Source organism: Carettochelys insculpta, chromosome 3 (assembly GCF_033958435.1).
Source record: "Carettochelys insculpta isolate YL-2023 chromosome 3, ASM3395843v1, whole genome shotgun sequence".
In the NCBI taxonomy this organism is placed as follows: domain Eukaryota; kingdom Metazoa; phylum Chordata; order Testudines; family Carettochelyidae; genus Carettochelys; species Carettochelys insculpta.
The window spans coordinates 202,386,907-202,668,628 of NC_134139.1; the positions used below are offsets into that span (position 1 = coordinate 202,386,907).

A 281,722-nucleotide genomic window follows, 5' to 3' on the forward strand; every position below is an offset into this window, starting at 1 on the left:
CCCGCACTGCCAGGAGTCTATGGCCCTATGAAACTCAGAACGGGGTGGGGCACTCCCCTGCCCCACGGTTTGCCTGGACCCAGCCCCTGAGGCTCAGGGCGCCTCTCCCCATTACCCAGCCTGCAGACGGGTGTGTGGAGCCCTGAGTCAGGCAAGCCCAGGCCAGATCCGGCTCATGGGCTCTGCAAGGTGGGGGCAAGAAGTGATGGTGCAACCACTGAGCCTCCTTCCCTCCCTGGAGAGGCTTCTCCCCACGCTCTGACTGGCTGGCATTCCAGCCAATCCAAGCCGGGGGGGCGGGAGCAGCAGTAGAAAAGCCTCTCCATGGCCCTTTTCCCTATGCTGCCATTCAAAGGGCAGGGGATGGCACCAGCCTGTCACTGCACCCTCCCTCCCTCTTTGTATCGTGGGCATGTTTCTTCCACGGCTCTCTGGACGCAGTCCCGTCACCCTTTTGGACAGAGGACATGATTTTTGTGGCAGGTGCCTGGAGCAAAACCAGAACCAACTCTACAGAAAGCAGCAGGGTGACACCGCACTAAAGCCTATGACAGATCCAGCTCAGGTGCTCCAGAAGTTAACCACCCTTCGGAACTCTTCAAGATTGGACAAGGAGCAATATTCCCGCTAATCTGTTCCATCCACATGTGGAATAAATTTTTATGTGCACCCAGGTATGTGCAAATGTGCACCACCCATAGATACACAAAACCTAGCTGTGAGGCTCTGCAGATCCCCATGGCGACATGCGGGTGCACAGCTTACAGGGAACGCTGACAAGGAAGGGGTGAAAAGCCAGTGTTCTCAATCTACGGTCCTTCTTAGACAGCCACGTTGTACGAGGCCGAGAAGCAGTACTTTTGTACAGCCTGTGTTCTCCGCCACGCTGAAGACAGCACAAGGATCTCACACGCTCAGCTGGAACACTGCAGTCACCCAGCACAGGAGTGGTCGTGGGTTGGAGAGGTCCTGGCTGTGGCTTTGTCATGAAGGGTGAGTTGAATTTTGCGCTTGATATAAAATGGGACCCATCTGGGGTTCCCTGGACAGAATCGCCTTATTGAGGCACTCGGGGTTCAAAATGCACCACCGCCCTGCTGTGCAGGTTGGGTTCATCTTACCGCCAACAGAGCCAGCGCAAGGAGGCACCACATTTTTTTGGATTCAGCCACTTCCTACAGAGCAAGAGCACCTAAGTCAGGTGGGCTTGGGGCCATTTTACCTTCTCCTCCACCAGCATTGGAGACGCCAGTGGGGGAGTGCTGACCAGTATCTAATCTCTAAAGATCTGCATTCTACTCTCACCCCTGCCATTAGGGGGCCTAGGCCAGGCAAGGCAAGGCCAGTTCTGTGCCTCAGTTTCCCCACCTGTTAAATGGAGTTGATCCTGCCCTCCTTTTGGAAGGGCTTTGAGCTCCCTTGCTGAAAAGAGCTCTTTTAAGAGATGGCCTGGGGTCAGCCTGGCTCAAGGCACCCAGTCACTTAGGCTACAGCCCCACAGCCAAGTTATTTCAGAATAACTTTGCTAGCATCTACACAACATCCATTATTTAGAAATAAATTCAAAATAGCAGCTGCATTATTGCAAAACCAGTAAACTCATTGCAGAAGGAATAGCGCCTATTTCAAAATAGGCACTGTTAAGACAGAAAATAGCTATTTCGAAATAAGCGCTATTCCCTGTCTTAACAGCACCGCCATAGCTACATTACCACTCCCTTTCAGAAAGGGCACGTAAATGACAGCTGTTCAAAAATGTAAATGAGACTGATAATATTCAGCACCTCATTTGCATAATGGTGGCCACACAGCCCATCAAAAGTGCTGATTTCAAACAAAAACTAGCCATGTAGCCAGGGCTCCCAAAACGTGCTTTCGAAATCAGGGCACCCGGTCAAAGGAACCCTGACTACATGGTTATCATTTTGAAATCAGCATTTCTGACGGGCCACGTGGAAGCTCTTATGAGGCACTGAATACTCATATCGGCACCTCATTCGCATTTTCAAAAGGACATAATTTCCTTCCCCCTTCCAAAAAGGAGGGGTACGGTAGCCACGCCCCACCTGTTTTGAAATATCTATTTCGAAATAGGCACTAATTCAAAACAAGCACTGTGTGCGCAATGTGTTTCGAAGAGCTCAGTGCTATTTCAGAATACATTTGGGCAGGTAGCAGCCCTGTTTCAAAACAGCTATTTCAAACCAGGGCTGCTGCATAGACCTCGTCGTAGGGTGCAGAGCAGCTGGGGGCTGGCAAGATGGAATTTTCCTCCGCAGCCCAAGCTAAAGTAAAAGGTGCATAGTTTATCACTCCTGTGGGGGGCTGTTGTCACTCAGACCTGAAGTTCTCTTGAAGACCTGGGAGTTCAAGGCTCCCAGGATACTCAATCAGTTCCAAAGCAGTGGCAAACTAGCCCTATTATTCTGAAAATATATTTATTTTTGAAGCCAATGAGGCACAGTCAACCCACCCAATAACCACATGGGCTAGGGGCAAGTACATTGGACACCATGGGCCTACCCCCTCGAGCTGCCCATTATGACCACTGGCAGATAACCACACAGGGCCAATAGGGCCCAGGCTGTTTGGGACCCCCAGAAAAATCTCCCCTGCTCAAAACCCTGGGGCTGGTGGGGCTCTAAGTTCCCACTGTAGCCCCAGCACAGGCTCCTCTGGTCTGAGGGACACAGTAGGGGTGTTTGGAGAGGAGTGCAGGGAGTGCTGTGTGGGAAGGTGGTGGAGCAGGACAGAGCCATCAGGAATGAGCTGAATGGGAGGAGGACCACAGACAAAAGGGCAAGGAAAGGCCACAGCTCTGGTGCCCCCTCACTGGCTCCAGGCCAGGGGCCCCTCCTCCATCTCTGAGTGGGAATGGCAAGAGACCAGGAGCTCAGGGAGACAAGTGCCTTTCTCCTAGGCCAGCCAGTCAGAACATGGTACCTGTTGCTAGTCACTAGTGACCAGGCCTGGATTTGTGCCTAGGACCTTGGAGTAAGGCCCCATTTATGACCAAGCCCAAGGCTTTCAATCCCCCTCCCTCATTACCACCAGGGAAAGATAGCCCCAAGCCTTTTTGCCATTCAAAGTGACTTTGTCCAAGCTGCCGAGGTCCACCAGGATTGTGTTGCAACATGGGTCTGCTCCAGAAGCTCACAGAGGAAGGGGAAGAAATTTTATGCATGGGTCATTTGGAATCCACAAGAAACGCCTTGTGTTTGTCGGGGGGGGGGGGGGGGGGAAGGAGATATCTGCCCTGCTGGTGGGCTGATGTGCTGCACAAGGAGGGGCTTTTGTAACTGAACAATCTCATTAGCTGTTTTTGAATCCTGAAATGCTCTTGGCCTTGTGGGACAAATGAGTTCCACAGGCTCAGTCCCACCAAGGAAATGCTCTCCCACTCTGGCAGGGATTTTTCTAAGGGACTAATGGAGATATGCATCGCATAGAACTAGAAGGGACCTCTGGAGGTCCTCACGTCCAGTCCCCTGCCCTCCTGGCAGGACCAAGCACCAACCCTTTCCCCTCTGCCAACCACTTCTGTTTGCCCCAGATCCCTAAATGGCCACCTCAAGGACTGAGCTCACAACCCCAGGTTTAGGGAGCCAATGCTCAAACTGCTGAGCTATCGTTCTCCCCAGGGCAGCCAGGCAGCAAACTGAACCCTTTCTGATGAAGATTTGAATAGACACACAAAATTTGAGACCCAGCCCATCCTGAAGCCAGAGAAGTTTGTGGTTTTCCCACCCCCCAACAATCTGTTATGGAGACAAACAGGAGAAAATAGATTCCTCCCCCCGCCCCCACACACACACACACACACACCCTCCAGTGAACAAAAGAGCAGCCCTGTAGCACCTTAAAGATTAACATTATTATTTATTAGGTGACAAGCTTCTGAGAGAGACACCCACTTCTTCAGATCTGGAGAATAACAGGAAAAAAATGATGAATCAGCTAGATGGGGTGCAAGAAGCGGGGAAAAAACCTCTGCAAGTGTCATATTAAGTTCAGTGGGATGGCTGAGATCACTGAATATCTAAGGTGAGGAAATTGTCCTTGTTATGCATTAGGTAGCTGAGATCTTTGTTGAGTCCATGGTCATGGGTATCAAACTTGAAAATGAATTCCAATTCTGAAGTCTCCCCTTGTAATCAGGTGTTACAATCTTTGTTTTAAAACACACACCAGTAAGGCTTCAATAGCGCATCCTGCGCATCTCAAATGCTCACTGAGCAGCTTATGTGTATGTAGATTCCTAATGTCTGATTTAAGTCCATTCACTCTTTGGCAAATTGATTGTCCCATTTCTCGACTGCACATGGCACAGTAGCATTGCTGGCACCTGACGGCATATGTCACATTAGCAAAAGTGCAGGAATATGAGCCCCTGCCCATGTAACTGACGAGGTTACGTCCAGTGATGGTGTCTAGTGCAAACATGTGGACTGGGGTTTGTTGCAAGGAAAGGTTCCCGGGCGAGCAGCTCTGGCATGGGACATGCTGTCACTAGTGAGAATTGACCTGAGGGTTGGCAGCTCTCTGCAGGAAAGAACAGGTCCATCACCCAGGACCAGTGAGAGTCAACCACCACATTCCAGCACAGGTTGTAGATTGTCAGTGTGGAGGAGTTGGAAGTCAGGGTTATACCTCATGACAAGCCGTATTGTGTTATTAACCTCATTAGGCCTATCTAGAAGTAGCTTGGTTCTGGGTTTTTGGTCTGGCCCTGTCAGTCTGTTTCTTTACTTTTCCTGGGGGGTAAGGCCAAGCTAGAAGCTAGGCAGGGTGGTCCACTAGAGGCAGACACCCAAAGGCATTTGGAAGAGCAGGCCAGGGGCAATGGGGGACAGCAGAGGCAGTCTTTACCTGTTGTATGGAGCAGCCTAAAGTGGAAGGTCTTCCTTGATCAGGACTTGCAGAGGGCAGATCCTGAGAGCCCCAGGTGGCCTATCAGGCATCAGGCTGCCCACGTAGAAATAGGGGAAGACCTCACCATTGAAGTGCTCGTGGAAGGTGTAGATGTGGCTCTTCTGGTCAGCGTCATAGAAGGAGAGCTCGCCCTCGTCGCAGTCCAGCTCCACCCGGATCCGCTTCAGGTCCCGGAGCGGCGTTTCCGAGCGGGCCAAGTTGGAGACTCGGCACATCTCGCTGTCTGCCCCTTCCAGGCGGTAGATGTACCAGAAGCCCGAGCGGGCGTCGTGGTGGAAGTTCCACCGGCGGCCGCTGCGCCTCTTGGCCACGCCCACACGCCAGTTAGTGAGGCCACCCAGGTCCACCTCCCAGACGTGGGAGCCCCTGGAGAAGCCCTGGGAGCCCAGGATGCAAGGGTGGGAGGAGAAGCGCTCGGGGTTGTCCACCAGCAGCTTGTAGCTGCCGTTGGAGACACTGGTGAGGTTGCTGGAGACCGAGAGCCAGCCTGCGGCAGAGTTGGGGTCAAAGCTAAAGGGAACTGAGAAAGAAAAGTGGTCAGGAGCTGCCTTCGGAGCTAGCATCACAAGCTGGTGTGAGGGGTCTACTCCCAGCCTCAGAGCCTTTGTTTATCCACAGCTGTGGGCAAACGTTGCACCTGGCAGCCTTCATCCCTCAACCTCTCCCACTGGCACCTCCATGTTCCCCATCTCAGCCCCCGTGTGAGGAGAGACACTTCCCCCAAGCTGCCCATGGGACAGCACCAGGTGCAGGATGGAGCCTGGGGCCAATGCTCACCCTGCAACATGCCAGAGGCCTTGAGCAATCAGCCTCGCGTGGCCAGGGCTCGTCTCCAGGCCAAACTCTCAACTTCACCAACCACTCCTTCAAGTCCTGCCTCAGCACACCCCCTGCTGGAGCTTCCACGGGATATGGCAGGTGCCACGTGGCCAGAACTGCTGTCTATGGGTGAAGCACCACAAGGATCCTACCCTCTCCACCACCCCATCCCACCCCTCGCCTGGTCTCCTCTTTAGGCCTGTCAAAGCTTTGAGGGCAGAGGCTCTCATTGGCCAGGGGTTCATACAGCACCTAGCACATCTCCACTGCCGGTGCCCAGGCACCACTGAACTGGAAGTATTTTCCACACCTGCCTTGTGTAGGGCTCTGTTCAGCTTTACTTCTTGTAACCCTACGGCAGTGGGCGAGCCACCTGCGGCCCCCTGGGTTGTGTGCGTGGCCCACGTGACATTTCGTTTACCAAAGCCCCCGCCCAGGTTACCACCTTCCACTGATTCCCCTCTGTGTATCCCCCTCCACGGGACTACCCAAGTGATACACGCGTCCAGCCAAGGCCCGTGAAGCGAGGCGCGTGCTGACGGCACGCAGCGCTGACAGAGCCGGGCGCTCCCTCTGCAGCCGATCGCAGCGCAGTTCCGGCTCAGTTGGCTAATCACAGCCCGCTAATTCTAGGTACACAAGCCCAGTTAGCAAAGCGACTCCTCCCGGGAGACCGTCTCGGGGATGACCATCTTGCGAGGCGCTGAGAGGAAAGAGGGCCACGCGTGCGGCTCGCTCGCTCGCCCATGTGGCTCACTGCTGGTGGAGCACCTCACGGCACCATCGCAGGATACCCCCGGGGGGGGAAGCAGAGCAGCACCAGTCCCAGTTCGCAGCTGAGCCAGACAGCTGGCGGGGGACTCGCTCCAGCAGTCACACAGGGAGCTGGTAGCAGAGCTGTCAACAGAACCCTGATCCCAAGCCCCAGAGCAATGCTTTACCCACCAGCCAGCTTCCCTCCTGCCTTCCTGGCTCTAAACCTGTGCCAGTGGTAAGATTTCTAGGGGCTATCCAAATCAGACCCCCAGAGCTCAGTGCGTGTAATTCTGGACTTCCCCTCCGGTCCCTTACAGCTGAGCTCGGGCAGGGAGCTCCTAGCTAGGAGCGACATCACACCCTCTGCTTGGCTGCCAGGGAGAGACGACTTACTGCACCTCCCACCAATGTCCCCTCCATTTTCTTCCACCCAAGGGCGGAATAAATGCTATGTGCACCACCTATAGACAACACACTGCCGGCTCTGGGCTCTCTGCACCTCAGAGGCACCTGAATCTCTGCTGGGCAGCTGCCCAAGGGCTCAGCTTTCAGAGAACACTTCCCCTACCCCCCACCTTACCTGGGGAGGGCGGGGTCACTAGGCAGAGGAGACACATGGGGAAGTCATGTGTCCACCCCTTTAGATTGTGTGTGTCTCTCTCTCTCACACACACACACACACACTCTCTCTCTCTCTCTCTCTCTCTCTCTCTCTCTCCCCCCCCCCCCCCCCCCCGTAAGCACCTGTTGTATAGGACCATCAATGCTCTGGACAAAGGGATAAAGAGTGAGGTGACAAAGTTTGCAGATGACACTGCAACATGGCTAGATTTCTATACTGGATATGGAAGCCATTTTATGCATCCACTGTAGCTAATGGCCCCAAAACAGTGCCAAGGGGGCCGGGTGAGGTGTCTAAGGAAAGCTGAGGCTGTCCTGGCTTTACGCACGCTACTCATACGTCTGTATCACGTTGGTAAGTGAAGTTCTAGATTTCAGCTCTGTAGCTGTGTTACAAAATGTTTTGGTGCTACGATGCGAACTCAGCCCCAGCCAGGGCACTGAGCTAAACAGTGTGGTGGAAACCAGGTCCACGGACATGGAACCACATCCCAGATGCTTGGGACTTGCCAGCAGAATGCAGCCCCCTGGTCAGGTGACCTGGGCTGAGCAAATGAATCGAAAGGAGATGCCCAGACATCATTTCCGCCTGCCATTTAAATGACGGGGCGTGCCAGCAAAACCAGCGACCAATGGCACTTTGCCGCAGGGGTTCACCTGAGTCAGGTGGGGGTCGACCTTCAAGGGACTAGGGGAAGAAGAAAGGGCTTTTGTCTCTGGACACAAAGAGAACCATGATGGGGACTTAGCAGCGTCCATCTTGGACTGGATCTTGCTTCTTTGTTCTGGGCCCTGTCTCCCAGGGTCTGTGTCAAAGCATGTGGACTCCAGCAGGCTGGATATACAACTCTCCAGTCACTAAAACCACATAACCTGAAGTGGACTTCCAGAGACATTTAAGAATCAGCATATAACTCCACTGGCCTGCAGCACTAATGGAAAATGATATATGTAAAGTATTGCTTTAAACAATTGTTCTCGCTAACCCTGTTCGTTATCAATAAACCTGTTGACTTAGATCTGAAGGATTGGTGTGTGTGTGGTGATTTGGTTAAGATCCTAGTACATATTGAGCAGGGATTGTGGTTGGACCCTTTGGATGGGAAGAAACTGCAGGGAGTTGGTGAAACAGGCTTAAAAGCCTCTTACCTAAATTTGTGGGTTGCTAGTCTAAGCTGGTATAGCAGCTGGGAAGTCTGTGGGTTTGCTTGTGCAGCTTCTGGGTGGCAGAAATGCTATAGTGGCTGGTTGGATTTGCCTTAGTGAGAAGGAATCTCAGCCTGGAGCTGTAAGTAGCCCAGATTTTAAGCAAAGTTACCCTGGATTGATTTCTCCAGCTGTGCTCAGAAACCCCATCCTATTACAGATATAAAATTACTCAGATAGTTAAATGCAAAGCATACTGTGATGAGTTAGAGGAATCCTCGCAAAACTGAGAGGGCAACAAATTAGCAGATAATTTCAGTATTGATAAATGAAAAGGAATGCACACTGCAAAACGTAACCCTAACTATCCATATAAAATGATAGGTTTCTAAATTAGCTATTTCAAAAACAAGATCTTGGGGAGTCATTAAGGATAGTTCTCTGAAAAACAGCCACTAAGTGTGCAGCAGCAGTCAAAAAAGCCAGAAGACTGTCAGGAGCCATTAGGAAAGGGATGGATAAGACAGAAAATGTCATACTGCCACCAAAACAAATCCATGGCACACCCACATCTCAAATACTGTGTGCAGATGTTCTACGCCCATCTCAAGATATATTGGGGGGTGGGGGGGAAAAAAGAGAAAGGCAACACTGAAGGAGAGATTAGAAAGTTTGGGACTGCTCAGCTGAGGAGAGAGACAAGGAAGGGAGAACAAAAGAAAGGTCTCTACAATCATGGCTGATGTGGAGAAAGTAAGTAGTTACCCAATGGAATTAACAGGCAGCAGGCTCTGAACAAATTAAAGTCCTTCTTCCGACTACACACAGTCAACCTGTGAACTCACTGCCCGGGATGTTAAAGGCCAAGACTAACTATGAGAAGTCCTGCGACACCTTAAAGACTTGGATGAAGCGGGTCTTTGCCCACAAAAGCTTATGCTCCAAAAAAATCTGTCAGTCTATAAGGTGCCGCAGGAGTTCTCATTTTTGCGGATACAGTAACCCCCGACTTACATGCAGGTTGCATGTCTGAGCAACCACACGTAAATCAAAATTTGCTTAAGTTGGGACAGGTCCCCCATCCTGGCTGTGCCTGGCTCCCTGCTCCCAGGAGCATCAGAGAGCCCAGAGCCAAATGCAGCAGAGCTGGTCAGTTTCCCAGAAACTGCAAGTGGTGGGGAGCTGGAAACCGACCGGCATAGCTGCACCAGACTCCCAGCTGCCCACCACTTGCTGGAACCAGGAAACTGACTGGCGCAGCAACGCTAGTCAGTTTCCCAGCTCCTGCAACCGGCAAGGCAGTGCGGCTGCTCCCCAGCTTCCCCTAGCTGGGGGTGGAGGGACTGGAGCCCGCAGGCATAGCACTGCACCACCTGGCCGACTCCACTTGCCTATTTTGACTCCCATTAATCCAAGCAACATGTTAAGTCGAAATCATGTAAATCGTGGTTTTACTGTACAGACTAACTATAACTGGGACAAGAAAGAACTAGACATGGCCTATTAGCCAAGCTGGCCAGAGATGCAACCCCAGGCTGGTGGCTGGTGTTGTCTTAAACTGCGAGTGAACAACAGGGGATAACTACCCTGGTCCGGTCATTCCCTCTGGAGGAGCCGGATTTGGCTACTGGGAGGAGGCAGGACAATGGGCTATGGTGGATCATTGGTCTGGTCAGGTAGGTTCTTTCTTTGGGTGTGTCTACCGCCCTCTAGTGTATAAAATCGGGACCTGCATGCATGTACAAATGGGTTGCTTCTCTAGTTCAGCTCAATCACAGAGGACTGGGGCAGGAAGAGACCTCAGGAGGCCATTGAGCGCAGCCACCTGCTACAAGAGCAGAGTGGAGAAGACGACATTTGTCTCCACCACTTACAATTCAATGTACCAGTATCTGGAGTCTGTATACAGAGCATCTTTGCCTGCTACATGCAACCCACTGCTCTTGGTGTGTTATTCTCTGGGGCTTGGTCCCATCCTGCAACGTTTGAGTATCCCTGTGGCTTTAAGGTACCAGTCACTCTCTGCCCCCCCGTCACCCACTGCCCTCCCTCAGCAACTCACCTACTGTAATGATGTCCAGCATCTTCTTCCACACGTTGTACTGCAGGGACCCCAGGAACTTGGGGATGTCAATCAGCATCCCAGGAGGGATGGCTTCTGGCTCCTCCACAGTGCAGGCAATCCTAGGGACAGGCAGCAGCCGGTTAGACCGATCCATCCGCCGGAGGCTATGGTTACCGCAAAGCATCACCTGGGCTGGGACGGACTTTGTTGTGCCAGTAGGTGATGGTTACAGAACAACATCCCACCACCAAGGCTGGGCCAGAGATTAGACCCCCAAGGCACTGCTGAGTCAGGACCATGCTGGTCTCAGGGTCAGCTCAGCACCTGGCTAGGGGGCACTGTGCTGAGGGAGGGGCTTTCAAACAGGGCTTCAAAAACAAATCCTGGGGTTCCCGGACCGGATTCCAGCCTGGGTAGTTACAGCCTGCCTGCAACTGCCCTTTCAGCCTGAGCTGGAGAAGGGACCATCTGTTTCCAGGCCCAGGTGGGGGCTCCATCTCCTGAATTTGGAACTAGAACTCAGTCCTGGAGCAGCCCTTCAAAGGCTAACGTGGCACCTGGGAAGGGGGTTAGTTATTTCTACCCAGAGTTTGCACCTCAGGCTCATCTCTACCACGTGCAGTTGGTAGTTGCCCAGGGACCTGAAGTGCCACGGGCTACAGAGTCACTGATACTCTGTGCCTCTGCAAACGAGGCTCCCTGCAAAAGTACCACCTCCACCTGACCACACTGGAGGTTCTAGGCATTGTGCCAAGGTTTTGTGTCCCCATGCAGGAAGGTTCATACAAGGGACAAAGCCATTGTGCTCGGGATAGGGAACGCCACAGGACCTGGCCCAAGAAGGCCGTGTTGTGCCCAATAACCCCAGCTGCACATTCGGGATTTCCAACGCTCAGGAACACACCCTACCTGCGCTTGCGGTTCTTGTGTTTCTGAAAGAGGAAAGAGACATTACACATTACACAAACGCCTTGCGCAGGTTTCACCCACAGAGGAACTGACAATGGGGGCACACTCCGGGGACAGGACCGTTATGTACCAGAGCACCCAATTTCACAGTTTGGAAGGGGCGAGTGATGTGGTTCTTATGCCAAGGACCAGCGTTCCCTGCAAGCTGAGCGCTTGGGAGCTGCCCACGAGAGAGTCAGGTACCGTCCAACTGATCAGCAGGGTGCTCACAGCCAGCAGCTTGTTTATGGGTGATGCACATCTGCACACGCCTCAGTGCACAGAACAAAATTGATTCCATCCATGGATGGAGGAAAAAAAAAAAAAAAGAGGGAGCCTGCCCAGGACTGGGGCAAGCCAAACTGCAAAACTTCCACAAGAAAACCACGTGCCGCTGAGCCGGCACTAGAGAATTTCCCATGAAAACGAGATTGTTTTGCTCCAACCACCTGGGAGAGGTGCTGACTCACAGAATGCAGGAAGATGGCAAGTTTTCCCCCGAGTTATCGCCTCACCTCCCAGGCCCTACCATGCCGCCCTACAGGCCTGTTTGCCCTTGAAACACTACAGCACTGCAGCATCCACCCTCAAGCTGCAGTTCCCCTGTCCATCGCCCAGAGAGGCCGTAGCAAGGTCGATGGAAGAATTCCTCCATCACCCCACAGCTGAGTGCACAGGGACTCAGGCGGGCTTACCTACGTCACTTGGGCAGCAGGTTTCTCTCATCCTGTGCAGCACAGGTGGGCTGACCTCGTTTTCTAGCACAGACCGGCCCTAACTGGTTTAATCCACAACCATTACACCCTTCAAATCCAGGGACTGATCCTCTGCTGGTGTCAGTCAGGGAAGCTCCACTGAAAGCCCTGGCGCAAGTTTGGGTTCACCCTGTCTGGGGCCCTGGCTTACAATTCTGATGCTCCTTAGCAATGTATCCAGCCCTAGGAACCCGCTCGCTTGCTGGAAGTCAAGACTGAGCCTTGGGTATCACTTCTCCACACCCTCTGCCATATGCCAACATCCTTGGTGGAGCAGATGGGAACTGAAGCCAGCTGTCGGGGGCTGTGGGTGAGGAGAAAAACCCCTCTAACTGTGGGGGGGATTCTGCATAACAAACCCAACATTGCAATTGTTGGGTTTTGCTGACATTTCAGCTCAGCTCTAGGTGTCCATGCCTAGGGCCTTTCTGCTAGGCTCCAGCCCCGTTACTGCTCCCGGAGGCATTACAGATTATGTCCTGCCTTGGCCACCAGAGTGTTTCTCGAGGGCATGGGGGCTCTCGCTGACAGGCTGCCAGCTGTTCTGGAAGCCTGTGGTTATCTGGCCCCAAAGGAGGCAGGGCTGCATTTGGTGATGCTGAAGACTAAGGACCACCATGGAAATGTTACAGCTGTGTTAACCCCTGCAATCCCCATCATTGGAGCAGAAATCTGCAGCAGCCCTGCACTGTGGACGGAGCAAGGATACCACTCCCACTACCCACAATTCCCCATGGGAGTCAGGGAAAGGGACCAATGAGCACTGGAGGCACTGGGAGGAGGGCAGGCAGCATTACCCTGAGGAACGAGGGGTCATCCTCCTTCAGGTCAGCCTGCAGCTGGTTCACCTCGTGCAGCAGAGCGTCGCCGTCCTCCGACAGCTTCTTGATCTTGCCCTCGATCAGGTCCTGCTTGCGCCGGGCCTCCTCCTGCAGCTCCGACAGCACAGCCTTCTCCTCCGCCTGCAGGAACTCGTGCAGCTGCTCAAACTCCTTCCGGATCTGATCCTCCAGCTTGGCCACCTCCACCTGTCCGACAAGAGGAAAAAGAGGACATAGCAACAACCTGACTTTAACATGCGCTTTGCCGTCCCTAGGGGGCGCTACATCCAACGCGTGGCACCAGGATCCCATTCCGACACAGGAAGGGTCGAGCGTGATTTGTACAGCCGGGGTGCCATGCAAAGACACAGCAGAGGGCCGCTGCCCCACGGAGACTGCAATCTGGGAAGACTAATCAGAATGTTTCGAATGACTTTCGTAAAAAAGCAGCAGTTGGGCCATGATCTTGGCTCCCCATAAGCCAGATGAGGCTGAAAAACCTTTTGATTTTTGGACACAAAAAGATCCATTTTGCTTTTCCCAGGTGAAATATGTTTGGGGTTTTGGCCCCCTGGGAAAACGCAAAGGGGGGGGAGAACCAAAGCCCAGCTGGGGGAAGGGAGTGGACAGCGCCAATCTGAACAGTTCAACTCAAAATGGAAACTTGCATCTGTTCCCCCCACCCCTGCGTCCCCAAACTGACCTTCTGCCTGGGAAAAAGACAGGGGCATTGTGACCAGCTCTGCTAACTAGACAGGGCAGCAGCCTGCTGGGCAGCTGAAGAGGCAAAACGATCCCAGAAAGTCTGTCGCAGCTGAACCCAGATCCTGAGCCCCGCTCCCAGCGAGGGCATTTGCTCCCACTGTGAATTGCCCCGACAAGTGGCACAGGATAGCTTCTTCCACTGGACACCAGCAGAACCCCACTGGCTGCCATCACCAGGAAGAGACCTTGGCCTGGACAGCAACTCCAGCACTTGGCCCCTGGGTTCCCCAGCCAGCATTTCCCAGCCAGAATGTCCTCCTGAGCCAAAAGCAGCCTCTCCTCCCACTCGGAGGGTCAAGGAGCGCTCTGGGACAGAGGCAACTACAGGGTGAACCAGCTACTCCCAGGACCCACCCATCAATCACCCTACTGACCACTCCCAGGGCTGAAGCTGACCTGGAGAACTACAGAAAACGAGCCACAGGGGCTCAGCAACCCCAATGCCAGCATCAGCCCCACCCATCCTGCACTCCCCTCCCCCACATTTCCCACAGCAGCAGAAACTGTCCTCCTCCACCTTGGCCTCCCCACAGACCCATGAATGCAAGAGACAGGCCAACACTAAGTGCAGAGCCGAGCCATCAGCCTCCCTCATGCACGGCCCGGCTGAGCCCCGTCTCGAAGGAAAAGCAGCTGGCTCTGGCCTGGGCCACACGCAGCTCTGCGGATGCTCCCTGGCCACGCGTTGTTCCAGCGGTAACCTCTCCATGCACAGCTCCACCCATGTCCTCGCACCTCTCCTGGGACTGCATTGTGCCCCCAGTCACTACCCTGGCACACAGGCCTCTGCCTCTCCAGGAGCCTTAAAGCACAAGGACAAGGAAAGGCCTCATCTCACCCTGCTGGTGATTCTCCAGGGGACAGAGGACAGCTGGAGGCAGCTCCCCCATTGAAAAGCCATCAGGCTCCCAGCTCCCACTTGTGCCATGGGGAATCTCCACCTCCCCAGACCATGCACTGCAGAGGCACCTTCTCTGGGGACTGCTGCCAGGCCAGGATGGCTCCTGGGCTGTTCTGGTACATTCCCGCTATCTATGCTGCCTTGCCCACGCTTGCTGCAAAGGGGTTAGGAAGGGCAGAGTCCAGAGCCCCAGCCATGGCTTGAGCCTGCTTCTGTGACCCAGCCTGCCTGCCCACAACAATCCTGCCTGTTCTCCTCCTCTACATCGCTGTCTAAGACTGCTGGCATGGACTAGGGGCAGAGTTCCACCCCAGAAGTGGCTGCATTCCTGCCACAGGAGCGTAATCCACTATATACAGTTGTAAAGGATCTCTGGATCCTCCAGGCTGAAAGCCTCCATTGAGAAATGTTTCCAAACAAGGCCCAGCCTCAGGCACTAGTTACTCAGAGAGAATAGGGGGCCCTGAGTAGGGGCACCAACCCAGTAACTCATGGCTCACCTCAGCCCCCAACCAACCCCTCCTGGCAGCAGCGAGAAAGACCAGCAGCTGACTGCCTGTGGGTTGAAGCCCACAAACAATAAGGCCAGCGGAAGGTATGCCATCAGCTAAGCCCCCCTTTCCAGTTCCTGCTGGGACTAGCTCCCCAGTAGCCCGGATAAGGGATCACAATCCATCCCACCGCTTCATCCCAGCGGCTCACCTGGTTATGCCTGGAGATGGACTCATAGGACCGCCGGACTGCCTCAAAATCTTTCACCTTTTCCCGCAGGGAGTTCTCCATGTTCCTCCATTTGGCCTGCAGGGTGAAGAGTTTCCTTAATGGCAGGCCTCCGTCAGGACACCAAGTCCTCACCCCTTTTATTTGCATGTTATATACATGCAGATGCACACGTACCCTTAACCAGAGTAAAACCACACCTCATTGTTAACAAGCAAAACGGGCATTTTGAAAGCCCCTTTCCTTCAGGGATCTCCCAAGCACCTTACACACATCAGTCTCCTGCTGAGTGTACAAGACAACCCCAAGACACTTCCCCTGGGGGGCAGGTGAGCCAGTGAATATCTCATGCAGGGGCTTCTGCATCTTCCACTGAAGCAACCAGTCCTGGCCACTGTCAGAGACCGGATCCTTAGCTAGAGGGACTGGCAATCTCTGTTCCCAGGGATTATTTTCCCTGTGTTACAGAGAATCAGTGACTCAGGCCTGCCCGCAGCACAGCTGGCATGAGAGCACAGGATGCCTGACTCTGAGGGCTGTGTCTCACCTCCTCGGCCACGCTACCCCCACTTCTCAGTCAGGGTTATGAGCCAGATTTCGGGGCCTGCCCCAATGGCTGCTGGTGTTTGAATTAAGGCGGGGCTGCCTCCCTGGTGACTCACTCGGCCAGTAACGACAACAGCTCCAATTTCCCTTTTCCAGCTGGAAGAGCAAAGCCCTTGTCTGGAGAGCAGCCCTGGTGCCCGGCTAGCAAGTGGCAAGAGAGCTCAGAGCTGCTGCTCTGCCTCAGTATCTCTTCCAGCCTCCATACAAGCACTAAGCGAACTCCACTGCCCTTGTCCCAGGGACTCTGCTCTCCGGTGCGTGTGCCCAGAACCTCCCTGTGTCCACAAACCCTGCTGGACTCTGTGCATGCACCCTCCTGCCATGGCATCATCAGGCACACACCCTCACACGCCTGCCAGGTGTGCGTGCCCGGTGGCTCCCTGTACCCACGCCACCCTGCTCAGCTCCGTGCATGCACCCTCCTGCCATCGCACGCCCAGCTCACGCACTTGGCTGAGTGTGCAACACACACGACCCCCATGAGCCCCGGGGGGCCTGCGCCCCTCGCTCACCCTGTAGTCCTTGGCCGTCTCAGCCACGGGCCGCACCCTGTGGCCGGCGTGCTGCTTGGAGGCCTGGCACGCCGCGCACACCAGCTCCTTGTCCTCCTGGCAGAAGAGCTTGGCCTCCTGGCGGTGCAGGGCGCACAGGCCGGGCCCCGCCTCCGCGCCCCGCCGCCGCTCCTCCCGCAGGACCAGCTCCACCAGGTTGTTGAGCGTGCGGTTGGGACGCAGGTCGGCGGGCGCGGCCGGCTCCTTGCAGACGGGGCAGGCGTGGCGCGGCTGCAGCGCCCACGAGCGGCTCACGCAGCCCCGGCAGAAGTTGTGGCCGCAGCCCAGGGTCACGGCCTCGCGGAAGGGCTCGTAGCAGATGGGGCAGAGCAGCTCCTCTCGGAACGGGGCGGCGGCCGCGGCGGCGTGCGGCTCCATGGCCCTGCGGGAGAGGGGGCTCAGCCGCGGGCAGCGCGCGCACCCCGCCGGGCCTGGGCTCCGCCCCGGCGACAGACGCGGCTCCGCCCCACTGGGAGCGGCCGGCCGCGGTGGTGGGCGCGGCCGGGCGGGGCTCCGCGGCTCCCACGGGGGCGTCTGGGGGTGGGGAGCACCGGCTGTCAGTGCGGGGCCGCTCTGCTCTGCTCCCGCGTGCGCCTGCGGGGGAGGGGGGCTGCTCTGCTCCCGCGTGCGCCGGCGGGGGGGGCCTGTTGTGTTCCCGCGTGCGCCGGCGGGGGGGGCTGTGTGCGGGAGGGGCCGCTCTGCTCTGCTCCCGCGTGCGCCTGCAGGGGGGGGGCCGCTCTGCTCTGCTCCCGCGTGCGCCTGCGGGGTGGGGGAGGGCTGCTGTGTTCCCGCGTGCGCCGGCGGGGGTTGGGGGCTCGCTCCCGCCCGCCAGCTCAAGGCCCGGGCCCGGCAGGAGGGGGAAGCGGCTGTGGTCGGCTTTTACCTGCTCTCAGGGCTGGCGGCGGCGCCCCAGGCCGGCGGGCAACGGCTGCAGCAGCCCCTGGCTCGGCGCTGCCTGCCGGGCGGCCGAGTGGGGTGTCTGGGCATCCCTGGCGCGCTCGGCCCCCCGCGCACGCTGCCCGGGAGAAGGGAGGGGCGGTGGCCGGGCCTCTCCTTTTATGGGCCCGGCCCTAGGCTGCACTGGGCTCCGCCCAAGCCCACGCCCAGGTCGGGGCCTGAGCTACGCGTCTGCCCCGGGACCGGCTGGCAAAGGGCCCGCAGCCGCCGCCTTGCAGCTCTGAGCGAGGAGGTGTGTCCGCAGAAGGAACCGGGCTTGGCTCTGCAGCGGCTCTGCCCCCTACCCCGCTGGGGATCCCCACCAACACCCCACCGGGCTCACTCGGGGCTCTCGTAACCCGTATGCAGTTGCTGGGGGGCCCTGAACATTTGGCTCTTGTCCACTCACCCACCTACCTGCCTCTTCCAAGCCCTGGTCCGCCCTCTGCCTCCTCCTCAGGGGATCTAGTTGAATTACCAGCGACCAAGGCAGCGGAGCTATTAAGAGAACATCCACCCTGTAAAAGGGCCATTCAAGTGCAGGGAAGCCACTTCCCAGGCATTGCCAGACCCGGGTAAATACTAACAAAACCAAGCAGCAGAAAGGTAGCGCTTTAAAGACTAACAAAATGATCGATTCGGTGATGAGCTTTCCTGGGACAGACCCACTTCCTCAGATCAATTTTATTTCCATCCAGTACAGACTGGCCTGTAGAAGTGCAGAGGACCAAAAGAAAAAAATTGCAATAAAAAAACTGACAAATCAAATAGGATGGAAAGAAGGGGGCAAGAGACGAGGGGATGTTAATTGTCCTGGCTGAGGGAGTTACAAGCCTCACAGGAAGGGAAGCAGTTCTTGTACCGCATGAGTTAGTTGATGTCTCTGTTCCTGCCACGTGTTAATGTGTGGAATTTGCATATCTACTCAACTCACAGATCTCTTGCCCCAAACTTGTTAAACTCTCTAGCTGTGTCTACACGAGCCCCTTCCTTTCGGAAGGGACATGTTAATGAGCGAGTTCAAAATATGTTAATGAGGCGCTGTTATGAATATGTAGTGCCTCATTAGCATAACGGCAGCAGGGGCCATTCCAATGCACCGCTTTCGAATTGCGTCGCACGTGGAGATGGGGCTTTTCGAAAGGACCCCTCAGTCTTCGAAAGCCCCGTCTTCCTAACGCCAGATAGGACGAAGGGTCTTTCAAAGGTTTGGGGGGTCCTTTCGAAAGGCCCCGGTCTCCACGTGCGACGCAATTTGAAAGCGGGGCTTTCGAATTGCTGCCGCCGCCATTATGCTCTCAGGCTGCTAGTATGCTTAGGGCTGAGTGCCCTAAGCCCCGCAGTTTCAATGCCTCCCCTCGCCTGGCTTCCAGGGACTGCCAGCAGGAACACCCCCCCGCCCCACTGTGTCCCTGGACCTGCTGTGCCTGTTGGCGCCATAGTCAGACGAGGGGGTGGGGGCGGGTCTGGACTAGTCTTTGTCCGTGGGCTTGAATCAGGCTGGAGTTGGATTTATTGGTGCAGTCTATTAATGCTTATCCTGCTATTTGTTAGCCAAGGTTCCAGGAGCTGCTGCAGCACAGCCTGGGTGAGGCCGGTGCTTGTCTACCATCCTGGATAGCGTGGGGCTGGCTGGGCTGGCCAGGGATACCCAAGAGTGCAAAACATTGCACTGGGCCCGACTCCCCATTGCCTTGCTCTCATTTTTGGCCACGGAAAGTGAGGTCGGAGGACTTTGCACCCATTTCCCTGGTGCAAATGACAATCCAGCCCGAAAGGTGGTGGCAAGCCAATGCATTGGCAGAGCTGCGGTGAAGGGAAATGCAGACTGCGCAGACCCCATTTCATGCCAGGAGGCAGCTGAAATGCTGCTTCCCACCCTGAATGAGCTGGTGGAGAGCCTGCCCCCCATTCCCTGCTGTGGCAAGGGGAAGGGAGGGAGGTCCGCAGCCTGTTGGAATTGGGACGTGTTTTAAATGCTGGAAGTGGGCTGGTGGGGAGGGGAGCCTGCTTTCAGTGGTTACTGGTTTACTCAACATCGCTAGCATGGCGTTGAGCAGATGTTGAAAATGTCTCTGCTCACTGCGACCATGTGTTCTGCAGTGGATTTAAACGTTCGTACCTTTGATCCTGGTTCAGTTCGTTGTCTGCATTACTCTTTGGCAAACCTCTCTAGTAAGACTGTCCCCATGGTAAAGGTGACATTTATCAGCAATTCATACAGCTATCCAAGTGTGCCGTGTTACCGCAAAGGTTGGGAACCACTGGCTAAGGAGATCCATTCACGATTGTGAGACTTGCCACGGAGCTGAGAACCCTGGCAGTAGCATACAAGGTGAACGTTCCAGCAGAGACCAGTACCACTCTGTGCTGGGTGCTGTCATATCCCCCTGCCCACTGAGATTATGTCCCTGCCCCAAGAGCTCACCGTCCAAACAGACATGGCCGGGGATGGGAAATGGAGGCACCAAGAGGGAAGTGGTTTGCTGATGGTCTCTGAGCTGGTCAGATGCCAAGCCAGGAATGGAACCCAGTGGTCCTGGCCCTCAGACCAATGGGTTTTTACTGGTGTTACTAATAATTTCCCCTGGATAAGATAACCGCAGCAGTGGGTGCTCGGGGCTGTCCAGGGCAGAGGGGACAACCTGGCTTCTGCCTCTAGGAATGCGCAGTCTGAAAGGCCAAACCCAGACACGCAGGGGGCAGCACCTTGGCCCTTGCAACTTAGTACGTTCGAGAACCAGGGCATCTATCCCACGACAAAGCTCCTTGAATAGCGTGCAGTGGTTGTTCCAACGCTACTGCAGGCATGTGAAGCGTCGTTTGAACAATATCATCAACGCTGCCTCAGGAGCATCCTAAATATCTCTTGGGAGGACAGGCACACGAACACAGCGTCCTGGAAGAGTCACACATGAGCAGCATTGAAGCCATTACCATTCACCAACAACTTTGTTGGGCTGGTCACATGGTTCAGATGTCTGATCAGCGCCTCCCAAAACAGATTCTGTTTTCCGAGTTGGAGGAAGGACAGAGGAGCGCTGGTGGCCAGCGGACGCGATCTAAGGACATGCTGAAGGCACAGATGAAAAAGTGCAGCCTCGGTGTTGACACTTGTGAGAACCTTGCCCAAGACCGTCCCTAGTGGAGAGCAGTAATCTGTCAGGGGATGGCACAATTTGAGAGGTCCCACCGCAGGGCAGATGAGGAGAAGTGGAGAAGAAGAAAAGAGCCTCAAAAGCTGCCCCAGGCTCCTCCAACAGCTGCCCCTGCTGTGGTAAAATCTGTGACTCCAGAACCAGGCTGATGAGCCATCAATGGACTGACAAATAGGAGGGTGACATGAAGACGTCCTATTGGTTATGGGTGACCGCCAAGAGATGAGAAGGTCTCTGAGCTGATCAGAGGCAAAGCCGGGAACAGAACCCCGGGTCCTGGCCCTCAGACCAATAGCTTCCCCTGCATGTGATAAGTGCAGTGCTCGGGGCTGGCCAGGGCAGAGGGGACAACCTGGCTTCTGCCTGTGGGAGTGCGCAGTCTGAAAGGCCAAACCCAGACACGCAGGGGGCGGTGCCTGGGCCCTGGCACCTTGGTACCTTTGTGTCTTGCCTGTGGATGTGAGGGGTGTGCTCGGCGCAGGAGGCGCCGCTGCCTTGCACCCGCCTCGGGCCCCTCGGCTCTGCCATCGTGGCTTGGCTGTTCCAACACTGGCTCCATGTGACACCCTCCCATGCTCCCTCGGCTCTGGGCGTCACCCCGCCGGGACCCCTCCGGCCATGGATTCGCAGGACTGCGCCGGGCCTGGGCACCACTCCACGCAGGCTGGTGTCCCATGGGCCAGCTCTGCCCGGCCCCGGCTCTCCGCTCCTGCCGCCGCTGGAGGGGCAGCACCCCGGCGGGACTGCGAGCCCGGCCGGCTGTAACTCCGCCCGCTGCTGCCCCCGCCGGAGGGCGGGTCCGGCCGCTAGAGCGCGCGGCGCCCGGCCCGCGCCGCTCCCCGCCTGCAGCGTGCGCCCGGAGCCGCGCGGGGGCAGCAGCATCGCGCCCGCCCCGGCCCCGGCTCCGGCTCCAGACCCGCTGCAGCCCCGCCGCGGCGAGGACGCGGGACAGCCCTGGGCGGCTCGCAGCGCACGTGGGGGTCCCGCCTGCCTCCCCCGCGCGGGATCCGCAGCCCCGACGCCGCCCCTCGACGTAAGTGGTGTGTCCGTCCCGGGCTGGCGGAGAGCGGGGGGTGAGGAGCCACGAGCCGTCACCCGCCCTGGGGCAGGGCCGGGGGCTTCCGGGCCACGTCCCGGGCCCGGCTGGGCAGAGGCTGAGGACGGGCTGTTCCTCTCTCTCCCTTGGCTGCTGCAGTGCCCCCCTCTCAGCCGTCCAGGGCCGGTGGAGAGGGCGAGCTCCCCCGCGGGACGGGCCCTCAGCCAGGGCCAGCGGCTGCTTAAAAAGCCAGCTGGGCGTGGGGAGGGGATGCTGAGTCCTGCTGCTGCTGCTTGGCCGGGGCCGGGGGTACACGGCGGGCTTGCCCAGGGCAGCGTGGCTGCGGGAAGTCGGCCGCCTGTCATGCTAGCTGCCTCCCATTTAAATCCACCCTGGCGCTGCCTGGCTCGCTGGGGAGTTTGGCCTGGGAGTGCACCCCCATGGCCGGTTTGCAAGGCTCCCCCGCGACGCCCCTCTTGCAGGAGTCCGAGTCCCCTGCAGCAGGGTGAGTGCAGGCGCTGGAGGGGTGGCTCCTCTGTGCTCTGGGTGCCGGAGCAGGTTTCAGCTGGGACGGAGAGGGAAGGATAGCTCCAGGTCACCCCCGAACTCCACAGTGCTCTGCCCTGTGGCCCGCAACGAGCTTGATGCTGCCATAGTCCCCAGGCTGTGCCCTGGGCCTCCTGATTTCACTCTGGGTAAAAAGATCCCACTCTGACCTGGCAAAGTGCATGGCTCATATGGTACCATTATGGCACCCTTCTATTATTATGCTTGTGGTGAGGCCAGGTTTTGCCAGCCGGTCGCAGTGCAGGGAGCTGTACTTGGTTTCAGGTGTATCCCAGAGCTGTTGCCTTGTGCTGGGTGAGGCAGCATAGCCCAGGGCAGAGGGACTGTGAATTGGGAGCCATGCCCCTGCCTGTCTCACTCGAGCATTAGGCAAGTTGCTTTCCTGCTCCGTGCCTCAGTTTCCCACCTCTCAAAGAGGTTGCTCACCTCTGCTTTGTGATGTATGGCTCGAAGGCGCTAGAGGTGGTTACCAGGCGGGAGGAAGGGGGTAGTTGGCAGCGTCCAGGCACCCTATCGGCAGTGCCAGTGCCGTGGCGTTGCATCCCCATCAGAGATGAGTTTAGTTGGCCTGGCCCTGTTGAGGGAATGGCATGAAAAGCACAGCCTAAAGAGGCACCACCTTTCCCCGAGGCTCATGACTAGTGGCTGCTCACCCCACTAGAGGCTGATCCGGGTGCAGTAAAGATTCCTACGGTGGTTAATGGCACCGCCACCTACTGGGAGCATTGCTGTCAGTGAGCTCCTTTCCAGGCCGTTGTGTTTGTCTGAGAAAGGGACGCAGTGGATCCTCAGACACGCCGTAGCCAGCTGAGTTGGGAGGAGTGGGATTCAAGCCCTGCAGGTCCCTGCCCCACACCCGTTGCCCACCTGTCTCATTTAAATATGGGCCTTGGTGGGTGGGTCAGGCTTTGGCCTTCTCCGAGTTCCCAGGGACGTGAAGATGTCGTCTCTTTTCACCCCTAGTGCACTGGGTGTGCATGGTCTCTCTTCCTCCCTTCCCTGGGTGTAGGGCTCCTCCACGTCATCTCCCCATGGCGCAGGGCAAGACACCTCCTGGGTCTTCCCTGGGAGGAGGGAGAAGGGGGCAGGCTGATCTTGAGAGGGGTGGTACCTGGTGGAAGATAGACCTCTTGTTGGGCTAGCTTCAGGGATGGGTGGGAGACAGAGGTAGAGACAGAGACAGAGGGGAGGCTAAGGAGCAACTGTTGTTGTGTAAGAAGGCAGATGCAGTGACAGGGACCCAACATCCACCTCCAGTGGACTTCAGGGAGTTCGCTCTGCTGGGTGAAGCTGGGTGACCGTTGCAGAAGGAGGATGCAGTTGTTAGATATACACTGTCCTTGCTAGCCTGGGGAGAGGGGCTCAGTCAGAGGTTAGGCATGACTAGCTGGCACTAGCGCACTGGGGCTTGTAACCTGCGTCTGCCTTCAGTGGTGGATGCCGTGGTGCACTCACGAGCAAGTCCAATTCCATCCAGCAGTGGGGTGTGCCTTCTCCCCACTGATCCCTACAGGGCTCAGGAACCTTGTGCTGCCAGCTGGGGGCTTGTGTCTGGGATTCAGGTTTCCTTCCTCAGCCAGCCTCTGGCTATCCATCCATCCCTCCTACACCCATGATTGTGGTACCTGCCTCACTCTCTAGCATCCCCTCTGGCAGAAGCGTGGTATGATGCAGATTTATCCCAGTCACAGGGGCTCTAGAGGGCAATGTATGCCCAGATACTGGAGATGAAGGCAGATTCAGTCCTCCTGGAAGGCCTCCAGGATGCAAAGGTAAAGGTGGCCGTGTGTGGGAGGGGGAAGAGGTGGTGCTAAGGGTCCTAGAGGAGCTGTAAATAAGGGTGGAGAAGGTGGATAATGGGGAGATGTAGGAATGGCATGTGTGGGTGTATCCCAGAGCCCTTGGCCCCTCTCACTGGTGCATACAGCCCTCCAGTCTGGGTACATCAGAGGCCCCAAGCATCTGGTGTGGTACATGCTGGGTCTTGTGGGAAACCTGGGATGAATTTTGCAAGGTGTTGGTCTTACCCACAAAAGCTCATTGCTTAATAAATAGATTGGTTAGTCTTTAAGATGCTGCAGGACTGCTTGGTTTTTTTGTCATATTAAAATGTTCTCCAGTCCCGGTCAGGAGTAGAAAGGAGCGTCTTTCTGGATGTTCTGTTGCACACCCTGAGGTCAGGTGGTTGGCCAGCATCATCTCATGCAGGTTACGGGAGCTGGTTAAAACTTTTTTAATTCACATTTGGACACCCACTGGTCCTCCCAGCAAGGAGGGGGAAGGGGCAGGCTGATCATAAGAGAGGTGGTACCTGGTGGAAAATAGTGTTATGTTGGGGGAGTGGCTGAAACGCACTTACTTTTGTGACCAGTGTTGGTTCTGACATTACCCACGTTATATTTTGCCAAAAAAAACCCCAAACCCAGCTGGGTGTACTCCTGGCTTTGAAGCTGGGCTCTGCTGTGGGCCTAACTTTGAACCCCTGGGCAAGCTGATTCACCCAGTTTCCCTATTGGCAAAATACAACTGACCTTGCTTGCCTCTCTTTTATAAAAAGAGTTGAAGTCTGTAGGTAAAAAGCATCATTAGTTATTAAACAGCAGTGATGCCTAGAGGTTACAAATGGCGGCTGTCCCAGTCTGTCAGGTGCTGTATTAATACATAGTAAAGCTTATGGAGCTTACACTGTGCCAGCACACTGGACCATATCAGTCCATGGGCTGAAAGTGATTTTGGGTACGTACAACACATGCAATAAGCCAGTGTGTCAGGGAGCTCCGCCTTTGCACCCTTTGGGTGTGCAGCAAGGGAGCAAAAAGTCAGCACTAACACGGGCCCAAGAGCAGTAGCTGGACTTCTGGTGACTTCCTGAGGCTGAGCGCTGGTGGTCACTTGCACCAGTGAGTTAACATATGTGGCTAAGAGGCTGCAATATGCCTTGTTGCATCCGCGGGCTGCAGAAGGCTAAACCTGCAGGCAGAAGGGCAGGATAGTCTCGTAGTTAAAGGAGTCGGCATTCAGTTCCCCATTTTGCCGCATGCCCTCTCTGTTCAGAGCTGTTGTGCCCTGCCTGTAAAATATAAAGTCTGAGCTGCATAGGTAGCTTGTTCTTTGGGGCAGCATGCACCTACCACGTCTCTTACCACGTGTCTGCAGCACCTCGCGTGTTGTGCTCCAGAGTCAGTCTCTCTCTGGCCTGTTGAAGCTGTTCTACTGTAGGTAAGTTATTTAATTAATATGGAGGACTAACTGCTAGAGGCTGATCTTGTAGCCCAGTGGGAAGACAGTGTCCAAGAGCATCAGAAACTCACATTGGAGGTCAGATGCTGTGCGAATGGGCCTGGCCTCCTTGTTTTTTCTTGCCCAGAAATTCACCCTGGACCTGAGACCCCTTTCCAGTGAAAATCTGATGGACAGCAACAGGTTTTGATTTTGACAAATCATCATTTTCTGTCTGATAATTTCTGACCACCTCTGCATCTCCCCAGGGCTGGGGGGTTTACTCCGGGGTCTGTCCCCCTTCCAGCTAACGAATGCTCTATTCCCCACCCCTGCATCTGGGCCACATTTCTGCTGGATAGAGCCTTTCAATATTTACTTGACCCAAACTGGTGTGTAGCGTTGCCGGCTGTTGTGAAAGAGCTCCTGCAGGTCACCCCAGCAGGACAGGTGGCTGAAGCAATCTCAATATCCATGACTTTCTTCACAGAGGGCTGTGAGTAATGGAGAGCAGCCCTGAGGCTGCTTGCAGTTATGCAGTGACTAGCCTGGTGCAGAGCTTGCCCAAGATCAGGAAAGCAACAGATGGCCTGAAACAGGGGGTCAGCAACCTTTCCAAGGCGGAGTGCCAAATTGTGACCTTTTGACCTCGCCAAGTGCCAGTGATACTTTTTAAACTCACTAATAGTCCTACTTACAGCTGCTTCGTTCATAAATAGAGATGCAGAGTTTTACCATTCAGGTGGTGGTTGGTAGCATTAGCTCATCTTCTATTAATCCACAGGCGGCCTGGCTTTGAGCGAGCTCCCAGCTGCATGGGGGAGGAGGAGCGGGGCTGAGCTCCTGCCTTGCGTGCTGATGGAAATCAGCTTGCGTGCCACTCTAGGCACCCGTGCTGGGGGTTGCTGACCCTGGGCCTAAAACATGGTTCTTAACCTTTCCAGACTACTGTATCTTTTTCAGGCATGTGACTGGCCCTGAATACCCAAGTTTCAGCTGACTTAAACCCTGCTTGCCTACGGAATCAGACATAAAAGTACAAAAGTGCCTCAGTACTGAACAAATTGCTGCCTTGCTTGTTTTTACAGCATAATTATAAATCCATTGGAATATAAATATTATACTTGCATTTCCGTGTACGGTATCCACAGCAGGACAAACAAGTCACCGTATGAAATTTTTGATTGGGCTGACTTTGCTAATGCTTTTTGTGCAGCCTGTTGTCAAATTTGGCAAATATCTAAATGACTCAATGTGCTCCTGGAAGGTGCCTTTGTACCGCCCTGGGGTGGCTGAGAACCCATGGCCTGCAGAGTCCTTGGCGCTGTGCTCCAAGGGCTGTCAGTACAGCCAAGGATCAGGCCTGGCGCTCCATGTGGCCAGCTGGGGAGAAGACCCCCTGCAGACACAAGTTCTGAATAAGGTGAGGGGAAGGGATCCTAGTTTGTGGAGCCCTTTCCCAGAGGGGCGCTGGGCAGTCTGCTCTCTATCTTCCCTGCAGAGCTCTGCGACAGCTGCTGTCAAGGAAGTGTGGGCTTGAGATGCACATCCCCAGCACATCCCACCCATCCTGAGCCTGCCCAGGAAGTGGGCAGCCAGGAGCAGGGCTGTGGTTTTAGCAGTCGTAAGAATAATACCCTTCCCCTTCGCACAAATTCCACATCGGCCAGATCCTCCAAGTCCCTCTGGCCTGCTCTTGCCTGGCAAGTCAAAGACCTGCCCAGAGGCAGAGTAAAGGAGCCCACTGCATGTCCCCGGGGTCTGGCACTGGCTCCCCCTCGCCTAGGTAAGTCCCTCAGGCCCCCGGGAGGCAGCAGGGTGCTGCAGGCCGATTCCTCAGCCTCGCAGGAGGAACCGGGGAGTCTCTGCACCACAGGGACCTGCCGAGGCTGGCAGCAGCTGAAGACAGAGAGAGGGAGGGCGGTGCGGTGCGGAGAGGAATGCAAGGCAGCCCAGACCAGGAAGTGAGAGCTCAGAGGGTGTGTAACTCCCCGGGTGATTTCTTCAGGGCCTCCAGGGAAGGAAGAGCCTGTTCACAGTACCTCCGTCCCTAACCCCCCCGCGCCCTAGCGTTGGGTGCAGTCTGGGGCTGCGGGGAGGGGCCCTGCAGACCCCTGGCTCTTTTCCTAGCCCCCTGGCAGCTGGCTCCCGTGAAGCTGGGTGAAAAGGTAGGAGAGAGCTGGAGGCTGCTAACCGTGGTATGTCGCACCTGAGGGGTCCTTGTGAGCGGGAGGCCAGGGCCTGAGAGCGGAAGGGTTTGGTTGGGTAGCACCCGAGGGAGCACGCTGGCTTGCAGGGGGTGACAGTTGGCCCCCCAGTCTCTGGGGCTGGCGCAGGGACAGAGGTGGGGTGCCTGGCACCGACGGTGGGAGCGTGCCAGGTCGATATGTGCTCCTGTGGGCGCACACGTGTGTGTTCTGGTTCCGTGCAAAACCCTCGTGCTCCTTCTCTCTCTGGTGCGAGGGCACTGCCGCTCAGGATTGCACTTGGAGGTGTACAGTGCCAGGCTCTGGCCTGCGCCTCCCTGCACTGCAATGCTGTGTAAATATTCGGTGGCCTCAGCCAAACCCTTCCCTGGCGTAACTGTGCTGGGGGAGCGTGGCTCTGTGGGTTTACTTGTGAGAGTGCCCCAGTACGCGGCCCAGGAGCGCTGGGGGCAGCGGCTTGCTCTGAGGGGACAGCAGGTAGGGCTGGTTGCTAAGGGAAGGGGCCATGTCTTGTGACAGGGAGGTGGGGGCGTAGGATCTGCTGCCAAGAGCATTGTGTGCAGAGACAACCTGGGGCCTAGGCCTCGGCTGGGGGCTGGGTTTCTGCCTGTGGAAATCCTGGTTGCAATATGCCGCTTGCAATGAACCCAGCTGCTGGCTGGGTGACTCGCTAGCCAAGTCTGTGTCCATGGCTGGCCACCAGCTAGCAAACACACAGCATTGCAAAGTCCTAGTGACCTGTGGAGAGTGCCCAGGGGAGCAACCTGCTTTGGAGGGGTCAGGCTGCTGGGATCTTAGCTCCCATGGTGTGAAAGCTTAGGCCGACTGGGTCCCAGTTGCCATGTGAATGCAAGTCAGATATCAGGCGGCTCCTCTGCCCCGCAGGTGATGGGGTTGTGGGTCTGCCAGGGGAAAGGGTGGAGGCTCCATCAGCCGTGCTGAACAGTGTGCTGGAGAACAGACAGCAGGGAACGATCCTGCCCTGAGCACTGGGTGGGACGTCAGATCAGCTTTGTAGGGGCAGAGGAGCAAACTAGCCTGAAGCTGTGGAGATACAGACCGCTGCCTTCCAGAAAGCTTTATTTCTGAGGCAGATCTGACTGTGAGCTGGCAAGTCCCAAAGTGTAATTCCTGTCGCTTCAGCTGGGCCAAACCTCAACGCACCACACAGGGCTCAGCAGCTGTCGGGGCAGTGGGTCTTGAGCCAGCATGTGGCTCTCTGGAGTTCCCCTGTGCTCTGACAGGCAGGGGAAATCACACAGCTGCTGGCTCTTCACACACCATCATTTCCATTCCTTCTTTCTTATTCTTCCCCCACTTTGCCTCTTCCCAAAGGGCCACAGAGGCTGAGGTCTGGGGGCATCACCACAGCTCAGATGACAACACAGATAAATCTCCTTAAAATGCCTCTGGACTCTTTCTGAGGAGCCCCAACCCACAAAATGTCACCCCCAGGAAAGCCCCTTCCACGGAGATGAAAAACTCCCAACCCTTCCTGTAAAATTATTTAGTTTCCATAATGTAAGAACGAGGGGACACCAAATGACATGAAATTGCTGCAGGTTTAGAACAAATAAAAGGAAGTTCTTCTTCACACGGCACACAGTCAGCCTGTGGAACTCCTTGCCGGAGGAGGCTTTGAAGGGTAGGACTATAACAGGGCTTAAAAAAGAGCTAGATGAATTCATGGCGGTCAGGTCCACGAATGGCTGTTAGCCAGGACGGGTAAGGAATGGCGTCCCTAGCCTGTTTGTCAGAAGCTGGAGATGGATGGCAGGAGAGAGATCGGCACCTGTTTGGTTCGCTCCCTCTGAGGCACCTGGTATTGGCCGCTGCGCAGACAGGATACTGGGTTCGATGGACCTTTGGTCTGACCCAGTAGGGCAGCTCTTATGTTCCTTCAGTGAGAGGGCAGAGGCCTTCCCCTGTGCTGCCGATGCTGCTGGCTCCTGCCCAGCTCATGCCATTCATAGCAGAAACACGCATCCAGGGCCTTCATCAGCCAGGGCCGTGGCCTCCGCGGGTGTAAACCAGCCTCATTCTGCTGTGCTCAGGAGAGCCTGTTTACCCCTAGCAGGCATCTGGTGCGGGGAGCTGCCCGCAGAGGCGTGACAGATGAGGGCCTGACATTAGGTGCCCAGGGTGGGGCAGCCCCTCCACAGGTGCTCGGCGCTGGGGGAAGGTTCCATGTGGGCGACTCTGGGGGTTGGTGGGCCTGGTGACCCCCCACAGCCTGGTAGGAGCCGTGCATAGGTCCCTCCCTTGGAGTCTGCGTGCTGAACCGTGAGCGACACGAGACTGTCACAGCCCCGGAGAGAGAGTCCCTGAGCCTCAGCCCAAGCTTGGGCTACTTGCTCAGCTGGCCTCTGGTGTGCCAGGCAAGATGGCAGCCTTTGCACAGTCGCTCTGAGCCAGGAGCCCGTTCAGCCTCATTTACTTCAGGTGCTTTTGCAGCTCTCATTCCCGCAGGTTCTTATCACTTCTTGCTTTTTCATCTATGTAGTCTCACATGCCTCTGTGACACACGACAGAGCAAGCCACCGCCTTGTGTAAAGGGGAAACTGAGGCACAGGAAGGCTAAGTGACTCACCCACAAACAAGAAATCAGTCCCAGGTCCTCGACTGGTGCCTTAAACACTGAGTACCCTTCTTCTTTATCCCAGGCCTCAGTTTCCCCTTTGTATGCAGAGAGGGGAGTGAAGAGTTTGTTTTTACTCTTCCCCACCAACTTGGTGATTAAAAGCACTTGAGTGTTCTCTGCTGGTTGAGCACCTGGGCCCTGTTTGCACAGCGGCCCAGGGCTGTTCCGTCTCATCCATCTCTGCATCTGAGAGTGGGGATCATCTCTGAAAACTGCAGCCAAGGCCCATGGGAAGCCTGTGTTTCAGTGAGTGAGAGATTTTTAAAATGGGCTTGAGCGAGTTTCCCCCAGGCTCAAATAGCTTGGGGCCATCTTTGCAGGAGGTGTCTAGCCTAAAATCCTGGGCAGAAGAGTGGAGGAGGAACACCTCTAGGCTTGGAATCTGGAGTTAAAAATTGCAGTGGCTAGATCTAGAGCAGTAGATCTAGAACCCCTGGGGGTCCACAAGGGTATTGCAGGGGGTCTGTGAAAAAAAAAAAAAGATAAAATGATCCTAGAAAATAAGTTTCAAATAAATTGCAAAGTTGCAATCAATTATTATTTTTAAATTGAATACAGTATCTTCCAGTAATGTTGTTAGTGGCTGTCCGAAAATCTATGATGTGGTTTCTTTTTCGTTTAATGAAGTGTACAAAGCGGCTAGAATTGGCTTTGATGGGGGTCTGCAAACCATTTGGGGGAGTGATTGGGGGGGTCTGTGAATGGTTTGGGGGATGATTGGGAGTCTGCACTAGTGAAAAGGTTGGGAACCACGGGTCTAGAGTATATTCTGAAGGAACTAGAGAGGGAAAATATTGTATATTTTCAGGTGTGTTCATGGGAGAGCTACAAGTTCTGTGGATCTTTCCTTGGGCTGTGTGTGAAAAAGACACAATTGGGGGTGGGTGAGTGGCTGTCAGCAGCCATTTCCGTGCCCTGTGTGCTCCTCAGTGGTGGGGGGGCAACGAGCAAGCTGGCTTGTAAGGGGGAGACTCTGTCTGGCTACATTGAGCGAATGAGAGGGAGATGGACTCTGGACTTCCATGTGTTTGTGTGTCTGTGAGAGAGAGAGACACTCTGGATTTCCATGTGTTTGTGTGACAAGGGAAAGGGACAGTTTCTCTGTGAGATCCTTCCATTCTCCCTGTGGGTCAAAGGGCACATGAGGCAGCGGCCATGTGAATGGTTTTTCTAGAGCTTCAGGTGCTCTGGCAAATCCTGGAGAGCAGCACTTTGGGCTGCCGAGCGTCTTTGCCTCTCTGTGCTCCCCTGCGTATTCGCAGAATAAAGCATTTGTGCTTTTCTGTCTCCTCGAATGGCAGTCTCCTCCACCATTGTCCTGCCCAGGGTGCTGCTCCTGCTTGCTCAGAAAGCTCCCCAGCGGGCTATGTGATTTTTCCCTTCCGTTCCTTCCTGTGGCGTACAAGTGGCAGCATTACTCCCAGTTCTGCTTTTCCATTGCTTTTGTGTGTGGGCTATTAATATGCACTGTGCAAAGTCCTCTGGGTTGTGGGCTGGGGGAATACAGTGTTTTCTGAATCATTTTGCTTCTCCTTTGGCATAATTCTTAATCATGATGGGTTGACATAGGAGTGAGGCCTTTGCACTGAGCTTTGCTTACATTGAACATTATAATAACATAAGGGTCTGTGGGATGCCCCAAGCTCCAGCCATCCGGACGGCGTGGTGGTGATAAAGCAGTAATTCCCAGAGGTGACAGAAGAACTGACTGGGGGAGTGGAAGGGTTTTTTTTTTGTTTGTTTGTTTTTTTTCCTCCCACAGAAAATTTTGACAACCACAGAAACAATTTCAATGAAAAATCAAAAACTGAAATATCAGTTTGGCAAAAGTCACCCTGGTGGCTCATGGGAGTTGTAGTTTTGATGTCTCCTGCTCCCAATTCTGCAGGCTGGACAGCCTGGGCAGACTACATCCCCCATGATGCTCCCTGGTCTCTCTTCTTGGTGAGCATAGGCAGTGCTTCATGGGAGATGAAGTGCAGCTGGAAGCCAGTCCTGTAGAGGAGAAAGGGGCTCATAAGAATGTAAAAATGGCCATACTGGGTCAGTCCAAAGGTCCATCTAGCCCAGCATCCTCGCTGCTGACAGTGGCCAATGCCAGGTGCCCCAGAGGGAGCGGACGGAACAGGTAACGATCAAGCACTCTGTCTCCTGCCATCCATCTCAAGCTTCTGACAGAAGCTAGGGACATCCTTCCTTACCCATCCTGGCTAATAGCCATGGATGGTCCTAACCTCCATGAATTTATCTAGCTCTTCTTTGAGCTCTCTTTCAGTCTTGGCCTTCACAGCTTCCTCTGGCAAGGAGTTCCACAGGTTGACTATGTGCTGTGTGAAGAAGAACTTCCTTTTACTTGTTTTAAACCTGCTGCCCATTAGTTTAATTTGGTGTCCTCTAGTTCTGATATCACGGGAACAAGTAAATATTTTTCCCTTGTTCACTTGCTCCACACCACTCAATCTTATATACGTCTATCATATCCCCCCTTAGTGTCCGCTTTTCTAAGCTGAATACTTGTTTCTTTAATCTCTCTTCATATGGGACCTGTTCCAAACCCCTAATGATTTTAGTTGCCCTATTCTGAACCTTTTCTAATGCCAACATATCTGTTTTGAGGTGAGGAGACCACATCTGTACGCAGTATTCAAAATGTAGGCCTACCATGGTTTTATATAAGGGCAATAAGATGTTCTTTGTCTTATTTTCTGTCCCTTTTTAAATGATTCCTAACACCCTGTTTGCTTTTCTGAGTGCCACTGCACAACGCATGGATGCTTTCAGAGAACTCTCCATGATGACTCCAAGATCTCTTTCCTGATTAGTTGTAGCTAAATTAGCTCCCATCGTACTGTAGGATGTAAAGCTACATCCCCTCATAATACACCTGGATGGCATTTCAGAATTGACATTTTTGGTTCATCAGAAATTCAGCTTTTCACCCACAGGTAAAAACAAAAATGTTGATGTGAAATTGGTGCTTTCTTCAACCAAAACAAAACAAAAAAATCAATTTTCCTCCCAATGCCCATTGAAAACCCACATGTTTTCAGTAGAAAGTTTCTGAGCTTCCTGGAAAGTTGGAGGCTGTTACACTAAATATTCTGACAAGGGCTAAGACTGGGTAGGGACACACTGTAATACCATCTCGGGCATGAAAACCCCTAGAACTGAATGAAACCCTTCATGTAGGGACACCTCCTCTGAAGCAGGAAGGGCTGCAGAATTGGGACCCAAAAGACTATGCCTGTAACGCTCTGCCTAAGTGGATTTGACACAGAGAAGAAGGGATCACCACCAAAGCCACCCGAAGTGACACCTGTTCTTTCAGTTCAGACGATCCAGGCCTCTCCTTTCGGTGCTGAAGGTTCCCAGTTGATGCCTCCTGACAGCCTGGGGTGGGATGAGTTTCACGTGAACAGTCTGAGCATGAAGTACATGGAGCAGAAGGGGTGAATCTCCAGATCTTGGTAGACCTCTGGCTGCGTGCAGTGCCTGGATGCTACTCCAATAGGTAGACTCTATGTTCTGTTTGCAGAAAGATAACTAGTAGCTACCAAAGCATAAGTGCTCCACACCGAGCTGCTAGTACTAGTTTTGGTTTAGTCAATCGCCCCTCCTGAGAGCTGCTGAGGTTCTTTTGTTTACCTACCTGCCATGTGGAGGCAGAGAAGCAGCACAGCTGGGAGCCAAGAAGACGTTGTGACCCAGATGCTCATGTCTTCTGTGACCTCAAGCAAGCCCTTGCTGGTGCCTCGGTCCCCTGCTCTCTGAAGTAGATCAGTTCCATGAACGCTGTCTCATGGGTAATTCATACACAGAGTACCTTCAGAAGTGAATTGTTATTTCCCTGAGAGACAGCTGGGACCTCATATTAGTCTCACTCCCTCTCAGGAAAGTGAGCTCCGATGCTCGTGTGTTTCCCCCGCCCCGTCCTGGCATGGCTTCTATTGCTGCACTGGATTCCACCTCAGACCTGAGCTGTTTGGGGTGGTGCTCTCACCATGCAGCCGAGCCTCTTGGAAGATAACTCTGCAGTTAGTCATCCAGCATCTGCCCACGCGCCCCCAGCGTGTTCTCCCCGCCGCTGGCCAATTCCGAGCTCCAGAAAAACCTGGCCTCTCGGGTGACCTCTGCCCCTTTGACTGCATCCCAGCCAGTGGCGCCTCCAGGCATTCTACTTACTGCGCCTGCACACGCTCTGCCTTGAGGGATCTGTTCTCTGAGCAGCTGCGTGCAGAAAGCTGCCACCACAGCAGAGGCGCCTGCTTGCTTGTTTTACCCTCCCCAAGTCTCCTCTGCTGTCTGGTCAAGACGCTGCAAATGCATCAGGTCTCAGTTTCTCCTCATTTTGCCAGCCTGTCCCAGCTCCCCTGTCTGGAAGGACAGACGCCACCTCTCAAGTTTTGCTGCGGTCTGTTGCCTTATTGTCCAGCCCGTAGCAAAGTAAGTTCAGCTGCTGGGCCTAGGCCTTGCCCTATTCTATGCCTCTTTCGGGTGGGGCTAGTGGTAAGTGAGCTGGTGGGGCCCCTTTCTGCTGGTAGCTTTCTCACCATCCTTTTATTAGCATCCTTCTCAGAGCCAGCAGGGAGGGCCCTATCCTTCCCAGGGAACTCGGCTTCTTCTCTTAAAGGGGCCGGACCAGAGATGGGCGAGCTCAGAAAAAGCATGGCTGGAATACACGCATGGCCCGTGCTGATCTCTGGCCCAAATGCCACCCTGCTCTATGATGGATCAAATGGCACAAGTGTTTCGGAGCTGGGGGCCCTTTGAATCGGCATCCGATGGTCATGGCTGGACCTGGCTGAGAATTTTCCGATGGACCCGTTTATTTGCTGCTAGTCAGTCTGAGGGAAGGTGTCAATTTCAGCAAAAACACATGGGGACAAAACTTGAATGGTTTCCTTTGGACATGTTTCAAAAGCAGGTTTGTGTAGAGTTAACGCAGCAGTTGCACAAAGCATTTAGATTTTATCAGAATGTTTCCACTGATCCCAACTGAACTATTTTGTTTCTTGGGAAATTATAGTTTTCTTCCAGCTCCTGGCTTACCACAGGCTCCGCCTTGTGCCAGCTATTGGACTTGCTGCCTGTCATGTCCTGGGTCAAGTGTCCTTTTATGAGCTTCTGTTTCCCTCACCTTTCTGCAGGGTTCGAAAACAAACTAGATCATAGCCAAGATGGTTGGGGATGCAGCTGCATCCTCTTGGAGCCACTGCCATCTGATTGGCAGAAGCTGGGAGGGGACGACAGGGAATGGATGGATCACTCAAAAGTGCCTTGTTCTGTTTGTCTCTTAGAAGCACCTGGCATTTGGAAGAGAGGATACTGGACTCAATGGACTGTTGTTCTGATGTGGGGTCTGTCTTCACTGCCCACAAGATCATGCAGGGTCGATCTTGCGGGGTTCAATTTTGTGTGTCTAGTGCAGACACAAAAAATCGAGCTGTTTGGGGTGGACAGTCGTCCCCTGTACTCCTCGATATGACGAGGTGCAAGGGAGGTCAGCTGGAGAGTTTCTCCTGTCAGCCTCCCTCTGTGAGGACAGCCAGGTAAGTCGATTGTAGATAAGTCGATTCCAACTATGCAATTGCCATAGCTGGAATTGCCTATCTACAACTGACTTCAAGGTCTAGGGTAGACCTGCCCGTAGTCTGGCTGCTCTAATGTTTTATTGAACTGATCTGAAACGAAATGTTTCAAGTAAAATGACAAGAATCAAAATATTCTGATTTGGGTCAAAGAGACCCCCAAAGGCAATATTTCATTTTTGATTTTCCCGTGAAAACTGGAAAATGTTGGGCAAAGTCAAAATTTGCCCACTGCAAATTCAGTGTTGAGAAAACTCCGTTTGCTCTTGGAGAAGCTCTAATTACTCGATACAGCTCGAAGGAATAGATTTTATTTCTTATTGTAAAATCTTCCAGGCCTCTCATGACAAGCAGAGGGATTGAACCTCTCTTGGCCGACAACATCTGTAGTCCAGTGTGATTTTCGTTTGCTAGGTAACCACTTATCATGGGTGTGGCCAAGTTTCCTGTGGTCCCATGAAGTTTGTTTACAACCTCAGGTCCTGGCTCTCTGTGTTTTGTGCTGTTATTTTGCTCTAATTTACCCCTAAATGTAAATAAATATACTTACATATCTCATAGGGCTGGAAGGGACCTCAAGAGGTCATCAAGTCCAGTCTCCTGCCCTCAGCAGGATCATGCACCATCCCTGACTTTTTTTTTTTTTAAATCTATTTGCCCCATATCCCAAAGTGGCCTCCTCAAGGATTGAAGTCACAACCCTGGGTTTAGCAAGCCAATGCTCAAATGCTCTAAGAGCCTAGTAAGCAGTGAAAGTGTTGGTGATGTGCTGGACATTATGGGCCTCCTATGGTCCAGCAAATTCTCTTGTCTGGCAGTGGTCAGCTCCTAAGGGTGCTGGACAACAGAGGTTAAAATATGTGGAGATACACATCTCATAGAGCTGGAAGGGACCTTGGGAGGTCATTGAGTCCAGTCCAAGGACCATCCCTGATAGATGATGGGTTTTTTTTTTTAAAACCCATGTGCCCCTGTTCCCTAAATGGCCTCCTTAAACTCACAACCTTGGGTTTGGAAGCTTAATACTCAAGCCACTGAGCTATCCCTCCTCCCAAAAAATGCACAACAGTAGTTACTAACAGGCCTGCTGACAAGGGGCGGGGGCATGAAGGAAGCAACTGCCCCAGGATCTGGTGATACCAAATGGCCCGGAGTTCCTGGCTGCCGTTGCTGTGGTAACCGGAGCCTTGGGCCCTTTAAATCACCAATGGAGAACAGGCGGTGCCCACCTGCCAGCACTGAGGGTCTGGGTGCAGAAGAGGGTAGCTGCCAAGCCCCGCCCCTTCCATGTGAGGTCCCGCCTCTTCCAGGGCGTGGAGCAAGATCCTCCCCTTGCCCTGGGGAGGGGCCTGGCGAGGCTGTCAGCCCCGCTGGTTACTAATGATTATAAAAGAAAGAAACCATTTCATGAGACTATGGAAATGAGTTGCCTAAAACAGACCGTGGAAACGTCCTGGGAAGTGTACACTTTCCCACAGTTTATGAAACTATTCGACTGCTGCCGACTGAGGCCGGAACAAAATATTAATCACAAATGGTTTCTGCAGAGGGAAGTCGTGTCTAACTAATCTATTAGAATTCTTTGAAGGGGTTAATAAACATGCGGACAAGGGGCACCCAGTGGACATAATATACCTAGATTTCCAGAAAGCCTTTGACACGGTCCCACACCAAAGGCTTTTATGTAAATTAGGCGGTCATGGGATAGGAGGAAAGATCCTTTCATGGATCGGGAATTGGTTAAAAGACAGAAAACAAAGGGTGGGAATAAATGGTAATTTTTCACAATGGAGGGGGGTAACTAGTGGTGTTCCCCAGGGGTCAGTCCTGGGACCGATCCTGTTCAACTTGTTCATCAGTGATCTAGAAAATGAGGTAAGCAGTGAGGTGGCCAAGTTTGCAGATGACACCAAGTTGTTCAGGACAGTCAAAACCAAAAGGGATTGTGAAGAACTACAAAAAGATCTCAGCAAACTGAGTGATTGGGCAGCAAAATGGCAAATGAAATTTAATGTGGGTAAGTGTAAGGTAATGCATGTTGGAAAAAATAACCCAAATTACACGTACTACATGATGGGATCAAATTTAGCTACGACAGATCAGGAAAGGGATCTTGGAGTTATAGTGGATAGTTCTCTGAAGACATCCACGCAGTGTGCAGCGGCAGTTAGTAAGGCAAATAGGATGTTAGGAATTATTAAAAAAGGGATCGATAATAAGAGAAAAGATATCATACTTCCCCTATATAAAACTATGGTACGCCCACATCTTGAGTACTGTGTGCAGATGTGGTCTCCTCACCTCAAAAAAGATATATTGGCATTAGAAAAGGTTCAGAAAAGGGCGACTAAGATGATTAGGGGCTTGGAACGGGTCCCATATGGGGAGAGGCTAGAGAGACTGGGACTTTTCAGTTTGGAAAAGAGGCGATTGAGGGGCGATATGATAGAGGTATATAAAATCATGAATGGTATGGAGAAAGTGAATATAGAAAAATTATTTACCTTTTCCCATAATACAAGAACTAGGGGACACCAAATGAAATTGATGGGTAGTAGGTTCAAAACTAATAAAAGGAAATTTTTCTTCACACAGCGCACAGTCAACCTGTGGAACTCCTTGCCGGAGGAGGCTGTGAAGGCCAGGACTCTATTAGGGTTTAAAAAAGAGCTTGATAAATTTTTGCAGGTTAGGTCCATAAATGGCTATTAGCCAGGGATAAAGTATGGTGCCCCTAGCCTTCAGAACAAGGGCAAGAGATGGATGGCAGGAGATAAATCACTTGATCATTGTCTTCTGTTCTCCTTCTCTGGGGCACCTGGCATTGGCCACCGTCGGCAGATGGGATGCTGGGCTGGATGGACCTTTGGTCTGACCCAGTATGGCCATTCTTATGTTCTTATGGAGCACAGTGGTGGCTGCAGAGCCTGGTGTTACTGATCTTAGAGAGGTCACGACTGAAAGAGAATGTGGCCCAGGTATATAGAATAGCGCATGGCACAGCAAAAGGAGCTGGGGGACGGCTGTTGGTCCTGGATAGAAGTGCCTCTAGGTGGGACTCACAACAGTTTGTAGGTGCCTAATCAATGGGAGCTGTTGGGCTTTGAGGCCCTCCAGCTTGCTGGGTTTCAGAGCCCAGGCTGTGCTACTGGTGTCTACACGACTATTCTTGGCCTCATAGCTTGAGCCCAAATCAGCTGACCTGGGTGCTGAGATTTGCTCCCATGTCAGCCTCACAGGAAGGCTCTTGAACAGTTGAGCCTCCTCTCTCTGTAACATGAAACCAAAGTCCAACCTGAGAAAAGGTAAGACGTGCGTACTGTGTGGGAGTTCCCTGTGCAACTGGAGAGCTCATTGAGGCTAACGCAGTGGGATTTATTTGAAGGACCAGTCAGGCATGTGGATAACAAAAGTAGCCGGAGGTCTGTTTCCAAAGGGGGCTGTGGGATTGGGGAGCTGAAATATTGTCTTCTTTGAAGAAAATCTCAGCTTAAAAAAAATAAACAGCTTTAAAAGGGAGGTAAATTCCCATTCCCTGCCCTGCTTCAGGAGCTAAGCCAGCCTAATGAATGGGGTAGTTATTGGAGCAAATTTCTACAGGGCCCCATTAGTAGTGTGTGCTGTCTATCGGTGGTACTGCTGGAATGCCAATGTCAGGTGTGTCATGCCGGGCCATGCCAAGGGGGCAGGGCCTGGGGCTACACTCCTCCTCCCCAGTGCCCAGGATCCCCTCCCCTCCTGCACTGCAGGCCCAGCCCTTTCCATGCTCCACCCACACCCCAGTCCCTGCCCCGACCAGCCTGGCCAGGGATTACTCCCCCACAGCCTCCTTCCTCCTTCCCACCCGCACTCACCATACAGTTCTCCGCTACACCCTCAGGGCCTGATGAGTCCCACCAGTCTGTGGGCTGGAGAGAGGAGGCTGAGGGGAGGCGATCGCCTGCGGACGTTGGTGCTGCCACCTTTCCGGACCTCCCATGCCCTGCCCCAGGTGATCCTCCCCCTCCTGTCCATAGTGGCTCCCGAAAGCATGGGGCCTGAGGTGGCCACCCCATCTCATCCTATGGACGGGATGGCTCTCGTGTTCTGCCAGGCACCGCACTATCACATGGTGCTAAGGCCATCTCTTGTCAGAAGGTGCAGACAGGCCGTGTCCATGCTAATTTTTTTACACTCGGGGTGGAATAAATTTTGTTATGTGCACCAAGGGATGTGTGCACTACTCAGACACACACGCTGCCACCCATGGGTGCTCTGCTGGTCAGTTGGGTGGCACCTGAATCTCTCCTGAGCAGCCACCCAAGCCCTCAGATAACAGGAAACATTGCAGACAATTGAAGAATACAGGACCCCTTGGCCAATCGGAGGCAGGCCTAGCACCTAGGGTATCTGTATTTTTGGCTGTGCAATAGTCACGTGACCCTGTTGCCACTCAATGTTACTTTGGTCTGGTGTTTCCATAAATGCCTGTTGTTGATACCTGGTCTCTATCCAAGACCAGACGCTGACCTATATGGACCGTGGGCCTGATTTGCTCTGGTGCTGGCTATGTTCCTTATGAGCATACAAAGAAAAAAGCCAAGAGCTGATCTTTTTGAGTTAAAGAAGCGACAGAGATGGCTCACTTGTGATTACCTGTTCTGTTAATTCCTTCTGAGGCACCTGGGATCGGCCACTGTTGGAGGACAAAATGCAGGGCTACATGGACCTTAGGTCTGACCCTCTCTGACCGCTGCTATTTTCTTAGCTTCAAGCAGCGCAGAAAGATGTATCTGAATATTTTGCACTATCCAGAACAGGAATGCTTTATACCTTTGGCAGTGCGTAATATATTTAGGGTATTACCAGAACTTCATAATAACTAGTTGAGGGGGGTCTCTGTGCCAGAACCCTCCCACACAACCCCTTCAGAGAAGGGAACAACTATTTAGGGAACTTTCATTCACTGCCTCCCACACATCACGTTGCTGGTTCTCGTGGATGGACTCCTCACCTGCCCAGCAAACCCTCTTCCATTTCACAGCTTTGCAACACTCACACAAACAGCATCTGCAGCTCACACTGCATTGCAAAACATGGACTTTTGGCTGCATGACAGCTGCAGGCCTGGCTGCATCAGGCAGAGACACTTCGGTTGCATGAGGCTGCGCTGAAGGTTTTGCGCTGTATTTGGAGCTGGAGGGATTTGTGGTGCACACATTAGGGTCACATCCGACTCACCGCTTTGTGCTAATAGTTTGACACACTTTGATAATAAGAGGCCCTGTTCCACCCTCATGCTTCAGGGCAAGAGCTGGCAGAAGCTGTGGTCAGGAAGAATTTGTCCTGCCCCCAGCCTGGCATGACTAGTATAAACCGTGGTCCACTGCCTGGCACTCAGGACTGAGGCGTGGCGGGGCTTATTGAAGATAGTAGTGCTGCCTTATGTGGGCTAGCTGGTGCCTCAGTTTCCCCTCACACTACTTAGATCTCCCAGCTTTGCCAGGAGGGACTCACAGCTAGGCCAAAATCTCTTTGAGGGCATGGTTTTATTCTTCAAAATAAAAAGCAGTCCCCCTACCCACCCTAGGCGAGAGCCTCTGGACACTGTGCCCCGACCTCTCTCAGTGCGGGAAGGGATCTTCCCTTCCTTCAGTCCCTCACTCCAGAGCCTCTCAAAGAAGACACTTGCTGGCTTCTTATAGGGATAACCTGACCCGCACCCCCCTCATCCCCCTGTTCTCAGTTGGGTCTGATAATTGAATAGAACTGGTTGGGCTGAGGGCCCCTGTTCCTTACAGGGACAGGTTATTCCATTATGGGATTACCTAGCATGTGCCTTGCCTCAGTTTCCCCACCTTTAAATTGGAGGGGATGATGCTCACCCATCTGTGTAATGTGCTCTGACTCCTCCATGGATCAGCACCTGATGTTATTCCAGGGGCTTTCCCATTTGCTCACTGAAGCAACTGTGTTGGCCTCCTTCAGAGGTGGGATACTAGGTGAAACAGACCCTTGGCTGTGCTAGCTGTGAAGGGCCTGCTTTGTGCCCATAATGCTGGGGGGTTTGCAAGACACCGACCTGCCAGTTGGCACTTCATTCAGGAGGTGCAGCCAACGGATGCTGCATCTCGCCAGCTGCTTTCCTCCACCTCCACCTGGCACTTGCTGCTATTGGTGGGTTGTCAGGAGCAGCCAAATAGGGAAAGCAAACCCTTTATTTTCCTTTGCCCCCAGATGAGGCAGCAGCATCACATGGGGTTTCACTTTGGTTGCTTAGCGACCATTATGCTTAGCGACCAACATGCTTAGCGACCAATGAGGACCTGTGATCACACCTCCCGAGTTTCCCATGGTGCCAAAAAAACGAGGACGCAAATGTTCCTCAGCTTGCTTCCTTTGTGCAGATAAAGGTTACTGGGAAACACGCCCACCCCACTCCTGGGAATTGGGTTCCCCTCCTCACGGGAAGGTTTAGTTGAGGAGTTGGAGTTATTTTTAGTATGTCAGCATTTGTTGGCTTTTTGGCTTTGAGTCTCATGAAAGTAATGGGCTAATAGTTCTACCGATGCCCCTTAATCCCACCTGCCGGGCTCTGTTCTCCCAGCTCAGGAGTCCCTCCCACAGCTCTACTGATACCCTTTAGTCCTCCCTGCAGGGCTCTGTTCTCCCAGCCTGGGGCTCCCACCCTCAGCTCTGCCAGGGCCCCTTAATCCCACCCAGCATCCCCTGCTGTTCCAGCTCTTAAGAACCAGCCCACAGCCCTACCTGGCCCCCAAGTAATTACTCATGGAGCTATCCCATGCAGCCATGGCTTCACTACTTTGGTACCCAAATAGGCTAGGTCCAAGCGAGCCCCAGGATGTCACACCCGGCACTTGCAGTGTCCAAGAAATAGGTGAGATCAGAACATGCCACAGGATCCGTAATTGCTGCAGCTGCCTCTGCTCAGTAGAGGCTGCAATGACCCCTCCCTCTTGTATACTTCTCAGGGAAGGCTGGGCAGGACTAGGTCTGCATGGGGCTATTTTGCCTCATTGCTCTCTTGCATACATTGGCAGCCTCTGCCAGTTCCCTTCCCCCATGCTCCACTAATAATGAGGAGCCTAAACCTCTTTGGTCATTTGGGCTCCCAAAGAGCTGATAGCCCATCCCGTGGCTGCACCTGGCAGGGCTTGGTCCTTTGACTGGAAGGTCAGGCAGACAGGGACCTTTGTTCACGCTTGGCCAGCACAGCACGGCATCAGTAACGGTGCAAACCCATCCTCAGCCGCCAAAATCCATTGATGGTTTGGGATTGTGGGCCAACCAGGGGCTGGGAACTGGGCCTGCCAAACACCTGGCACAGGTGTGTGGAGGCAGCATTGGAGTTCACAGGCCACGTGGTCAACAGCATTTAAGTGAATTATTTCCTGGGTGTCTGGTTGCTCTATCTCACCCACATGCTCTGGGCCTAACGGACCCTGTTGTTTGGGGGCCAGGAAGGAATTGTCTCTTGGCAGAGATCCTGGGAGATTTTCATCTTCCTTTGCAGCGTGGGCCACGTGCAGGGTTAACTAGTGTAAGTGATGGAGTCTCTGAAAGCTGAAGTCTTTAAATCACAATCTGAGGCTGTCACTAACTCAGCCAGAGGTTAGGATCTATCACAGGCTGGGTGGGTGGGACCCAGAGGCCTGCTGTGAGGATCATGATGGTCCTTTCTGGCCTTAAAGTCCATGAGACTTGGGAGCCAAAGTCCCGTTTTCAAAAGCTCCTTAGTGATTTAGGCATTTTAAACTTCCTCATTGAAAATGTCTGGGCTAATTCACTGATGAGCTCTCTCTATCAATGCTGCATTGTCTGGCTGATTCATTGACGATTTCTCTCTATTGATGGTGCGTTGTCTGGCTAATTCATTGATGAGTTCTCTTTGTTGACTCTGCACTGGAAATGTTCTAGTTTGTGAGAGCTGGGGACGTGCGCAGGTGTAGAGAATGCAATGGGATGCTTGTAGATTACATTATTAACAATGGTGGCAAATATGGACAATTTAAGCCACATGCCATGCCTGTCAAGCTGGGAGGAACTATATCAAATAAGCACACCTGAGGGTTTTGCTGTTCTTAGAACTGGTTGGAACCCACACGTGCTCTTCCTCGATGTTTTCAGAAGGACTATGATTCCTTTAAAAGCTAAAATTTCATTGCAGTTGCATGTTTCTAAGCAGCTCCAGGTATCATTGTGCTGCACACCATGGTATTCCATGACTGCAGCAAAGATAGAACTCCATTTTTTTCTGACCATAGAGCACTCGCCCCCTACTGGCTTAGCTAAATAATCATCTGCGCTTAGCAGTATAGGGGCTAGGACACATGCTTGAGACATACTGGTTCCACCTGGTAGAGGGCATCATACACACAGATTCATTATAGTATTCATTTTTGTCTAGGGGGAGTAGACACTTAGAAAGGGATGTACAAAATTAGACTCCTAAGATCAAGCACAAGAATGAAAGGCATAGAGAGATGGTGTACAAAACTGGATACCTAAAATCAGGTATATCCAAGCTGGAAACTTTTGAGCTCAAAGATTTGTTTAAGGTCAGTCAGTGGCAGACCCAAAAATAGAGCCCAAGACTCCTGACTGCTCGGTTGATACTTCCCATCATGATAATGCTGCAGAAGCATTCATGACATGGGCTTGTAGCTCTCTCCAGAGAGCATCTGATTATTCTGCACAGGTATTTTGCTTTCTGGGTAGGCTACAGTTGCAAACCCAGCAAGTGATGCTAACTTGCAAACACACAGCGCTCCACTGGGGCTGGCTGTGAATCACCCCTGCCTGCTGTCAAGGAGGGGGCTGTCTGATGCGATCTGTTCTCCTGACAACGTGCTGTGCAAATTCAGGATTGCAGTAAGAACAACTTTCCACTTTTCAGCTCCAATGCTGATTTTCCTTTTTTTTTGTTTGTTTCAAATTTAATTTGCTGGGAGTTTCTTTGACAGTTTCCCTGGGTACAAAGGCTGCTGCTCCAGGTGTGGGGGCGGAGGTGGGCGGAGGGGAGCGCTGCTTGCTTTGCTGCCTTATTTCTCCCGTGCGTTCTGAGTGCTTGTTACAAGGGATTGTATTTCTGAGGTTCAGAACAGCCGGTTAAACAAAGAGCTTTGAGCAGAGAATTGCTCAAAATGCTGGAAGGGGTCTGGACGTGACTGAGAAGCCAGAAACGTGGGCCTGCTATGCTGGCGTGATCTTGTGGGTTACGTGCCCAGAAACATAGGAAATACTGATAGCCCCTCCAGTACACTGCCTCTCACAGCAGCCGGTGCCAGCTGCTTCAGATGTAGTGTGAGAAACTCAGGAGCTAGTGTTTGCTTGTCCCCCGTTGCCGCTTATGTTTTGTTACGCGGCTGTCTAGCACAACAGCAGATGTTCTTCTGGTCTGTGTAAACAGCCGATCCTTTCCTGTCTCCAGCTCAGGTGTTGGCCTCCGAGATTGTTGCAGTGAGTTCCACAGGTTAAAGTACATGCAGTGTAACGTGGGGTTTGAACAGTGTTTCGTCTTCCACCGCACAAGTGATTCTAAGAACAGCCATACTGGGTCAGACCAAAGGAGCCACCTGGCCAGCGTTGCTGCTCATATTTTTCCATCCGTGGGCAGAATAAATGTTGTTCTGTGTATCACGGCATGTGCGGATGTGCCCCACCCGTAGACACATGCTGGTGGCTGTGGGCGCTCTGCTAATAAGCTGGGCAGAACTGGAATCTCTGCCAAGCGTTCAGCTTACAGGGAACACGGGAACTAGCCCATGGTGAGAAGGGCTCAGTAGGAGCACATTGTAATCTTACATGCCTCTGCAGCTGAGTTGATGCTGCTTCCCAAGCAGGCAGACCACTGAAACAAGAAGATTCCCCCGGGCTCAGTTCAGCCCAGACCTCCTATCAGAGCAGAAGTCCTGTGCCATTACCCAGCCTGACAAGCCCAATCTCAAACCAGTGAAAAGTCTCCCACTGAGTTTGCAGGGTTTGACTCAGGCTGCCTTTCATGGCAGCAGGTCCCTGTCAGTCATCTCAGCGGAGGGCGGATAGCGGGGAAGCGGTACCTTGGCCGGGAGTGAATTTCAGCCCCTCTGTGTTGGGAGCTCCCCCCGATGCTGGCAGTGCTTGTCCAGCAAATCCAGAACTCACAGCCCTGGGCAGTGTCCAATGAGCAAAGAGTGATCATGGTGCTGGAAACATCCCAGTGTTTTCCATCATGGCCTCACTGAAGAGCAGGACGCGGGGAAGGGCCCTGGTTAGCAGCCCCAGTGGTACCAACACCCAGCTGGTCCTCTCTAGATCTCAGACTGTGGTGCAAAGACAGGCAGGAGCGCCATGTTGTAGGAGGGGAAACTGAGGCACAGTGTCTCATCTAAGAGGTACAAGCTGCGAGCAGGACAGTGGTCCCCTGAATCCCAGGGGGCGGTGAGGGACAAGGCTTTTGAAGATAGTAGCACACTGAGGGCCCAATTTTACATGTTCTGAGGTGCGTAGCTCCCACTGGGAGTCGGTACCTAGGGAGGCACTACAGTGAGGGGCCTTTGGTCTGGGACTGGCTGTGAGAAGAGAGACTGAAGTGAGTCTGCCCCAAGGCAGCGATTCCCAGGGCGAGAGCAGGGGGTCTGGCGACGATCCCACGGCGTGGCGCCGCTTTCACCAGCCTGCCCCTGGCTGGGGGACGCCGGGCACCTGCTGTGAATGGCTGGGATGCTCACAGGGGCTGCGGCGGCTACCCGGACGGCAGAGGGGCAAAGGCGCCGAAATGACCCAAGCTGCTCCCCCTTGTGGGGGGTCGCTGGCTGCTCCTCTCCTTGGCCGTGGAGGCTGCTGCAGGGGGGAAGGGGCCAGGGATGGGACTGTGAGCACCTTCTCCCCCCTGTCAGCGCAAAGGGGAGCCCTGGCTGCTAGGGGGAGGCATCTCAGGACCACAGCCGGCTGGGTGGGGCTGTCTGCCCCGCGGGAGGGGGCTGGCAGTGTGCCAGCAGTGCCAGGCTGGCCGGGGCAGGTCTTTGTTGGGAGAGACTGGATACGCCCACCCCCAGTTGTTGGGGGGGCCTGGGAGTAGGCGTGAGAGTGTGTGTGAGAGAGTAGCAGGATGTCTGTGTGGTTAGGCAGACATGTGGCTGTGTGGTGTGTGAATATTCTAGGGGTGTGTGAGTGTAAGTGGTTTGCATATGTGTGTAGGGGGTGTACTGGGCATGTGTGTATCCAGATGGGGGTTTATTTAGGGGATGTGCTGGGGTGTGCATAGATCCAGGGGTCTTCTCGGTGTGCTTGGCTCTAGGAGGGCTGGGGGGGTCTCTAGTTGTACCCTCTGTGTCCAGATAGCTGTGTTGGGGAAGCTAGATGGGTGTGAACATGTTTCTAAACTGCGTGTGTGTCTCTGTCTGTGTGTCTAGATGAGCTTGTGTGCGGCTGTGTCGAGATGGGTGAGTGTATCTAGGTGGGAGTGCTGGGTGTGTGTCAGTCAGAGAGGTGTACTCTACATGTGTGTGTGTGTGTGTGTGTGTGTAACTAGACGGGCATCCGGGTGTGCATGCGGCTGCCTGTCTGTGTGTGTACCTGGGAAACTGCTGGCAACTGGGGGTGGCAATGTGAGTGTGTGTGTGGCTGACTGGGTTTTGGTGTGAAGCCAGCGCTCCCTGTATTCGGCGGCCCTCAGGCTGAAGGCTAAGCTGTAGAAGTAGCTGCAGCTCTGAGCCATGGAGCTGCAGTTCCCCAGCAGAAGCTCTGGCAGGGACTGTGCCCAGGAGGCAGCTGCTGGCTTACATGCAATGAGTTTAACAGATCTCAGACCCCACTTCCCTGAGGTTCAGCCTCACTGGGGCCCAACTGTGGTCATATCTCTGGTGTGGTTTGAGCCCCTGTCCAATGAGAAACAACCCAACCCTCCCAGAGCTGCACCCCAAAATCCTCTCAGCCAAAGGAAAGTGCCAACTGTGAGGATGTGGGAGGGTGGTAAATCCGGGCCGAATTCCACACCTTGGGTCCTGGATGCCAGCATCAAATGTAATGTTATGGAAGACACAGTTGGAAAGGAGATAAATCAGCATGGTGGGCCCAGTCCTGAGCTCAGTCACCTCCAGTGTAAATCCAGAGTGAGACGCCCCATTAAACTGTACAAGCCTAATCCGGTTTCACTCCCAGCAGTGTAAACGCAGAGTGAGACTGAACCTGGCCTCACCCATGCAGTGTGAACGCAGGGTGGTCCCACTGAAGTCTGGGTGCCTGGCCCTTGCCCCAGGCTGTGTGAGTAGCCCTGTTGAGTCAGTGGGACGAATCTCTGTGCTGGGGCTCAGGGGGAGTATGGCTCATCTTTCACGCTTGCAGTCAGCTCCCACCCAGTGTAATCCAAACCAACCAAAATTTCGGTTGTGTTCCTATGGGAAAGAACCCTTCTGGCCCGTGTAAGAAAATAAGTCTGCAGCATGTAAACATGTTGTGAATCTGTGTATAAATGGGACTACACCTACGGAAAAGCAGTCACACATTTCAGCATTTGTAATCAGCTGGATGAACCTGGGGCCCCACAGCCGGTGGCGCTGCGTCCCCCTTGCCAAATTTCACGCCCCTCCCGAGGGGGCCTGCGCCCCACTTGGCTCACCCCTGCTTGTGGCGGCTGCATAACTCGGCTCCCTGCAGCCTGCCTCCCGAGCCGCATGCAGCCGCCTCCTTAGGATGCTGTCTCTGTCATCAGCTCGTGAAACATTCCTTCCCAGATGGTCCCTGCTTTGTCCTCTTACCATCTCCAAATAAACACTTGCTGTGCTGTGCCCGGTACAAGAAGATCTCTTTTCACCCATTCTTGGCACAAATGCAGCTCGTGGGTTTGATGGGCGCTGCCAGGCGGTTGGGGGTAGCGCTCCGAATTCCCCAGAACACTTGGAGTCCAGAGGGTCTTTGGAATGCCCAGGGATTGACCATCAGCTCCCAGGCAAGGCCCCTCGAAATAAACAGGGGTTAATTTGTGACCTTGTAAGAGAAGTGTGGTTTAGTGGGGAGAGCACAGGACTGGGGGACTTTCCTGGCTTCGGGCCGACCGAAACCCTGGCTCTGAACACACCTGAATTCTGTGACCTCTGTGGATCAGATCCCCCTAATGACCCTATTCCTTCTCGGCCACTCTGTGCCTCAGTTTCCCTGTCTGGGGCAGATCGTCACCGCCTTGCCAGCCGCAGCTGTGGACTGGAGTTAGTTCATATTTGTCGGGTGCTAGAGGGGACTGAACACCAAGAACTGCCAGCTCCAACCCCAGGGCAATAATTACCCTTCTTGCTGTGCGGAGGTTAGCAGTGTAAGGACCAGCATGGGATGGGTAAGTGTAGCATAGGAAGGGGCAGGGAAGTTGGTTCTGGTCCTGACGGTGCCTTTGATGCTGGTTTCAGTCGTGCCGGGGGAAGCACAGACCCTGCAGCGGGGAGTGGGGGGGGTTAGATAGGGAGGGGAGGGGCAGAAGGGCTGACTGGGGTCACAGCCGGTGATGATGAATTCCCGCGCTCGTGGCGCGTTCGGATTGCCGGGCCTTGGGCATGTTACCAGAGCGGATGTGCCAAGGGCGACTTCCTTTTCCAAGTGCAAAAACGGGACACAAGCAAGAGTCCCCCACTTGGCCCCGCAGGCTCCTTCCTGCCCCATGCCCCCCAGCTTCTCCTCTGTGCTTCAAGGCCCAGCTCCAGCCAGGCTGGAAGCCGGAGCCAGGCCATTGTAGGAGCTGCCCCGTGACCCCGGGCCACTGTGGGGAACCCCAGACCCTCCACCTGATTGACTCAGCCACGGTGCCTTCCAGGCCACCTTGGGCAGTATGTGCCCCTGCAGCCTGGCAGTGCCTACCCGCCCCCGCAACCAGGCCCCTGCAAGGCCATATACCACTGAGCTACACTTGGCTGGCCCCTTTTCAGGGTCAGTGGAGGGAAGAAGGCAGCTCCTCGTGCTGCCTAGCATCTCCACTTCACCTCTGCAGCGCTGTCCATTCAGGGGAGGCGCAGGCCCCAGAGCTCGGCTGCGTTTTCGGCTGAGTCCTGGTTAGCTCTGGGCTCTGGCTGGGAAGCACGGGTGCTGCTCTGAGCTCATCCAGCTTTGGGGATGTCTGCATCAGGGCCTGGTTTGTGCCCCTTGCGCAGTACTGCTTGGGAGAGCCTGGTTCTAGCCATGGCAGGCATAGCCCCTGGGAACCAGCCCAGCCCAAATCTGGGGGAAGAAAGACCCAGCCAAGCTTCCCTGGCCTGGCCAATATCGAAGACTGGAGGGTGACGGGGAGGGTCCCCCGCTGGCGTTTCCTGGCACCTGCCATCCGCGGCCTCCTCCAGCCCCCACCCGGGTGAATCATCCCCTGCAGACTGGAGCATGTGTCATGTGTGGCTTCCGCCGCTTTGTGGAAGCCAGACTTCCTGAGGACGTCACGTGAGGAACCGCTGCGGGTTGGCCGGGGTGTCGTTTCACAGCACCAGGGCGACCGAGGGAGCTCTGGGCTTCCAGGGTGGCCTGGCTTTCACGTACTTCGTGTGATGGCTTCATGGGAAGCAGCTGCCGAGGCGTCCCCCTTCCCCTTTTGCACAGCTCTGCCTGTGCCCCTCGGTCCCGACCCACAACCCCCTGTGCCCTTCGGATGGGCAGGAATGGCCCTCCTGGCACTGCTGCCCTGGCTTCTGCTGGTCAGAGGCTGGGAATGGGTGACAAGAAGGGTCACCTGGTGGTTATCTCTTCTGTTCATTCCCTCTGGGGCACCTGGCATTGGCCACGGGGGTAGATGGACCTTTGGCGTGACCCAGTGTGGCCCTTCTTATGTTCAGTCCTGGTCTCCTTCACTGGGAGTGCTGCGGCTTGCCCCACTCAGGCTGCCTCCCTGTGCCCCCCGGCTGGCTCTGACGTAGGCTGGTATCCTCAGTTGAGGAAGCACGGCTCTGTTCTGTGTCTCTAGCTTGCTTCTGTCTGGGAAAGACACCTGGAGCTTCGCTGCTTCCATTCTGTCGTGGCATTTCTGGCTCGCTCGCTGCCGTCACAGTCCTACTTTGAGTGCTCCATCCCTTTCCGTGGCAGCCGTCCCACATCTTCCCTTTCCCACTGGCCAGGAAACAGCCCACTGGTAATCTGCAGGTGATCTCTCCCTGGCCTGCAGTGTCTTCTCCACCGTCCCTACCTGCTGCCCCCAGCCATGCTCCATGTGTCACATCTGGCTTGCTCCCTGAACACCAATCAGAACCCAGTGTGGTGTGCAAAGGGCCAGGAACATAGGCACCTAGGGACACCTGGAAATCACACCTGCTTGGCCTGTCTGCACTTCCAGCTGAAGCATTCTCCATCTAATTTCTCCCCGTAGTTCTTCTCTCCTCATTCAATCACCAGAAACAGCCACCTTGGCATTCACAGGCCTCACATGTCTTAGCCAAGTTGGGAAGCTCTTTCAGTCCTCATAAGCAGTCCTTCTCACCCCGCCCTCATCTTTTTCTTGCCCTTTCCCAAACTCCCTTTAATTTGCCAGCACCTGCATACCAAGACCTCAGCGGGTGTTCCCTGATGGGTGATAATGTCATATTAAAGTGCAGCATCATGACGTCTTCATCTGCTGTGGATGCTCGGGACTCCTGGACTATTCTGCCCTGCCAGAGAAGCTCAGTGGTCAGTTTGGGACAAGCCCCAGATCAGCCACAAGGAGTTAAAGGGCTGCTAGCCTTTGGAACCATGGAGGTCATGATGGATAATCATCAGATTGGGATCTCCCAGTGTGGCATTGGGGCCAAAAGGGCTAATGCAATCCTGGTGGGCATGAACAGGGGAATCTCAAGTAGGAGTAAAGAGGTGGTTTTCCCTCTGTGTTTGGCACTGGTGCGACCACTGCTGGAACCCCTTGTCAGTTCTGTGCACCATGATTGATGTGTGTTAAGGAAATGGAGCAAAGTTGCAACAGAACTATGAGAAAGTTAGAAATCAGGGCTTGGACCCATGGATCCCAGATCATTTAGCCTAACAGAGAAGGTTAAGGGATGACCTGGTCACAGGCTAGAAGCACCTATGTAAGAACATTAGAACAGCAGTACTGGGTGAGACCAGAGGCCCATCTAGCCCAGTGGCCTGTCTTCCGACAGTGGCCAAAGCCAGGTGCCCCAGAAGACGTGAACAGAACAGGGCAATTATTGTGTGATCCAACTCCTTTTGTCCACTCCCAGCTCTGGCAGTTGGAGGCTTAGGCTGTCTTGAGCATGGGGCTGCAGCCCTCTTCATCCTGGCTAACAGCTATTGGTGGACCTATCCTCCATGAATTTACCTAGCTCTTTTTCAACCCAGTTATATTTTTAGCCCTCACAACATCCCCTGGCAAGGAGTTCTACAGGTTAATTGTGTTAAGCAACATTTAATTGTGTTTGTTTTAGACCTATTGCCTATTAATTTCATTGGGTGACTCCTGGCTCTTGTGTTACATGAAAGCGCAAATAACACTTCCTTATTCACTTTCTACCCATCTGTCACTATTTTATAGACATCTGTCATATCCCCCACCTTATTCATCTCTCTTGTGAGCTGAAAAGGCCCAGTCTTTTAAATCACTCCTTATATGGAAGCTGTTCCATGCCTTGAGTTGTTTCTGTTGCCGTCCTCTGCACTTTTCCTTTTCTAACAAATATTTTTGAGATGTGACGATCAGAACTGCACACAGCAGTCATGGTGTGGATGTACTGTGGATTTACGTAGGGGCATTATAGTCCTTTCTTGTCTTATTATCTTTCTCTTTCCTAAAGGTTCCCAACATTCTCTTAGTTTCTTTGACTAGCAGTGCCCATTGAGCAGGTATTTTAGTGTGATGCTGTTGCAAAAAAAGCAAACATGATTCTGGGATGCATTAGCAGGTGTGTTGTGAACAAGACACGAGAAATCATTCTTCCACTCTACTCTGCGCTGGTTAGGCCTCAGCTGGAATATTGTGTCCAGTTCAGGGCACCCCAATTCAAGAAAGATGTGGAGAAATTAGAGAAGGTCCAGAGAAGAGCAACTAGAATGATAAAAGGTCTGGAGAACATGACTTATGAAGAAAGGCTGAAAGAATTGGGCTTGTTTAGCTTGGAAAAGAGAAGATTGAGGGGGGACATGATAGCGGTTTTCAGATATCTTAAAGGGTGTCATAAGGAGGAGGGAGAAAACTTGTTCTTCTTGGCCTCTGAGGACAGAACAAGAGGCAATGGACTTAAACTGCAGCAAGGGAGGGTTAGGTTGGACATTAGGAAAAAATTCCTAACTGTCAGGGCGGTCAAACAGTGGAATAAGTTGCCAAGGGAGGTTGTGGAATCTCCCTCGCTGGAGATATTTAAGAACAGATTAGATAGATGTCTATCAGGGATGGTGTAGATAGTGGTCGGTCCTGCCGTCGGGGCAGGGGACTGGACTCGATGGCCTCTCGAGACCCCTTCCGGTCCTACTGTTCTATGATTCTATGATTTTCAGAGAACTACCCACAATGACTCCAGGATCTATTTCTTGAGTGGAGATGGATAATTTGGATCCATCATTTTGCATGTAGAGTTGGGATTGTGTTTTGCAGTACATGTTACTTTGTATTTATCTACATTGATTTTTATCTGCCATTTTCTTGCTCAGTCAACCCGTTTAGTGAGATTCCTCTGTGATGCTTCATATGCAGCCTTGGATTTAATAATCTTGTTCCCTTCCCCCCAGTCACTCATGGCTTTGTTGGACAGCACTTGTCGCAGTACAGAGCCTTGAGGAACTCATCTATGTATCTCTTTCCATCCTGAAAACTCTCAGGATCCGGGTACAGTAGAAGCATCTCTCGACAGACATTTCCATCAGAAGAGATTTTCCGACAAAACATCTGTTGACAGAGTGCAGCCATGCACTATACCAGATCGAAAGAGTGATCCATCCTGTCGACAGAGAGGCTGGACTGCCCGGCCACTCTCTCAGCAAAACAGCCAACGGGAAGCCCAGCAGACAGGGCTGCCCAGTGACCTGGAAGCACTGTCTGTCGATAGGTGTCCCCCCCAGAGCATCCACATGGTTTTTTGTCCAAAGCTTTCTCTAAGTCCAAGTAAACTGAATGCACAGGATCACCCTTGTCCACCAGTTTGCTGAGCCCACCAGAGAATTCTAATAGATTGGTGAGGTATGATTTCCTGATACAAAAGCCATGTCGACTCTTCCCCAACAAATCATGTTCATCTCAGCATGTGATAATTCTGGTCTTTGCTGTAGTTTAGTTTCAACCAGTTGGTCCTATACTGAAGTTAAGCTTGCTGGCCTGTAGTGGCCGGGATCAGCTCTGGAGCCTTTTTTAAAATGTCACATTATCTGTCTTCCTGTCATCTGGTACAGAAGTTAATTTAAATGTCAGGTTATGCACCACAGTTAATAGCTCTGCAGTTTCACATTGGAGTTCGTTCAGAATGCTTGGTTGAACTCCCCCCAATGCGGGTGACTTATTACAGTTTACTTTGTCTCAAAGTCCTCTCTATGGACACCCCAGTCTATGGCACTTCCTCACATTTGGGGGTCTCCCTGACATCCTCTACTGTGAAGGTGGAAGGAAAGAATTCATTTAGCTTCTCTGCAATAGCCTTATCTTCTCAAGGGCTACTTTAGCTCCTTGATTGCCCAGAGGTCCCATGGGTTGTTTGGCAGGCATCTTGCTTCTGATGTACTTCATTTCTTTCTTTTTCTTTTGTTGCTAGTTTTTGTGTCTTTTGATAATTATTCTTTGAATTCTCTCTTCCTTCTTTTCTTCTTTCTTTGGTCTGCCTCATTTTACTTTTACATTTGGCTTGCCGGAGTTTAAGGTCTTTCTCTTTTCTTCAGTAGGATTTGACCTCTGATGTTAAAAGAAGACTTTTTGCCGCTTTTACCAATCTTATTTCACCAGGGTGGCACTTTTTTGATCCTCTTCTTTATATTTTTAAATGGATTGTATACATTTAATTTGAGAGTCTCATGTTGTTTTTACATGGGGAACCCATACTGGATCATGGGCCCTTTAATCTAGCCGAGAAAGGGATAAAAAGAGCTAATGGCTGGACGATTCAGCCAGAAAATAAGATGTAAAACTTAGAAAGAAAGTCAGGGTAATTAACCATTGGAACTCGGGCTGTGCTGGGCTCTCCATCACAGGCAATTTTAAAATCAAGACTGGATGTTTGTCTAAAGGCTCCACTCTAGAAATCACTGTGGGGAAGTTCTCTGACCTGTGTAATACAGGGGCTCAGACCAGGTGATCTTGGTGATTCCTTTTGACGTTGGAGTCTGTGAATGAAGTCTGTGACACCTTGTGTTTATTCACTGATTCCCCTGCCTGATCTCGCCTCCTTTCTCTGTGGCAGTGTTCCCTGCAAGCTGAGCACTTGGGTGGCTGCACAGGGGAGATTCAGCTGGTTAGCAGAGCACTCACAGCCGGCAACATGTGTTTCTATTGGTGGTACACATCCGCACATGCTTTGGTGCACACACAAAATTATTCTGCATTGGGATGGAAAAAAATCTAGTGGGAATGCTACTCGGTGGGTCCGTTTCTCACAGAAAGGATTGTTGTTGTTTTTTAGTGGCCAGAGAGGCAGCTGAGGTCAGAGCCTCAGTGTGTTAGCTCTGTAAACCCACACAGGGGAAACAGTCTGTACCCCAAAAAAACGTATCGTCAAATTAGACAAGACAAAGAAGAGGTGAGAGGGGAAGGAGCAACAGAGTGCGGCTGCCCCGGCCACCCTTTGAGGTGCTGGCCCAGTCACTTCGTTTCTCTGTTCCTTACATCCCCATCTCTGAAATCAGCATAACGATATGCCCTGCATCCAGCTTGTCTGGCTCCATTGTAAACATGAGCAGAACTGTGGGGCTGTCACGCGTGTGGACAGCACCTTACAGGCTGGTGTCCTGATGCCAGCTGGACCCTGGTGACGGATGTGATGGGGGCAGGGAGGTGGGGCGCTGCAGTAAGGAAGCTAAGAGGTGCTGTAGAAATACCTGCCTAAGGGCTAGTGACAATGGTGCAGGCCTGGGAGGTACAAGGCCTGGGTTCTGCTTGTCTGCATGAGACCTAGACTACATCATTTCATCTCTGAGTGGCTGAGGTTGAAATGTGGCATCCAGAGCTGGGAAAGGTTGGGAAAGGGATGACAGGCTGCTGTGCTGCAGTACCAGGAAATGTGGTCGCCGCCGATTACGAGTCGAACGCTAAGACACCTAGCGGGTGTGAGCGAGTAGCGGAGGGGTGAGCAAATGTTTTATGTCGGGGCCCACTCTTGGTCCGTGTAATTAGCGGCCTCCCCCCACCCCCAGCCTGGCTAATGTCATCCAAACTGACGGAAATATCATTTATGTTCATATGAGAAACAAAAACCTTCCGGCGCGTGTAAGAAAATCACCTGTAGACTGTAAAAACTTCGTTAATGGCTATAGAAATGTGAATGCACAGACGTAAAAACAGGAGCAAGTCAGGGAGGCCACACAAGTGAGAGGCAGCCCCCCCCCAAAACACCCCCCAGTGATGTGGACCCCAGCTGAGATAGTTCACTCCCCTGGCGCTCCCGCCCCAGGGCAGGGGATGGGGAGAGGAGGCAGGGAGGACCAAGCTTCAGGGCTTCCCACGGGCCAGATTAGCTCTTTTGGGGTCCTGGAGTTAGTAGAGTCCCCTGGCTCTGTGGTGAGGCCAAAAAGGGGTTCAGTGTGCAAGAGGGGGCTGCCAGGGAGTGGGATAGGGATGGGAGGAAGAGTGCAGGAGTGAGGTGGGAGTGGGGTGTCTGGCTGGTGGTAGGGTGCAGGAGTGAGGTGGGGGTAGGGTGTCTAGCCAGGGGTGGGGTGCAGGAGTGAGGTGGGGGTGGGGTGTCTGGCCGGGGGGGGTGCAGGAGTGAGCTGGGGGTGGGGTGTCTGGCCGGGGGGGGTGCAGGAGTGAGCTGGGGGTGGGGTGTCTGGCTGGTGGTAGGGTGCAGGAGTGAGGTGGGGGTGGGGTGTCTGGCTGGGGGGGGTGCAGGAGTGAGGTGGGGGTGGGGTGTCTGGCTGGTGGTAGGGTGCAGGAGTGAGGTGGGGGTGGGGTGTCTAGCTGGGGGTGGGGTGCAGGAGTGAGGTGGGGGTGGGGTGTCTGGCCGGGGGGGGTGCAGGAGTGAGCTGGGGGTGGGGTGTCTGGCTGGTGGTAGGGTGCAGGAGTGAGGTGGGGGTGGGGTGTCTAGCTGGGGGTGGGGTGCAGGAGTGAGGTGGGGGTGGGGTGTCTAGCCGGGGATGGGGTGCAGGAGTGAGCTGGGGGTGGAGGTCTGAGCAAGGTGGAGGTACAAGAGTGGACCCGGGCTGAGAGGTCTGAGCAAGGGGGTGTAGGAGCAGACTGGGGGGGTACAGGGGGTGCAGAAGTGGGTTGGGGAGAGCTGGGTGGGAGGAGGGCACAGGAGAGGGGTGGGGGTGCCGGGGGCTGTCCATGGGGTGAGGGCGCTTACTTGGCTCCGTGCTCCCCACCACTCCCAGGTACCAGCCTTCTCTGTCCCCATTGGACGAAATCCAGCCAATGGGACCAGAGGGGCAATCTTCCCACAAGTGGCTTGCGCCACTGCATTCCCTAGTCGGGGGAGGGAGGGCGGCAACGTGCAGATCCACGCTGCTCCTCCCCCGCGCACCAGACCTGGCCCACGAGGCTTGGGGCTGCCCACCCCTCAGCCCACTGCAGGCCAGATGCTGGAGAGGGGAGCCCCGCGCCTCGGGGTCCCAATCCGGGCGAGCCATGGGCCGGATCTGGACTGGGGATCCCCCACCTCTGCAAGTGGCTTGCTGCCTTTAGTGTATTTATCCTCCCAGCACCATCGTCTCCCTCATACTGATGGGAGACGCAGCAAACTCCTCGAGGCCTTGCTTGGTAGTTGTGATGAACAGGGACTTCCACGCTAGCCCGTAGCCCTTGGGCCAGCCTTTTGGCCGGAAAGCTGCTGCAGCGGTTCCAGCATCCATGCAGCTCTGGGTCCTAGCCTGGGAGCCTGGCAGAGTCCCAGTCCCAGCTTAGCCCTTGCAGCACTTGGCAGTGGTAGTAGCTCGGTGAGCCTCCCGGCGGCACAGTGGTGGGAGGTGTCTGGACCGGTTTCAGACACCATTTGGCTGGCCTGTGTGGACCCCGGTTTAAAAACATGTCCTAACCTTGGTTAGGATATGTCTAGCCACCCGTGTCCCCAGCGAGGCTCTGGTGGAGCTTGGAGCACTGTTGCAATGAATCAAAACTAGGCTGATTAACCCACAAGGCGGACAGGCTGAAGACAGAGAGAAGCCGGACCGGTGTGTGGGGGAGAGTAATTTCCCCTCCAGAGATGGCTGAGCAGGGAAAGCCAGGCTGAGTCACCTGGGGAAAGACAAGCAGCTGCTGAGGGATAAGGAAAGACATGGGGAAGGTGCCGTTCGGGGCACATCTGTCCCGCCCCAGGTGGAGACAAGAGAGCTGTCGGTTTAATCTCCTTACCCACGTGCCCTCGTGCAGGGAGGTTTCTCCAAGTGTGTCGGATGCTGCGGCCGCCTTTGCAATATGCAAATACCTCTCCCCACACTTGTGCGAGGAGGAAGGAAGTGTCTGTTTGCTCAGAGCAGGCTCCGCAGAGGGAGAGGCAGCAAGGCGAGCGCGGACGGCCCTCTCCACAGTAAGTGGCACTTTTCTCCTGCTGCTTGGGGCGCTGGTGTCCTCTGCTCAGTATACGCGTGAGCTCCGCTGGTGCTGACCTCTGAAGGGCCATGAGACCAACAGGGGCCTGGCTGGGGGGAGTGGCACTCTGCAGTGGGGGAGTTACAAGGAAGCTGGCTTTGACCCTGGGTGTTTCTGGGGTCATGAAAGGAGCTGTGGGCAATGAAAGCCTCTGGGTTTCTGCAGACCAGGGCATGGGCCTCAGTCCTGAGGGGGACTGGATACTGCTGGGGCAGCCTTCAGCACAGGCCTTCTGCGTCCCCTCCGGCAAGGAACAGGTGTGGATGCTGCCCAAACAGCCTTTCTCCAGCTCCAGCGTTTCTGCCGGGGTGGGCCCCCTCTGTGCCGCCAGGTGCATCCCAGAATCCTTTGCGGTGCTGCCTCAGGTTTTTTGAGGGGACCCGGAAAGCCCAGAGCCGGAGAAGGGGCGCGGCTGAGAGGGCAGAAGTAGACACAGGGAGCGGGTGGGATGCAGGACCAATGCAGCAGGGGCTCAGAGGGAAGGGGCAGCCCAAGGCCATCTCTCTGGCTCTACAGCTCCTTCCTGCTGAGCTGGTGGGGGGAGCAGGCATGCAGACAGGGGTTGAGGTGCCCCCCAGGTGCGGGGTGCCCCCACAGTACAGGCACAGCACAGGAACTTGGTCAGCACCAGCTCAAGCCAGAGGCTGAGGATTTGGCATCCCAGTGCCCAGCCGGTTCTCCAGGGTGACAGGCAGGGGAAGTGGCAGGCGTGTCAGGGGGTGGAGGGGAAAGCAGGGTGTTCCTAGCCCCAAGCTCAGAAGCCCCATGTCGCCCTGCTAACCAGACTGCTGCAGGGAGATAGCGCGGCCTGGGGAACAGACAGGGCCGGCATAGCAGGAGACCTACGGCTCGACAGATGAGGAGGGATGTCTGGCCTTCTGGGATGGAATTAAACCTGGGCCTTCATGTCTTCATGTCTTGCATTGCCCTGGCTGGGAAAAGGGGCAGAAATGGCCTGCCTGGGGGTGTCCCAAGCTCCCAGCCCTTGTGGACGGGGACGATTGGAGAGTGTTACGCTCTTCGACGTAGGGTTGCCAACTCGGACTGAAGCTATTCCAGGAGATCCCCTCCCCCCAGCCATGATGTCATGTTTTTTTCCTAAAATATCCTATTAAAATCTCCAGGATTGCTTTCCTGAGTCACCAGGAGATCGATGCCGATTCCAGGAGACTCCAGGCCAATCTTGCAGAGTTGGCCACCTGACTTCTTTCCTATTGCAGGGTCAGGGGATGTCCCGTTTAGACCCAGGAGGTGGTGGAAGGTCCCCCCGTCCCTAGCTGGAGTGCAGTAAAGGAGTGACCAAAATTAGGGCTGCATGTTTCAAGAGATGAGCTTCCCTGGTTGCAGGGGGAAATGTGGGTCTTCCACTCTGGCATTTGCAGCTTCCACGGCCCATCCCTGCAGCTGCTCCCTGCCAGCCTGTCTGCCCCCTTGAGTCGGGGGGCGGGGGGGCCCAGGATGAACATCGCACCAATAAGTGCCCATAATTCATAAGAGTGCCGAGCTCTTACCATCAGCAGATCGCCAAGCACTTGCAAAGGCCAGTGTCATTTCCAGGCAGGGAAACTGAGGCACTGAGCAGGAGCAGCCTTCAGCGCAGGTCTCCTGTGTACTCTTAGGAGTGGAACTGGCCTCCCAGCAGGCCAGTGGCAGAGACGGGGAAAACCCAGGGTTCTTGAGCAGGGTTCCTGCTCATCTTTTCCATTGACCTGCAGGTTAATTTTGTTATGTGCACTGAGGCATGTGCGGCTGTGCACCCGCAGGAGGGACACAGGCGGCCATCTGTGGGTGCTCTGCCGTCTGTGGAGCACCTGGGTGGCTCCTGGGTGGCTGCCCAAGCACTGGGCTTACAGGGAACTCTGCTCCTGGGGCGTAGTCCACTGATCTAGCCTGGCTGAAGGGAGACAACCCTGCAAATTGGCTGTGTCTGTATAACACACACACCTTAGGGTGTGAGTCGCTGTCCCATGCGGTGGCACCGAGCCCATTTCGCAGAGAGAGAGACTGAGTCTTCTCTGCAGCCCCAGCTGAACAGCTGCTGGCTTTTAACTCAAACTGTAGCAGCTCCTGCACTGAGCTCCAGAGGTCCTAGGTTTGAGCCCACCTTTGGGTGGTGACACCTGCTCCAGCCTTCAGCTGCTTGCTGTCAGACGTGCTTCCTGCCTGGTCCTGGGGAGATGAGAGGAGGCCAGCATGGCTGGGACCCACAAGGAGCTACGTCTGGCTCCCGTGGACCAGGCAGACCAGCGGGGCAGTGTGACACGGAGCCTGGCCTGGGGGAAGGGGATAGGAGAACCCAGCCCACACCTCAGAGTCTGGCCTCAGCAACTCAGCCGCATTCACTCCAGCTACCAGCATTTATCTTAGAGAGGCAGCCCAAAATAAACCAAGCTGTGAGCTCGGCAGAGAGGGGAGGAGCCTCTCTCCCTTGGAGCACCACCCTGCAACCTGGGCTCTCAGCAGCCATGACCCCCCAGTAGGAAACAGCTGAGGGGAGGTATATGGAGGGGCCAGTGAAATGCAGCCAGGAGGAATTTAGAGAGGAGATCAGGAAACTCTCCTGAGCTGTGAATTCACAATGGATGTGGGATAAACTCCCAGCATAAGTGGAGGAGGATCTGGCCAGCGAGCACAGCGGGAAGGGAACAAGCTTGCCTTGGAGCCAAGGGGTTGGACTAGACGGGCGTGCTAGATTACGCCTCTCCGGATCTTTCGCTGCGTGTAACCCGACGGCAACAGTGGCAGCCCGTGAGCAGAGGGAACGGAGTGCGGAAAGCAGGCAAGGTGTCTGATCAGGCGCTGCTGGGGTAGGTGTTGGGTCTGGGCTTATTTTCTCTTTGTCAATGTAACCCTTCCGCTCCCACCAAAGAGCGGGTGACTAGCAGGATGAAATGCCTCGGTGGGTGGTCATCTGAGCAGCAGGGAGGGGAAGAGGTCCAGGCCAGTGGGATGGGTTTTACAGTTGCATGCATGTATAAGGAGCATGTCCCCGTGACGTGGCGTGAATGGTGTTAACGTGCCCCATTGGAAGAGCTAAGCCCTTCACCCGACTACTGGTTCTCAGCCAACAGGACGTGTACCCCGGGGGGATGCAGAGGTCTTCCAGGCGTACCTCCGCTCAGCTAGATATTTGCCTAGTTTTACAACAGGCTGCGTGGAAAGCACGGCAAGCCAAAATTTCATCCAGACGAGGAGCTGTTTGTGCCGCTCTGCATGCTGTGCCCTGCCACGCAAGGGCAACGTTTCCATCCGAAGTGACTCATTTGCTATTTAGCTGGTCAAAGTCGGTAATTCATCAGCCGCGGGTGCTGTCTGGCTTGGGAAGCCAGCTGTTTGCAAGCGAGGCGAAACTCAGGCTGTGCAAGGCAAGTCAGACTCCTGCAAGGGGCGCCATGGTCTGGAGAGGTGGAGGGCTGCTGGTATAGACTGTGGAAAGGGACTGGGCTGGGGGCTGATTGGCTGGAATTTTGCAGCAGAGGGAAGCTTGGGTACCAATGTGCCTCGGTCCCATCGAGACAGGGGTTCCAGTGCGCAGATGGGAGGGTAAGTTTGACAGAGAGTGACCAGCAATGCGGGGCACCCGCTAGCAGCTCACGCAGTAATTGGAGCCCCTGAGGTGTTACCCTGATGCTAGTCCACTCCCCTGCGAAGCTGGGCAGTTACAGGATGCACTAGTCTTGGCTTCGGGGGAGGAGGAGGGGGGTGGCTTTGTGCCCAGTCCCATTGAGCGCCTGCTGCACCCGTCGAACCTAGGGGTCAGGGCTGGCAGAGGCAGGAACTCAGGCCCTGAACGGGGGGTGGGGAGAGTCGTGGTACCCGTCCAAGCTCCGCTCACAAGCCAGGCTCCGGCCGCACGAGAGGCCTAGTTATACAAATGTTCCAAACATGTGCCCGGAGGAGACATTCGGATGTGGATCTCCCCACTGCGTGGCTGGGGTGGCCCCTTTGGGTCCTTAGTTTTCGGCTTGCACGCCCCCCTAGGCTCTTTGGGTTACCCCAGCCCCCAATGGCGGGAGAGGGCCTGGGAAAGTCGTTGCATCCCCAAATTGCCATCCCCTTGTCCGGCCCGAGTGAGCTGTTGGGTGTGTCAATCCTCCCCCACCCCCAGGACACGCTTTGCTCCGCTGGGAAATCGCTCACGGAAGTGGTATTTCTGAAATCTCCCTCTGCTGACCTGGTGTGGTTCTGCACCGGGCCTGCCTCTGTGCCCCCCACTTCAGGGGCTCCTTCCATCAGCTCCCGCAGGCTTGATTTTTGCCCCGTAGTGCCTTGGGCCAGGGTGTAATTTACTGGCATCTAACACAACAAATGCTCAGTCCTGAGGCGTCTGTGCTTCCCTGGTGTCTGGTCTCTGCAGCTCTTGCCTGCCTGAACACTCCACCCTCGCCCCTTCCCACCACTGTGGGGTTTGCTGTCCCTGGTCCTCAGCCTCTTCCAGCTCTCTGGCTTTTGGGGCCAAACCCCTTCCCCTGGCCAAGGAGTTTGCAGAAGACCTGTGTAACTCCTGCTCAGAACAGCTCTTCTAACCTCTTCCGCAGAGGCTTCCTTCAGGCCTCTTTCAGCAGTTCTGTGGATAATCCTCACTCAAACCTTCCTACAGACTGTGGCCGGGTGGGCTGCCCTCTGTCTGACCCCTTCTCTTTGGAGGCCCTTCCCGTTCAGTCCTCATCAGCTGATGGACACCAGTGGTTCAGGCACTAGGAAATCAGTCATGGTGCCTTTTCCTTCACACCGTGACAGCCAGTGGGCCTGTGGGCTGCTATTCCTCCATAAACAGATGCACTCGGTTCCTCTCAGAGCTACTGCTTCAGGCTACCGGTGGACTCAGGGAAGCAGCTCTCAGGTCAGACTCTGGAGGTTGAGTTCATAACCACGAGGACTAGAAGATGAAAGCTGAGATCTGGAGAACACTGCTGAGAAGGTTAAGGGGTGGTGGGCAGCCACCCAGATTCAAACACTGCAGTCTGTGGAACTGCCCACAGGTGGGCTTGAACCTGGGACCTTTGGAACTTTGTGCAGGAGCCTCTATAGTTTGAGCTAAAAGCCTGCTCCTGCTCAGCTCAGGCTGCAGCAGATGCATCTTCTTGCTCTGTGTAAGTGGACTAGGTGCCATTACGTGGGACAGTGACCAACACCCAGGTGTGTGGGGTACAGTTGCATTGCAGGGGTGGGGCGGTTCCAAGAGATGTCAAAGGACCGTGAGTTAGCAATCTGCAGTGACCAGGCAGGTGCCGTTGGTCGCTGGGAGCCGCCATGGATTCAGCCATCTCTCCCAAGCGCTCCCCTTGCTGACGAGCATCACCTCCAGCTTTACTTCAGCATCTGCTAACTGTCTGTCCTGGGCAGGACACAGGAGTTGATGCAGAGCTAATCCAGCTAATAAATCTGGGGACGAGGCCAGTAGCCAGCAGCACACCCATCAGAGACAGGCCTATGGGTAATTGCTGAATGCTGGTTAAAGGAGAGCCCCTGTCTCCCAACTCTCTGGCCTGGCTCTGACCCCTAGATCCCACTTTTTCCAGCCAGCAGCTCTCAGAGGAAACAGCAAAGGAAATTTTAGGCTGAATATCAGGGGATGGGGGAGGTGGGGAAAACACCCCCATATTCTGTTCTGTTCTGTCCTGTGTGCACTCTTACGTTGCACCCATCCCCCTCACATCTGAGCTGCTTCTCTTAAGCTCTTCGCTTCAGAAGGAAGAAATCAAATGCACAAGGACAAGCTGGGGACTCAGCAGCCTGGTGTTCTCATAGCTGGATGGGATCTGGGGGTTACAGCGGATTGCAAATTGAATATGAGTCAGTGATGTGAGGTGGCTGCCAAAAGGGCTTTCTGAACAGGGGTGTTGTGTGTAAGACACGCAAGGGAATTGTCCCCCTCTGCTCAGCACTGCTAAGGCTTCTGCTGCAGAACGTGCCCAGGCTGGCCTACTGGCCCCAGCTGGGCTGTTGTACACAAGTCAGACAGCCACCAGGCAGGAGTCAGTGAGTTGGGAGCAGGGTCATTCCTAGAGCCAGGATCACAACTGGTACAAATCAGGGTCGGTCAGGTCTGGGCCAAGACTAGAGATCACAAAGTGAGATGAGGCCCAGCATCCCAACAGGCCAGAGGCCTCGGTGGCAGTGCCTGGGCCACTCTCCAAGGCGCAGTGGTGAGCGTGGGCCAATCCAAAGGCCGCAGGTGCTGTCGTTCTGGACCCTTGGGTGGTACTTCCTGCAATGCCTAATTTCCATGATGCTCCTTGGAGGTAACTATATATGGCCTCTTCTTGGTGGCAGTAGGGGGCCATCAATTGTCCCAGGTGCAACAGGCCTGGCTTGTAGGCCCCTGGGTCCTAAGGGACATTAGGAAAGCCTGGCTAACTGTGTGGGGCATGAAGCTCTGGAATCAGCTTCCAAGGGAGGCATCCCCACCATGGGAGTTTCTAAAAACAGGTTGCACGAACACTTGTTAAGGATGGACTGGGTTTACTTGGTCCTGTCCTGGCTGGGCTTGCAACCTTAAGGTCTCTTCCAGCTCTGCATTTCTATTCTTCTTCCAGTCATACCTGAAGCCGCATGACTACCTTTGCTCTGTCTTCTTTTCCCAGGGGGAGAAAGAGAGGGTCTTGGCTTGGCTTATTTCTAATGACACAAACATATACGCACACCCCTGCCCACCCCACCCATGTAACAAAAATGCAGTCCTGGAGCACTTTAAAGATGAACAAAATGATGAAAAGTGATGAGCTTTCGTGGGACAGACCTGCTTCTTCAGATGAGTTTATATGAGAGAAGATAGGTCAACAAAATGTGCCTTACACTAGGAGTGGGAAGTGGTGAGGTGGGAGAGTCAGTTCCTGGGACATTCATTGCAGTCCCAGGACCTGCCTCCCATTACTCCCAATAAGGGAGCATTCAGTGTCCGGCCCAGAGCAGCCTGGTAGCCATATTGTTGAGCATTCCACTGTGCCAGAGCAACTGTTGGCAACCACAAGCTCCCGGGGGGCTCTGATAGCCTTTTTCCGTACTCCTGTGAGGACCAAGCCCTTGAGCATGGCTGGGTATTCCGTGGGATGATGAGCGTGGCTGGGTATTCCGTGGCATGATGAGCGTGGCTGGGTATTCCGTGGCATGATGAGCGTGGTGGGGTATTCGATGGCATGATGAGCGTGGTGGGGTATTCCGTGGGATGATGAGCGTGGTGGGGTATTCCGTGGGATGATGGTGTGGGGCAGTGGTCCCCAAACTCTTTACAGTTGTGCTCTGCTGTCCTTTGTCCACTCCCCTCTCCTGGGAGCAGGGCCAGAGCAGTGGAAGTGGATGGTTGGGGTGAAGATAAGGCAGGGGCTGCTGCTGGGGGTGGGCCTGGATCTGGAAAGAGAGCCACGGCCGGGGTCTGAGGCTGGAGCTAGACCTGGGGCCAGGAGTGAATCTTCAGCCGAGGGCTGAGTCTGCAGGTGAGGGTGGGCAGCAGGGCTGCGGCAGCTCTGGGGTGGCGCAGGACTCGGTATCTCTCACTTTCCAGGACCCTCCACCCCAAGTGTTTCTCTGGGGTGCACCTCACAGTGTGAGGAGCCCTCGGGTGAGGGGCGGGGCAGCAGGAACCTGGGCTGCTGAGGAGATACACAGTCGCATTCTGTGCTGGCTGGAGTTGCTGAAGCGCAGATGGCTTTGTGGCTGGGTGTCCAGCAAAAGAATGACAAAGGTGTGAATCAGTGAGGTCGGTGAGCATGCGGAGCTGGGCTGAAATGGGGCTTGCTGTTGCTGGGGTGTGATGCTAGGAACCTACCAGAGCCACCCCTTGCAGAGCTCTGAGGGTCTATACTCCTGTCGGGCTCTGGGCCAAGGCAGGGCTGCTGTTGTGCATTTATTAAGACGTTCCCCAGGGATGTTTTTCCTGTCAACTGGCATTTACCCCCTCCGGGGGCAGATGGCCAGTAAACCCCCAGCCAATCAGAAACCTTTCTAGGCTGTGGGGGCAAAGGCGCAGCTTCTGCATCCAATCAGACTGTATTTGAAGCTTCAGAAGCCATTGGATGTGGTTGGAGTCAGTCCTGAGAAATCTCATTGGCTCTTGGAAGTTCAGGCAGCCAATCAGATATTAGGTAGATTATTAGTTAGGTGGAAGAAGGTTAGCACCCCACTTGGACAGAGGTGGGGGGAGCCCGTGGGATGCACTTTGAGCACTCCCTGCCCCAGGCTAACCTGTGGGCTGCTGCCCCGGGCAACATCTGGATACGGGGCCCTGTAGTGACAAGGAACAGCAGGACTGTGGCCCTGGCAGCAGCCAGCCCCATGCTGCAGGCAGTGGAGGGGGAAAGCAAGCCAGAGATACCTGCCAGCTCTCTTCCACGGTACCCCCAGCTCAGTGCTCCCTGGGGGGGCCCTCTTTCGCCTGCAAGCAGCCACCCGTCTCCCTCCTGCTCCAGCAGCTCTGGTGGAAGCGTGCCAGCCGCAGAGCTCATGGCCTTCTGTAATGTGCCCCATTGAGCAAAGCCAGATGGGGCAAAGCAGCCTCCGCAGTTCACGGCCAGCTCACCTCTTCGACACCCACTCCCCAGGCTGACGTGCTGTAGCAGTGGTGTTTGTCAACGGCAGCGTTCGCCCGCTCCAGCCTCCACCCATGACTAACGCCTGGAGCCTGACGGGCAGTGGGCGTTCAAGTGGCGGCTCTCGCATAAACAGACATGGAACCCAGAGCCCCGGGAGTTAAGAGCCCTGAGACCGTTAAACAGTTTGAAGCAATGCTCAGTGTTTGGCAAGCAGAGACCTCTGCCTGCTTAGCACCACGGCAAACACCCCCTTGGGCAGCTGCTTAGGCTTTTACTAAGGAGAGAAAACCCAAGCAGTCCCGTAGCACCTTGAAGACTAACAATTGTATTTTGCCTTCCGGGGAAGCCCTGACCTCTGAGGCAGTGGGCTTTATTCACAGAAGCGCATTACCTCGTCAATAAAATCTTCCGTCTTAAGGTGCTGCAGGACTGCTTGTTCCTTTGTGAGGCTGCAGATTCACGCGGCTCCCCCTCTGAGCGGCAGAAAGAGCTGTCGCCTTTGGAAGGTGGTTGTGAAGCGAGGCTTGAGTTTTAAGGGCATCCCTGGCGCTCTTCTGCTGCAGAGCTTTTAGGAGGAAGTGCCCAGTGGCTTGGGGAGGTCTTGAACATGGCGATGACTCTTCTCTGGAGGTGCGGCGAGAGCCACTGACGCATGCTGCAGTTGGCAAAGGCGGATCCTCTTTCTATGACGCCCAGCACAAAAGAGGAGAGAACAGGACAGCAGAGAGAGAAAACACCGCTCCTCTCTGGCACCAGCCCAGTGTCCTGACCCTGGGCCGATCGGAGCAGCCTGCCGGCAACTGCTTACCTGGGATCTGCGAGTTCCATCCCCAGTGGTTCTGCCCCTGAGGTCCAAGTGGCCTCACAGCAGCAGGCACAGGAGGCTGTTTGAACAGGGCTTTATGCCAGGTGTAGGCATGACAGCTGCCATGGGGTTCAGGGGCCCCAAGCACTGCACCCCATCCACGGGCAGGAGTGACTCTCACTCAGCAGGTAGAATGGGAGGTTTGTCAGTCCACAGGGGCACGGCTCAGTACAGAGGTGTGAGTACAGCAGGCAGAGCCAGTCTTTCCAACCCATCCTGGGGAGAGGAGCCTGAAGGGTGCCCCTCTGGGGTCTACCTCCCCCCCACCCCCCCGGCCAGGCTGGCTGCCTCCCTGCTCTCTCCCCAGCTTCTAACTGCCGCCTCCAATTCAAACCCCAGCTCGGCTCCTCCCTGCTCTTTGTTCAGGTCAGAGGTGTTACCTGCCAGCTCAGGTTACAGGTAACCTTACAGGGGTCATCCTTGGCGGCTGTGAGCTGCTCAGCCTGTCACACATGCATGCAGCCTGACTCTCACACACCCACCTCCCCCTCCATCACAACAGCGCACGAGCCCCAACATCGCAGGTGACAGTGGTAAGGGGCCGGAGCTTCTGAGTGGCCTGAGGAGCTAGTGGAGGGGGGGAGGTGTCCGCAGCGGGGATTGGGCCCCACCTCTGCACTCCCCAGCAGCAGAGGGAGAAGCAGAATGTGGCCAGTGGCCCCCCGCCCTCCCGTGTCCCTCCTCAGCAGTTGCCCCTGCTTCACACCACCGCTGTTGGGAGATGGTGCACGTCCTGCTCCTCTAGCAGCTGACGTTGGTTCCTGATCCTGTTTGGCTCCTGGCTCTGACCCCTTGGATCCCGCCCCGGGTCCCGAGTTGTGGTTCAGATCCCCAGTGTGCTGCTTGTTTCTGACCCATCTGACTCATGACTGGAGTCAGTCCTGACCGTTGGGTCTGGGTGCCCCCCACCATGGTATTGACTTACTTGCCACCTTGCTTCTTGAAAACAACAAAGGCCTAGCACGTGGTTTTATCAGCCATTCTGAGACTGGGCAAACTCGTCTTCACATCTGGGTGGGTAGCTGCCTCCTTCTGGTCACAGGCTTACAGCAGTGTTGCTAGATACGTGTGCTCAGTTGGTCAAGTCAGACTCTTGCTAGGTAGAAGGAAAAATAAGAAGGAGTCCTGTGGTGCCTTAAAGCCTATCATAACCACCATCACATGGGGAGGGGATGACCTGGAAGTTGTGGAGCAGTTCACCTACTTGGGGAGGATTATGGGCATCGCTGGAGGAACAGACAAGGATGTCAGTGCCAGGCTAGAGAAAGCAACTGCTGCATTCAAGACTCTCCATCCCATATGGAGTTCACAGATAATATCTGTGAAGACAGAATTGCGGATCTTCAACACAAATATAAAGTGTGCGCTCTTGTATGGACGCGAGACCTGGTGTACTAAAAAGTTTTCAAATCACAAGCTACGGACATTCCCAACCAGATGTTGTGCATCCTTCACATCAAATGGCAAGACTTTGTCACAAATGAGGAACTTTGGAACAGAGCAGGACAAGAACCACTTGACATTCAAATTAAGAGTAGGAAGTGGAGATGGCCGGGCCACACTCAGAAAACCATCCTCCAGCGTAGTCAGTCAAGCTGTCACATGGAACCTGCAAGGAAAACGCAAAAGAGGAAGACCTCGGACAACATGGAGAAGTTCTGTTGAGACTGAAGGACAATAACTGGGGTGCTCCTGGAGCCAGCTAGAAGTTTTGTCCCGATACAGAGTGAAGTGGAGGAGACTTGTGGATGACCTATGCTCCACACGGAGTACAAGTGTTAAGTAGTAGTAGCAGGAACCCTGTAATACTTCGGCAGAGTGTGTGCTGTGTTCACCCTTTAGTGACTGTCCCCGAGTAGATAACAGCCTTTTACTGCTGCTTACTAACGGAGGAACTCCTTTAGCTCAAGTGGTTGAAGCCCGTACGACAGTACGGAAGATGCTGGGTTTGGGCCCTGCTGATGGCATACTTTGTAGTGATTCAGCTTCATTATCTTGATGGCTCTGACTTTTCACACCCAGGTGGGGAAACTCCCCTTAAAGAAATCTGAAAAACACAGGCCTGTGCCTTTAAAACCCCCACAGAATGAAGAACACTGAGTTCTGTAGGGCGGGAGGGATCTTAAAGGGCCAGACTTCTAATTCTGTGTTCTTAGAACAGTGATGGAGAACCTTTAAAAAGCAGAAGCTTGCAGTGCCGAGGAGCCGGCACGCAGCGTCCTGGATGAGTTCACATGCAAGCCAAGCTGCGAGCCCAGAGGATGCTTTCTGTGCAGTGCAACAGCACAATGTAGGCTGTAATTAGATAGTGGCACATGGCAGATCAGAGCTGTCTCTAAGTGCTGTGCAAATTACAGCACACATCACAACACCCGAGAATAAACTGGGGGATGGGACAGCCAGAAACTGCCTCTTAGTGGCCGCCCAGTTTAGTGCGTTTTGAACAAACAACTTTCCCCCAACAGCCTGATTTTCAGAGATGCCTAGCACCGGTGTTCCCTGTAAGCCGAGCGCTCGGGCAGCCACCCAGGAGAAAGTCAGCTGATCAGCAGAGCAGCCACGGCTGCCAGCATGCGTGTCTCTGTGCAACGCACGTGCCTCTGTGCACATAACAAAATTTATTCTGCCCGTGGATGGAAAAAAAATAGCAGGGACACTGCTGAGCACCTGCAACTCCTTTTGTCTTCTGCAGAGAAGTGCGGGCTCAGCTATCCTGGGAATTGGTGTCAGGGCTCTAAAGGGACCTCTGCTGCCCATTGGCTACTTTAACTTTCCCTCACATTGCAGGGTTTAATGAATCCACCGTCATTTACGCCACAAACCAGTCTCCCTCTGAGCTGTACAGATGCAGCATCTCACATTCCATCCAGCCCAGAACAGCTGTAGACACACGGAGTGTGTCTCTGTGGCCATCCCAAGGGTGAATGTCTCAGATAGACATTATCTGCACTAACTTTCTTAAAAATATAGCTGCAGGGATGTCACAGTTTCAGGACAGCTGCATCTGTATCCCCACTTATGGGCCTTCACCTCCTGGGTAGAGGCTTGCATCTCACTTGCTTCTGACTGTACGTTTTTGAGGCTGCATAGTTGCCTGCCTACCCTGTGATATCCCCGGCAAGCCAGGCTGCCAGAAAGTGTCTGCATTTTGCTGTTTCTCCAGGGGCTGTGCCCTGTGTGTTGCCTGCGGCTGTAAATTATCATCCAAGTCTTTCTAAGCAAGCACAGTTATTTTTAGGCTAAAAGCATAATATAAACAACAACAGAACCTACACACTTTCCAAAAATCTCAGCAGACATCACCCCAGCTTCAGGCTAGAGCAGATGTCAGTCCTTCTAAACCCACTGCTCTGTTCCCCCCATGGTTACAAGTTCAGAACTCACAGTTTTCTCAGAATCGGAGTGCCAGCTGGCCAGAGCAGCCGTTTCTTTATACAGTTTGAGTCTTTGATCTCACCCTTTGCTAACAGGTGATCAGCAGAGAAAAGATCCCCTCACCCTCCAGTGAGTGCTTCAAAAGGCTGGGGTTTTGCCTCACTGGAGTTGGGTAATTTGCATTGTATCGTCCTCAGACTGCCCAAGTCTCATTTTGTGCCTTCACCGCTAAACAGCCCTGCCCCACAATAACACATTAACCATCATTTACTACCAGGGACCACCGAAGCACTTGACCATCACTTAGGACTCTCTCCCTTGGAAGTGGCAGGCTCTTGCCATATCTGGTACAGTCCTGTGGCAGCTCTGGCTTCAGCACCGTGAGTAGGTACCGGGGTCGGTGGCCTGTTTGCACAGTCTGCCTTGTCACCTCTGCCCTGCTGGCTCAGGTACGTCTAGCCAAGCTGCTATCCTTCCTTGGACTCCAGCATGGCATGCCCTCTCCCTCAGCGTTCCCCCTGCAGTGAGGCAGAGCCCAGTCTTGAGCATCTAGGGGCCACCTCCAAGCACCCAGTCTAACTCCCCCTACTTCTGAGGGCTCCGGCCATTAAAGGCCAACATGACTGCACCTACCCTGCCAGTATCTTGTCCTCAGCCAAGCGCACGGCGCATGGATGCTTCAGGCCTGCAGCTAACAAGGTGCTGATAGCCTGAGACCCATCGCAGGCTAGGGGAGCAGCTGCAGTTGTGACCAAACAGCTGTGGTCAATTTTGAGCCCTGCAGCTGGAGGCAGAAACCCCACAGAGTCAACATACTGCATGATGGTCCTGCAGTGCTCTCATAAGACTGACCACACTGGGTCAGACCAAGAGTCTGTCTAGCCCAGTCTCCTGGCTTCCGACAGTGGCCAATGCCAGGTGTCCCAGAGGGAGTGAACAGAACAGGGAATCATTAAGTGATCCACTCCCTGTTGCCTCTTTCCAGCCTCTGCCTGAGAGGCGCTAGGGACATCACTCCTGCTCATCCTGGCGAGAAACCCTAGATGGACGTATAGTCCTTCTAGGTCTTTTTTCAACCTTGTTCAAGTCCTAGTCTTCCCAAAGTCGTTTGGCAAGCAGTTCCACAGGCTGACTCTGTGTTGGCAGGAAGAAATACTTCCATTTGTTGGTTTTAAACCTGCTACCTGTTGATTTCATTTGGTGGCCACTAGTTCTTGTGTTACAGAAACAAGGAAACAACTTTTCCGTATTTATTTTCTCAGCACCAGTCATGATTTTGTAGACCTCTACCATATCCATGCTTAGTCTCCTCTTTTCTAAGCTGAAAAGTCCCAGTCTTTGAATCCCTCCTCATACGGCAGCTACTCCAAACCCCTAATCTATTTTGTTGCCCTTTTCTGAACCATTTCCAATGCCAAGATATTTTTTTTGAGATGAGGCGACCACATCTGCACACAGTATTCAAGACGTGAGTGTGCCAGGGATTTATATAGGGAAAATAAGATATTCCCTGTCTTATTCTCTATCCCTTTTTAAATCATGCCTGCCATTCTGTTTGCTTTTTTGACGGCTGCTGCTCTTTGAGTGGGTGTTTGCAGAGAACTATACATGATGGGTTCAACCTGCCATCACTCCAAGGACCCCACCAGTCTGCCTGGGGGAAGAGATTTTCCAGTCTCCAAATTAGTTGTGAGCAGGGATCAGCGTGGTTGAGCTGCTGTTCCCATGCGTGAGCCAGGACTCATGACATCCCTCCTCCAGTCACCCTGTCTGTCTCCGTCGCGTTCATTACCATGGCGTCGGTCCTCTCCTGCCCGTTACTCACCTTGTGTTCTCAGTGTTAAATTGAACTAGGTTAATGAGCCACCATTGAAACGACCCTCAGCTGAACCATAGAGAAGCCCACATATAGTCACCTGGTTTACTTGCTACACCTAGAGCCCAACCAAATCCAGGAGCATGAAAAACACATCACAGACCATGAAATCTTGTCTCCCCTCATGAAATCTGGTCTTGTGCACTTTTACTCTATGCCAGTGGTTCCCAACATGGATCACCTGCACACCTACTAATATAGTATATGCCATCATGTGCCAACAATGCCCCTCTGCCATATAGATTGGCCAGACTGGACAGTCTCTGTGTAAAAGAATAAATGGACACAAATCAGGTATCAGGAACGGTAACATACAAAAACCTGTCGGGAACACTTCAGTCTCCCTGGACACTCAGTAACAGATTTAAAAGTAGCTATCCTACAACAACAACAACAACAACAACAACAACAAAAACAATAAACACAATCTCCAAAGAGAAACTGCAGAGCTGCAGTTCCTTTGCAAATTTGACACCATCAGCCAAGCATTGAACAGAGACTGGGAGTGGCTGGCCAATTACAAAATCAGTTTCTCCTCTCTTGATGTTCACACCTCCACATTAGCTGCTGATGACGGGCCACATCCTCTGTAACCATACTGACCATGTCAGCTGTGGCCCTCCTCTTGACTGGGACTTCCTCCTTTTCATGAGCCTATAAATTTAGGCCTTCCTGTGGAACCCCCACTTGTGCATCTGACGAAGCGGGTCTTTGCCCACAAAAGCTTCTGCTCCAAAATGTCTGTTAGTCTATATGGTGCCAGAGGACTTCTTGTTGTTTTTGAAGATACAAACTAACTTGGCTACCCCTCTGAAACCTGGTTTCCATGGATCCCTGGGGGTCCATGGGTGTATTGCAGGGGTTCCATGAAAAAAATATTAAAGATTAATAAAACTGATAATAGAAAATAAGTTTTAAATAAATTGCAAAGTTACAGTTTATTATTATTTTAAAATTAAATGGCTTCCAATAATGTTGTTAGTCGCTGTCCAAAAATCTACGTAGAGGTTTCCTTTTTCATGGAATGAAGTGTACATGGAGGCTAGAATTGGCTTTGATGGGGATCTGTGAATGGTTGGGGGATGGCTGGGGGTCCTCAAATGGTTTGGGGGTAATTTGGGGACCACTGTATTGAAAATGCTGGGAACCCCTGCTCTATACGATGCAGATTTCATGGGGAAGACCAGTGTTTCGCAAAGTGAGTGGTTCTGACCCAAAAGGGAGCTGCAGAGGTGTCATGGGAAGGCCTCTCTTATGTCTGCGCTACCTTCAGAGGTGGGTGTCCAGAGACTGGTGGCTCCAGACCAAGAGTCCAACGCTTCAGTCAGCAGAGTAGACGTAAGGATGGCAATACCACACCATGTTGCCAGCCAGCAGCCACTTCTCTCTAGCTGCCCAGCTCTGAAGGCAGTTCGACTTCCAGCAGCAGCACAGAAGGAAGGGTAGCAATATTGCAACTTCTGCTACAATAATATTGTGACCCTGGCACAACTCCTTATGGGTCAGGCTCCCCGAAATTACAATGGTGTGAAATTTCAGACTTGACTCGCTGACCTCGTGACATGTACGATTAGTAGAATCCTATGCCCGTGATATTCACCAAGTGGTTGTGAATATGGTAGGGCCTTACCCATGCATCCCGGGGCTTAACGCTACACTTGGTCTGTCCACTTTGTTGATCTGTGATTAGTTTTCCAGGGCACTGATGAGGTCTCTTCACGCCAGTTAGTTGCATTTCCCGAGCGTGGGCTGTGCCTGTGCATTTGTCAGGGAACAGTCAGCTTGCTGGTGGTGCCTGCCAAATGTGAGTTAAAGGCAGCAGAGTATGTGAGGGCTGCAGCTTGGATCTGAAAGGGGTTCATTCCCTTCTCCACGGCATTGCTCATTGACCAAGAGAGAAATGAGAAGAGATGCCAAGGGGCTCTTCTCCTGCTGGGCTTTATTTTCCCATATGTACCCTCTTTGGGGTGCATATCTACTTTCACCTAGCCTGTCGCCCTGGAGTCATTATATCCCTTGACTTTAGTTCTTGCTGGTCTACGTCTCTTGAGGAGGACGCTTGTGTGATCACGCCTTGCTGGGGACATCACCAACCGTTTGTTGTAGATGTCTCCTGTCTGCTGAAGCCCTTTTCTTCACTGGGTAGACGCAGTGGTAGAAAGAGCTGGTTGCTGGAGCACTGAAGTTATTCGGAGAGGGCAGGGAGAGCAGACGGTAGCTGTGCAAGCTTTCCTTCCATCACCACACCAATATGCTTTAGCCATTGCTTGGTGGAGCACCATGACATCAATTAGTACCTCACCTTCAAACCCACGGGCTTGGTGAGGATCCAGCTCTAAGTAGGGCACTCCCAAATTTGAGGCCCTGAAAACTGCATTGCAGACTGTGAAATCTGCTTTCCTTCTGTGAAACCTGGGCTTTTGTGTGCTTTCCTCCTAGACTGTATAGCTTGTGCGGAGGGTGTGGGGGCCAGCATCTCTCAAATTGGGGTTCCTGACCCAAAAGGGAGTTGTAAGGGGGAGTATCTCAGGGTTATTTGGGGAGGGGGGGCGGTCAGAGCAGGGCAGCTGGAGAGTGGTGGCTGTCGGCCGAGCATCCAGCTCTGAAAGTGGCACCCTGCCAGTAGCGGTGCAGAGGTCACCATGGCACTATCATACGATGCCACCCTTTCTTCTGTATTGCTGCCCTCAGAACTGGGTGGCTGGAGAGTGGCAGAGGCTGATTGAGAGCCCATCTCTGAGGGTAGCAGCACAGAAGTAAGGGTGGTCATACCAGGCTGTGCTGTCCTTCCTTCTGCATTGCTGCTGGCGGCTGCTCTCCCTTCCGAGCTGGGCTCCTGGACAGCAGACACTGCTCTACAGCTGCTCAGCTCTGAAGGTAGAACCTGCCACCAGCAGCACTACAGAAGGAAGAGTAGCAGTTTCACAACCCCTTCTACGGTAACCTCGTAACCCCCAAATGCCTCTTTTTGGGTCCAGACTCCTGGAGTTATAACACCTTGAAATTTCAGATTGACAGAGCTGAAATAAATGCAATTTTTAAAACTCCTGTGACCATGAATTTGGTAGGGCTCTAGCTGTGAGGAAGGCAGGAAGTGGGAGAGCAGCAACTGATGAGAGAAGGAGAGAGAAGTAATCAGGGGCAGCTCCTGGAGGAAGAGGTGGAGCAGGGGCAAGGCCTCAGGGGAAGAGGTGGAGCCAATGGGTGGTGTTGGATCATGTGGTTGTCAGCAGTGAAAGTTGGCACACTTATGAAGAGTCCACTATGACATATCTACACCACTGACATCATCACAGGACCTAACCACTTCACCCACACTATCAGGGGCTCATTCACCTGCACGTCTACTAATATAATATATGCCATCATGTGCCAGCAATGCCCCACTGCAATATACATTGGCCAGACTGGACAGTCTCTATGTAAAAGAATAAATGGACATAAATCAGACATCAGGAACAGTAACATACAAAGACCTGTAGGAGAACACTTCAATCTCCCGACATCCTCAGTAACAGATTTAAAAGTAGCCATCCTGCAACAAAAAAAATACGAAAGAGAAACTGCAGAGCTGCAATTCCTTTGCAAATTTGACACCATCAGCAAGGATTGAACAGAGACTGGGAGTGGTTGACCAATTAGAAAAGCAGTTTGTCCTCTCTTGATGTTCACACGTCCACATTAGCTACTGATAATGGGCCACAACCCCCCGAGTGAATTGACCTGGTTCTCCTCTCTTGATGTTCACAACTGCACATTGGCTACGTCTACACGTGCCCCAAACTTCGAAATGGCCATGCAAATGGCCATTTCGCAGTTTACTAATGAAGCGCTGAAATGCATATTCAGCGCTTCATTAGCATACGGGTGGCAGCCGCGCTTCGAAATTGACGCTCCTTGCCGCCGCGCAGTGTGTCCAGACGGGGCTCCTTTTCAAAAGGACGCCGCCTACTTCGAAGTCCCCTTATTCCCGTGAGCTGATGGGAATAAGGGGACTTCGAAGTAGGCGAGGTTCTTTCAAAAAGGAGCCCCGTCGGAATGAGACGCACGGCGGCGAGGAGCGTCAATTTCGAAGCGCGGCTGCTGCCCGTATGCTAATGAAGCGCTGAATATGCATTTCAGCACTTCATTAGTAAACTTCGAAATGGCCATTTGCATGGCCATTTCGAAGTTTGGGGCTCGTGTAGACACGGCCATTAAGTGCTGATAATGGGCCACATCCTCCCTGACTGAATTGACCTTGTCAACTCTGGCCCTCCTCTTGACTGAGACGCCATCCTTTCCATGAGCCTATAAATTTAAACCCTCTTCTGGAAACTCCACTCGTGCATCTGACAAAGCAGGTCTTTGCCCACGAGAGCTTATGCTCCAAAATATCTGTTAGCCTATAAGGTGCCAGAGAACTTCTTGTTGTTTTTGAAGATACAGACTAACTCGACTACCCCCTGATACTTATGACCTTTCAAAAGGGAGATGCTAATGAGCCACTTCCGCAGATGCTAATGAGACCCTGACATGCATATGCAGCATCTCATTAGCATAATGGCAGCTGTGTGCCTTTTGAAAGTGTCGCTTTCGAAATGCATGCTGCTGGTGTAGACAGAGGCCTTTTGAAAGGACCCCCCAGATTTTGAAAGTCCCTTTTTCCCATTTGTCTCATTTGCATCCCCCTTTCGAAAGAGGCGTGCTGCCTATTTGTTCCCCATGTAGGTACTTATATGCCGTAGTTAAGTCATACCATAACCTCTTTGTCAAGGTAAATTAGATGGAGCACTTCAAGTCCTTCGCTATAGTAATACTTTCTAATCCGTTAGTCATTCTTCTGCCTCTTGTGTAATAACCTTGATGGTACTATTAAGGGTTCGGGTGGGGGAGACGTTTCAAAGGCCCGGATGGCAGCTAGGCAACCACTGAGTTGACAGTCTGTGGGATTTGTGACTTACATGCAAAACAATTGAGTCTCAAAGAGGAATTTGACAAGGGAGGCGGGGCAGAGGGCTGTCAAGGCTGTTCCCCACTCTGGCTCTTGGAGTGCACAAGGTGTGGGTCTGCCAGAGCATTTTAAGTACACTGCCACTAAGGGTTTCTGCTAAAATCCCTTTGAGAGCCCCGGAAGGCACATGTGGGATGTTCCTTTGTGAGGTAATCCTGAGCTCTTCACCATCCCTGAGGAGAGAACTTGAAAACAAACTGTGATTCCTTAATATTGTGATGTGATTCAAGAAAGATGTGGAGAAATTAGAGAAGGTCCAGAGAAGAGCAACTAGAATGATAAAAGGTCTGGAGAACATGACTTATGAAGAAAGGCTGAAAGAATTGGGCTTGTTTAACTTGGAAAAGAGAAGATTGAGGTGGGACATGATAGCGGTTTTCAGATCTCTTAAAGGGTGTCATAAGGAGGAGAGAGAAAACTTGTTCTTCTTGGCCTCTAAGGAGAGAACAAGAGGCAATGGACTTAAACTGCAGCAAGGGAAGTTTAGGTTGGACATTAGGAAAAAGTTCCTAACTGTCAGGGTGGTCAAGTACTGGAATAAGTTGCCAAGGGAGTTTGTGGAATCTCCCTCGCTGGAGATATTTAAGAACAGATTAGATCGATGTCTATCAGGGATGGTGTAGATAGTGGTCGGTCCTGCCGTCGGGGCAGGGGACTGGACTCGATGGCCTCTCGAGGCCCCTTCCAGTCCTAGTGTTCTATGATTCTATGATTCTATAATAGCTGACCTCTCAGTCACAGGCACATACTCACAGACCCTCCTCTCAGACACAGGAATCAGATCATAGCCTTAAAAAAGGTGAGTTGATTAACAAAACAGAGAAAACACCTTGGTAAGTGTACTTCATTGCTAGCTGTTACAGAGCAACTAAAACAAGGGTAGTTTAGAACACAAGGAATTGTTTCCCTGGGATTGAGTTTAAAAGTGACAGTGTCCTGGGGGCAGGGTACATCAGCCAGCGTGAGAAGTCCTCCAAACCAAATCCTAGAGAAAAAATAGCCTGATCACATCTGACTAAATATATCCTGGCTCACTTTGTCTTGGTATCTCTCCTCTCCTCTGGCCACACCAAGGACTGTCCCAGGAGGGAACTGCTTCAGTTCAAACATCTTCCCATTGGCACACCTGTGCGGGGCCTTGCCAGCACTTCCTGGAAATTTTCAGGGACCCGAGATCTCTGGGTTTAACCCTTTATAGGCAATTTAGTTAACTGAATACTGGGATGTCTGGAAAAGGGACAAAAACAATGAGAAGTCCTCTGGCACCTGATAAACTAACGGATTTTTTGGAGCATAAACTTTTGTGGGCAAAGACCCACTTCGTCAGATGCATCTGGCAAAGCCGGTCATTGCCCACGAAAGCTTATGCTCCAAAACATCTGTTACTCTATCAGGTGCCACAGGACTTCTTGTTTTTGCAGCTACAGACTAACATGGCTACCCCTCTGATAGGAAAGGGGCTGTAGCCCTCCCAGCCATCACAAGTTTCGGTGGAGCAGAGCTGGGAGGGCATAAGCAGAGGCATGGAAAAGGACGTGAAGATTTGTGGGAGAAGGGAGCCAAAGGAACCGAGTAACTCTAAATTTATCATTGCTATTCATGTCAATCTGTACCTGCCCCAGGCAGACTCAAACATGCCACTTCTGGACCTTAGTGTGGGAGCCTCTACAGGCCGCAGAGGAGACCCATTCTTTCTCCATGTTTGTGATCTAGGTGCCGTTACAGGGACAGTGAACAGTCTGTATTCTGACAAAACAAACCAGCAGTCATGTAGCACTTTAAAGACTATCAAAATAATTTATTAGGTGCTGAGTTTTCATGGGGCAGACCCACTTCTTCAGATCGCCCAATAAGTCATTTTGTTAGTCTTTAAAGTGCTACCTGGCTACCTAGTAGGTGTGTGGCTTACATAAGCTCTTAAAACTTAACTACTTAAACACCTTAATCTTTTGAGGTTCAGCCACCTCTGATTTAAGTAGAACCTAATGATTTACATGACAGGTTCATGACCAGCACAATACCAGTGAATGCAACTAAAAGGTACTTGAGCAAACATTTGTTTTATGCCTCAAACAAAGTGTTTGCCCTAACCCTTTTGTTATAGTGGCTTCCGGGTCTGCCGCTGTCCAAAACCCAGAGACTAGAATGCACAGAGCTTGAGGCATGTGGTGATGGGTATGAACCAAACTTTGATCTAAATTAAAACTTCATGCCTAAGTATTAAAAGTACTGTGGGTGGTGTGGCCCGGGCGAGGCGCCTGGGGAGATAAAATGCACAGAGCCAGGGGAAGGAAAGGAAAGAGTATGAACCTATGATGCTGGAGAGGTGATCCTGGTGGAGAGAAGGGCAGATCCAATTTTAGGATTAAATTGAGTTCCCAAGTGCTGGGGGTGGGACCAAGCAGGGATAAAGACATAGGAGGAGACTCAGGAGAACCAACGCCAAGGCCTGGGGTGAGCAGATTTGTTTAAAACCACGCGTTCCTTGAAATAATGTGCCCCCGACTGCCCCGATGAGTCTGTAAGAGCTTTGGCACAGGCGCCCAGGCATTGACCCTGCTGCGGTATGTCATCAGTAGATGGCAAGGCAGCCCAATTAGGGCCAGTGTGGGGTGGGTTTTGCATTCTTCCTTGTTGAAAGCCAAAAAGAGCAGGCACCAATGCTGAAAGGAGAACAAAAACAGCCTTTGGAGCAGCCTGGCGGCTGGGGTACTCATTCTTCTGCTGCACTCGGCTGGAGCTTGCAAGCTGTTCTGATTGCCTGCTCGTTGGGCAAGTCTAGGAAAATAGCTCCTTCACCAAAGCTAACAAAGCTTCTGGCCTCTCCCTGCTCCCATGTGCTGCCGTGACCAGGGCACAGGAGGCTGGCCCCCATTGAAGGCGCTGTTTTGCCTCTGAGGGGCAGAAGAGGTGGTCAAGGACTATCATTTCCCCTGGGGGGGCGCTGAGGCACAGTGCGAGGGAGGAGGTTGTTTCGTTGGCAGGCCTGGGATTAGCAAATCCCAAATCGGCTCGGTCCCAGGTACCTTAAACACAAGACTCCTGTCAAGTGGGAGGAATCGACTCGCACTTCTGAAGAGAAGACACTCAAGCAGGCTCAGCAGACTGGCAAATAATGGGCAAGAGAGGCTCTTGTGTCTAAATCACTGGTTCAGATACAGCCCAGGCTATCTGAGAATGACTGAAGGCATGGGAAAAAAGCTTATAGAAAAGGAGCTTGAGAAAATGTACTGGAAACATCTGTGAGCCCCACCTCTGGGGCTGTCTACGCTTACCACTGAGTCGATGCGCTGAAGGTTGATCTTCCAGAGCTCGATTTAGTGGGTCTGGTAAGGACCTACTAAATCAAATGCTGAGGTGCCCCTGTCAACCCTATTACTTCTCACAATCATGAGGAGTAGGGGACATCAATGGGGGAGTTTCTCCCTTCGACCTCCCAGTGTGGGGACTGTGGAGAAATTCGACCTCAGGTACGGCGACTCCAACTACAATAATCTTGTACCTGGAGTTGCATATCTCAGGTCAGAGAGGGAGCCGAGTTAGTCTGTATCTTCAAAAACAAGAAGTCCTGTGGCACCTTATAGACTAACAGATATTTTGGAGCATGAGCTTTTGTGGGCAAAGACCTGCTTCATCATGTGCTCCGAAATATCTGTTCGTATATAAGGTGCCACAGGACTTCTTGTTGTTTTTTATATCTTAAGTCGACTTTCTCCCCAGTGCAGACCTGGCTGCCGAGTAAGAGAGCAAAGGTGCATTCAAAGAGACAGAAAGGTGGCATGTTCAGAAGCGAGAAGAGAAAAGACATTTTTAGACAGCATTCAGCCAGCCTCTGAAACTCATTGCCACATGCTCTTCCCTGTGGACGCAGCATCCCATCACTGCCCACAATAGGGTTTCCCAGACCTTCTTCCGAAGCAGCTGGTGCTGACCACAGACAAGACACTGGGCCAGGTGGACTAATTGCTAATGACCCACCTGTGTTCTTAAGGTCTGTGGTGATCCATACTTGCTGCCAAGGGGTCTGCTTGGTGGTTTAGTGAAATGAGTTTGATGGGTCTCAGTCCAGTTCCAGGTAGAATGGCAGCCGCATCTCAGTGTAACTTTGTCAGTTGGGCGTGTCTACAGACAGGCCTAATCAGTGCTGAGGCTCGGGAGGTTGGGGTATCCTCTGTCAGAGCTGGGGGCAGATGAGGAGTGGGTCCAACCTGGTATCATTGGCGTTGGGGTTGTGCCCAGGCTCCAGTCATGTTCAGAGACCCACTGTGTAGGTCCTGTATGAACCCATAGGACAGTGTAGTCCCTGTCCCACAGACCCACAGCCTCTAAAGCAACCTGGGGAGGAAAACAATCAGCTACGTGGGCCATTTCTACCTTGCTGAATAGACCTCGTCCGCTCTGGCCCTCCCTTTTACTGGGACCCCACTCTTTAAATACCCCTCTGAAACCACCCCCCACTCATGCATCTGATGAAGCGGGTCTTTGCCCAAGAAAGCTTATGCTCCAAAATATCTGTTAGTCTATGAGGTGCCACAAGACTTCTTGTTGTTCCCAAAGCTACAGACTAACACGGCTCCCTCTCTGATACTAATCAGCTACATGTAATTCCTCAGCTCCCCCAGCCTACCCCTCCCAGCCGTTTGTTGTGGGCATCATGGAACAAACAGCTCTGGGCAGAGACATAAAGGAAGAGTCGTGGCTTATGGGTGAGTCCCAGGAGGAAATCCCAGTGTAGGGGACTGCTGGGGAGAAGGTGGCTGAGAGTGATCGGGAGCAGGACTGATGACCCACATTGTGTGCTGGTGTCCTAGGCTGCTACCCTGGCCGGTTTTCCCAGGTTTAAGTTGTCTTTTTTTGTGTGGTTTGTGAGATGAGCAGGTCCATTTGCGGAGGGGATGGGTGCACATTTGCCTGTGTCTTTGTGCCCATGGGCACACATGTGTATGTGTGTGTTTATAATTAAAATATTTGACCCCTGTTTTGTCAGACCTGTTTGCAGCAATGAAAGGAGAAATGTGTGTATGACGCAGGCTTGTTCCCGGTGTCTTGCCTCCGTCGGGCCCTCTCTGCAGCCGTGTAATTAGCATGGGCCACTCCTGCGTCAGTTCCAACAGCCTGTTTTTTTTTTCTTCCCCCAATCTGCAGATTGTTTTTATTTTCATGTGTTGTTAAAACCTACCCAGCTATTCCATAGAAGGGAAGATTTACCGGGAATTAGCTGAGCTGTCTCCCCATGGCAGCGTCACTGTGTGATACGACAGATGTATCTTCAAAGCCTCACCCGATGGCCTGCAATCAGAGGAGCTATTTGTCTGTCTTTGTGGCAGTGGGGGGTTATAAGGCTGCTTTGAACCCAGCACGCAGCAGGCAGGTGATGATAAATCCAGCTCTTTTGATTGGTGGATTTCAAAGTGCTTTACAGAGGAGAGCAGCGTCATTATCCCCATGTTACAGGTGGGGAGACTGAGGCATGGAGCAGGGCGGTGACTCGCCCAAGCTCGAGGAAGCACACTTGGAAAGGAAACCCAGTCTTCTGAGTCCGAGACCAGTGCTTTGTCCATTAGACAACACTGCCTTTTGTCCATGTATATTTGTCTTCCTCACTGTACACGTACCTGGCTCTCCTGACGTACATGAAGAGTGACCTGAATCACCCCCCACATATCCTGTCCAGGGGACCCCACTCATCTCTGCCAGTGCATCTCATTCCTAATCCCCAAGCTCTGTCCTTCACTCTTCCAGCCCTGGGCTCCCCACACAGCGCATTGCACCCCAGTCTTGCTCTGCAATCTTATACACTTCTCGAGCGGGCAAAACAGCCAAGGAATCACCCCTAGGAAACACCCTCGCCTTGGTGCGGGGCCCAAGGCTCAGCTGACCTGACCTCTGAAATTTCTTCTTCACTCAGCACATAGTTAACCTGTGGAACTCCTTGCCAGAGGAGACTGTGAAGACTAGGACTATAACAGAATTTAAGTAAGAGCTAGATAAATTCATGGAGGTTAGGCCCATAAAAGGCTATTAGCCAAGGGTAGGAATGGTGTCCCTGGCCTCTGATTGTCAGAGGCTGGAGATGGATGGCAGGAGACAGATCGCTTGATCTTTGTCTTCGGTCCACCCCCTCTGGGGTACCTGGCACTGGCCACTGTCGGCAGACAGGCTACTGGGCTGGATGGACCTTTGGTCTGACCCAATATGGCCTTTCTTATGATCTTATCGATAAACTAAGAAAATACAGCTTAGATGGGGCCATTATAAGGTGAGTGTATAACTGGCTGGATAACCGTTCTTAGAGAGTAGTTATAAATGGTTCACAGTCATGCTGGAAGGGCATAACTAGTGGGGTTCTTCAGGGATCTGTTTTGGGACCAGTTCTATTCAATATCTTCATCAACGATTTAGATATTGGCATAGACATTATTCTTGTTAAGTTTGCAGATGATACGAAGCTGGGAGAGGTTGCAACTGCTTTAAACGATAGGCTCATAATTCAAAATGATTTGGACAAACTTGAGAAATGATCTGAGGTAAACAGGATGAAGTTTAATAAGGACAAATGCAAAGTACTCCACTTGGGAAGAAATAATCAGCTTCATACATATAGAATGGGAAGCGACTGGCTGGGAAGGAATGCTGTGGAGAGGGATTTAGGGGACATAACAGATCACAAGCTAAATATGAGTCAACAGTGTGATGCTCTTGCAAAAAAAGCAAATGAGATTCTGGGATATATTAACAGCGGTGTTGAGAGCAAGACAGGAGAGGTCATTCTTCCACTCTGCTCAGCGCTCATAAGGCCTCAACTGGAGTATTGTGTCCAGTTCTGAGCACCACATTTCAAGAAAGATGTGGAGAAATTGGAGGAGGTCCAGAGAAGAGCAACAAGAATAATTAAAGGTCTAGAGAACATGAGCTGTGAGATACAACTGAAAGAACTGGGCTTGTGTAGTTTAGAAAAGAGAAGCCTTAGAGGGGACATGATAGCGGTTTTCAAGTACCTCAAAGAGGGTTACAAGGAGGAGGGAGAAAAATGATTCTCCTTGGCCTCTGAGGACAGGACAAGAAGCAATGGGCTTAAACTTCAGCAAGGGAGGTTTAGATTAGGCATTAGGAAAAATTTCCTAACTGTCCGGATGGTTAAACACTGGAATAAATTGCCTGAGGAAGTTGTGGAATCTCCAACAGTGGAGATTTTTAAGTGGAGGTTAGATAGACACCTATCAGGTATGGTCTAGATGGTGCTTGGTCCTGCCATAAGGGTAGGGCACTGGACTCGCTGACCTCTTGATGTCCCTTCCAGTTCTAGTGTTCTATGATTCTGTGAAGGCGGACATGCCCAGGCGCCTTGCCCTCCTCGCTGTGCCCATTCTGGTACGAGCAGGGGCCTCCAGGGTTACTCCCCCATAGGGAGCCGACTCATCGAGGGGGATTTCAAAGGAGCCTTTCAGAAAAGAGGAACGTACTGAAGACAGAACCAAGGACCCCCCCTCTCCCACACACACACACTTCCAGCTCTGCACCCTGAAAAGCCGGCAGCAGAAGGAACCACTTCGAGGAGCAGATGGAGACATTTCACTGGCACGAAACTGAGATGCAGGCGGATGGCTCCAGCCAACTGCAGCTCTTGGGAGGCGGCTGTACTTGTTAGGCATCCTCCCGGAGACGGGCAAATGTCTTCATCTGCCAGGGCCTTCTGTCACAAGCCAGCCTAGTGCGCATGGCTGCGTCTCCTCCTTGTGCCTGACGTCACCGAGTGTGGGGTTCCCCAGGCCCTGCACCCCACCCCCACTCAGACGTGACTCGCATTCAGCAGGGAGAACCGGAGGGTTATTCGCCGACAGGGACAGCACGGAACAGACTTGTTAGCACAGAAACCAGAAGCCGTCAGTACAACCCGTTTCTAGGGAGACAGGACCCAGAAGGGGTCCCCGAGCCGGGATCCTGGCCCTCCTTCCCTCCTCTCCAGCCGGATGAGACTGCTCCAACCCAGGCCCCTCCTCCTGCCTTTGTCCAGTTTCCCAGGGAAGAAAGGTGTCACCTGGTTGCCTAGGTTACAAAGGCCATGGAGGGCCATTGCTTACGTGAGAGAAGTCATCACGCCGCAGATCCCACCACTGCTCTGCACTGAAGCTGTGCCAAGGGAAACTGAGGCACCCCACCTCGGGTTACTGCGGGACAGTAGGAAAGACGTGCAACCTAACCAGGGGGATAAAATCCTCCCACACCCCACTTTGCCACATCTGGCCTTAGCCAACAGGGCTAGTCTGTCATCTCCTCCCCTCGCCTGCTGTCCAGGCCTCCCCCTGCCACTCCCCGCTTCTGACTAGCATCATCCCCTCCCCCCTTCAGCTTTGCCCATGTGCCCCTCCTGGCTTTCCCACCAGTGCCCATGATGCCGCTCTCTCTGCTCCCTCCTCCACTGACTCATCTGCCTGTTCCCTCCGCTCCTGTCTGCTCTCTGCCTCTCTGCAGAGCCCATCCCTCCAGGAGCCAGCCCTGGTGCTGGTACCGGCCAGAGGTCCCTGCTCCTCCAGCACTGCCAAGCACCCCTCACCCCAGCTGACATTTGCCTCAGCAAGTGTAAGTCCTTCTCCCTCTTGCTGGCCAAACAGCAGCCACCTACCGGCCTCAGTGATTCCTATGCCCCCAAGCCCAGCCGACCGCTTGCTGCCATTGACTTCCTCTGGCGGTGTCTTTACTTCCCTCCTGCTTCTCCACTTACTGCCCGGTCTCCCTTCTGCAGGTCACCTCCCCTGAGTAACCCAGCCTTGGCAGGAATCCCAGTGCTGTACGTCAGGGCAATGGCGACTCTCGACCACTTGTTCTGCTCCAAGGAGTTCTCTCCCTAGGGACTGATCGGTCCCTTCTTCTCCTGCCTCCTTATCGGAGGTGAGTTATGCTTACACTCAAGCCCCTTGGCTTTCATTCAAACGAGGACAGGTGAGAGCTGGTTACTGGCTGCCAGCGTGGGCTGTTTCTCTTAGTGCTGGTGAGAGGTAGTAGGTTGGATGTCTGAGAATGAGGGGATGCAGTTGTAGGGCGAGCATCCCATGCTTCCCTGTGCTTCAGCTTCGCCCTCAACGGACTGCTGTAGGGTCGTGTTCTCCATGGCCTCTTGGGGGATCTTAGTGTCATCTTTCACCTCTCTTTGACGGGATTACTGGCAATGTTCCCTCTCTCTTACTTTCCATCCATGTGCTGAATCTCTGCTGGGCAGTTGCTCAAGGGCTCGGCTTGTAGGGAGTACTGCTAGTCCAGCAGCTAATCTGTAGTAGGAGAGATGACATAGCTTGGTGGTTCGAGCATTGGCCTACTAAGCTAAGAGTTGTGAGCCCAGCCCTTGAGGGAGCTGCTTCTGGATCTGTGGTAAATAGTTTTGTTTTTGTTTTTTTAAAGGGATGGTGCTTGGTCCTGCCGAGAGGGCAGGGGACTGGACTTGAAGACCCCCTGAGGTCCCTTCCAGTTCTATAAGATGTGTGTCTCCATATGTGTGTGTGATATGGTTTAATTTTCACACAGTCAAATAAATTGCCTAGGGAGGTTGTGGAATCTCCATCACTGGAGATATTCAAGAGCAGGTTAGACAGACATCTATTAGGGATGGTCTAGATGATGCTTGCTCCTGCCGTGCGGACAGGGGACTGGATTTGATGACCTCTCGAGGTCCCTTCCAGTTCTCGTGTTCTGTGATTCTGTGGTTCCAGGCACACTCATAAGCAAACTAGGGACATGTGGGGTGGATAAAAATGCTGTGATGTGGATGCCCAACTGGCTGAAAGGCTGCACTGTGCTAGGAAGTTACTGATGGTTTGCTGTCAGATTGAGAGGGCATTTCATGTGGGGAGCTACAAGGGTCAGTCCCCAGTCTGGTACTATTTAATATTTGCATTAATGACTTATGTAGTCCGGCAGATTTACTGCCCTGGTGTCCTCACGGGACTGTGGCTCTGTTGATGGTGATAACCAGAAGGTTGCTTGTGTGTGTGTGTGTTCAATGATGTGGGCCCGTCCGCCAAAGACCACAGACCAGATAAGGATCAAAGGCATGCAGCCAGGATTTATTGTCAAGCAACGTACAAGTAAAAGTTGTCAAGGCTCCACTGTACAGATGTACCCGCTGCAATGGACTGACTCAGCCAGCGGGAATTCCACTGCCTCCCTAGGTCAGGCAAAGATGGTCCCTCCAAGACATCACATTATAGATGGGTACAAACAAAGCGCACCTCACTGCTGATGTATCAGATTGCCACCCTCTGAGGTTGTCAGGTTACTACCTATCTCCCTGTATGTTGTGGTTTGTTAGATCATCTCTTATCCATCATGCTGTCATTTAAACCCTTTCCTGAACCTAGGTCTGTATCTGTGAGGAGTATGTGCCAAGGTCCTTTTTTTAACAAGCTGGTGGTACCTTGTGATTTCAACTTGTACCTATCACTGTTCTGCACCTGGGCAGATTACCGATTAACGTGTTGTACTCTCGGCTCTTCGTGAGCCAGGATCCGTCAGCAGAGGCCTCCTCTTGCTCACAGCTTAGCTTTGCTTTTAGCCATGTTTTGTCCATTGCTGCTAGGCCTTAGGCCTCAAACCAGGCCTGTGCTGTGTGGGTTTAGGCCTTCATCTCAGTACAACTTGGATAATGCGGTGGAGGGCACGTTTATAAAACTGCCAGTGACACCAAGCTGGGAGGGGTTGCGAGCCCTTTGGAGGACAGCGTTCGAATTTGAAATGAGCCTGAAAAACTGAAGAATTGGTCTGACATCACCAAGACGAAATTCAAAAAAGACACCTTCAAATGCACGACTACAAACCAAGGAGTAAGTGACTAGGAGTTCGTATTGCTGCAAAGGACATGTGGGTTGCAATAGGTCACAAATTGAATCTACAATTTTACAAAGTTGCAAAAAAACTAAGGCTAATTTCCTTCCGGGGTATATTGCCAGTGTAAGACCTGGGAGGTAACTGCCCTGCTCTGCTCAGGAGAGGGTGAGCCTCAGCTGGAGTACTGTCTCCTTCTGGTGTGACACTTTAAGAAAGAAGGGGACAATTTGGAGAGGGTCCAGAGAAGAGCAAGAGAAGCAGAAACCGTGACCCCGGAGGAAAGGTTAGAAAAGGGTCATGTTTAGTCTGAAGAAAAGAAGCCTGAGGCAGGACCTGATCACAGTCCTCAGCTGTGAAGGGCCTTTAGAAAGGAGACAGTGAACAGTTGCTCTCCATGTCCATGAAGGCAAGACAAGAAGTAATGCACTTAATCTGCAGCAAAGGAGATTTATCTTGGAGATCAGGAAAAGAGCTTTCTAATTGGGAGGGGGGGGCAGGGCTAAGCTCTGGAATAGGCTTCCAAGGGAAATTGTAGAATTGCCCTGATTGGAGGTTTTTAAGAACTGGTGGGACACATACCTGCCAGGGATGGTCTGGATTTACTTGGTCATGTCTCAGCCCTGGGGACTGCATTAGGTAACCTCTCAAAGTCCCCCGCAGCCCAGCCTTTCTGTGATTCCATGAAAAAACCTTTCTCGGGTGTCATAGGAAAAAATTCCTCTTGTGCGGCGGCTGTGTGAGTTAACTGCTACCCTCCACCCCGGAGGTGGCCGCATCTCAGTATAATTGGTGAATCATTTTATGACGAGCGTCAATTCATCTGTGTGCTTCCTAGTTTTGCAGTGTCCAGTCAGAAGATATCAAAACAGCTGTGACTCACAGTGGGCTTTTGCATTGCAGGGGTTTCTTATAAAGGGGAGCTGCAGATTTTGTTCAGGGCAGAAATCTCACTTAGGGCCAGATGGTAAAGCCGATGAGCTGGCAAGCAGTGACTGATGCTGGTCATGCCCTTCACAGAAACCAGGGTACTTGTGTGTGAAGCTGCTTACCTGTGCCAGTAAAGGGCTCACAACCTGGCCTAGCGATGGGTGCACGACAGAGGGATCTGCAGACTTAGGGTAGGTCTACCAAGCAAAGGAATTTCGAAATAACGGACGTTATTTCAAAATACTCTCCTAGCGTCTACACGACACAAGCGCTATTTCAAAATAGCAGTTGGCTTATTTCAAACTAGGTAAACCTCACTGCGCGAGGAATGGCGCCTGTTTCGAAACAGCTATTTCCAAATGGGGGCTGCATAGACAGGAAATAGAGCCTATTTCGAAATAAGCTGCAGTGCATCTGATGGCTCCATTTCAAAACAGGGTTTATGGCTGTATCTCCACTAGAGCAATTGGTCGACAGGAGTTACTCTCGGAAGAGATCGTCTCACAAAACTTCCGTCAGCAGACTGGGGCAATCCGCTCTGTTGACGGAGAGCAGCCACCCTGCCCGGCCTCTCTCTTGACAAAACGGCCAACCGGAAGCACAGCGGACAGGGTGCCCAGTGAACCAGAAGCCCTGTCTCTCAACAGTCTGGCCCGTGGAACCTGCAGATGGGCTTGTGGTCAACAGATCTCCATCAACAGAGGTGTTCTGCCTCATGGGGGAACGGCAGAATGCTGCCAATGGAAGTGCCATGTTCGGTCCATTTCCTGTCAACAGAATGCCTTGGGAATGTGGACAACCCACAGGTTTTGTCAACAAAAAGACACTTTTGTCGAAAAAACTCTGGAGTGTGGACGTAGCCCGTGTGAGTAGACGCTGTGTTTTGAACTAGCTCGGTGCTGTTTCGAAATGCACTCTGTGTGCAGCAGCGTTAAGCTGTTCTGGAATCACTCTTCCCGAATATCTTATTTCAAAACAAGGCTGCTGCGTAGACATAGCCTTAGAAAAGCAAACCTATAACCACCGACAGGCGGACTCAAACTGGGGATCTGTGGAGCTTAATGCAGGAGCTGCTACCGTTGGAGCTAAAAGCCAGCTGGCTCTCAGCTAAGGCTATACAGAAGGTTCATGCTTTCTCTCTGTAGGTGTCAGTACATGGGACAGTGACACCCCTGCCGGAGGTGTGTGTGTGACACGCCCGCCCAAACAGTGCACACGCTTTCATTCTGGTAGGGCTGCTCTGTAACTGTAGGGTTGCGTATGCGAGCCAGGCCGGGATCGGTCCGTAGAGCTGATGGTGCCCGCATGGCCTCGTTGTGATAGGGTTGCTTGTGGCCGTTCGGCAGTGCCCGCTGGCTTGTGTATTGTAGGGTTGCCGAAGAAGGGCAGGAAATGCCCTGTTTCATCCTTCTGCAGAAGAGCCTAAAGCTAAAGCTGTAGCTGGGCCATGCGTGGACCGAGTAAAAGACGAGGGCAGGGACTCAAGGTTGGGAGGACTGGGGTGGGTCCGACGTCAGGCTGTATTTCCCAGTGCAGCCTGGGACAAGGGGAGAGGGTGGGGGGAGCTGGGTGTGTGGGTCCATGGTTGAAGGTTGTGTGCAGGTCAGAAGGTTCAGGGCAGGGAGGATCTGGCCTGGTATGAATAACAATGCTGCAGAGCAGCCCTCTGCGCCACTGGCTGAGCAGCTGGCCGGATGGAGGAGAGCTGAAGGACGCCAGCTGGCATGGGGGGGCCCTGACTTCTCCTGCGTCAGTGCCCTCTGCCGTGCTGGTGTGTGAAGGTGCCGGCCCGCCTGGCTTGCTCAGCTCCCAGGCGTGGCACTGGTGGTGTTCCAGAGCCCTGGACTGTGCCTTGGGCAGCCCAAGCTGCAGGGCGGGTGAAGCGAGCAGGCCTGGGGAGCCACAGCAACCTCTTAGGAGTGGCGCCTGCTGGCTGAGCGAGCCCACGTCCCGGCCACATGCCCTGACAGGCCCCTCGGAAGCATCTGCCTGCTTCCCAGGCTGGCGTGCCCATGCCAACGCCCCAGGCTCCCGGCATGGGGCGGAATTGCCGAGCTTCTCCCCACCATTTCCTGGGCTCCTCAGTGAGCTGGAGCATGAGCCTGGGAGTGGGGTCCCAATTCCGACTGGTAAACATGGCACAGGAGCGGGATTCCTGCGCAGGGGAGGGCTCAGGGGCTCTCCTGTGTGCCAGCTGCCCCGCCCACCCTTGCTGGGTTCCTTCTCCCATCCTTCCCCAGCCTCCGGACCTTTTCCTGGTCTTTCCCCCACTGCCTCAGCATTGTTTCCCCCCAAGCTCTGCTGTGGGGCTCCTCACCCCTGGGTGATAGCTGAGAGCCCAGCTGTTTTGCCGTCCTGTCCCCTGCTCAGCGTTGAGCCGGAGTTATTCATTCTTCATTCATCCCCTTTTGTCTTTGTCCCCTCAGGAAAATGATGCCGTCCTCTTAGCAGCACTGTGCCCCTCAGGATGTCGGGAATCCCAGAGGCCTTGTCCCGGCTGCGGGGCAGCTCACTCCGGAGCCTGGGCGGGACCCTGGACCCCACCATGGTGTCAGTGCCCATTGACCTGGAGAAGGAGGAAGTGAGGATCCTCAAAGTGTGTTTCTACAGCAACAGCTTCAACATGGGGAAGAACTTCAAGCTGGTGAAGTGCTCTGTCCTGACGGAGATCCGGGTAAGTGGGGTGGGATGCAGCATTGCAATGGAGACCCAGGTAATTGGGGCGGGATGCAGCGTTGTTGTGGGGATCTGGGTCAGTGGGGCAGGATGCAGTGTTGTCATGGGGATCCGGGTCAGTGGGGCAGGATGCAGCGTCGTCATAGGGATCCAGTCAGTGAGGTGGGATGCCATGTTGTCATGGGGATCTGGGTCAGTGGGATGGGATGCACGTTGTCATGGGGATCTGATCAGTGGAGGGGGATTTCTGGATTTCCTCAAGCATGGACTTGGCCCACTCTGCTGTTCCCTTTTAAGGGCCACACACTGTTGCTGCCTGATGTACCATAGAGTGGCTGCCTAGATACAAGCAGTGTGGATTGAACCTGGGACCGTCAGCCCCAAGGCCAGAGGCCTCAGCCACTCAAGCTAAAAAGCAACTTCTGCTGAGGCTAGCATAGTTAGTGAGGCCAGCAGGAGACAGCCTCATGCAGGGAGTGGGGTATTGCTCTCAGCCTGGGTGTGCAGTAAGGCAGAATGCTTTGATTGGTTTGAGTCAGCTCCCCAGCTGCTGGCTCCCAGGAGAATACAGCTGTGGCATGGCCTGCTGGTCCAACCTGGCGTGGGCAGCTGAGAGCTGAGCCCGGTTCCTTTCCTGTGGTTTTGTGGGTGGTTCTGTGTGGGACTCTGGAGTGAATCACCGAGACTCCGCTGGGCTTTCAGTTCCCTTTTCAAGGTGGTTCTGTGGCACAGCGCCCACCAGGGCAAGGAGAGAGCAGTCATGCCAGGGCAAGGCACGTAGCCAACACAGGGGCTGGGGCACCTCTGTTGCCCTCTGGATCTGTGCAGGTCCTTGGCCTCCTCATGATAGACACATTCTCCCTGTGGCTCTGGAGATAGTCACACATGGTGTCCTTGGCTGCTGCTGGCTCTAAGGCCAGGGGTGCAGCCAAGGTGCTAGGCTGAGTGAGGAGGGTGAGTGGCAGCTGTCTCCAGGGCAGCAGCCTTAATTCTTGCCCTGTTAAAGCAAGTCGGGAAGTGTCTCGGGCAGCACTAGGAGGTGCTGTGCCCTGCGTACCTGGCAGCACCACAGTGACTGAGGCAGAAAAGCCAAGCGATCATGGGCTTGTGGACTGGGCCATGCTCTGTGCTGAGCTGCGGGGGACCCCATGGCTGGTTTACAGACAGGTGATTGCATCAGAGCCAAGCTCAAACCCAAGCTGCAGGTCCGAGGTGTGAGGGATGTGCGGTGGAGTTAGGAACACTGCAGGAATGGAGGCTGCTAGTAACTCTGAACAAAAGGGTTGTCGGTCTTTCAGACATTCACAGCTGAACACTGACGTTACAGGTTGGAAAGTTTACAACGCAGAAGTAAAACTCTCCTTTAAACGATCGTAATTTCCACAAAACAAGCAGAGAGACAGCTTCCTTGTCCTGTCAGATCTTTTTGTTAGCCTTCCCTTTATTTTGTTTTCAATAAAACGTGTGTGAGGCACCGTCCAAGCCTCGCAGCCGCCAGCCCCAAAGAGCCGACCCAGCATGGGGCCCAGAGAACCCAGGAGAAGGTTGCAGAACCTCAGAGTTACAAACCCGAGAGTTACACACTGACCTGACAGCCCCACATCTCTCCTGGAACAGGACGTGCGCAATCAGGCAGCGGCAGGGCAAAAGCAGCAACCCGAAAGCAAAGACAGTGCAGGTCCACGTTAAACATGCACTACAGATAAAGGGGAACGTTTTCAAAGAGACTTGACAAGGTGAGGAAACTGGGTCTGTGCTTGTTGCATTGAAACTAAGACAGTTACATATGGTCCTGAATTTTTTCTCTCTTTTTGGCTCTGCTGCTGCCTGACTGGCTGACTCACACACCTGGGGTGTGGGTCGCTGCCCCAAGCAATGGCACTTAGACCGCTTACGCCGAGGCCGACTCAGTGTTTTCTACAGCCTTAGCCACGAGCCAGCTGGCTTTTAGCTCCCGCACTAGGCTCTGGAGGTCCCGGGTTTGGTTCTGTCTGCCAGCGTTACAATGGCAGACCTCTGGTTCCAGGGGCCAGGTTTGGCTTCAGAACTCTGGGGTTCTGCTGCATGTGGGCGACTACCTCCCCTGCTGTGCAGCAGGGCTATTTTTAGCGTGCTCGTGCCATCAAAGCTGGTGCCTGTCCGTCTACCGAGCTGGCAGTCCCAGCTCCCTGCTGCAGTGCTGGCTATCACGTCTCCCACCTGCAGTGTAGATGGGCCCAGAGGCTGGTGAGCTCCTTCTGACCGTGGGTGGCAGGTAACGCAGGCAGTAAATTGCCTACCGTCCCCGGCCGTCTGGAGAAGAGGGGGGCTGAGGCCAGGGCCGGGGGCCGTGGTGTGGCTGCCCACAAGAGCTAGGGCTGGGGCCTGCCATGTGGCCACCCGACTGTCTGGGGAGGCCCAGAACCCAGGCCGCAGCTGTCTGGCTGGAAAAGGCAGGTGCTGGGGCTGCTCTCGGGACGGGCCGTGCTGGGGCTGGGGCTGTCTGGGAAGAGCCAGGGCCAGGCCAGTGTTGTCCAGCAGCCTGGAGTGATGGGGGGCGGGCAGGAGCCTGCCACTTGGGAAGGGGCGGGCAGGGTGTGCCTGTTCAGCCGCTTGGGGAGGGCTGGGGCCAGGGCTGTCTGGCCCTCCAGCCACTGGGTGCCATGGCTGTCCAGGAAGGGTGCAGCCGTACCTCACCCAGGGGCTAGAAGCAGGAGCCTGGGGTGGGGGCTGGGCTCAGCTCCGTGGGGTGTAGGGATGATGGAAAGGGCGGGGCCGTGGGCGGAAGGGGCAGGGCTGAGACCTGCCTTCTCCAGCTGGCCCTTCACCCAGCTCCCATGCCTTGCACAGTCCCCTCTGCCATGCATGGTGGCGCAGTGCGCCAAGGCAGCGGTCATGGAAGGCGGAGCTGCGGGGGAGGCCGGGCTGGAGAGCCGGGGTGGGGATCCTGGACTGCTCTGCAGCAGAGCTGAGCACTCACCTGTCCCTTGGCAGTCAATGGGAGGTGCAGGGGCTCAGCACCTCTGCCAGTCAGGCGAATAGCGTTTCCCCAGTCCTGCAGCAGGTGGCGGAGGCAGCGGGTGCCCCCTCCATTCGCTCTGCCCACTAAGGTTGCCTCCTCCCTCCTCTGCAGGGCTTTGCTGAGCTCCAAAGGCAGAGTGAGCTCCACCCCTCATGCCTCACGGGATTGGGACAGGCTGGGAATTCCCTGGGTCTGGAGGCAACCGGGGGTAGGCAGGTGTGCGCCTACCAGGCTCTGCAGGCCTGTCCTGGTCGGGGAACAGCGCAGGCTCTTGGCTCAGCAGTTCAGAGAGCGCCCAGGTCAGCACCCAGTGGCCATTGGGGGCGTGATGCCAGTCACCAGGTAGGGACAAAGACTGGCTGGGTCTGGGAGGTGGAGCTCAGCTCTCCTGGCCAGGCACCTCTCACTTCACGGCTAGGGCAGCCTGGGCAGTGGGGAAAGGTCCAGCTGGGGGAGGCAAGCCTCAGCTTGGGATCTTGCCCCTTCCCGTGCCCCCTCCCCTGTGGAGCCAACTCCTAGCCCTGACTGTCCGCAGACCCCGTCGTCCCCCTCCCAGTGGGTGGTGTGGTCCCACCCGGCCTAGCGGCTGGGGACTTGGCCAGCCACACTGCAGCCTGGCACCTTCCTGGGCAGCTGCACCACGGCCCCAGGCAGCCAGAGGGTAGTAGTTTTGGGCAGGCAATGCTTTTCCTTGCCTGCATTACCCACCTGTGCAGGGCAGCCGGGGGCTGAGGCTGGCTGCGCTGTACCTGCTCTGCCGTCGCTCTCTTCTGGCTGTGAGCCATCACCTTTCATCAGCCAGAAATCCAGCTAGTGTTTCCACCAGCCCCCTGCCCGACCCATGGGGATGGCTGGTGAATTTATAGGTCTCTGGGCCCGGTACCAACACTGGCCTGTAACCCATGATCACTTACCTGTTCCCAGGGCCCTAAACAGGTGGGACCAGTCCCAGCTCTGAGAGGCTCTCTGGGTAAACGGAGGCGTGGGTGAGATAACAAGAGGCAATTTACATACAATTGCTATGCAGAAGGACAAGCTGTGCTGTGGGAGCAGGGCAGGGCTGGCGTGAAGGACTTGTGTGGGCAGAGTAAGGGCCTTGCCAATGAGCACACGGGACTGCGTGGGCGGAGGCAGGAGGTTGACTGTGTACCAGGGTGGGTGAGATTGGGGGGCACTGGCGGGGTTGGGGGAGGACAGGGACGTGCATGAAGCATGATTGGCAAGGCTGCTGAGGGAAGGAAACCTGCCGTCATCTCGCGGGGGATGAGACCAGAGGGCCCAGGCTGAACTAGAGTCACATTCTGGCTTCTTCAGCTGCTTGCCTTTGCTGCTTGGCCGGTGGAAGAAGCAGGCGCCTGTAGGAATACCTGAGACCTGGCCTAATACAAGCAGCTGGAATCCCTCCAGCTGGTTCCCGTCCCCTCCCCAGGCCCTTGTTTGAGTCCAACTGGCCAGGTATGACAGGGAGGCTTCCCTGCCTCTGAAACAGCAACGAAGGGTCCTGTGTATTTTTTGTATTTAGCCAGCCATTTTATTCTTTTACGTAGAGACTGTCCTGTTTGTCCAATGCGTATAGCAGAGGGGCACTGCTGGCACATGATGGCATACATTATATTGGTAGATGTGCAGCTTTACAACCCATCCTGGACAATGATCCCCCACTTTCACAGGCCTTGGGAGGCAGACCAGTCCTTGCCCACAGACAACCTGCCAACCTGAAGCAAATCCCAACCAGCAACTATACACCGCACCACAGTCACTCTAACTCAGGGACCCATCCATGCAACAAACCTCGTTGCCAGCTCTGCCCACATATCTACACCAGCAACACCATCACAGGACTTAACCAGATCAGCCACACCATCGTGGGTTCATTCAGCTGCACATCTACCAATATAATGTATGCCATCATGTGCCAGCAATGCCCCTCTGCTATATACATCAGACAAACTGGACAGTCTCTACGTAAAAGAATAAACGCACACAAATCAGATATCAGAAATGGCAATAGACAAAAACCCGTCGGAGAGCACTTCAATCTCCCAGGTCACACAGTAGCAGACTTAAAAGTAGCCATCCTACAGCAAAGAAATTTCAAGACCAGACTCCAAAGAGAAATTGCTGAGCTACAATTCATCTGCAAATTTGACACCCTCAGTTCAGGCTTAAACAAAGGCTGTGAATGGCTGGCTAAATACAAAAGCAGCTTCCCCTCCCTTGGTGTTCACACCTCCAGATCAACTGCTGGTAGTAATCCTCACCCTTGCTGACTGAGCTAACCTTGTTATCCCCACCCTTGCTCTGGCTTATTTATACCTGGCCCTGCAGATTTCCAAGACCAGCATCTGATGAAGTGAGTCTGTGCTCACAAAAGCTCATGTTCAAAACTTTTCTGTTAGTCTATAAGGTGCCACAGGACCCTTCGTTGCTGGTACAGATCCAGACTAACACGGCTACCCCTCTGATACCTGCCTCTGAAAGATCTGCTGTAGACTGGGTGAGGGCACAGAATGACCATCCTGCTGCCTCCCTGTCTTTGAGCCGCTCTGCACCCCTCAGCAAAGTGCCAAGGCCCTGTTAGCTCCCCCAGAGCCTTGCAGCCACCAGCCCAAAGGAGCCGGCCCAGCATGGGGCCTGGGGTCCCAGGGGGTGAGCCAGGAAGGCAGCGAAATGCAGACACTGCCTGCGCCCTGGGAGAAGCCCTGTGAGCCTGGGGCTCCAGCTGATCACAGCTGCTATGCCAGGGGTAAGTCCTGGGAAGGAGAATGGCTCCCGGTCTGGCGCTTGTCTCCCAAGGGAAGAGAGATCAGCAGGGCAGGAAGCCGCCTCTGGCCTCTCCTAGCCCCAGGAGGGGAAGCCAAGCCAGTCAGGGGCTGACCTGAGTTAACAGACCCCAGGAAAGAGAACGGTGGGAGTCCTGCACTGGTGAGGTGAAGCGCTGGGACTGTGGAGATGGACAGTAGTGACTAAGATACTGAATAAATAAGACCCCATGAAAGGGGAATCTTATTGCGAGGATACTGGACCTGATGTCAGTTACTGCAAAGCACCTGGGAGGGAAACTGAGGCAGAGTTTCTGTAGAGCCACCCCTGGCCACACAGGGGTGTGCTGGAGACAGCATCCAAGCCACAGAGGGGCTGGAGAGAGCCTGTCTGGCGAGGGCTGGGCCACTGACTCGGCCGTAGGACTGGCGCAGCTGGGGGTGAAGATCCGGAAGCACTTGGGAAACATCCCCGGCTTAGCAAGGTGCTGCCATTTGCTACCCCAGCCCCTGCTTCCTGGGGGGCACCACCTGGCTCCGCCCACATCGCAGCAATCTCTCCTGGAGGTGAGCATGCCCCCGGCTCGGTCCGCATCGCACAGGAAAGGGCAGAGGCTCTTGTCAGTGGTAGGAAAGCGATGTTCTCAAGGCCCATTGGTTATGTGACCTGCCCCGACAGACTAACACAGCTGGCTCCTGCCCCTGGAGTCCTGGAGCTTTAATGAGAAGGCAACAAGCTGCTGTTACACCTTGGGAGTCCTCACCTTCAGCCGGCCACTCTAACCACAAGTCACGCTGCCTCTTGGGATAGGCCCCAGGAGCCTTTTAAAATAGGGCTGCTGGGGGAGTGAAGAGCATGGCCAGGTTCATCCTCCCATCAGTGGGCCTGGGAGACAGGCAGGGAGGCACGTAGCCAGCCAGGAAGCAGCAGGATGTGCTGAAGCAAAGGAACAGAGTGTTGTTGGAAGGGGCAGGAGCGTCATACAGCGAGTACCTGGGAACAGAGAGACGGAGGATCTGCTGCCGCGGTGAAGCTGGCTGGGGGGACTGGGGAAGAGGAGCCGTCAGATGAGAACGTGGGGGAAGGGGAGAAACGGGAAAGTCTCCGCAGACGCCCTTGCTGCTGGGGGACGGGGAGGCTGGGGCGTCACCCAGGTGACACCTCTGGCAGTTCCCCAGGAGCCGATGCCGGAGCGGATTCTCTGCCCACCCCCGGCTTTCAGCCGTGGCTCCACGGAGGCCCAGCGGGCATGGACAGGGAATGAGGCCCGGGGGTTTTCATTCCTCCCCAGGTAGCTCGGCAGAATCCAGTCGACGCTGGGGGTTGCTGGTGAACCGTTGGCTGAGGGTACGTCTGCACTACATTGCAAACCTCTGCTTCCAGACGGGATACTTCACAGGCCAGGCCCCAGCGTCCACATTGTGCTGTAAGCCTGAGCTTGTGATTGCTGGACCCCAGCCCAGGGTGCTGGAACTGGGGTGGGGCCTGAGGGCCTTGACCCCCACTTTTTAGCCTGGGTGTCCTTTGCAGGAGGCCATGCTGATAACCCCCCTTCCCGGCCTTGGCCAGGTGCAGAGCCAGCTGGCAGGGGCTGAGCTTTGCAGTGAGGGAGGCCGTCAACTCCCTGACCTAGGAGCACAGCCCCTGCTGGGGTGTCAGCCTCTTCCTGGCTGGGGGAGCTGAGATGGACCATAGTCCCCTCTTGCCATGAGACCCCACCCCTCTCTGTGGCCCCGCCCTTTCCCCGCCTCTTCCCTGTGAGGCTCCGCCCCTGGCCAGCCCCGAAGCTGGAGCTGGGCCGTGTTGAAGCTGACTGAGGGAGTCCAGGCCGCTGTGGAGAGCCCAGAATCCTCCACTTCATGTGGTCAGCCTGCCCAAGGGGATGGGCACGCCACCCTGGAGAGGGGCAGAACCTCCTGGCTGCTCCCCCCGATTTCCACAAGCCCAAGCCCATGTACACGGGTCCCTGTTGCATAGGATTGAATTGCAACACAGGGCTCCTGGCCGTTTCCCCTTTCCCCTTTGTGCTGCACAATTGGTCCTCCAGGTCAGCTGGTATTGTTCCTGCTCCCTGATTGGACAATGCAAGCTTTAAAACCAGGACCATGTTGCCTTGAGCAGAACAGGCTCCTGATGGAGGTGTGAGGATAAATTGTCACAGGGGCTGATGTTTGCAGTTCTCTAGGGATTTTCAGGGTTCCCTACCCAGGCCTGGGCAACAAGCGAATGCTAAACCCGGTGACCTTACATGTCCCAGCAAAGTGAGATTATTGCAGAAATAGTCAAGGATCTGTGCATCGGGTGAGGGGGTGTCATCATTTTATCACCTCAGCGAAGAATAAAAATCTTAGGGGCGAGTGAGGGCCTCCACGCTGGCTCTGTCTGCGCACGGGATTTCATTTTTCTCATCACCTCACAGTTATGAAACTTCTGCCACTTTCTGTCCAGGTCTGTGGTTTCTTCTTCAAGGTGAATCCGCACCTTTGTCAGATCCTGCTGGGCGCAGAGCTCCTTCTGCTCCCTGCTGGCTGCTGCTGCAGGTCTCGGAGGCATTCAGCATGTCTCAGGATCAGGCCTTTCGGGCAGGGCTCAAAACGACTTTGAGGAGGTCGCATGACCTTCTGGCCCTATTTTCTGTTGTGCTTCCGAAACCTGGCGCGAGGTAGAAGAGAGGGCTTTGAAACGATCGGAGAGAGGCCAGGCGGCACAGAGAGGCTGCGCCTGGAGCCCAGAGCTGCGGTGGAGAAGGCTGTTTTGCAGAGACGAAGGCGGAAGGTCGCACTTGCGTTGGAGGCCCTGGTCTGGGACTGGAGAGATGCAAGTTCTGCTCTTGGGTCTATCACAGACTCCCAGTCCATGAGTGGCTCCCCACTCCTGGGGTTTATTAGTATGTCGCGGGGGAGCTGGCAAACCAGGGTGTGGGGCAGAGCTAAATGAAGAGGACAGGGAGGGGAAGTTATAAAAGAAGCCATGATGGCTGGATTCAGTACTGACAGAGGGGGAGGACATGGTCCCCTCCTACTCGTAATCAAGTGACCGCCAAGAAAGAGGGAGAAGGCAGGCAGATGGCAGCAGGAGAGTGGCTGGAGAGGGAACTCACCACTGTTGCGCTCCATGAAGTTTGCCATAGATTCAGTGGGGCCAGGATCTCCCGTGTTCTCTGACTCTCCCTCTGTCCCCTCTCTCCCGGGTTGCGCCTCCCCTTGAAGGAGAACAGACTGACTGTACTCTGACTCATGTTTCCCTATCTCTTAGGCAGCTTTCCCAGAGCTGGGTGTGTGAGGGGAAGCCGGGAGCCGGCTTTTTGGGTGCAGCAGCGTTACTGAGGTGTTTGTCTTGGCCGCCAGCGATCCACTTTTTCTGCCCCTCTCTGCTTGCAGCACGCGGCCTGCCCCCCCGACCCCCACGTGTTGAAGAACTGGTGAAGCCAGACGGCCTTCAGTAAGCTGAGAAGGCAGAACTGGTTGGGTCTGAACCCGTTTAATGCCAGCGCGAACGCAGGCAGAGCGAGGCAGATCCTCCCAGAGGCCTTGCGAAACCTCCCAGAGCACCCTGCTGCCGGGAGCCGAGCGGAGCTTGGGGAGCACACGCTCAGAGGGGACTCAGCTGAATTCCCAGCTCCATTGCGAAGTCCCAGTGCAGGCGGTCCCCTACCGTAACGCTCCGGGTGGCTCGGGACGCCGGCTGCTGCATCCATGACTTGGCCACAAGTCAAGAAGAGAGCAGCTGGAGCCCCCCAGCAGTGGGATGACCCCTCCGAGTCAGCCAGCCTGGTGTCTGTGCCCCCTTCCCCAGCAGGCGCTGTGGGGTGGGGAGCAGGGCCAGCCACAGCCTGCTCAGAGCTGAGGTGTTAAGTCTGGAAAAGGGAGGGTGTGCCCTAGTGCTGACAGTGACCCTGCCTTCCCCCGGGCTACACCACCTCAGCCCTGCTCTTGAGGGGCCGGCTTCCTCACGCCCCCAAGCCCAGTCCGACCGGGGGACGGCCTCGTGGAGGGCCCCTCACTCCAGTCGCCCCCTTAACACCTGTCTGATGGGATCTGCGTGAAAGCCACCTGCTCCTCTCCTGCAGGCCCCAGGGCTTTCGAGCCTCCCTGGCTGTGGGGAGCTGTGGGGCAGTGACCCAGCACTGACAGGCTCTGCCCTGTTGCCCGGTCCCTGCTCTAGCCAGCAGCTGCCAGCCCCCGGGTGACAGAGGAACCTGGCACTGCCCTCAGGAACAGGAGTGACACTCGGGTAGGGGGTTGTTGGATGAAGTGCTGGCCTGGTGCTGAGTTCTAGTCCTAGCTTTGCTGCTGGGTGACCCTGGACAGATCATCTGACCTCTTTGTGTCTCACGTTCCGTACCACTGGCCTGGCAGAGCACTCTGACACCTCCAGAGGCAATGTGGTTTCTAGAGCGAGGTGATATCCCTGTAGGACTGGCAGGGTTTCCAGTAGGTCAGCTAGTCCAGCCCCTCCTCAGAGGCAGGGTCAAGTACCTATACCACTGCTTCTGAGCCTGTGGGTCATGACACCCCTCTCCCCAGAAGGGGTCATGGGGCAGGCTAGAGGGGTCACGAGTGCAGAGCCAGCATTAGGGGGTAGCAAGCAGGGCCGTTGCCCAGGGCGCTGCAAAACTCTTAAGTGCTTCAGCCCCAGGCGGCAGGGAGGGTCCTGGAGTTTTCGTCCCACCACATAACCGTTAAAGATGAATGTTTAATTCCTGCCGACTCCAGAAGAGCCCTGAAGGGCTGGCACCCTTAGCCCCAAGCCGCAGGGGCTGAAGGCCAAGCCCAGGTTTAAGGTAGGAAGGTTGAGATTCATTTTTCCGTCCCAAGGGTGTAGCCAGCGCAAAAAGGCTGAGAAACACCAATCTAGACCAGCCCTGGCAGGTCTTAAAAACCTCCATGATGGAGATTCCACAACCTCCTGTGGTGATTTGTCCCAGTTCTTAACTACCCTGGCCAGAGGCGCTGATTCTGGGGATGTTCTGTGGCTGGTGCACCTATGGGGAAAAGTTGGTGGGTGGTAAGCACCCACAGACCATCCCTCATCAGCTCCCTTCTCCCCTCTCACACCTTCCTCCCACTGGTGGGCCTGGAGAAGTCTGTGCCCTGCCCTTCCTTCCTGCTTCCAGCCTGCCATGACCAGTAGAGCCCTGCAAACTGGAGGATGTCTGCTTTATAGCCACGGGTATCTGCACCTGCAGGTCTGGATGCAGGTATCTAGGACTCAGTTTTGGAGACACAAATTTTGCACTCACTCAGGGCGTTCAGGAGAAGCTGGAGGGGAGGGGACAGGAGTGAGGCACTCAGGTGAGGAGGTGGAATGGGGAGAGAAGAGCTGGGACAGGGTGGGCCCTTGTGGAAAAGGGGTGAGTGGAAGCAGGGCTTGGGTCAGAGCCGAGGTTCAAACATGTTTGAAAGTCAGTCCCTGTTACCCTGACAGGAGGATTTTCCTAATGCCCAACCTAACCTGCCCTTGCGGCAATTTAAGCACTTGCTTCCTGTCCTGTCCTGTCCTGTCCTCTCCTCCGTGGCTAAGGAGAACAATTTGTCCCCTCCTCTTTATAGCAACCTTACATGTACTTCAAGACTGTTAACGTGTCCCCCTGCCTGCCACCTTCTCTTCTGCAGGCTGCACGAGCCCAGTTTTTTCAGTCTTCTCTCCTAGGCCACGTTTTTGAGTCCTGCCTTCCTTTTGGTGCTCCCCTTGGGACTTTCTCCAACTTCTCCACCTCTTCCCTGACATGTGGCGCCCAGAGCTGGACACAGTACTCCAGCTGAGGCCTAATCGGCTCGGAACAGAGCAGACGAATGACTTCTCGTGTCTTGCTTACAGCACTCCTGCGAATACAGCCCAGAATGACAGTCATTCTTTTTTGCAACAGGGTTACACTCTTGACTTGTTGAGCTTGTGATCCACTATGACCCCCACCCACAGCCCCATCCCTTCTTGCAGCACTCTAGCTCGGCAGCTATTTCGCAGTTTGTATTGTGGCCGTTGATCGTTCCTTGCTCGGTGGAGCACCTTCCATTCGTCCTCATTGAATTTCATCCCATTTACCCCTGACCATTTCTCCACTTTGTCCAGATCATTTTGAAGTTTGGTCCTGGCCCCCCACAAAGCTCTGGCAACTCCTCTCAGACTGGTGTCATCCGCACACTTTTTGAGTGTATTTTCTACATTATTATCCAAATCATGTGTGACAAATCAGACAGCTCTCTGGAGGCCTCCCCTCCCCCTATATGTGCCATTCCAGCTTGCTTGTGGGACACTGCTAGCTAGTCTTTGGGTACGGATTCCCAGCCAGCCTTCCACCCACAATGTAGCAGCTTTGGCTAGGCTCTGTTTCCTCGTTTGGTTAGGAGATCATGTGAGACAGTATCAAAAGCCTGACTGCAGTAATATATTGTCCAGGGGAGCAGCTCACCCCTTAAGGTCAACTCTGCTGCCTGCCTCTTCTCCTCTTCTCAGCCTGGTTCATCCTTGGGGCTAGCAAACATCAAAGCAGGGACTCCTCATCTTTTGTCCTTAGCTGATGTTCCAGGCCTCATGTGTCTCATGATGACTGTTCACCTCCAAAACCCTTTCCCTGCACTGCACCTTTAGAAGCCAGCGAGTCTGTGACCTGTGCATCTGGAATCGCACACCAGGGCCTGCTTTAGGGGGCACTGACTAGCTCACAGGCTGGTAAAGGGACGTGGAGCAGCGTGGCTCAGGGCTCCAGAGGAGATGGTTAGAGAGTCACAGTCTGACGGCCCTTTGTTGGCTTGGCACTTGGCGCCGAGGGATGGTTTGTCGCTCTGTGCTGGGACTCAGGAGCTAACAAAGACTCACTGCACACCTGTCATGTCATCTCTCTCCGCCTCAGTTTGTCATCCATGCAAGCAGACGGGTCCTTTCTCCCTCCCCATCGGGACTGAAAGCGGTATGGGAAATGGATGGGCTCTGAATACGCTGGCTGGACAGCACCTAGCTCAATGATCTCAGTGTGACTCTTAGTTCTTTAGCACCCTGCTTGAAAGAGCAAACCAATAAATGCTCTTTGCAAGAGGTCCGTGGGGAGTTCCTGGCTCCTGTTCCTGTGTTTTCCCTTCCCTCTCACAAGCACTAAACTCACCCTCTCCTGGAAGGTGTTACTTCTGTGGACAGATGAAAGAAAAGTTAAAGGAACCAGTCGGTGCCTCCAAACCTAGCAAAGTAGTTTTGGAAATAAAAGCAGGAAACTGAATCAGGGTGAACAGTTAAAAAGTGCCTGGTGTCTTTTATCAGCATGCTGGGATAGCAACAGCAACAGGGACAACATCTTCAGTGTATAGGGTCAGGTCCACCTCAGTCGTTACAGCAGGGATGAGCTTGGTCACCAAATGGACTGACAAATTACATCCCACATTCGGGGTTCTCTTTGCCCAGTCCTGCCATGCAGCCACCTCTGGGGCAGAACGTGGCAGCTAACAGGACACAGTGAGGAAAGAGTGGAAGGTGAAGAATGTTACCCTACTAACGCAGGCTGGAGTTAGTTAGGCAGGTGATAATTACTTTAGCATCGGAGGGGTAGCCGTGTTAGTCTGGATCTGTAACAGCAACGAAGGGTCCTGTGGCACTTTATAGACTAACAGAAAAGTTTTGAGCATGAGCTTTCGTGAGCACAGACTCACTTCATCAGATCCAGAATCTGATGAAGTGAGTCTGTGCTCACAACAGCTCATGCTCAAAACTTTTCTGTTAGTCTATAAGGTGCCACAGGACCCTCCGTTGCAATTACTTTAGCAGGCATTTGACCAAGGCACTTGGGTTAATTCTCCTCTTCTGCTTGCAGAAGGGTGTCAGGGAATCCTTACTGACCGTGAGTGGTTAAGGCTTGCGCATCCTGTCTCTGCTGAGTCCCTGACTGTTATGGCAGAGGTAGATTGCTCTGCATGGCCAGGGAGATGCTAAATTTAGTGACCACAGAAGGATTTCTCATCCTAGTTCTTCCTGCTGCGCCAGCTCCTGTTCTTATCAAGCCTCAAACTTGGTGGCTAGGAGGAGGGGGGCAAAGAGGTCAGAACAATACTCCAGGATGGAGGTTGCAGCAGTCAGGCTGCTGTTGTGATGAAAGGTGCAGGCCAAGCAGGTGGCAGTTACATAGGCAGCTGGTGTCAATTGGTAGAGTTTCACCAACGTTAACAGAGTGTTACTGATTGCCACCTGCAGGGATCTGGCCCCATTGGATCATTAGTCGAGCAAGGAAAAAAATTGAAAATGTCCTTGATTTAACTGTAAACCGATTTTCTGCCGATTGTCCAAGGGTCAAGTGCTGAACTCTAAACGAAAGTTATCTGCAACATCACCCTGAAGAGCTGAGTTTACAGCTCATCTGCACCTAAACAAATGAGGATGGCATGCTGCCAAGTGTGCAGACTAAACTTTATGCACCTTTCTTTCCTTCTTTCTTTCTTTCTTCTACAAACTGTTGCACTCAAAGAGCATTCTTTCACTAAAATGCATTGTAATCGGACACCGCAAACACCCATGTTCTGATTTCAGTCTTCAGGCATGGGGAGAGTATATCAAAATGTTATTGGGAAAGCCAGCAAATATTTGAAATCTACAGTAAACTCTTTCCTATCTGGCATTCCATCATCCAGAACTCTCAAGTAACCATCATTTTAACCACAAGTAAATTTTAGTTGCGTTTTCCATAGGTACAGTATAGTGAACGTAAAGACAAATAAGCAAATGCAGTCTAAGATTACAGTGTAGAATACTACTCTTGTTGGTAAATGAAGTATTCTGCACACATTTTAGTTTGTTTCTTAATATCTAATCTTTCTTTCATTTAGTGTTCTGCATTGCTAGGTGTACCTCTCTATTATCCAGAATATTTGAATATCTGACAACCTCCCAGTCCCAGGGCTGCTGGATATGTAACTCCTTAACCACCCATCACTGGGCCAGATTTTCAGGTGCTGAGTTAGCTCCAGGGCAACAGCGGCTGACACCAGCTGAGCGTCAGGTCTATGGTATTTCATTAAAAGTACAGCCAGTTACCACTCCAGAGCGTTGTAACCTGCCTGCAATCAGCACAGAGCTGTGTGGCTGGCGGTAGCTACTGGGTGGATGGTAGCCAGTGTGAAAGCTGTATCACAGCACCCTCTAGTGGGAATAGGGAAAATGGCATTGACGGTTTTTCCTGGTGCTTATGGTTCATGCATTTGCTGAGCACATGCATTGGCATGCTGGAACAATGGGTGGCGGTGGGGGTGCTGGGAGCTATTGAACCACCCTAAATATAATGGAAACCACAGCATCCACCCAGAACCCCCGAGTGTAGCACCTCTGAGGCTGGCCTGGCATGAGACCCAAGCCATAGCCGAGCAAGAGACTCTAACATGGGAGATGGCTTGGGAAGCCCAGCACCCAAAGGGTTAAACATGCTACTGGGGTGCCTGTGCCAAGTGACCTCTTGTGCTGGGGGAAGGGCGGTGCCAGGGGGGAAGGAGCTGCCGCGTTCTCACTCTCCTCTCCCCCCCGGCCGCAGGAGGTCATCAACTCCATCCTGCTGAGCGGCAGGATCGGGCCCGACGTCCAGCTGGCCGAGTGCTATGGCCTGCGTCTCAAGCACGTCAAGTCGGATGAGATCCACTGGCTGCACCCGGACCTGACGGTGGGCGAGGTGCAGGAGAAGTACGAGTGCCTGCACCTGGAGGCCGAGTGGAGGTAGGAAGGAACCGCCTGGGCGGACAGCGCTCTCTGGCGCCCCTGCACTTTGCATTTACCCTGCCTTGGGAGAGGTGACGGCCAAGTAGCTGGCGTATTGTTTTCCTTCAGGTATGACCTCCAAATCCGCTACCTCCCTGAGGACTACATGGAGAGCTTCAAAGAGGACAGGACCACCCTTCTGTACTTCTACCAGCAGGTGAGGGCCTTTGCAGTACACTCTCCAGGGCACAGATATGCCTGACTGCACTGACTCCCATCGCATTGTTCGCACTAGCACCAGGGTTGAATTTTACCTCCCAACCCCACCCAACTGTGCACCCCTCCCACGCCCCCGCTCCGCTCCACCACCAGCTTCATGCATTTCCCGGGGATCTCCCTCTCTCGCATGCTCTCACCATACCGGGCCGGAATGAAAAGGGTTCTGCGCACCCACAAATTCCAGACATGCTCCTGGGAGCTGGGGATGCCCATCGCTGGCCAAGATCCAGCCAGCAGCCTGATGCTGGGTGCATTTGACCCACAGCTGCGACGTGTAGAGCAGGGACCGCAAGGGTCTATGCCCTTTGTTCTGCAGGGGTCAGACCAGGTGGTTGCCTCCTCCTGGCTTGGCAGCTATGAATCCTCAGGAACAGGAGTTTTTTCCTGGCGAGCTAAGAGCTCCGGTTGCCGAAATAAGTCTCCTGGCCCTCACGTGCCCCAGCTGCATTTGCAGCCCCGGCCCCACTGCAAAGGGGAGAGGCCAGGAGGGGTTGAGCGAGGACGCAGGACCCCTCACTGGCCTCCACAGCTCTCTTTCTGGCCTTGCAGCTCCGGAGCGACTACATGCAGCACTACGCCAGCAAGGTGAGCGAGGGCATGGCCTTGCAGCTGGGCTGCCTGGAGCTCAGGTACGTACCTTACAGGGCAGGCGTTGAGCCACTAGGGCATCGCCCCCAGGGAAAGGGACCCTTCCAAAATGTGCAGCCCAATGTGGCGAGATGCAAAGAGGTTTGGGAGGCAGCACCGTCCAGTGGCTAAAACAGCAGAGGGCAAGGACCTGGGGGCAGCTGGATTGTTTTCAAGAAAGACGGGGAGAAATTGGTGAAGGTCCAGGGAAGAGCAGCAAGAACGATCAAAGGTTGAGAGAACATGAGCTTTGAGGGGTGACTGAAAGAACTGGGCTTGTTTAGCTTAGAAAAGAGAAGATCTAGGGGGAACATGATAGTGGTTTTCAAGTACCTGGAAGAGGGTTACAAGGAGGAGGGAGAAAAATTATTCTCCTTGGCCTCTGAGGACAGGACAAGGAGCTCAGGGCTTGAACTGCAGCAAGGAAGGTTTAGGATGGACATGAGGAAGAACTTCTCAGCTGTCTGGGTGGCCAAACACTGGAATAAATTTCCTCGGGAGGTTGTGGAATCTCCATCACTGGAGATGTTTAAGAGCAGGTTAGACAGACGTCTGTCAGGGAGGTTCTAGGTGGTACTTGGTCCTGCCGTGAGGGCGGGGAACTGGACTTGATGACCTCTTGAGGTCCCTTCCAATTCTAGTGTTCTGTGATTCTGTGATTGACTCCTGGCCCTTCCACTGGTTTGTTGTTTCCATCAATGCCCCTCTCCATGCCTCAGTTTCCCCCTCTGCAAAACAGGATCCGGCTTTGCAGAAGGCTTGGCGATCCTCCGGTGACGGGGCAGAGCCCTTTCCTATGGTGATTCCCTTTGCCCCAAGTCACAGGCAGAGCAAAACAGGGGCAGTCTGGGGCAAGCCACCAGCCAAGGGGCTGGAGAGAAGCTGCAGCAGGGATGGGAGCGCAGGTCGTTATGACCGACTCCCATCCCCCTTGGACGTGCAGTTTGGGAAACTCTAGCCAGGCTCCAGTGCCATTGTACTGCAGGAAGAGGGAGCATCGGGAGGAGGGAGACGGGAGAAGGAGGAAGATGAAGAAACAGGTGCAGCCAGCCTGTGGGCTCTAGTGCCCCACTGCTGCGGGGTGGTGGGAACGGCTCTCTTAGGCCCTTCGGCTAGAATCACAGTGGGGGTGGAGGGAGCATTCCCGTGGAATTGCACCAGCCAGGCAGATGGACTCGAGCAGCCAGGTGTTAGATGGGCCCTAAAACTAACCCGAGAGAGTCGAGGCAGGAGCCTCCTCTGCTCTTGGAGACTCGGTCATCTGTAGTTGGCAGGCGTGTGCCAAGGTAGGTGGCAGAGACCCGTAGGTACACCACCCGGCAGGCTTATAGCGATCACCATCACTCCCCCTCCGCCAGAGACGCAGGCACACGGGTGCTGCCGGCTTACGCCAGCTGCTAGTCAATGGGGACTTTGCTGGTTTACACCAGCTGAGAATTTGGCCCATAGTTTTTCTTCTGGACCTGGCAGCAGGAGCCAGAATGGCTGCCGTAGAGTTATCCAGATTGTGCCCTCCCTGTGCCCCATCAGCGCCCCAATCTGCCAGGCAAAGCCCAGACCTCTGGACATGCCACAGAGCTTGCAGGGAGTTTATTGCTAATCCGAGGCAGAAAGCCTCTAGCTGGGCTGGAGCTGCTGAGGCGGATGGTTGGTTAGCAAAAGGCTCACGCAGAGCCTGCTTAGTCTGTAAGTCACTCCTGGGGAAAAGCCCAGAGCCAGCTGCTTTTCTGCCTGTTGCTCTTTATAGTCCAGCTGGGCTCAAGATGTAAAGTCTCAGTCCCAAACAGACACCCCAGAAGCTTGTGATTGTTTGGGTCCTGCCTGTTATGCAGAGACAGGGCCGTGGTGGGCTCCCTCTCAGTGGGAATGCCTCGCGTGTAATTCACAGCAGAATTTAGCCCTGCAAATTTCAGTCCAGGCCTGAGTTTGGAGTATAAAGAGCTCCAAAGCAGTGTGATGCCACAGCCAAGCAGCCGAGACGGAACCCTGGACTTCCTGCTCCAAGCTACAGGTTCCTGCCACTGGAGCTAAAGGAGTAACTCCATGAGCTAGTAGCAGCAGTAGACTGGTGTCCCGTCCAAGAACGAGCCACTAAAGGGAGATACAGCGCACTTAGCCAACCTGTTATCTTTGAATCCGGGGCTCTTATTTGGGCCCATCAGTTTGATGATCCCTTTCCTGACCCTGGTCACAGTGTGAGGCTACCGGGGCATCTGACCCCTGCCCATTATTTTGTACCTCTCGTTTTGCATGCTGAGTGCATGAATGAGCCATCAGGGCTGGTGGCTGATCAGCTCCCCTAGCGTTCAGAGCCTGCTTGCACGCCCCCCGCAGAGGATGCATGCACATAAGGTCCTGACTCCTCCCCTTCTTGCAGGAGGTTCTATAAGGACATGCCGCACAATGCCCTGGACAAGAAATCCAACTTTGAGTTCCTGGAGTAAGTGGCCAGATGGTCGTTCTGTTTCTTCTTGACTTCCTTCCCCATAGTCCTCCGAGCTAATCCAGTTCTCACAAATAACAGGGTCTCCAGCCCCATGGCAAGAGCATCTCCTCCTGTCGGTTGTGTCCCAGGCTGTTAGAGGGATCCCTAGGTCCGGGCATGGATGGAGACTCCCCAGTGAAGTCCCCAACCACCAGCACTGCTAAGCATCCCTTGGCATCTCATCCCAGCAGAATTCACTGGGTGCAGTGTAGAACCAGGAATGGATCTCCTCTAGCTTTGGTTCTTCTAGGCTTATTCCAAAATCCTGTCCAGGACCCTGGAGTGGGTTGCCCTCCAGAGGTTAGAGGAGTGTGTGTTTTCCCTCCAAGTGTCCCAGCTTGAAGGCAGGCAAGAAAACCCAGAGTGGGTGGAGCTGGTTCTTCATGAATGTGGGAGCCTGAAGTGCCATGAGATGGAGCTCTTGGGAACGTAATTCCCTACCCAGTCGGAGCACAAGGCAGCGTTAGCAGTCGAAGCAGGGCGGTGCTCTGGTCCCTGTGCTGAGATCTGGATCAGCGAGACAGTGGTCCATCTCTGCTGCAATGGGGCCAGCCCTCAGCTGGGAACCGGACTGAGAGCACCAATTCAGAGGCCAGTCAGGTGGCGCTGAGCTCCAGTCACCTCTGCTAAGAGACCCATCCAAGCCCATGAACCGGGGGGACACAGGTCACATGTTACGTGCCCCTGGGACCCTGGGTGCGAGGCAGGGGCTTTCAGAGGGGGCCCAAGCCCCTCTGCCAGCTGCATGGCAGGAGCAGGTTTTGCAAAGCAGCCCTGCAGGATCGCTAACCACGCGTTTGTCTCTTGCTCGCTCTGCCTTTCAGAAAGGAAGTGGGCCTGGATCTGTTCTTCCCCAAGCAGATGCAGGAGAATTTGAAGGTGAGGTGTTGCTGGGCCCGGCCTGGGAGCCTTTGGAGGAAGGACTCAGTGTCCAGCCACGGAGGCCAGGAGTCCTCCAGGGAACAGCTCCGTGCCTGTGGGTTAAGGCGTGAGGGGAAATCCAGCCCCTGTGCAGAGAGACGAAACTTAGGGGCCGCTCTGGGCCTAGGGCCTAAGCCAACCCTCTGAGCATCAGTGGGGCTTGAGCCGTACCTGGGACGTGTCCCCAGGAAGCAGAACTCCGGGGACTCACCTGAAGCTGAGTGCAGGGGAGCCCACCACTGCCGGGCAGGTGCTCTGGGTCAATGTGGAGGAGCAGCGGAGGCGGAGCTGCCCTCCAAATTAGCAGGGGTTAGTAGATGCTAGGGCTGAGGGGCGCTGGCAGAGCTGCGGGGGAGCCCAGAAATAGAATAACTAGGGGGAGGGGGGCTGCAGGTCAGAGCTGGGGGTGGGGAGGTTCAGGAGTGGTATAACTGAGGGAGGGAGGGGTCGTAGGTCAGGGTTAGAGGGCTGGGGGAGATCCCAGGAGTGGTACAAGTGAGGGGGAGTTTGTAGGTCAGGGTTGAGGGCACTGGCAGAGCTGGGGGAGCGGAGGGGCACTGGCAGAGCTGGGAGGGAGGTGAGGGGCACTGGTAGAGCTCTGGGCGGAGGGGTGCCAGCAGAGCTGCAGGGGGAGGGTTGCTGGCAGAGCTGGGGAGAGGGGAGGGGAGGGGTGCTGGCAGAGGTGCGGGGGAGGGGTGCTGGCAGAGTTGGGGGGACGGGAGGGGAGGGGTGCTGGCAGAGCGCTGGGGGGAGGGGTGCTGGCAGAGCTGTGGGGGGTGCTGGCAGAGCTGGGGGGAGGGAAGGGGTGCTGGCAGAGGTGCGGGGGAGGGGCACTAGCAGAGCTGTGGCGGGTGCTGGCAGAGCTGGGGGGGGTGGAGGGGAGGGGTGCTGGCAGAGCTGTGGGAGGAGGGGCACTAGCAGAGCTGTGGCGGGTGCTGGCAGAGCTGGGGGGGGTGGAGGGGAGGGGTGCTGGCAGAGCTGGGGGGGTGGAGGGGAGGGGTGCTGGCAGAGCGCTGGGGGGAGGGGTGCTGGCAGAGCTGGGGGGGTGGAGGGGAGGGGTGCTGGCAGAGCGCTGGGGGGAGGGGTGCTGGCAGAGCTGGGGGGGTGGAGGGGAGGGGTGCTGGCAGAGCGCTGGGGGGAGGGGTGCTGGCAGAGCTGGGGGGGAGGGGCACTAGCAGAGCTGGGGGGGAGGGGCGCTGCCAGAGCTTGGGGGCAGGCCTGGAGCAGCGGGGTGATGGGCTAGAACTGGCGCGCGCACACGCGCAGAGGGCAGCGTTGGGCTACACAGACGGCTCCCGGGCCGCGTGGCCCCTGGCGTGGGGGCCTGGGTGCCCAGCCCGCGGGCCGCGGCGCTGACCCTCTGGCGCGGGCCCCGGCTCTGCGCAGCCCAGGCAGTTCCGGAAGATGATCCAGCAGACGTTCCAGCAGTACGCCCTGCTGCGGGAGGAGGAGTGCGTCGTCAAGTTCCTCAGCACGCTGGCCACCTTCGCCCACATCGACCAGGAGAGCTACCGCTGCGAGCTCATAGTGAGTTCCTGCAGGCAGGCGGGGCGGTGGGCTGGGATTCGTCACGTGCCTCCAGCCGGCCAGTCCAGCCTCCCGTGTCTCCCAGCACGTCCCCGCTGCCCGGGCCTGGGGGTCAGTGCTTGGATATGGGAGGGAGAGACGCAGGTCCCGACGTGCCTGCTGGCCTGGGCCTCAGCGCCCACGTAGGGCGGGTGCCGCTTCTGCCCAGCTCCGCCGTTGCAATTCGCCCCCTGCCGAGGGGCTGGGGCCCAGGCCGAGGCCCTGGAGGCTCTGCCCAGGACGAACTTCATTCTACCGAGAGCCTGAGTCTGCTCCCCCCGATGCCATTTCAAGGGGGTGACTCCGAATTTGCCCCTGTGGGAGAACAGTCAGGCTCCTGCAGCGGAGTGGGTGGGCGTGGGGGCAGGTGGTCAGCAACAGCGTGGCAACTGAGACCCACCCACTGGCCCGCGGGCCAGGCATTGTGTGGCCGGCTGATTCCCCAGCGTCCGGCTGTGAGCTCCGAGACTGGAGGGGAACGAGCGGCAGGGCCCAGGCTCAGAGGTGCAGGGAGGAGTTGGGGTGCCCCGACTGATGGCCGAGTTGGGTCACTGGATGGTTCGTGCCCGAGCTGTGGGAGGTCCCTGCAGGGAGTTGCCAAAGGATGGGTGCTAATTCCTCCAGGAAAACCCCAGGACAGGCCGGCGCCCCGCAGGGGAATCCCAAACTCCTGGAAATGCACTGCAACTCTCCCCCATGGGCCTCTGGCATTGGGGGGGATATTTATACACCCTGCTGGCCTCTGTAACTGCCGGGGAGGGGAACACAGAGCGGGGTGGACAGCTGTGTCTGCAGTCAGCTCCACAGGCTGTTGTGGAAGCGTCAGGCTGCATACAGAAGAGACCAGCGCTGGCCAGGAGCCCGGTGGCTGGTCACCCACCCCTCGGGGTTGGAAACCAGCGCCATGTGAGCAGCCGTTCTTGGCACAGGCCCTGCTCTTTGCAAGGCCCAGGACCATGAATGCAGCAGAAGCAAACAGCAGGCAGCTGCCTGGCTCGGAAATCCCCACACCCGCCGCTCCAGTAAAGCTGGTGTCCGAGGAGCTCTGCTCCACTGCTTCCCTGGGTCACGCCCGCAGCTCTCCCTGCCAGCTTTTCTCTGCCTCAACGCATAACCAACGTCCGGAAGCTGCCCTGCACTGACACCCTGAGAGAGGCCTTGTTCCGCCCCAACCTGCCCTGTGCTCTGGTGCCCCTGGCCGCAGCTACAAGCCCCAGCTGTTTGTACCCCAGGGAGGGGCTGTGTTCCTCTCCCTGAAGGAGTGTCTTGGCAAACTTCGGCTGTAAGGAGGTCTGAGGGGCCAAGACCGCCCCCTGCTGGCGGCCGTGAGCACCTTTCACCATCACAGCAACCCTGAAAATCATATAGAGGCGTCGCATTCATCAGTGTAAACCCTGGCGTTCCTCCTGGGAGAGTTGTGCTGCATCCCCAGCAGAGCAGCACCCACTGGCTCCCTGGGCCCGGCCCTAGGGGAGGGCAGCTGGTTTCAAACTGGGACGACAGAATACGCTTTCTGTGCAGTCGCCCTGCGGAACTCTCCGCCCCTGGATGCTGGGGAGGGCGACGCAGCAGCTGATTCCAAGGAGGACTCACCATGGCTCGGTGCACAGATTATAAACCCACTGTGGCTAGCTAGTCTGGCCTCCTACAGAGCAGGATTAGGAGTGAGAACACACTGAATTATGAGAGCCTCAGACAGGACGTGAAACACATCCCCTCACGCCAGGGACTGAGCCAAGCACGGGTGGGGGTAGGTAGGACTCTGCCCTGGAGTAGCTTGTTCCATTACAGCAGGGGCTGGTCACTGTTGGAGACAGGATGCTGGGCGAGGGGGCCTCAGGGCTGATGGAGACAGACGCGTTGGGCCCCCAAACTAGCCCCTGGAAATCTCTTCACCTCATCCAGCGCCTCAAACAGCTGCCCCACTGGGGACCTCTGCCCAGGGCGCACTCAATAACAGGGCTGTGGGTTCAGCTGCTCCCAGTCCCCCCCTCTGGTACTCGCCTATCCCCAAGGTGGCCCCAGACTCTCTCTCCCAAGTGGTGGCAGCCACCGAGTTTGCACTAGCCAATATCCTGGTCCTGGCAGAATTTCTCAGGCAGTTGGGATGGCAGGTGCCTGAACATGAGTGGAGCCCTGGTACTAGCAAGGCAGTGGCATGGAATGAGGGGTGGGACCCACACAAACGTTGGGAGTGCTGAAGCTCCCCTGCCCCTCTAGCTCCCATACCTATGCCAAGGCCCCACATTATACTGCTGAGGGGCAGCATCTCACAATCCCCCGGGGTGCTGGGAGTTTGCATTAGCAGCTTTCGTCTAGAGAGCAGGGTTTGAGTCCTGCCAGGGTGGAATAAAGTTTGTTATGTGCGCAGTGATGTGCTGATGTGCACCACCCATAGAAACACACTCTCCCTGCTGTGGGTGCTCTGCTAATCTGCTGAATGACCACCTGAATCTCTTCTGGGTGGTTGCCAGAGCGCTCAGCTTGCAGGGAACGCTGGTCAGGTGTGGCTCTCTGTGGCGTTTCCGCAGTGGGTGCGTGTCACCAATGGCCAGCAGCTGCAGCTCATGAGAGGCCCAGCGTGGGCTGTGCAGGAACACTCACTGTGCTGATACCTGTGCCCCTTCTTGAGTCCGTTCTCCAGGGCTGACAGTCTAGTCCCCTTGGCCAGCACTGAGTGCTCCAGCAAACCTCTGGCTGAGAAGCTTGTGGGAAAGGAGACAGGGCTGTTTTGGAGGCAAAGACCCACACGCATGTCCCTCTCTTTCTTTTCCAGCAAGGATGGAACATCATGGTGGACCTGGTGATTGGGCCCAAGGGTATTCGGCAGATGACAAGCAAGGAAGCAAAGGTAAGAGATGGGTCAGGGCTACATCCCCCAAAGAGCACAGGGCTCAGCTATCCCCCTGTCCTCTGCACCCCAAAGGCATGGGGCTGGTACCTAGAGCATTAACAGGAGGGTTGTGAGAAAGACACAAGAAGTCATTCTTCTGCTCTGCTCTCTGCTGATTAGGCCTCAGTTGGCGTATTGTGTCCATTTCTGGGTCCCACATTTCAGGAAAGAGGTGGAGAAATTGGAGAGGGTCCAGAGAAGAGCAACAAGAATGATATTAAAGGTCTAGAGAACATGAGCTATGAGGGACGACTGAAAGAACTGGGCTTCTTTAGTTTGGAAAAGAGAAGACTGAGAGGGGAAGCAACAGCAGCTTTCAGGTCCAGACTGAATCTCTCTTGGCCAGCACCCTCAGGACCTGACAGGTTCTGGATGAGAGAATTTGCTGGACAATGGGAGGTCAATATTGTCTAGCAGCATTGCCAACACTTCCACTGCTTACTGGGCTCTTAGAAGACATTTAGAGGTAAATGACAGCTAAATAACAGCACAGAACGCTGAGCGCCGCCAGGACTGGTGTCTGAAAACAAACTTTATGGGACCATGGGAAAGTTGGCCACACCCATGATAAGTGGTCCTCTGGCTAGCTAACATCATGCCAGATTACGGAGTTTGCCAGATGAGACAGTTCCAGATTAGAGTAGTTCAGCCTCTGTTTTATGGGTGTTACAAGGACAAGGGAAAAAATTATTCTAACTAGCCTCTGTGGGTAGGACAAGGAGCAATGGGCTTAAACTGCAGCAAGGGAGTTTTAGTTTCAGGGTGGTTAAACACTGGAATAAATTGCCATGGGAGGTTGTAGAATCTCCATCGCTGGAGAAATTTAAGAACAGGTTAGATACATTTCAAACAGGGATGCCCTAAATGGTGCTGGCCCTGCCATGAGGCAGGGGACTGGACTTGGTGACCTCTTAAGGTCCCTTCTAGTTCTAGTGTTCTCTGAGTGTGTGATTCTCTGTCCCTCTTGTGACAACCGAGGAAGGTGGAGCTGTTTGCCAAAGGAAGGAGCTGCAATGGGCACCCCGAAGTAGACTGGGGGTGTGTGTGCCAGAGTGACAGTCACTTGAATACGAGCCTCCCGCTCTTGGGGGTGTCCGGCGAGGTGGGGATGCTGGCAAAGTCCAGCCCTGCTCTGGGCGCACCGTTGTGCCCTGCTCTCATTGTGGGTGCGGGTGACACCCTTGCTCAGCCGCCCCCCAGACCTCGCAGGCGGTGTGCTCATGCTGCTGTTTGCTGCATTGCAGCCCACCTGTCTGGCAGAGTTCAAGCAGATCAAATCCATCAAGTGCTCCAGCGTGGAGGAGGGCAGAGCCGTGCTGCAGCTGGCGCTCACCGGGTCCCCCCAGGTAAAGGGCAAAGTGGGCAGCGTCACAGTGTCTCTTGCTGTCCCAGAACCACGCACAACCCAAGGCCACTGTGATCGCCTGATCTATGCCACATCCACCGGCCGAGGTCCCTGAGTTAACGCCCGGGTGAGATCTTAGAGAAAAAGTGATGCAGGGTGAGTGATGGAGGAACCACTGCGAGCCTCGGTAAAATGCTCCACGGGCCCCTTATCCTCTCCATTAAAAATGGGCACCTCGATTCTAGTCTGAATTCCTCTAGCGTCGTCTGCCAGCTGTTGGATGTCAGCTGCGAGGTGGTAGAGCCCTCCCGGATTGCCCCCGGTGCCAAGCTGGGAGAGGGGAATGAGGGGAGAAAGGAGACTCAGAGAACCATTGCAAAGTGTCTGGGGAGAGGTCTGTGCTGAAAGCAGCTGCAAGCACAGCAGGTCCTGTGGTTTTAATAGGACCAGAGATAAGGTCACGTGTAGAGATCAGCTCTGCAGAGAACGCCATGCTGAGGGAGGTGGGGAGGGGGTTGCAAAAACTTTGGGGGCTAGAACTGAGAATCAAGGGGATCCTGATCAGTGGGGGAACAGGGCTGGAGGCAGCAAAATGTCAGGTGATTCAGTGAAGGCCCAAACCCAGAGTGGGGAAGAAGTGGCCCGGCAGCCGGACTGTGGAGGTGGTTCTGGAAGCTGGAGGAAATCACAACCTCAGCTGGGGCCAGTGTAATGCTGCTAAGGCCAATGCAGTTTGTGGTTGCATTAACCAAAGCAAAGCCTGTGAGTCCCAGGAGGAGACGGTGAGGCTCTGCTGAGTGCGGGTTAGGCTACGGCTGGCGTACTGGGTCCAGCCTTGGTCACTCCTGTGTAGAAAGGCTGGAGAGCCGCTGGAAAGAATCCAGAGGTGAGGAAGAGAGAGGAGCGAAGGCTGAAGGAACTGGGTGTGCTTAGTTTGATGAAGAGGGGCTGAAGGGGGGACGTGGTAGCTGTCTCTGGACCCTTGAAAGGCTGCTCCAAAAGAGAAGAAAAGCTGTTCTCTGTTGCCACCGAGGGCAGGACGAGGGGCAATGAGGTCAAACTCCAGGCGAAGGGATTTAAATTAAATCTTCGGAGCGACTTCCTAGCTGTGAGAACAAGAGGCCAAAGGAAGTGAGGCCTGGGGAGGCCATGGAGACTCCTTTGCTGGAGGGTTTCAGGAGGAGGCTGCAGAGCCAGCTGTCAGGGGTAGCTTAGACATAAGAAATCCTGCATCTGATCTGGGCAGGGGTCAGACTAGACCCCCCTGGCAGAGCTTCTGACCCCAGGGCTCCATGGTTCTAGCCCACGCTGCCACCAGAGAGACAAGGTGGGTGGAGCAGTTTCTTTTCTTGGACCAACTTCTGTTTACTGTCCTGGGAGCCACAGGGCGGTGACACCGCCCCAGCTGTGCTTAGCACGGGGCATATGTGCCGGCTCATAGCTGTAGATGGTGCCAGGCTAGTATGGCTGGGGCCTGATTTGTCCCCGGTTAAAGTCAATGGACTTGCCTGGAGTAATGCAATGGGCTGGAGACAGACAGACCCGTCAGAGGGCGTCCCATGGGGTAACCCCTTTCCCTCTGCCTCTTCCGTGAGAACATGACCTTGCCTGTAACAGGGGCAGTTAGACACACGCTCTGGGGCCGGCGTGGTGCCCATCGCCTGGGGCTGGGGCTTCTGCAGCCGATGGAGCCGGGGGGGGCGTAAGTCACAGGATGAGGGGCAGTCGGAGCCAGCAGCAGCACAGCCGCACAGGTGCCATTTCACTTGTGCAGCTCTCCTGCCTGGGGTGGGACTCCCGGGTGCACCTCGGAGCCTGGCCCATGGTGGGTTGGGTTTCTGGGCCCCAGCAGAGTGAGGGGTGGGCTCAGCCCAGCAGGAGTGCCCAGCTCTCCAGCCTGCTGCACCCACGGGTCTCTTGGCTGGCTCCAGCGGCTGCCTGTCTGGCTGGCAGTGTGCAGACCTGGAGGGTAGATCCACACCTGGGCCTGAGTTTCACGTGCCTCCTTTTGTGCTCCCCAGTCCCTGGCTATTAAAACCTCCTCCCTGGCCGAGGCGGAGAACATGGCTGACCTGATAGATGGCTACTGCCGGATGCAGGGGGACAAGGCAATATCCCTCATCGTCCATCCAAAGAAAGGTGAGCGGTGCCCTCTGAGCAGGGCGCGGGGGCGTCCCGAGGGCAGCCAGTGTGCTGGGATTGTGACAGCCAGGAATGCCAAGGGCGGGGCTGTGCAGGGAGTTTCCTTACCCGCCTGTTCCCAGCACCCCTCAGCCCTGATGTACAATTCAGGGTCCCCTGCCCAGCTCTGATCTGCGCCCCCTCTTTTCCTGCCTGGGCAATGGCCACAGTCCTGCAGAATGACAGGAGAGGGGCAAATGTCCCGTCAGGCTGAGAGCCACCAAACTTGGTGCAGTGGTGAGCCCTGCCCTGCAACCCCAGAGGGCATCCAGAGGCGAAAGGTGGCTTCAGTGGCCGTTTTGGGGTGTTCTTGGCTGGCAGGCTACTGAGCAGCTGTGGGGTTGGGGAAGAGGCGGGGTTTCTTTGTCCCCGCCCACTGCCTCTAAGGGGCTTGTGTGCAGAGCCCTGGCCCTTGGCCTTCTGTCCCACCCCTTCCTCAGAGGCGCTGCAGGATGGCCGTGGAGGGGAGAGTGGAGGCCCCCAGACTCTGACAGCTGGGCTGGGGGGGCAGCAGGAGATGAACGATAATGACCCTCCTCCCCATCCCCACAGAGAACGAGAAGCGGGTCAGCCTGCCGCAGATCCCCACACAGTAAGTAGACGGGAGCCCCACAGTGACCTGAGCCGACGCAGGGCAGAGGGGCCTCGGACAGAGCAGTCCAGCAGAGTCCGTTCTCATTTTTCCCATCCCCGGGTGGAATGCATTTTATTATGTGCACCAAAGCCTGTGCAGATGCGCACCACCCGTAGACCCACATGCTGCTGACTGTGGGCGTGCCGCTAATCGGCTCTGTGGCATTTGAATGTCTTCTGGACGGCCGCCCATGTGCTCAGCTTACAGGGAACTCTGGTGTCCAGGTTGGACAGAAGGGCTAGAAAACCAGAGCCCCGGCTGTGTGTGTTTTTCAGAGACCCCTGGAACACCAGGCTTCAGCCCAGGGCCTGGTGCCCTGGTGATAGGCACCGTGGGAGCCCTGGAGGTGGGTGGGTGGCCGATGATGCGGATGGGCAGATGGAGGGTTGGCTACGTGGCTGGGACGACTGGGGACTGACTCACTGAGGTGCGCTTGTCTCTTGCTCGTTTGCACCCACAGGCACCTAGACGAGAGGAGAGCCACGTTAACACAGAGCATCAGTGTGGGTGAGTTGTTCACACCCACACCCCCACAGCCGGCAAGCCAGCGAGAGAGCCAGCTGGTGCTGCTGGGATATGGGGGGAGAGGAGAGTTTGGAGCAGGAGAAACTCTCTCAGCTCTGTTTCATTAGATGGGCCCAAACCAATGCCCCAGACTCAGCCGCCCCCATCCAGTCGCCCTCACGTCTCTTTCCTCTCTGTCCCATGGCCACGGAGTCGGCTGGGGCCAATGTCTCAGCTTCCTGCCATTTCAGACCCTCCTTGGCAGCCAGTGGTGCCGGCCACCCTCAGGCAAGACACTGAGCTGATTCACTCGGCAGGTCCCACGTCCCTTCTGTGGGCACGAGGGAACTGCACAGCCTGCGCTCATGCTCGGCAGGCTGCAGCTGGGGGGCTGGTGCGGGTGGGTCATCCGGGCGCACACCCTTGGCACAGGGACAGCGGCGCAGGGTGTCCGACTCGCTGGGGCAGTGAAAGAAAGGCCCGGGCGGGGCTCTGCGCAGGTGGCCCCTTTCCCAGCGCCTCGGCAGTTCTTCCAGCTGAATTTCTTGCCCTAGATTCGGATATTTATGCTGAAATCCCCGACGAGGCCTCAAGACCCAAATCAGGAGGTAGGTGCCCTGCCTGGTCGCTCCAGCTTTGCACTGGCTGGAGATGCTGCTCCCGGAGACGGGAGACCCTGCCCGCAGGAGGAGCGGAGGGCAGCTCTGCAGGAAGGGGCTGGCCGGTCAGCGTCCATTTGCTAGTGGCCAACCAACCCGGGAGATGAGTGGGTGGAGCCAAGCTGTGAGGGGGAGGAGCTAGCAGTTGGCCAGGTGCTCCTTAACGGCATGCTCACAAGGGTGTGATTTTGGGGGCCCGTCCTTCACTGGTGTAAATCAGCAGTTGTCTGCCAAAAGGTCCAGCCATTGTCCTCCCCTCTCTGAGCACCCCTCCAAACTTGGTCCCTCAGGCACGGTGACACCCTGCACCCTCCTCCGTGGAACAGACACCACGAGGGGATGTTGCGTTACTCCTGGAGGTGCTGCGTTTCCCTCAGGAGACAAGCAAGGACTCAGTCCGTACCGGGGACAGTCCCTTGCGAGGTGCCCCATCCTCCGAGAGTCCCCGGGGCTGGGAACGGGGATCCGGCTGGCCAAAAGGTCAGTCACACGCAGCCCACTCTGGCTTTGCATACCTGGCGGAGCAGGCAGTCTCTCGGGGTTGTGCCAGCCCCATGGAGCCATCGCACGATGGGGGATCGCCAAGCACAGACGCCCAGAAGTAGCTGAGGCACCGGTTTCTCTGTCCCTCCAGGCCAGCACTATGGGATCTCCCAAGAGGACGTGACTCTGGGCAGGATCCTGGGGGAAGGTTTCTTCGGGGAGGTGTACGAGGGCATTTACACCAACCAGGTGAGCTCACTGGTCAGAGAATCCTCGGGCTGGACAAGACCTCGGGAGGCCATCACGTCCAGCCACCACCCAAAACAGGGTCAACCCCAATTAAATCCCCAGCCCCCGGTCACAACCTAAACGCGCCGGGCCCCAGCCGCCTGCAACCACCGGTCCCCACCATGGCTCTGGCGGGAGGGTGGGTGGGCGCCGGGGGCAGATGTTGGCTCCGCCCCAGCCAAAGTGCCAGTCCGTTCAGTGGCTGTGGGGACACACCACTGCGAGAGGCCAGGCCCCTCGAGCGTCTAGCCCTTTCTGAGGCACCATCTATTACCTCATCGGTCCAGTGGTATGTCGCCCCTGGCCAGCAGCAGCCCACAGCCTCTGGGCAGCCAGGCTCGCTGGGTCCCACCCTCTTCACCCGCCCTTGTGCCCTTCTCCGCCCTTGGCCTCTCTTCCAGCTGCCCAGGGCTCATTCCCCTTCGCTGGCCCTTCCCTGGCAGGCCCGGCTGCAGGTGCCTGCTTTGCCAGGGATGTGGACTTCTGTTCAGCCTGGCTCTTCCTAGCCCAGGGCCGGGACCATCCCTCCTTTGGGGCCATTTCCTACCTGGGCTGTGTCCCCCGTGCTGGCTGGGCCTCCCTGGATCGCCCAGGGCCGTGCTAGTTCCCCCACCCCCTCGCTGTCGCCCCCTGATGAAGACCCAGGGTGAAAGCCCCTCCCCTGCCACCTTCTCCTTCCAGAACGGGGAGCGGATCAACGTGGCCGTGAAGACCTGCAAGAAAGACTGCAGCCCCGAGAATAAGGAGAAGTTCATGAGCGAGGCCGGTGCGTGGCTCTAGCACATTCCCAACCCCTGCACCGCTCGCTGGGCGCTTAGAGGACATTGAGGGGTGGATTAGAGCTCAGTAACAGCACAGAACACTGACAGCCAGGACTGGTGTCTGGAAACAAACTTTATGAGACCACGGGAAAGTTGGCCACGCCAGTTGGTGGTTCCCCACCGCCTGGCCCCTGGCCCCCAGGGTGCCTCCAGCTGCACCCCGCATTGTTGCTGGGTGCGATCCTGCATGCCCGGGGGCAGGAGGCCGCTCGGAAGGAGGGAGCCTGAGGAGTAGAGAGGGAACAAGGGGCCCAGCACTGTGAGGGAGGCTGGACTGGAGCCCTGCCCTGAGGAGAGCTGGTCGCACCTGGCTCCGGTGCCTGGGCCGTTCGAGGCACACCTCCCAAGGGGGGCAGTCGGCCAGGCGGTCTCGGCGCCTGATCCCCCTCCGCCTCTCTCACTTGCAGTGCTGATGAAGAAGCTGGATCACCCCCACATCGTGAAGCTCATTGGCATCACGGAGGAGGAGCCAACCTGGATCATCATGGAGCTGTATCCCTATGGGGAGGTGAGGGGGCGGGGGGCAGCATGGAGGAGATGGGGGTGGTGGGATGGGCTTCCCAGCAGGACTCCTTGTTCCGCCTTGGATAGCCAGGGCCTGGGAAGGTGCCCCAGGCGGGGTTCCCTCCCAGCAGCGATCATGCTGAGGTGGGGGATGGCGGGGAACAGTGTGGTGGGGATGCAGGCAGGGGAAAACCTTACCTGACAGGGAGCTCTTGCTGCTGTAACAGATACCCATCTCCCGCTCTCCCCACACCAGAGGAAGTGTGGCCTAGTGGCTAGAGCCAGGGACTGGGCTCCAGAGAGCCCTGGTTCCATGCTCAGTGCTGCCTGCGACCTTGAGGGCATGTCACTTCACAGCTCCGTGCCTCAGTTTCCCCACTGCTAACACACAGGTAGTGCTTCCTGCCTGCTGAGGAGTGGATGGGTGTGACAGTGATCTGGATGGTGCTGAAAGGGCTCAGAACACCCCTCCCCCGCAGTAGACCCCACCTTCCAGCCCTTTGGATATCTGCAGGTCGTGGCAGCCTGCGACTCCCGCCGCTTTCCCACCCCCTTCCCCGCTGCTGGCTTTGCCCCTCACCCCCACTCTCTTGCCCCTGCACAGCTGGGCCACTACCTCGAGCAGAACAAGAGCTCCCTCAAGGTGCCGACCCTCCTCCTGTACGCGCTGCAGATCAGCAAAGCCCTGGCGTACCTGGAGGCCGTCAGCTGTGTGCACAGGTAACGCGGGGGAGGGCGAATAAAGCGCTTTGCCGGACATGGGCATTAACCAGCCTGTTGGCAGAGAGCCGAGGAGCCAGTGGCACACACAAGCACCCTTGGGCGCTCACTGCTGGAGCTGGGCACAATGAGCCATCCAAACGTTGTTGGGTTGGGCTGAAAAACGCGGCTGCGCTCGACTGATGCATTTGTTAAATAAGTGCCTGTTGCAGGCTCATGGCAGCAGACACTGTTAGGAAGGGGGAGAGGCGCCTCGGGGGACAGCCCAGGTTAGGGGAGGAAGGGAAACAGTGTTTAAGTACACAGGTGAGAGCAACAGAAAGGGACTGCAATCAGGTAATGAAAGCTGGCTGATCTTGTGGCCAGCATGCTGGCAGGGCTTTAAAAGCTGTCCCAGTCCAGGGAAGGAGTGGGGAGAATGGAAGAGGATAAGGGGATGGTGTAATATGGTGGGATTTGTGGGCACAGCTAAGGAAATATATCCAGCGTACGTTTGTTTAAAATCCGGGCCACTTCCAGCCCAGGCTGGGATTTCCTTCTCACTACGGCAAATCCAACCAGCCACAAAAGTACCTCTGCCAGCACCACTGGCCAGCCAGAAGCCACACAAGCAAGCCCACAGACTTCCTAGCTGCTACAAGAGCCCCACCCAGCAATCCCCTGTTTCAGGTGAGAGGTTCTCAGAACCTATTTCACCAGCACCACACGGATTCTTCCAGGCCCCGAAGGGTCCAGCCACAGTCCCAGGTCAATGTATACTTGGGTCTTGCCCAAATCCCCATGCTGATGCAATCCTTTAGAATCTAAAATCTAAAGGTTTGTGAACAGAGAAAGAAAGAACAGGGTGAGAGAGAAAAATTGGACAAGTGCTACATTACATACATCGGTTACAGCTTTGATTCAGGGCAGCAACGTTCCGTGTTGATTCTTGAAAGCCTTTGCAAACATCCTTTTGAGGGCCGGGCCTCCTGTCCACACAGGCTTAAGTCAGGGGGGATGAAAAGAAGAACAACCACGTTGGACCCTGCCAGGGCCCCTCTTATGTGTTTCAAGTGGAGGGAAAACGTCCCTTCTCCTTCCCATCGGCCCTGGAGAGTCAGGATTACCTGACTCGGGCGGGCTGCTGTGGCCCTCTGCCGTTGGATGCATTCCTAGCAACAGTCGCAAATTCCCGTGATGTGTGTGTGACTCCTGGGACTCTGTTCCTTTGTCTTAGTCCAACGCCCTGGTGGGCGCGGCCCCCAGCCAGGCCTCCCATTGGGTACCCTCAGCTCTGGACATTCCTAACACAGTCACAGAGCCAAAATCTATAACTTTACCTCCAACCATGGCACAGACATACAAATAAGACAGACAGATTCAGGGCATTACCAGCTCTCATTAGGCACCTCACGTGGGCCCCCAGCACAAGGGTAAATGCCACTGTGTACAATGGTGACAAGATGGCTTGCATATCCAGTTTAAAATCCAGTCACATCACACGCTGGCAGTGTTTGTAGGAGGGAGGGAGGTACCTGGGCTCCCCTTCCCTGGCGAGACTAGGAGCAAAGAGCTGACCGGCTGGCCCAGACAGGCAGAGGTTAGTGCAGCCTACGCCCTTCGGCCAAAGGGAGAGGCGTTGAGACCCTGGCAAGGCACAGGAGTACCCTGCCACAAGGCCCAAGACAGCTAACAAGTGGTTTGAGTAAGGGTGAAACTGACCCCTTCTCAAAGATTCAGTGTGTGTGGTTTTAAAAACCAGCTGGGATTTTGGGAACAGAAGCAACTTCTTTAGATTTTGCTGTGATTTTATTTTAAAAACCCGAACACACACACACCAGCATTTTGCTTTATTTTTTATGGTTTTGGCCCGTTTGTTTCAGCCCCTAGACCTGGACACAGCGAGCACAGATAGGCGGGGGTCTCTGCCCCTGTAGGATCATGGCCTCCCTGCATCGACAGACGCCCTGTCCTGTCGCACTAGTTGGGACGACACAGGGCTGCTGCTGGCAGATCATGGCCAAGTGAAGTGTGGCTGTCCCACACCCTGCGTGAGATAGCTAGGCCGGGGCGTGATAAACATAGCCTGGCCTTCAGCTGTGTGATCAGCTGTTGACTCTCCATGAGCACAGAAGGCTGGATGCAGTGCCCCAGCAGGTCCGTTCCTCTCCCAGGTGCTGCGTAGCCCAGGGCAGGCTTACGGTTCTCACGCCTATGCCCAGCCAGTTGGGGGCAGCTGATCCGATGCCACGTGGCTGCCCCAAAGCAGGTGGAAAGCACCAGTGGATCACAGTTCGTCCCTGGTGATACCCGTTCTGCGCACCTCGGTGTGAGGCAGTGTGGGCTTGGGGTCCCTGGAGCTCAACCCTTGCCCGATCTCCTGGTACTATGTCCAACGCACCCTCGCAGGACTGACTCTCTCTCCTTGCCCCTTCAGGGACATTGCCGTGAGGAATATCCTGGTGGCTTCATCCGAGTGCGTGAAGCTGGGGGATTTCGGCCTCTCCCGGTACATAGAGGATGACGAGTATTACAAAGGTAGGGGGCGGCTCGTGGCAGTAGGCAGAAGGCCCAAAGCCAGAGGAGGTCTGCAGGAGACCAGGGGGGTTGGCAGAGCTGTGTGCATGTGGCAGGAGCTGGAGCTGGAGCCAGGGCTGGGAGTGGGAGGCTACAGGTGGGGTGTGAGAGGCATTGGCAGAGCTGTGTGCATGTGGCGAGAGCCCAGGGTTGGGAGTGGGGAGGTGTCCTGCAGGTCAGGAGTGAGGGGCTCCATCTGTGGACGGGAAGCCCAAGAGCAGAGCTGCAGAGCTGTGCATGGGGGACCCAGGACTGGGCAGGAGAGGAGGGGGCTCTGGATCAGGTTTGAGGGACATGGGCAGAGCTGGGGGTGGGGAGGGGCCCAGAGGTAGCAGTGCAGAGGGACTATGGGTTGGGCTTGGGGGAACTGGGCAGAGCTGGGGGGCTGCTGGTCTCTGAGCAGCTTCTCGGCTCCCCAAGCTTCCGTGACTCGCCTGCCCATCAAGTGGATGTCGCCGGAGTCGATCAACTTCCGCCGCTTCACGTCCGCCAGTGACGTGTGGATGTTCGGTGAGCGGCGCAGTGTGGGGCAGGGAGGGGCCATGGGGCAGGGGACAGCTCTCAGGCTGGGGTGTTCCTAACAGCCAGGGCCAAATCCTGCTCTCAGTTCCCTGGGGTAAATCAGGGCCTGTTAAGCGCCATTACGCTGGAGCTATGCTGGCAGAGCGTGTGGGTGGCTGGGCCTGGCAGGACACAGAAACGCCCTCGGGCTGGAAGGTTGTGCTGGACACCAGCACAGACTAGGCCCAAGAGAAGAGACCCTGTCCGTGGGACTTGTTCCTCAGAGCCAGGGGGCAGCAGAGACCTGGAGACCCCCTAGCCAACCCTTGCCCTACCGGCACCTTGGTGTGCAGCGTGGCACCCAGCAAAACAGGAGCTTCGGGAGCGCAGGGCAGTTTTTGGCCAGGTGTCCTCTGGGCAAGGGCTAGGTGGGCGGCAGAGGTTGGGCAGGACTAGAAGCCTGTGGAACACCCCATCTGGCCCCCATTGCAGGGGTATCTCAGCATCTCCCCATCTTCAGTCTGTTTCTCCTCCTGTCCCCCGGGGAGGCAGGGCAGGGCAGGGCGGGGCGGGGCAGGGCAGGGCTAGTATCCCAGTGGCAGATGGGAACTTGAGGCTAAGTGACTTGCCCAAGGCTACCTGAGTTCTCTGTGGCAGAGCAAAGCCTTGCCCTCCACTCGCCCAGCTCGGGCTCTGATCACTGGTCTCTCAGCGCGGCGTGGGGGAGCCTGCAGAGCTGCTGCTGTTGGTGCCTGGACCATCCTGCCAGGCGGGTGCTCCCCGGCCCAGGCCTCCCCTGAGGCGTCTGCTCTGTGCCTCCAGCCGTGTGCATGTGGGAGATCCTGAGCTACGGCAAGCAGCCCTTCTTCTGGCTGGAGAACAAGGACGTCATCGGGGTGCTGGAGAAAGGCGACCGCCTCCCCAAGCCTGACCTCTGCCCTCCCATGCTCTACACCCTCATGACGCGCTGCTGGGACTATGACCCCAACGACAGGCCCAAGTTCAAGGAGCTGGTCTGCAGCTTGAGGTGGGAGGCTCGGGGCTGGTGGGGGCTGTGCTGGGCTCCCAGCCCGAGATAGCCAGAGGGGTCGGTCGAGGGGCGTGTGAGGCCAGGAGCTTGGGCAGCCAGGGAGGTCTCGCTCTCAGTGGCTGACGTGCTGCCACCCGGCAGGCCATGTGCCTGGCTGCTGCTGGGGGTGGGGGATTCTGCAGGGCTCTGCTTCTACCGCGGTGTTCAGGCGCCAGCTCCAAGGGCTTGGGGCTGGAGCACCCACAGGGGCTCGGCACTCACCAGCGCGCCCCACCGATCAGCTCCTCCCCTTCGCCAGCACCTCCCGCCTGCCACCGAGCAGAGCAGCGGCTGGAGGTGCTGTGGGGAGAGGGAGAAGGAGGAGATGGAGCGAGGGCAGGGCGTGCTCAAGGGAGGCAGCGGACCGGGGCGGAGCTGTGGGGAAAGGGGTAGACAGGATCTGTGCCCGGGGTAGAGCAGGGACCAAGGCCCCCTCAGGAGCTCAGAGCCGGTGCCTGTGACCCAGCCTTCGCTCTGGGGTGCGGCTCTTGGGCCGAGCGGAGGACGACAGTCCTGTTTCACGGCCACCTTCCAATGTCTGTCGGTTTCTTTGCTGGCACTAATCTGGAACCCTGGCACCAGCCTAGACCGTCCCATTTTGGCACTGAACCCAGCGTTCTCGAATTGGGACAGCCGGGGCCACTGGCCGAGGAGCTGCTCTAGCCAGGGCCTTGCACCCAGGTTTCTCACCCTAGCACATAAGCGCCAGGGCAGGGACCAGAAGCAGATTCGCCCTTCGGTGCCAGTGGCGTGGGCCCATGAGCCAGCTCTGGTGGCACTGTGTCCTGGTCTTGGGCTTTGCAGAGGCTGTGCTGTACAGCTCCTTGCACTCTCGGCTCTCGGTGTAAATACGGATGTGGGGTGGGGACAGTCGTCCCAGCTGTCTCCACCAGGGAGGTGTACAGGTGTGGGGGTCTGCACTGCTCTGGCAGACTCCAAGCCAACCCGGAAGTGGGAGGAGGATGTCAGCTCATGCCCATTTTTCCCATCTCCCCGCCATGGTCACTGGTTTCCACTGACTCTGTAGCTTGCAGGAGCCTTGTCAGGGCAGCTGGCATAAGCAGGTCCCCCCAGTGAATGCTGAATGCTTGGCATTTCCCCACTACTGGCAGAAGCTTTAGGGCTGAATTCCTTCCTTTCCCTTCCCTGTTGCCCAGTGACATTTATCTGATGGAGAAGGAAATCGCCAGGGAGCAGGAGAGGAACAATCGCCACCGACCTCCCAAAATCATGGAGCCAATGGCTTTCCAGGAGCCCCCACCAAAGGTAAGCAGGATGCTGCATCGTCTGTCTAGAAGCCCACCTGGTCTGTGGAGACCATCCCCTTAGAGCCTGCATCTCTCAGGGCAGGAGAGTGAGGTCTTTCCTGGGAGCTGGTCCAGTCGAGAGAGGTGCCCACTACAGCTGTTCCCAGGGGAATCCCCCATTAGCTGACGAGGCACATGCTGGTGCTGTCCAACCTGAGGGGCAAGGCTTCACCCCCCTAATAAACCTGCGGAGGGTCACAGATCCCAGCCAGAAGGGACCCTTGTGATTCTCTCCATAGGCCGCCAAACTCCAGGAGCGGATCGTTTAGCAACCCGTCCAATTTGGATTTAAAAATGGTCCCCGTTGGAGAATCCACCCGGGCCCTCGCCCTCCATCCCTGCTGTCCACCATCTTTTGAGCTCCCTGCCTTCCCTGGGGGCGGTACGCTCTCCGGGCAGGCGTGCGTTTTCTTGGTCCGTGCAGTGGCGTTCGTACTTGTGGCTTCCGACGAACAATACGGCCTGTTTGCTCGGAGGGAGTCCCAGCGGAGTGTAGTAACAGCGAGGAAGTGGACATTGTCCCTTTAAATGTGTAGCCTAGCCTGTTGTGGGTAATGAGGTACAGAGTACCACAGAGCCGCGGGGCTGGAAGGCACTGCAGAGGTCATCTCGGCTGTCTCCCGCCAAGGCTCTGGGTTTGTCGCAAGCTGCAAGGTGTTAGAGGCACCAGCAATGACGACTGGTGAGCTAATCTAGAGACCCGCACACTGCAGGGGGCTGTAACAGATGACAGACCTCAGGTGGCATCACGCAGAACATGCTACATTGCGCAAAAGATGCAGCTCTGATGCAGGAAAACGCGTTGCACTCGCAGACCAGGTGTCCGTCCACCTGGCTGCATTGAGACACGTGGCCAAAGAGCTGGCGTTGTCCTGGCTGGTGTTCATCACCTGCTTCTTGCCACGCTTGGTTGTTGAGCCCCAGGCCAGACTTTGAGTTAGCCACAGGTAACACCCAGGGCTCACGGTCTTGCTGCCAGCCTCAGTGTGCTGGTACCACCCCCGACCACCTCACCCTGTGCTTTCCCCCCTCCTTGTCTTCCCACAGCCCAGCAGGCCGAAGTATAAGCCACCTCCTCAGACCAACTTACTAGCTCCCAAGCTGCAGTTCCAGGTAAGGTCTCCTGGGCTGTTTCCTGCCAGCCCGAAAGCAACAAGATACCGGCTGGCGGCGATCTCCCTGGTGCACACACCAGAGCTGGGGGGATGAAGTCACTGCTTTTCGGTCTGGGGTACAGCTGAAGAGCTACTGTCTGTTGCTTACTCTGAGCCAACTCCTTAGAGCTGCGGAGCCCCTCTGGCTCCCCCCGACTTCAGAGCAGGTGCCCAGCACCTCTTGGGGTTTGGTCCCCTGCAGGTCAGGGGGGCCGAGCAGCTCTAGTGGGGCGTTTGTCTGTTCCCTGAAACTTCAAAGAGAGACCTTCACCCTGGGGAATGGCATCGGATCCCAACGCACACAGGGATTTTCACCTGGGGGTTAATGTTCCTGCCTTCTTCCTCCTTCCCGCCCTGCAGGCCGGCTGAACGGGTGTGAAATTAGGCACTCTATGCTTGATCCACCTCTCCCAGCAGTGGAGTACACCCCATGACATCTTACCGGCACAGTGCGCCATAGGGGCCTGATTCTTATCCCACGCTGGATTGGCACCAGCAGAGCTCGGCTGATTTCAGGGGCATTTCTTCGGACTGGGCCAGTGTAACTGAGATCAGAACCAGGCCCCATCGATGTAAAGCGCTTTATGGGTCGTGCAGTCTAGGGGCTCCAGTGCAGCTTTTGGGCTTGGAAACACAATGGTCTCTCCCTGGCTGTGCCACAAGCACACGGTGTGACCTCGGTGAAGTCGCTTTATTTCCCTTCCCCTCAGTGTCCCCATCTGTGAAATGGGGAAGAGGGTCCCAACCAGCCTGGCAAGGTTGGGAGAATGAATAGGCTGATGTCTGCAAAGCCCTCTGGGATCCTAGCAGAGAAGGAGCAAGAGGAAAACAAACACTATTATCCTGGGAGCGGCACAGGGAATATTATTCCCCTTTTACAGGTGGGGAAACTGAGGCAGGAAACAGCCTCGCCCCACATTTTCAAACTGTGGTGGCCTGTTGTCCTGGGACCCAGCTGTAGGCCTGCAGCCCCCTGTTTGTCAGAGAGTGCTGAGCCCACAGCGTGGGAGCCTGGGGCTCTTCAGGGCCCTGGAAAGTTGGGTCAAAATATTCAGCCCGGCTGCTCATGTTGCGAGTCTTGGTGTTTTGGCTGCCTGGGGCTGAACTGACTGGCCTGCGGTCTTGGCCAACAGGAGAGGAAAGTCCTGGTGTTCCTGGCACCTGAATCTGTGCTCAGACCATTAGGCCAGACTGCCCCTCGTGACTGCAGTGTGGGATGAGGCAGAAGACGTGAATCTCCTACCGCCAGGCCCCCAGCCGCTGCCACTCTCCCCGGGGAGATGGTCCCTCTTTAACTGCTCCCTGCTCTGTTCCCTTGCGCTCGCTGCCCCTCTCTGTCTGTTGCTGCTAATGGTCCATGTCTGGCTCTGTTCCCGGCGCCTCTTGCTCCCCCAAACAGGTGCCCGAGGGCCTGTGTGCCAGCTCTCCCACGCTCACGAGCCCCATCGAGTACCAGTCACCCGTCAACTCCCTGCACACCCCGCCTCTCAACCGGCACAACGTCTTCAAGCGCCACAGCATGAGGGTAAGACGGGCCGGCTGGCTTGCCGCCTGGAAGACCGCTAAGCGGAGCACGTCGGGGCGAGGTGCAGCATGAGCCAGCAGGGGGCGCTCTTCCCTCGGGCAGTGCTGCTCTGGGTGCAGTGCTGCCGCCGCCGGGTGGGAGGCTCGCTAGGGGGCGCTGTCTTGCGTGACCGCCTTCGCTGTGTCTGCTGCTTACGCAAAGCCCGTTCCGTACCCGCCTACGCATCCGACCCCACGTGACGCTGACCCCATTAGTGGCAGCGTTCCTGGCAGCCTGGGGCCATTAGCTGCCGCCCTGCTGGCCCAGGGACTTGGGACAGGCCTGCGGCTGAGCTCGGAAAGCCGCAGTGACTAGATGTGCCGGAGGCTGCCGTTAGTTTCGTTAAAGGGACCTTCCACGGAGGAGCCACGATGGGCTGGGATGGACCCTCTGCTCTGAGTGTCCCTCAAGCTCTGACTTCCCGAAGCTGGGATGGGCGACGGGGGCGGGGGCAGGGGAATCTCTCGATAATTGCCCTGTTCTGCACAGTCCCTGGCACCAGCTGCTGTCAGAAGATCGGACGCGTTGGTCTGACCCACTGTGGCCTTCATTATCTTCTGCTTGTGTTAGGGATGGGGTCTTCCCCCGCGTGTGTCTGAACAGAGCTGAGCACTGAGGGGCACCTTTGTGAGCTCCCGCAGGACGAATAAACACACCAGCCTACTAGGGTGCCTAGTCCAGAGCAATGTCCCCATAACACTCCCCCTACGGGCAGACAGGTGTCTGGCCGAGTAACCCTACCATAACAAACCTGTATGGACAGCTGTGTTCTCCAGAAGCTGAGCGCCTGGGCAGCTGTCTGGGAGAGATTCAGGGGCTGCCCCACTGATTAGCAGAGCGCCCACAGCCGGCGGTGTGCATGCCTGTTGGTGGTGCACGCCTACACACACCTTGTGCACATAACAAATTTTATTACGCACAGATGGAAAAATTACAGGGAACGTTGGTGAACAGCCCAGCTCTCTGGCTGGGTAACCCTACCATAATAAACCAGTCTGGGGCAAGCTCTCTCCCTGAGTAACGCCACCATAACAAACCCCTGTGGCCAGTCCTGCTCTCACAGCGGTGGCCAATCAATCAGTTAGGGAGCAAGAGCCACAGAGAAAGCGCCAAGAGACACGTGCGTAGACCCCCGAGGTATGTGAGGGTTGCGCTCCTGCACACCGTCGCATAACTCGAATTTCATGCAAGTCATAGAGTCATAGGACACTAGGACTGGAAGGGACCTCAAGAGGTCATCAAGTCCAGCCCCCTTCCCCCATGGCAGGACCAAGTACTGTCTAAACAATCACTGATAGACATCTATCTAACCTGCTCTTAAATATCTCCAGCGATGGACATTCCACAACTTCCCCAGGCAATTTATTCCACTGCTTAACCGCCCTGACAGTTAGGAATTTTTTCCTAATGTCCAACCTAACCCTCCCTTGCTGCAGTTTAAGTCCATTGCCTCTTGTTCTGTCCTCAGAGGCCAAGAAGAACAAGTTTTCTCCCTCCTTCTTATGACACCCTTTTAGATACCTGAAAACCACAATCATGTCTCCCCTCAATCTTCTCTTTTCCAAACTAAACAAGCCCAATTCTTTCAGCCTTTCTTCATAGGTCACATTCTCGAGACCTTTAATCCTTCTTATCGCTCTTTTCTGGACCCTCTCTATTTCTCCACATCTTTCTTGAACTGCGGTGCCCAGAAATGGACAGAACACTCCAGCTGAGGCCTAACCAGCGCAGAGTAGAGTAGAAGAATGACTTCTTGTGTCTTGTTCACAACACACCTGTTAATGCAAATCAGTTGGTGGGAGCTGGGAACCAAGGGACAGCCTAGCTCCCAGCTCCCCTGGGTTTGTGGGAGCTGAGGGAAGCAGGGGAGAAGCCACACCACAGCGGCTGTTGGCCTGTCCGGCTCCCCCAAGTGGAGGGGTGGGGTGGGCAGACAGCCACGGCAGAGCGGTTTCTTCCCAGCTGGGGGAGCTGGGGGCTGGAGTTGGGAGCTGCTGCTTTTGATTTGCACCGTTAAGCACAAATCGAAATTGCGCTTATCGGGGGGTTACTGTGTTATAGACTTTTACCTACCTGTCTATCAGCGGTTCCCAGCCTTTTCCAGACGGGGACCCATTCTGGCAATTCAAGAAGAGTTGGTGACCCGAGGCAATTCAAAAACTGGAGCTGGGGGGTTTAGTGGCAAGGGAGAGCAGTGCCATAATTAGCTAATTTTATGCCTGAGGCAAGAATATAAAATTGTGCCCCTCGTGTTTTTAGATTCATAATAGTTATTTCATAGCAAAGGGGAAATATATTAAGAAGATAATAACACTGCGTTTACTATAGTTAGTCAGAGTTGTGGTGGTAGAAAAACACTTGTCCCCCAACTGCTCCCCCCTGGCTTAAACCCCACCATCAGGGGCTAGGAAAGTCACACTCAGGGGCTGGGAGTCATTCAGGGGCTAAGGGTGTTTCACTCAGGCGCTGGGAGTCACTCGCAGGCTGGAGGGGGCTAGGGGAGGCAGAGGGAGCTGTGGCAACCCTGCTGGGGTCTGTGGGGACCCCGTCTCCTGCAGAAGCTGAAGCCAGGGAGCTGATCAGCTCTGCCCTCCCTCCCAGCCTGGGACTTAAGCTCCCACCTTGCGTGAGCTGGGCGCTGCTCCTCAGGTAGGCCCTGCTCTGCCCTGCAGCTGAAACGGTTCTTGGTGTAATTGATTGGTTTAACCGCCTGATGGGTGTTAATCCAATTAAGAAGCTGAGAACCACTTCAGGAGTGCGAACGGGTTCTTAACGGCCCCCTGTGGAGCCGCTCCGCCCTTTCCTTTTGGAATGTAATCGCAACCCATGTGTGGGTCCGGACCCATAGGTTGGGAAGCCCTAGTCTAGACAGAGAGATAACATAAATATATAGTACATGGCTCAATTTCCGCCCCCTCCAGAGCCAGGCACCCCCAGCTCCCCACTCAAACTCTATGCCGGTGATTCTCCGGGGTCACTGTCGCTATGCACATCTCCCACCAAGCACTGGAGCCCGTGCGTAGAGCGGCGGATGGCACTCCTGGTGCATGCGCCCGAGCAGGAGCCACGTATCATTGAGCCAGGGTCTAGGCACAGAATGAAGGGACAGCCACGGAGAGAGGCAGACAAGGTCTGGCTTCAAGCCTCCAGCGGGGCTGTTAGAGTGAATCACAGAATCACAGGGCTGGAAGGGACCTCAGGAGGTCGTCTAGTCCAGCCCCCTGCTTCAAGCAGGATCAACCCCCACTAAGTCATCCCAGCCAGGACCTTGTCCAGCCGGGACTTAAAAACCTCAAGGGATGGAGAATCCACCACCTCTCTAGGCAGCACATTCCAATGCTTCACCACCCGCCTGGTGAAGTAGTTTTTCCTAATATCTAACCTACACCTCTCCCTCTTCAACTTCTGACCATTACTCCTTGTTCTGCCATCTGACACCACTGAGAACAGTTTCTCACCCTCCTCTTTAGAGCTCCCCTTCAGGAAGTTGAAGGCTGCTATTAAATCACCTCTAAGTCTTCTCTTCTGTAAACTAAACAAGCCCAAATCCCTCAGCCTATCCTCATAGGTCTTATGCTCCAGACCCTTAATCATTTTTGTTGCCCTTCGCTGAACCTGCTCCAGCACATCCACATCCTTTTTATACTGGGGGGCCCAAACTGGATACAATATTCCAGATGTGTCCTCACCAGTGCCAAATAAAGAGGAATAACTACTTCTCTAGATCTGCTCGAAATGCTCCTCCTAATGCACCCTAGTATACCTTTAGCCTTCTTGGCTACAAGGGCACACTGTTTACTCATATCCAGCCTTTCATCCACCATAACCCCGAGGTCCCTTTCCATCGTACTGCTGCTGAAGCGGTGGGTGGGTAAAATAGTAACGAATAGCGGGCACCGAAGCAACACTGGCTATGTGTTGGAGCTGCCGTGAGGCAGTGTTGTGAGGTGCAGGGCCAGGCTTTGGTCTCATTGACAGTGTTATGAACCTGAAGTGACTCCATTGACTCCAGTCTGAACACCCATGCGGTCACACTGATGTCTCCCTGGGCAGAGGGTCCTGGGTTGCATCCTCCAGCAGTGCCTGGCCCCAGCTCCGAGGTGCAGCTGCCGCAGTCAGCCCCTGCCCTCTGTCTCCCAGGAGGAGGACTTCCTCCGGCCCGCCAGCAGAGAGGAGGCGCAGAAGCTGTGGGAGATGGAGCGGGCCAAGATGCGGCAAATGCTGGAGAAGCAGCAGAAACAGATGGTGGAGGATTATCAGTGGCTGAGGCAAGAAGAGAAGTCCCTGGTGAGTGGGGCCAGTGGGGCTGCGCCAGCCAGGCATTTTGTGATGAAAGGTTTGTCCCTCAGGAAAGGCCCGTTTGTCGAACAGAAAACGTTTCCCAGGAATGTGCCAGGTTCAATGAAGTTTTGTTTCAGAGACAACCCTGGAGTGGGTTGTCCCGCTGAGGTCAAAATCTTCCCTGTGGTTTTCTTGGGAAGGGAAAGTCTCTCTTCTGGGCTGAACAGACTTGTCCTTTCAGTGTTTCAAATCTGATTTCATATAAACATTTTTGGAAACAGAATTCCAGCTAAAAGCTTTGACTCAACCCCCAGGCAGCTTTTCCCTCTGCACTTAGTTCCATGGAAGCATCGGTGTGTTTTCCTTTTTGTTCTGTGTCAAGCAGAACTCCTGGAATTTCCAGAACAGACTCAATATTTAAGGCACAATAGTAATCAAGGTTGACAAATCAGAAAAATATTATCAAGGTGAGCAAATCAGAGAGTAGGGGGCGGGGATGGGGGGAGTCAAGAATTAGATTAAGCCAAGTATGCCAGAGCCCCTATAATGACCCAGAAAATTCCCATCCCGGTTGAAACCACATGTTAAAGTGTCGAATTTGAATATGAAAGAGTTCAGCAGCCTCTCTTTCCAAAATATCAAAACAAAAAAGCAGTCAAGTAGCACTTGAAAGACTAGCAAAATAATTTATTGGGTGAGCTTTCGTGGGACAGACCACAAGTGGGTCTGTCCCACAAAAGCTCACCTAATAAATTATTTTGTTAGTCTGTAAAGTGCTACTTGACTGCTTTTTTGTTTTGATACCGTATACACTAACATGGCTCCTTCTCTGTTTCTTTCCAAAGTAGTGTGAAAATTCCTCTTCAGTAAGACACAAATGCTTAAGTCATTAACAGAATGGCCCACTCCATTAAAGTGTCAGCTGACCAGTTTGTGGATCAGGAGTGTTTTTATGTCTGTTTTGTGCCCATTAACTCTTTGTCTTAGAGAGTTTGGGTCTGTCCCACGGAAGCTCACCTAATAAATTATTTTGTTAGTCTTTAAAGTGCTACTTTACTGCCTTTTTGCTTTGATAGTATATAGACTAGCATGGCTTTCTGTTACTAAATGACATGCTAAAGTGAGTGAAGTCTCTGCTCTACAGCCTTGCCTGACAGCTAGCTGCCCTTTAGCTCATGCAGTAGAACACAGGGCTTTAGTCCCTATGATAACAAGTTCAATCCCTGGTGTGGGTGACCTGGGTCTGTTAGTGTTAACAGGGGGAAGAGAAAAAGCTGGCATCTTCTTGTTTTCCCCAGAAAAGCACTACCCAAGACTATGAAATATTCTGAGGCTACAGTAACGAGAACCATAGAAACACCTAAGATAGATTTATGGGGTTAAATACACCTTTAAAAAAATCTAATGAACCAATGTCCTACAGCTCATAACTGAGCTAGCCTGGAGGTTGGCCTTGTTGCCAGAGAATACAGTAATACAGTATCTGTAGCTGGCTGAAATTCTTGCACACCATTTTTTGGTTTGATCAAAAATGGCCTTTTTTTTTTATTTCAAAACCTGAAGCTTGTCATGAGAGGTTGTCAGAACTATAGAGATTCTCAGTTCTTTACGAAATTTTCCACCATATGCTTTTTAATAAAATTGTGTGCCAAAATTGTTATAGAAATTTTCTGTGGGGGGAAAATCCAGTTTTTGATTTAAAAAATGGTTTTGGGGACATGAAAAAAGTCTGTAAGAGTTTTGATATGAAGCATGGTTAAAAATATCATGGAAAAAGTCATACGTTTCTGAGCCCTGGAGTATGGAAAGACCCATGAATTTTAAAAATGCATGCAATAGTGTTTTAATCAGCCATAGCAGTATGTTTTTAAAGATGATACAATGATTGCATTGGTCAGTGTGTCGCAGTCTAAGTCAGTGAACACAAAAGATCCCATGATAAAAACAGGATTGTTTTTTGTTTTCCTCTGCTGTGAAACTGGCTGCTTAAAATGCTCTGTTGGGACATGTTCAATGTAATCATTAAATGCCCATGTTTAGTGCTGATCAGGAAATACTTTTCATGCCTGGGAATGTGTTCGAGCTTTTGAAACTTCCTCTCCTGGATTGGGACCAAAAATGGAAAACTCAAAAAATGTTTGTAAACCAAAAATCTGAAGAAAAAAATCGGTTGAGGTCAGTCAAAGCATTTCATTTCAATTTCAACCATTTTTAATTAAATATATTTTTTTTGCTATGAATGAACTTAATTTTTGAAGCAAAAATGGGCATTTTTAAACAAAAAATGGAATTTGTGTTTAGAAAATAGTTGAAATAGGACATTCTATCAGTTTTGAAACTTTTTTTCCAATAATTTTTTGAAACAGGAAATGTGTTGAAGCCAATTCTTTCCTGCTAAAAGATTCATTTTGGATGAATCTGTCTTTTTCAGCAAAAAAAACCCACTTAGCCATGAAGTGTCTGACCAGCTCTACTAATGTACACCGTCTCCCCTCTGTTGGATGGCACTGGAATTGATCAGCTGTGGTTCATATGCCCAGTACTGGTGATAGTGAAAGGAGATTCTCCTTTAGTTTAGGGTCCTGGGAAGATCTGCGCTTATCCATGAAGTATGTGTGTGGCACAATGATAACAGCTCTGAAGTTACTTCTGGGGGCCACATGTGTAAGACAGTCCAGTAGCTATATTACAAAGATAATGGTTTCACTGGTTTTGTGCTATTCATATTTCTTGTTCTTCTCTATGGCAGGACCCCATGGCCTATCTGAACAACAATTCTCCTCCAGTGAGTAACACAAAGCTAATTCTGATAGGAGCCAAACTATCTACCACTTACTACCTCCCCAGCTGGGTTATCGAAATAGCTTTTTAATCCCCGTTTGTAAAGCACCTGGAGAACCTGGGGTGAACGGTGCTTCCAGAGACGCAGAACAAGCGTGAGTGAGACTTGGCTGTCCCATGTCTTGGACGAGCTGGGATGTCTCTTTGTTCCAGCAGTTAGGGCATTAGCCTGTGACCTGGTAGGTCTTCATTCATTTCCTTGCTCCACCAAAGACTTCCTGTGTCACCTTTGACAAGACACTTAGCCCCCCTGTGCCTCAGTTTCCCCGTTTGTACAGTGGGGATAATCATAGACATGTAGGACTGGAAGGCATCTCGACGGGTCATTTAGTCCAGTCCCCTGCACTCATGGCAGGATTCAGTGCTACCTAGACAATCCTTGACAGGTGGACAGGACAATAATAGCCTCATCCCACGTGCAGCCATGTCTCCCGCTCCTTGGTGTTCACCTCCTTGCCATTCTTCTTGGCAGCCGTCCTCTCCCCGCCCCACTCTCCAGCCGCTGCTCAGCCAGATCTCGCTGGTAGGTCCTTCCTCATTAAGCCAGTTTTCCCAGCCCATCAGCTGTTCCCCTTGACCTTCTCTGACTTGCTTCCCCATCTGAACGATGCATGGAACAGTAAAACCGCCAGTAGCTGAACCTCCGTTCTGCGAAAGGCTGGACTGGCACTTCACACCCAGCCGTGTGCAAGCTGGGGCTGAGAAGTCCCTGGCTTCCACGGCCTGGAGGCTGGGTCTGAACCCAACACCGCTGAGCTCGGGGAGTGTTTGGGATCTGGAGTTGGACTTGCAAACGGCCCCTCTTCCAAATGAACCCCTGTCCCCACCTCTGTCAAGGAGAGGGATCTGAATGCAGCATTTCCCGCTCAAGCGCACGCTGCTCTGAGCCTTGCCAGCCCCATCCGGTGCTCAGCTGTGGAGATCGTGTCTGCTCCTTGCAGGGGCTGGGGCGTCCCTTGGTGCCTGGGGGCAGAGGGGCACCAGCTTGTGGCCTCCCGCCTTTCATGTGCTCAGCACCGAGGCTTATGGTTGTTGTTTCTCTTTGCAGCTGCTCCCAGAGAAGGAGACTGACTACAGTGAGTGTCCACACCCCTCTGTCCCGTCCTCCTCTTGCTTGTGCGGGGGGTGTCTGGCAGCAGCCCTTCCGGCTGCATGGGCAGCTCTTGTTCACACACATAGTTAAATCCTTTTTTTGAGGGGGAGGGTGTGGAGCTTTCTCAGTTGTTTGTCTAGATCATATCCTGAGCCAGGGAGTTCCACTGGTTAACATACCAGTGATGGGTGGTGAACCTATTTAAAGGTCTAGCCAACAGCGCCTGTCAACTGAGACTGTGAGCAATTTGGGGCGAGCCTGGGGGAGGGCATGATATGTGCCCCCCAGCTGCTTGGTACGCCAGGGGTCAGCGAGCCCTTCCTGCTGCATTTGTCCCAGTGGCTGCCCTCCAGTTGAGCACCTCGGTCGAGCAGCGCTCTCCTGGGCATTCTCCTGGAGCGGGATGTTACACCGGGCAGCACAGAGTGTAGCCAGGCCCCAGGGGCGGCTGCAGGGCAAGGCAAGGCCTGACTGGGTCTCCGAAGGCGACGGAAGTAGAAATAACCCTCGGAACAATGATTCTTCTTCTCTTTTATGGACGGTTCAGCGGAGTTCACAGGCCCGCCCCAGAAGCCTCCAAGGCTGGGAGCTCAGGTGCGTGGTGAGAATGAGCCAGGCCATCCCTGCACACGCCCCTTCTCTTCCCCTTGAATACAAGCCCCAGACTAATCAGGGCTGCCTTTGATCGCTGCGCTCGGCCCAGTGCCCCCTGAGCACACCCTGCGCTCTGCCCAATGCCCCTAGCACACCCCCAACCCTGGCAAGGCGTGGCAGGCGGATGCTGTGCCCCCCGTGGCCCCTTGGGCAATGGAAGTGTTGACCCTGCACCTCGCCATTGGCTCAGAGCCTGGCCAATAAGCCGGGAGTCTGCCCTGGGGCAGCTGAACCCACCCCAAGGGCGTAGAAGGGCCTGCATTGCGTACAGCTGCTGTCCTTCCTCCCCGGGCTTCCCTGGCGAGCCGCCCCAGTGGGCAAGCGAATCACGTGTCCTCTCCTGGTCTCCGGGCAGCCAATCCAGCCGGCCCCCACGGCCAACCTGGACCGGACGGACGACGCCGTGTACGGCAACGTCATGGAGCTGGTGAAGGCAGTGCTGCAGCTCAAGAACGAGATCTGCCAGCTGCCCCCAGAGGGGTACATCATCGTGGTGAAGGTAATGGCCCAGGGTGTGGGGGCCGGGCAGGTGGGCACCCGCGGCGCCGCCGGGGGAGGTGGGCACGGACTGAGCGAGCCTAGATTCAGCGATCCTCAGGCCAGAAGGGACCGTGTGACCATCTAGTCTGGCCTCTCTACTGCAGAGGCCAGAGAGCTGCCTGACAATACCGCTCGAGCAGCTGCCTGAGGTGAACAGCCAGCAGTGGCGGTGACAGAGAGGGCACTACAGCCCTTGGTAACTAGCTCCAGCGGGTATTGCTCTCACCAGTACAAACTGGCGCGTGCGCGCGCGCGCACACACACACACACACACACGCGTTGCCCGTCTGAATTCTCTAGTTTGAACGTCAGACCGTTCTCTGCGCACGTCACGTTTCCCAAGATGCATCCCTCCCCAGGGGGGGTCTTGACCCAACAGTGGGTCACGTGTCCCAGGATGCACCAGTTCGGGGCTCGTATCCCAGAGTGCAGCTCTCTGCAGTGGCCCTCGTGAGCCGCAACAGGCCCAGGTCGTAAGGGAGAACGAATCGTTTTGCTGAAGCCAGAGTCGCCTTTCACACGGCCTTTCCCTCCCCTCCGCAGAACGTGGGGTTGTCCCTTCGGAAGCTGATCGGCAGCGTGGACGACATCCTGCCGGCCCTGCCTGCTACATCGCGTACTGAGGTAGGACTCCTGCACTCTCTGCCACCGGAGGAGAGTCATTGAATGGGACACCCCCCTGCTCATGGGGTAACGGGTGATCCTGGGGAAATGCACATGGCCAGTCCCCACCCCCCAGCTCCTATGTCCTGCGAGCAGCTTCCATCCTGCGGACATTCGTGCTTTCAGGGCTTGCAAAGCGCGAGGGCAGACTCGGGGCACAGCAGGTTCAGGGGGAGCAGCGGAAGTCACAGAGGAAGTGCACCTTCCCTACCTGCCCTCTGTCAGAGGGTCTCACAGGAGTCCGTCCCCTACAGCCAGGGGGACAGCACAGGCCTGGCTCTTTTTCTTAAAGAAACCCCCCCCCCCAGTGCACACAGGGGTCTGGCAAGGCGTTGATGAGAGAAGCACTTGAGGCACTACTCAGCAGTTCCTGTGACAGCTCATCCCACATGGAGGGAGGCAGGATTTTATGTATCCCAAACTTCCCTTGCAATGCTGCAGCCGGCTCCTAATGTTCCACAGTCCCGAGTCAGCCCCCTGTCCCCTGGCATGTGATCAGTAACAACACAATCCCATTCCTTTTCTATTTGTCTTCTGGTCTGTGCGCCTGACAAAGGCCCAGTTGCTCCAGAGAAAGCTGGAAACTTGGTGTTTTTGTCAAGGAAGGCTGAGCAGCTTGGCCAATCACATGACTCGAGGAGCTGGGGCTTTAAGAAAATCCTCAAGCATTGCAAGACTCGATTAAAGTCGGGAACGTTGACAATGCAGATCAGTGTAGCTCATTAACCAGCTCTGAATTGGGCCCTCTTTGTGGATTTCACTGTCCAAAGGGAGGGGATTGCAAACAAGGGCCTGCGTGGTAGAGAGGGGATTAGATTTCAGCCTGGCATCGTGGCCAAGACCAATGACACGTCCAAGCATGCAGCTTCAACAGGGAGAACCTACATTTTGCTGGTAAATCTCCCAGTGCATCTTCCCCAGCAAGGCCTGATAGAGAAGAGACAGGGCTCAGGTAGAGGTGATTCTTGACTGTGGCTGTTGGACACAGACAGATCCTGTGGTCGTCTCTCACTCTTTTTGACTAAGGACATCACAGGACTTCCTAAATCCTGGCCCAGCTGGCGCTGCCGACCCCTCCGTCTGCAGGTATACCTGCGTCACGCAGAGCACATGAGTGCAAACTTATCTGAGTAACTCCCTTCGCTGGCAGGAGTGGAAGGCTGTTATCCCTTGTGAGGGGGTCCTCCAGCGTTGGGAATGTCCTTCGCACTCTTCCTCCGTGGCTGCCTCCGCCGTTCCCTGCCACGTGTGTGCTTTGTGTTGGCAGATCGAGGGCACCCAGAAACTGTTGAACAAGGACCTGGCCGAGCTGATCAACAAGATGCGCCTGGCACAGCAGAACGCTGTCACCTCGCTGAGCGAGGAGTGCAAGCGCCAGATGCTGACGGCCTCCCACACCCTGGCTGTGGATGCCAAGAACCTGCTGGACGCTGTGGACCAGGCTAAGCTCCAAGCCAACCTGGTGAAGCTCTCTCTGGAGTGAGAGAGAGACGCTGCCGGTCGCAATGGGAGAGGAATCCGCTCTGGAAGGCCCGGCTTTAAATATCGCCTTCAGCCTCGATGTTCCACCCCTCTCCCTGCAATCGCTCATGTCTTATATATTGTTGTGTCAGTCTTCTGAAAAGGGGGCGGAGACTCTCCTGGCTCCTCCCCTCGACAGGGCATGCTTGTGGGGAACTCGCTGTCTTCCCATGTCCCATAGAACGTGCTGCTGCGGCCAGTTCTGCACCCACAGCACACCAGAAGTCTGGGCAGCATGGGGTAGGGTGGGGGTAGACAAGTGGAATCACCCAGCCACCTGCCAGTCCCAGTCTCAGTCCTTGCAGGGAGCTTTCATATCAATTCTGCTTCCATAGTATCCTCTGAGTTGACAGGAGCCTGGTGAATTTCACAGGTGCAGGTGGCTGTTGGGCACATTTGTTGCCTTGTAATGTTTGTAGACATTGAGAGACGAGGGAGTTTGGACGTTGCGGGCTGAGACCTGGGTTTGAGACTCCCAGGGCTCCGGAAATGTTCCGCTGGACCATGAAGAGACTTGTTTATTTTCTTGTATATTGTATAAAAGAGTTTATTTAATGATTGTGCGTGACCTGTGTGCATCTCCGGACCCTATCCGCTCACCCCCCTCCCTGTCTGCAGCTGGAACGCACCGATCCCAGAGCACGGACAGCGCTGAATGGGGCTTTTGATCCTGAGAATTGCAGCCTTGGTTCTGACATTTAGAAACACAAACCAGCCCTGACGAGGGTATTTCTGATCTTTGCTTTTCTGTAAGAGTCTGCCTGGGGGGGGCGGAAGGCAGAAGAACAAAGCAACAACAGCAAAACTCTTTCTATTTGGTTTGTGGTTGAATTCAAAATTGTACGGTTTGGCTGTGGCCATTAATTCCCATGAAGCTGTTTATTCTGGTTGAGATAAATGATGTACAAGCTTTGCTTTTCTGTGGTGTGTGAGATGGGGACTCTCTACAGCTGGGGTGGGGCTCACAGGATCCCTTGTATCCCTTCTTCTTCTCAAATGGCTGTGAAAATTCCCAGGGCGTTAGACACAAGATCAAAGGGGTTCTTTATGGCCAGGCATCAAAGGTCTTGGAGCAGCCTGGTGGTTCTTTGAAGCTCTAGGCATCTCCCATAAAGCAGGTTTTCGTGCAGGGTTGCCCACCCTTGCTCTGGCTGGCCATGCTGGGAGGACAGGCCTGTTTTCTTTGCGGTCAGGTCGCACTTGCTTCCCAATTGCTGGAAACGGCCTTTAGCTTTGGAGAGAAAGCTCAGTGACTTTTACAGCGCCTCTCTGTGCCCAGCAGCTGGGGGTTAAACCGAACCCCAAGTACCGCAAAAGCTGGCAACACAGCTGTGGAATTTCACCCCGTCCTTCCTGCACCCAGCCGTATCTTGCAGTTGAGCTAGAACAGTGGCGTCCGACGGAAATTTCCGGCTTGCCGCAGCTCTCCCCCATCAAAGCCAGGCACCCCTCCCAACTGCCAGCAACTCACCAGAGCTGCCACCGCCACTCTGGGCCGCATGAGCTGCAACCCGTGGCTGGAGACGCTCTGGGTGCTGTGGCTGGCACCATGGCTAGAGCCACCGCCACCGCTGTTGCCACCTGCTTGTCCCACCAGTTGGTGGGCCACGTGGGCAGAGGGCACTCCATTTTGCCACCTCTCAGTGCCCCGCGTGCCACATGTGGTGAACTGGAAGTGCATTGGACACCGCTGGCCTAGAATGTAGCTATATCTATTTGAAAAAAAAAATAAAACCAGATGCCCAAATGTTAAGGCCCTTTGGTTAATACTCCCACACAGGCTTTCCCTGGAAGCTTGGACCTCAGCACCACAAGGCAGGATCATGCCACTCAATCACCACATTACTGCCCATCTATTGCTCATCCCTTCGAAAGCAATACTGACCTCTGAGCAGAGGCCTATAGGTGAGTCCTACTTCCAGTCAGGGCACTTGTCAGTCAGGGACCCTAAGTGCCAGGGGAAGATCAGAGAAATGTTCTTTAGTTTTTCTCTGGTGTTTGACAGCCAGGAAACGATGCTTTCTTTCCCTCTTGTGGTTCTGGACTTCAGGGTACTCTTTGAAACAGCCCTGAAGGTGCTCTGACTTTGGGCCAGAGAGACCTGTAGTTTGGCTTTAGTATACATTGGCTGGCTAGATTGGGGAAACCGGCATGGCCAGGTGCCTGGCTCAGCTCTCATGCGACCAGGTTGGGGTGCTAGGCTGGGCCGTTAAAGACATGCATGCGCATCCTTGTGGGGTCAGAAGACTTCCTGTGTGATCTCAGCAACTTGCCACCTGCTCTCCTTGCCTCAGTTTCCTCCCTCTGGAAAGTGGCCATCGAGGTTGCCGCGTTTGTTCTCGGAATTCATTACCCTCTGCAGTCAGGCTGGTTGCAGATGGAGCATATTTCATAGAATCATAGAATCCTACGTCTGGAAGGGACCTCAGGACGTCACATAGTCCAGCCCCCTTCAAGCAGGATCGTCCCGCAGAGAGACTTCAGTTGGTATTTAACTCGTTCATTTGGTTGGAAAAATGTCCCCAGATTTGTTGGTGAAATGAATCAAAATGAAAAATGGCGGAAAGGGCTTTCTAGAAAGCTTGGGTCTTTATTTTTCCTTTCCCCTCTGAAAACACGGAGATGGGAACAGGACGGGGAGCCAAAACAAACCGCTTTTGACAGGAAAACAACAAATCTTCATGATTAGTTTTGGCAAAATTTTTTGAATCTCTCCCCCTTGGAGAAAAAAGTTTGTTTGCTTGGGGAAAAAAAGCTTCCAACCAGCTCTCCTCTGCAAAGCACGTTCCGGGCAGAACTCAGTCGAAAATGGGAAAGAGCTCTTGGGCCAGACCTGAGCACCGGCGTGAATTCCCCCTGGAGCTAGCTGGCCTGGCTGAAGGGATGCCATTGCTGCTTTCCCTTCAGCAGGCAATCTGCCTGCGCTGTGGTGAGCACCCTGGCTCAATCACACCAGTGTTGGTAGTCCTCCAGCACCTTCCCACAAATTCCCCCAGTGTGCCTGGAAGAACACAGCAGCTCAGCTGACGGCAGCACAAAGAACCGTGGCATGTGCCCCCAGATGTCCTAGCCTCACCCAGGGAGCGCAGCAGTAGGGAGGACGCAGGCATCGCTGAGTGTGGCTCTCCCACCCAGGCTAGGCTGATCTGAGTGCCAATCACCCAGTTACCTCCAGGATACTTATGCCATGGCTGTCCCATTGCATTGAGCCGGCCACCCACCTATCGAAAAGCCTTGGTGGTGATAGCTAGCTACAGCCTCCCAGCTTCCGGGTACAGATGGAGACCTCTAGTACACTCTGCCCAGGCGGTTATGTCTGCACCTGTGGAATAAATTGGGTTCAGTGACTTTGTGGCTGGGAGGAGCAGCACGAAATGGGCCCTTGTCACCAACCCAACATGAGCGAGCAGTTCCCACAGCAGGGCCATCTTAGGGGACACATCAGCCGCCTTGCTCGGTAGCTACGGGCATGTGACTTTCAAGCCCAGAGCGCTCTCTGTGTTTCCATTCGGATGTGCTCAGTTTTCAGCAGTTTCCACCTCTTGCGAAGAAATCTTGCAGGGGTTTCACTGATGGGCTCCCCCTTCCCTCCCTTCCGGCTCTCGTCACATATTGGCACAAACCACAGGCATGTGAGCATCAACACACCTGGAGTCGGGCCCAGCTGATAGGTGGCTTCAGGAATGGTGCTGGTGCTACCCGAGACAAGCTGCAGTCCAACAGGATCGTGGCTTGACAAGCTTCTTCCAGTGGGGACAAGCCCCAAGGGCCTTCACAGCAGCCAGGGTGGGTCATTTGTCCCCTCCCCAACCCTGGCTGCAGGGCCATCTTCAGTGCAGGGCACAGACCCTATATCATCCCAGCCAGGAAGGGAGGGAGGAAGAGGCCGATGGTCCCCAGCAAACAGACGATGATAAACATCCAGAGGAAGATCCGGTCTATCACCATAGCAACATATTTCCAGTCCCCCTTCACCTGCAGGCAGACAAAAGTCAGAATGAGGGGGTCACAAGAGCAGCATGGGGGTCACGGGGGTCCAGCAGACTGGTGCAGAGGCTGTTGTGTTGTGAGAGACGGGTTGGCTGTGTGGATGTAGCCTGAAGCTGAACTCGGAAGCAAGGCGGGGCAGGAAGGGGATTTTCCATCCCATAAGAGGGTTTGAGGTTCTGATTTTTTTTTCCTGATCTCAAATCACGGGGGAAAAAAGTTTAAAAAAACATCTCAAAATCTTCCACAAACAAACTAAAACCTGCAAACACCCCCAAGTCTGGTTCAGGTCTGTCGGAGCCTTGTATAAGCAGGGTCTCCACAAGCCCACCCTGACCTCTAGTGGTAAGCTACAGAAGAGGACTTTAGGAGATGCCCTTGTTTGCATGGCCACACCCACCCTGCCGAGGCACACAGCACCATGGGGCTGCTTTGCTGAAATGATCGCTTTGGGCTGCTCTTGGCTCACCAGTCTTTTGTTATTAGGACAAAGGTATTAAAAGCCTGTTGTCCCTCTTGTGTGACTCAAGGGCAGCAGAACAGAGCTCAGCATGTTGCATTTGAAGGAACCACCCTCACTTTAAGTGCACTTGCGAAGCAGGGGACAGAGGCACTGCAGCCTAGGGCCTTAAAAGGAAGAGGGAGATGAAGAGGTAGCAAGGAGAGGGGTTGTATCTAAGTTTTTAGGTGCAGTTATGCTCCTGACCTGCTTGTTGTGTAGTAGCAATAGTGGTGAAAACTTCATAATACTAGAAATCATTGACATCAAGGGTATCTTAATGTCTCTATATGTAAGTCTAGGCACACCCACATTTTGAATACGGTATGCAGATGTGGTCCTTTCATCTCAAAAAAAGTATGCTAATAGTGGAAAAGGTTCAGAAAAGAGCAACTAAAATGATTAGGGGTTTGGAACAGGTGTCATATGAAGAGAGGATGAAAAATTGGGGATTTTTAGCTTAGAAAAGAGGAGACTGAGGGGGATATGATAGAGGTCTATGAAGTCATGACTGGTGTGGAAACAGGAAACATTTATTTGCTTGTTCCCATAACACAGGAACGAGGGGGTCACCAAATGAAATTACCACGAAGCAGGTTTAAAACTAAAATAAGGAGGGTTTTCTTCACGCGATGCATTGTAGGCCTGTGGAACGCTGCGCCCGGGGAGGCTGTGAAGACCAGGACTTTAACGGGTTTCAGAAAGAGCTAGATGAATTCATGCAGGACAGGTCCATCCATGGCTATGAGCCAGGGTGGGTAGGAATGGTGTCCCTAGCCTGTTTGTCAGAGGCTGGAAATGGATGTCAGAAGAGGGATCACATGGCGACTGCCTGTACTGTTCACTCCCCCTGGGGCACCTGGCATTGGCCAGGGTCAGAAGACAGGACACTGGGCTGGACGGACCTTTGGTCTGACCCAGTGTGGCCATTCTTATGTTCGCTGAAAGCCTCAAATCACTGGTAACCCAGGCCTAACTCTTAGAGCTGCATTGAGATGCTCTGTCTCTGATGTAAGAAGCTGCTCAGGGTGCATGAGCAGTGAGAACCATAGAGCCCTAGAATGCTAGGGCTGGAAGGGACCATAGGAGGTCATCCAGTCCAGCTGTACTGCCAGCAGGCGAGTTTGCTGACAGCAACATGAAGTGTCGGGACCCCAAGGCAGCCCAGCCCAGTGGAGCAGGGTGAGTGGCAGAGGGAGCCTGGACAGCAGGGTGGGCCCGGTAGCCCCCAGGCTGGGAGGAGAGCTCATCCAGATGTACCCCTGAGCACAGCAACTGGCAGTGGGGTGCAGTGGTGGGAGACGGGGAGGCACAATAAAGGAACTTTTGGTCCTAGAACTCTCAGGCAAAAGATGCTGCCCACGCTGTCTGGGCTGGACGTCCCACTCACGGCTGTGTGCTTGTGAACCCTGCTTGGGGCATTTTCCCGAATCAATGCCGGATGATTTCCTTCCGTTTGCTAACACTGAGACCCTGTGCTGGCGAGTGGGGAAGCAGCGCCCCTCAGCGGCACCTGGGGCAGGAGAGGGGGTGGGAGGGTGTTGTAATTCTCCCAGGTTACTGGGTGGGGACTCAAGCCAGTTCTGTGTTGTACTGTGGAACGGAACCCCCTAGCTATTGAACCAGGCCTGGCTGGCTGCTGGTCACCCCCCAGCAGAAGGGTGCCAGTTCTTTCAACTACAATTCGGGTTTGGTGCTCACATTGCTAAATGAAAAGTTGGTTTGACTCATGACGCTTCAGTTCTGACAGGTCCAAGCGGGACAGACAGACAAGTCTGAAACTCTCCCCCACCCCACGGCGGTAGCGACACAGATGGTTACGTGGCGTGTGTTGGTTCTGACTCGGCATGGGGAGGGGGCGATGTTTGGAAAAAGATCCCTGTTCGGCTTGGAAGCCATCACTGGAAATTCCTGTCCCACCGCTGGCTCCTTGGGCAGGTCTCCTCATCCTTCTCCCCTTGCCTCAGTTCCCTGGGGCTGACCATCTGCCCTGCAGCTGAGGGGAGGGTGAATACCCCAACAAACGGGGGGTCTTCTGTGCAGATGGAAGGAGGGTGTGAGAGCAGAACCAGAGCTGGGACAATACCCTCCTAAGGCCACAGTTCAGGGCCAAATTCTGAGGTGGCCAGTGGGCCCACGCCTGCCCAGCTGGCTGGAAATGCAAGCACAATGACTGAGGCCCTGCAGAATCGGTCTAGCCTGGCCCTATGGAGCTTTAATCCAGCACTGAGAAGACCCAGGCCAGGTTCAGGGTCCCTCACGGCAGAGCTCAGCCAGGGTATTGGCTCCTTCAGTCTCCTGACACGCAGGGAGGCCCACAGGACCTTCAAGCTGCGGCTCTGCGGCTCTGCTTTGCAGCTGAGTGCAGCTGCTCATCTTGGGCCCTGGTGGTCCCACCAGTGACTACATTTGGCCCTTTTCCTTTGACCAGTCACACAGCTCCTTTACTGCACAGGCATCTCCCGTCAGCCAATCGCTGGCCTATGAAAACTTAATTAGCTTTTAGCCCCACGCCTTCCTAGCTCTCCCCTGAGCCCTAGCAACGAGCCAACCTGCCGAGGGGCCACAGAACAGCCACAAATGACTGTAGGCGAACACAGTGCTGTCTGGACAGCTGGGGGCATTAAAGCGGGGGCAACGAACGGACCCCAAGCCCCTTCATCCTTCCTGAGTGACAGGCCTCCCTCCCCCCCCAGCCCCAGATCCTACACCCCGCTGGGGCAAAAGGAGGAAAGCCAGTGCCCCAGGGCGCATCCCCACCTGGTCCTCTCCACTGTGACTGCTCCCCCTGGTGGCAGGGCAGGAGGCACCTCTCCACTGGGCGCTGGACTGGCTTCAGCCCACTCGAGCCATGTGGACTCTTGAATAGCCATTGGGTGGTAGCGCCTGACGTGGGCCAGATGCCAGCCAATGGCTGGCAGGGGAAGACCTCAGGTACCAGGCCCAGCGGGGCACAGACTCACCGAGAAGTCGGCATCCTCAGCCCGCAGGTGGTCGGCGATGTAGTGCACCCCCTCCAAGGCCTTCAGGACCCTGGGGGACAGCCGTAGGCTGGGCTTTGACACCAAGCTGTCCCCTTTGGTAGCTGGCCGCTGCGCCCGAGGCCCCAGCCTCCTGCCCCGGTGGTGGCGGCAGTTGGAGTGGTACCGGATGCCGTGTTGGTGGGAGCCTATCTGGAGGGGCTTGCATCCTGGGTGCAGCCTTTCCTCTTCTTCCTCTTCCTCCCACGTGTCATCGATGTCCGTCTCCAGCCATCCCCTGGAGGCACTGAGCCGAATGCCTGAGGGGTCGTACTGCCCAGCCAGCCCTTCCCCCGGGGCCAGCCCCGGAGGCCTCTTCATAAAGAGCCAGCGGGGGATGAAGTCCAGGAAGACAGAGCGTACCCAGCCAGGCATCTTGTGGGTGCTGGGCGAGCGGTGGTGGACGTTGAGGACGAAGACGGTGATGACGATGGAGAGGGTGACGAAGATCATGGTGAAGAGCAGGTACTCGCCGATCAGGGGGATGACCAGCGAGGTGGAGGGGATGATCTCAGTGATGAGCAGCAGGAAGACGGTGAGGGAGAGCAGGACCGAGATGCAAAGGGTGATCTTCTCCCCGCAGTCGGAGGGCAGATAGAAGACCAGCACGGTCAGGCAGGAGATGAGCAGGCAGGGAATGATGAGGTTGATGGTGTAGAAGAGGGGCAAGCGGCGGATGATGAAGCAGAAGGTGATGTCCGGGTAGATCTCCGTGCAGCAGTCGTACTTCTTGGTGTTGTAGGTGCCCACGGCGGTGATGATGGCCCACTCTCCGCTCTCCCAGTAGTCCTTCAGGTCCACGTCCCGCTCCATGGTCTCCAGGTCTATCTTGGCCTTGTCGTACGTCCACGAGCCAAACTTCATCTTGCAGTTCTGCTGGTCGAAGGGAAAGAAGGTCACGTCGATGCTGCACGAGCTCTTGTAGATGGCTGGTGGCATCCACTTCACCTTGCCGTCGGAGAAGAGGTGGGCCTTGGTCATGTGCGTCACTGCAAACTCCCCATCGGCGCTGCAGGACAGGGGAGCAGGGTCAGAGCCTTGGAGAAAACAGGGAAGGGAGGCCAAGCCAAACCACCCGGGGGTGGGACAAAGGAAGGTAGGGCTCATGATTAACATAGGCGTGGGCCTCCCAGGGTCTGAGTTGGAGTGCCAGGCCCTGTGACAGACACGCCTGCTCCGGGCAGATCACTCCCCGGCCCACATGTGCACAGCACCATTTAGGTCCCAGGTATGAGGGACAAGGCAGTGCGTGTCCCTTTGCCCTGGGGGCAGGGGGATTTCACTCTAAACTCTCCTGGGTCTCAGTTCTCCCATCGGTGAAACTGCAGACTTGGGTCCTTGGGAAGAGCTCAGGTAGGCGATGAAGGGAGGCATGTAAGAGTCTAACTGGGTGGACACAGCAGAGCTGAGTGACCTGATGCAGCCCGGTGGCAGGAGGGCAGATACTGTGCTGGTGAGCATGGCTGGCAGGAGAGATCAGGCCGAAGTCTAGGGGGCTGCCCCAGAGCGGGAGATCCGGCTGGGCGTGTCTCCATATGATTGCAACTAAGCAGAGCAGGGACCCTGTCGAGAAACCCCTGGTTGGGCCTGAGTCCCAGAGGGCAATGAAGGACCTGGGGATTACCATGGATGAGAAGCTGGATTGAGCCAACAGTGTGCCCTGGTAGCCAAGAAGGCAAAGGGCAAACTGGGGTGCATTAAGAGGAGCTTTGCCAACTGACCTGGGGAAGTGATTATTCCCCTTTATTTGGCACTGAGGAGGCCACATCTGGAGTATTGTGTCCAGTTCTGTCCCCACTACAGGAAGGATGTGGACAAATTATAGAGTCCAGTGAGGTGATGAACATGATTGGGGCTGGAGCACATGGCTTATGAGGAGAGGCTGAAGGAACTGGACTTATTTTGTCTACGGAAGAGAAGTGTGAGGGGCGATTTGATAGCAGCCTTCAACTACCTGAAAGGGGCTCTAAAGAGGATGGAGAGAGGCTGACAGAACAAGGAGCAAAGGTCTCAAGTTGTGGGGGTTGGGGGGAGGGAGTCTAGGCTGGATATTAGGAAAAATTTTTTCACCAGGAGGGTGGTGAAGCACTGGAATGCGCTGCCTAGAGGTGTGGTGGATTCTCCATCCCTAGAGGTTTTTAAGTCCCAGCTTGACATAGTCCTGGCTGGGATGATTTAGTTGGGGTTGGTCCTGCTTTGGGAAGGGGGCTGGACTCGATGACCTCCTGAGGTCCCTTCCAGCCCCAGGAGTCCATGAGCCACTGTGAAATGCCATGGAGCTGGTCTGGACCCTCCAGTGGGATCTCCCAGGCTCGAGTTGCTCTGTGGCTCCGAAGAAGGCTGGGTCAAGAATTTCCTTTAGTGACGGAGACTCACCAGAAGGTGGCAGCAAAAGCCAACCTGCACCAGCAGCAGGAGCAGGCCCGTGATGCAGTGAGGTGTACGGCCCTGTGGGTGGGAGTACACGGGGGCCAGGCTGTCATGCCAGGGAAGGGAATTTGTGGCTCAGGCTGCTGGATGCAGACACACCATGTGTGTGGTTCACTCTGGTTCCCTGCTGCCATGCACCTGATTCAGCTCCCAGTTACACCCCTGTGAACCCATGGAGTTACTCCCCATTTGCACTCTGTACCCACCAGTGGGATGAGGTCTGGGGGGTCTCCGTAAGGCCTGGCCTGGAGGCAGCAGGCACGGACTTGACTGCCAAGGGGACCCCCTAGGCGCCCTCTCTGTCCGCAGGGTCTTTAACTTGCCACGCCTGTGCACTGGCACAACCTACTTGTTATACAGCACAATGTCAGGGATCCAGATCATCTCGGAGGGCACCCGGATGGAGGTGACGTTGTCGAAGTCTCCCGGGTTCCAGCGCAGTTTGTAATCGCTCCACTCCTGGGGGAGGAAGGACGAAAAATGGTTTGAGATGGTTGTGCTGCCCCGTAGGGCCGGGGATCCAGCCATCCGTGGGAGCCGGGCGACCATTGCTGCAAGGAGAGGAACTGTGTCCTACTGCAACAAGCGCATCACGAATCCTCTGGGACCAGTGTTCCCTGTAAGCTGAGCGCTTGGGCAGCCGCCCGGGAAGAGTCGAGTGCTGCCCAGTTGCTTAGCAGAGCATCCAAAGAAGGCAGCGTGTGCTTCTAGTGGTGCACATCCACACTTGCCTTGGTGCACAGAACAAAATTTATTCTGCCTCTGGATGGAAAACGATCAGATGGCCCACTCTCTGGGCTGTTTAGTGCTAGAAGCATGGGCCCCTCCCACATGAGCGAACAGGGCCCTGGGGCATTGCTCAGCTTCAAGAGGTTCCTCTTGAGCTGATTTTCTCTTTTCAAATGTGTCTTCATCCCTATGGGGCACATTGCTAAAGTGCCCTTCCCCATAGCTTCTGGGCACTGGGGGGGATTCAGGGCTGCTGAAAGGTCCCAGGCTGCAGTCCGGCTGAGCGCAGGCCTCTCTGCATGGGGCAGGCACAGCACAGGCTGTACTGTCATCAGCACCCAGTGGCCTGCCCCATCAGCATGCTTTAAACCCTGCCTGGGCAGAGGCATTGTCACCCACCTGTCACTGGGGACCACTCAAGGCCTGTTCCTGGACTAAGACCTACCAGCGCCCTTCACATCATCTGAGCAGCCGTGGGATGGGAACTGCCTCCAGGCATTTCTCACAAGGACCAGATCTCAACCATGCCTCCAAGGGGAAAGCCACTCTGCACCACTGCCAACCCCCTGGGGTGTCATGTCTCTTGGGTGTCACCCAGATCAGGGAAAAGGCTGAAATCCAGCAAGTGGAGATGGCTTGACTAGAGCCTTCAGGCTGGTCTGGATGTCCCACAACCAAAATCCTAAGTCCCTGGAGGTTCCCACGAGTCTCGGGAAACTCAGCACCCCACCAGGAAAAGATCCCTCACCTGTTTCAGCCAGACGTTCGTGGTCATCATTTGGTTCTTCTCATCCTGTTAGGGGCACGGTGGGGAGAGGAGAGTTGATTTGATCATCATGGAAAAAACCAGCACCCAACTTGAAACCAGCTGCTTCCACTTGGGCCAGTTCAGTGCAAGACCAGATGCTTCCCCACCTGTCCCAGCCTCCTCCAGAGTGTGGCTACCTAGCAGAGTGAGTGCCAGCTTTGGGGAGAATTTTAGCTGGATGGCCACGAGGTGGCAATGAGGTGTCTTTAGCGGTTACAAAGTATGGGCTTTACCTAGGAACAACCATAATGGATCAGACCAGTGGGCCACCTAACCCAGTACCCTGTCTTCCAACAGTGGGCAAAGCCAGCTGCACCTCAGAGAGACAGCACAGAGCAGGGCAATTACTGAGTGAGCCATCCCTGTTGTCCACTCCCAGCTTCTGGTTTAGAACCCTCAGAGCCGGGAGTTACCTCCCTGCCCACCCCGGTAAAAGCCATTGATGAACCTGTCCACCATAAACTTAGCCAGCTCTTCTCTAAACCCTGTTATAATTCTGGCCTTCACACCCTCCCCTGGCAGCCAGTTGACCTTGCTTTGTCTGAAGAAGTACTTTCTTTTGTTGGTTTGAAACCTGCTGTGTATTAATTTCATTGGCTGACCCTTTGTTCTTGTGTTATGAGAAGACATCAAAAGCACTATTTACTTTCTCCAAACCACTCATGATTTTACATACCTCTACCCTATCCCACCTTAGCTGTCTCTTCGTCTTAGCTGAAAAAGTCCCAGTCTTTTTAATCTCTCCTCATGTGGAAGCTGTTCCTTATCCCCAGTAATTTTTGTTGCCATTCTCTACATCTTTTTCAATGCCAATATACCTTTTGAGGTGGGGCGATCAGATCTGTCCACAGTATTCAAGATGTGAATCGTAGAATCATAGACTCCTAGGGCTGGAAGGGACCTCAGGAGGTCATCTAGTCCAGCCCCCTGTCTAAAGCAGAATCATCCCCAACTTAATCATCCTGGCCAGGACTTTGTCAAGCCAAGACTTAAAACCTACTAGGGATGGAGATTCTGCCACCTCTCTAGGTAAAACATTCCAGTGCTTTAGCATGCTGCTGGTAAAATCATTTTTCCTAATATCCAGCCTACACCCCCCTCCATAACTTCAGACCATTGCTCCTTGTTCTGCCATCCGTCACCACTGAGACCAGCCTCTCTCCATCCTCTTTAGAGCCCCCTTCAGAAGGCTGAAAGGCTGCAATCAAATCACCCCTCACTCTTCTCTTCTGCAAACTAAATAAGCCCAAATCGCTCAGCCTCTCTTCTTAGATCATGTGCTCCAGCCCTTAATCATTCTCATTGCCCTCTGCTGGACTGCTCCAGTGCATCCACATCCTTTCTGTACTGGGTGTCCCAGAACTGGACGCAATACTCCAGATGTGGCCTCACCAGTGCCGAGTAGAGGGGAGTAATAACTTCTCCAGATCTGCTGGAATATGCTGTGGGCATTCTCTGGATTTATGTAGAGGCAATATTATATTTGCTGTCGTATTATCTATCCCTTTCCTACCACCATTTGCTTTTTTGACTGCTGCTGCCCATTGAGTGGACGTTTCCAGGGAACTCTCACAACGCCTGCCAGATCTTTCTGAAGTGGTAACAGCTCACTGAGATCCCCAGCCTTTTGTGTGCCCAGCTGGGACCGTGTTTCCCACTGTTCATTGTTTTGCATTTGTCGGCATTGAACTTCAGTTGTCGTTTTGTTGCCCAGTCACCCAGTTTTGGGAACTCTTTGCTGCCTGCTTTCCAGCTAACTCTCCACATTTGGCACAAAGCGGTAAACTGACTTGCCCAATATCACCCAGTGAGTCTCTGGTGGAGCAAGGAAAAGTGCAGTTGTGATGGGGTGGACGAAGCCCTGTTGCTCTACAGGAGGCCAGGGGGCTTGTCACACCCCTTCCCAGCAAGAGAAGCAGCAGAGAGGTCTTCCCCGGCAGGACAGAGTGGCTGTCTGTATGGCAGCCAATCAGGACCCAGCAGGCCAAATATAAAAGAAGCTGCTGGCTAACTCCAGTCAGTTCCTTGAAGGAGCTTGACCCGGGCAGATCTCTATACCGCCTGGGAGACCAGCAGCACTTTGGACAGCTCCGAGTACAAGCTGAACGTAGACCTGGGCAAGGGCCATTGGCTGAAGACCGTCCACAAGCCAAACACAAGAACTAACAGCACTGTGGACAGGGCTAGGCAGATCCTCCTCCCAAAGCCTTGGAGACTATAAGGCAAAGGCCTTACACACCACCCCTTTGCCACAGGGGGCGCTCCTGAGCAAGGGGACCCCATCACAGCACTATACTACCCTGGTGGGGAGTTCCTTCCTGACCCCATCTGATGATGCACATGTGCCCTGAAGCATGAGGGCTGCTGCAGCTCTTGCTGAGTGTAAGTTGCCATCTGTAACTCCAGGTGCTAGTATAACTGCCCCACTCTTCAGGGGAGGGTTTTAGCAGCAGAATTCGAGTTCAGCTTCACATACGTACCACATCGATGAGCTGTGCTATGGACAGCCCAAATCGGACGATGACGATGTCAGAGATGTTGGGGACTGGCCGGGACCACCTGTTGTAGCTGGTGAATAGGTACTTGAAGAGACGCTCCTCAGCGTGGGTGTGAGTCTGGTCCTGGATGGACACTGCACGAAAGGGGGACAGAAAGAGCCATGTGGACAAGCTAGCTTGCTTTTGCCTAGAGTACTCTGAGCAATTTCCCTAATACTGTATGAATACAGCTAGACCAAAGGTGTTCATGTGACCCTGTTGCTATCCAACACTAAACAGTGTTAAACAAGGTTTGGTATTTGGTGCCCTCAGCCTGCTTAGCCCCATGCCAAACACACCGTTAAAAGCACTTTAGTCCTTGTATTAGAGACAGAAAAGAATCAAAGGCGCTGTTAGAGCATCTGGACTATGACCTATTTAACTACACCCCTTGTTCTCGTTAGCTGGGGAGTCATTTTAGAGGGGAACTCCCATGCCGGACAGTCTATTAGCGGGGGTCAAAGAGGGCAGTAACTGTCCCTTTGGGGAGCAGAGAAGCTGTTAGTTAAGATGGGCTGCTTCAGCCGTGACTGCTGGTGTTAAAGACCGATCTGATTTCCAAGAAGGCAAAACAAGACTAACACACCCGAGAGGGGAAAGCAAAGGACAGCAAAGGACACAGAGAAGGCAGGACCTGCACAGCCTGGAAGTACCCCTGTGATAGGTAGGGTAGGCCCCCAAGTCCCCTGCTGGAAACTTGTGGCCTTGACACATCCCCTCCCAAACAAACAATAGAGAGGTCTGCCAGCAGATTGGCTGCAGGGGAAGCAGCCAATCAGGGGCCAGGAAGGCCATATAAAAGGAGCTGCTGAACAGAGGTCTCGTGGGGGGTCATGGTGTGCAGACTGAGTGACTGGCCGGCTGTGTGAGAGAGAGGGAGAGAGAGAGAGAGAGCTGTTGTACCATGAATCTCTCACTGTGGAGAACTTAGTGAAGACCAGTCTATGCTGGGACTCTGAGATAAAGCCCTGAGGTAAGGGGGAAAAATGTGGCCTCCAGGAAGGAAGCCCCAGGAGCACCACTCTCTTCCAGAGCGGGTACAGCCTGAGGCACACGATAGGGGTTGCCCAGAGGGGTGCTTGTCAGACGTGTCTCCTGGAAGGGTTTTGTGTTCTTTGACGCACGGACAGCGTGTGAGACTCTACAGGAGGGCTGAGTGACTGACGATCCCTGATCAGAGGCTACGTCTACATTAGAGAGTTTTATGGCCAAAACCAGGGAGCGCCTATACACACAATGCATTTTTGTCGACGCACCTCGGCAATTCTGATGGCAGCGTTCAGCCGCTCCACCATGAGGAGCAACGCCTTTGTCAGCAGCTTCTATTGACAAAAAAATGCCTTGTCGATGCTCCGAGTGGCCCTCTGTCGACAGGCAGGGCTTCCAGTTCACTGGGCAGCCCTCTTTGCTGAGCTTCCGGTTGGCCGTTCTGTCGAGAGCAACCAGGCAGGATGGCTGCGCTGTGTGGACAGAGCAAATTGCTCTTCCGATCCGCTTTTGTGTGTGGACGTGACCTGTCGACAGAAGTTTTGCTGGAAGATCTCTTCTGACGGTGACGTCTGTTGATGGATCGCTGTAGTGTAGACGTAGCCAGGGAGAGGAGGCGCAGAAGGGAAAGGGGTGTGGGTCTCCACCCAAGAGCAGCAACAGCTGGGGTCCAGGAGCCTGAGTTAGGAGCCCTGGAGGGGAAATAATGGGGACCCTGGCCCTGAGCTGTACCTATCCCCATTGTGTGGCTGGGGGAGGCTCAGGCTGGTATCCACAGTGGCATGCAGGGGCTGGAGCCTGCCAAAATCAATGGGGTGAGGTGCTCCACTCTCTGGGAGGACTCGGTCCTGAGTGAGTCACAGAGTGGCAGAGGAGGGGAACAAATCTAGGGCTCTAACCACTGGACAAACCTTCCCCTCTCCACTGGACTTTCTCTTAACTCTCTGTCAGGAGAGAACACAGAACTCTGCCCCACCTCCAGGCCCTGAAAAGAGGGCGGCACTCAGCTCCGAGCAGGATCTGACCCTGTGTTCTCGATTCTGCTTGGGGGTGGGGGCTTGATCTTACCCCGAGGAAGTCTTGTGTGATCACTGTTCACTTTCCCGTCACGCACACCAGTGGGTCTCTCCCCATCGGCCTCATGCCCTGCAGCTCCCAGCCAAGCTTGTTTGCTTCCACCCTCGCTGATGGGCGTGGGCCCCTGGCGGCGATCCCTTAAGCTGAGTGCTTGTGCAGACGCCCAGGAGAGATTCAGGTGCCACACAGCTCACCCACAGTCGACAGCATGTGTTTGTATTGGGGTGAACATCCGCACAGGCCTCGGTGCACATAACATTCATTCTGCCCACGGGTGGAAAAAATTAGAGGGAACCCCAATCCCGGGAAATAACCTGATGGAACATCACGACAACTGGAGCCACCTGTGGGAGTGAGGAGCAGGGGAAATCCCTTCCACTGCCCGTCCTTGCTTCAGAGGGCAGGTCTGTGTCAGAGAGATCTGGTGTTATGGATTCCCAGGGTGCAACCTGCATGGGAGGGAGAGTCTGTCCGTCCAGCCCTTTTCAGGTGCAATGCACCCCTGGGCCCCATGTGAGCCCTGCTGAATGCAAAGGGTGATGTATAGGGTCCTGGCCAATGTTCCTGCTAATTTTTTCCACCCATGCGTGGAATAAAACTTGTGTGCACCACCGATAGAAACATGCAGGCGCTGTGCTAATCAGCTGGGTGGCGCTTCCGTCGCTCCTGGCCAGCCACCCAAGTGCTCGGTGTACAGGGAAGACTGCTCCTGACAGGAGGCAAGTGGTTCTCCCATCCCGGCCAGCACCTGGCAGAGCTGCTTGCATGGCCCCCAGCAAGCTGCAAGGACCCTTCTCAGGGAACAGAGCAACATGCAGCCTCCATCCTGTCCTCACCATCTCTGCTGACACTACAACTCAGGGAGCCAAGTCCGCCCAGCTGGGGTGATGGTGCGAGTTACTGAGCACCATGAAGCTGGCCCAAGTCACACACGTCACCCAAGAGTTCCAGGGGTTGGTTGCTGTGGACATCAGCGCATGTGCAGTGGCAGCTTCCTTGTCTCTCTTGTGGCACCAGGGCACAGATAGGCTTGAGGTCACCAGGCCAATCAGGTTTTGCTTTTTTAAAGAGTGACGAGTCGTGGAGACAACGACCCTGAGTCTCACAGGTCAGTACATCGCGTCCCTCGAGCGGGGATTCAGAGTCAGATGCTCGTGGCTGTCTATGGAAGAGCCCAAGGAGCAGGGATTACGGGATTTGAGGGAGGGGGGAAACACGTAAGTGTTGCTCTGTGGCTAGGTGTACAGGGTCAGGCTCAGGGAGGGGCCACTCCGCCTCACTACACAGATGTGTATGGGGACTCAGTTTTAACCCCCTAGTCCCAGGGCTCAGGCCTGTAATCCGGCCAAGCCAACAATCAGACAGGCCCAGGCCACTCAGGGCAGGGCTGCAAAGGGTTCCAATTTTGGAGGCCCAGGCCCTAGTTCACAGAAGGGGCCCAGAATTTCATCTTGTTGACCTCGGACCAGTTCTACAATTTGTCAAGGTCATGTTGAGTTCCAGGCCTGTAACCCAGAGTGCTTGTAACCCCTCCTAGCTTGGCGTTTCTGCAGCTTGTTTACACCTGCTCTTCACTCTGTTACCCCAGTGTGCCGGGGCGGTTACCCATATTACCATACCCTAATATGGAGCTAAGGGGTCAAAACAGCCCTTGGAGAGGACTGTGGTGGGGGGATTCAGCCTCTCTCCATCTCTGGAGGGAGAAGATTTTGCTGCCTGGATAGGGGTGCCCCCGGCAGAGCAGCACTAAGACAAGGCAGGGGAACCAGAGGAGCTCCCGGCAGACCAATTGCCAGGCTGAGGCCTTGGCTCAGGGGCCCGAGAGGCTACTAGGCTTCCATCGGCACAGCCAGAGGAGAAATAGGCAGTGGTCCCTCTCTGCTTGCTAATGATGAGAGTAGCCACATTAGCATGCAGTTTGCCTCTGTGGGCTGGAGCTAGGTCAAGCCCTGTGGTGGGTCACTGAGACATGTGGCAGGACTCAGTGTAGCTGGTTCCCAGAGGCGGGAGAGGAATTGTAGCCTTTACTAGCTCAATTGTAGTTTGAATAAGGGTTTGTGTTACTAGAGCCATATATGAAGAAGCCAGCGTAGTATGGCTAACTTAGGCCCAGAGAGGCCTACCCCTCCTTATCTTTCCTGTCTGCAGTAACGCAAGCAGCCGGCCAGTGAAATACAGTGTAACACCAACACACCCAGGTTGCTGGCACCAGGGTTCAAACCTGCAATCTTAGGGGCTGAAGCCCTGGGCTCTACCACATGAGCTAAGGGCCAGCTGGCTCTCAGCCAAGGCTGAAGAGCAGAGGCTTCGCTCACCCCAGATGAGGTCTCAGTGCCTCTGGGTGCTACAATGACATGAGGAGCTTTTGCAAAACTTTTTTCTCTCACCCTGTTTATAAGAAAAGTTAAGGTCAGACGAGTCATATTAGTAATGTCAAGACATGTACGTAAATCTTTGCTATCTGCAACTCTTTCTGATGCCAACAGGTGTTCAAGCTTCCCCCACCTGCCCTGGCCAGAAAGGAGTGCTGGCAACAGTTACATGCAAGTAAAGGTCACCTCAGGGTGTTTTTCCCTCGACCTTTTATCGGAAATTGGTCTTGAGAAACTAACTATAGAATACATACCTGGTGAGGTCACCGGGACCCCTGGGGTGGTGTTCATTGTTAAAGATTCTGGGAAATCAGAGCTTAATTGAGCATCACTACTGGGCCGTGGCCACACTAGCCCCTCCTTTTGGAAGAGTTATGGTGATGTGGCACTTTGGAATCTGCTGATGAGGCACTACCATGAATATGAAGTGCCTCATTAGCATAATGGCAGCTGCACATGCTTCGAAACTGCTGGTTTCGAAACAGACGCCGCCGATGTAGCTGGAGGCCTTTCGAAACGACCCCCCGGATTTTGAAAGCCCCTTCTTCCCATCTGGTTTGGGAAGAAGGGGCTTTTGAAATCAGGGGGCTGTTTCAAAAGGCCCCTGGCTACACAGGCGGCGTGTGTTTCGAAACCAGCAGTTCTGAATACTAGCAGCTGCTATTATGCTAATGAGGCACTGCATAGTCATGGCAGTGCCTCATTAGCATAGTCCGAAGTGCCACGTTACCATAGCCCTTCCGAAAGGAGGGGCTAATGGGGCCACAGCCTTTAACTACTATGAGGTAAAATGCGTATAAGAACCCCTCACTGCATGGGGAAGGGGAGCCAGACGGAATCTGCACCAGAGGCGTATCCTACGCAGGCTCTCTGTCTCTGTCTCTCTCTGTCATCTTTGCTACCACTATTCCTAGAACAGCCTTTTGTTTTTCCTCTAACTTGAATTCTTGAATCCCACTGCAGTAACACCTTCCTCGCCGATCAAAGTCAGCTGGCCTCCGCTTCTCAAGGGTTCAGAGGAATCCAGCAGTGTTTTCCCTGCTTGTGGAGCGTACGTTTCAAACCTAAGTGCAGTTAGTTAAGTGACTTGTAATACTGGTATGACTTTGTTAAGTAAAATCTCTATTTGGAACCAGGTACTGCCTGTCTCCAACATCATCAGGTTGTATCTGTTAAGCGCTGCTTTAATACCATTGTGCTGCTAAAATAAACAAATCGTAAGTGCTGCTAAAAGTACTGTCTGTGCAATCACCGGAAATCCCGAAAAGTCACCTCTAGCTTGAGACACACTTGGTCTCGGACTCTATGTTAACTCGGGAGAGGTGGGAACCTGAATCTTTAAACTTTAAGTCAGATTGGCGAGCCTTCCCAAATCCATAAACCGTACTACCTTCCCCCCTGGGTCAGCAGCACCTAAGGCTGACCCCATCCGAGGGGGGTACCCTGAGGAAGGGGCACTTTACCCAGTGAGGGACATGGGTCTCGGTGCGGTGGTGGCAAGTGAGGGCAGGTGAGGCACTACCAGAAGGGGGCGCCCCAGAGCAGGAAAGAACTAGTTCATAGCATTTTAGGGCTGGAAGGGACCTCAGGATGGCCAGCAGGAGGCACCGTGGTGGTGATGAAAATATGGATCCCTCATGGACCCAGGACTAGCCCCTGTTGAAGCCCACTACACGCACCCTCCCAGTTTGGTAACAAATGGTTTGACAGTTTGCCATACTGCTTCAGGGTCCTTCAGGACCATACTCAGCGTGGTGCGCCGGGCTGTGCCCCATGGTGGCTGATACACATAACTGCCTATACAGCCGGTAGCTGAAGGAGGGACCCCTTTAACTCAAGTGAAGGACACTCGTACTCTGAACACTGGCTCTTCGGCAACAAGACGCTGCGGATAATCCAGTGGGGAAGGTTGGTACCTGTGGCATTTAAACAGCAGACCTTGGCCAGGGCCCCAGGGTTAGAACACGGGTTCCTGGCACCCAGCCCTGGGCTCCTACCGCTGGCCTCTGTCAAGCTCATTAGTCACGGAAGCCCCTTACCTGTAGGCAGCAGGAGGAAGCCCCACACAACCACGTTCCTAAGAGCCACGTGTGGCTCCATGCCTGGGGGGTCCAGCACCACCACGTCCCACACCGTCCCCTTACGCCAGCTCTTCCAAAGGCAGCAGCTTTCATTGGCAAAGCCTTCGCCGATGCAAAAGAGAGCGGGGAGCAAATCCAGCTGGATTGCAGACACGGATTCACAGCCGTCCTCTGGGTGTGAACACGTGGTGCCCTTTGGTACGGACGCAGGGAGCTGTCAGCCGGGGTGGGAGACCCGAGGGGCTGGCTGGACTGTTGAAAGCCTGGGTGCTACTCAACTGGCTTGCAGCCCCTCTGCTTGCTGCACTGGGGGGTTGGCTTTCAATCCATGCCAAGCCCAGGGACTAGGCCGCACGGTGGGACAAGCTGCATTCCTTCACGAGTCATCCTCCAGCCGACTTGTCCCTACAAAACCAGGACAAAAAGACACTACAGTCAACTGCCTGTTCAGTGGCACCCAGCTCCCTCAGGCTGGACCAGGTGAGGCGTGACAGAGACTGGGCCCTGGAGTCCTTGATTTTCAGCTGGGTTTCAGCTGTTTGGTCAGTGCCACTCTAACGTCTTCAGTAGAGTTACACTGACTGCAGAGCTGCCCCCACTGAGTCCAATGAGTTCACACTGCTTTACCTCCGCTACAGAGATGGCCCCTCAGGGCTAAAGCGTAGCAGCAGTCTCACTGCCCTTTTGGGTCCTTACCCTAGGGATTTGTCTCAGCTTTTTGGTGGTGGGGCTCTAGAGCAGCATTTCTTCAACTTTTTGAGACCACAAAGCACCAACCAATAATATTTTTTTATGCAGAACACCTATGAAAATTTTCTTTAAAAAACTTGTTGTCAGACAAAAAAGGAAAAAAAACCCACACACAAAAAACCCCAGCAACATAGCCAACAAAACCAACACGAAGTAATTGTATCAGGTACCACAATAATGAAGAAGTAACATTGTACCTGGTTTTAATCACAGAAAATAGTCTGCTTGTACAACCTTGAATTATTTTCCAAACGCTCGTGGTGCACCTGCAAGTTGTTCATGGAACGCCAGTGTTCCGCGGAACGAAATTTAAGAAACACTGATCTGGAGCACGGACTTCCCAAGACCTTCGTCACTCCCGGAGGTCTGATATCTGCAGGCCTTCCCCAAGCAGTACTGCTAAGTCAGGGGTGTCAAGGTCATAGAATCACAGAACACTAGGACTGGAAGGGACCTTGAGAGGCCATCGAGTCCAGCCCCCTGCCACCATGGCAGGACCAAGTACTGTCTAAACCATCCCTGACAGACATCCATCTAACCTGTTCTTAAATATCTCCAACGATGGAGATTCCACAACCTCCCTTGGCAATTTATTCCACTGTTTGTCTACCCTGACAGTTAGGAACTTTTTCCTAATGTCCAACCTAACCCTCCCTTGCTGCAGTTTAAGTCCATTGCCTCTTGTTCTATCCTCAGAGGCCAAGAAGAACAAGTTTTCTCCCTACTCCTTCTGACACTCTTTTAGATACCTGAAAACCACTATCATGTTGCCCCTCAATCTTCTCTCTTACAAACTAAACAAGCCCAATTCTTCCAGCTTTTCTTCATAGGTCACATTCTCTAGACCTTTAATCATTCTTGTCGCTCTTTTCTGGAGCTTCTCTAATTTCTCCACCTCTTTCTTGAACTGCGGTGCCCAGAACTGGACACAACACTCCAACTGAGACCTAACCAGCGCAGAGTAGAGCAGAAGAATGACATCTCATGTCTTGTTCACAACACACCTGTTAGCCTGGCAGTAAAGGGTAAAGTAGCGTAAAGCAGCAAGTGTGAACCTAGATGTAAGTGCGGGTGATTAGCAAAGTTATTGCAGTTCCACCATGAGCCAAGTCCATGTACGAGCAAGCAGCCTAGCTGCTGATCATCTGAAGGAGCTAACCAACAGCTCGAACTGGGCACAGCCCTGCAGGGGTGAAATGCAATACTGATAAATGCAAAGCAAAGTGGAAAACACAACCCCAGCTGTATGAACAAAATGATAAGACTTGAATTAGCTGTTCCCACTCAGGAGCCAAATCTTGGAGTCATTGTGGCTCATTCTCAGAAAACATCCACTCAGGGTGCAGCAACAGTCAAAAATGCTAATTGAATGTTGGGCACCATTATGAAAGGAGGAGGTAACTGGACAGACAATATGATATTGCTTCTGTATCAATCCAAGGTACGCCCACATCTTGAATATTGGGTGCAGATCTGGTCACCTCGGCTCAAAAAAATATATCTTGGAATTGGCAAAGGTGCAGAGAATGGCAACCAAAAAGCTTAGGGGTATGGAACACCTTCTAGACAAGGAGTGATTAAAAAGACTGGGACATTTTAGCTTGGCAAAGAGGTGATTAAAGGGGGGATACAACAGAGGTCCATAAACTCATGACTTGTGCAGAGGAAGTAAATGAGGAATTATGATATACTACTCCCCATTACACAAGAACAAGGGGTCACCCAATGAAAATAACGGGAAGTAGGTTTAAAACAAGCAAGAGGGAAGATTTTTTCATATACTGAATGAACCACCTGTGGAACGTTCTGCCGGGTGATGGTTGGGAAGAACAAAATGAAAACAAGGTTCAAAAAAGAACAAGGTGAGTTCATGGAGGGTAGATCCATCACGATTAGTGAGCAGGGAGGCAACACTGAGCTCTGAAAGTTTGTAGTCTCTGTTTGCCAGAAGCTGGGGCTGGACAATAAGGGCTGGAGCACCTTATGATTACCTGTTCCATTGGTCATTGTCAGAAGACAGGACGCTGGGCTAGATGGACCTTTGGTCAGCCCCAGTGTGCCCATTGCTATGTTTTGAATCAGAGGCTCTGGGGTCAGTTCCTCCAGATGGCATCCCAGAGGTAGGTAGCTGGAGGACCACAAAACCCAGTGAAGATCTCTAAGTTCCTTCCAGCTTCCCATCCCTGGGGAGCCTCACACGCCTGCCTGACGGACCAAGCTGTGCTGCAAATTAGAAGAAGCAAAACAGCCACTTTGTATGAGGGTGACAGAGGCAAATTGCAACCTTCAATGCGCATGTGATGCGATAACGGAAGCTATTTCGGAGCAGGGCACCGGCTGCATCAGAACAACCCTATGGTCCATCCAACCCAATGGGCTGCCTCTGATCTCCAAAGCCACCTGCTTTGAAGGAGGAATACCCCTCGGCTCATGCTCTATGGTCATCTGATGCCGCAGAGCAGTGATTTCCATGGGAGATGAGCACCGGGGTACCTTTGAGGGGCTGGGCCAAGTGCCCAAGACACTATAAAACTGTACCGCGGCACCTATGTCACTCGTGCCCTTTACTGCTTTACCCAGGACCTTCATGCAAGGTCATCCGGGCAAAAGTAGTAACAGCAGCTTCCTAGCTCCTCCAGAGAGCGCAGCGAGGACCAGGCTGCAGTGGGGAGCCCAAAGCTGCCGACGATCCTGTTTTCCTAGCGGCACCCCGTCCAGGAGAAGGTGGTGTGCTTCAGGGGCCCCTTCTAGACTCGTGCCGTTTATCGGGGGGGCACTGAAGATGCCTTGGCCTCTAAGGCACAATGTGCAGCCTCTGAGCCGCAGCCCTGCCTGGGGAGACATTGGTGGATGGCCTTCTGCTCTGTCACAAAGAGGAACCCACACACCCCATAAGCCCAGGGAGCAGGGCTGTCCTTAGCATTTGTGGGGCCCTAGGCAGTGTAATTAAACTGCTGCCCCAACGCCTCACAGCTGCCAGTGGTAGGGCAGGGAATGGGGATGATTTTTTAGAGAGGGGCTTTTATTATCTCCAGCCACACACTAATGAACTGTTTTTGAAACAAATTTTAAACTAAGGTCCTGGCAACTCACACAGTAACTCCGGAATCTGACAGCCTGTACCTGGGGTTGGCAAGTGCCTGCTCAGGGGTTTCATTACCACATCACTGGCTCTTTCATGGGTGCCCTGTTCTGCTAACAGGGCTGGTAGCTTTGTCACTGTTAACTAGATCCTCTGGGGAGGAAGCCGAGCCATAGAACAGGGCTAGGAAGAGGTGGGCAGGTGGGCATTAAGCCCCAGCGAGGCCCCAAGTGTTCCAGTGACCCACACAACTGGGTTTTCTGCATGGGCGTAAGAATGGCCCTGCCAGGGAGGCAGTGGGCAGGAGCCAAGGTCTGCCCTGTGCACTGATTCAATGGAGGTGTTTCCAGAGCATCCCTGCCCAAAGCAGCTGCCACACGCCAGGCCTAATTCCTCCATGGGCGCAGTTGTGTAAGGAGAAGCCAACAAGCTGGGCAGAGCAGCAGCCCTCTGACCGTCTCGGGGCACCAGTGGGAGGGAGGCAGCCACTGGATGAGCTGAGAGACAGAAGGGACACGGGACAGAGGCGTCACTCTGCCACCGGACAGTGTCCCCATTAAACTGCTGCTGTCCCCACTGCAGAGCAGCCATTGCTTGCAATGCCACCGGCCAGCCCTGGCGGGAGCCTTGCAGAGCAGCTCCCCTGCTCTGAGCCCAGGCTGTCTCTCCACTCTGCATCTGCAGAGAGAGGAGAGAGCACACGAGGCTTTTTCCTCCTCCAAGCAGGGTGCAGGAGGTGGCCAGCAATGTGAGTGCCGGGCTGGGGGCCATGCAGAAGGAGTACCCCGGGCACGGAGGCAGCCTGGGTAGGGCAGCTCTGGCTGGGAGCAGTGGCTACACCATTCTAAAGCTGTACCAGTCCAGAGAATCTGCCCCTTCCTGCCACTGGAGCGGCTGGGTTGCTTTGCCAGAACAGCTTTGCACCAACAGGGCAGCACAACAGGGCTGCAGCAGGTACATCCTGCTGCCTATCCGTCTTTCCCATGAAGCGTGGAAAGCAAATTCAGCTGGTGGATCCCATTTGCTTTAGGCCCAGAACGCCCAAGGGAGCAGAGAGATGCTTGGGTCCCTCGCACCCACCGAGATCTCGCTCCTGGGAAGGAGGAAAACAGAGTCACAAACATTGTCCAGTTCTGAAAGAGAGAGAGATTTGCTCTCATCATCTCAGCTGCATCATAGGACTCTTTCAACTTCTTTTGCAGAGGGAAGATACCTCCTTCTGGGGGAAGACGATATGCCGGGTGGTTGGAACAGGACCAGATGGCAGGATTTGCATGCAGCGCAGCTAGATTCCATTCGATAGACCGTGTTAATCGAGAGAGCAGCTGTTGATCAGGGCATGAAAGGGAGAAGAATATATAGCACGTCGTTGGCATGCATCACCTCTCTTGCTGGTTTCAAAATGAATAGAGCCTGCCTATGTTCATACTGTAATTTGCCCAGATCAGACAGGGGTGGCATGCAACTTCTTTAAACCCCAACGCGCTGGCTGCAGGAAAGATCTCAGTGTTTACTCAGTGCAAATCTGAAATGGGATGAGTTTGTTTAGTAAACAAAATGCTCCATTGGACTTAATTTTTCCCTGACTTGCTTAATAAAAAAAGAGGCCTTGTTAACTCTGAATTATGCCTCAAACAGTTGTCGGCTTGCCGCTGCGTTGATCCATGCATTGATGGTAAAAGGGTTTGAAAACAAAAGCACTAATGCTCACTCAGCTGTGTCAGAAACAGAATGACTGATAATATCCCCCGGGTGTGGAGAAGAAATTGAAATGTAAGGGAAACTATTAGCCACACATACAACAAACTTGGCCTGCATTTACTCTGTCTTGAGGGGGAAAAACTACAATGCAAAAGAAAGCTGAGTATTTCATAGACATGGCTACTGAAGACTTTGTAGAGCTGAGAAGATCAAGAACAGAGGGAGAAACACAGATTGGGTGTGAGCGTGACTGATTTTTGTAAGTGTGGGTATATAATATGCGCTCTTGTGAGCCTGGTGTGTGTAAAGTGTGCAAGGATGTGCCTTGTGTGGCCGATACGTGTGTGTGAGGGTGGGTGTTTTCAGCCCGCTGTGTGTTGTGTGACTTTGTGATGAGCGAGAAGCTGAGATTTTACACACACACATCTACTAGACCTGTGGATCCGTTTCCCTAAAGGCATCATTACATCTACTTAACTGAGTAATTGGACACACTGCTTCGCTCACTTTGCCCTTAAGTCATTTCAGCTGAGATGTGCCTAATAAATCAGTAAATACCTTTCAAGGATACGCTCTGCATAGATCCTTTCTTCACGGCTCGCCTTTAGCAGCCAGCTTCCATTTCGCTCCCGTCACTTGGGATCAGAACCAGCTGAGGACCCTTTCTCTTTCCAGACGGCAACTCCTTCTGCCAAAGCTTCCCAGAGGCTCCGGGTCTGGTGTCATTCTGCTTCACCTGGAATTTAAGAGCCACATTTCTTTAGCTGCTTAACTGTTTAGCTCCTGGGCGTTTGTCCTAGGCGGGACAGGCTAATAATGTAGCCGGTTCTTTACTGGATCATTCCTTTGCTGCATTTTGTGGCATTCGGCAGCATAAATTGTTCCATGTGAATGGGGGGGCCTGTCTCTGGGTAGGACAGATTTCAGAGTCTGTGGAGGGGTGTAGGGAAATTTGCACCATGAAGACCTGTGTACGTATGTCTGTTTCAGGTGCTGGGGTGTAAATCTGATGAAGGACATGTGTAAGTTTGTGTCTGCTGCGGAGGAGCTCCCAGACCATCACAGTACAAAAGAACACAGGGGCAGCAAAAGGGAAGCAGATGGTTTCATTGGGTATACAAACATATTTAAAAAGCAGGCTGGAGCAGGCTTGGAAAGGGAACTTCATGCAGCAGCAAGAAAACTTCCAGTACCCTGATGCCCCTCCTAGCTGAGTTTCTGTCTAAGCTTTGCTCTGCTGCCCTTTTGCTGTTAAAGACATGCAGATAATCTCCCTTGGCTTGCCATGGGGGCAGCTGCTCCCTCCTGGCCAAACTGCTTAGATCAGAAAGACCCCTTCCCTGCTGGCCAGAGAACGTGGAGGAGGATGCTGCGGGAAGGCTCAGGAAGTTGCCAGCCGGCGACCTGCTCAGGGTTGTCCAACCCCAGTGCCGCTGCGCAATCAGAAGGGAAAGCATTGTGCTCAGTCCACAGCCCCACCATGCAGCAGGGGCTGAGCACACCCCAGGGAGAAGAGACACAGATGAAGGAGCAAACTGATCCCCCCCCCCACTACAACCCTCTCCCCGTTCCACCACCCTTCGGCTCACCTCTGTCCAGCTCCGCTGACCGGCACTTGGGTAGCAAAGTGGTCCTGTCTCCCAGTCCCGTGCCCTGGCTGAGTGGCTGCTTCGCTCAGGGATGCTGCAGCTCAGCCAGCACCAGCAGGAGTGAAGAGGATCCCCCCCGGCGCTTACAATAAGCCATGACGACATGGAGGGAGTAGGGGGAGGAGGCACCAGCGGGATTGTCTAGTTACTGTACATACACTGGCACACACACTCACACCCAGATACAGTCTCTCCCCTGGGACACACACAATGACATACATTTTCTCCCTCTGGAGATATGCACTGAGAAACACAAAGGTACAGTCTCTCTCCCAAGGCAGAAGCACTCTGCCCATTCTCTCTTCCTCTCGCTCTCTCTCACACACACACACACACACACAATCTCTCCCCGCTGGACAGATTCCATTGGCCATCACGCAAGTTAATTCCCTGCCCTAAGGCTTGAGGGGTCTGTCCTGTCCATCACTGGCTTTCTGATTTAATGTGTGTAACACCGACAGACCCTAATGAACTCTGTGTTACACCGACAGATGATAGTGAGCTCTGTGTATGTGTGTGTGTGTGTGTGTAACACTGACATACCCAAGTGAGCTCTGTGTGTGTGTGTGTAACACTGACAGAACCGAGTGAGCTCTGTGTGTGTGTAACACTGACAGACCCGAGTGAGCTCTGTGTGTGTGTAACACTGACAGAACTGAGTGAGCTCTGTGTGTGTAACACTGACAGACCCGAGTGAGCTCTGTGTGTGTAACACTGACAGACCTGAGTGAGCTCTGTGTGTGTGTGTGTAAAACACTGACAGACCCGAGTGAGCTCTGTGTGTGTGTGTAACACTGACAGACCTGAGTGAGCTCTGTGTGTGTGTGTGTGTGTAAAACACTGACAGACCCGAGTGAGCTCTGTGTGTGTGTGTGTGTGTGTAACACTGACAGACCCGAGTGAGCTGCAAACAGAATTAAACCTGGGACCTCTGGGCTACGTCTACACGTGAAGCCTACATCGAAGTAGCTTATTTCGATGTAGCGACATCGAAATAGCCTATTTCGATGAATAATGTCTACACGTCCTCCAGGGCTGGCAACGTCGATGTCCAACTTCGACGTTGCGCGGCACCACATCGAAATAGGCGCTGCGAGGGTACGTCTACACGCCAAAGTAGCACACATCAAAATAAGGGTGCCAGGCACAGCTGCAGACAGGGTCACAGGGCGGACTCAACAGCCAGCCGCTCCCTTAAAGGGCCCCTCCCAGACACATTTGCACTAAACAACACAAGATCCACAGAGCCGACAACTGGTTGCAGACCCTGTGCCTGCAGCATGGATCCCCAGCTGCCGCAGCAGCAGCCAGAAGCCCTGGGCTAAGGGCTGCTGCCCACGGTGACCACAGAGCCCCGCAGGGGCTGGAGAGAGAGTGTCTCTCAACCCCTCAGCTGATGGCCGCCATGGAGGACCCCACTATTTCGAAGTTGCGGGACGCGCAACGACTACACGGTCCCTACTTCGACATTGAACGTCGAAGTAGGGCGCTATTCCTATCCCCTCATGGGGTTAGCGACTTCGACATCTCGCCGCCTAACGTCGAAGTTGACTTTGAAATAGCGCCCGGCACATGTAGCTGTGACGGGCGCTATTTCGAAGTTAGTGCCGCTACTTCGAAGTAGCGTGCACGTGTAGACACGGCTCTGGAGTTTAGTGCCTGGCCTAAAAGCCAGTAGTTTATTAGCTAAGACTGTAGTACAGACTCACTGTTCTCTCTGCAAGTGGTCTCGGCACCATTAGCTGGGGCAGAACGCTGCAGTCGGGTGTGTAGGTTACTTGTGTGTGTCCAGATCACTTTCAGATGTTGACCGCTGAGGTTAAAAGTAGCAAAAAAATAACCTAAGCTTGGTCCAGGCTGTGGGAGAGGGGTCATTAGCTGTGGTGTTTTCGGACATTTAAGCTGAAACTGGGAACCAGTGCATTCACCACTAGAGGGTGCATGAGTCAACCCGAAAGCTGACTTTGGTTAAAGGATGGGGGGATTTTGAATCATCTCTATCAGTCCATCCTTGGCCAAAGGAGGATACAGGTGGAGAAAGCAAGCCCGATGCAGCAGGTCCTCGGGGAATTAGCTTTAAGAAGCAGCAATTAATTTTCAGAGTGGTACAAATGGCTGATTTCTGGCAGGATTGGAGCTCGAAGGGCTGGATACAGAATTCCAGGGGAGCAGTGAAATGTATGTACGTAAGTATGCGTGTGTGTGTGTGTATGTGTGTGTGTGTGTGTGTGTGTAGACTGGTTGGGACCGATCGGTGGGAACTGTTTACACCAGCAGCTTTCCTAGCAAGGTTTTTACTTACTCAGCAATGTCTGTGTCTTTCTAAAACAACTCTCGTGCCTGCTTCTGTGAATTGATTGGGCCATGGGAATGCAAGGCTGGAAACTCTAGGCAGGTCTAAAGACACTTGGGGGGAATTCACCCCCGTGCAGAGGGGCAGGACTAGCCCTGGGCACCACCTGTCTGTCTAACCTCTGCTGAGTCCCAAAGGCCAACCTCCATCTCCAAGTTGTTCGGTTTCCAACAACCACCTGCCTGCTTTCCCCCCTTGCTCCCCAGAACTGTCCACAGAGCTACCTTCTGGGCCCTGCTTCAAAATCTCCTCTGCTGGGACACTGCTAACAGGCTGGACGCTGGTCAGGCAGCTGGTGTGTGGTGCAGGGATGCTGGAATGGAGGCGATCAGAGGGCCATGCACTTGCCCCTGCTTTTTACTGTCCCTTTGGACCTGTGAGGGAGGGCAGGGGTGGAGAAGAGGAAGTGGGGGTAGTGTCTTGGGAGGTGGGGGTGGGCCTTGGACAAAGGGGTGGGGGCCAAGGTTTGGGCAGGTGGCTTCCTTGCCTGCCCTCCGCAGGGGGCGAAGGTGAGCTGCGGGGAACTGACTTAGCTACCCCCTCAGGTGCTCCCCCACCTTGCAAACTCAGAAGGCCCTTCGAGCTCCAACCCTGCCAGAAATCAGTGGTTTGTACACAGAGCCAACAAGTTCATTTCACCAAGGTAACCACGAGGCCAGAGCTTTGGTTAGTTCTGTTCTTGCTTTTGAACACAATCTGAAATAAACACTCTAGAATGGCTACTCTGAGGCTGACCCATCATTCCTGTTTCACCCATTTCACTAACAGTGCCCAGTGTTTGTACATCTTTACAAAGGGGGTCAGCGTCATCACCCTCCTGCCCCTCGCAGATAAGGAAACCGAGGCACAGAGCACTCTGGCAATTTGCATGAGGCCACCAGAAGATCAGACCTAAGACTAGAACCAGGACTTCTGAGTCCCCCATCCTGTGTATCCTCTGTCCACTGGGATACGCTGCCTCTCCTAGCAGCTATTGCTTCAACGGTGAAACAGCATGAAACAGCAGTCAGGCACCCGCTGCAGCAGCCCCTGCTTAATTTGCTTTTGAAGTATAGGAGACAATAGCTCACAAATGAGTCAAGGGACTCCAAAGAAACACTCCTGCAGCTGTCACTGTAATTCTTTGTCAGACAGCAGCACCGAAGGACTGTGCAAACAGCCTGGGAGAGTTTGCACTCTGAGTGTGATGTGAGAGGTAACCTGGATAGAGACAGAGTGATCGGGGACCCAAGCAGGCAGTGCCAGCCAGAGGGCTAAGCCAGGGGTGCAGGGTTTGTATGGGTTTTTTGTTGCTAAGTGGAAACGAGGGGCCAAGTCTGAAGCAACTGTGCCTCTTTAAACTAGTGTGTGCCACTGAAATCCCCAGCACAAGCTGTGCTTTACACACACACACACACACAAGTTATTTTTAAGCTGGGCTTGAAAGAGCCCATTGTCTGGGTTAGCGATTGTCGGGCCTCTTCGCTCCTCACGCTTTCTGCCCTGACAGAGCTAGTCACAATCTGAGGCGCCCAGCTCCAGAGCTGCCTGGAGCTCATTGCCAGCTCCAAAGTGGGCCATGGTGCAAGACTGTCTTGCCGTCACAGAGGAGAGGGCGTTGGCAGCAACAGATGCGCTCAGCCCGGCACATAAAGCATCCCAGCCCTGCCTGCCGGAGGGAGCCAGGCCCAAGAAGGATTGGTTTGGTGACAGATGAAAGCTGCATATGCCCCTCACTACTGGGAGGTGCTCAGACACGAGGGTGGTGAGTGTGATAGTGACCGTCCAAGCTGACGGCCATCTCTTCGCGGCTGATGGCCAGTCTGCCCTCCCAAACTGCGTACCGCCACTCTTCAAATCAGCAGCCGCTTTAGCAAAGGCATCTGGGACAGAGTTCCGCCCTAGCACAGTGGGGTGCAGCCTACGGCCACGTGTGGCCCATCGGGGTTCCCCGCGCGGCTCACAAGACATTTGGTTCACCGGGGCCCACGCGCCGGGCTGCCAGATTTCACTGGTTTCTGTCCACACAGGTTTTTTCCGAGTGGTATTACTGATGTGACTCACACGCAAAGCCAGGGCGCGGAAAGAGAGGCGTGTGCTGATTGCACACAGCCTGGGCTGAGAGAGCCGAGTGCCCTCTCTGCAGCCAATCACAGGGCTGCTACGGGTGAGTCAGTACGCCCTCTAACAGCAGAACCAATATGGTTCTCTAGCCATATTGCGAGCCCTAGAGCTTGTCCGCAGCCAGACTAAAGAGCAGCAGCCAGTAACTGTGACGCTGCAACTCACATACTCACATTCCAGCTACATTTCAGTTCAATAGTAGCACATCAGGCTGATAAGAAGACCACATCCTAATGCCGCCCTCTGTTAAACAGATCTCAAGGTCCGTGTCTACACTAGCCAAAAACTTTGAAATGGCCATGCAAATGGCCATTTTGAAGTTTACTAATGAAGCGCTGAAATACATATTCAACGCCTCATTAGCATGCAGGTGGCCACGGCACTTCGAAATTGGCACGGCTTGTCCAGAGGGGGCTCCTTTTCGAAAGGACCCCGGCTACTTCAAAGTCCCCTTATTCCCATTTGCTCATAGGAATAAGCGGACTTCGAAGTAGCCAGGGTCCTTTTGAAACGGAGCCCCGTCTGGATGAGCTGCGTCAATTGCGAAGTGCCGCGGCCGCCCGCATGCTAATGAGGTGCTGAATATGCATTTCAGCGCTTCATTAGTAAACTTAGAAATGGCCATTTGCATGGTCATTTCAAAGTTTTTGGCTAGTGTAGACATAGCCAAGGTGAGTAAAGAAAACTTAGTTAACAGCATTTTGTCTGGCAAGCAATGCTTTATCAATAGCGCAGGCTGTGGGATCACCATTGTTACTATTCAACATACTATGATGATTGTCTTCACTTTTCTACTGTTTTTTGTATAATCTCTGTCTGGTTTGTAATTGCTCCCATCTGCTGTATAATTAATTTGGTTAGGTGTGAATCAGTTAAGGTGGTGAGTTATGATTGGTTAGGTAATTCTGTTACAGTAGGTTATGATTGGTTAGTAAAATTGTACTGAAGTAATTGGTCATGGTAGAGCTAAGCAGGACTCAAGTTTCATACTTAAACTGGGGTCCAAGAAGGACAAAGGAGGGAAAAACAGAACATCAAGCAGGAAAGATGAAAGAAGGAACGAGGTCAGGAAGGACTCACCACCTCCCCCAGGGCCCCAAGGTGAAGCAACCAGCATCCACAGAGTGATGTTGTCTGTCGCAACAGGGAACGTCTGCTGTGTTATCAGGATTGGTGAGCATGACACTGTGCATAGCATGTGTTCTGCTTTCTCGGTAATTGTAAATAAATAGAGAATAAGAATATTACCGTGTAAGGCTTTTTCAGTGGCACAGATGCTGCAGACCTGCAGGGAATTACGCCCTGAGCCCTAGGAATTGGGTAAGGGAGGGAGTTTAAATTAACAGGGTCACGCTTTGAGCCCTACGAATTGGGTAAAGGTGTGTATGTCCCTGCAGGGATGAGAAACTTTTGCGAGTAACAGCCCCACCAATTCTAGGTACACAAGCGCAGTTAGCAAAGCACCCCATCCCGGCAGACCGTCTTGGTTAGGACAATCTTGTGGCCCACTGAGTTGAACGAGGGCCACTCATATGGGCCACTTGGCTGCCCATCTCTGCCCTAGCATTAAAAAAAAATCGTCCCAAAATCCTGTTTATTTTCCAGCTCTGCTTCCATTTGACTGACTGGTGGCAAACCCTGGAACGTTCCTGCTTTCAGTGTACTCGGTCTGACAAAGCCTGAAGGGCCTCATTTGGATTAGCTCGGGTGGCGCATGGGTGGGGGTTCAGGAGGAGCAGAGCAATGGAGGTTGGGGCTCGGGGTCAGGGCCAAGGTCCCGGCACACCCAGGGGAGTCACACATCCATCATGTTGATTTCCCTCTTGTAGAACGCTCTGGGAGTCTTTGTCTGAGAGGAGCTAGGCTGGGGCAAATTCAGCCCAACCCCATGGAAATCCACAGGGTTCCAGATTTACGCCAGTGTCATGCAGGCCGGCAGCTAGCCCACGGCTTTGACAAGTGGGACCGTTCCTTTCGGATGGGCTCATCTGAGCTGGAGGGCAGTAGGCTGGCAGATTAACTATGATGGATCTGCCTGAGATGGGTCCCTGAGAGGGTCAAACCTCCCCATGTCTCAGGGGTCCTGTCCAAGTGACTGTCCTTGCAATCTGGAACAAGAGCTCTCTCTTTGCCGCATTGTCCAAAGTGACCGTTCCCTTGTGCAGTCCCAGCACCTCCTTCTGTTCCATTGCCCTTCGGCAGGGACACAACCGCACAATCTCTGCCTGAGGGGTGCCTTTTGCTGCAACCCAGAAATAAACACTGTAGCCCAAAGCAACAACCCCCCCACCCCAGGAAAGAGCCTGCAGGAGAGAGTGGATAAAAATATTGGAGAACTCAGCCCTTGGCATGCATACAGCCTGGTGCTGGAGGTTCCCCAGCACATGGGCACTCCTTGGGCAGATGAGTGGGGTTGTAGGGGAGTGAACCTGAGTGCCCAGTGTGAGGGCTGGAGCAACCCTTAAATGTATGAAAGGAACCGAACGTGGGTGATTTTAATCTCCGTGCCCAGCATGGGGGAGACCGCTACCAGAATAGCACATGCACCAGCTTAAAAAGGACCCTGAAACACTGGAGAAGGCACCGGACAGTGACCCGAAAATGAGTCCAGGGCTCTCTCCCTTTTCAAAAAATAATAGATGGGAAGTGATTACAGTCTATAAGAACCTTCCTGGGGAGAAATGTAAGGTCCTAAATGGCCCCTGAGTCTCCTGGCAAAAGACAGAACAAGGACTGAGGGCTGGAAGCCACACACAGAACAATTCCAACTAGAAATAAGACACTGTTGGTTAGCAGGAAGGGTGATTCAGCGTGGGAACAAGCTACCATGAGCAGAAGCGTCTTCGCCATCTCTTGGTACCTTCAGCTCAACTTTCTGGAGGAGACATCTAAGCCCATCTTGGCTAAACACCCAAGTAACTGACTGAGAGACTGGGGTTCTGCGGGGGAGGTTGGGTGCTGGAAGGGGCTGAGGATGCAGGGGCTGAGTAGGAGGTAGGATGTGGGAGGAGTCTGTGAGGGTGGGCAAGTGTAGGGGGGGCACAGGATTAGGGCAGCTGGACAGCTCTTGGGAGGTAGCAAGTGGCTGTGTGCGTCTTCCAGCCCTGGGTAGAGTGAAGTCTCTGTCCCAGCTTGTAGTTCCTCTTCAGTGAGGCCCAGTGGTTCGGGCTAGTCTTCAGCCCCCTGCAGGGAGGTACTGGCTTCCCAGCCTGGGAGCTCAGGACCTGCACCTGCCTGCTGTGGTGTCTGTGTGCCCACTGACCACCTGGACTGGGCTTTTATACAAACAGTCCCACCTCCTGACTTCCAGTCAGGTAAGGGGACACGGCTTGGCTCTGCCCACCAGGGCTCAGGGAGGGGTTCTTCTTCCTCTTGGTCAGTAAGCAGCCACCCTTGCTCCCTACATTCTCCACTGGCTCCTTGGACAGCTTCGGGGAGCAGTGGGTGCTGTCCAGGGTACGCTGATCTGTGTCCCCTCTGCTTCTCTTGTTTTGAAGCTGTGGCCTGCACCTCACCCCTGTTTTTCCATCTGTTGTCCCCAGTGCTCAGTTGGGTCCTGGGTCCCATAGCCCCTCCCACTGGGCTGGGAATGGATCACTCAGTGAATGCCTGTTCAGTTCATTATCTCTGGAGCAGCAGACACCAGCCACTGTCTGCAGACAGGACACAAGGCCCAACGGGTCATGGGCCTGACCCAACATGGCCATCAGTACAGGCTTTCACTCTCTGGTTCAATCGTTAGCACAGCAGCCCTCACCCTTGTGCTGCTCCATGCAGGGGGTGAGCAAATCTCAGCTTCCGGGTTGATTGCAAAGCGACCTGGTGGGCATCTGCTTTCGTAAGAATGGCCCTACTGGGTCAGCCCTGCCACCCCAAGGGGGGGAGCAGGAATCTTAATCCCAACACTTTTGGAGGGGTACTTTCTGTTCCCTCCCCTGGAGCAGGAGAGTTGTCAGGTCCTGCCAGGGCAGGGCAAGGCAAGAGAAACTCTGCAATCCCTACCATTTGCTGGGGGTGAGGGGCATCTGCTGTTTGCCCTCCCCCTTGGGCACACTCCTGGCTGCTTCTTATATGGAGATATACATCTCATTGAGCTGGAAGGGACCTCAGGAGGTCATCAAGTCAAGTCCAGTCACCTGCCCTCTTGGCAGGACCAAGCACCAGCCTTTTTTAAATCTATTTGCCCCAGATCCCTAAATGCCCTCCTCAAGGATTGAGCTCACATCCCCAAGTTTAGCAGGCCAATGCTCAAACCACTGAGCTATCCCTGCCCTTATCTAGGCAAGTGGTCTGCTTCCAAACTTGGAAGAAAGGAGAACAGCCGAAAGGGTGCATTCCACAATTGTGCCCATTATCTCCAGCGTTTGCCATGAAAGCAGGCGAGGTTGGGATTCATTTCATAACACACTCCGCATAGTTTCTCTCTGGGGCTGCCACACTGGGGCGATCACTGAGGGCGATGCTGACATGCCTGGCGAGAAATCCTCTGTCGGAGGAGATGCTCTGGAAACTGCCTCAGCATTATTTCCTCCGGAGGCAGGAAGCTGGAAGGGGCTGGGGGACGGAAGGGGCTCTTGGGCTGTTACCTGCTGACATTGTCTGGTTTAGAATGGAGTTTTCAAGTAGCTAAGCAGGAGATGAGGGTGTAACCAGCTGCCTAACAGCACCAGGTTCCTGGTAACTAAGAAAATCTCTCCCATTTCTCTCTGTCCCTCAGCGTGACGCAAGCCAAGCCTTAAAAGCCTGCCAGAGGGAGGGGAAGGAAAAGCCAAAATCATTTTCCTCAGAGGCTGCACCAGGCACTTCAGAAACCTTGGGTCATTCATACAACTTCTTGTGAAATTTGGGAGTTGCCATTAAGGGAAACTGAGGCACACAGGTGGTTAAAGCTAAAGTGTGCCGGTGTCCCAGAATGTAGCACAACCCCACACTTCCCACTGCAGCTGCATCGTACAGCAGGGGCTGCTCTCTTCACCTAGTTGTCCACAAGCAAATGGAAGTGCCATGACAGAAGGGGAGAGCTGACTCGGGAGGGTGCATGGTGCCTCTTGCAGAGGGGTGGTCTGGTCCAACCACCATGACAATCCAGCAGACACGTCTGAAGCACAGGGCTTCCCCAGGGCTTAGCAGCAGACAGCTGCTCCACACTGATGCCTCCATCTAGTCCTAAAACAAGCCTCTTGCAGCCATCTGGCTGAAGCCTCAACGTCCACAGCAGGCCCCTGCCCTCACCACTAGACTAGACTGGCCTCATCTAGGAGCTGCATTGCTCCCCAGGCTGACACTGCCACCCCCATTACTATACTGCCTGAGCACCTCACCATGCCCTTGTGAGGCAGGAGTGTTCTCCCCATTGTACAGAAGGGAAACTGAGGCACAGAATGACTCACCAAAGGTGGGACAGGGAAGTGAACCCAGGTTTCCTCAGTCCTAGGACAGCCATCCTCTGGTCGTCTCTTTTCTGCGGAGAGGGGGACTTTGCACCCACCTGAATGTCAAGAGCCCACAAGGAGGCGGTGTTCCCATGATCTGTGCATGCAGCCACCTGACCAGTCTCCGTCGATTAGGAGAAAGCTGCTTCTGTCTCTGTCAGTCCTGGTGCATCTGATGATTTCCCGGGGCCCTCCAGGACGGGTTCATCGCAATTGACCGGAAAATACAAGATGAACCGGGGGTTGTATTGTAACTAGAACATGCCCTGACGGACTTTGCCAGGAAGCTTGTCTGAGTGACAGCTCCATCAGGTTCAGCTGGAAGGCAGGGCGGGCAGGTGTCTTCCAGCCTAGGGCTGTTGGGAGAGCACTTTTTATTGTGGCAGCTGCCAGTCAGTCAATCACTGAGTAGAAAATGCTCCTTTGCACAGACAGAGAGAGAGAGAGAGGACTCATGGAGCACATGCAGGACAATTCCGATCCAGGGCAGACAGTGTTGTCCAGTGGTTAGAATGGGGAGTGGGAAGGGCTGGGAAAACGGCTTTCTCTTGGCTAGTTTGCCACTTGCTCACTGCCTGACCATGGACAAAGCATTCAACCTGTGTGGCTGAGATTTCCAAGGGAACCCAGGGGAGTTAGGTGCCACATTCCCTTTGGAATCCGGTGGCAGTTGGGTGCCTAACTCCCCAAGGCCTGAGTTTCCCCATCACTAGAAATGGACAATCAAAATCGGGATCTGAATTTCGTGGCCGATGCCCAGCTCTGCCTCTGGAGGAAGCTGCTCTGGCTGCAGGCAGTCTGTGACATTTCAAAATGAAACCAGACGAGAAACAACTGCTTCCACTCCACTTTCATTCCCGCTGAGTTTTGCTGGGAGCCTCTGGGTTCCTTCAAGCCCAAAACAAAGTGAAATTCTCAGGGACGTGAACCACACACAGATTTCAGCCCAAGGAATTGCTCACCTTCACCGTGACAGGTGTACAAGCTCAAGCTGTCATAACGACTTGTTCAAGATGTGATTACTGCTGAAGGAAGCTGGTTAGCACTTCGGGCCTTGACTAGGTCCCTTTCTGGAAGAATGAGGGGCTTGTTGAAAGGAGATGAAGCAAAGAGACCAAAGATACCAAACTGGGAAGCTCAGCTCCATTTCCTTTCTCCCCATCCCTCCTCGTCCATCTCCTGAAATAAGAAGAGGCTGCACCTGAGACATGGCAATAGATTTCCCCAGCCTTTGATGAAAGGAGATACAAAGGTCAAAGGGCTAAACTGAGGAGTTCCTCACATGGCCGCTCTGTCTCTTCTCCTCACCCTCTATTCACACACTTCTGCCTGGGTGATACCATGACCTTCAGAGGCTGACAGTAATGGTCTGTGGCTGACAGTGCTGGCCACCAGGACACCGTGGAACAAACACCAATTTCAGCTGCTATAGGGACCCCGGACAAGCACCTCATGAGAGACCTCCCTTCATACAGGACCTGGGTACTGCAGAAGATGATTTGCCATGGTTCTCATCTGCATTTGCTTCCTTCCAGCACACAGCTGTGCAGCCCCATGACAGGACAGTGCTTTCTTCTGCTCTTCTGCTCTGCTCAGAGCAGAGTGAGGATGAGGTCTCACCCGCTAGCAAAAGGCTAGTAATGATCAATGCAGAACACAGTCCGGATGACCCTGAAGAACCTTCAGAACGGAGCAAGCCTGGAGGCTGGCAAGCACAGTTACCAGCATGCATTTAGTGCGGCAGAGAAGGAAGGAAGGAACAGAGCCCTCAGCTTGGTCAGAATTTAACCAGGGACTGCTAGAGGCGAATACACTTCTCCACAGCTCCAGCTAAAGAGACAGAGTCTATAATTACAGCTATGACAGAGTCATGTTCTCCACAGGCCAGGGACACACAACTCACAGTAATCAGGAGTTACGGAAGCAAATTGCACAGAAGCTCTTGGCAGACTTGCAAGACAAAATCCTTCCTGTGAGAAGCTTAGAGCAGAGCTGGCTAGAACCAAAATTTCTGCAAACAGAGGAGAAGCAGACAGGGAGTTTGCCTGGGAAATGACCGCAAGGAGCTACAGTGGTCCTTGAGTGGTTGACTGGAAGGAAGGCTTTGAGCTGGGGCAACTGCCTTCAGCCTTCGCAACAGGCTGCACAAAACGACTAAGCTGCAAATCGAGTTTGCCTGGGAACCATCTGAGATGAGCGATGGTGAGTGCAGCATTATGGGACCTGTGTTGTGAGCCTGTGGGGTGAATATCCAAGTGTCCGTCTGCCGGGATGGAGTTGTGCCCTATTTCAAAGTTTAACTTCGAAGTGGGGTGTGTGTAGACAATCAACTTCAAAGTTATTTTTGTAGTGTAGACATGGCCTATTAGGTAGTAAAGCACGAGCTGGACCAGCAGCTGTCAGGGGGAGGGGTCTAGGTTTACAGTGAACCCTTTCATATCAGCAGCTCTGGGACCAGGAGGTTACTGGATACGTACCTCGCAATGCATTACTGAAGAAAAACAAGATTGGCTATTAAGAAACAAACAAAAATGCGAGCAGAGTGCTTTACTTACCAACAACAGTAGTACTGCACACTGTGAACTTAGACTGTATTTGTTGTATTTAGTTGTATTCACTTTCACTATGCTGCACTTACGGAAAACACAACTAACACTGACGAATGGTTAAAAGGCAGGTTCTCTTAGAGCTGCGGAGGGTGGAATGGCGGATAAGAGAGAGTTCCCTGTATTTGGCCCTGCCTCAGTGCAGATGACAGGACTAGGGGAGCTCTCTAGCACCTTCCAGTCCCACAGGGTTATAATTCACGTGGCAAGACTCAGTCTCTCTAAAGCAGAGGTGGGCAACTTGTGGGCCAGGGCTGGCATGTGGCCCACTGGGGCTGTGGATCCCCGGCTGCTCCTCCTATACACACCTCTGGCTCACCTGGATGCCAGAGCCCCGCAATTCCCTGCTCTCCCCCCTCCCTCCCAGCACTTTTGGGGGAGCTGGGAAGTGCCAGATTTGCACTCCCTCCTGGCTCCCCACCCACCCCGGGGAGCGCCGTGAATCGGCTGCTGTGGCCTGCTGAGGTCAAGGAGGGTCACTCCTGTGGCCCACCCCCTATTCCTGGGTGTCCACCCCTTTGGTCGGATCCAGTGGGTCTGCCCCTCACTTCCCCAGCCTCTGCCACCACAGGCCTCCCAGCCCAGCAAGTCAGTGGTTTGAGCACTGGCCTGCTAAACCCAGGGTCCTGAGTTCAGTCCCTGAGGGGCCGTTTAGGGATCTGGGGCAAATAGATTAATTAAAAAAAAGTGGGGTGGGGGAGGGAGAGGGTGCTTGGTCCTGCCATGAGGACAGGGGACTGGACCTGATGACCTCCTGAGGTCCCTTCCAGCCCCATGAGATGTGTAAATCCCAGGGGCCCATCACTCCTCCTCCCCTTTGCCCCAGGCAGGTGCCCAGCGGAGCCTGCCAGTGCGTCTCCTGCTGTGTCACTGCCCCCACCCACGGGGCAGGATCGCAGTTCCCGAGAGCGCAGGTATCATTGCTCGCTCTAGGACCCAGAGGAGCCCGGCTCTCGGGGCCGGCATGGAGCCCCCGAGGGGCGTGGCGAGGCCGGGTGAGGGGCGTGGCCTGCGGGGCTGTCTACATATGGGGGGGTCTGTGAGGGCTGCGGCTTCCCACAGCGGCTATGGCGCGGCGGCTGGTGCTGTTTGACGCGGGCGGGGTGGTCTTCTCCCCCAGCCTGTTGAGCTGGTGCGGCCGCTATGAAGCCTCGCTGGCCCTACCCAGGTAGGCGCTGGCCCCGGCCGACCGTGTTTCCCCGGCCAGCGGGAAGTGTGATCCCTAGAAATGAACGGGGAATGTTGTGTGTCTCGGAACCGCCCGCACTGTTTTCTCGGCGCCCCAGCCCGCGGTCCGCCTCCGCAGCTCGACCAGGGCGGAGTGTGGGGGGGCTTGGGGAGCAGTCAGGGCAGTGTTGTACAATGGGCTGTAGGAGTAGTTGGGCACGTGAGGGCGAAGTGCAGAGCCCCCACCCCGGGCCCCCAGGGGTGTTGGGGTTGCAGGGTGCATGTGGGGAGGTGCAGAGCCCCCCGGACCCCCAGGGGTGTTGGGGTTGCAGGGTGCATTTGGGGAGGTGCAGAGCTCCCCTCGGACCCACTGGGGTGTTGGGGTTGCAGGGCGAGTGTGAGGGGAGGTGCAGTGCAACCCATGGACTGTGGGGGTTGCAGAGCATGTGTCGGGAAGGTTGAGGTCCCCCCATGTACTGGGGTAGGGTGAGGGGATTTCAGGGCAGGTTGAGGTCCCCCCATGTATCCTGGGATGAGGTGGGGGGCGTTGCAGGGCATGGGGGGCAGGTTGAGGTCCCCCCATGTGTGTTGCAGTGGCTTGTTTCAGGGTGTGTGTGGGGAGGGTCAGGGCCCCCATATACCTTGGGGTGGGGCTCAGAATGACCATAATGAACTGGAAAGCTGCTCTGAAGAAAACACGGTGCCATTCAGTAGAGACAAAAGTCGCACTTAGGAAAGATCAGTCGACTGTGGGACTACAAAATGCAGGGCAACAGGCGAGCCAGGTCAGACTGCTGAAAAGGGCCCGAGATAGTAATGAGTCACATCTTCGGTGAGCGTCAGTAACATGATGCCATTGCCAGTACAACTCAGACCCTTCTGGGGATGTATTAACACGGTGACTGTAGGTACAACACAGGTGGTGATGGTCCAGCTTAACTGAGCCACCGGGGAGGCCTCTGCTGGAGTGTTCCCCTCTGGGCACCACCGTTTGGGAGAAGTGGACAGATTGGAGAGCGTCTGTTAGTTTTAAATGAGAAATTTGGTATTGCATTGATTGAAAGAAATCAGAAATCTGATTTAAATTACAAAAATCCCTTTGTGGTTTAAAAAAAATTGAGTTTTAGCTACCCTGCTTTGCAGCCCCAGATTTCTGTAACCTCTTGGATAGAGGAGGGCAAGGTGCTTGGGGTGGGAGGCACAGGGTTTCCCTGTAACCTGACCCAAAGGACTTTTGTTAGGGAGTCAGAGTGATGTACAAAACAAGGTCAGTCCTGTAGCCCTTGAAAGAGTATCAGTATAATTTATTAAGTGATGAACAGTAACAGAGAGAAAGCCGTGCTAGTCTATATACTACCAAACAAAAATGCAGTCCACTAGCACAAAGACTAACAAAATAATTTATTAGGTGATGAGCTTTCGTGGGACAGACTCACTTCTTCAGATCATAGCTATACCAACCGAAAACTAAGATCTCTACTAAATATTCATAAACCGGAATCACCCACCAGGAGAAATAAAAAAAACAAATCAACAGGGCCAGACGAATACCCAGAGACCAGCTACTCCAAGATATGCCCAAAAAAGCCAAGAACAGAACACCACTGGTCGTTTCCTAGAGCCCCCAACTCAAACCACTGCAACGCATTATTAAAGACCTACAACCTATCCTTAATCAGGATGCCACACTCCAGAAGGCCCTAGGTGACAGGCCTGTACTGTCCTACAGACAACCTCCCAACCTCACGAGGATTCTCACCAACAACCATAGACTATACCACAGGAATACCAATCCTGGAACTTTCCTTCCAACAAGGCCCATTGCTAACTTTCTCCACATATCTACTCTGGAGATACCATCACTGCCAGACACCCACTACATCTGCAAGAGATGCAGCAAGGACTGTCACTCTCGTGTGGGTCTTTATAGTCACAATAGATGCTGTAAATGAAGTCCTCAATTGAAACTTTAAAGGGTGCGATCCATAGTCTATGCAGACTGAAGGATGCCTACTACCGGGATGGCAATTTTCTAGCTCATTATAGGGGCTCTTTTACGTACCTTGCTGTATTGAATTCTTGGCTCCCCCACCCCTTCTGCTCTCTGATTTTTTCACTTTGATAATACTTTTTCTGATTTGTCAACCAGGACTACTATTTTTGATTCTCTATGCCTTAAATATTGAGTCTGTTCTGGTTTGACTCTGGTCTGAAGAAGTGGGTTTGTCCCACAAAGGCGCATCACCTAATAACTTATTTTGTTAGTCTTTGTGCTAGTGGACTGCATTTTTGTTTTGATATTAAGTGATGAGCATTTGTGCGGCAGACTCACTCCTTCACCAGTTGAAAATTCAGAGCTGAAGAGGCGGGTCTTTCCCACGAAAGCTCATCACCTAATAAAGTATAATGTTAGTCTTTCAAGTGCTACAGGACTGCTGTTCTGCTTTTTTTGTTTTGTGAAACTAGACTAACACAGCTACATCTCAGAGTGGTTTGCCTCCTGCGTGGAGGAATGCTGTCTCTTTACCATGTCAGGGGTTCTCTGGTGTTATATTGGATCTTTTCTGGGGTGAGGGTTTCTGTGTGGAGGCCAATGTGGAAACTAAATATCTAAGACTTCAGTCCTCCTTTAATTTCAGAGTAGGCTCACCTCACAGCACAGATACTTGAGAATTGTTACTTGCTCTGACGAAGTGGGTCTTTGCCCACGAAAGCTTATGTGCTAAAATATCTTAGTCTATAAGGTGCCACAAGACTTCTTGTTGTACTTGCTATAGGTTACAGATCAGTATCCCTAGGGGGTCAAGGCTATTCCCCACTCTGCAGAAGATGAGGACCTGCAAGAGACTTCAAAACACCCTGCCACCAGGGCTTCTGCTTAAAAACTTCCCAAGGCTGCAGATTCCCTGACCCTGGGTGGTACCTCATCACCACCCAAATGCAAAATCCCCTCTGAGAACCCAGAAAAAGGCATTTGTGAATTTCTTCCTGTGGGGTACCTCAAGCTCATTAACCTACCCTCTGGAGAGATCTTGAAAACCAATTAATTTTCCCAATAGATGTCCTTGCAGTTTTAGACCGGTGCGTGCACAACATCCTTCCTTCTAGGATGTAGGCATCTGGTCAGAGTGTTAAAAAGATAAATAACAGAGAGATAGCCGTGTTAGTCAATATACTATCAAAACAAAAAAGCAGTCCAGTAGCAATTTAAAGACTAACAAAACAATTTATTAGGTGGTGAGCTTTTGTGGGATAGACCCCGTTCTTCAGACCATAGCCCGACCAGAACAGACTCAATATTTAAGGCACAGAGAACCAAAAATAGTAATCAAGATTGACAAATCAGAAAAATTGTAATCGAGGTGGGCAAAGCAGAAGCGCAGAGGTGCGGTAGGAGTGGGGGGAAGTCAAGAGTCACATAAACCAAAGTATGTAAAAGAATCCCTATAATGACCCAGGTAATTGGCCTCCCGGTTCAACCCATGTGTTAATGTGTCGAATTGGAAAAAAAGAGAGTTTGGCGATTTCTCTTTGCAGGTGATTTTTAAAGTTCCTTTTCGGTAAAACACAGACTTTCAGGTCATTAACAGACTGGCCCACTCCATTAAAAAACTAGCTGACAGGCTTGTGAGTTAAGAGCTTTCTGATGTCTATTTTGTGTCCATTCATTCTTTGTCGAAGCGTGTTTGCCGTTTGTCCTATATACAAAGTATGTGGACAAAGCTGACAGCGGGGCTTGTTACAAGGAAAAGTTCCAGGATTGGAATTATTGTTGTATAGCCTGTGGTTGCTGGTGAGATTCCTCATAATCTTATGAGAATCTATTCTGGAGATACCATCACTGGACCTAACCAGGTTTTTCACAGAATCACAGGCACATTCTCATGTTCCTCCACTAACATCATGTGCCAATAACGCCCACATTCTTTGTATTTAGGACAAACAAACACACTTCAACAAAGAATGAATGCACACAAAGAAGACATCAAAAAGCTCTTAACTCACAAGCCGGTCAGCCAGGGTTTTAATAGAGTGGGCCAGTCTGTTAATGACCTGAAAGTCTGTGCTTTACTGAAAAGGAACTTTAAGAATGACCTGCAAAGAGAGATTGCCAAACTCTTTTATATTCAAATTCAGCACATTAACACGTGGTTTGAACTGGGATGCCGATTAGCTCAGTCGTTATATGGACTCTTTTACATACTTTTTTGTTTTACACAACAGTTTGGAAAGAGAGGCTGCTGAACTCTTTTATGGTCAAATTTGACACATTAACATGTGGATTGAACAGCGATGGGAATTTTCTAGGTCATTATGGGGGCTCTTATGTATACTTGGCTTTATCTAATTCTTGACTCCCCTGCCCTCTCCTTCTGCCCCTCTGCTCTCTGATTTGCTCACCTTGATAATATTTTTCTGATTTGTCAACCTTGATTACTATTTTTGGTTCTCTGTGCCTTAAATATTGAGTCTGTTCTGGTCTGGCTATGGTCTGAAGAAGTCGGTCTGTCCCGTGAAAGCTCATCACCTAATAAATTATTTTGTTAGTCTTTAAAGTGCTGCCAGACTGCTTTTTTGTTTTAAAAGGTCAATGTTACTAACAAAACAAGATGATCTTCGGAAAGCATTGTACGGTTGCTGGGTGTTAGAGTGCAACTGAAAAAGGCAAGATTGAAACATAGAATTTCTTCCCTCGGCTTCAATTATAAAGTTAGTGTACAGAGACAAAGTACATGCGCTCAGCACAGAGGAGTCCGGCAAACATGGGGTGACCAGATTGTCCTATGGCAAATATGGGATGGGGGGCTGCTGTCCCATGTAGGGTGCCTCAGCAGGCAGGGCTGCTGCCCTACAGGGAGGCACGAAGGAGGGGGGCTCTGCAGCCTCCCATTGATGGGCAGCAGTGGATAGGGGCTCTGCAATCTTCTGGCTGGGGGGGTGTGAGCTGGTAACAGGGGCTTTGTAGCCTCCCAGGTGGGGACCAAGTAATGGAGCAGCCAGCACAGAGCAGGAGTCCTTGGCAGCAGGAGCTGCCTCCCCTAGGTGTGGGGCACCAGGGAAACAAGGCAGTTGCCCTATGGCAGAGCTCACTGGCAGTGGGGGTTGTTGCCATAGAGTGCAGGCCTCCCCCACTGCAACTTGAGACCATTTCTCCTTGTTCTGTCACCACTGAGAACAGCCTCTCCCCATTCTCCTTGGAGCCGCCCTTCAGGAAGTTGAAGGTTGCTATCAAATCCCGCCTCAGTCTTCCATAGACTCAGGCCAGGACTAAGCGAGGAGGTAAAATGGATGTTAGATACGCAAATTGTAGCTGGGGTCCATTTATTTAAAATCCGTTTTTGCCGCTGTCCACAGAGCAGGAGGTTGATGGGAGAAACTCTCTCATCGACTTCCCTTACTCCTCGTAACTGCCAGGAGTACCAGGGTCGACAGTGGTGCCATGGCAGTTTGATTTAGCACGGCCCCACTAGGTGGGTTAAATTGAGCCCCAGATCTACTGCCAGAGTGTGAATCTTCCCATAGGTGTAGATGGACCCCAAGTCAGCCTAGTTCCCTTGGCCTCTCCTCATAATTCATGTGTTTCAGCTCTAATCAGTTTTCTCGCCCTCCGCTGGACTCTCTCCAGTGTGTCCACATCCTTCCTGTAATGGGGGGCCCAAAATTCTCACATCTTTTCCAGGGTTTAGTCCTTTCCTAGGCATGGATGCTGCTGGAAATGCCATGGCTTGTTCCTGGCTCAGTCCATGTTGCCCAGCTTGGTGTGAACAGAGCAGAGGCTGTACCCGGAAAGTCCTGCTTTATCAGTTCATAAACCCACGTTCTGTTGTCATTGGCTCTCCTGGCTCCTTGCCAGCACTTCCTGGAGACACCCCAGGATCCACTGTTTTCTAACCCTCACAGGCAATTTGGTTAACTCAATGAGTGGAATGTCCGGAAAAGGGTGGTATCCACCCTTTCACCACACTAGGCCTTGGTCTCCAGTGGGACGGTCGTGCGTTCTCTCTGTGCTGTATTAGCAGATAGCCGTTTCAGCAGACCTTGATGGTTCTACCAAGACAACCTGCAGAATCAGTTCATCACCACAGGCACTTGGCCTAACCTGTTGTCGAGGAAGCACAGTGGCTCTGTGGTCACAGGTGCTCTACTACATGTATCCTCGCAGCCATGCCCACTCTGTAGTGGGAAAGTCTTCTGCCCCCTTGGCTGGACAAAGATGTTCCACCTAAGATTTCTGTTTTGAGGTTGCCAGTTTTATTTGGGTGCATTCCTGGTGGTTTTGCCTTATGCTATAATCTTTAAAGATTAATCTTGGATCCCTGGAGATTTGAGGATAATCCTGGAGGATTGGCAACCCTATACAAACAAGTCCTGTGTCGCCCTCCTGATGTGGTTCGTTACCAACCCTACACTTTGTTTGAACAAGCAAGTACAAAACACCACCTTTCACCCATCAGCTTGTCATCCTCTGTTTGTCTTACTCGGGATCAGTGTTTTGTTGCGTTGTCTCCAAGGGCTGTATCTATGCTGTAATGACATGTAAGGGTGCACCTGTGTTAACCTTCTGAAATGAGTTTATGAAAATACCCGGTACCTCATACAAAGACAGATAAGACGCATCCCTAGGGCAGAATCCAGGCTGCCAAGCCTCGTAGTCTGGCCCTCAGCCCATCCTTTTGGCGGTGGGGTGGGGTGGGATTGGGGGGGAAAGCTTTGTGTGCTGCCCCGCCCTCAGCAAAATCTCTCCGCTTCTATGACTTTGAGACAAGGGCAGTGAAGTGCAATTTTTCAGCTCCCATTGGCCAATTTCATAGGAATTGAGAGATTTTACTGGGTGCGGGGGCAGCATGCAAAGCTCTCCCTCCTTCCCCTGCCTTCCCAAAAGTCACATGGAACAGCCCAGGCTGGGGTTGCTGGCAGCCAGGGAAGCTTTCCTGGGCATGCTGCTGCCTGGAGCTGCTAAGGTAAGGGCCTCCTGGCCCGAGCCTGCCTCTGGCACCACATCCTGACTGCATCCGAGACCCCGTACCCGCTCCTACATCCCTCCCCCAGGCCTGAAACCCCTGTCCCCCTTCCCGGACCCTGCCCCAGGTCACAAACCCCTCCTTCAAACCAACTGCCTCTCAGACCTCATGATCTATCCTGTACGTCAGTCCCCTCCCTTGAGTTTCCTTCTGCACCCAACCTCCATCCCAGACCCCACACCTCCTCCATAGGGAAAAATGTGTCCCAGGACCCCTTATCAAAATCTTGGAGCCCCCTCCCCCAAAAATGAACTACAAGTCATGTCATGGAATGCTGTGCTGGAAACGGTCCCACGTCCTTCCGGCCCAGATTCCAGGGGCTCCAGCATTGTGAACCCCAGGATTCTGGGATGAGAGCCCATGCCCCGGATTCCCATCGTGCTGTATTGGGGAGACACGACATTCTTGTAACGAGCCTGGAGTAATGTGGCATCGGCAGGACTGCCGCTAAACAGGTTAAACAATCCCATAACAGAGAGGAGCTATTAACAGAATCATGCCGGATTGGAGGGAGGTCTCTGGTGGGATTCCCTCAGGAGCTGCTCTGGATCTAGTGCTGTTTAACGTTGTTATTAATGGGTTGGATGTAGGGACAGAGAAAATCCTGATCAAATCTGCAGAGAACACAAAGGTAGGGGGTTGCCCACACTTGGGAGGCCTGAGATGAAATTCAGGGGGATCTTGTTAAATTGGAGAATTGGACTAGACGACAAAATGAAATCAGATCAGGATAGGATGTCAGGTGCTGCCCTTAGGGATGAAAACCCAAGTGTACAAATATGCAGTGGAGGAGAACTCGCTCAGCAGCGCTGCTGAGAAGGTGGTAGGCGCGGTGGGTGACTCCCAACCTCACTGTGGGGCAGGTGGAGGGGAAGCCGAGTGCAATTTGTGGTTGCATTAGCAGAGGCGTAGGATGCAGTCCTGAAAGGTAACAGTGCCACACGAACAACTCTAGAAGTGTAACTGGTAGCTCAGTCCCCTGAAACGAGGCACCACACGTGATTCTCCATGGCTATGGCTGTATGTCCAGTTCTCTCGCTAATAAGCTCAATTAAGTCATTATGGTGGGGAGGAGTTGGTTGCAATGGGTCCAAACCTGATTTTTCCCACGCGGCGACTATGGCGGAGTCTGTGGGTTTGAGCTAATTTCTGCTGGGAGTGACCCTTGTTAGTGGAGAACTTATTGTCGAAGGTGGAAATGGGCCTGGCTGGGCTGGAGAAGGGCTGCATGGAGATTATAGAAGCCCAGCGTTGGTCCTTAATGACTAAACTGTTGCTTAGCTCCTGCCGAGTCTGAAGGTTGTGCGTGAGCAGCTGATCATAGGGGATAGCCCCAAGTTCTGAGGTTTATTAGGGTGTTGGTGAAGAGGCCACCACCAGCTGAGGTGCCCAGGCCCCCTTAGCAGTTAAGCTCCTCATTGAGCTTGAATAGGGTTACACAGTGTGAGTCAAGGAGCTTGGGTGGATACCAGTACAGAGGTCCTCCACGTACGTCAGGCATAAGGAGTGTAAAGTTGTGACCTAAAGCGAAAAAAACACATAACGAGGGATTTCCCCCCATAAATAATGTAGCTTGCGGGGGATAAGGAATTGTAAGAGTGTAAATTTTGCCTGTGTGACCATTTAAACCCTAATGCTCCACTCACTCACTGTACCCGACATTTAAAGCATTTTAAGCAACATTTAAAGTAATGAGCCTAACCCAAAGTACATTTTACAAAACCATTTTTTCCCATAACAAGAAGTCCTGTGCATCTCACAAAGCGGGTCTTTGCCTGTGAAAGATTATGCTTCAAAATATCTGTTAGTCTACAAGGTGCCACAGGACTTCTTGTTGTTTTTGAAGATTAACTCAGCTACCCCTCTGATACTTGTCATTTTTATCCCTGTGCCGTAAGAGACAGAGGAGGTTCGCAGAGGATCCCGAGAGGAGCATGCTAATTTCCCAAACATCATGACGACTTAAGTGTGAGGAATTTTTACACTGTGTTCCTCAAAGTTTCAATGGTGTAAGTGCGAAAGAACTTGTATGAGAACAACATATATCGAGGACTGACTGTATTGAACAAGCAGGATCTGCCCATACTTCCAGATCAGTTCGATGTGAAGCACATGACCTAGGCTCGTTGCTCGCTCATTGTTGCCTGCTAAGAATTGTCCCAGGGTTATTCCACAGGCTCATCCCTTCAGGAAAAGACATGTTGCTCTCCTGTCTGAAGCCCTGCCTGCCAGGAGGCCAGGAGTGCCTTGAATCTGGTCCAGGTAAACCAGCATGGGCTGAGCTGTGTGTTAGGCGTCTTCTTGCAGGGTTTTAGAGAAACAACACCTGGTTTAACAAGTGAAGCCAGGTGTTGATGTTAATTGTACACTCATCTAGTGCTTCTGCAGGAATCAGTCTTCTGGCAGATGCCTTAGGGATCATTAGCATTGTTCCTGGGAAAAGGCAGATATTTTGCTGCTGGCCGTTGATCTGCTCTTTGGCCATTGCATCTGCTGCAGAGGTACTTCATTTTCTAATTGCCGAAATCCCCCATGTTATCAAAGTCAGGACCTTGGCTGCTCGAAAGGGCCTTCCTGTACTGCCTGTTGGGGTGTAAATCTCACTGCCCGGTTCTGGCCTCTTGCTTGTATCCAGTTGTTCATTTCCATTCTCTGTGGTGAAGATTGAGACTGTCCCACACACTCTTAGGGGCAGGTGTGTGTCCATTCGCTTCAGAGGAGTTGCACTGGCAATTACATTTGCCACTCAGCCTTATTCTGGATGTTCAGTTCAGTCCTCTACATCCCCATCTGGCCCGAGAGTTACTTGCCTCCTGCTGGCTCTGCAGCTGAGCTGGGATTCTGTATAGTCCCTTCACCGTGCCTCACGGAAAACCTGGGTGACTTTTGCACCCCACACTCCTTGTTGCTGACCTGCAAATGTTCGCCTGTGAAGGTCTCTCTTCTGGCTAATCTGGGGGAAGGATGCTGGAAGCAAACGCTGATCTGCTGTATCCCATGCCCTGAAAATTCTTGTTCCAGTTGGGTGGAATTGTCACAGCAGAGCCTATGCTTTTCCCTCAGCCGCCCAAGGGGTTAAGGTGAGTACTTTGATGTCCCTGGAGTGAGACAAAACAAGTTAAGTGACTGGTAACATCTGCTACTTACTTCACTTTGTGCCTGGCCCCAGGAGTCTCAGGCCTGTTTACAACTTCTGCCACAACCTAGGCAAACAACACAAGAATTTTGCTAGTCTTTAAAGTGCTGCTTGACTGTTTTTCGTTTTGATAGTGTATAGACTAGCAAGGCTTCCTCTTTGTTACAATGCAAGGATGCAGGAGCAAGATTAGAAGGGCTAAGGCACAAAATGAGCTCAAACTAGCTGCAGGCATAAAGGGAAACAAGAAGGCTTTTTATAAATGTATTAGAAACAAGAGGAAGACCAGGGATGGTTGGGCCATTGTTCAGTGAGGAGGGAGAAACAGTAACAGGGAACTTGGAAATGGCAGAGATGCTTAATGACTTTTTTTTCGGTCTTCACTGAGAAGTCTGATGAAGGAATGCCCGACATAGTGAATGCTAGTGGGAAAGGGGTAGGGTTAGAAGCTGAAATAAAAAAAGAACAAGTTAAAAATCACTTAGGAAAATTAGATGTCTGCAAGTCACCAGGGCCTGATGAAATGCATCCTAGAATACTCAAGGAGCTGATAGAGGAGGTATCTGAGCTTTTATCTATCATCTTTGGAAAACTATGGGAGACAGGAGAGATTCCAGAAGACTGGAAAAGGGTAAATATAGTGCCCATCTATAAAAAGGGGAATAGGAAACCAGGAAACTACAGGCCATTCAGCTTAACTTTAGTGCCAGGAAAGGTTATGGAGCCTGTAATTAAAGAAATCATCTGTAAGCACTTGGAAGGTGGTAAGGTGATAGGGAACATCCAGCATGAATTTGTAAAGAACAAATCATGTCAAACTAATCCGATAGCTTTCTTCAATAGGATAATGAGCCTTGTGGATAGGGGAGAAGTGGTGGATGTGGTATGCCTAGACTTTAATAAAGCATTTGATACAGTCTCACATGATATTCTTATAAAAAAACTAGGCAAATACAATTTAGATGAGGCTGCTATAAGATGGGTGCATAACTGGCTGCATAACCATACCCAGAGAGTAGTTCTTAATGGTTTTCAATCCTGCTGGAAAAGTATAACAAGTGGGTTCCACAGGAGTCTGTGTTAGGACCGGTTCTGTTCAATATCTTCATCAATGATTTAGATATTGGCATAGAAAGTTGGCTTATTAAGTTTGCAGATGATACCAAGCTGGGAGGGGTTGCAACTGCTTTGGAGGATAGGGTCACAATTCAAAATGAGCTGGATAAATTGGAGAAATGGTCTGAGGTAAACAGCATGAAGCTTAATAAGGACAAATGCAAAGTGCTCCACTTGGGAAGGAACAATCAGTTTCACACATACAGAATGGGGAGAGACTGTCTACGAATGACTACAGCAGAAAGGGATCTAGGGGTCATAGCAGACCACAAGCTAAATATGAGTCAACAGTGTGATGCTGTTGCAAAAAAAGTAAGTACGATTCTGGGATGTATTAACAGGTGTGTTGTGAACAAGACACAAGAAGTCATTCTTCTGCTCTACTCTGCACTGGTTAGGCCTCAGCTGGAGTATTGAGTCCAGTTCTGGGCACTGCAGTTCAAGAAAGATATGGAGAAATTAGAGGATCCAGAAAAGAGCGACAAAAATGATTAAAGGTCTAGAGAATGTGACTTATGAAGACAGGTTGAAAGAACTGGTCTTGTTTAGTTTGGAGGGGAGACATGATAGCGGTTTTCAGGTATCTAAAGGTGTCCTGGGCATCAGTGACACTTTCAATTTGCATATCGTCTCTGTCCACTAATTGAGGTATATCTACACGTGCTTGGCTCTCCTCCAGACTGCCTGTAAATGGGACAAATTCTTCACCTGAATCTCGTCTTGTTGTGGGAGGAGCGTTTCCAGCCACAGGTCTAAACACCTCAGCCCTGGGATTTAGCGCTGAAGATGTTGAACTTTCCCCATGCTCACTTGATAGGATCTGGTGGGATCAGGTTCCCATTCTAAGGTGCTCCATGAGAGCCTCATCCTCTTCAGATTCACTCTCAAAGATGCTGGCGAAGGGTAGATTAGCCCCATAGTGCCCACTGCCTGTGTTAGGTAGTGGATGTGGCCTTGCACTTCTTGCCATGGACCCGTGTCATAGTCCCCCTCAGAAGAGGCACCAACTAATTCTACCATGGGCAGGAGGAGATTGCTATGTACTGTCTTCATGGGCCCTGATCCACTCTCAGGTTTAATCCTGTAGACAAGCAGGTCCATAATTCTTTCCACCACCAGGCAGGGTGTTGCCTTCTATCTATCAGTAATCTTGTGTTTGCCAGCAGCACCTAGATTTTGCAGCAGAACTCGATCTGAAGGCTGGAGCTCCTGCAGGCACACTCTTGCATCACACCGGTGTTTATGATCTGTGTTCTTGCGGGCAGCTGCCGTAGCCAAACGGTAGGCATCCTGCAGCTTTTCCCCTTAGTCGGAAAACATACTGCAGATGTGTCTCATAGCTTTCCCCATCCTGTGACACCCCAAAGCTTAGGTCTATGGATAATCTGGGCTCTCGTTCAAACATCAGCAAATACGGGGTGGCTCTGGTAGTGTCGTTTTTGGAGGCATCGTAGGCATACACCAAAAATGCAGCATGTTGACTCCAAGATACCTTCTGCTCAGGGTGCAATATCCCCAGCATATCCAATAGAGTTTGGTTAAATCATTCTGGCTGAGGGTCACCTTGTGGGTGGTAAGGGAATGGGGAACATTCACACAAATAATCTCTGCAGGACACATTCCCCAACTCCTTCAGCAGTATTGAGCTCCTGCTGGCACATTCTTTACAGTTACCTGCTGGCTCCTTACAGGATGGCAGCCAGGTATCTAAGGCATTGCTGTTGAGACCTTTGATAGAACAAAGTCCCCCAGAATGGCTGGAAGGGCCAGAAGGATCAAACTAATGAGGGAAAATGGGGGTGGTGGGGAGGAAACTTTTGTAATTTTGCATTTAGCCACGGTTAAAGTGGATGAAATTGTGACACTTTCTTGAGGGGTTTCCATGGTGTAATCAGTGGGGGAAAGGATTAATTTGGGGTGACACAACTATCAAGGTTGGGGAGCAGAGCCGTCTAGCCACACATCTGCTCTGCCAAACCACCAGCAATCTGTTTTGATGCTGGTGGGCAGCCAATGGGAGTGGAGGGCATCCAGCATCTTATAGGCTCGAGCCTTCATTGAGAGCATTTTTTTTTTAAAGCTCCCTCTTGGTCCTTTGTCGTGGTGGCTGGGTTGTTCACTGAGGTGGATGGATGTCCCCTCTGAGCTCCTGCTACTGGGGTACACCCATGACAAACATGCGGTGGTGGAGCCCAAGGTACTGTTGGGAGAGGTGCCTGGAGCTGGAAGAGGAAGGATAGCCTGGAGAAAAGGGGGCAAACTGCACCCCATCAGCTATTTTAATCCAGCCCTCAGGCTCCTCTGGGAAGTGGGGTCTGGGGCTTGCCCTGCTCTGTGCAACTTCTGGAAACATCCATGTGATCCCCTTGTCTCCTATGTATAGGAGCAGACAGAGGGCTCTGTGCCCGACCCCTACCCCAAACACCAGCCCCACAGCCCCCATTGGTTGAGAACTGCACATAATAGGATCTAGAGGGCTGGTCACTGTGGGTGGGGGGGGGCACACCTCCATGCAGGAATCAGCTGGAGTCGGACATATGGCTGCTTCTGGGAGCTGTTTGAAGAGGTAAGTGCAGTTTGGGGTCTGGACCCCCTGATCCTCGCTTCACTCCACAGTCCTCTTCCCCAGGCTGGTCCCCCTCCTGCCCTTCCCTCAGTGCCAGCCCAGAACACGCCGTGGCACCCTAAACAACTCATCTTCAGCCCCACCCCAAGCCTGCTGCCCCACCCAGAGCCCCCATGTCAGACTCTACAAGCTAACCCAAATACTCTGTATCACAACAAAGCAAAACAGCTGTCACGTAGCACTTCAACTTAGTTTTTGTTAGTCTTGAAAGTGCTATGCGACTGCTTTTTTGCTTTATTTAACCCAAATATTGTGAATGTTTCATGGCCTTCCATACAATTTACATTCTCTGTTGTGGCCATTGGGTGAAAATGTTTGCCCAGCCCTGGAGATGTTAGAGTATAACTGCCCACAGGCAGATTCGAACCTGGGACCTCTGGAGCATCATGCAGGCACCTCTACAGTTTGAGCAAAAAGCCTGCTGTCTCTCAGTTTAGGCTGTAGAGGAGACTCATTCATTCTTTCCTCTGAATTGGGCTAGGTGCTACTACATGGAACAGTGACCCACACATAAATTTGTGGGTACCAGAGTACCAGCCTGAGCTGTAGGAGACCTGGAATTTATTCCTGTTCTGTCACAGAATGCTTGGGAGAACTGGGCCAAGTCACTTACTTTCTTTCAGTGACCCATTTTTTTATAATATGACTATTAGTGCTCGGTGTAGTGCTCAGATACTAGGATAAGGGGGCAGTAGAATTACCTGGCTAAGAGAGTCATGGTGAGTAGAGCCCTGCAGATTGGTGGATGACTGCTCTATACCCTGGGACCATGTTTGAGAATTGGATGCAAATACAAATTATGTATCCATACAGTGCTCTAATAATGAAGTCCCAGTCATGAAAAAATATCTCCTTCAAAGCAATTCATTGAGGAGGTCACTATCCTCCCAATGAAGCAGATTGGGAAACTGAGGCAGTGACTTGAATTTGCCAAGGTTGCTCAGAAGTCCCAGTCCAGTGTTTTGTCCACTGGGCCACTTGCTACCTCCCTGTACAAATCAGTGACTGGATAAAACAAAGCAAAGGAAAAAAAAAAACAGCTGGGAGGAATATGACAAAAAGCTTTCTTGATGTAAAGTCTACTAGACAACCAGTATTCTCTGAAGAAGTGACAGATGCTTCAGGACTTGAGTTGCAGTTCTGGACTACACAGACCATAGGTGAGTATTGTGAGCAGTGTTACTGTGACTAGTGGATGGGCCAAGCTTATTCATTGACTTGCCTGGAATTGCACCAGTAGTTAATTAGGCCCAGTAGTTTAATAGGTCATTTTTCTTCTACACTATTTTTGACTTAGCCTAGGTCAATTCTAGACCTAAAAGTCGACCAATGATAAGCAATTAGCCACACCAATTGCGTAGCTAAAATTGACTTATCGGCGTCCACTACAATAGCTTTCTACACAGAAGAAAGTCAAGAGGAGCATTTCTCCCATTGACCTTCCTTAATCCTCACCACTCGCAAGGAATTGCAGGGCTGACTTTGACACCATCAAGCACTGTTTTGTGCATGCATGAAACAAAACCATGGAAGAGCGACCCTGAGCAGGTCAATCTTCTGCGGTAGTGTGTCTTTAGCCTTAGGTTACCTCTACATTAGGCAAAATAAGTCAACTGCAGAGATGCAATTCTAGCTATGGCAATTGTGTAGCTAGAATTGATGTGTCTGTGCTGAGCTCTCTTGGCTTCCCTACTTGGGAAGGTTGAAGGAAGATACTCTCCTGACGACCTCCCTTCCTTGTCTCTCACTGTGTACAGGGGCCTACTGTGACCCCGAGAGAGTGATTTTGTGTGTGCCTACGAGACGTGCAAAACTGAGCCCAGAAAATTGACCCTGATGGGTTGATCTTCAGGGCTAGTTTAGACGCCGCCTTAGAGGGCATATGCTCTCAGGTAAGGATACATCTTCACTGCCTGGAAGATCAACCCGGTCAGGATCCATCTCCCAGGGTTCGATTTCACACACCTAGTGGGGATGCATGAAATCCAACTGTGAAGGGTCAACAGTTGACCCCTGGACTCAATATTCCAAGGAGGAAGGGAAGTCAACAGGTGGGTTTCTCCCGTCAACCTTACCACTGGGAGGCTGGCCAGGTAAGTAAATAGCAGATAAGCCAATTCAACTAGGCAATTGCTGTAGCTGGAATTGCTTGCATACAGTGGGCCCTAAGGTGTAGTGTAGACCTGGCCTAAGATGACTCCTTTTCCTTAAATGACTTTCCCTCCTGTGCTACTAACTTTTAGTCTTTGGCTTTCAGGACCAAGGGCTAGATGATGTGTAAAGGGACTAAAGCCAGGCTGTCCTCTCTCAGCACTTGGCAGGGTCAATGGGAAAATAGTAATAAACATTTTCTCTGATAGATAACTCAAAGATCCAGGGGCAATTGGAAAATCTCCTGTCCATCCCTCTTCAGAGTAGAACTGAATTGCTGAAGGCGTTCCAGTGCATTGACGAAGGTTGTGCCTTCTCTTGTGGGAAGCTGCAACTTGGCAGCCACATCCTGGAGCCAGTTTCTGCTTGTTGGCTCCTAACTGTCATGCATTCATTTATTTTCAGGAACTTCTTTCAAAATGTCATACGTGAAGCAGGTCCCGGTGGTCCCTGTGCCAGAGGGATGAGAGGAGAAATCACTTTATCTCAGGTAAGAAATCATCTCTGCTGAGCCCCACACTCATGAGAACATGGGCAGGGCATGACATGGGCTGGACACAAGCTGTGAAGAGGCCCTGCGGAGCTGGCTAAGAGAAGGTTTCTTGGCTCGTTAGGTGACGCTGTTGCTGTTGGGTCATGAAAGGGCTAGGTTTGTGTTTTGGCAGATAGCTAGGTTCCCACTTAGCTGGTCTGGCCTCAGGATGGTCTTAAGTCTTCTATAATTTGGCACTTTCACCATGAGAAATAGCCTCCGTTAATGGTAAATTAATTACTTGGCTTGTGACCAGCTGTATTTCATTAGCTCTAAAACACAGTGCACTTGGTTTCATTATCTTCTGGCTAAGGCCTTTCATTCCTGTTGTCTGGGAGAGAGGAGTCTTTAATACTAATTGATTGGCACACCTTAAACTTCATTGGGAAGTAGTCAATGCTGAATGTGTACATTGATGGGAGTCAGGGTTTTGAGGGACTTTTCCTTCTTTTGTGTTGATGTAACTTGATCTCTTTTGGGTGATGGGAACTCTGTTTTTAAGATGGTTTCTGAGCTGGAAAAGGATTGCGAGAGGTTTGCTGCCTCCTCGGGGGTGTCTCTCCCAAAGGAGTTCTCTGTCGCACATATCTTTAAGGATGTTATGGAAGGCGGACAGCTCAATAGTGCTGTTCTGCAAGCAGCCATAACTCTCCGAAACAATGGTAAGTGCTGGCTACTTTTTGTTAGTGTTTCTCCCATCCAACTAAGCTTCTCTAAGAACCATGTTCAGATATGACCCTACCCCATCCTTGTTATAACCAGGTTTCTCTTTGTCTGTGTGGACAGAAAAAATACATTAATAGATATGCTGAAGGATTGTCTTTAATGTTGGTATGTTGAAAAAAACAACATTGTTCCCATCTGGATCTCTGATGTCCTTGCCCCGTAATTTTAATAATACAGAGATACACATCTCATAGAGCTGGAAGGGACCTCTTTGAGTCCAGTCCCTTGTGGCAGGGCAAAGCACCATCCCTCCCCACTCTTTTTTTTTTTTTTAAATGAATTTGCCCCAGATCCTTAAGTGGCCTCCTCAAGGATTGAGCTCCCACTGCTGGACTCAACAGGCCAATGCTCAAACCACCGAGCTGTGTCTCTCTCCCTTCCCTTGTTGTCCCAGACCACATCCTGTTCATTGTCCTCTTCCCATTTCCCCTCACTGACTACTTCCATTTCCTTCATCGGCCTTCTGCCATCACACAGGTGGTTCTCCTCCTGGTTTCTCCTGAAACTTGCTGATTGCAGTCAATCCTTTTTCTTATCACCTGTAACCCTGTGCTCTGTCCCCATGCCCTGCATCTTTCTGTCTTCATCTCACCTCGCTTGGACTGTTGTCCATTCACTCCCCGCTCACTAGAGGTCCGTGCTCTATAGATAGAGAAATGCATTTGATACGTGTCTGATTGTGGTAAAAATGTTTTGTCCCAGGGATACGTTTGGGCAAGATTCCCACGGCGTACCCTTCTTTGGCAGCGTCAGGTAGTCGTCACTCATCAGTAATTCATTTCTAATCCTCTAACTAGCGAAATCATGGGGCTTAGATGGAATTTATTTATCTTCAATACACTTCCCTGCTATTTACTTACTGACACTTGACTAATTACATATTTTGTCTGTGCATTAATACTGAATAAATCAGGCATGCTGTCACCAAGCCAACAAGGATTAGTAACTAAATGATCTAGCAAGTTCCTTAACATCTTGGCCACTGGGAGGGCATCTACTAAGAGAACTCCAGAGGAGACGTTTTCTTCAATGGAGATGGAAATTATATTTACTATGAGCCTGACCCAGAACTTGTTGGGTTCAAGAAATCATCTCACTGATTTCAGTAGGCTTTGGTTAAGACCTGGTTTGCATTAATACTGGGAACAGTTGGATTTCCTAGAAACGAAAAAAAAAGCCCCAACTGGGATTAGGCCAAACAGACCTGAACTGCCAAACAACCCCTTTATAAAGAGACTGTAAATCCACAATGAGTGTCTGCCTTAGATAATGGCAAGGAGATTGGCCAGCCTTCTAAAATGAAGTTGAGCCAAATTTCTTCAATGGCTAGGTATGGAAGATACTGCTGGGGCCAGATTGCATTCTGCCTGCCTCAGTTCCACCTCAGTGGATTGTCCTTCACTTCCTATCCCAAATGGTTGTACCACAGAAACAGCGTGTTCTTAATCTAGCAACCTACTGGTGTTTACGATGGAGCTTGGTAAGGGTCTGAACAGAATTAGATGAATGGGTTGTTGCTCAACAGAGAGTCTTCACTTGACTGCAGAAGGAAAGAGAACTTGCATGAACAGAACCTCGCAAAGCCGGGCCCTTTGTTTGTAAAGCCCTTTGAGATTATCTGTGGGTGTATAGCTCTAAGCAGTATTTCCAATAAGCTCAGTGCTTGGGGGCCCACCCAGGAGAGATTCAGTTGCCGCCCAGCTGGTTAGCAGAGCCCCACAGCTGGCAGCCTGGGTTTCTATTCATGGGGCACCTCTGTGCATGCCTTGATCCACAGACAAATTTATTCCACCCATGGATGGAAAAAGAATAGAGGGCACATTGGAGAGAAGGCGTGTAATTACTGCTGGGCAGCTGGGTGCTGGCAAGAGAAGGGTTCTGCTTCACCATTCCCCATCAGAGCAGCCACTCGCTGCATTGGGTGATCTGTGCTGTTACAGGGTTCAAGACATGTGTGCTCACAAACAACTGGGTGGATGATGGCCCTCAGCGACACATCACAGCTCTGGTGTTCACTTTCCTGCGGAGGTATTTTGATGAGGTGATCGAGTCTTGCCGTGTTGGTCTGAAGAAGCCAGACCCTCGAATTTATGAGTACGCGCTGAGCGTGCTGCAGGCGAAACCACAGGAGGTGCAGGAGCCACTTACTTCTGGCTAAGGGGGAAAGGCGGGGAGCGGGGCTGGGTGCAGGCACTGGAAGATAATTAGAAGTGTGTGGGGAGGGAGCCGGGGCGGGGGTGGTACTCTCCCACAAGACCCTCCGCTGGCAGCACCTTTCTGCCACCTCCCCTCCCCCACTTGCTGCTCATGCTTCTGCAGCTCTTTTCCCTCCATCCATCACCCTAAAGGTGGAGGGGGGGCAGTGTTGAGGGAATAGCCTGAGGCTGGTGGGGGAAGGGGAGAGAATGGGGGGGGGGGCCCAGTAGGAGGAGGGGAGCAAGTGGGAGCAGGCTTGTGCGTGAATGGGAGTGCTGGGGGGGAGCATCGGGGGTGGGGCAGAATGGGAGGAGCCATGGGAGCGAGTGGGGGAGCCTTGGAGGAAGAAGTTGGAAAGGGGGGGCTCCGGGTGAAGTCCAGGCCGGGCCGGGGCAGCCCACTACCTGCGGCACTCCAGAGGCAGCACTGGGCTGCGTGGGGAAGCTGAGGCTCCCCTCTCTCCTTATGTCTGCTGCCCACGGCAAATAGCAGATTGCCAAAAGTGACGGGTGGCGTTTTCGTGCCCACGTGAAAGGAGCCTGTCTTTGCGACGGTGCGGGGCACTCCTGCCTGCCGCCCGGCCGGCCTCTCAGATTGGGCACCCCAAATCACAAGGCGCTGCCTTGAAAATCTCATGGTCGAAATCGCTGGGGAATCACAGCAATGACCCATCCCCCGTCCCTTGCTGACTCTGTCCTGAATCCAGGCTATTTTTCTGGATGACATCGGTGCGAACTTAAAGCCTGCTCGGGAAATGGGAATCGCCACCATCCTGGTCCAGGACACGAATGCTGCCCTGAAGGAGCTGCAGGATCTGTGCAATATTGAGGTATTTAGTGGCAAAACATTCTAGGAGTCTGCATTTATCCCCTCCTCCCTTTGGAGACAATACAGCGTTCAGGGCTGGGATACCACAAGATTGGATACAACACAAAGACCTGAAAATAGGGTAGAGGGCGACTCCTGCTCTTTCCTGACCTAGTGTAAACTGTAGAGTAATGTTTGCAGATTGTACCCTTTACAGCCTTTTATGAGTGCTGCTCTAGGTGTGGTGGTGATGGCAGTTTTATTCCAAGATTTTAAGGTCACACAAAATCCCTCTCACATTGTACGTTTGGTCTAACATTGTCCTGTAAGCATTCAGGTGCAAGGCAGCCAGGGCTGAGACTGCTCCTGGTTTTGCCAAACAAAACCCAGATAAAATGAGACTGCTTCAAACTAAAAGGCTAAAAGACTGAGGGCCAAATTGCGCTGTCAGTTATGCGGCTGTCAGGCCAGAGAAACTTGGTATCAGTGATTAAGTTAGTGTGAAAGGTGAGAGTAGAACTTGGTTTGGGTACCATTGAAGCACAAGGCTGAGTTTAGGCGGCTAACATTCAGCTTTATTGAATTCAATAAGGCAACAGATGACTCAAACTGGACGCCGGTAAAATCAGGTCCAGCAAGGCTGCTTGATGCAGCTCACTCTAGTATTTTATACCCTTCCACAAACACACCCAGTGCCACAGGCACTTAAAGAAACATAAATCATTTTCAGAGAAAACTGTTATGAGCAAGGAGGAGCAGGTGTCAGGGAGTAGGAGCCCCAAATCCAAACAGTTCATTAACACCTTCCGTAGAGCTCATCCTCCCTGCCATTCCCAGATAGGTGAGGAAAAGTTCAAGCTCTTGTGTACATGCAGAAGTAAGAAAAGTGAAATGGGTTCTATATAAGATGGTTCCATGGCACGAAGCACCTTGGTGAGTGTAATAGGGTGGGAACAAAGCAGACCAGCCCTCGTGAGGGTTCATCCTGCTGGGCTCAGCTGTTTGAATGTTGTGGAAGTAGTAACAAAAGGGAGGGTGAGAAGATCTGGCAGATACAGTTTGTTTCAGAGGTCCCACACGTGGATGTGCTAAGGAGGTAAAGCCCTGTAATGGCTTAGTAATGGGCAAATAGGAACCAGAGTGAGGCTTTAATGACCGTTGAAGAAGATTAGTCGTGTGGTGCCCTGAAGAGCAGAAGTTGTGGTAATTCTGCTCAGTGGTTCTTGCCTGCAGAGTGAGCGAACCTTTCAAGGCTTCCCTTGATCGTAGGTTAATACCTGGCCTGGACTGTCTGCAGGCTCCTTTCTCCTGAACCTCTGCAAAATCAGCTGCCACCTCCCTACCGAGCCTTTCCCTTTCTCTCACCCTTGGGAGCACCGTCTCTCTGTGGTTAATGGTTCACCCAGCTGTGTCAGTAGCTGCTGGACTTTGTTATGCAGAGTGTTCCAGTGCTGGGGCGGTCACGCAGGAGAAAGTGGTGGTGCAATGTCTGGATGCACATAAATTTATTCTGCGCATGGATGGAAAAAACTGAAGCATTCATAGAGCAGAAACCAAGCATAGAGCAGAACATCGAGTCTGACCTTTATTTTACGAGACAAGATGGGTGAGGTAATATATTTTGTTGAACCAACTTTGGTGGGTAAAAAGAGACAAGTTGGTAAAGTGGGTGTCTCCTAGCCAGTAAGCAACAGGGCCGCAAAGCTGTGAATAACGTTAGTTTTAAGGGCGATCTTCTTATGAGAGAGTACTTATTGCTTATTAGGTGCTTAGAAATTTGTGGCAGAAAGGTGTCATGTGTAAGGGCCAGATGTTTTGCAATTGTTTTAATACCACGTTGATGTAAAAGTCAATTAAGAGTGCAAATTCTTTGATTAAAAACTGATATATTTTAAACCCCAAAAGTTACACAGCGAGTGTGCTGTGGTCACTGCTTGACCAGTATCGTGTCATTCTTCTCTGGTGCATCCCACTATCGGTTTGCTGCAGTGGTCTCTTAAATTTGATCCCTGCCCCAGAGAGTTTGTGTCTGTGTTGTACAGCACCTAACACAGGTGGGGTGGGGAAGGTGCTGATCCATGATTAGGATTTCATAGGTGCTACAGTAGCAAACAATAGCAAATATTGTGTAAACTATTTTTAGTCTGTTTTTCATAATGTGACTGTGGAGGGAGATATGGAGGTGCCTGGCACTAGGGGTAGAGGTAAGATTTTTAGCAGCATCACAGTGACTTAAAAGCATCCTGCTGGCACTCCTGGGACTTGTGCTGCCAAAAAAGTAATGCAAGTTTGGAAAAATCTTATCACTGCTGCCTAAAAGGGCTGGAGGTGCCCAGTTTCCTCGTGTTTGGGTCCCTAGCTTCATCCAGTGTGCTTCATAGGAAACGGATAGTGTGAAGGGTTGGTGGTCGAACACAGAGCCTTCTGCATGTAGTTCAACAGTTCAAAATCGGGCCTATCTGGTCACTCCCACCATGGGTTTCTTTGGAAACCAAACAAAAGGAGTTCCATTCTCTCTTCTGCATAGCAGGTGCCCATGTCCTGCCACTCCCATCACCACACTTAATGCTAATTTGGCTCGCCTCGTTGAGACCCAACATTGAAAGCAAGAGACCAAGCCATATTTTTGGTGTCCTGGAATGGTGTGGAAATCCTGTTTTTATGACTTGCTTTGACTGTTCTCATCTGGCCAGTCTCAGGGGTTCCTCACCTAGATAAGGATGGGAGGCTCCACCACGTGTATCTTATGTGCATGTTACAACTCAAGGTGCAGGCAGTCTTTCTTCCCACAGGTTTCCCGTTAGCATAAGTATTTACGGTAAAGCTGTCAAGTATCAGAGAGGGAGCCGTGTTAGTCTGTACCTTTGAGAACAACAAGAAGTCTTGTGGCACCTTATAGACTAACAGATATTTTGGAGCATAGGCTTTCATGGGCCTGCTTCGTCAGATGCATGAGTCTGTAAAGCTGTCAAGTCCATTTAATGTGCTTAATCAGAGAGGAACTGGTCCCTCCCATCTGAACTTCCTCCATTGCCTCTGTGGTTAGCTATTGGGTCCTTGGAGTGTTTGCTACATGCCAGGGGCTGTCCAAGGATGGATGAAAATGAGGCTGGTCATGGGTGACAGGGAGTTGATCACTTGATGATTGTCTGTTCTGTTCATTCCCTCTGGGGCACCTGGCATTGGCCACTGTCGGAAGATAAGACGCTGGGCTTGATGGACCTATGGTCTGACCCAGTGTGACCTTCTTATGATGACACCCATTCTGGAGGTGAAAGCTGCCTCCTGGCAGGTTTCTGTGCAGCACTGCAAAGAAATAATGGTGCTGGATGAGTGAGGCCTGTTCCTCTTTCCTTGGCTGTGCAAGATCACTCCAGCTCGGTGCGCCCCACCCTGGGCACTGTTGACAGCCCTGCCGATGGCTGTCTTAGCCTGTCCCAGTTCTCTCTGCTGCAGATGTTGTCATGCTTGCTAAATCACGTGGGGTTTTCAGAGTGTAGGCAAACAGCTGGATTCTTGGTGGCTCTCAAACGGATGGTCGGGTCTGCAAGTGGATCATAGCCTGTGATGAAGTGGGGTGCCTGAGGATTTGATTCCCCTGGTTAGGTTGCATGTGTTTCCTAATGTCCTGCAGTCACCTGAGGTGTGTGTTAGCCGGTGGCCGGGTAATGTGCGGTGAGGTACTCCCCTGGGTCCTAAGCAACCCAGTTTTTTACTGTTAGAGCAGGCAGCTCCTAGCACTCTCACCCACGGCCAGGCTGTGGTAACCAAATGGTTAAAGTTCTTTTGTTGTGCCGGCTGCGTTGCAGTGACAAAAGAGTTAACAGGGTCAGGCTCAGAGCTTAACTAGTTACAAGTTTATTTAAGTTACAGTTATAAGCATGCTGTTACAAAAGGCTATTGTTTACTTCTTATATGCTAGCAAAGTACAGGTGTTAACAAGTTACGTTACAATCCAATACAAAGATATCTGTTACCATCTAACACAATGATATCTTGGCACAATGACATCTAGTTACAGAGCTCTAATTCTTTAGCTGTGCACAAAAAAGTCGGAGACCTAGCATGGGTGTATCTTACCCTCTCTGCTTCTCTCGATACTAGCGTAGCCAAGCTGGATCGGTCACTCAATTCTGCGGAAAGACGAATACGAGGTTGGGCGTCCCCAGTTGTGGACCTTGGGAGGCAATCACCTGACCCGACCAGCAGGTAGTTGGTGGAATGCACTCAAAGTTAGAGTTCTGCTGGACCCATCTTTTATACCCCTTTTGGGTTACGTATTCTCTTTCTTATCTATGATGCCAGATCATACTGGTCTGTCTTTGTGACGCCAGTTTGTTACAAGGGCATTTCTTACTTAATTTGCACTTGTAAGACAGAAGATAAGCAATTTGAGAGTACAGGACATTCTTTTTGTGCGGGCGGGGCACTTCCCCTTCTGGGGTGATTGTGTGTGTGTGCATCATATCGATCAATGCCAGCTGGGGTGATTTCTTGAGGGTCCCCCCCCCTCTTGTGTTGACAGTCTGGCCTGTTAGCCTTCTAGCTGTACTTTCTGCTTCTCAGGGTCACGATAGGCTAGCATATCTGGGCCTCAATGAGGGCATCAAAGACTGTGCTGTCAGCAGCCATTTCCATGCCCTGTGTGCTCCTCGGTGGCGGGGGGGCAACGAGCAAGCTGGCTTGTAAGGGGGAGACTTTGTCTGGCTACAGTGTGTGCCTCAGTTTCCCTCAGCATTGCATCAGGATATAGCGGTGAGGGGAGTTTCAGTGTGATGACTTCTGACACATACACAATGGTCCTCCGTGGCCTTTGTAACCTAGGCGAACAGGTGACACCACTCTTCCCCTCGAGACAGCAGAGAGCAGGGGCCTGGCTGGTTCCAGCACAGGCCAACCCTTGGGGCAGGGCTGCAGGGTGAGATTCCTGTGAGAGAAGGGATTCCTATAGTGGGAATGGGTTCCCACAGGGACAGAGGAGTTGTGGGGCATCCAGAAGCAGCTATGGTTCCCCAAAAGTACCGCCGCAGGCTGCTGTACCTGGCCCACGATGTCCCTGTCTCAGGACACCAGGTGATCCAGCTGCCACAAACTTCTACTGGCCGGGAGCCTTTGCTGCTGTCCAACAGCATTGCCAGCCCTGTGACCCTGGCTGTTTTAATGGGCTCTCCGCAGCTGGCATTAGACTTGATGGGGCCTGGATGACAGGGCTGAGGCTTGCACCTGCAGTGGTGGGGCTTTGGGTTTGCTCTCCTCTGCCAGGGCTATGTAGTAATTTGTGTTGTCAAAAGTGGGCGGCACTGCTGTGACGTGTGAGAGCCCGTGAGCTAGAGGCCTAAGGAGCCCTCTGGAGGAAGGGAGGGGGTTGCCCTAGGGGGCTGTCTGAGCAGTAGCAAGTTAGTCTGGTGCAAACATTGCCTGCGGGGGCAATCGGATTAGAACTGAAAACTCCCTTTATTTACCATGTAGCTTCTTGGACCTGAGGAGACTCTTCCAGTTACGTGTGACCCAGAGAACGTGACTCATGGTTACGTGCCCATCAAGGTAGGCAATGACTAACCCCGTGTTAGGAAAGCCAAGTGTCCCACTACGAGGGCACTGAGGGCTGTCCGTACCCGGCAATGGCTCTCTCCGTGCAGCTGAGGGGTCGTTGTGGAGGGAGAGGAGCAGTGGGAGGGGTGAGGTCCCAGTAATGGGCTGAAACTCAAGCAAGGCCAATGGAGGCTTTACCCGGAGGGTGGGGGGAGGTGGGTTCTGACCACAGGAGATGTTACCTGAGGAGCAGGCTGGGAGCCAGATCATTTGAAAGAGGAAGGTTCTGGTCTGTGCCACAGAGGGGGCCAGGCTCCAGGAAGGCGGAGGGCTGTTGGCAGCCAGGGGCCAAGGTGTTGGGGGTCCGATGAGTGCCAGCCGCTGTGGCTGACTGCCGCATCAGCATGCCGCAAGGAGGGCGGCTGTCCCTGCTCGTGTGGAAGCGATGGAAGGCCGGGAGGGGGCAGGAAATAAACTAGCTGTTTGTCTGCCCTCTAGCCCGGAACCCAGCTGCACTTCGTCGAGATGGGGCACGGCCCAGTCGTGTGTCTCTGCCACGGTTTCCCCGAATCCTGGTTCTCCTGGCGGTACCAGGTAATGCCGAGCCAGGCCAGATGCCAGCAGGGGTCTCGCCGGGTCACATCAGCCCCGCAGGGTGTGGGTTGCTGGGTGGTGCGTGGTGGCCATTCTGTTGTGATGCAGTGGTGTGCCCTTCCTGGGGGGGAGGGGGTCAGCGTGGACAGGAGGCTGTCCTCCAGGGTGGGGGGTGGGTGCCACGTCTGACTCCACTTTGTTCCTGGCAGGTCTTCCTTTGGCGTATTAGAGCTTCATCCACCCTCCGTCTTTCTGCTGCCATCTTCCGCCCACCTGCCTGCCCTTCTCTCTCCTACTTCTGCTGGGCCATGGTGGCGGTTGCGCTCCCTCCCCTGTCCCCCGTCCGTTCGGAGGAGTCGGGAACTTGCCCCTGCAGACTCCAAGCCTTGACGCCGTCCTGGCCCGGCAATGGCCGTGGGTTGACAGGCAGGGTACTCTGGAGGCCTGGAGAGCTGGCTGAGTCTGTAACGCAGCTCCTGGTGTCCGTGACCTGCCCGCAGGAGGCGGGAAGCAGCCCGTGATGGTGTAGCACCAGGGGCTCATCTCTACACCTTGTCCCCTGTGTGGCTGAACCCAGCTTGGTATCTTGCTTCTGCCCTGCCTCCCGCCACACACTGCTATTCCCCCCTGGGGCCTGGATGCAGCGCCCCTGTGGCACTGGTAGCAGCCCCTGCTGGCCAGCAGTGACTTCTCAGCTGCCACGCTGCCTCGTTAGCACCCCGTGCGGTCTCTCTTGCAGCTGGCCGCACTCCACCTGGGCTGGCTTCATACCAGGGATTCCCAGGATAAGGCCACCACGTAACGCAGGAATTCAGACCTGGCCCTGGTTCATCTGCCGCACAGAGGGGAGCTCTCCCTCTGTCTCGGCCCACGCTGTGCGAAGCTGCCAATCCCAGACAGATTTCAGCCTCTGGTCCGGCTTCCTCCTCCCTGTGCCATGCCCTACCCCAGCCATCCTGCGTTGCAGCCCACTGCCAGACCCCGCCTGGCTGAAGCCTCCAGTTTCTGTCTCTGGCTTCCAACCTGCCTGGTACTGGGGTCTTCCCTGCCAGGGTCTCTCTTCCCGCTGTCTCCTGAGCTTTCCCCTTCTCTGCAGCCACCTGCTGCTCTCGGTATGGAGTTGCCCAGTCCAGCCCAGCAGGGCTGGCTGGCAGCAGGCTTCCATGTTGTAGCAGCACCTCAGTCCTGTTGTGGCCTGGCTGTGTTCCACACCCCTCAGCTGCTCTCCCCCTGCCCTGGCAATGTGCCAGGCACCCACCAGTCCAACCCCACTGAGTCTGCTCACTCGCAGCATAGGGCCAGGCTGTTCTCTAGGACCCATGGCACTTTTTTGAACCCGCATCCAAGAGGCGCGAATGAGCTCTGCTCCCCAGCCCTCTTTCTGCTGAGCAGGAAGCTCACCGGCTCCCTCTAGCCCCAGAGGAGTCTCTGCACCAGTACAGGGTTTATTTTTTTGGTCTTGTCTCTGGAATTTGTGTTGGCCTGAGTCTCAGAATCTCAGGGCAGGAAGGGACCTCAGGAGGTCATTGAGTCCAGCCCCCTGCCCTAAAGCAGGATCAACCCCAACTAAATCATCCCAGCCACGACTTTGTCAAGCTGACTTAAAAACCTCTAGGGATGGAGAATCCACCACCTCTCCAGGCAGCAGACTCCAGTGCTTCACCACCCTCCTGGTGAAGTAGTTTTTCCTAATATCCCACCTACAATGTTCTTGTTCTGAATGTTCTAGTTCTTATGCTCCTTCTAGTCCCCAGCGTATGGCATTCGCGTGGCCTCTTAGTTTTTGTGTCTGCCATGTGGTCGGCGGATGCTAAGACAGGACAGTTCAAATAAATGTAAGCTCTCTTCCCAGCTGTGGGCTGAGCTACAGTGAAGCCAGTTTTGCGTGCCCCAGAGTCATGCATTTCTTTATATTTCTGCTCTAGATCCCTGCGTTGGCTGACGCTGGCTTCCGGGCCCTTGCTTTGGATATGAAAGGCTATGGCGATTCCACTGCACCCCCAGGTCAGCTGGGTATCCTGGCCTCTCCTCCTGCCCCTTTGAGGGGATAAACAACAAAGGGCAGAGAGAAATTACTCAGCTTCTTCTGGTGTGTCCGTCTGGAAGGGGAGAAGTTGAGGCTGAGCATTGGGGAGAATTCACTCTTGGTGGGAACTGTTCACGCTGTGCAGGAGTCTCCCAGGCGGGAGGGGGGGAAGCCCTGGTGCTTGCGAGACTGTCCTGTGCTTTGCTCCTGGGGGTGTTAGGACGGTTGGGAAGCGTTGCACCCTGGCAGGGAGGTGTACCGGATGGTCTGGCTTGGCTCATCCATCACGCCAACTTCTGTGATGTGGCACAAACTGCACAGCAGCCGAAACGTCTTGGCAATTGCTTGGTGCCAGCCCACCCTGGTCTTCCCCCATAAACTCCCAGGGTTCCCCGAGTCTCCTGGGGTGATGGGAGTGCTGGCTGTGTTGCTGTTCCTTCTAGTCCGTCTCTAAGGAGTGGAGCTGAAACCCCGCTGAGGCAGGGAGAGGAAATACAAAGCCCCCCAGTGCTGACAGGGTGTCAGAGGAAACCTCATGATGTGTCCACTAACAGCTCTGCCCGTGACATGGGACCATTTCGAGCCATCAGCTTCTCATTTTGGTTTCCTATCTCTTTCCATGCTGGCCACAACCTGCATGTGAGTTGGCCTGCAGGATGCCTTGGGATCACGCTGACTTTTGCCATCCATGGGGGAGGGATAAATTTTGTTACATGCACCAAGGCATGTGCGGATGTGCACCACCAATAGAAACCCATGCTGTGGGCTCTCTGCTAATCAGATGGCTGCTGAATCTCCTTGGGTGGCTGCCCAGGTGCCCAGCTTGCAGGCAGCGCTGACTGGGGCAAAAGCTCAAGGGAAGGTGACTTGACTGCAGATACCCAAGTTTGTTCTTAAGTTCACTGGTTCCCAAACTGCAGTCCGTGGTCTGCAGCTGCTGTGCTGGCGGGCCCCGGGACTTCCCGCACCCACAGTGGGGGGCCAGTCCTGGGGCTCCACCCCATGGATGTGGACAGGGGGCAGCCCTGAGTCCTACAGGCCCTATCCAGCTTACAGCTGGGAATGAAGCACAGTGCCCTATGCTGCCACTCACCCCCCTTCCCACCCACCCCCTGCCTGCCCTGGCTGGGGGAATGCAACACCCTCCCACGAGTGGCCTCTGGTTTCTCTCCTGCTTCCATTTGGCTTAATTTCCTCCAATGGAAGCAGAGGAGGGTGGTACGTGCGAACGGTGGAGAGCATGGAACCGAGGGAAGTGACCACTTTCCACTCCCCTCTCTCCCAGCTCCTGCAACTGCCCCCTGGCCTGCTCCTGGCCACAGCACTGCTGGGGTGACTGTTTCAGAGGGGATTTATGTCTGGGCAGAGTGGGCATGAGGGAGCCAACCCTGATTCATGGGCAACAGCTCCTGTAAGGCCACAGCGGTTCTTTTCCTTCCTGTGGGGGCTACAAAGGCCTTGGTTTGCAAAGCCGAGGACCTTAGTACACTGCCGACGCACACACTGGTTTCCACTGTCTATTTTTTTGTGCCGGTATTTGCCAGTACTGAGTACCAGCACCTCAGCAGCCCCAGCCGTGGTATTGGCTTGCAGTGAAGGACAGGGAGCCAGCTGAGCGGTATTTTTGTTTCTGTAGCGTCTGGTGCAGTGATGTGATTTCTGCTCCTCTTGGCCTAGGTGAGCCCTGACCCACCCGTCATTAAAGCTCCTTGGTTTTTTGTTTTTTTTTTCCCACAAGGCTTTCTGATCTTTTTCACCTACTGAGTTCCATACAGCAATGCCCATCGCTGTAGGGCTGGAGTGGCCCTGGCTGCTGGTATCCTGGCCATATTCCACCCTGGGAACCTACTGCCAGCTGTCTCCTTACATTGGCCCATAGTTGTGCCTCGCTTCTTCTGAAGTCGTCATCTGGAAGCCCTGCTGAGAACTCCTTTCAGGAGAGCAGATATCATGAAGAACAACTTTCTTGGCTTTTCTTGCAGGAAGCAGACACTTTTTTTTTTTCTTCTTCCTAATACTGCCTCCTGCCCTTGAATCTGAAATCAGGTCACCATAGCCAGGGTTCTCTTTTGTCCTATCCATGGGTGGAATAAATTTTCTGTGCATGGAACATGCATGGCTGTGCACCACCAATAGAAACACACTGCCAGCAGATGTGGGGGCTCCGCTGACCAGCTGGGTGGCACCTGAATCTCAACTACTCAGTTTACAGGGACCACTGGCCACAGCCTCCATCTGTGCCGGGCTTTTAATCCCAAACCACTTAACTTGCCACATGAGGATCCTTTTTCCCCCCTCTGACCTGCTGTCCCACCACTAAAATGCACCCACCTCTGAGGCCCAACCCAGCAACCAAACTTCATCAGCGTCCCAAAGCAGGCCTATAGAAATCCTAGAGGAAAATCCCATTGTCCCTCACCCGCTGGGCTGTTGAGATGAATCCTAGTGTGTTTTGAACTTCAGTAGCACTGGCAAGAGCCACAGGGCTGCAGTTTGATACCTGCCAGATTTAGAAATGCTAAAAAATGAAATGGAAGGACACTTACGTGACCTAAATTGTTAATTTTTTCTTGTTTGCAGACATTGAAGAATATTCCCAGGAAGAAATATGCAAGGTAGGAGGCAGTATCCCGAGCCCGTGTGTGCCTTAGCTCTGTGTGCAGTGTGGAAACATGAGCCAAGCTCCCTAGTTAAGGTTCTGGCCCGTGTATCTCTGTGGGAGTAGAAAAGGGTCCAGGACAGGCTGGGAGAACAATGGCTGTCCCATGGCTGCCATTTCCAGCTTGGGGCTGCTTGAGTAACTGAACTTAGTTTGGCAAGGAGTGCCGTACGAACCTGACCCTCTGGTTGGTGGTTTGCAGTACTGAACGGTGCAGCTCTTCGTCTGTGAGGTTACCTGCAGCATCGGAGATCCCGGAAGACAAGACAAAACCAGGCAGAGGTCACCTTGTAACAGGAGCAACCGGGGGGCAAAGATCAGGGTCCCATACGTAGTGAGGGTGCCCCTGCCTATGACTCCGCGTAGGCACATGGGGGGAGGTGTTGACTGGGCAATTTGAATCCAAATCCCCAGCCCAGTGCCTCTCTCACCAGGCCATCCTTCCTGTCTAATCTTTCGGGCTTGGGGTACAGGGTCCTCACCTTGTGGGGGCGGAGGGGCAGAGTGGATCTCGGGTGCAGGGAAGCTCTTCATGAGGGCAAACAGCCTCCAGGAACCTGTTAGCACTAACATGGAGGCACGTGTATGGTTAAGAAATTTGATTATTTTTTTTCCCCTTCCCTCACAGGATCTTGTGGTTTTCCTGGACAAACTGGTGAGAAATCCCCTGGGACTTAATCTTTTTCCTTTGCTAAGTATACAGAGCTGTACAAATCCAAGTGCGGGAGTGGTTGGGGCCATAGGGGAAAGACGCAGCCAGAGATCTTGGAACGGAAGAGCGTTATAAGCTGTGTAATTTTATAACTATCCACCAATGCTTCCTCTAATCCTGTCCATCTGGGTGCAGATTTTTTCTGTCCTTACGTGGAATAATGTTTATATGCACCAAGGCATGTGTGGGTGTGCACCACCAGTAGAAGCAAACCTAGCTGTGGGCACTCTGCTTAATTAGCTGGGTGGCAATGGAATCTCTCCTGAGTAGCCACACAAGTGGCCAGATTTCAGGGAACAATGCTACACCCCCGTTCGTCCTTGCTCAGTGCTACCCCAGACTCACTGGGAATGGAAGTTTCAGGGGAGAGCTTGAAAAGCTTTATCCTGCGTAATTGTGACAGATGGGAGGGGGAGAAGATGAAAGGCAGATCCCTGGTGCCTCGCTGAGCTTCTGGAGTGGATGGGTTAATGCATTCTGCCTTGTAGCCAAGATCAAATCTAGTATTAGTTTAACATCTGATGTGTTCTTTGTGGGGGGTGGGTGACATTGACGTGCTTGCCTAAGAGATGAAGTCGGTGATTGCTGCCTCTTCCTACAGCAGCTAAGCCATGTCTACAGGGAAGGTGTCAGTGAGGGGGGAGGCGATGGGAGACCAGCTGCACAAGTTACTAGGCTCATCCCACAGTCTGTACTGGGAAACGCTCCCTCATCCCATCCCTCTGCACATCTTGACCTGATCTCCTCTTGTACCACTCCCCTTCTCACACTGCCTTCATCCTGCTGGTTGGATACACCCCCCACTTCTGTTCTTCTCCTGCTCCTGTATCTGTAGCTTCTGCAAGGAGAGAAATAGACAAGACTGGGGCTGATTCGTCTACGGAGGAAATTCGAATAAGAGGGGAACACAATGATTGTTAACAAAACAATGACGGGGGTAGGGCTGGTGAACCTGGTGCTCCTGTTCTTCCTCTCCTTCCTGAATAAAGGGGCAAAGAAACTTAAAAGGCAAACATTTAAAACTCAATGACAGGAAATGCCTCTCAACACAATTACCCTGCAGAACTTGCTGTCACCAGGCGTCTGTTGAAGCCAAGCACTGAGCACCATTTTGAGAAATCAGTAATCAGGGAGGATAATGTGGGAAGACGAAGGAGATAGGAATTGTCATGTCTTTGCACGTTTTTCTGAAGCATATCTTACTGGACAGGGCAGATGGGCCCCAGTCTGAGTGTTTAGCAATTCTTTTGTCTCTAGGCAGTGGATTGATTCATCTTTCACGTGCATGCAATCTGGTCTTGCTGACCTTGGGTAAAAGCAAATGTTTTCCCCTTAGACACATGGGCGGGTATGTAGCAAAGCCTCACATGACAAGCTTGTCACCTCCTGCATGAAATAGTAGGCCCTCCTTGAACCTCTGGGGCCATTCATCTGCCTTGACAATATAATTAGGACAGTGCTCAGTAGCTTCCCTCCTGGGGAAGGAAGAGAATCAATTTCTACTCCTTTAAATGAGGTGAACATAGTGTGTGGGTGGGGGTAAGGGTTGGGGAGGAATGAGACAGGCACATGGCTGTATCTGTAGGGTTTTCCCTGCTGTATCCTGAAACAGCTTACCAGAGAACCAGCCCAGCCTGAAGTGCTGGGCTGCTCTTTAAAGTGACTACCCTCTGCTCCCTGTATATTTTGCCATCAAAACTGCAGCTGACTCGAATGATGATGCTTCCTGCTTGGCTCCTGAGAGCCCTGCAGGGCCTGTCCAGTTACAGACAAATGAACTGCAGTGTGTTCCTCCTTGTGCCGTAACTTCTGTTCACAGAGCCCCAAGTCCAGGCAAACCCACTGATGGCCGTACAGCTCCATAAAGAGAGCGGTGTGGTTCCTGGGAATGACGCGCAAGAGAGGAGGAGCAGAGAGTGACTCTGATCGCCTTGGTGGGGGTCAGAAAAGCCCATCTCAGACTGAGCTTGTTGCTGGGACCATGAATGCAGCAGCCCTGCTGCATTATCTCTAGACCCCTCTGAGAAGGAGATGGAGGGTGAGGGAATTGCTGTGCTTGTGTAGAGTTGGGATTAGTTTATCCCATGTGCATTACTTTACATTTATCAACACTAAATTTCATTTGCCGTTTTGTAGCCCCATCGCTTATTTTGTGAGATCTTTTTGAGGCTCTTTTCAGTCAGCTTTGTTCTCAACTATCCTGAGCAGTTTAGTATCATATGCAGGTTGTGCCACCTCCCTGTCTGCCCCCCACTTCTCCAGGAGGACTTCCTGCACCCCCTTATTTTCAGTAATAGACTAGCATGTGGGCTTCCAAACCTGAAGTCTCACCCCGTGTCCCCAGAGCTTTGCGCTGAAGCACTCCGTTCTCATCTCACAGGTCTGCCCAGCTTGGCCTGCCTTTCTGATCGCCTTGCTTACTGCTTTCGTCCCCACGCTGCCTTGCTCCTGCTGGGTGGACACATCCACCTTATCCTGCTCACTTATGGCTGGCTTCTTCAATAAGGTCCTTGGCTTCTGGGACACCTTCCTTTATCCTGGGCTGTCCCTCCCCCCGCCCCCCCCGCAACAGCTTTTAAGGCTGGAAGCAACTGTTAGGTCCATTTTCTGCGTGCTGGTTTGCGGTCTAACATGTATTAAGACTCCTGTTGATAGTGTCTGCAGCGTATCCCTTGGGCTACGTCTACACGTGAAGCCAACATCGAAATAGCTTATTTCGATGTAGCACCATCGAAATACGCTATTTCGATGAATAACGTCTACACGTCCTCCAGGGCTGGCAACGTCGATGTTCAACTTCGACGTTGCGCGGCACCACGTCGAAATAGGCGCTGCGAGGGAACGTCTACACGCCAAAGTAGCACACATCGAAATAAGGGTGCCAGGCACAGCTGCAGACAGGGTCACAGGGCGGACTCAACAGCCAGCCGCTCCCTTAAAGGGCCCCTCCCAGACACAGTTGCACTAAACAACACAAGATACACAGAGCCGACAACTGGTTGCAGACCCTGTGCCTGCAGCATGGATCCCTAGCTGCCGCAGCAGCAGCCAGAAGCCCTGGGCTAAGGGCTGCTGCCCACGGTGACCATAGAGCCCCGCAGGGGCTGGGGAGAGAGCATCTCTCAACCCCCCAGCTGATGGCCGCCATGGAGGACCCGGCAATTTCGACGTTGCGGGACGCGGATCGTCTACACGTTCCCTACTTCGACGTTGAACGTCGAAGTAGGGCGCTATGCCGATCCCCTCATGAGGTTAGCGACTTCGACGTCTCGCCGCCTAACGTCAAAGTTAACTTCGAAATAGCGCCCGACGCATGTAGCCGCGACGGGCGCTATTTCGAAGTTAGTGCCGCTACTTTGAAGTAGCGTGCACGTGTAGACACAGCTTTGGAGCTGTTCTGCTCATTGGTGACTCTCCCTGTTGAAAATGTTCATCTTATTTCAGTGCTGGAAATTAGCTAGCTGAGGTGCAGTGGCTGGGAGCTAAATCCTGTCTTTCTGCACCCAATTAAAGAGCCTTCTAGTAACGGACGCTCGGTGGCTGCATAGAGGAGAGGGCTGCATTGAGCTTTCTTGTGTGTTGCAGTTTTCAACTCATTGGTTGTGCTTCACGTTTGTTGGCCCAACTTCCGGTTAAAAGATCAAATAAAGCAATTTTAGCAGACTTCCCTATTCCCTTCCTCTCGGCTTGGGTAGCCTTTTAATACATGGGAAAATGCTTGGATTTGACATCAGGCAGGCAAAAGTCCAGTCCATCTGTAGTGGTGTAGCTCTGCTCTTCTGTAATAGGGCTGATTCAGGATGGACTCAGATGACAGCACATGAAGCAGGAGGGAAAGCAGAGGATGGTGCAGCTGCTGCTTGTGTTTGAAAACTGCTGTTAGAACATGAACATGTGGCCCAGTTAGCCATGGAAGCATTCTGGTGTCACTCTTCATGTCCCCTTCACATCATGCCCAGGGTCAGGTCTTCAACGGGAGCCACTCAGCAGAGCTTCAGTGCAATAAATGAAGTTCTGCTAATTTACCCGGGTGGAGGATCTGGCCCCAGGTGCTCAGTAAATAGCAATACTCTGGCACAAATACCCACTGGTGTCTCAGGGGCCCCGCGTGGCATGCAGAACACTGCACACCTACCTCTAAAAGGGCAGCATAGCATTCCCCAATGCACAGGTAGGACGCTGGCCCAACACTGAGCCAGACTGGATATAGCCTTGTCCTTGAGGCTTCCTATCAGGGCGTCAGCTCAGTCTGTTCATTTTGAGAGGTGCTGTGATCATATCACTACTGTTGACAGGCTCTCAGCAGCACTTGGCTTCCTCCAAGCACCTCCATTATCCCCTGCAGAGCCTGTGGGGAGCCGATGGAATAGCATTTCATGCTGCAGGAGGCTGGGCCGCTGCTGGAGGTGAAAGCTGACTTTTCCTTGCAGCGTGAGAAGTGCTGCCGACTCCTTTGAAGCAGCAGGGGATTAGAGTTTGGCCAATCACAGAGCTTCTCTGGCTAATTTCTCAATGGGGGGAGCTGGGAATGCAGGCAGAGGTCTCTGAGAAACCTGCTGTGCATCTAGGAGTAACTTCTGGGTGGTCAGCCCCTGCCTTTTCAGCAGCTGTGGGACTGAAAGACACCTGCTGAGCTCTGAACTCAGCAGGGATGAGGCTTTATTTCGTCTTTGATCAGGAATCTCATTAAAGCTGGGGAAGAAATCGCTGACTCGATTTCCCCAATATGCGAGTTTAGTGTTGCAGAAGATCTGTACCTTCTCTGCAAGGTGTCTGCAACCTATTTTTCCCCCTCTTTCACTGCAAAGCAAAAAATGTAATTTTAGGAAAAAGCCCAAATCTGAAAAGCTGGCCTGAGATTCTGGGGGCCACAACTGGATGTGTGGCATTTTCCATCCAGTTGTGGGGAAGAATCTCCTTTTTTGTGAAATTCCTCACTGGTAAACTGGAACTCAGCATTAAAGGGGACATCAGGTCAAGGGATTGGCAGTAGGATAATGGCAGTGAAAACTGACAAAGCCATTAGTTCAAACCAGCCCGTGACCCTCAGGAGATTCAAGTTGTCTGTTGGAGGGCCCAGCAGGTTAATGAGCTGTGCGCACTCCTGGCTGGACAAGTAGTTACATTGCCAAAGATGTCCATTGAGATAGCTGCAAGCCGGGCTTGCTTTCTCAGCAGAGACCAGAGAACTGCATGAGATAGGGCTGCCCTCTTAGCCCCAAAGACAGTATTTCCAGGTCAAGGCTGGCTGGAGCATGGATGATGGATTGCAGGGCTGCCAGGCTGACATCTTCCATGAGTGAGAACTTCCCCTTGTAATCAGAGCACCAAAAATAGCAAAGACTTCAGAAAGAAGGGACTGGGCATGGATCTTGGAAGGCGGCTGGTCATGCAGTGAAGGATTTGGCATGGACTCAGGATCTCCTGAGTTCAGCTTCCTGGTGTGACCATGGACAGTGCACACCGGAAGATGCCTTCTGTGCAGTGGAAGGTGTGATTGGCACATGGGTCAGTACACCAGTGCTAGCTTTAATCAAGTCAGCACGGGTAACAATTGTGCTGATGCGGGGGTGTGGGAGTCACAATAGGATAGCCACCAGAGTATGTACTCAGGGACCCTGGAGGGCTGATAAGTTGCCAGCCCTTTGCACTGAAGCCCAAGCCCTGCCTGTTGCACCAGAGGCCTGGTGTGAGGCTGAGGCCTGAACTAAAGTAGCAAAGTGGCCAAGGCTGTCCTTCCACTACACTGTCTAGTGTAGATCTGCCACAAGTCAGGATGCCTGCACTTCTACTGTCCCACTGCGGGGCCAGTTTCAGACCTGCTCTGGGCTCCTCACTCCTCAGCTTTCTTGGCTAGAGATCCACATCTTTTCCTCTCCTGCGTGGGGTTTCCCCAGGCAGTCCAGTTCCCTTCCAATTCTATGATATTCCAAACAGTCCTTCCTAAGCAAGCACATTTATTCTTAAGGTGAAGGCGTTATAGGAAATATCCCCTACCAAAACAACACAAGAGCCCCCAGCCATGCTGAAAACTTATCAGAGGTGACTCCAGCTCTAGCAAGGGCTCTGCTGGCTGATCAGTCTGTCAGACCCCCTCCATAGAGGTTTTCCTGTCATCACACATCCTCAGTGGTCATTTGCTCAGAACAAGCAAACCCATTTATCTGCAAGTCACTCCTGGATGCAGCGTGGGTCTGCGAGCGGCAGGCTATGCATAAATAATCAGCTAGTCCACAGTTCCCTCCTCAGGGTGAAGCTTCAAAAGGTTGGGTCTTTGCATAGCTGGACATAGTAATTTGCAGTCGTCTTCTCTCTCCCACCCGCCCTCCTCCACTCCCTGCCAGCTGTTTCCTAGAAAAACTCCATGTGTTGACAGAGTGACCATCAATCTGGGAGGTGGATTTTGGAGGGCAACAGCAAACCCACGGTGGTCTACACTGCAGGTTCATAGTAACATAGCTGTAGTACCACATCTGTGGCGTTGTAGCATCCATCCTACTGATGGATGGATTGCACCCTCAGCAAATGTGAATATGACACTAAAATAGGGGGTCAGGTAGATACACTGGAGGGTAGGGATAGGGTCCAGAGTGGCCTGGAAAAATTAGAGGGTTGGGCCAAAAGTAATTTCAGTTTCAACAGGACAACTGCAGAGTCCTGCACTTGGGACGGAAGAATCCCAAACGCTGTTACAGGCTGGGGATCGACTGGCTAAATAGCAGTGCAACAGAAAAGGACCTGGGGATTGCAGTGGATGAGAGGCTGGATATGAGTCAACAGTGTGCCCTTGTAGCCAAGAAGGGTTAACAGCATATTGGGTTGCATTAGAAGAAGCATTTCCAGCTGATCTAGAGAAGTTATTATTCCCCTCTACTTGGCACTGGTGAGGCCACATCTGGAGTATTGCATCCAGTTCTGGGCCCCCCAGTATAGAAAGGATGTTGACACATCAGAGTGGATTCAGTGGAGGGCAACAAGTGATTAGGGGGCTGGAGCATACGAGCTGTGAGGAGGGGCTGAGAGTTTTGGGCTTGTTCAGTTTGCAAAAGAGAAGAGTGGGGCAAGTTGATAACAATCTTCAAGTTTCTGAAAGGGGGCTCTAAAGAGGATGGAGAGAGGCTGTTCTCAGTGGTGACAGGTGGCAGAACAAGGAGCAATGGTCTGAAGTTACAGACAGAGAGGTGTAGTTTGGATTTTAAGAAAAACAGTTTCCCCAGGAAGGTGGTGAAGCACTGGAGTGCGTTACCTAGAGAGGTGATGGAATCTCCACCCCTAGAGGTTTTTAAGTCCTGGCCTGACAAAGTCCCAGCTGGAGTGATTTAGTTGGGGTTGATCCTGCGCTAGGCAGGGGGCTGGACTCTGACTTCCTGAGGTCCCTTCCAGCTCTAGAATTCTATGATTCTATCTCCAAGTTTACATCAATGCAGTCTTCATACATTGGGGCCAGAAGAGACCAAAGATTCTCTAGTCTGACTTTGTGTGTCACAGGCCTGAGAAGTTCACTCCATCTCATCTTTTCCATCCCTGTGTGACTTCTTTTCCATCTGTGTGAAATAATATTTGCTTCTATCTGTGGGTACTCTGCTAATCAGCTGGGTGACATTCAGACCCCCTCCTGAATTGGATGCACAAGTGCACAGCTTAAAAGGAACCCTGCCTGTTACTTGTATACTGAGCCCAGGGTCTCACGTAACTATTCCTGTTTCTCCTGACCTGAAAGTAACATGATTCCTCTTTGAGATGGAGCATGGGAATCTCACTTGTATACCATACTGGGAGTTAAACTGCAGTCTGCCTGGGTGCTTGGAGGACAGCACTAGAATGAACTTGACAACTGGAAAAGTGTTCTGAGTGAAATGGGATGAAATTCAGCAAGGACAAATGCAAAGTACTCCACTCAGGAAGGTGCAATCAGCTGCTCGTCTGCCAAATGGGACATGGGTGCCTAGGAAGGCAGTGCTGCAGAAGGGGTTCTGGGGTTATAGCTTATCACATGCAAAAGGCTGTTGCTGAAAACCTGAATTTCATCCTGGGGCATAGTAACAGGAGCATGACGTAAGCAAGACACACTAAAGTCATTCTTCTTCTCCACCCTACGCTGATGACGCCTGCACTGGAGTGCTGTGTCCAGTTCTCGGCTCTACGCTGCAAAAAAAATATGGACAAATGGGAGAAAGCCCAGAGAAGGACAACAAATGTGATAAAAGGTCTAGAAAACCGGACCAATGAAGGAGGATTGGGGAGCAAGGGTGGCGGTGTTTAGTCTAGAGAAGAGATGGCTGAGAGGGCACATAGGCCTTCAAGTATATAAAAACAGTAAAAAGAGGAGCAGGATAAATTATTCTTATCCATTTACAATAGGACAAGAAGCAGTGGGTTTAAACTGCAGAAGGGAAGCTTTTGGTTGTCTCTCAGAAAACCTTAACTGTCAGAGTAGCTAAACACTGGAACAAAGCACTGGAACCTAGGCAGGTTGTTTTCAAATCTCCACTCCCAGAGGTTTCTAAGAACACACCAGACACATACGTGACCGGGATAGTCTAATTTTCACAGGTGGGGACTGGACCAGATCCTGTCAAGGTCCCGTCTGGACCTGAATTATTTGTTGGACCTATTGATCACACCTGGGGGTTTGAAGTCTGAGTGACTGATCTCTCCCTGCAGGCAAGTGGATGGATCCAGCAGTGAGATTTAAATATTAAACCATTTGTCAAACTCATTAGCCAATGATCAGGAGTGGTGAGGGGGAGTGTGGGTTCTATTTGTTATGGCTGTGCACCAGGTAGCAGGTATGGAAGATAGAGGGATAGCTGCAGTCACTTTGGGTTAGGCTGGATAGTGAGAGGATAAGGCACTGGGCTGTGATTCGGGAGACCTAGGGTCTAATCCTGAATCAGCAGACTCCCAGGAGGACCTTGCTAAATCACTTGATCTGCCCTGGGCCTCAATTCCTCTATGTGCAGGCAGGCTGCTTCTCTACTGCATAGTGAGGCTAAAATCCATTAACAATGGTGCTGCCTTTGGATACTTTGATGTACGAATATGTGGGGAGAACTTTGCCTAGCAGAAGGGGTTAAAGAGCTGGCCTCTGAACCTTCTCCAGGCGGGGTCAGATTGAGTCTCCTCTTGGGCAGAAATCTAAGGTGTGGGGGAGAACAACATGTACAATCATTGGCCGTTTTTTGAAGCCATGCAATCTTAATATAAAAGGGTTTTTTAGGAATTATTCTGGGGAGATTCCTCTGGCCTATCCTATGCAGAAGGTCAGCCGAAATTACCACAGTGGTCCTTTCTGGACTTGGAATTGGTGAACACTGCCTTGGATGTGCTGGCTTCCTTTTTGGGGATAGGCTGAAAAGATTGCTAGTAAAAGCTCTACTACCCAAAACCAGATATCAGAACAGGGCCACTGGCTCCACTCCACAAGCCCTGCTTCCAGTGCCACCAGCTGGATAGCCACCCCTGCAGCCACCAGCCCTGGCCAGGCAGTTGGCTCCCAGCCCCGCTGCCACCTGCAGCCAGACAGCTGGCCCTGTGGCCACCAGCCCCCCTGGCTGCCAGTGCTGGCCTCATCTTGCTCAATTGGCTGTGGCCATCTGCAGGTGCTGGTTAACTGAGCATGCCAGTTATCCAGATTCCAGATAAAGCAGCTTTTACATGATGTGAAATGCAAGCAAGTGGCTGTGCAGCAGCAGAAGATGTGTGGTGTGGAAGCACAAGTTTCATTATGGTCCAGTGTACGGTGGGAAAAAAAAACATGATTTATCGCATGGGCTCTTACAGGGATCAGTTCTGGGCCTGATTCTGCTCAATATTTTCATCAAGGATTTAAATGGCAGCATAGAGAGTACATTTATAAAGCTTGTGGGAGATTCCAAGTCAAGAGGGATTGCAAGTGCTTTGGAGCATAGGGCTCTAACTTAAAATGACCTGGACAAACTGGAGAAGTATTCTGAAGTAAAGGATGAAATTCCATAGGGACAAATACAAAACAGGGCACGTAGGAAGGAATAGTCAGTTGCACGCCTGCTAAAAGGAAAATGATGACCAAGTAAGGGGTTTGAGAGGTCCTAATAGATCACAAGCTAAATATGAGTCAACAGTGGAACATTGTTTTTGTTTGCAACAAATATTATTATGGGATGATGTGGCAGGGTGCACTAGGACCCCTGCTGGAGGCCTCAGGGTGTTGCATCACCCTTCCCCAGAACAGTTCAGTGAAGTCCTGCAGGCAGCCGAGAGTGGCTGAGCAGGATCATCCCACCAGAGTGGCTGCTGGTGTTACCAGTAAGGGAGCAGATAAGTCAAGAGTCAGAGTAGAACCTTCAATAGGTGTGAGGATCTCTGAGGGAGGACCGGGTGCCTGGCTGGCTAGATGAACAGGACCATGGACAGCTCATGGCAGAAGGCTCACCTGTGTGACCTGAACCCAGGGAAGGCTGCCAAAGACTGGGTGGCTGAGCCTGCAGCACTGAGCACAGTCTTCTGAGACCAGCTGAGGGTGCCAAGATGGGACCCGGCTGGGTGGCTGACGAAGGCAATGCCTTCAGGAAGAAACCTAAAAGCTCTGGACCTCACACCGTGTCTATGATAAGAGCACAGGACTGTATACCCTGGAAGGTGGGGAATAGCATCTGCGCCTTGGCCAGAGGGCTGAATCACTGAAGACCTGTCAAAAAACATTTTCTGGAGGGGCACTTGAGAGGCAGGTGCCACCTCATGGGAACATGATTGCAGATACATTGCCCAGAAAAAGGGGTTGCTCAAAAGAGACATGCGCTGGCTCCGTTTAGATATATTAGCAGGAGTGTTGGGAGCAAGACACAAGAAGAAATTTTTCCCCTCTGCAATAATTAGGCCTCAATGGGAGTATTGTATCTTGTTCAGTGCATCACATTTCAGGAAAGAATGACAAATTGGAGAAAGTCCAGAGGAGAGCAACAAATATTATTGAAGGAAATTGGGGGAAAAATATTTTTGGGGGTCTGGAGAAAACTGAGGGGATATGGTGGCTGTTTGCAAATACATAAAAGGTTTTTACAAGGAGGGAGAAGAGTGATCCTCCTTTAACCTCTGATGATGGGACAAGAAGCAATGGGCTTAAATTGCAGCAAGGGAGGTTTAGGTTGGCCATTAAAAAGCTTTTTGTCAGGGTGATGAAGCGCTGGAATAAATTGCCTGGGAAAGTTGTCGAAGCTCCCTCATTGGTGATTATGAGAAAGTTAGACAAACATTTCTCAGGGATGTCCCGCATAGTATTTACCCCTGCCATGAGTGCAGGGGACTAGACTAGATGACCTTTCAAGGACCTTTCCAGGCCTGTGAGTCTGAGACCCAGTTCCAAAATCACTGTCTCAGACATCAGTGGAGAATCAGTCACCGTGGAACTGGAGAGATTGAAAACCAAAGAAGTGGGCTGGCAATTGGTGACAAAGATAGAAAGCAGCAAAAGACATTCTCCTGGTTGAGGCATCATAGTTCTCAGATACTCAGCAAGTCAATTACTGAGATTCCTGTCTCTTAGGAAGGGAATAGAAACCTTTTGTGAATGTAGCTGATGGTGTGAGGCAAGCAGCTACCAAAAGACATTCTCTGACCATCCTAAGAAGCCAGTCGTCATTGGTGGAACAGAGCAGATAGAATTCAGTGACCAGGACAGGGGGTAGTGTACTGTCTGCATGGGGAGAAGAGAGGTGATGGGAGTATGAAGCTGTCTGGAAAGTCTCCTATCAGGGTGATATACAGCGGAGCCAATGTTATGGCATCATATGGGTTACTGAAGACTTTGGGGGTTTTGGAAGGAAGCAGAGACAGAGGAAAGTCCAAGGGACGGCTTGTCTGTGACTGGAATGATCTCCGAGAAGAAAGCAGAAAATACTGGAGATGAGCTGTTGGCTTCTTAAGTAGTATGAAATGAGAGGTTGGTGGAGAGAGACCACATTCCAGTGAGAGGTGGTTGTACAAATGGATGCCCTGTATCGCAGGGGTGTATGGATATTCAGTTGGAGTCTAGCTGGGGCAGCCGGGAGAACATGAACTGAGAAGGGAAGCAAATGACTGGAATTCACTCAAACTCCATGTCACAAACAGATTGCACCAGTGTGGCAAAGGGGCGTGTGTGTGTGTGTGTGTGTGTGTGTGTTCAATTGCTTTTAGACCAGTGGTAAAAGAGACGGTAACAAGGAAAATGAATGGGAAAGTGTCCTTTAGAAGAAATTAAATATCACTAACACTACAGACTCGTGATAGAACAGTTAACGTGCCCTTCACAGTTTCTAATAATTATAGATGTTGATTTTCTAGCACAAGGTATTGAACGAGCATGAGGTGAACTCCCACTTGGCCATCATTATGATGGATACAGAATTAGTCTGTGATAAGCAGAATGATTTCAGACTAAGCAGCCTATAATTACTCAGTTCCGTGCAAAATAGTGGAAAAGTTCATATAGGATTCAGCTGATAGAGAAGTAAGGATAGGAATAGAATTAATACCAGTCAACATGCCTTTATGGAAAATGCATGTTGTCAAACTGGATTTCATTCTTTGCAATTATGTTTATCAACCAAACTTGTAATCGTAGATGCAATTTACTTAGATTTCTGCAACATGGTTGACTTAGTACCAGGTGATCTGGTTAGATATTAGCCCTGTAACATGTGCATGACAAACTGTATCCGGACTAAGAGCTGGCTAACTGTGCATCTCAAAGGAACAGTCACAGGGAATCCATTCTCAAAAGGGCATGTTTCTCGTGGGGTAAGGCCAGGATTAGGCCTCATGATGTTGAATGTTTCATCAGTGGTCTGGAAGCAAATCTAAAATTGCTGCTTATAAAGTTTGCAGTCCTAGCTGAGGATTGAGGGAGGGGTAAATGATTCAGATCTGGAAGCCAAAATAATCTCAAGAGCTTGACAGGCTGGGCCCATTTGAAGTGACTTGAATGCAACCAAATGCAATATTTTACCTGTAGGAATAAAGAACGCAGGGACGAGCACTATCCTGGAAAGAGAAGAACCCTGAAGAGTTCAGGGTTCCAGTGGCCAAGCATCTCAATGAGCTCCTAGTAGGATGTGGTGGCAAAAAGGGCTGGTGTGATCCTTGGCTATAGAAAGGTCCGGAGTAGGCAGAGGAATTGGATTTTACCTGTCTGCAGTGCTAGCGAGACACATGCAGGAATAAAGCCCCTAATTCTGGTGCCCGCATTTTAAAAAGGGTGCTGAAGTGTTGAAGAGGGTGTGGAAAAGAGCTAGACAGTAGTTGGATGGCTGGAGAACATGCCTTCCACTGAGAGGCTTAACCAGCTGAATTCATTTAAGGTATTTAGAAATAGAGAGGTGACTTGATTACAGTGTAAGTCCCTTCCTGGGGAGAAAATACCAGGCCCTGAGGGGATCGTTAGCCTAGCCAAGAGAGGCAGAACTGAGTGCTAAAGCCAGATCTGTTCCATTTAGAACCATAAGAACATACGAAATGTTAAGCCTTGCAATGTTCCTGTGAGGTATCTGACAAACGTTATTTTGTAATAAGGTAGATTTAGAACATAAGAATGATCAGAGTGAGTCTGACGAAAGGTCCATCTAGCCCAGTATCCTGTCTTCTGACAAGTGACCAATGCCAGGTGCCCCAGACAGAGCGAACAGAACAGGTAGTCACTGAGTGATTTATTTCCAGCCTCTGACAAACAATTAGGGACACCGTTCCTACCTATCCTGGCTGATGTCCATTGATGGAGTTAACCTCCATGAAGTCCTGGTCTTCACGACATCCTCTAGTAAGGAGTTCCACAGGCCTACTGTGTGCTGCATGAAGAAACAACTTCACAGAGTGTGTGCTGCATGGGAAAAAAGACACAAACCAGGGCGGGGTTTTTAAACCACTCAGTGACTAAACATTAGTACAAACTACTGAGAGACAGGGTGGAGTCCCCATCTCTTGAACTCTTCAGTTCAAGACTGTGCTGCCTTTCTTGATGGTTTGCTTTAGCCAAACACAGTAACACTAAACTTAACTCTTGTACAGCATTTTTTCTCCAAGTGCTTTACAGGGGAGGCACCATTATCCTCAGTTGACAGGTTTTTGGGTTCAGTACTGGGTTGACTGGGTGAAATTTAATGTCTTGGGCTGGACAGAAGGGCAGACTAGATGAGCACATAGTCCCTGTTGGCCATCAACTCTATGAATCTTACCAGCCTTATAGCTGGAAACTGATTCCTCCAGCTCTTTGAGATGGAGCAGCTCTAGATTCAAATCCTTCCTGGATCTTCTCCAGGTAGAAGTCTTAAGTGTGTGGGAGTTTCAAAGTGCTGAGATAGGGATTGTATTTTCAGGGTCAGAGTTAAGGCATTCCTGTAATATTTATCTTGCTCGTTTGTCCCCCATTATCAAAGTGTTGAGTGCTTCAGACTCTTTAGTACATTCATCCACAAAGCACCTCTGGTAGAGAGGGCAGGCTGTTATCCCTGTAGTACAGGTAGGAAACTAAGCATATGCCTACACAGCACCACCTGTAGTTGGTCTGTACCATCTGGCTTTGGTGGAGCAAAGAATTGATCCATGATCCTTGAAATTCCTAGGCTTGTGTCCTAACCACTGGACGATTCCCTCCTCTGTGAATGTGTGGTTTTTTTTCTTTCTTTTTTCTGTCTACATTTTTTTAAGCTAAGGCCTTGAACTTCCAAGGAATTATCAGTTACATTGACTGCTCAGGTCTGCTGTTTAATGCTGGCATTTCATGTTCCTGGTGTCTGATGACTTTCTTGGCAGCTTTAATTCAGAGAGGTTTTTTTTGGCACAGCACTCATGCTTGTAAGGCTGAGCTGTCACTTCCCCTCTGATCAGAATTTCCTACTCCAGACATAAGAGCTCTGTACTGGCTTTACTCTCGGTCCTTTGTGCCTCTTGTTCCCATGATTTATCCGGTCGCTATGGGCTAATAATGCATTTTGTTCATCTCCCGCAGCTGTTTGGCGTAAGTTTCCCTGGGCCTCATTTAAACAGTGAAGGGGTAACAGCTCCGTAGGTACTAAGGAGGGGGGGTGTAGGGAGCTCTGGGTAGAGGTAGTACCCTTGTTCTCTGGCAGCTGCATCCTATTCGTAGGATGGACAGAAACACTGGTCCTCATCCATCTCCTATCTCTCATGTCTGGCTCCAAGTGCCACACCCCGGGCAACGGTCTCAGCTGGCCGGCTAAACAACGTGGGGGGTGGTGTTAACACAGCATCACTGGGCGAATGTCTTCCGTGTAGAAGTCACCGGCCAGGGCGGAGGGGCTTCAAGATAAGCTCAACGGCCACATGTTCAGGACCAAGGCAAGCCACAAAGTTACTGTGGAATTTTGGCTGTGGTCAACAGCCTGAAGAGGGATGGGCTCCGTCAGGCTATCTTGCCCATGACACACCACATGATGACATCTACCACTACCCAACTCATACTGGATCGGTCGCAGCCTGGGTTAACAATGACCGCGCCCACCGTTGCACACCAGGACAGAGGTGAAAAGTATGTTACTGGTGACCAGTCAAGCAGGATCCGCGGGAGAGACAACATTGTTATCGGTACTTGGAATGAACACACATTGAGAGCAGCAGGGAAGTTGAGAGAACTGACCCATGAAATGGAAAGATACCGCTGGAACATCTTGGGTATCTGTTAACTGCGTTGGAAAGGCTCTGGCAAACAATCAGTCGAAGGGGGTCATAAGTTGTACTTCAGTGGAAAGGAGGATAAACATGAGCACGGTGTTGGCTTTCTAATACAGAGCGACATTGTGAATACTGTCATTGGATGCCAACCAGTCTCCAGCAGATTCATCACCATCCGTCTGAAAGTATCCCCTTTCAACCTCACCATCATTCAGGCTTATGCCCCAACATCCGATTACGATGATAGTGAAGTAGAAGAGTTTTACGATCAGCTACAGGATGTCCTGGAGCAAACACCAAAAAAGGACATACTTATTGTACAAGGAGACTGGAATGCAAAAGTTGGAGCGGATGCATATAGTAACTGAAAAGGAACGTGCGGGCCATACTGCAACACTGAGACCAACGACAGAGGCCTTAGACTTCTGGAGTTTGCCAGATATAATGACTTCATGCTGGCTAATACATTCGGCCCTCACAGGGCGTCCAGACGATGGACTTGGCACAGCCCCAGTGGAGACCATCACAGTCCGATTGATTACATCTTGGTCAAGAAGCGCTTCCGAACAAGAGTTAACATTGCAAAGACACGCAGTTTTCCAGGAGCGGATGTTGGAAGTGATCATGATCTAGTGATGATGTCACTCCACCTACGCTTGCAGAAGATCTTAAAATCAAGGCACACAAGAATTAAGTTTGATCTTGAAAAGCTCTAAGATCCTGAGGTGGCAGAAGCCTTCCAAGTAAAAATAGGAGGGAGACTCGCACCACTGCTCATCCTTAGTGCTGAAGAAGCAGATGAGGACATAATGGCCTACATCTTTAATACAGCAGTAGTAGAAACAGCTGCTGAGATTCTTGGCAAACACCACCCAAAGAAGCAGCCTTGGGTTACTGCGGATCTGCTTGACCTCTGTGACAAACAGCAAGAACTGAAAAAGAAGAAAGGTGAAGCTGGTGGGACTGAGAAATACAGAGAAATCAACAAGACCATCAGGAAAGGCATGAAGGCGGCAAAACAGAATTGGGTAGAAGACCAGTGCAAGGAAATAGAAGACAGCCTTAACAAAAGTAACAGCAAGAAGGCATACCAGACAGTAAGAGAGCTGACAAACATTAGACAACCTAGAGTTTCCATAGTCCAGAACAAGGCAAGGAACTGCCTCACTGAAGAGAGAGAGATCCTTGGCAGGTGGACAGAATACTGTTCTGAGCTGTACAATGATAAGGTTGATGGAGACCCAGAAATACTGAAATGTCCATATGCTACCGAAGAGGACAGCCTCCCAATCCTTCGGGAAGAAGTAGAGGCAGCAGTGCGATCACTGAAGAAAGGAAAGTCAGCTGGAGTGGACAATATCCCAGCAGAATTGATACAAGCAGGGGGAGAAGCCATGATCAGTGCCCTTACCAACATATGCAATAAGATCTGGCAGACGGGAAAATGGCCTACGACATGGACCCAGTCGCTAGTGATCACACTTCCCAAAAAGGGCAACCTCCAACAGTGCGGAAACTATCGTACGATAAGCCTCATTAGCCACCCAAGTAAAGTGTTATTGAAAGTAATATTGAACAGGTTGAAGCCCCAAGCTGAGATGACTATTGCTGAGGAACAAGCAGGCTTTAGGGCAGGGCGGAGTACCACCGAACAAATATTCAACCTGAGAATTCTCTGCGAGAAATATCTGCAGCACCAACAGCACCTGTACCATGTTTTTGTGGACTTCAAAAAGGCCTTTGACAGAGTTTGGCAGGCAGCATTACGGGCCACCATGGGAAAGTACATCATCAGCCCCAACCTTGTCCGAGTTGTTAAACACCTGTATGACAATGCCACCAGTGCAGTTTTCCACAACAGTACCATTGGAAGCTGGTTCAGAATGACAGTGGGTGTCCGTCAGAGTTGTCTGCTCTACCCCACGCTTTTCAACATCTTTCTGGAGTGCATCATGATTGACGCCTTGGAAGACCATGAAGGAACTGTCAGCATAGGGGGCAGAATAATCACCAACCTTCGCTTCGCTGACGATATAGACGGATTAGCTGGAAGAGAAGAGGAACTTGCCAGCTTGGTGGAACGGCTGGATACCACCTCGAAAGCCTATGGAATGGAGGTCAATGCAGAAAAGACAAAACTGATGACTTATAACACCAATGGCATCAGAAGGGATATAATGGTAAATGGACAAGCTCTTCAGTGTGTGTCCAGCTTCAAGTACTTAGGTGCAATCGTGTCAGATGAAGGGTCCAGACCAGAAGTCCTCTCCAGAATAGCGCAAACAACAGCAGTGCTTGCAAAACTTAGACCCGTCTGGAGGGACAAGAACATCAGTCTGAGATCGAAAGTAAGATTGATGCGCTCACTGGTCATCTCAGTGTTCTTGTACGCTTGCGAAACGTGGACCCTTACAGCAGAACTGCAGAAAAAGATCAGAAACACGGAGATGAGGTGCTATAGGAGGCTTCTGGGCATCTCTTATATTGAGCATGTCACGAACGAAGAAGTACGACATACGATCAGGCATGTCATAGGCCCACAAGACGACCTGCTCACTGTGGTGCAGAAGCGCAAGCTTAAATGGTACGGCCACATCATCAGATCATCGGGCCTTTCAAAGACCACCTTGCAAGGCACAGTACCTGGTGGTAGCAGGAAAGGCAGGCAAAAGAAGAGATGGGAAGATAACATCAAAGAGTGGACAAACCTGAATGTGAGCGAGTCACAGAGAGCTGCACAGGACAGGATGAGGTGGAGTGAGTTGATCAGGAAGTCATCTGCGGTGCCCCAACGACCCTCAAAAGGGGTTATGGGATAGAGATGAGAGAGAGATGAGGTACTAAGGGGTAAGGAACAGTGCCAAACTCCTTCAGGCCGGAGATCCCAAAACGTAAGGGGGAGGGGAAATCCATTGTCAGTCTGTCTTCCTCCCTGGAGCTCTGGCAGAATGCCAAAAAAAGGCAAGGAGGAGGAGGAGATTATAGCAAAAAAGGGGTCTGGGAGAGACCTTCCAGAGCCCAGGGTCCGTGCTGTGTTCTGATTGTACTTGCTGGTATTTATAAACAAATCAAGAGCCCAAATGTCACTGAACAAAGATCTGTGGTGCACAAATGAACAGGAGTTAGGAGGGCATCTGGTTCTGTTCTGCATGACTCAGGTCACCCCCCACACACATTGGAAGTTGTGGCGGGGATGTGGAAGGAACCTCCATCAGTACTGTCTGGAAGAGCTGCACCGCTTGTGCCAAGGCAGGGGAAGAGGACAGGTAGGTAGAGCAGAGGTGGCTCTGTTGGGTATTCCTGAGAATTCTGGGCTGCTGAACGTTGTCTGACTGAAATACCAGGTGGTGTGTGGCTTTCCCTAATGAATGCAGGGCACGTGAAGCATCCCGTGCCAGGAAGTTATCCCTGGAGGGTGGAGGTACCCCCAGCAGAGGGCCAGCTTGGGGACTAATGGTGCAGATTTGGGGGAGATGCTATTTTCCTGTTTCCCAATTTCAGTGGGGAGGGACTCAACTAGAAACAGCCCTCTGCATGATGGGACTGTGCTTAATATTAACACACCCACACTGAGCCTCAACATTCCCCTGGAGGGGCCAGTTTTTGGCCAAGAGAATAGTTGACTTGCCCTGGCCTATTCCATCCCAGACTCTGCCAACAAAAGCGACCAGCAACTATGAGGGTATTTGATGATGCAGACACCTGCCCACTTGGTGCATCTGGGCTGAGATCCACCAAACTCCTTTCACACCGCGGTGCATTGCCATGGCATGGGCAGACAAGCCTGGGTCCCTCTGAGTAGCAGACACCAGCAGTGGCTGAGCCTTAATCCCATGTGGTCCCGGACATGTGGCTGATAGAAAAAGGGGTGGAAAAGAGATAAGACCCAAGTCTGAGGGGGAGGGGTTTCCTTTTCCATCCTCATTACATGTGTTCTCCTTCAGCTGCACCTGGTGGCTTTGTTGTGTTTTTCACGCCTTCATAGCACTATTGTGCTTTTATTGTTCTGCACTATAATACGAATCTTTCTCTGTCTGCGTAGGCCTTGCCCATCTCAATGCTGTGAAGTGATGCTTTAAATAGCCCTGTAAGAGGTCAAATCTGGTGTCCGTAACTTGAACATTTTGCACTCAGTTCTAGGTAGAGTTTGGCTTTTAACTGTATCCCTGCTAGTGCAACCAGTCTGGAGAAGCTGTCGGAGGGAAGCTGCTTTCGCTCATACGCACCCCCGTTCTGAAGCAGACTGCATCATGGGCTGCTCTGCCCCACGCCCAAACCTCATGGCTCATGCAGCTTGATGCCTGGCGAGCTGCTTAGAACGTGCCCAACTGGCTCTGCTCGGGGTTCCATCCAGGTCCTCTTCCTCTCTCTGTGTCTGGTGGCACATAGGTACCGTATTCTAGGCAGAGACAACCTGACAGATTCTCAGCATTTCTAATTGCTGTGGTCCTCTGTGGTCTTCACTGCTGAAGGAACTAGCTGTCTGGGATTTCACAATGGCCCCACGGAGGGTAGCTGACCTTTAGCCAACTCGGCTTGCTACCCCCTCATGCATTCCTTGTGTATCCTGTCACCTGGCCAGCTTCTCTCACAGGAAATGTGTGCAGCTACAGGAGAACCCAGTGTAAAGCAACAGGAGCAGGATTAAAACTGCTTCGCTGTCTGCAGCCTCTTCTAAGGAACGTGACTGCTTTTTTTGCTCTGCTGCTTGAAGGGGGAATGTTAATCACAACTTAAATACCAGCTGGCTAATTGGGAACCTTCTGCCACATAATTTTTAAACAATGCCTGAATCGCTTTGTAACAAGATGGGAAATGCATCTGTGCCTTTAGTGGAATCCAAGGTCTCTTACGCTGCTCCAGCTTTCCCCTCCTCCGTGGGTTCTGGACTGTGCTGAGTAAGGAGGCTTTCCAGTGGCAGAAAGGTTGCACCATTAACCCTTTACCTACCAAGGACTCTGCAGCTAGGCTGGGTCAGTGCTTGGACAGGCAGTTTTAAGGAAACCCCCATGAACAGCAGGAACTGGTGTTGCTGTCACACGGTCTTCTCGTTAAGTGGGATGGAAGCAGTGCCCTGCTGGGTGCTAGGGGGCACTGCTGTTGGAAGTGCTGGCAGTCGGGTTAGATGTAAAACTTTCTTGGATGCTGGTAGTTATTCAGGGCTACGGGGAGCCTGCTTAAGAGCTAAAATGCCGTTGTTTTGTGCCCACTGTTGCTTTCTGCAAACCCCCTTGTAGAGTCAATGAGGGTGTTAATGACTGTTCTGTGAACTGTTTAGCGTCGGTGTGTCCTGTTAAGTGGCCGCTGTGCTTGACCCCATAGGTAGCTGCATTTAGATGAGGGATAAATTGGTCCCATATGTGGCTTGCAAACTTCCTTGGAACTCTTCACTCCAGCAGCTGTTCCCGTTCCCTGAGACAATCTCTGGCCAGCTTACTCCATTTAGTTTCCATACTCTGAGAACTAGAGGTATTTTCATCTCCTTTTGCCCTGGAGTTAACCACCAACCCAGGTCAGATTGTGAAATGGCAGCCTAGGGATGAAAGGCTCCATTCTCATCTCCTGTCGCTCAAGGCTCCATCCCCCCCATAGATACGGCCCAGAAGATCATCCTGGTCAGGGTGGAGCATCCAGAGTTCCATTTCAGGTAGCGCCGCACGAAATCGACCTCTCGAGGTCAGCGGTTGACCCGTGTACCCCTCGCTCTCGTGAGGAGTAAGGGAGGTCAACGGGAGAAGCTCTCCCATTGACCTTCATTGTGAATGGCCAAGTAAGTCTATTTCAGATAGGTCGATTCTAACTACACACTAGCCATAGCTAGAACTGTGTATCTGGAATCGACTTATGTCCTTGGGTAGACCATGCCATTGTATCCAGTGCTCTGTAGTGTCTGAGCTGAACTTTTCGGAGTGTCCTTCCCTTTCTCCCTACCCAAATTATTCATCCACTGGTTTTCTTGACCCTCCCCTTTGCCACGAGCCAGTAGAAATGCAATTAACCATGGATGTGTTCTGTGAGTGCTAAGTCTCTGCAGCCGAGCCCTTTGTGGAGTTGTACGCTTTGTGAGCCACTCAAGTCACTTGCAGATTAAATGTGCTCGCCACCAGCTGCTGCCCAGTTATAACTCTGCTTGTGTTGGGATTTAAGAGTCATCTCCTGGGGTCAGTAGCATAAGTCATCAAACAAATATCTGCAGGAATCCCATCAATATACCTTCCTAGGGAGGCCCAAGGTACTTAACTATTAATTGCTCAATCACCAGGTAACTTGCTTTTTGAGAAATCAAGTGTTCGTGCGCTCTCCGGCTTGATCCTTCACAGAACGCCGAATCTATTTTCCCCCTCAATCGCGCTGAGTGATGGGAAGGTGGTTCGCGTGCTTAGCTCCTACAGCTGCTTGCCCAAATCCCGGCGGCCCAATCTGGAAATGCTCTGCCACACGAGCAGTGGTTGGAAAAGCATTTAGCAGGTTTAATTAATGGCACAGTGTGCGCCTGGGGAACTCTCCAGAACAATGCTGCTGCTGCTTTTCAAACTCCAGTTGGAGTGACTGTGAAAGCACAGCTGGCTTTGTGCGTTGGGGGGTGGCGGGGACTAGGAACCCTATAACAATGGCATCAAGAAATCAGCACTCATAAGGCCACTTCTGGAGTACTGCATCCAATTCTGGTTCCCCCCTTACAGAAGGGATGTGAACACACTGGAGTGAATCTAGCAGAGGGTGACAAAATTATTAGGGGGCAGGAACACATGAGGAGAGGCTGAGGGATCTGGGCTTGTTTAGTTTGCAGAAAAGAAGAGTGAGGGGGGTTTTGATAGCATCCCTCAGCTCCCTGAAGTGGGGTTCCAAAGAGGATGGGGGAGAGGTGGTTCTCAGTGGTGATAGATGACAGAACGAGCAGCAGCGGTCTCAAGTTGTGGTGGGGGAGGTCTAGGTTAGGTATTAGGAATGGGTTAGTTAGGGAGGTGGTAGAATCTTCTTCCCTAGAGCTCTTCAAGCCCTGGCTGGGATGATTTAATTGAGATTGGCCCCGCTTTGAGCAGGGAGTTAGACTTGATGTCCTCCTGAGGTCTCTTCCCACCCTATGATTCTCCCCCAGTTAATATAGGGCAGGTCTCTACTGTGTAATTTCTAGCATTTTTTGGCCTTCTGTTGTTTGCATATAAAGCATCTAGATCTCCTTTGGGGCCTGCTGTGGTAGGTTCTGCATGTGTACCTGGATAGCCCCATCTCCAAGATCTTATGTCTCCCTTAAATGTCCTGAATGACAGAAGGCCCTGCCTTTCCTGTAAAGACTCTTCTCTAGTTCAGCAGAGCTCCATCCTTTGGAGCAGGATAGCGCATTGATCGAAAAGCTCAGTAGTGTTGTATGAGCCTACCACTTATCATTAGTGCCACCACTCACCTTGCTGGGGTCTCTACCGACTGACCTATGCTGTTTATCCCCCCGATTGCTTGACTTGCCTGGCTCCTCCCACAGGTGGCCCCATGACCAAATAATACGTACTTCTCTCTTCGTCTTCCTTCCTACCTCAACCCCTCCAGCCTGCTGTTAGCTTCAGCGACTCTTCGGCCCGCTGCCCTGGTTTGGCTCCTTACTGGGCTCTGGCTCTGTGGAGCTGAGTGCAGCATTCTGAGTCCTGGGCTGCTCTCTGGTACAGGAGCAGAGGAAGGTGCGGGCAGCAGGATTATGTCATTGTAGCATCTTCCATCCCCCCACTGTGTGCGGATGGCTGCAAGCTGCACTCCTGTGTCACAGCATCCAGTTTCTGATGAGCTCCCAGCCACCCTGGAACCTCCAGGGCCAACACTTGGGGCAGGCGCCGAAACGGCAGCCAGTGTGTGCCGGAGCTCGACTTTCAACGGGAGTGACTCCCTCCTGGCAAGTCCCTCATCCTGCCTCAGTTTCCCCAGGGTGGGGGTGCCTCCTAGGGCTGTTAGGAGGGTTAATGTTTGCTCTTGTGGGCTGGCTCACTGCGACATGCTGCAGAAAGGCAAGCCCAGCAAGGAAAGCTTGTGCTGCTCCAGGGTGTGGCAGCCTGTATTGAACAGAATGGGTCTTTATCTCCCCTGTGATCCAGTCACATTGTCGGTTTGCCCCATGAAAGCTCAGGGCATAAAGCTCTGTGGGTTGCATCCAGAATCTCTAAGCACCTGCCTCTCTTTGGTTAGGTCCTCCCATAGCACTATCACCTTCCAGGACTGGTGGAGGGGCCTGCTACCCCTCCTGAGCACTAGAGGCCAGGCTTGCCTGGTGGCTGGCCCACTGCAGGGAGGGATTTCTTATCTCTAAAAGATTGGAACTACCTCCTGGCTGTAGGAGACAGTTCAAGATCTAGCTAAGCCCAAGCCCGTGTAAGTCTCTCAACAGCCAGGTAGCAGGTCAGATCTGTGACCGACACACAAACGTTTTCACCTTCTGTTCCTAGGCCTAGAAATTCAGCTCCTGCTGTTCCCTAGCTTCGTTAGCGCCCGTGAGGGTCCATTTAATGCATTTGTCTGCGGCAGTGAATCTGGACAGGGAGGAAAAAAATAATTAGGAAGATAAGCTGGAGAAATTGAGCACGTCACACAACTGATGTGCAGCCGAAACTGTGGCACAAAGGTTCTTGGACTGATAAGTCAGATCTTACGCTTCAGCCCTTCTCTGACTCCGCCGGAGCTGCCGAGAAATCCAATTAATATTTCCTTTCCGCGGTAGCTGTGCATGACCCATTGTCAAAGGCTTTCAAAAGGGAAACGTCACATGGCACCACCCTCCCCTCCTTAGCTTTGATGAGCTCGTTGCAGCAGGCCCCCTGCCGTCTGCGGAGTCGGGCGAGTTCTCAGTGCGGACGGGACTTTTCTTGATTGGCAGCTGCCCTGGGCTGGGACAAATCAACTTCCTTCCATCTGGGCCATATTAGTTCTCGGAGGGCGCTGCGGGGGCAGCTGCTTCTCCATGACAGGCTGATACCAGCACAGCATAGCCGAAGGCCACTGTGTGTCTGAGGACAAGGCGTATGGGAGTCCCCGCTTTGTACCCCTGGAAGGGGCAGAGCCTTGCGAGGAAGGGGCAGGGCTGAGGGCAGTCCACCCTTAGCGGCACCCAGAGTACAGCACTGGGCCCTACCCCAGCCCTCGGAGCCACACTGGCAGAGTGGCGCTCCTGCAGAGTTTCAAAGGGGCCCGAGGTTCTGGCCACTGCGGCAGTAGTGATGCTGGCTGGGAGCCCCTGCACAACGGCCCCCTTGCTATCCCCCCAGGAAGAGAGAGACAAGTCACCTAAGGATGGAATGCTCTTTCACTTTGGAGTGGTACATATCTCCAGCTCCTGACTGTGTGCCTGGGTGCTGCTGAATGCAGCTGTGCTAGGATGTCGGAGGCCTGCGCCTTCACCGCATAGCCAGTTGCATTCTCATTGGTACCTGTCTGTATTTCTACCCCTGCTTTATCTGGGGTGCAAGGCTGTGCACGGAGCAGGGCCGTGGAGAATCCACCCTGTCGAGTGCTGATCAGACTCTCTTAGAAAGAGATAGCGTGTTCCCAGAAATGCATTGCAACGTCGTCCTCCAGGGAGCTACAGTGAGAGGTGCCCCAGCCTCTTCGCCCCTTTCGCTCTGCAGTCCACGTGTCTCCTGTTACAACTGCTCAGCTGTTAATTTCAGAATCCCTTCCACTGCCAAGCTGGTTTAAAGAACTTGGTCGCAGTCCAAGGACATTGTTCATGTCTACTTCATTATTCAAACGTTGGCAAGAATGCCAGGCTCGTAATGGACTAGAATGCTCCCTGATTCAGTTGATTTGACTTGAACAAGGGATTGTTAATTCACTACGACCCATCTTACTCCACTATTTTCTAGCCCTGTAGAGGCGAGGGGCTGCAGGTGAGATGTTCTTCTTTATTGTGAATACCCAGCTGCCTCTCCCCAGCAAGTAATCAAGTACCCTTTGAAATTTTCAGCAGTTACTCAATGTCCCATTTAGTCCCTGGTTAGCGTGTTGTATGCACTACTATGTTGCAAACCTCTCTAGTGAGACTGTAACCATAGCCAATGTGATGTTTATGAGCAATTGATTCCGCTGAAAAGAAAACCGTGGGTGTTCTGTGGAGTTCTTTGTCTTGTGTGCCGTGTTACTGAAAAGGTTGGGAACCACTGCTTTACAGGTTGGCACAGCAGTGTCAAGCGGGGAAGGGAGTGAACGTATCAAAGTCCGGCTGACATCACGTGCCACGTGGTCCCCTTTAAATCCAGCCTTTGGCCGTCCATTTCCCATCCAGTGGCAGCAGGAGAGTGACTGATTAAAAGACCCAGCCAAACTCCAGAGAGCAGCTCGTTGAGCTGAAGTTGACAGCCCAGTTGTGGGAAGGTTGGGAGGTGGGGTTCCCTCATTTTTTTTTTTTTTTTCCATCCATGTGTGGAATAAATGTTATGTGCACTGAGGCATGTGCGGACATGCACCACCAGTAGAAACACACGCTGCCGTCTCCGGGAGCTCCGCTAATCAGCTGGGCAGCATTTGACTCTCCTGGGGGGCTGCCCAAGCTCTCAGCTTACAGGGAACACTGGTCTCAGGCTGTGTGTGGAGTCTGGGGCGTGGCAAATGCGGGGGGAGGGGTAGCTCAGTGGTTTGAACGTTGGCCTACTAAACCCAGGGTTGTGGGCTCAGTCCTTGAGGGGGCCATTCAGGGATCTGGGGCAAATGAATTTAAAAAAAAAAAAGCCACCAGGAATGGTGAGAGGTCCTGCTGTGAGGACCAGGGACTGAACTCTGTGACCTCTGAAGGTTCCTTCCAGCTCTATGAGGTAATAGATGTGAGATATAGCTGATTTGGTATATCTCCAACTGGAGCCTTGGCCTTGGCAATAACAGACTGGTGTGCTGGATGCAGGACCTAGGGGTTTATGAGGACACAAGTAGACTGGCTTTCATCCTGGGTGAGCCACCCAGCCTGCCGGATTAGGAACCAAGGGGGAAGGAAAGAACTCCTCTTCCCAGCTTCGGACAGCAATTGTTGCAGGAGACTAAACAGAACTTAGCTTTGCAGCTCAGTTGGAACCATGCTGTCAGGGCTTTTGTAGATAGCTCAGTGGTTCCCAGACTGTATGCAGACCCCCATTGAAGCCAGTTCTAGCCACAATGTACACTTCATCCAATGCAAAAGAAAACAGCAGCCGTGTAGCACTTTAAAGTCTAACACAACAACATGGTAGGTAACGAGCTTTCGTGGGGCAGACCCACTTTTTCGGCTGTGGAACTAGTGCCCTCTGTGGTTGTTGAATGAAAAAGACAGGGTAAAGAGTTAACATTTAAAACAACGTATGCTCATTTCCAACGGGTCAGCAATTCTTGCTTTCCTTGAACTGGGTAAGCTTATTTTGGGGGTGGTGGGGTGGAATCCAGAGGCTTGGACTCATATTCACCATGTGTGCGGGTTAGATGACAGTGAAGGTTGGCTGGTTTTAGGCTTTCATTTGCTTACGCCTCTTAGCACAGGACACACATTGGTTGCAGTTCATCCTCCGTACCGGGCCAAGCAAATCCAAACCTTCTGTTGTCAGTGGACTGTTTGCTCACTTTTCCTTTACTTGTGTCTGTTTTGAGCTGTTCCACTTGTGGATGCTTCTTTCTGCTCATTGTTTCCCTTTCTCGTCGGCGAGCCTGATTTCAGCCACAGATCCATATTGCATGTGTGACTAACATTTGTATGTGTCTCTAACCCTCGTGATTTTGTCACCCAAAGTTGCCACAACATAGAACTCTGGACTACAATTAATAACATTATTGGACGGTGTAAAATACAAAAGCAGTTGATTGTAATGTTGCAGTTTATTTAAAACTTATTTTCTAGGATCACTTTTATTTTTTAATTTTTTTTTCCATGGACCACCTCCTGGAGTACCCTCGCAGACCCCCGCCCTCCGGTTGGGAGCCACTGAACTAGAGTATCCCTGCCCCAGAGGTGGGACTGTGGAAATGCAAATCCTCTGACTACCGCTTTCCCTGTGGTGCCAGGGCAAGAGACCAGTGAACATTGTCCTGAACCCTGGCCCTGGCCCACCCCTCCCTGCTGGACAGATCCCTGGAGTTGTGCAGAGCCTTCTGCATGTCTGGGGAAAGCAGGCCTACGTTGTCACTTGGGCAAGCCGGGTCGCACTCCCCTCTTTCTCTGGCTGGTGCAGAGCCTCCAAATGTCAGCTTGTCTTTGTGCCTAGTGGTGAGCGCTGGATCACCCTCCTGTGTTCCTAGCCAGAGTATGCTGTCATCTGTCCCGAGAGCCTCACTTGCTCCCAGACATCACTAGCCCATTTGCATGCTTGCAGTGACGTGTTCCCAGACATCACTAGCCCATTTGCATGCTTGCAGTGACGTGTTTATGTCCCCCCTCTCCTCTAGGGCATTGCCCAGGCAACGTTCATCGGCCACGACTGGGGTGGAGCTGTCGTGTGGAACATGTCCCTCTTCTACCCAGAGCGAGTGAGGTAAGTCACCATCAGATGTTTCTCCTGTGAACTAATACGGAAAAGCAGGATGAGTTATCATGGAGTGAGGTTTCTCACTTAATTGCGTTATTTTTAGTCTGTCCTGAAATGAGATGACTTTTGGGAGGGAGGGGAAACTTCTGAGAAAATGCTCCCAATTCCCACTAACATGACCAGAAGATTTTTTTAAGCACATAAATTATCACCCAGGTCACCAACTTGACACGTGAAAATACTTAGTTGCTCAAACTTGGTTAGAAGTGAGCGGTGACTCTGAAAAATGACCGTATACCAAATGGGCTCTGCTGACTCACCAGCTCCACGACCTGTTGTGAGTGCCAGAGTCAGGACTGCTTGTCTTAGGGGCAGAAGAGTTTTTTCTCTTGTGAGTCCTAGTGAGACAGCACAGGGCAGTGTGAGTAAGCTGGCTTCTACTCCCATGGAGGCATCAGTGGAACCATTTACGAGGTTCCAGTCGGTTACGTTTGTGTAAGCTGGTGTCCTTGCATGGGCGTTACTGAAATCACAACCTGAAAGCACCAGGGCTACCCAGGTGTCAAAAAACGCCTAATGTTCCCCACGGGACTTTTATAACGGGGGCGGTCCCCTGTGAAAGGAAAAGCCTCTGCACGACTCAGCTCAGATTGAGTTCCTGGGACTGGCTATTGGAGGATAACCCCTGTACTCAAACCAAACGTACTTTATGGAGTCCCTGAGGCATCACAAACATGGCCTCTCACAACACGCTTGGTAGGATCGCTTTTCGGAGTAGAACCTCACTAGGACCTTGTCTACACTATGTGGAGCCGTTAATCTGTATCAGCGGCACGAGCAGTCGGGACGCTCACCACGGCATCTTGTGTTGAGTGAGTGTGCTGGCCCACTGCCTCCCCGTGGATGCTGGCTACTGGTCCCCCTGTGGTGGAGTTCCGGCACTTGCAGGAACACGCTCAGAGATCGATGTATCGCCTCTAAGCAAACCCAGTAAATCCACGGCCACTGGATCAATTGCTGCAGCGTAGTGTAGACGTACCCTCGGTAAAGCTAGTGCTGGGAAAAGCTGCCAGGAGGTCGGCCCTGGAGCCAGTTTCTCCATTAAGCTGCGGAACAAGTACAGCCTGAGTGGCTGCCCAGTCAGTTTTCTCTGCTCATCATCCCGCCAACCTGCACCCCCCTCTTCATTCTTACCTCCGCATTGAGAAATCAGAGCCTAATGCGTGTTGCTCTGGGAAGGGGCCTGCCGCCGAATGGGGGACATGGAGGGACAGCAACTGGAGCACTAGACCGCTTTTGAAATACCACAACAGATGCGTTGCCCACTGCATGTGGCTCTGGCCTGTAGGGTGGGCTGCCCCAAGTCCCGCCCCTTCCTCACTTGGCCCCGCCCCTTCCGGGAGGAGCCATTCCCCTCCCCCACCTTGCCCATGGTGGCCGTTTGGGCCCCCCTGCCTGGAGCCTATGCCAATTCCTTGAGAATTTCTCAGCCAGTTGTGGAAGCTGATCTGAGACTGTGGGTGGAGCTTTAGTATATGAGCTAAATGGATCTGGGATTTCACTGGATCCTTCCTCACAAAAGGACGTGCTGAGCCAGTGGTTCTCACACCTTTTTTTTTTTGTGCACCACTCGAAAATTGCTGAGGTTCTCGGCGGACCCCCACCTAATGATCTTTGCAAACGTCGTTTGTGCCGTTAGTGAAGTGCTGTGTTGCAAAACCAAACCTCCATCCTTTTTCTCAGTCTAGAAATAAAACCAGGCAACCTGTGTTTTCATATCAGCTGGGGTCTCTCCCCAGCCACACAGCGAGGCTGGGAAAGAGAACCAGACTGCCCCTCCCCAGCAACTGCAGCCCTGGAGCTGGGGAAAGTTGCCTTTTTCTCTGCCTGCCACAGCCCTGCGTATCCCAAATTCTCTCACCCCCTCTTCTCACTCCACAGCTCCCTGCTGCCTGCCTCCTATTCCTCCCAAGGCCAGCACCTCACCTTACAAGTGGCACCACACCTGCAAGCCACAAAGTAGTTGGGCAGCCTTTCATTCTCTCGTGTGCTGCCGCCCAGCTGCACAGCCCTGTAGGTCTCAAGGGAAGCTCCTTAGCTCCTTAGAAAGAGTTATCCAAGGACCACCTGAATGGACATCATAGAGAGCTGGAGGAGAACATCTGCTCTGAGCACTTGGGGCCTGATTCTTAGGTGGTGTAAATGGACGGTGGTCTGTTTAGCTCAGTGGGGTTATAGTGAATTATGCCTGCTGAAAATCAATGGTCCTTAACATGTTGTTGCTTGTGGCCCTGGGGTTTAATAAGCGTGACAGTCTCTGCTGTCCATTTCCCCTGCCTCCATTCACCATTTACAGCTGTCACTGTCCACCCATCACAGAAACAAGGGCTCTGCTCCTCCCAGGCTCCTACAAGGTGGCGTTCTTCTAGTTAAGGTCCATATCTTGTTTCACGCTGATGCTTCTTCAAGGACACCTTCCTGACCCGGTGTCCCTGTGCATGCATCACCCCATGCCAGCATGCAAATTCCGAGTCCACTGCTGAAATCAGAGCATATCTTTCTCTGGGTTGTAAACTGGGTCTTTTTTGGTTTCTCCCTCTGATTCCTGCTGCTGGTGTCTCAGGGCGGTGGCTGGCCTGAACACACCCTACAAACCTGCCAACCCTAACGTGGACATCATGGAGACCATCAAAGCCCACCCTGTATTTGATTATCAGCTCTATTTCCAGGAGCCGGTGAGTATGAGCAATGACGTTCCGTTCCCCGTGTGCTCAGTACGTGCGGTACATGGGTTCTGCTCGCTTGCCTGCCAGTCCCATGATGTTAGTGCATTGATGGGTACCTCTGCCTAAGGAGATGTAAAAGATGGCTCTAGCTAGTGGGTCAGGTTGGGAGCTGCTGTAATACAATGGACCTGGACTGATTTTCAGTCTAGCTCTGATGGTTTCCACCAGATGATGTTCTAGCCCCATAGGCGTTGAGCAGAAAGGGAGGTAATGAAGCAGCTGGAGCAGAGCGTCTTTGCCTGACAGAGAGGTTTCCATTGGCAATGTTCTCTCCTTCTGATAAAACATCAACTCTTGGCCGTATGCCCACCAGTGACGGTACAGAATGTATCCATGGGTGCCGCTGTCTAGCAGATGATGAGATGTGTTTCTTCTCTGAAGGCAGAGGGTTAAAAATCCCATAGTCCTTTTCCAAAAGGGATAACAAGACTCCTGGCCATCTCAACCTCTAGAAACCCAATCCAAGGTCAATTATCTTGAAAGTGGTGTGAGCTGGAGGAAGATCCTCAAGGACCTGCAGGATTCACATGTTCCCCTGCAGCTGTTTAAAATAGCTCTGCGTAACCCGTTCCTGCTACTGCCCCTGCAGCCTCAGAGGCTCTGTTTGAAGAGGCACGTTCCCAGCATTGCAGGTACTGGGCAGGAGCAGGGCCAGGTTAAGGACAGTGGGCACAGTTGGGTGTTGGGTATGAGCAAAGGCCACGGCGCTGGACTCGGCCAGGCTCCGGTTGGCCTGCTCAAGCCCAGGCAAACCCTGGAAAGCTTCACAAGCTGCCACAGGGCAGACCTGGAGTGGGATCAACAAAGGGCAGGGTGGGATTGTCTTCATCTGGCCACTTGCTGGCTGCCTTGATGCTCTCCAGTGATAACCAGCTGGTAAGTCCTAGTCTAGCCCCGGCTAGCACAGGCACCATGACAGCAGAGTGCAGTGGGCTGACTTCCAGCAGCTCTGCCTCTCGGATGTGCGCACCACCGTACCTGGCTGTTCCAGCTGATAGCTGCAGCCTGCTGCATCCCGCCCAGGCAGCGAGTCCCCTGCTGGGAGTTGTGCCCTGGTATGTACCTAGCCGTGCGGCTACCGTAGCAAGGGGGCTCCCTGGTGGTCTTAGCCCGATGGCTGGCTGGGTGAGCAGAGGTCATCCTCAGCTCTGAAGTCAGAGAACTTTCCCTTGCTGCATGCCCCCAGCTGCCGTGTGAACGGGCCCTCAGCAGCCCGGAACGGGCAGAGGGCTTGCCTCTCCCTCAGGTCGCCTATGGTGCTGAGGTGACATATCTACGTGACGTTAAAGCCCTGGCTTGGCAGAGGCTGTGGAACCTGTGCCTGCTCCCTTGGCCTGTCCCCTGGGGGTGTCCCCTGTGTCCTGAAAAGATTCTTCCTCCCCCCCCTGCCCACTCCACACACACAGTTTTTCCAGTCTGGGGACTTCCTGAGTTCCAGAAAAGTGCTCAACCCTCACTCCACCCCTTCCCCCTTGCTCCCACCCTGCCCCATTCTGCCCCTCCCCTGCCTCTTCCTGCCCCCCACTCTTCCCCTCTCCCCCCAGTGCCTTCTGCTTGCTGCTGGACAGCTGGGTGTGGTGGGCAGCAGGTATTGCGGGAGGGGGAGGAGGCACTGATTGGTAGGAGGGCTGAAGGAGGGGAAAACCTGAGTGGTGGAAGGGCTGGAGCAGGGAGGAGCTGACTGGTGGGAGGAGCTGATTGGCAGGGGTGCCCATGGGTGTTGAGCACCCATTATTTTTTTTTCTCCCCCATGGGTGCTCTAGCTGGTGTCTGCACCTTTTGGTTTCCACCAATTGTGACTGGAGCCCATTCCCAGTGAGGGACGTCCACTTCTCCCCTCACCTCCCGAGGCTTCAGTCCGGCTCTCCCACCCAACAGCAGATGGATCAAAAGGCTGAGACTCCCACTTACATTCCTGGTGTGGTGCCGTTAAGGGCAATGGGCAGGGGACGGTGCTCCTCTTCCATGGAAGAGTCACGCCTAGCGCCATGTGGCCTCAGAGCTCTCCACAGCGGGTAGATGTTGGCCAGGACTGAGACCCCTTCCAGATGGGATCTTCGTGGGTCAGCCTAGAGGAGGTTGAGATGGGGCAGAGCCCTGGGCAGCATAGATGCTAGAGCCCTCTCTGGGATGATGGAGCCGTGCATTGGAGAGCAATGTAATTACCGTGCCTCCTGGCCGGTGGCTCTTGTTAGCCAACCCTGGGGAAGATGGGTCTCAGCACCTCTTGGGAGCTGTGAGAATGAAGGGCTGGCCCAGAAGAGGTCAAAAAAGAGATGCATTTGGGCAGAACTCAGGATGGGGCCTTTGAGTGGTCCGGGGAGAGGACTAGGGTGGCATACACGTGGCTTGTTATTACGCTGGGCAGGTCTACACTAGAAATACTCCATCGGTGCAGCTGCAGCACAGCCAGTGATGCTGCTGGATGCCAGCTAGAAAGCATCTCCTGTTGACGTAGCGCCAGTCAGGAGAACGTGTATGTCTCCATGAGGGGCATCGCTTTTTCACACCCTGGAGCAATGTAAGTTCGATCAACTTACGTAGCAGCAGAGGTCTGCCCCCCTCTTTGGAGCGGGGCTTCCGTCAGCGTAATCCCTGTTCTCTGTGCAAAGGCAGAGTGCAGCCTCTCTCGACAGCAGGCTTGTGGATGATAAACCACTGCAGGCTGAAGCTCTTATCCAGAACGCTCTCGTCTGGCAACATCCATAGTCCGGCATGATTTTAGTTAGCCAGATGACCACTTGTCATGGCTGTGGCCAAATTTCCCGGGGTCCCAGAAAGTTTGTTTCCAGCCACCAGTCCTGGCTCTGTGTTCTGTGCTGTTATTGAGCTGTAATTTACCCCTAAATTTACCCCTGCTCACAAACAGGGAAGAACTAGTAGAAGAAATAGAAGTGGGAGGGAACCTGGGCTGCAGCGACCATGAGATCGTAGATTTCAGGATCCAGACAAAAGTAAGAAAGGTGAGCAGTAACATACAGACCCTTGATTTCAGAAGAGCAGACTTTGACTCCTTGAGAGACCAGATGAGCAGGATCCCTTGGGAAACGAAGATGAAGGGGAAAAGAGTTGAAGCGAACTGGCAATATTTTAAAAAACTCCTACTGAAGGCACAGGAACAAACCATCCCGCTGCTTAGTAAGAAATGCAAACATGGTCGGCAACCAGCTTGGTTTAACAAGGAAATCCTTAGTCAGCTTAAATTCAAAAAGGATGCATACAAGAAATGGAAACGTGGAGAGCTGACGAAGGAGGGGTATAAACATACGGCTGGAGAATGCCGGGCAGTAATCAGGAAAGCGAAAGCACAATTGGAACTGCAGCTGGCAAGGGATGTGAAGAGTAGCAAGAAGGGTTTCTACAGGCATGTGAACAATAAACAGGTTATCAGAGAAGGTGTGAGGCCATTACTGGATGAGGGAGGTAACCTAGTGACAGATGATGCAGGAAAAGCTGAAGTACTCAATGCTTTTTTTGCTTCAGTCTTCACGGACAAAGTCAACTTCCCCATGACAGTCCTAGACAATGCAGTACGGGAAGGTGGAGGGCAGCCATCTGTGGGGAAGGAACAAGTTCTGAGCTATCTAGAAAAACTAGATGTGCACAAGTCCATGGGTCTGGATTTAATGCTCCCCAGGGTACTGAGGGAATTGGCAGAGGTCATTGCTGAACCTTTGGCCATTATCCTTGAAGACTCTTGGAGATCAGGGGAGATACTGGATGACTAGAAGAAGGCAAACGTAGTGCCCATCTTTCCTTTTTTAAAGAAGGACAATCCAGGGAACTATAGACCAGTCAGCCTTACTTCAATCTCTGGGAAAATAATGGGAATCCTCAAGGAATCCATTTTGGAGCACTTGGAAGAGGGGAAAGTGATCAAAAGTAGCCAACATGGATTCACCAGGAGCAAGTCCTGCCTGACTAATCTGATTAGCTTCTATGACGAGGTAACAAGCTCTGTGGACATGGGGAAGTCAGTGGATGTGATATACCTTGACTTCAGCAAGGCTTTTGATACGGTCTCCCACAGCATTCTTGTCCATAAGTTAAGGAAATATGGATTGGATCCTTGGACTATAAGATGGATAGAAAGCTGGCTTGATGGTCGGGCCCAACGGGTCGTGGTCAGTGGCTCAATATCTGGATGGCAGTCTGTTTCAAGCATAGTCCCGCAAAGCTCGGTTCTGGGGCCTGCGTTATTCAACATCTTTAGTAATGACCTGGATGAGGGAGTGGATTGCACCCTCAGCAAGTTTGTGGATGGCACAAAACTAGGGGGAGAGGTAGATACGTTGGAGGGTAGAGAGAGAATCCAGAGGGACCTGGATAAATTGGAGGACTGGGCCAAAAGAAATCTGATGCGGTTCAATAAGGAGAAGTGTAGAGTCCTGCACCTGGGGCGGAAGAATCCCAAGCATTGTTACAGGCTGGGGACCGACTGGCTCAGCAGCAGTATGATGGAAAGGGACCTAGGGGTTATGGTGGATGAAAGGCTGGATATGAGTAAACAGTGTGCCCTTGTAGCCAAGAAGGCTAATGGCATAGTCGGGTGCATTAGGAGGAGCATTTCGAGCAGCTCTAGAGAAGTAATTATTCTTCTTTATTTGGCACTGGTGAAGACACATCTGGAATATTGTGTCCAGTTTTGGGCCCCCCAGTATAAAAAGGATGTGGATTTGCTGGAGCAGGTTCAGCGAAGGGCAATAAAAATGATTAAGGGTCTGGAGCACAAGACCTATGAGAAGAGGCTGAGGGATTTGGGCTTGTTTAGTTTACAGAAGAGAAGACTGAAGGGTGATTTAATAGCAGCCTTCAACTTCCTGAAGGGGAGCTCTAGAGAGGAGTGTGAGAAACTGTTCTCAGTGGTGTCAGATGGCAGAACAAGGAGTAATGGTCAGAAGTTGAAGAGGGAGAGGTGTAGGTTAGATATTAGGAAAAACTACTTCACCAGGCGGGTGGTGAAGCATTGGAATGCGTTGCCTAGAGAGGTGGTGGATTCTCCATCCCTTGAGGTTTTTAAGTCCCGGCTGGACAAGGTCCTGGCTGGGATGACTTAGTAGGGGTTGATCCTGCTTGAAGCAGGGGGTTGGACTAGACGACCTCCTGAGGTCCCTTCCAGCCCTGTGATTCTGTGATTCTGAAATGTCTTCTAAGAGCCTAGTAAGCAGTGGGAGTGTTGATAATGTGCTAGACAGTATTGACCTCCCGTGGTCTGGCATATTCTCGTCTGGCACTGATCAGGTCCCGAGGGTGCCAGATTAGAGAGGTTCAGTTTGTAGCATGCCCACTCATGGTGAGGTCCCAGGCCCCTGAGCTGTGCTGGGAATGGTGAGTGTCTTCCTGCCTGTGGAGGCAGAAGGCTGAGCCAGGCATCACTTAAAGCATGTTAGAAATCCCATTAGCTGCCTTGGTGCGTGGCACTTCTTCCAGCCTCATTTCCACCCCTGCCTGGCCTGCTCCCTTCCCCCTTTGCTTTTTAAATAGTAATTTGACAGCTGGCTCCTGAATGCGTTCCCCCTCCAAGAGGCTTTGTTTGCCAGGCTCGGCAGGCAGGTGAGGAGATAAAGGCAGAACAGATGGACTTTCTGGTGCTGTCAAGATATGAAGCCGTTCCGGCCCATGGAGGAAAGAGTTGTTGGCCGAGGGAACAAAAGGAGAAGCTCTGAGCCCTAGGCAGGGGCTCGGCTTCACGGGGCCTTGCAGCTGAGATTAAGGAGTTGAGTCGCTCCGAGGGAGCAGAGCTGTGATTTGAGGAGGAGCTGGCTGTGGCCTTCGGGTGGATTCTCACAGCAGAGGGATGCACCTCAGTGGGGAGATTTTAGTCCCACCACATCTTCCTGGCAGACTGAGGAAATTTTCAGGCCGAAGGTGGGCCTGGATCAGGCGCAGAGCGATGGCTGGTCTGGAAATGGCCACCTGGGCAGGGACTGACCTGTTGGGTGGGAACTGCTTTGCTGCCCTGGGGTTTTAACGTGTCTTTCCAGCCTGCGCTGGGGATGTACAAGAGCAGCAGCTGGTCTGCCCAAGCCCCTTGCTCAGACCCCAGTGTCCTCTCAGAGGGCTCGTCATCTCTGTGAGCCGTGTGCTGTACCCGGGGGGTGTTTCAGGAGCTCCACTTCTCTCACGCGCCCATGAGTGGGCTGGCGATGGGTGTGCGCGCACTGCGTCCTGACTGCCTCTGCGCTGCAAAGGGGACAACTGCACAGGCAGAGGAGAGACGCAGCAGCTGGATTTGCATTTGCACCTGACCTCACCCCGGGCATGGCAGCCGTGTGCTTTCCAGGTGCTGCAGATGGAAGCGCGTTCCCCAGGCAGGAGCTGTGAGGAGCAGCAATCAGTAGGTTGATAAAAATCCCAGTCTGGGCAGCTGGCTTAATGATGCAGCCTTTAACCCAGGCGAGTGGTCCGCACCTGGTGGTACGAGCCGCCTCAGGCATCCACTGGCTTTCTGATTCAAGAGGAACCTTCATCTTCCCAGCTCCTTCCTCTGGCAGGGAACAGCCAGGGCAGTGCAATCATCCTTGGCCTCCAAGGGCGCTGGGCGGGGGCTGTTCTCGTCCAACAAATCCTGGGTTTGAGCGAAAATCACAGCCTTGCCGTAACCAGCAGCGTATTGAACGCTGTCAGCAGTCTTCTCCTAGACGTTCCAGCTCAAACCCGTGTATGTTCTCAGCCCCTTTCTGGGTGCTCCCCTCCCCTCCCTCTGCCCTTTTCAGATGATGCGCTTCTCTCCCACCCTGCAGCGCTCCTGCCGTTCCAGACAAGGGTTCTCCGCACACGTGGCTCTGCTCAGGAGCTTTGATCTTGCCGTTCCATGACCCCTGCTAACCCAGCCCTGCCCCTTTCCTCACCGCACCTCGAATCGCACCAGCACAGGTGCAGACTCCAAGGGTTCTGGAGCACTGAAAGTAGAAAAGGGTGGGTGCTCAGCACCCATCAGCAATTCTACGGATTGCCTGTTCCATCTCCACCTCCCTCCCAGCAACTCCTGCCCATTGCAGTCAGCTGTTGGGTGGCCTGCAGGAGACAGTGGCAGGGGGTTGGAAGTGGGGGCAGGACAGCAGGGGAGGAGGAAGAGGCAAAGGGTGGAGTGGAGGTGAGGGTAGTGCTGAGAGGGGCTTAGGCACCCCCCGAGGAATGGGGGAAGTCGATGTGTCAATGCAGTGGCCCTGGGCATGAGCACAGGGCTGGGAGTTAGGAAATCTTGGGAATTACTGAAGTCTTGGAAGGGATTTTCCGGGTGAAGCTGAAATTTAAGAGCCTGTGGAGGGTCAGGCTGGGCTTTGCAAAGGAGTTCTGCCCCGACGCCAGGTTTGAAGCGGTGAATCGGATGAGGGATGTAAGAGACCGTGAGGGTCTCCCAGGCCGAGGGGTGAGAAAGGGACTCGCTGCTGCTGGGCCAACAGGCCGAACACCCGCACCTCATCGCAGCACTGGGGGGCGGGAGGGGGGGCGCTGAGCAGCGACAAGGGGCAGGGCATACCGCAAGAGTGAGCTGCTGCTTTCCTGCCCGTGGGAGTCACGTTGCCACTTCAGCCGCTGCCTGTGCTTGCCGGGTGGGTGGACCAGAGCAGCAGTTTCTTCAGAAGGCGGTTTCCAATCTGGCCATGCAGAGAACGCTCTTTGAAGTCTGATCCGGCCAAGCAGTGACCAGAATTAATAGTGGTGCAGAGAGGCGGATGAGCCAGCGTTCTGCCTTGGAGAGAGTTGGGAGTGAGTGTGTTTTTATCAGTGCTCCTGAAAGAGGCAGATGGATGATGCTGACAGGACTCAGGAGTAGCACAAACCTATCCCGTAGCTCGATTACTCCCTCTCCCTGCTTCCTTCCCCCACCCCCAACCCCAGTCCTGAGCCTTGCACTGCGGCTACTCAAGCAGAATACTGCAGGGTGGGTTAACAGGTGTCGCAGGAGCCAACGTTCCCTCTAATTTTTCATCATGGGGAGAATAAATTTTGTTACATGCACCAAGGCCTCTGTGGATGTGCACCACTGACAGAAACACACTGCCGGCAGTGGGCGCTCTGCCAATCTGCTGGGCAGCATTTGAGCCTCCTCTGGATGATCGTCCAAGTGCTCAGCTTATAGGGAGGACTGGCTGGAGCCTTGCATGAATAACTCCCCTTACTGGTCAGAAGCTTACTGCGCTGGGAGCTGAGCCCCAACTGCAGCTGGAGATGGCGAGGGGCAGTGATAGGCGCTGGATCTGTTCTGAGGATGAAGGGAAACATGGATGTTCTAAGGCTGTTGGTCTAGCATGTTTCACCCACTGAAAAGGTTTGTTAAAGCACAGAGCAGGGAGACCCGTCTTCTTCACTGCAGTGAGTCCAGGCTTTTACATAGGGCTCGCCCCTCACCACCCTCCTGTTCCCACATGTCCCACCCCCGTGAGTGTCAGGGTTGTTTCTGCTCAGGCTAGCTGCCTCCCCTCGGGATGGTGGTTGGAACCTGCATCTGACTTTCGCTTGGCCTGGTAGCCTAGGATGCAGGCTAAACTGCTCAGCGCTGGTAGTCCTCCAGCACCTTCCCATAATTCCCCTTGTGTGCACCCGGAAAGCCATACAAGCTCTGTCTCAACGCAGTAAGAAAAGATCCTAAAGCCACTCAGCTTAGTGCAGCACAGAAAGAACATGGGAGAACCCCCTGCCTCCCCCAAGTCCTAGCAACACAGTGATGCAGGGCTGCACAGCACCAGTGGGTCACAGAGACTTGGGTGGGGCTTTGCGGTGTGGCTGCACGCCCTGGGCAAGGCTGAGTGTCCATCCCCCGGGCCAACTTAGCAGCTGCGGGGTTGGGGGAGCAGCTGGCATTTCACAAGAAAGCAAAGCCTCACAAGGGACTTGATACAGCCTCAGGAACTGCAGCGTCAGCTTCTCCACTTCAAATTCGCACGTGCATATGTTACTCGTTCCCCTCGGATAGGCTCCTTTGGTTTCGCGCCTGTCCTGCCGTGAAGGACACACTCCAAAGTCATTGGGGAGTGAGGTCCTCTCTAGCTCGGGCAGGGGGGTTGGCAATCATTTTTGATGGGGGCCACTCCAAGAATTTGAAAAGCAGTCAAGGGCCGCACTCTGCCTTGGGAAGTATCGGCGGGGTAGCCGTGTTAGTCTGTATCCACAAAAACAATGCAAAGTCCTGTGGCACCTTACAGACCAATGGTTCTTAACCTGGGGTGCGTGATGCCCTTTCTGGGGGTGTGAGATGTGCCAGATCCTTTTTAGAAGGTACGTCATCGAAAAAAACAAATTAAGCACAGGCCCGTAAGTACGACCACTCTGTTCCACCAAACCTGTGTATGCGCTTTTTAACAATTACTGTACTATATTTGCGGTGAGTCATAACATAAAACTATTACGTATATTTAATAGGCATGTAAAAGTGCATAGCCCTCCCCCATCTCCATTTTTGATAGGGGCCGCGAGAACATATTTTGAGAACCAAAGGGGTGCAGTGCAGGCTGCAGTAAAGGTTCATAACCGCAGTTCTAGACTACCAGGGTTTTTTGGAGCATGAGCTTTCTTGGGCAAAGACCTGCTTTGTGAGGTGCAGATGTCTTCCTGGATATTGTGTGGGGTCTGGTAGGGAGGTCGGGTGCAGAAGGGAGCTGGGGGCAGGAGATTGAGATGCTAGGGGGGTTACAAGGTTGGGGAGAGGGTATGAGTAGGGGTGCAGGGTTTGGGAGCGGGTGCAGGAGCAGGGGTGCAGAGGTTTGGGTTATATGGGGTAGGAGAGTGTGCGGGGGAGGCAGAGGGTTGGGAAGAGGGTGGGGCTGGGGTGTCAGAGGCTGGCTCTGGCTGGGGGAGACAGCCCAGCAGGCACTTTGGGCAGGCTCCGTGCCTTCCACACCCCCCTGCACTTCTCTCGGGGCCATGTGCTGCTGACTGCTGTGAGCCCTGGGCAGTTTGGGGTGAGTACTTGCCTGTTTGCAGGGCAGACACCATGTCACCTGCCATTGATCGATTTCTGGCCAGTGGCAGCTGCACGACTGTGCTGGCAGGGGGGCAGTGTGCAAAATCTCCCCCCCTCCCCCCCCGCAGACATGGCCATGCTAAGAGAGGCACATGGCCCCAGTTTCGGCAGCTCTGAGTCGTGGGCAGGGGCAGGGCAGGCTCCCTGAGGTGCCCATTAGCCCGTGGGCTGCATCCGGCAGGCTGGAGAGCCCTATTTTGCCCACCCCAGCTGTGCGTCGTGTCTTATTTGTGGCAAGGCCAGGAGGGGCCGTTGTGACTGTCCTGTCAGCCCTCGTGACTGTCCTGTCAGCCCTCCTGAGGGGTGCAGGCTGGGAGCTGAGCATCTGAGTGCCGCAGGGAGCGCTCTGGAGCCTGGCGGCGTGTGCTGCACTTACTGCCCTGTGGCTGGTATCAGAGAGGTCGCCGAGTTAGTCTGTGTCTTCCAAAACAACAAGAAGTCCTGTGGCACCTTATAGACTCACAGATCGTAGAATACTAGGACTGGAAGGGACCTCAAGAGACTATTGAGTCCAGCCCCCTGCCCCAATGGGAGGACCAAGTACTGTCTAAACCATCCCTGATAGACATCTATCCAACCTGTTCTTAAGTATCTGCAGCGATGGAGATTCCACAACCTCCCTTGGCAATTTATTCCACTGTTTGACCACCCTGACAGTTAGGAACTTTTTCCTAATGTCCAACCTAAACCTCCCTTGCTGCAGTTTAAGCCCATTGCCTCTTGTTCTATCCTCAGAGGCCAAGAACAAGTTTTCTCCCTCCCCCTTATGACACCCTTTTAGATACCTGAAAACCGCTATCATGTCCCCCCTCAATCTTCTCTTTTCCAAACGAAACAAGCCCAGTTCTTTCAGCCTTTCTTCAGAGGTCACATTCTCTAGACCTTTAATCCTTCTTGTCGCCCTTTTCTGGATCCTCTCTAATTTCTCCACATCTTTCTTGAACTGTGGTGCCCAGAACTGGACACAATACTCCAGCGGAGGCCTAACCAGCGCAGAGTAGAGCAGGAGAATGACTTCTCGTGTCTTGTTCACAACACACCTGTTAATGCATCCCAGAATCATGTTTGCTTTTTTTGCGACAGCGTCACACTCTTGATTCATAGTTAGCTTGTGGTCCACTATAACCCCTAGATCCCTTTCTGCTGTAGTTGTTCCTAGACAGTCTCTCCCCATTCTGTATGTGTGAAACTGATTGTTCCTTCCCAAGTGGAGCACTTTGCATTTGTCCTTATTAAACTTCATCCTGTTTACCTCAGCCCATTTCTCCAATTTATTCAGACCATTTTGAATTATGACCCTATCCTCCAAAGCAGCTGCAACCCCTCCCAGACGTTTTGGAGCACAAGCTCACGTGGCAGCTGAACTAGTACTGGTCTCTGGGAAATGGAAGGCCTCTACGTACTACAGTGTGGGCAGCAGTACAAAAGCCTAGGCCAGCTTGGAGCCTACAAGGTCACTGAGATCCAACGCAAATAGGCTTTCCGGATGCAGATGCGGTAGTCATGGAGCTAGCTGCACTTCTCTCCCTTCTCTGGTCTCTCCATAGGCATGCAGTCTAGCAGCAGGCCTGCCGTCCTTACCGCTTCTCGGGTGGAATCCTGCAGTTCTCTCGCTCAGACCAGGCCCCGAGTTCAGCAGCCTGTGCTTCCCTGTACTTACACAGCAGGTTTGGCCCCATGGACATCTGTGACCAATGATGAGCAGTGACCAGATGTGGGCTTAAACCAAAGTATTGTTTAATCCGAACAGCAGGAGCAAAACTTAATGTAAGTGTAGTAGGATTTTGAAACACTGCTGCTCTGTACCTGCGTCTGTCCTACCTGTAGGCTTGTTACCCCGAGGTGTGCCTTGGAAGGCCTGACTTCTTGAGACCCCCTGTGGGTGTCTGGGGTTCTCTCTGTTCCCCCATACCATAGAACTTCTTCCCTGGAGAGTCAGTTTTAGCCAGGCAGAAATCCTTTGTCAGCTCTCCTCACGAGGTTGGGCGTAAAACATCAAAGCAACTGGTTGTTGTGTTGTCCTTTAAGTGTTAGGCAGTGAAAGCTGCACTCTTTTCTCCCTCCGTACAGCCAGCTTCCTCTTGGATTAACTCCATGTGTTCACACAGTCACTTCTCTTACAACAATCTGGCAGATGACTCAGCATCTCTTTCATGCGTCCTTATAAGCAGCTCCACTGCTGCTGGACCACCTGGTTTTTCTAAGTTTTAGGGCTAATTTTGGCTTTGTATCTAGATGTTTGAATGAGTGGCTTTTCGCAGCATATGTATGACAGCATGTTGTCCACACAGCTTGAGTTCCAGCCTTGTCGACTAGGATCCACACTCTGTGCAGCACACAGTGTTTGTCTGGTGCTCAGGTACTAGATCACAAGGGTACACCTTTACAGTAACTGTAGGTAGAAATATCAGAGAGAGGCAGCCGTGTTAGTCTGTAGCTTCAAGAACAACAAGAAGCCTTGTGGCATCTTATAGACTAACAGATATTTTGGAGCATAAGCTTTTGTGGGCAAAAACCCGCTTCATCAGATGCATGAGACACTCTCTCCTTTGTCCCAGCCCCCCTGGCTGGTCTCAGACACACACCCAGAAGGTGAGGCAGCTTCTCTCACACACAACTTGCCATTCCCTGTGGACAAGCTGCTTTCCTGCCCACACACACAGGCACCCTTCCTCAGCCCAGGCCTGGAAAACTCTTCGCAGGTCTGTCTTGGCCCCTAGTAGACGATGGGTAGGAATTGCTCCTTCCCTCCTTGAGCTGTGGCAGGCCACTTGGTTCAGAGCTCCATGCAGTCCAGGGTTCCCTGCCCCAGTCTGGGCTCGCCCCTGCAGGAGTTTCCTTAACCCTCAGCTCTGTTTTTGCACATTCATGCTGCCTTGTCCAGCTCCTTTAATCTCAATTCAGTTTCCAGGTGCTGCCACTTCACAGCGGAGTTCCTGAGCGTGGTTGCAGGCTCACAGACCAATGCCCTGTGCACCCCACGATTCCTGGAGGAATCCCTTCAGTGTGGCAGACTCCTCGTGGGTCACATGTTCCCAGGGGTTAGGCCATAAGCCCCTCTGCCTTCTGGGACCGATTCCATTCCGATGGCCTGTGTGTAAGGCAGGGTGGTGGGATCACGGTTTAATTCCTGGCTCTGCCACTGGCTCTTTCTCCTGCAAAAAAGAAGTAAGAACCCCTCTGTCAGCCCTGCCTGTTGAGACTGGAAGCAGTTTGGGATGTGAAGAGTCTCGTGCATATGTACAGCCCTTAGCACCGTGGGGCTCTGATTTGAATCCACTAGAACTCGCTTCCATACAAATAATTGTTATTCATTTATTGAGAACTGATACTCCTGTGGTCACAGGGTGCTGCTGCACCCTTGCTTGGAGTCTCCTCTGCATGGCCAATGTATTGCTGCTGGGAGCAAGTTCCCATGGGCTGTTCTCCTTGGGCCCATCTCATCCTCCTGCAATGAGGCCACTTTGGGGACTGGCTTTTTCTGTTTGTAACCCATTGGAAAGAGAGGAAATCCCAGGTGAAAAGGCACCTGTCAGATACAAACCTCTCCCTAGAGCATCTCTTCTCGCTTTGTCTGTGCCCTGACAGTCTCATTTGTCATAGCCAGCCTGGCAGGCGCCTGCAGGCCATGCGTGGCATTCTATAGAGGGGACAGAGGCTGATCTGAAGCAGGCAATCCCAAAAAATTCACAGCATGGCAGGCACCTCAAGAGAGGGGCTGGTGAGCAGTCACCCCCTCCCAGTCGTGACATCCCGAGGGCAGTGCCGCTCTAGCGACGGCTGACATTGGAAAGCGATAGCAGAAGAATCGTGGGAAAGCAGGACCAGTCCCAGCCTAATCATCCCAGTCAGGGCTCTGTCAAGCTGAGACTTAAACCTCTAGGGATGGAGACTCCACCGCCTCTCTAGGCAACGCATTCCAGTGCTTCACCACCCTCCTGGTGAAACAGTTTTTCCTAATATCCAACCTCCACCTCTCCTGTAACTTGAGACCATTTTTCCTTGTTCTGACATCTCCCACCACTGGGAACAGCCTCTCCCCATCATCTTTGTAATCCCCTTGAGGAAGTTGAAGGCTGCTATCTAATCGCCTCTCGCTCTTGTTTTCTGCAAGCTAAACAAGCCCGAATCCCTCAGCCCCTCCTGATAGGTGGTGTGCTCCAGCCCCCTAATCATTCTCATTGCCCTCGGCTGGACTGCTCCAGTGCAGCCACATCCTTTTTGTAATGAGGGCATCAGACTTGGACACGCTATTATTCCAGACGCGGCCTCCCCAGTGGTGGATAAAAGGAAATCATCACTGCCTTAGATCTTCTGGCAACACAATATTTAAGGTCCTGGCTGTGCTGCTCCCCTTACACAGGTGCCTCTCAAGGGCTTGTCCTCTTTCCCCTGGATCCTCTGGGCATAATGGCCAACTGTCCACCCTCCTCCCACAAGGGTGTTTCTCTCCTTATGATCAGCAGCTCCAGTCCTGCTGGCGGCTCTGGTGACTAAAAGCAGCTTCTTCCTTTGTATGTAGCGGTGCCCTGTAAAGGAGGCATCCAGGCTGATTCCTCCTCTTTGTTTGAGGTGGTTCTTGCTCCTTCAGAGCCCCAGAGCTAGAGGAGGAGCTGAGAACAAGGAGAGAACACAGGCAGCATGCGCCCACCTGCCTGTCCATAGCGGTTCATCTAGCGGCTGGGACTGTGGGCCAGAGTTTTCCATTGAGTTCTTGGTTCTGCTGCTGACTCACCTGGGCGAGATGCTGCCCTGCTGTGTGCCTCAGTTTCCCCAGCTGTGACACGAGAATAACAGGGCCCAGCAGGCTGAGCACCTGGCTCTCTTCCGTGTAATACGTGCCAAACTTGCGCTCGCTGGGGCTGCTCCTTGCAAGTGATCCTGAAAGGGTTAAAGACCTTCCTTTCCAGCCCTTCTCCTCCAAATCTAGCCGTGCCCGTCACCCCCTGCAGTAGGCGCAGCTGCACCCAGGTCTGCGAATACACCACACACCCACCAAATATCCCTGCACCTGGGCCTTGCTAGGCTAACACCTCGAGCCCAATGCAAATATAAATAGGGCTGTGACAGGCGGGATTGATGTCCCTTTGTCATGCGCCAGCCAGCCAGATATTAAATTGTGATTTCCTTCAAAGCCAGCGGGAGCACTGGGGCCTGTTGTGTATTATTTATTTGCTTGGAATAACGGTTCCAGCCGGCAAAGCTAAATTAAATTACTGCCTGTTCCCTGGAAAGGCGGCATCTGCTGTTGGCTCCGCACACCGCCCCTCTGCTGCTGCCGTTGGGATCGCGTCTGAGAGAAGCAAGAGGCTGAGTGTGCTCAGGTCTGTCTGATGGGTCCAGCTTTCCAGAAGCAGCAATGGAGAGCCGTGCTGTGAGGGGACTTAGGCACTGTACTCGCCTGGGTAGGGCCAGTCAAGCCCAGAAGCGCAGTTACACAGGTGCGCGCTCGTAGGATCAGCCCGAGGCGATAAGTATTCGGATGGGGACTCAGCCACCTGTCTGAGCCAAACAGCAACCCCCCAAGCCCATTAACTAATGCAGGGCTCAGCAGCCTTCCCGAGGCGGGGTGCCGAAATGTGACCTTGTCACCTCTATGTATGGGCCGAGTGCTGGTGATACTTTTTAAAGTCACTTGTAGACCTACTGACAACAGCTTCATTCAAAAATAAACGAAGAGGCAGAGCTTTGCCATTTCAGCGGTGGTTGGTGCGTTAGCTGGTCTTTTGCTAACCCACAGGTGGCCTGGCTGTGAATAAGCTCCCGGCTGCATGGGGCAGAAGGGTCAGGGCTGAGCTCCTGCCTTGCATGCCGATGGAAATTGGCTCATGTGCTGTTCTTGGAACCCAGGCTGGGGGTTGCTGACCCTGGACTAAAGCTTCGCCAAAGAGGCACTCGTCCGGGAGCTAACTGGCTTGTTAGTTGTTTCCAGCTCCAGATTGGAGGTGGCAAGTTTCTGGGGGCCGGTCTGCACGGTGTTGGTGCAGCAGCCCCTCTAGTGATGACATGCTGTGACCACGGGCAAACGTCCTTGGCCGGCACAGCCCTGGCGTAGACTGCGCTTAGGTCTGCGACACGTCCCTCTCTCAGGGAGTGTCCTCCTCGCCCCTGAGCCACGGAAGTTACGTGGGCTTGTGCAATAGCATCCACCAGCCCAGACCTCTCCAGATCAGCTTTACACCCAGGGTTTCTCATTGGCCCCGGCCAGAGGGGACCATTAAATGAGCGCCTCCAGCCTCCGCTGCTCAGGCCGTCGCCTTTCACCCAGTTACCTGGCTTGAAGCCAGCTGGCTGCTTCGTTGATTTTTGTTTTCAGAGACTGAAGTCCGGGACTTGCTTTTTGTTCTTATTTGTTACGCTGGTGGCTGGAGAGCAGAGGCCGATCGTGGCAGGCACTGTTAAGTTTGCCAGTTTCTGGCGGGATGCGTTGCTGGAGGTTTCATCAGGTGACATGACCTTTAATTAAAGGTTAATCCTTCATTCCTGGAGGCTCCAGAGTAATCTTGGACAGCTGGCAACCCAAGGTGCTGTAAGGCCTATGGCAGAAGCAGCACCTGCCTGGAAGAGCAGTGACCATTGAGCAGATAATAACACATGCGTCATGAGGGTAGAGCCCAAAGCTACTCCACTGGCCCCATGTTTAAGGGCAGACGCGATCGTTCTCAGCTTCTCCTCCTGACTGGAAAAGCGCCGATCCCTCACTCCTCCAGCACCTCATGCATTCGGGGCTTGCTTTGCAAACCATCCCTGCGCTGCGGGGTAGAGGCAGGGCCACCCAGGGAGCTGCCATCTCTGGCTGCCATTGGGCATAGGGTCACCAGTTCAACAGTACTGCATAGGGCCCGGTAAATCCTGAGGAAGTCCCTGAATCTGTGTAATGTTGATTAACTGTAATCTCACACAATGAAAGATAGGAAACTAAAGTCAGGAGCTGCACGCTGCAGGGCAGAAGCCCTCATTGCCTTTGACACTCTCTTCCCCTCTTCTCCGTACCTGTTAAGCCACAGCATGTGTGTCTGTCTAGAGTGGACTTGGTAGACAACACCCACCTATTGGCCCTGTGCAATGTGGGCATTGGTGGAGCTGTGAGGAACCTGCAAAAATGTCATAGAATGATAGAACAATAGAGCTGGAAGAGACCTAAAAAAGCCATCGAGTCCAGCCCCCTGCCCTAAGCAGGACCAAACCCATCAGATCAGCCCAGCCAGGGCTTTGTCGAGCTGAGACTTAAACACCTCCAGGGATGGAGACTCCACGACTTCCCTGGGTAGACAATTCCAATGCTTCACCCCCCTCCTAGTGAAAAAGTTTTTCCTAATGTTCAACCTGGACCTTCCCAACTGCAACTTGAGACCATTGTTCCGTATTCTGTCATCCGTGACCACTGTGAACAGCCTCTTTGCAACCTCCCTTCAGTAAGTTGAAGGCTGTTATCAAGTCCCACTCAGTCTTCCCTTCTGCAGACTAAAGTCCCAATTCCCTCAACCTTTCTTCATAGGTCATATGCTCTAGCCCCCTAATTATTTTGGTCGCCCTCCACTGGACCCTCTCTGGTGTATCCACATCCTTCCTATAATTGGGGGCCCAGAACTGGACACAGTATTCCAGATGCGGCCTCACCAAAGCCGAATAAAGAGGAACAATCACTTCTTTGGATCTACCGCTGGATCACCCAGACACAAAGCTGATCAATCTGCTTCTAAGAGCATTTGGTTGTTCCACAGAGGAATTCTTTTAATAGGCGCTTCATTTTAATCAGCAGTGTGAGAGCCTGAAAGCAGAACTGGAATGCAAGCCGGGCCATTCAGTTAGTCCTGGGCGCCACCTTTGGCAAGTCAGCAAGTAGCCAACCTAGGAAGCTGGTGCCCAGGACTGCTGATTGATTTTTGTTGGGTCTTAGATAAAGCAGCCTCAGATGTCTCGGTGCCTCCTACTTTTCAGGGGCTAGTTCAGATCATGCTGTGTTGGTGTCAGGGAGGGGATTGCTGTTGTGTTATTGGAGCCTTTCATCTTTTAGATGGCCGCCTGAACTGCAGCTCACTTTGAGGGCAACCAAAAGCTTTCACATGTGACGTCGGCTCAGTAGCCTCTACGTTAAATGAGTTGGGGAAGAGGGGTCTCAGTCTAGCTGATTGCCTTTGGGTGCATATTGCAAAACTGCTGCCTGTCTGGCATCACAGGTGGCATTTTCGTTGATGTCCAGTGGGCCAGGCAGAGGACTCGGGGCCAGGCCTACTGGGTGCTGTTTCCTGCTCTATCGTGCCTTGCCATGAGTCCCACCGTCTTTCCCCACTGGTTCTTGGTGGAGCTTCCTGCAGCGCTGGGGGGATGTCATCTGTTTTGCTGGGGGAGGGGGAGACAGTGTAGGGAGTGGTGGTGATGGCTGGACCAACAGCGCCGTGGAAGCATGAGCATGTTGGGCTGCACGGTGCCACGTTCCCGTTTCACAGAGGTCACCGAACAGCGGTCAGAGCTGGGACCTGATCTGGGTGATTTGGAAATAAAAGGGTCCATAGCCCCTGAGCTCTCCAGTCCCCTGGTCACGGGAGGTCCAGGCTCTCCTAATCTACTGCGTTACCTTTGCAAGGTCACTGTCCTAGTGGTGCTGATAATGCCCAAAACACCCCATTCCTAGGAAACTGCTGCCTCTTCGCACAGAGCCACCTCCAGGACTCTGGCTCCTCTTTGGAAGGAGCGAGTGAAAGCGGCTGTTGCTCTTTCTTTTTCAGGGCATTGCTGAAGCCGAGCTGGAGAAGGATCTGAGCAGGACATTCAGGATTATGATCCGATCCACCAGGAAGGAGGTAGGATGGGGCATGCGACTGGGTGGGGTCATGTGTGATCTTTGTACCGTCGCGGGGAGCTTCAGGAGGAGAAGCAGATGACAGTGATGCTGCCCTGGCCTGAATAGGAACGTAACCAGGAGGCCATATAATCCAGTAGCTCTGGCTCTCTAATCCTGAAGATAAACATACACCAGGTAAACTCCCTGCTCCCATCTCACTTGTCAAGAGAGGCCTGGCCCAAAATTCTGGCATCCCACTCACCTCGCAGCCAGGCGCTGGAAATAGGACAGGGCTCTGAAGGAGCCCCCTGCCCCAATATCTGCCCCTCCATCCAACCGCGTTGGCCCTGTTATCCTTGGAAGAAGTCCAGGGGATCTTTTTAGGGGAAAGGCAATACGCCGTGTTTGAGCCCAATAGGAGAGCAGCTGGCGTATGCTCGCGTAGACACGTGCGCGCTCTCCTACCAGCTGACGTTATCGTTACCAGTGCGGGGTCGGGATCGCTCTGGTGGCCAGCCAGATGGGTTGGTGTAGGGAGGAGCGGGGTTCTGTCAGGTCGCAGCGTGATGCTCCGGGGGAGGTGGCAGGAAAGCAGCTGCTTTTTGTAGCCGTTGTCGGTGAGTTTTGCTTCGTTACACTGTACTCAAATCACCGTTTGACGCGTGCTTGTTCGCTGACCTTCTCCTCCTCTCACAGCTCCCTTGTCCCAGTTGATAGCCATTTGCATATTTTAGCGTCATGCATTTGCCCTTCATTTGCATCTCAGTAGTGATCTCTGGGTGCCTTCATGTCTGTCCTCAGCTTCCCCCTAGAACTGTGGTGTCCAGCAAGCTTGCCACTAGCCGCTAGCCACATTTGGCTCTGGCCTGTTGAGTGTGGCTAGCTGGCTTCAGGGCTGTCCTTATCTCTTCGGTTGCCTTATACAACCCAAGCACCTGACCCCAACCCCCACTGGGCAGCAGAGCAGCAACTCTGCAGTGGGGGGAGCTGTGCTCAGGGGTTTGGGAGCAGGGCAGGGAGGCTGGTTTGGGAGCAGGTTGAAGGGGAAGCAGTGTCTTTGCCAGAGCTGCGGGTTGGGAGGTGGAGTGGGGGCCAGGACATTGGGGCTACTGGAGCTGGAGGGTGGTCAGGACAGGGGCTTAGAGGCATTTGGCCACTGGGGCTGGGAAGTGGAGCTGGAGGGACTGGAGGACAGGACTGTGGAGCTCAGAGGTGGAGAGGTGTGGTGGAGGGGTTGGGCCACCAGGGCAGACAGGCAGTGCTGGGGTTCAAAGGAGCCAGGGGAGTTGGGCTGGGAGGCCAGGGGACTGGGGCTGCTTGAGGCAGCATTGTCTTCTGGCTGTGCGAGGCACACACCACAGCACAGGAGGGCCAAGTGGTGCCCGTACAGCTGCACGCCCTGTGTGTGCCGAGGGACGGCTCTGGTTGGCTTGAACGATAAATGCATTTTCAGAATAACATGGCTTATTCGCTATAGCAGCTACTGCTACAGAGCTGGTTGGACACCCGCGGCCCTGGAACGGGTGGTCTGGTGCCAGCCTTCCCACTTCTCCTCTGACACACATTCCCCCTTCCCGCGCGCGCACAAAACGGGGCGGATTTCTCTGTTCTACAGACACAAGGTGACTTGAACGAGAACAATCCTCACACGTTTTTACTTCGGTCTCAATGATCATTTTAAAACCAAAGACAAAGGGGTGACCATAAGGGCCTACTCCTGCCGTGCAATCAGCTTCAGGCACAAGATTGTGGCTGATGCACCTTTTCCAATGATACGCTTAAGCCATCCCTTTCTGCTTCCAGAAGGGGCAGCTGGCAGGATGCAACAAATGATGAGCATAAAATGCATCAGTACCTTTAATATCTAATCTGCTGCAGTGTTATTTTTGTTATAACTTACAAATAACCTGAAATGCCATTTCCCTACTACAGGCCCACTGGATGTTCAGCAAACAGTGGCATTTAACTCATGAGTAGGTTTCAGAGTTAATGTGATCTGTTGAGAGGAACAGGGTGTTCGTTTGCCCCTGTCTGGGAGGCAGTGATTTTGAGCTGCCAGCAGATTCAGGCAGGTCCTTGGTTTACATGCACTGCATGTTCAAAAGACCATTTCCTCATTTGGAAATGCTTGGGGTGTACTTTAAAGAAACATGCTCCGGTTGTGCCCCCTGCTGCGTGGCTGGGGATGGATTCAGTGGAGGGCGCAAGGTCCTGAGCATATGAACAGCCTCCAATGGTTACATCAGGTGCCTTAATCTCCATCACTGAGCACAATACAAATAACTTCAATAACCTACCATGGAGGAAGTAATTATTTATCAGCAGCTTCAGGGAAAAAACTCTCTTAACAGAGCTTTACAATTTAAACAAAGTCCAAGTCTAGACAGCTGAAGATTCGGAGCTCCGGCTTTTTAAACTCAAGGGAGCTGTTAACTCCCAGTGTAACCTTGGGAACTTTACTAGCCTGCAGGCTGTGTATCATCACAGTATTTCCCTAATATGCAGTGTAAATGTGGGTGGCGGGAGGAGGCACAAGGGGAGACTTGTTTGAATCAGGGATGTGTGGCCTGTCACCACTGGTCTATGGCTTGGCTTCCAGGCCCTTGCAGACTAGTGGCGTCCCAATTCATCCCTTGATAGCTTAGTGCCTGAAGGAAATTGAGCCTGACTCTCCAAGTGGGAATGAGGAGGTACAGGAGCTGAGGGGGGAGAGTGTTCCATCCCAGGAGCGAGCAAGTCTAGTCCAGCAGCAGTGGGTGGTGATCAGGGCCAGCCCCCACATCACTGGGATTCTGCTCTGCCTCAAACACAGCGGCGTTGGAGAGCTCTGCGATGCCTGTTCCAAGCCAGCCGGGTGAGCCAAGCCCAGAGTAGGACTGGGCATGGTCCGGGTAGGACTGGGGCATCTTGTAAAGTCCAAGCAGCCGGGTTGCAAAGAACATCCTGTCCAGAGTAAGTCCTGCGCTGCTTTGGTCTCCTGATTCATGGCCTTGGAAGGCCCCTTGCCCCACACCACAGGTGGCTTTGCTGGCCAAGCACGGAGCAGACTGTGCATCACTAAAGCACCTCAATGCAGAGCTGTGGAGAACCTTTCCGCAGCCTGACCTGCTGCTTCCCCACACCTCCCTGCTGGGTCGTCAGGGTGAGCCATTCCCTGAGCCGTTGTTCGGTGGCGGTACGTTTCAAGGCTTGTTAGCGTCTTGGCCAGGTGCAGCCCTCGGAGGAGATGGAGGCTTTGGCTTTAGGCAGGAGCAAGGCCGCATGCCAAGTGGCCTGCCCTCTGCATGGGGCTGGCACAGGGATGGAATCGCAGGGAAAAGGAACTGTTGAGCTTTCCCCACCCTTGTAAATGTCGTGCACGTGAAAGGTGCCAGGCCCTGTATTTAGTGTCCGCAGCATCTTCCCTGCGGCCCTGTCCACTCCCAGCATGCCTCCCGTGCCCCTGCCAGTCAGTCTGGCCCGTCGGAGCTGGAGGTAAGGGGGCAGAGCCCTGAGGCAGGGTCGTTCCTCCAGCACAATCCCTCGGTTCAGTAGGAAACAACCCGGTGCTGGGGCGACGGGGACGCTGCTCCACAGGCAGCTCCAGCAAGCAGTCCTGCAGCTTTTCCCAGCCTCCATTCCTGCTGTGACTTTCACCCCATTGCTCCCTAGACTTTCAGGTCACTTCAGCTGCCTGTGGCCTGTTCTCGTGCTCCCACGACTCCGCTGCCTCCCTCCCCGGCCTCTCGCCCCCTGACTCAGCCATGCTGGATGCACACAGCTCTTTTAACCCAACCCCATTCATCAATCCTGGCTGGTGTGTAATTGTTCCTGCGGCTTTTCTCTGGGTTCCCCTCCGGTCGGCTGCCCGGGCAGTTAATCATGTCCCGTTAATTAGAGTCACTTCCCCTGCAGGACCAACTGACTGTGCCACTCAATGTCACCAACGTCCGGGAGCGAGGTAAGGCTACAAAACGGGCGAGGGGGGAAGGGATCTGCTGCCCGGCGTCCAGGATCTCCCAGCTTTGCTAATGGCTCCAGCAGCGCTCCCCTTCCTGGGGGACCGTTCAGATCCTTACCGTGGGGCGGCTGCTGAATGGACCTGACTTCACGAGCAGCCCTGCCATAACCCAGGGTTGGGGTGCTTGCTAGGGTTAATGGGTAGCAGGTTTAAAAGTAACAAAAGGCCGTTTTCCTTCAGGCGGTGCCTGTGGAGCTCTTTGCTGGAGGATTTTGCGAAGACCAAAACTTTACCAGGGCTCTGAAAAGAACTAGATAAATTCCTGGCGGTTAGCTGCGTGCATGGCTCTTAGCTGGGGTGGTAGGAACGGTGGCCCTCGCGCCTGTCTGTCGGAGGTGACGGGAGGGGGATCACTTTGATTACGGGTTCTGTTCGCTCCCTCTGGGGCAGGGCTCTGAACCCCAAATAACGAGAAGAGCCATTTCTCCAAATTCAGTTACAAAAGCAATCCTTCAAGAGCCGCAAGGCACGTGACTGAGACAGCCCTCCCCGCCCATCACCAGCTCCCCGGGCCCACAGCCACCCCACCACTCATGCCACAGGTGCCTCCCAGGCTACTGCACCCCTTCCCACGGCTGCCCCCCAGCACTGCCTGGTCTGGCTGCAGTCTCCACTCCCCCACGAGCCATGTGCCACCAGGGAGCCACAGCCTGACCTCCTTCCCTCACCAGTTCAGCCAAGCCTCAGCCCCACTCGGATATGGAGAGGGAATGAGGGGTCGTGACGGGGCTGCCGAGGGAGAGGGAAAGTAGAGGGTACTCTGCCGGCACTTGGCTCTTGCCACATCCCCCCCAGCTCTGACTGTTGGCGTTTCCCACCACCCCTTGGTTTCCCACCCCGGCTCTGGCTCGGAGCCTTTGCACTGCCTGAGCCCAGGGCCCACATGTGCAGCCCCTTGACCCTTTCTCCACCCCCGCTGCAGTCCGGGCGGGGGGAGGCGGCTGCCTGTGCCTGGCCCCCTGCAGTGTGTGCAGCTGGCAAGGCAAAGCAGCCTCTGGCACTCGTCGCATTACGGAGTCCAGAGCTGCAGAGGAGTCCTTAGAGAGCCACATGAGCCTCAGGGTTGCTGACGCCCTGCTCTGGGGCACCTGGCCTCTGCTGGAAGACAGGATGCTGGCTAGATAGACCTTTTGGTCTGACCCGGTATGGCCGTTCTTATGGGTTGGGCTGTGTGCACTGTGCTGCTGTCCATCGGATGAAAGGAAGTCCAGGGATGCCACAGACCAAAACGGAGGAGAAGTGGATAGAAAGAAGCATTAAATTGTCCTATAATAGTGCAGCCCTACAATAACACACCAGCCTGTGTAGCCCTGGGCTCGGGAGAGACCCTATAATAACAAACTGACCAGTGGACCAGCAGGGAGGAGAGAGGTTAGTATAGAGGGAGAAATAGCGTTTGACTGCAAGCTGCGCAGGGTCGATCATACACTAGGCAAGGGCGGGTGTGATGAAATATCTTAGCTGGTCTGCAAATCACCCTTGCTGCTGTCCCTTTAATGAGAAGCCGGGTAGCAGGAGGCACGTCTGGGTCAATGAGATGGAGTGGGGCGGCTGAATCTGAACTAGAGCCCCTGAGCATGTCTCTGAAACACCCAGCTCCTGCATAAGGGTGCACTAAATAGCAGCAGCATTAAGCCTTCCTCCCGCGGCTCCAGCAGGAGGCACGTACCCAGAAACGGGATGTGCTCTCCTGCCGCGATGGCCCAGGCGAGCTGGAGGGGGAGCAGGGCTGGCTACAGGAGACAAGGGTTGGACTTGGCGTTGGCTTTGAAACTAGCCTAGAGGGAGACTCCCTGTGAGGTGCTTGGTTGGGTGAGATCCGGCCCTGGAGCCAGGAGGTGGAGGGGTCGGATGCTGAAAGACGTGAGACGTTCCGTGAAATAGAAAAGTCGGCTCAGCCTTTTGGACTGGTTGAACTGTGCTGGTGTAATGTGTTGCCGTGCGTTCTGCCGGTATCATGCCACGTGCGCCCCCGCTGTGTGTGAGGCCCGTGGGACCCTGGGTATGGATGAATACCAGCAAAGCGGGGCGGTAGGCGTAGCGAGTTTGTCAGGCCTGTTGGGCGCTGCTGTTACAGACCAGAGAACTCTCTGCCAGCCGGCACCAGCAGGCTTCTCGCGCTGACTAGCACAAGCTCTGGCGCCTAAATTCACGTTTAAGTGCCGAAATAGGCAGTGGTGCTGTCAGACTGTGAGCGCCCTCAGCCCCACGGCCGGCAGGGGGAACTGCCGCTGCCAAGCAACCCTGCAGAGGAGGTGGCTCCTCTTAGCCACTTAAATGTGGGGTTGGGATAAGTGTTTCCTGGAAGCTGATGGCCACCCAGCAGAGTCAGGGCGTGCGCAGCGGGAAGCCTGCACTTCTATTGGTGGTGCACATCGTAAAATTTATTCCACCCCTGGAAGCTGAACTCCTCGTGTGGCGTACAATGCCCCTCCCCTGCTCACCAGGGCTCCCTCTCTTCTTCCTCTTCCCCCGCACCCCATTCCCATCCTAATTCCCTTTCATAGAATGCCCCCTGGCTTTAAAACTCAGCGTGGAGAGAAGGTGGGTGCAGGGGGTCTGCAGAGGCCCTTTATACGTCATAAGTCTTTTGTTAAAGCCCCAGACTTGTGGTCATTTGCAGCAGATCCTGCCCCGAGTTTGCCCTGCAGATGTTCCCTCTCTCTCTCTCTCCCTCTCTCTCTGTGCAGGAGGCCTTCTGGCTAGCACGCCAGAAGACCCACCCCCAAGCCAGATCCTGGCAGGAGCAGATCTCCAGTACTACATCCAGCAGTATAAAAAGTCAGGCTTCAGGTAAGAGCTAAGGCACAGAAGGGATCAAGACTCTGGTGCTGGAGAGAGAGAGGTAACAGCTCTGCCAGGGGTCGTCCCTGGGGAGTCATGATAAAGCCCTGGGCGATTTATTTGCAGACACACGGCTCCCTGCCATGCATGGGCCCTTTGAAAACTCCTCACTGCCTGGAGACAGGCGTGCCGGTGCCTCGCTCGTGGTGGCACTGAGCTGGACGCGGAGCTGAGCCACTTAAGAAAGCCCAGCAAAGGGGGCTGGTAGGGGGAGGTCTGCTCTGGTATTGCAAGGAAATACCACAGTCTTGGCTGCCCCACCCTGAGAAGCACAGCAGCCAAGAACTTCGGGGCTCATTACTGAGGATTTAAGTCCCTCCACCTTTCTCCGTCGCACCCGTAGGCGACCGCTGAACTGGTACCGCAACATGCAGGCCAACTGGAGATGGAGCCTCTCTGCAAAGGACAGGAAGGTGAGTGTGGATTCTAGCGCCCGGCGGGGGGCAGCTCGGTCAGAGATCTCCATCCTGGCCTCCGGGCCGTGAGGTGCCGAGGAAACACCCCAGGAGCAGCCTGTGGTCCTGCCTATGCCTGTAGCAGAATTAGCAGCACAGGGAAGCAGGGGCGAGGCTCAGCTGTCGGCCTTCTTTAGCCTTGTGGGCACATCAGGATCCAGCAGCCAGGATACCTGCAGGCCCTTTATTCTCAGCCAGAGCAAGGTGTGGCAAAGGATAGGGTGTCTGTTGTGGTATCCCCACTGGGGGGCCGGGCCTGGCCTGGGTCCTTGTGGGTCTGTGGTTGTCCCCTAGTTGGGACTGAGACCTCCCCAACTCCATACCTGCCACTGAGTGAACTGACAGCTGGTTCATCACCTTCGGGAGGGTTGTGCTGGTTCCCTGAGGGCCTCCTTTTCACACAAGAAACTAACAGCTTCCAGAGAGCGGAGCGTGGGGCTGTAGGGGCTGAAATCCCCTGCCACCAGGACAAAACACCCAGACTCCGCCATCCTCTGCTGTGTTCTGCGCTAGAGCAAAGTCTTTGGCGAGCGATGGGCTTCAAGACAGGTTTTTAAGGGCTTTGTGATACCTGCCTTAAGGACCTAAATACCTATAAGAATCTGTTCCCCTCCTGCCACCAGCAGGCCTTGAACGTAGCCCTAGAACTTGCTTTCAGCAGTTGTCAGAGTGCCCTGCAGCAGCGCCTGGTGCCAGAACTGAAGGGCAGGGAAAGGAGAGGGAGCCCAGCTGTGCTTGAAAAGAACCGAAAGCAGCACTCAGGCAGCCCTTTTCCTCCTGAGATCTCAAAGTGTGTTAGAGAGCTGGGGAAACGGAGTCACAGAGAAGCAAAGTCGCGTGACCAAGGTGTGTGTCTCTCTCTCTCTCTCTCTCTCTCTCTCTCTCTCTCTCTCTCACACACACACACACACACACACACACACACACACAGAGAGAGAGACAGAGAGAGCGGCACAGACAGCAGACCCGTGTTCTAAGCATGCTCCCTTTGCAAGAGGGCAGCAGCAACCACCCAAAGGACGCTGAGCGGTTAACCAGCTGGCAGGAGCAGTGAATGTCATGCTCAGACGTGCTTTGACTTTGTGGTTTCATTTCCTTTTCAGTCTGTCGTGGAATAGAAATGCGAACTCTTGGGCCATAGGGTGGCCTGCAGCCCAGGGTGCTTCCTCCAATGCAGCTGAGCTGGAGATAGGTTGTGATTTATATTAGAAAGCGGAGCTGTTCCATCTGCTGTCCCTTACCCCCAGGGATGTGTGTGATGGGCACGTCTCTCTGGGGGTTCTGGTCTCCCTGGCACAGTCACTGCTCTGGGGAAGACAGAGAAGAGAGACAGAAAAGGCTCATTAGATCCCACCTGTTTTCTCCAGGCTGGTTGATGTGGGCATTCAGACTGGACGGGCATCTGGTCTCAGATCTAGGCATGGTCAGCTGGGGCCGATGTGGAATCGCTCTCTATGGTCCGGGTGCTGGTGCGGGGACAGCCATAGCACTCAGACAACCATAAATTGTCCTCACCGGGGTAGTTCAAAAGGGCTTCTCCCTAAAAGAATCTTACTGCCCTGGTACCTCCGGCGGGGCGAGCCGCTCCGAATGGCTGTGTGTACAGAACATCCCAGAACGCAGGGGCTGCAGCCCTGAGCTGCCCATACACTGGATAAGTGGGTTGAAATTCAGCTGGGATTATCTTCCTGGGAGTAGTGGGCTTGGGGCTCCTCTTCTGTGTAGGTTCCATGTGCACTGCTGGCTGAGCGCATCATCATCAGGGATTGGGAGCCAAGCAGTGGCGTGGGACAGCCAGCTGGCAAGGCTCCCACTTCTCACATCCTGCCTGCTGCATATGTGGGCTCCTAGGACAGCCAGCTCCTGTCCCAGCCATGGCACAAACCACTCGTCCTAGACCTGTTCCCAGCCAGGTCCTTGCAGGTCCGTGCTCATAAGGTAGTGCAGGAAGCCATGCAGTGAACTGGGAAGCTGTTAGGTAGCCGCCAGTCCTGTCTACACAGCCTCTGAGCTCACCCACTGGATTCCACACCAGTCTGCTCTGCTCCACGCTGGTGGCAACAGCTGTGATCACTCCCCAGCTAGGGGAAGAGATGGTTTGCAAAGTGGAAGATTTGATATTAGGGATCTCTCACTTGGCGTCCACCTCCCTGTTCCCCTGCAGATCCTGGTCCCAGCTCTGATGGTTACTGCTGGGAAGGACTTAGTTCTGCATCCTAAAATGAGTAAAGGCATGGAGGAGTGGGTAAGTGACCAGCATTATCTCTAGTGATAAGACACTGCCCAATGGCATCCCAGTTACACTGATATCCTGCGTCCCTTGTAAGTGGCATGTGCGAAGCAACTGTGGGGAGATCCCGGTAGCAGAAGGGCCTCGAGTCAACAACAAGCTGCGTTAAATCCTATTGAGAGGTCATAAAATCCTAGGGCTGGAAGGGACCCCAGGAGGTCATCCAGTCCAGCCCCCTACCCAAAGCAGGACCAACCCCATCTAAATCTGCCCAGCCAGGACCTTGTCAAGCCAGGACTTAAAAACCTCTAGGGAGGGAGATTGCACCACCTCTCTAGGCAACGCATTCCAGTGCTTCACCACCCTCCTGGTGAAGTAGTTTTTCCTAATATCCAACATACACCTCTCCTTCTGTATCTTTACACCATTGCTCCTTGTTCTGCTATCCACCACCACTGAGAACAGCCTCTCTCCATCCTCTTTAGAGCCCCCCTTCAGGAAGTTGAAGGCTGCTATCAAATTGCCCCTCAGTCTTTCTGCAAACTAAACAAGCCCAAATCCCTCAGCCTCTCCTCATCAGTGATGTGCTCCAGCCCCCTAATCATTTCCATTGCCCTCCGCTGGACCTCACCCAGTACATCCACATCCTTTATGTACTTAGTGATCACACCTCATGCTCCAAGCCACATGCCAGGCTCAGCCCAGAATGCCTTCCTACTCAGGTAATGCACCTGCCTAAGTTCTCTAGGCTTGGGGAGGTGACTGTCCTCTCCAGCATCAGGAGTTGGCCACTGCTGAGGTTGTGGTGCCAGGCCAGACAGGGCTGATCTGTGCCTTTTGAGAGGCGCACAGCAGCATCTCTGGAGCCAAGCAGCGTCTCATTGGCCCTGTGCGTTTCTTTCCAGATTCCCCACCTGACCCGGGACCACGTTGAGGAGTGCGGGCACTGGACTCAGATGGAGAGGTACGGCACGCACGACGGGAGAGGGTTTGCTGGTCTTTAACCACCGCCGGGGGGTCTGAACAGGAGCGCTGCTCCCATGCACAGCGTGAGATTTGGGAAGTCTAACTATGTGCAGCGAGAGAGCAGGGGAGCTGTAGCTACTACCGGCTCGGATGGGGTGGATGATTGAGAATGCCTGCTGCACTGCAAACTAAGCTAGTGAGGGCGGTCAGCTCTCCTGGGCTGGTCTGCGCCCTGCGCTGCGCTGCCTCCAGGCGTCACCGAAGATTATTACCCCCAACGACGAATTCTTGTGCAGTTAGCTAAGCGGATCGGTGACGTTTAACACATCCTTAAGGATTGGCCTGCGCTGGATGGGCCAGACCAATGGCTCCTGGCAGAGCCCTGCATTTTTGGCTCTGATTTTCAGCTTCTGGCTGGTTGCTCAGGGAATTAGTTCTTAAGTCTCCAGAGCGCCCTCTTCTGGCCAGCATCTCGCCCGCTGTTGCCTAAGTGAAGAACAGACAGGTTGCATCTAGACCTGCCGTTCCCAACCTTTTCCAGGCCGGGACCCATTTTGACAATTCAGGAAGACTTGGTGACCCAAGGTTGGAGGGGGGCTGTCTTTGTAATGCATAATTACTTCTCTGTTGATAGCGATAGCTGCTGGATGTGGCAGCGTTAAGGAGCTGCAGATGGCTTCTTTGAGAGCCGCACACAGCTCCGAGCTGCTGGCGACACTTAAAGAATCGAATGGCGACCTGTGTTTGGGTCCTGACCCATAGGCTGGGAAACCCCGGTCTAGAGCTACCTTGAAGGTTGACGGCTGCTACATGATTTTTGGTACGTCAATTGTGTGCCAAAAATCAACTTTGCAGCCATCGACTTCTGTGCCTGTCTTCACAGCAGAAGGTCGACAGGAGCACTCCTCCCGTCGACCTTCCTTACTACCACATGGCTCAGGAGGAGTTCCAGGGTCAACGATGGCCCTGGAATGTGCCATTTCGCGCATGCACCAAACGCCAACCGGGAAGATTGACCCAGAGCGGTCGATCATCTCCGGTAAGTGTAGATACAGTCTTAATCTCAGGACTGCGGAGTCCTGCCCTGCTCCTGTGCCCCACACTCTGGGGTCCTCCCCTCTCAGAGAACCCCAGTTTCCACTGACTTTAGCGGGAGCTCAGCATCTCCATGAATTAGGTTGCAATAGATATATAGAATCAGGTCATCAAGACCAACGCTGTGTTCAAAGCTTGAGACGTCACCTGACCAGGGAAGTGGAGGAATGCCATCCCTTAGGACGTGTCGGAAAGTGCTAGCACTATCCCCTCTCTCCCTTCCACAAGAGCAGTGAGTTCCTTCTTCCCTAGGGCTGGCTTGGACATTGAGGAGCCCCACAATGGGATGTTGCAGTACAGGAGGTCTAGGCTCTATATTAGGAAAAACTATTTCACCAGGAGGGTGGTGAAGCACTGGAATGCGTTGCCTAGAGAGGTGGTGGAATCTCCATCCCGAGAAGTTTTAAGTCCCAGTTTGACAAAGCCCTGGCTGGGCTGATTTAGTTGAGGTGGATCCCGCTTTGAGCAGGGGTTTGGACTCGATGGCCCTCTGAGGTCTCTTCCAGCCCTACAACTCTATGGAGGGTGTAGAAGGTGTAAATTAAAGAAACCACCACTCCTTCATAACGTTGGAAAGGAAATGATGCAGCTGAGATTCCTTTACACTTGCCCATCAACCAATGGGTGAACCCACCCCCCCGAGGTCGCTGTCTCCATTCCATTAGGCTCCTGTTCCCAGCCTCACAGAAACAATCCATCCTTCCAAATATCCCTGTCTCCTTTGTGCTGCAAAACCTCCTCTGCATCTCCAAGAGAGACAGCACTTCATCTTCTCCAGGGACGCTTCTGGGGAAATTATTCCCCCAGCTGCTCATCCGTGACTCTCTGAACTAAATCAGGGGGGCGTCCAAATGTCAGAGCCCCTGTAAAATGCAGATAGGCTGAAAGGCAGTTAAGTAAGTCAGCAGGAGCGATTGGATTTCTGCAAAGGGCCTGTGTAATATGATAAACACCGATGGCCAATAGATAAATCTCTCTGCAACGCCGCTTTGAATCAAACTCGATTTCTGCTGTTTTACGAGGCGATATAAAATCTAGCCAGCTAAATTACAAGGAGGAATAAGTTCCTGGCTGTCAACGACAAGGTTTAGAGTGACTAGTGCAGTAAAGGAGTCAGCTATTCGACAGTCCGAAGACTAGAGCGAAAGCTTACACATGCTCAGAGGAAGGAGCAGAACATCAGACTCACATCTATCTCCATGTGGACTGGCTGCCTGCAGAGCTGCTTTGTAATGGAATCAACTCCTCACCCAGAGCTGAGGCAGTGGTGGCTTGTAGCCTTTTGTAGTAACTAACATGTCTGAGGCTAGAGGACCTGATCCAAAGCTGTACAGAGGCAGTGCCCCCCCGTGGCAGGCCCAGAGAGTGCTGATGGGGCAGTGGAAAGATATTAAGCAGAGATCCCTATGAGCGTTTGTAGTTTGCCTGCCTGCCTGCCTGCCTGTTGCAATAGCTCAAAGAGCATCCTCTGTTTCCCTTCCCCGCCGGCTCCTGGTGGTTTGAATTGTTTTGCCGTCAGATCTAAACGCTCCCTAAATTTTGGGGCAGTTTGGAGCCCAAGGGAGTTTCCCAGCTGGTTGCATTGGGCTCAAATTGTCTTTAGCCCCATTTGGGGGAAAGCTGGAGTGACTCCGTTTAAGTCCAGGCCATGCCACTTGGATACAGGAGAGGAGAACTGGGCCCAGGAGCATCACGTGATCATGCACGCACCTGCCATTTTTCCTCTTTCAATGACTACTTAGTCTCTGCTCGCAGCATCTTGCACAGATAACGCAGCGGAAGCAAAGAGAGATGAGTTTTTTGGCTTCCCCCAGCCCAACACAGGTTACTAGTCGTGTTAGAACTCAAGGTTTCCTGGCTCCTTCTCTTCTGCACAGACCAATGGATTTCACCTCAACGCCGCTATATTATTCACAAAAGCCCCTGCACTGCACTGGAATGGCACTTTTTTTTTTTCCTCCAAGCATTCTGGTCGATTGCAAAGCCAGGTTTCTTCTGAGAAAACAGTAAAAGTTTCTCATTCAGGATGACACCCCAACCGCAATGAACTTCTGAAACAAAGCTGGGCTTGAGTCCTTCACTGGCCAACCAGGATCAGCACCATTTCCTGGGGGGAAAACTTCCTGAGTGTTTGCATAACTCAGGAATGTCAGAATGGAGGTCTTCAAAACTGAAATGGCTCCATGGCTGGTTTGTGTGATTGCATCTGATTTAGTCTCTCTCGAGCAGGAGTTTCTCACATTGCAAACTCACCACCCGATTGCAGCTCAATGGATTCAGCTTCATATCCCCACATGGATTTCCCAAGAATTTGCTTTGAAAACTGTCTTGTGCGTGAACCAGACTTCACATAAATTACACTGACTGACACCATCTGGGGATTTAGTTCTAAAAGCTGGGTTAAACACACAGTTCCAGGAGGTCAGCTGCACAAAAAATGCTACGTCCAAGGCATTTCCCCGGCATATCTTGGGTTCCAGACATGGTGAAAGGAAGAAGCTATGAAAGTGCAAATTGTCGGTAAGCTTGCAAAACCAGCAATCTGTATTCTTAATATTCCCTAAGTCAGTTTTAGCTGCTTGAGTGGGCAATGCTGACCTTGCTCGATTTGTAATAGAGTAGATTAAAACATCTTAGAAATAACATTTTTTGCTCAATGCACATTTTTGTGAGCTTTATTCTCACCCAGCAGATCGGGGCCAAGCGGGCCAGGCTGCGGCGCGGGGCCTGGAGAG

At 53.2% G+C, this 281,722-nt stretch overlaps 4 protein-coding genes across 9 annotated transcripts in view; 2 read left to right on the plus strand and 2 right to left on the minus strand.

Annotated features, from left to right (window-relative positions):
- Positions 1–3,865: 3,865 nt before the first annotated feature.
- On the minus strand, positions 3,866–17,407 carry TRIM35 (tripartite motif containing 35). Of its 3 annotated transcripts, XM_074989028.1 has the most exons (8): positions 17,290–17,407; positions 16,368–16,788; positions 15,232–15,327; positions 12,840–13,070; positions 11,249–11,271; positions 10,337–10,458; positions 4,870–5,452; positions 3,888–3,924 (listed from the first exon to the last, which is right to left on the minus strand). In XM_074989028.1, the coding sequence occupies exons 1-7, from the start codon at positions 17,391–17,393 to the stop codon at positions 4,887–4,889; spliced, it is 1,563 nt and encodes a 520-aa protein (XP_074845129.1). In that variant the 5' UTR covers positions 17,394–17,407; the 3' UTR covers positions 3,888–3,924; positions 4,870–4,886. The 3 variants fall into 3 exon arrangements, with proteins under 3 accessions (XP_074845130.1, XP_074845128.1, XP_074845129.1); XM_074989029.1 differs by having other exon boundaries at positions 3,866–5,452; positions 12,891–13,070; XM_074989027.1 differs by having other exon boundaries at positions 3,866–5,452.
- A 9,918-nt stretch (positions 17,408–27,325) lies between these two features.
- On the plus strand, positions 27,326–145,109 carry PTK2B (protein tyrosine kinase 2 beta). Of its 4 annotated transcripts, none has more exons than XM_074991431.1 (31): positions 27,326–27,490; positions 92,218–92,465; positions 107,737–107,915; positions 108,027–108,114; positions 108,726–108,805; positions 111,181–111,243; positions 112,113–112,167; positions 113,596–113,736; positions 116,552–116,626; positions 117,913–118,014; positions 120,035–120,152; positions 120,747–120,786; positions 121,289–121,335; positions 121,887–121,940; positions 122,626–122,723; positions 123,444–123,528; positions 123,991–124,091; positions 124,692–124,807; positions 127,224–127,324; positions 127,784–127,873; positions 128,687–128,891; positions 130,091–130,199; positions 131,288–131,353; positions 132,794–132,919; positions 137,099–137,245; positions 139,989–140,024; positions 141,129–141,156; positions 141,712–141,767; positions 142,183–142,326; positions 142,911–142,991; positions 144,298–145,109. In XM_074991431.1, exons 2-31 carry the CDS (start codon positions 92,259–92,261, stop codon positions 144,511–144,513), a joined length of 3,054 nt encoding a protein of 1,017 aa, XP_074847532.1. In that variant the 5' UTR covers positions 27,326–27,490; positions 92,218–92,258; the 3' UTR covers positions 144,514–145,109. The 4 variants fall into 4 exon arrangements, with proteins under 4 accessions (XP_074847532.1, XP_074847533.1, XP_074847534.1 ...); XM_074991432.1 differs by having other exon boundaries at positions 141,721–141,767; XM_074991433.1 differs by lacking the exon at positions 132,794–132,919.
- Positions 145,110–148,400: 3,291 nt separating this feature from the next.
- Positions 148,401–155,991, minus strand: CHRNA2 (cholinergic receptor nicotinic alpha 2 subunit). The gene is made up of 4 exons (XM_074989030.1): positions 155,965–155,991; positions 154,837–154,946; positions 152,001–153,066; positions 148,401–148,526 (listed from the first exon to the last, which is right to left on the minus strand). The coding sequence occupies exons 1-4, from the start codon at positions 155,989–155,991 to the stop codon at positions 148,401–148,403; spliced, it is 1,329 nt and encodes a 442-aa protein (XP_074845131.1).
- A 29,851-nt stretch (positions 155,992–185,842) lies between these two features.
- EPHX2 (epoxide hydrolase 2) overlaps positions 185,843–281,722 on the plus strand; it is a 106,575-nt gene continuing 10,695 nt past the window's right edge. The window contains exons 1-18 of the mRNA XM_074989031.1: positions 185,843–185,922; positions 202,378–202,462; positions 203,007–203,166; positions 205,171–205,361; positions 206,133–206,255; positions 211,703–211,777; positions 212,264–212,359; positions 214,285–214,363; positions 216,966–217,000; positions 217,673–217,699; positions 245,780–245,865; positions 248,483–248,594; positions 267,342–267,416; positions 271,292–271,337; positions 274,088–274,190; positions 274,585–274,654; positions 276,861–276,941; positions 277,832–277,890. Coding sequence (XP_074845132.1) covers positions 202,436–202,462; positions 203,007–203,166; positions 205,171–205,361; positions 206,133–206,255; positions 211,703–211,777; positions 212,264–212,359; positions 214,285–214,363; positions 216,966–217,000; positions 217,673–217,699; positions 245,780–245,865; positions 248,483–248,594; positions 267,342–267,416; positions 271,292–271,337; positions 274,088–274,190; positions 274,585–274,654; positions 276,861–276,941; positions 277,832–277,890 — 1,445 coding nt within the window. The 5' untranslated portion in view covers positions 185,843–185,922; positions 202,378–202,435. The remainder of the gene's footprint in view (positions 185,923–202,377; positions 202,463–203,006; positions 203,167–205,170; positions 205,362–206,132; positions 206,256–211,702; positions 211,778–212,263; positions 212,360–214,284; positions 214,364–216,965; positions 217,001–217,672; positions 217,700–245,779; positions 245,866–248,482; positions 248,595–267,341; positions 267,417–271,291; positions 271,338–274,087; positions 274,191–274,584; positions 274,655–276,860; positions 276,942–277,831; positions 277,891–281,722) is intronic.

Bases quoted from the DNA above. Each gene is read 5' to 3' on its own strand.
- CHRNA2 (XM_074989030.1), bottom strand. From the start codon at position 155,991: ATGACCACGAACGTCTGGCTGAAACAG. The intron at 153,067-154,836 runs GTAGGTTGTGCC...CCTGTCCTGCAG, and splicing joins GACATTGTGCTGTATAACAA to CGCCGATGGGGAGTTTGCAG. The intron at 148,527-152,000 runs GTGAGTCTGTGC...GTCTGCCTGCAG, and splicing joins CTGAGGATGCCGACTTCTCG to GTGAAGGGGGACTGGAAATA.
- TRIM35 (XM_074989027.1), bottom strand. From the start codon at position 17,393: ATGCCCAGACACCCCACTCGGCCGCCCGGCAGGCAGCGCCGAGCCAGG. The intron at 16,789-17,289 runs GTAAAAGCCGAC...CCTCTCCCGCAG, and splicing joins GCCGCCAGCCCTGAGAGCAG to GGCCATGGAGCCGCACGCCG. The intron at 11,272-12,839 runs GTAATGCTGCCT...TTCCTCTTTCAG, and splicing joins ATGACCCCTCGTTCCTCAGG to AAACACAAGAACCGCAAGCG.
- PTK2B (XM_074991431.1), top strand. From the start codon at position 92,259: ATGTCGGGAATCCCAGAGGCCTTGTCCCGGCTGCGGGGCAGCTCACTC. The intron at 108,115-108,725 runs GTGAGGGCCTTT...CTGGCCTTGCAG, and splicing joins TTCTGTACTTCTACCAGCAG to CTCCGGAGCGACTACATGCA. The intron at 118,015-120,034 runs GTAAAGGGCAAA...TGTGCTCCCCAG, and splicing joins CGCTCACCGGGTCCCCCCAG to TCCCTGGCTATTAAAACCTC.